The 288,358-nt window shown below is 37.3% G+C and overlaps 1 pseudogene; it reads right to left on the minus strand.

Annotated features, from left to right (window-relative positions):
* Positions 1 to 192,238: 192,238 nt before the first annotated feature.
* LOC100599066 lies at positions 192,239 to 193,007 on the minus strand (annotated as a pseudogene).
* Between the last annotated feature and the right edge of the window lie 95,351 nt (positions 193,008 to 288,358).

Below are 288,358 nucleotides of genomic sequence, written 5' to 3' on the forward strand. Positions count from 1 at the left end.
TTTTTGCTGAAAGCTGGATTTTGGTGTCCCATTTGTGCCCAGCTCAAGTGAGAGCTCACATCTTCACTCTCCCTGTAGGCACAGTCTCTCTTTATATTTTCAGCCAATTGTTTGTCCTGCATCCAATGGATTTTAAAAGAAAGTTGCAAACTTGAAGTCTGACTTTTTTTCTTGTTTTAGTCAAGTGTGTGTAGGTATTTCACTTTAATAAAAATTTAAATTAAAAGATTATTATTATTACTAGTTTCCATGAAATATAAATCACTTTGACAAAAGTTAAAAGGTGTTGCTTAGTATATGAATTAGCAAGAGTTCTTGTTCACTGTAACTGGGAGTATGATTTGGTAAAATAACTCTGGAGAGCAATTGGCTATATTCATTAAATTTGCAAAAGCATATACCCTTTGATCTGGCAATTCCAGTTCTATATAAACTTCACTATTTCTTACATGTGCAAAAGAATGCATTTATCATTTTGTAAAAATCATTGATAATGACCATCAATAAAGAAATCAAGTTTTTTTCATATAATCGAATACTATACATAAATTAAAGTGAATGAACTAATTTACATGCATTAAAATAGATAAATCGTAAAAAAAAGTTCAGTGAAATTAGCAGGTTGTGAAAGGATTTGTATCATATACCATATTTATAAAATAGGAAAGCATCCAAAATAATTTTTTGTATTATTTATGATCTCATGCCTATGTTTTAAAAAGTATAGAGATATACCTGATGATGTGTCCTACCAGCTATGGGACAGTGACAACCTCTGGTAAGAAACAAAGGGAGGGAGGGGAAAATCAGGAGGAGTGAGTTATTTATATCTGAATGTTTCACTTTTTAAAAATTAGATATAAAGAAACATCAGGTAAATATGGATTATTGGCACATGGATATGTCCTATACAGTTTTATGTATATTTACAATACTTCATAATTAAACATTTTAAAGGAATTCATTTTATATTATTTCTACATGAATTGTTCTGGCCTAATTAGAGATAGTTTCTTTCAAACCACTTGGACCTACCTCAGGAAAAAAAATATCCATACCAGCTGTTTTTCAAACAAGTTAGTAAGAATAAAAAGGGAAAATATAAAAGTTTCACTAGCATACAAAATTCTTCATTGGTGCAGGTGCCTCCCATCAGGTACCAATTATCTGGGAGGTAACATTAGTCCTTAGCTTTTGTGAAGCTCACTATCAGGTGTCTTCCCTGTGGATGTCTGCAATTGTTACTCTAAGTGGTGGAGTGATAGTTTTGGTTCTACATTACCTTCTGCTAGTTACGTCCTTAGGCATCTGTAACTTTTATGTTGCTATTACATCCAGGTAAATTTGGAGAGATTTAAAGTTGATAAAGACATACATACTGGATTTATATTTTAATTATGTTATTTTTCAAACATCTCATCATAGTGCATGTTCCTAACACTAGACTTTAGGTAGCAGTATATTTCAGGATATGATGAAATGCAAAGATGCAATGGGAATCAAGAGTTATATTTAAAAGGCTTTTGCACAGGACTTTTAAGTAGCCTGCAGAACTGCAAGCACATGGGTAAATTTCCTTTCATATGTGAAACCCTCATTTCTCAGTTCATATGAATCCTTAACATCTCTGTTTGATCATATGAGTATGTAGTTCCATCATGAACTAGCTATATGTCCCTAAATGCCTCTTGGGAGGATATACAGTGACATTACATTATAGGGATTTAACATGAGAGTATAAAATGATGTAAATGAGTGCTGTGGCTAAGATGTGTTCCCATTAAAATCACTACAAAAAACAGATATTTAGAATTAATATTTGTTCCTTTCAAATGCATCAATTTAATGAATATGCTTACAAATATACAATGTCTTTTTGAAAACTATTAGCACAAATAAGGGTCAGGGTAGTAAACCTGAGTGAAGGTGGAGAATTAGGCTTGGAGTGCTCTATGTACAGCTGAAGATTCCACTTCCATCCCCTTATTTCAGTATTTATATAGAGGTATCTTAAAAGTTTCTAGGCAAGCTTTACAACTGTCTCAAGGAAAACAAAAAAACACCAGAAGAGTTTATGGCCCCAGATTGCTTTTGGTCATCTTAATTTTGAAATCTTATATTCCATTACTTAGTACACAGGCAAGTAGAACTTCTTGTAAATATTTCAATCTTGCCAATTTGGGAAAATCAAAAAATTTAATATAATCTTTTATTACCATAGAAAGTTAGCATTTTAATCAGTACAAAACAGTGATGCAATGTAATAAAGAATAATCAAGGTGAAATAAACACCTTCAGTATTCAGTTTTTACTCAAATTACTTGCTGAGGTATAGTGCTGAAGTCTGAATGATTTTTTTCATTAAATGTGTTCCCAATTCTGAGTCAAGATGAAACAGAAAGTATACAATTAAACTATTATCTATTATTGCAAGCATCAAATTCTAACACAGCAGAGATATACCTATACAGAAAAAGAAGTATTTATGATCTACAATAATCAAATTAATTGAAAATTTCCAGATCTTGGCCGGGCGCAGTGGCTCACGCCTGTAATCCCAGCACTTTGGGAGGCCAAGGTAGGCGGATAGTGAGATCAGGAGATCGAGACCATCCTGGCTAACACGGTGAAACCCTGTTTCTACTAAAAATACAAACAAAAACAAAAACAAAAACAAAAAAACAAAACAAAACAAAAGAAAATTAGCCAGGTATGGTGGCAGGCGCCTGTAGTCCCAGCTACTCGGGAGGCTGAGGCAGGAGAATGGCGTGAACCTGGAAGGCGGAGCTTGCAGTGAGCCGAGATCGCACCACTGCACTCCCGCCTGGGCGACAGAGCGAGACTCCGTCTCAAAAAAAAAAAAAAAAAAAAGAAAAAGAAAAAAAGAAAATTTCCAGATCTCTATTTCTTTGTCTGTCTGTCCTCTATGTATACAATTTGAGGAATGATAAAGCACCCCATACACAGGCTCTCAACAAGTCTATTTTTATCTAGGGAATTGATTCATACATTAATTTTAAATGTATTTTGCAGGAAGAAAACTAGACTGAGCTATAACACTATAAGCTTTTACCTGCTTTTAGCATGTTAGTACATTTGGCACATTGTGCATTCTCTCATTTCTGCAGCGCTAGGAGACAAAACAAAAATTGGCCAGTCATTGATGAACAATTTTGCATGGATTTTTTGCTAGTGTGTCTCTCACTGAGAGAGACACTTTGAAAGGTAGTTATCACAATCCTGATGCCCCAAGGCTTACTACATTGACACAAAAGTGACCTTTCTATCCCATTCAAAGACTTTTCCAGAAAGACCAAACCACCTGAACAAGTGGGGAGAATAGTTCTGACCTTTAACAATGTCAAGTTTTAATCATTACTCTCAGCATTACTACATATCAATGGAAATTTTTTATTATCCATGGTCATCAAATCTACTTTTTCTGAATTTCTTTGGGGTGACTGATATAAAATTTCTGCATTGCAAAGATAACTTTATCTACTTATTGAGTCAACTAAATGGAAAGTGAATCATATATTGTGTTACTACACTTCTTTAGGAACTTTGGAAGTATTATTCCATTTAATTCTCACAACAAACATGAATTAATTTGAATATCCTTATTCTGTGAAATACTTAGAGAAGCCTAAGACCCCTTCTGCCTGCTAAAAAGTGGAATTCAAAGCCAGGTATCTTAACTCCAAAGCTCATTCATATTCTAATTATTTTATATTCTCATATAAGGGCCAAGCCATGATTTCTAAGCAGTGTGATAATTGACTTTTAATTTTGAAAAAACATGTGTTTATAACATTTACTGAGCACTTGTTACGAGTCACACAGTCTTCTGAAAACACTGGATGAGTCCCCTCATTTGATCCTCATGAAAACCTTGTAGGCATTATAATTGCTCTCACACTGCATATCAAGAAACTAACACTTAAAGAGGACCAGTAAATCACCCAGGGTTGAGAGTTAAAGAATGTTTCAGGTTTACATGCTGTTTGATTAAGGAGGCCAAATTCTTAGTAACTGGATGAAACTGAAATCAGGAATGATATTACAAAACCATCACACTTTTGATCCATTGTTTTCACATTCATGTATGTATCTATTTTATAATTATCACTTTATACAAGACACTGTTCCACGGGCTGGGTTCACAAAGAGAAACAACTGAAATATCTATGTTCCAAGAATTTGTGTTCTACCAAAAGAAATAGTAAATACTGATTACAATGTTCTTTGACAGACATATACAGAGATTAATTATGGGAGGGCATCTAATATAGAATGAGGGAATACAGAAATATGATCTGAGTCAGAGACATAGCATACATTTATTCATAACATCTCTTTATAAAAATGTAATACATATTACATGCTTATAATATTCATATTCTTTCTTCTAGACTTTTGATTTAATATTAAGAAAGAAAACATTTGCAGTATAAGCTTTGTCCAGATTTACTGACAAATCTAGCTAAATTATTAGCCTGTTCTCACACTCCTCATGAAAAAATCATTAAAGTTTTCTTTTACTCTATTGAATAATGTGATATTTTGTTCTGAGCTGGATGAGAGGGAGCTGTCAGTTTGTTCTTCTCTAGAGAACGCACTTGATTTGATGCCCTAGATTGGGAATTGAGAAATCCAATATATTTGAACATTTCAGTTCAGAAAATACCTGGCTAAACAGTTCTCTTTGCTCCTGTTGCAATGATTGAAACATTGGCCTTTATTATGAGCATTAACCCAGGCAACTTGGCAAAAGGGTGCATCAACGCATTAGGATAACAACCTTTTGGCATCTTGAAATGTCAGGTTTAATCCTTAAGGAGAATGATATAGGGAAGAAAAATAGGCCTTTTATTAAAAAATACAAACTAAAGTGGTTGACCTCTTAGCGATTAACTGGGTTTACACACAGGAGTAGAATGGGACTGGACCAAAAAATGCTGGGTTGGTCTGCTTTTCCTGGGGCAGGTAGATGGTGAACAAGCTCTGTGTCTGCCAACCTTTCCCAGAGTGACTCATAACTACTGACTCTTATTATCTTCCTTATCAGTTATGGTCATGTAGCATCCCTTATAAAGTGTCCCATATACTTGGCAAATTTGTGTACTACTACGTTTTAGAGCCTTGTTGTTATCTTACTGTGTGCATATTTTCTTCCCTTCATTCACTGAATCCCTGCCTTCAGTCAGTTATTGGGACACAGAAAAATGTTTTACTATGAATTAAAAGGGCAGTTTTCTGCTGGCATAACAATAAATCAGTTTAACATTTTTCCACCCTAGTAAGATGGTCCAGCATTAAAGACAGGTCATTATAGTGAGTATAAAGAGAAAATGATCTCCACTTCTTTGAGAACTTACCACTTACGTGATGTTTGCTCAAACTCTGGCACTTCAGGAATGATAGTCAAACTGTTTCTGAAACCGTAAGATAGAAAAATGTCTAGGACTTTTTTCTTTATCTGTTGCATTAAAAAATTAATTAAATGGAATCAATTCCTTGACAGACACAATCTGCCAAAACTCACACAAAAAGCAATAGACACTCTGAATAGGCCTATATTTGTTAAATAAATTGAATCAATCACTAATAGCCTTCCAAAACAGAAAGTACCAGGCCCAGATGAGTTTTCTGATAATTCTAACAAAACCTAAGAAATAAATGATACCAATTTTCTACTATATTTTCCAGAAATTATAAGCTGAAGGAATACTCTATAACCCATTCTATCAGGCAGGCATTACCCTACTACCAAAGCTTGACAAAGACATTACAAGAAAATAAAATGACTAGCAAATCAAATCCAAAGACATATCAAAAGAATTACATACCACAACTAAGTAGAATTTATTCCAGGTATGTAAGACTTGTTCAACATTTGAAAATCAATTAATGTAATTCTTTACATCAACAGAGTACAGAAAAAATATCACATGACCCTATCAAAGGATGCAGAAAAACATTTGACAAAAACGAACACCCATTCATGACAAAAACTCCCAGTAAATTAGGAGTAGAGGAGAAATTCTTCAACTTGTTAAAGGAATATCTACAAAAAACCTACAGCTAACACCATGCTTAAGCGTGAAAAACTCAAAGCTTTAGCACTAAGATCAGGAATAAGGCAAGCATGTATCATCTCACCACTCCTTTTCAACATTGTATTGGAAGTCTAGCTAATACGCTAAGACAAAAAAGAAAACAAAAGGTAAATAGATTATAAAGGAGGAAATTAAACTGTGTTTGTTCACAAATGACATGACTGTCTATGTAGGAAATATGAAAGAGTTGACAAAAAATACTTTGAAACTAATAAGAGATTATAGCAACTTTGCAGAATGCAAGACTAGTGTGTAAAACCCAATCACTTTCCTTTATGCCAGTAATGAACAAGCAAAATGTGAAATAAAAAATCATTTACATTAGCATCCCCAAAACATGAAAACTTAAGTAGAAATCTAACGAAATATGAATATGATCTATATGAGAAAAACCACAAAACATTGATGAAAGAACCCAAAGAACTACTAAATAAATGGAGAGATATTCCATTTATGGATCATGTATAGAAAGACTCTATATTGTCAAGATGTCAGTTCTTCCTAAGTTGATCTATAGAATCAATACATCCCAATCAAAATCCCAGCAAGTTATTTTGTGGATATCAACAAACTGATTCTAAAGTTTATAGACAGAGGCAAAAGATCCAGAATAGCCAACACAATATTGAAAGAGAAGAACAAAGTTGGCAGATTGACATTCTCCAACTTCAAGACGTACTACAAAGCTACAACCATTAAAACAGTGTAGTACTGATGAAAGAACAGACAAAAAGATCAATGGAACAGAATAAAGAACTCAGAAATAGTCTGTTGTAAATATAGTCAACAGGTCTTTGACAGAGTAAAGGCCATACAATGAAGAGAAGATAGCATTTTCAACAAATGGTGCTGGAACAACTGAACATTTACATGCAAATATATGATTCTAGATGCAGACCTTACTACAACCTTTACAAAAATTAACTCAAAAGGATCACAGAACTAAATGTAAAATGAAAAGCTATTAAACTCCTAGAAGATAACACAGAAGAAAATCTAAATGACTTTGGGATTGGTGATGACAATTATTCTTAGAGTAACACTGAAGACATAATCCGTGAGACAAAGGTTTAAGAGACTGAGCTTTATTAAAATTAAGATTTTCTGCTGTATAAAAGACATGGTAAAAAGAATAAAGAGGCAAACTGGAAGAAAATATTTGAAAAAGACATAACTGATAAAGAAGCATTATTCAAAATATACAAAGAACTCTTAAAACTCAACAATAAGAAAACAAACAACTCAATTTAAAAATAAGCTAAAGACCTTAACAGGCACCTCACTTAAGAAGATATACAGATGGCAAATAAGCATATCAAGAGATGCTTTACATTATATGTCATCTGGGAAATGCAAATAAAAACAGCAATGAGATATCATTATATACCTATTAGAATAGCCATAATCCAGAACGCTAATACAAACAAATATTGCTAAGGATGTGGAACAACAGGGACTCTCATTCTTTACTGGTAGGAATGCAAAGTGTTATAGCTGCCTCAAAAGATAGTTTGGCAGCTTCTTACAAAACTAAACATACTCTTATCATATGATGCAGTAATCACACTCCTTAGTATTTACTGAAAGAAGTTGAAAACTGATGTCCACACAAAAACTTGCACATGATATTTATGACAGCTTTATTTATAATTGCCCAAACTTAAAAGGCAACCAAGATATCCTTCAGTAGGCGAATGGATAAACTTGGTACATCCAGACAATGGAATATTATTCAGCACTAAAAAGAAATGACCTATCAAGCCATGAAAAGACAGGGAGGAAACTTAAATATATATTACTAAGTGAACAAGGCCAATTTGAAAAAGGCTACATACTGTGTGATCCAACTATCTGATATTCTTGAAAGGTAATGCTTTGGAGACAATGAAAAGATTAGTGGTTGTCAAGGGTTGGGGGAGAGAACGATAAATAGGCAGAACATAGAGGACTTTTAGGGCAGTAAAACAACTCTCTATGATTCTAAAATAGTGGATTTGTGTCATTAGACATTTGTCCAAACCAATAGACTGTATAACACCAAGAGTGAACACTAATGTAAACTATAGACTCTGGTTGGTGATGATGTGTCAACATAGGTTCATCAATTATAACAAATATATTACTCTGGGAATGTTGATCTAGGAGAGGCTATGCATGTTCCAGGGCAGGGGGTATAATGGAAATCTCTATACATTCTGCCCAATTTTGCTGAGGACATAAAGCTGCTCTAGAAAATAGTCTAATAAAAAATTCAGTGCAACTTTAGCCTCCTTATTGTGTAGTTCATAATCACTTGTTTCCTAGACAAATTAACTTAAAAATGAGAGTAAAAAACATACATGCTACTTAGTTCAAGTAGCTTTAGTAAGTAAAGTTGCATACACCAACTAACCATTTTAAATTTATTCAGAATGTTTTCTATTTCCTCATTTTAAGATTATAGATACACTAACATTAGATAGAGCTTACTCAGTTTTTCTGGGAAATTTTTCTTAAGAGAATAAAGTCTATCCTCCATAAAACCTACAAATCATCAGAAATATTTATTTTTCTGTTAATTTTTAACAGAAGATTGCAAAATTGGAGCAGTACTTTTTGCCATAGAACTATCTTTTCCTTTGATATTAGGAAAATTAAATCAGAGTTTTTTCTCATTCTGCTTCAGAATGTAAATAGGAACTTAAAAAGTGAGCTATATGAATAGGTCATTTGTTCTTAACTTGGGTGGCATCATCATCATTAATATCAACACTATTGTTCATGTACATTGAGGCTTGCACCATTTTTGTTGGATATACTTCCTCACGCCAACCAGCTCCACCATGGTTGAGGTAATATTAATTAGAAACTTGACAATGCATAGCCAGGTGTAGTGGCTCACATCTGTAATCCCAGCACTTTGGGAAGCTGAGGCGGGTGGATCACCTGAAGTCAAGAGTTCGAGACAAGCCTGGCCAACATGGTAAAACCTTGTCTCTACTAGAAATACAAAAACCAGCCAGATGTGGTGGCGGATGCCTGTAGTCCCAGCTACTAGGGAGGCTGAGGTAGGAGAATTGCTTGAGCCTGAGAGACAGAGGTTTCAGTGAGCCAAGATCATACCACTGCACTCCAGCCTGGGCAACAGAGCGCAACTCCGTCTCAAAAAAAAAAAAAAAAAGAAAGAAAGGAACTGACCATGCATAAATAAAATTGAATGATACTATAATACATGCAGCTATAGAAAGTACTTACTAACACGTTTCTGAAAAGATACATTGTGAGGTATGCACTTCTGGCACAAGAAAGAAAGCTTCCAACACTTACTTTATGTATCTTCTAATTTTGATCATCCTTTCCATTTATTTTTAAAATAAACTTTTTTGATTCTCAAAGAAATGCATGGGAATAATGGAAAAGTTGGATAACAATTAGAATAAAATAAGTATGATTCAACCACTCCTAGATTACATGTGCTAATAACCAGAGAAGCGAGAGGAAGGACTATACCTCAGGAAGAGTGAGGCAGGGAAGAGAAGGCCAGTTCAACAGTACAGAAAGGAGGTTCGGCCCAGTGCTAGAGTGCTCATGAAGCAACTAGGATTTAAATTTTTTGAGATAATTGTTTTTCAGTTAAACGTTCTGTCCAAATCTCTTATCATTCAAAAGAAGAATTAGGGATTTTTAGTTCTTTTTTTTTAATTGGATTCTATGGTTAATCACCTCTCTCCAGTGCTGAAGGGAAATGGTTTGCATGGGATTCGAGCCAAGGAAGCTGGCAAAAAGAGAAATGCCCTGCATCCACCCAGTACTTCTTTGACAAGACTTACTGGGTTTTCTTTGTGTGGAGCATTGTGGCAGGTAAAACTTCCTTTCCCTAGGAGTTGGATTAAGGCAAATTTAGAAGTGATTCCACATTGGCAGTATACAAGAGCAAAGAGCTCTGAGTGCTTTCTCAGAAATGCAGCCTGATTCTCAACATCATTCCTGGGACTCCGCTACCATCTTTAAGAGCTGTCATTTAAAACTTATCTTCCTCTTCCTGTAGGCAGGATAAATGACAGCTACTATTCCAAGCACTGTCTTGAATACTTTGTCTACTGAAGCCATAGTGATGCAAATTTTTCTAGTCAATGGATTATTTTGAAATCTGTAGACATATTGTCTTAATAACACCAGGCACTGTAGGATAGAAAAAAATGATAAAGTTGAGTGATTGTATCAACAAAGCTTGCATGCCCATCATGTAATCAAATGCATCCTTTATCCTCCCTGACTAATCGGAGGCATCTTTATTCAGATTTTTCAAAAGAAAATGCACGGTTCACAGAGCTTAGGGTTTTTTTTGTTGTTTTTTTTTCACTCTCGCTCTGAAGTAATCTTAAGAAGGGATGAGCTACCGTTAGGAAGTCAACAACTGATAAATGCTTGACCCATGAAGCTCCATCTTTTTCCTGACAGTCCATTAGGTGGAATCTAAGACATAGGAGCTTGAAATGTACTTATCATAGTTAAAGCCACTGTCTGTAATGGTGGCCTGAAAAACTTGTAGTTTTAAGATAATGTTTTGTCATTCTCTAGAAAGAACTATAATATATTTATTGGAGCAATACACAATGGAAGCTTCAAAACTATGTCAGACTCTCAGATCCCTGTCCTCAGAGGAAAGCTCAAATCCCCTAAGCTCTGTGATGCTGGCTGTCTCCTGATGTGGAAGACTGCCGTGTGCTGGGGACCGGGCAACAATTAAATCCCAATGCTTTTAGCTGCAGTGATTTGTTCAGAAATTAAGAGTGCTTTTATGTCTATTTTGTTAAAATAAGCTTTATGTATATGAATTTTAATGAGTTTCGTTAAAAATCTCAAAACACACAGACTCCATCCATTGCATTTCTAAGGCAGGCACCATGTGAGAACTGGGACATTCTATATGTTTTTCAAAGATATATTATTTTCTATCAGTAATTTTCTATATCATGCTTTGGTTAGAAATATTTATCTTACAGAATTAATGCGCCACATTGTTAAAAACAAACTTTTCAAGAAGAACAAAGCTTGTCATTATCTAAAGAGAAAATGGGGAAGCTTTATGAATACAAATTAATTTCTGGGCACAACTGCTCTCAAAATGAAATGAATTCACAAAGTATGCCTTAGAATTCATCATCTGAAGTTGCCTAGGTTGGCTTACATATTAATCCACTTCCCTGCATCTCCCTTTGTGACCTAGCAGGCTTTAGTTATGCACAATGGCATAGAGACAGGCTGCTGAAAGGTCTGTTCTTTTAAAATGTCACTCCACACTGTGCAATATCTTTTATTAAGGGTAATGGGAAACGTGCATGTCTGGTGGTGAATTTGCTTTTCTTTCTTCAGATGAAATTTGAACACAGGCATAATAGGGAAATTTGTTATTAAATTATAAGAGCAAAGTAAGCTGGAGCTGGGAGTCAGCCTCCACTCTAAACAGAGGACACCCCCCTCTCCAAATTCTCGGGGAGGTTGACCATTATACTTTAGGGTGGTCACTGTCTGTGACCAAGAATCACATGGTCAAGATTGAGCACTGCTTCAGAAAAACCTAATTAACAAGCTAGGGAGGAAAGTTTCCAGGTCACCAAAAAGGAAACCTTTTTTTAAAGCAATAAAAATGATGCATTAACACGACTCATTTTACATGCTTTCATATAGATAATAATATGCAGGCAAAATCATTTGATTGAAAGCATAGTGATTACTAAGAGTAAAACCCTGAAATAGCATGGATTGCCTAAAAGGTGGGTGCTAGACTTTCCACCCAGCATTAGACCATATAATGATTCTTCCTGTCTTAGTAAAAGCCTTCTTTTCACTAAGTAGTTTTTGATACCTAATGAACATGTATGACTCCTATTTCCTCTGCTAAATTACCATGATTTCTAGGATACTAGGCTTTGGCATCCTACCTAACTGTGATGGATTCCAAACTCTGTTGTTAGTACTCAAGTGCTATATACCTTCATGGTATATGGCTTTATGTAATTTCATCAACTTCAGTTTTTTAAATGAACTCCTCTGAAGGCACAGGTCAGAAGAGGATCCTGTGTTTGGGTTTTAATGTCTTACAGTTGCTGTCTTGAAATTCATCATAAACTTATTTTTGGATTTGTGACTTAAGTGAAGTCTGATAAGACAATGGCATGTGCACCAAAGCCTTGGAGCCTCAGTGCAGGTGTAGTCCTACCTCCCACAATCTCCACACCTCCCTAGAACTGATTCTCAGCTGCCTGATCCCTCTTCCTCTGCTACCCACATCTCACCTAGGTTTTCCCTCCTATCCCTGCCTTGTGACCACTGCTATCTTCTGCCCCTGGAGAGGCTTGGGCAGGCTAAGGCCGGGTTGGGCTTTTATGCCCAATGCAATAAGCTTCAGGGCAGGGCTCTAGGTTCTGGGCACCTGTTAGAGTATACATGTATCACTTGAGTATCCTTATGCCCAGGCCAGGGCAATATTCAACAGCCAATAAAAACACTATGACAACTTGAGAGAAAGACACTGATAAAGAAAAGGAAAAGCTTTTGTTTTGCTTTTTGGGCAAGGGGGTCCACATTTTTTATCTTGCACGTGGCCCCACAAGTTATGTAGCCAGCCCTATTGGTATGATCTTGTACAAATTATGAAACATTTATAAGCCTCAGTTTCCTCATCTGGAAAATGGGAATTATAATGACACCTATGACATAGAATTACAATGGGAATTCAATTTTTTAAAAATGCATATAAACGGTTTAACATAGAACCTGGTACCCTGTAGAGGACTGAAAACATTTATTATTTATTTCAAAAGTTATGAAATAAATAAGAACATGCTTTGATTTCACATACTTATGTAGACAACAGAGAAGAAACTTGTAATTTAGTGTATCTCAGGAAATCCAGGGTCTATATTAAGAACACTTCGGATCATAATTTCTCAAAGTTAAACATACCAAATTAAAATGCATGTTTTCAGGTAAGGCCTTGGCATGTAAAGAAAAACCAAGAGAATCTTTCATTAAAAAAATAAACTATAAAATGTTGAAAACATCCACATGGAGAGAACTTTTGGCACAAAGTCTATGGATTTAGGGTGTTCAACCTCAAAGGACTGTCAGCGCAGCCCTTGGTTACAATGACCACTCCATTATCTATGATTAGAAGACACCAAGGAAGGTGTTCTAGCCTGTACTGTAACTAGTCTCTAAAAGCAGTTTGTACAGAGAAAATGAACAGTGGAGGAGAGGATAAAGAAAAAGAAGGCTATAGAAGATTTGGTAATTTCCATGTAGAAAAGCAAAGTGTTAACTTTAAAGTTTTGTGGGAGGCTGGGCATTATGATTCATGCTGTAATCTCAGCACTTTGGGAGGCTGAGAGAGCAAATCGCTGGAGCTCCGGAGTTCAAGACCAAGCTGGGCAACATGGCAAAACCCATCTCTACAAAAAATTAAAATTAAAATAAAAAAATTAGCCTGGCTTGCGGAGGCGGAGGTTGCAGTGAGCCAAGATCGCGCCACTGCACTCCAGCCTGGGCGACAGAGCAAGGCTCCGTCTCAAAAAACAAACATACAAACAAACAAATTAGCTGGGCCTCGTGGCGCATGCCTGTAGTCCCAGCTACTCAGGAGGCTGAGGTGAGAGGATCACCTAAGCACAGGAAGTCGAAACTGCAGTGAGCTGTGATTGTGCCACTGCACTCCAGCCTGGGCCAGAAGGCAAAACCCTGTCTGAAAGAAAGAAAGAGAGAGAGAGAAGGAAGGAAGGAAGGAAGGAAGGAAGGAAGGAAGGAAGGAAGGAAGGAAGGAGAAAGAAAGAGAGAAATAAAGAGAAAGAAAGAAATAAAGAGAAAGAAAGAAAGAAAGAAAGAAAGAAAGAAAGAAAGAAAGAAAGAAAAAGAAAGAAAGAAAGAAAGAAAGAAAGAAAGAAAGAAAGAAAGAAAGAAAGAAATGAGAGGGCACGTGGGGGTGGGGGGCAGTGTGTGGAATTAATCCGTTAAGTCTAAGTATGCCCCCTACTGAATCTCAGAAGTCATTTCATACTCTACCTCATCCTGAGTATTTCCTTATTTAAAACAAAACTCTCCTTTGCCCCTCAAGAGAACACATTATACTCTTCAGAGGCATTCAGAATAAACCAGACCCTCAGGCAAGACATTCTCCTGCAGCAAAATCAGGGCAACCAACTAGTTCCTGGAGTTCTAGGTTCTCCCTGCTTCTTGGCCAGCTGCCCCTTAAGGATACTCTACAGGCAAACTCAACATGCAACTAAAGTTGACTCCTTTTTCATTCTCGTTCCCACTGTTGCTAGACTACAATAGTCAGAAGACGGAATCAACTATTTCATAATCTCAATTCATACATGAAGCTCATAAAAAATACCTAGTGTGATAAAAGCAAGAAAAACAGAGTGAAAGGACTTTGCCCTAGAACACATCTAAGATAAAGAAGAATAAACATAAAATGCATAAATTATTTTCCCTGAAGTCAAATTAATGTCCTGTTGAAATTCATATCTCCCAGTTTGATGCTTTCAGATGTATTGATTTTACTTCTGCTATATTTCTGTGTTCTGCCTACTAATTGTAAACACATATCTCTCTTTTAGATTTTTAAGGTCTTGCAATACAAGTATCATTTTTCTTCTCCAGCTTTATTGAGATATGCTTGAGAAATTCAAATTGTATACATTTAAAGTGTATAACTTGATGATTTGATATATGCATACATAGTGAAATGACTATCACAATTGAGCTAATTAACATATCCATCGCCTCATACTGTTACCATGTTTTGTGTATGGTAAGAACACTTAAGATATACTCTCTTAGCAAATTTCAAGTATATGATATACTATTATTATCTATAGTCACATGCTGTACATTTGATCTTCATAGCTTATCCATCCTATATAATTATAACTTTTTACTCTTTGACTAACATCTTCCTATTTTCCTCAGCCCCCAGCACCTGACAAACACTGGTGTATCATCCGCTTTTATGAATTTAACTTTTTGAGATTCCACACATAAGTGAGAACATACAGTATTTATCTTTCTGTGCCTCACGTGTTTTATTTGGCATAATATCCTCGGGATTCATCCATGTTGTCAAAATGGTAGGATTTCCTTTTTTAAAGCTGAATAATATTGTACATATACATACCACATTTCCTTTATCCATTCATCTGTCGACAGACACTTAGGTTGTTTTTCTATCTTGGCTATTGTGAATAATGCTGCAATGAACATGGGAGTACAGATATCTCTTTGACATACTGATCTCATTTTCTTTGGATATATACCCAGAAGTGGGATTACTGAATCATATGGTAGTTCAATTTTTTATTTTATGATGAATCTCCATACTGCTTTCCATATATCTACACCCATTTACAACCCCATCAACAGTGCACAAGAGTTCCCTTTTCTCCATATCCTTTCCAACACTTGTTATCTTTTGCCTTTTTGATAATAGTCATTCTAGCAGTGTAAGGTGATCTCTCATTGTGGTTTTTATTTGCATTTCTCTGATGGCTAGTGATGTTGAACATGTTTTCATATACCTGTGGATCATTTGTATGTCTTTGGAGGAATGTCTATTCAGGTCCTTCACTCATTCATTCATTCAGATTTACTAATTGTTAAATTTTTGCTACATTTGATCTCTCTCTCCCTCTCTATCTTCACACACCTCTAAATAATTTAGCACATACCACACAGAATGAGAACATTCTTATTTCTTACTTTCATCCTTAGGCACATTCATTATGGTTAGAAAATGTATCATTAATTCAAAAATATCATCTAACATATCTTCCATTTTTAACACCCCCCAATTTTATAATGTCAAGATTTGTATTTTAAACTTTTCTACTGTACTGTGTTATTTGCAGTAACATATTGCTTTCTATAATCACAAAAAAAGCTGGGGAATGTTTATATAATCACACCACTGCACACCAGCCTGGCAACAGAATGAGACTCCGTCTCAAAAAAAAAAAAAAACCCAGCATCACTTCTGTGATATTCCTGCCAGAAATACATAACCCAAATCTAATTGTGAGGAAATATTAGGCAAACATAAACTGAAGAACATTCTCCAAAATTACTGGTCTGTATTCTTCAAAACTTTCAAGATCAAGATCGTGAATGTTATGGGAAGACTGAAGACTAAGAGGGAATGATAAGTGAACTCAGTGTGTGCTTCTGACTGACATCCTTTCGCTTTTACAAAGGACATTATTAAGACAAATGGTGGAACTTGTCTTATCTACAATATATATCTATACTCTAATGAGGGTAGTAATGTATCTGTAAATTTTTTATTATGATTATGTTGGAAAATATCCTTTTGAGAGAAATAAATACTAAGATATTTGGGAGTGATGGGCATCATGTTGGCAAATTACTCTCAAATATTTCAGGGAAAAAAAAAAGAAATTATAGCATAGACATGTGATGGAATACTGTGCCTCACGAAAAGCAGGGGGAGTTCTGAAGAAATGTAATGACATAAGATAATACTTTTATATATGTTAAGTGAAAAAGGTTGGATAGAGAATTATATTTGAACTAACTTATACATTGTTCTTTTAACAATCCTAGGTTTAATTTTATAGATGTAGGGTGTTTAGTGTTAGGGATACAAAGAGGGATTAGACATGATTTCTTAGATTTCACTTAGAAATCTTATTGGGAGGGGTGGACAAACCTTTAAATAGATTTTATAGTACGATGAGTTAAGCAAGTGGGGAAAATATGGATATCATGGGAGAGGAAGCTGGCCTAGTCAGGATAAGCAGGATAGGAAGGCTCCCCAGAGGAAATGTGATGTCCATTATTTTAAAAATATGGAAATGTTATGCAAGAATGAGCTAAATATCCAATCTGTTAAAGGCTATTTTTAGGTGTGGAATTCTGAGTATTTTTTACTTTTTATTTTATCTATTTTCTAAGTTTTTAACAATAAACATATTTCTTATGAGCAGAAAAATAATTTCTTGAAGATTTATAACAAATTATTATTTAGGATTTATCTAATGTGCATGGTAAGTTGGTTAGTATGCAGAACACTGAGATAAAACTCTTCTTGATTTTAAAAAACATAGTAATTTTTAAATAACATGATAGCTATTAATTTTTATCATCTTCCATTGTTCAATAATATTTTAGTTAAGAATGTTTTATAAACCTCACCTCTCTGATTGTATGTCCATTTTAACTCATCTTGGTAGATAGATGGTAATACAGAAAAGCACTAGCTCACAACATAATGGGTCTTATTTGGATGCCTTATAATCACGCATGGCCATTTTTCCTGTAATCATAGTTATGGTGCACCAGCAGGCAACTAAGTAGTCTAACAAGACCTAAAGTCATTCAGTCATTCATCATTTATATTCAACAAATATTGTAGTGACAAACGTTACACGTTTTGGAAGGAAACTTTTCATGGAGTTATGTGATCATAGACTACATAGCATGTAGATTTTACTTGCCTTTCTTATTGGTTCTTTTTTTATTTAGTCTTTCCCTCTTTTGCCTTTTCCTTGACATATGTGTAAGGCTAATTTTCATAGTTATTAAACTACAAATTACCAAGAAGTCATGTTTAAAATATTTACAGTCTTCTATGTGTAATGGTGATGTGCAAGTTCAAGGTAATGGAGTGACCTGGGTTATTTGTGAAATCAAAAATGCCAGAGGCAGACTAAGACCTTAAGCAAAAACCAGGATGAGCATGAAGATGAGACATCTATAATGCTCTCAGTTTAAAAGCAACTAAATCAGAAGATGGAGGGAAGAGGAGCAGGAAGAGGAGGGAGAAAATTGGAAACTTTAATTAATTTCATCTCCAGTCATTTGTTTACCACCTGTAATGAGTCTGACTCCTCCCCCATATCTTTGTAATGTGTTTGATAAAGTCAAATTGTAATGTGTTTGATAAAGTCAAATAGCTCCTTTAAAGATAATATAATTCCATTTAATTAAGAAGACCTATTTTAATAGCTAGCACTTTGATTCATGTGGTGCTCACAGCTCCCAACATATTGAACACTACTGCTCATTAGGAAACTCTTTAAAAAGTCATTTAGTGCAGACAGTGTCTTCTGCTTAGCAAATGCAAACCTATAATTCAGGCTCAACATAATTATGATATTATTCACAAACTCAAAAAAAATTGTAAACATCCAAAAAAGTTAAGTTTCTATGTGTAAGATCACTGGACACATAGACCAGAAGAGATATTTTAAATAGACAACAGTCGCCATTTTCATGTGCCTTGCTTTTATTAGGAATGTATGCACTGGCAAGAACCTAGCATTATCTAGAGGCAATAAGTCAATGCTTCATCGTGTCTGCTCCTGCAAATGGCTGTAGGTTTAAACATTTATTTTATTGATAAAACAAAAGTCTAAACTCCAGAAGTCTAAATTAAATTTAATGACATATCCTCTTTGCTGAGCCTTTGTCTTACCCAGGCAGGTTAAAGTGCAAGGGGAATGATTTGATTTCATTACCTGGCTGCTGGCTGCTGGTGGTTATCACAGATGGTGAGGGTGTTTTTATCACAGAGCCCTGCAACCTGAGACCCTGAACAAAGTGCTCCCCACCACCCCGCCCAGCCTCCAGGTGGTCATTTTGGGTAATTAATACCCTGGGGAAAGTTCAGCTCCTAAAAAATATAATAGCCTGGTAAGCCTGCCAGGGAAGTGGCCTTTTCCATAACAATTATATTTTTTACCTTTTTCCTGTCAGTATTATAGCACAGTAGGCAAGAGATTTGTTTTCTAACAGAGGGGCCAATTAGAAGGCAAGTATTCTGTGCAGTTTTTCCTGCTGGTCATGCTGACAAAACCCAGGTATTCTTTATTGAGAGCGTTCAATTTTATTTATCACTTACTACTTTGTGGATTTCCCTGAGAACGGCTTATGCACTTTAAGTGCCTAATTTGCACCATACACAAAAGCTAGCAAGGCTAATCATTGATATGTTGTAAGGAGGAGAATTTGCTTAGTACTTAACAAACAGACTGTAACAGATTCTCTAGTTGCAAAGAGCTAATTGTATCAGGGACACCATTTCCAAATTAGAAAGCCATGATTTTTGAATCCCAACTTGGCATAATATATTAGCCAGTGAAGTATCTTATGAGATGTGAGTAAGGCATATTAGGCATTTGTGAAGGGCTGTTAGCTAGACCTTTCAGAATGAACCATCCTATGAAAATAACTCCCATTTATTAAGTGCTCACTACTCCTAGCAAATATTATATAATCTTTATAGAAAACCCATGCAATAGTTATTATTATCCTTAACTTTGTAAAGAAAGAAATGGAAGATTAAATAATTTGCACAAATTTACAAAGCTGGGTGTGGAATGTGACTAAAACTCAGGTATTTTCAATGAAATTTTTCTTCCTTTACTAAACTGGTGGTTCTTAAATTTTAGCATGCATGACAGTCACATAGAGGGCTTATTAAGACACAGATTTCTGAATCGGACCTCAGAGCTTATGATTCAGTAGGTCTGGGCTAGAAACCAAGAATTTGCATTTCTAACTCGTCATACCTGGATGATGCTGATGTTGCTGATTAGAAACCACACTTTGAGATCCAGTGTTCTCTATCATGCTGCCTCTCCTAAAAAGTACATTGAATTCAGGGAAATTGGCTAATAGATATCAAAGTTTCAAACGCATTACATTTTAAGGAAGATTCAGTTATAATAAATAGTAGCTAGTAATTTAAAGTGGAGCTGCTTTGTTATTAAATCACAAAGACAGACAATAAGAGAAAAAATGAAGAAAGGATCTATAAAAGAGTCAGAAAACAATGAACAAAATGGCAGTAGTAAGTCCTTACCCTTCAACAATTACTTTAAATATAAATGAATAAACTTCTCCAATCAAAAGATATAAAGTAGAATTAAGTGAAAAAGAGAATAGAAAAATAATATTAAAAAGTCAATAAAAACAGAGTTGGTTTTTGGAAAATATAAACAAAATTAACCAAGAAAAAACAAAGAGAAAATGCAAGCAAATAAAATCATAAACGAATAGGAGACATTACAACTGATGCCATACAAATACAAAGGATCAAAAAGACTACTATGAACGTTTATACTCCAGCAAAGTGAATAACCTAGAAAAACATGGTTAAATTCCTAGAAACATACAATCTACAGAGACTGAATAATGAAGAAACAGAAAATTTGAACAGACTTATTACTCGTAATGAGATTGAATCAATAATAAAAAAATCCCAAGAAAGAAAAGGACCATATGGCATTTTCTTTCTTATAGACCAAAGCCACAGGACCATATGGCTTCACTGGTGAATTCTATCAAATATTTAAAGCAAAATAAATGCTAATCCTTCTCAAACTCTTCCAAAAAATTAAAGAGAAGGAAATTCTTCCAAAATTCATTTTTAAAGTATTCCCTGATACTAAAGCCAGATTAGAACACAGTAAGAAAGGAAATTACTGACCAATACCTGTGATGAATATAGACGCAAAAATTCTCAAAAAAATATTAGCAAACTAAATTCAACAGCACATTAAAAGGATTATACAATATGATCAAATAGAACTTATCTCTGAGATGGAAGAATTATTCAAATATGCAAATCAATAAAAATGATACACCACATTAACAAAGTGAAGAATAAAAATCCTATGATCATCTGAACAGATGCAGAAAAAGCATTTGAAAAAATTTAACATCTTCCTGTGATAAAAACTCTCAACAAAGTAGATATAAATGAATAAAATAAATGTATCTCAGTGTTCATATTCAATGGTAAAATCTGAAAACTTTTCCTCTAAGTTCATTTCATTCTACCCCTAGCTCCTCCAAATCTCATGTCCTCGCATTTTTAAAACCAATCATGCCTTCCCAACGGTCCCCCAAAGTCTTAACTCATTTCAGCATTAACTCAAAAGTCCACAGTCCAAAGTCTTATTTGAGACAAGGCAAGTCTCTTCTGTCTAGGAGCCCGTAAAATCAAAAGCAAGCTAGTTACTTCCTAGATACAGTAAGGGTACAGATATTGGGTAAATACAGCAGTTCCAAATGGGAGAAATTGGCCAAAACAAAGGGGTTACAGGGCCCATGCAAGTCCAAAATCCAACGGGGCAGTCAAATTTTAAAGCTCCAAAATGATCTCATTCAACTTCTGGTCTCACATCCAGGTCATGCTGATGCAAGAGGTGGGTTTCCATGGTCTTGGGCAGCTCTGCCCCTGTGGCTTTGCAGGGTACAGCCTCTCTCCTGGCTGCTTTCATGGGCTGGCATTGAGCATCTGCAGCTTTTCCAGGTGCAAAGTGCAAGCTGTCAGTAGATCTACCATTTTGGGGTCTAGAGGACGATGGCCCTCTTCTCACAGCTCCACTAGGCAGTGCCCCAATAGGGACTCTGTGTGGAGGGTCCCACCCAACATTTCCCTTCTGCACTGCCCTAGCAGATGTTCCCCAGGAGGACCCCACCCCTGCAGCAAACTTTTGCCTGGGCATCCAGGCATTATCATACATCTTCTGAAATCTAGGTAGATGTTCCCAAACCTCAATTCTTGACATCTGTCCACCTGCAGGCTCAAGACCATATGGAAGATGCCAAGGCTTGGGGCTTCCACCCTCTGAAGCCATAGCCCAAGCTCTACATTTGCCCCTTTCAGCCACAGCTGGCACAGCTGGAACACAGGGCACCAAGTCCCTAGGCTGCACACAGCACAGGGACCCTGGGCCCAGCCCAGCCCCCAAAACCACTTTTTCCTCCTGGGCCTCCAGGTATGTGATGGGAGGGGCTGCTGTGAAGTTCTCTGATATGCCCTGAGACATTTTCCACATGGTCTTGGAGATTAACATTAGGGTCCTTGCTACTTATGCAAATTTCTGCAGCCAGCTTGAATTTCTCTCCAGAAAATGGGATTTTCTTTTCTATTGCATAGTCAGGCTGCAAATTTTCCAAACTTTTATGATTTGCTTCCTTTATAAAACTGAATGCCTTTAACAGCATCCAAGTCACCTCTTGAATGCTTTGCTGCTTAGAAATTTCTTCCACCAGATATCCTAAATCATCTCTCTCAAGAGCAAATCTCTAGGGCAGGGGCAAAATGCCACCAGTTTCTGCTAAAACATAACAAGAGTCACCTTTGCTCCAGTTCCCAACAAGTTCCTCATTTCCATCTGAGACCACCTCAGCCTGGATTTTATTGTCCATATCATGACAGAATTTTGGGCAAAGCCATTCAACAAGTCTCTGCAAAGTTTCAAACTTTCCCACATTTTCCTGTCTTTTTTGAGCTCTTCAAACTGTTCCAATCTCTGCCTGTTAGCCAGTTTTCCTAAGTTGCTTCTAGATTTTCAGGTATCTACTCAACAATGCCCCACTCTACTGGTACTAACTTACTGTATTAGTCCATTTTCATGCTGCTGATAAAGACAACTCGAGACTGGGAAGAAAAGGAGATTTAATTGGACTTACAGTTCCATGTGGTTAGGGAAGCCTCAGAATCATGGTGGGAGGCAAAAGACACTTCTTACATAGCAGCAGCAAGAAAAAATGAGGAAGAGGCAAAAGAGGAAACCCCTGATAAATCCATCAGATCTCATGAGACTTATTCACTATCACTAGAATAGCATGGGAAAGACCAGCCCCCATGATTCAATTATCTCTCCCTTGGTCCCTCCCACAACACGTCAGAATTCTGGGAGATACGATTTAAGTTGAGATTTGGGTGGGGACACAGCCAAACCATATCATTTGTCATGCTCAGAGAAGCTTAATTATTCAGAGGATAGTCTTCAAGCATGGAGACGATGAGAAATGAACACTGAATTTAAAGAAAAAGGAAGAAAAAGACTTCAGAAAAATATGTAATCAAAATATTTCAGACAGACTATCACATCTTTATAACATGTCAAGTTACTTCATCCATAATTCACAGTGGTAGAACATAAAGAAATAATTCATATTTTAAAGGCAAGTAAATTCTGAAAAAACACCTAAAATTTTGGTTTGGGTCTAAGATTGTCATTTCAGTTCAGATATGAGTGGTTTGCCAAAATTAAAAAAAAAATCTTTATCATTTTCTTTTTTTTTTTTTTATTATACTTTAGGTTTTAGGGTACATGTGCACAATGTGCAGGTTTGTTACATATGTATCCATGTGCCACGTTGATTTCCTGCACCCATTAACTCGTCATTTAGCATTAGGTATATCTCCTAATGCTGTCCCTCCCCCCTCCCCCCACCCCACAACAGTCCCCGGAGTGTGATGTTCCCCTTCCTGTGTCCATGAGTTCTCATTGTTCAATTCCCACCTATGAGTGAGAACATGCGGTGTTTGGTTTTTTGTCCTTGCGATAGTTTACTGAGAATGATGTTTTCCAGTTTCATCCATGTCCCTACAAAGGATATGAACTCATCCCTTTTTATGGCTGCGTAGTATTCCATGGTGTATATGTGCCACATTTTCTTAATCCAGTCTATCGTTGTTGGACATTTGGGTTGGTTCCAAATGCAAATCAAAACCACAGTGAGATACCATCTCACACCAGTTAGAATGGCCATCATTAAAAAGTCAGGAAACAACAGGTGCTAGAGAGGATGTGGAGAAATAGGAACACTTTTACACTGTTGGTGGGACTGTAAACTAGTTCAACCATTGTGGAAGTCAGTGTGGCGATTCCTCAGGGATCTAGAACTAGAAATACCATTTGACCCAGCCATCCCATGACTGGGTATATACCCAAAGGACTATAAATCATGCTGCTATAAAGACACATGGACACGTATGTTTATTGCGGCACTATTCACAATAGCAAAGAGTTGGAACCAACCCAAATATCATTTTCTTTATACAGGGGGAATGCTGCAGTAGAAGCAATCAATAAGTAAAAGCCCTTAACTTTAGTTAGCTTTCCTTTATCAATTTCAGAGATAACTAAAGAAAGCTTCTGCTGACCTAACTTTACTGGTTCAAGTGGAATGAGTCCATTGTACTATATATAAACCTTCATTGGGAGCACAGCCTCTATTCCTAGACTGATAAATTCTCATTAAATGAATATTTTTCTTGCCTGTGACACAATGATCTATACCAACAAATATCAGAGCTTCTCTAAATTGAGACTGCAGACATCTCAATATTGCCCATTGTATTTTTCCATTCAATCCAATGAAAATTATTATCCCTATAAGTCATATAGGTTTACTTGAGGTCATCAGGGCCTACTTTTCTCATTTCTTTTTTTGTTAATGTCTTCAGTATGTCAAATCTTTCAAGTTTCTGCCACTTTTCCTGAAACACTGTGTTATAACTATTTAATGTATGTATATGTGTGTACATGCATATTAGCTATGTTTTTTCTTCTAACCAATAGCTGTCTTTTAAGATTATACCTGAGTTCTTTAAAATGACTGTTTCCAAAGAAAAGACTCAGGGAAAAGCTGTGTTCATCCTAGGGTTCAGGAAATGGCAATAAAAATACAAGGCTATTTGAGGATTCTCAATTAAACTCAGTAGTTTAACACAGTTATTTTGGAGACGCCTCACATAGTAGAACGAATGCATTAAAAAGCATCTACATGCAATAATAAATATGATTTTTGCTGTACAAATATTTGAAGACTTTTCATATTTTTGCTTTCGAAATTATTTGGGTAACTTTCTTAAGCTTGGTTATAATGTTTCTGGCAACCAATATGGATAGTAGGAAATTTTTGTGATGTGGAAAATATCTCATCTTCTAAGAGTTATGTAATGCCACAGAACATGAGTTTAAAATTTGATAAGACAGTTTTTTTTCAAGATGGTAGATTAGAGGCTTTTAGCCTGCCTCAATCACTTGGAAATAGCAAGATAGTACATAAAGACCAACTCTGTGAACTTTAAATCAAGAAGGAAAATGGAAATTTCCTTCACAGAATTGTGAAGGACACCATTGATCCAAAAAATGAGAATGCCAGCAAACAGCCCTTGTGATGGCATCTGGCTAAGAAAATGAGTAAAGTCCTAGTACATGAAAGAGGCAGAGCAGCTCCCTCTGTGACTCACCTTTCCACTTGGGATCCAAGGGCCCAGGCTGAGGGAGAGCACTTTATTTTCCCCAAACCCTGGAGCTGTCTTGGGAAGAGGCTTGAACATTCTGTGAGGGAAAAACACTGGGTAAAGCTTCAGATATTTTTCCCAATCCAGGACTGAGAGAAGAAAATTATTTTTACGGTAGGTGCATATGGTCAGCCATTCTGTGGAAATCTGGCAGCATGGCCATGCAGGCATTTTAATCTCTGGACAGGGACTGGAGCACCCGCTCTGGAGCAGGGTAGGGACCTCCATAGCCCTAACTGTGGAAAGCATCTTAGCACTAGAGGCAGGAATTGTGCTCTTCCCTATTACAAGCCTGGGGTGGGAGGAGAACTGCTATAGCTGCAGTGTCTTCTAGGCAGTGAGACAACTAGAGCCAATTTAGTGACCTGGAACCAGTCTGCATGTGCCACTGATGGGTGTCCCAGCCTGTTCCCCTGTGATCATGGTACACTAGGGCTGTCTTTGCTTCACCCTAAAGCAGATCTCCAGACATTCCGAGCACCCATGCATTGGGTTCAGCAGCCTGAGGTGCCCTACTCTTACTGGATATAGATCATTGTGCAACAAAGCCCTCTCCACTCCATGCCCAGGCAGATTTCTAGATCTCAGAGCACCAGCTCACCTGGATCAGCAGCCTGAGCCACCACATCTTACCTTCCAACAGAAGTGCATAGGGATATAGAGGCAAAGCCTTGCTCAGCATTCCCAATTGTTGCACACCCTAAGGAAGGGGGAAAGGGAAAGAAAAGAAAAAAAAAACAACAATACTCTCAGGCCACAGTGGGATGAAAATAGAAATCATATCAAGAATAACTCCATAAACAAGCAATTACATAGAAATTAAACAACTTGCTCCTGAATGACTTTTGGGGAAAAAATTAGCTAGAAATCAAAAACTTCTTTGAAATAAGTGAAAACAAATATACAGCATATCACAATATCTGGGATACAGAAAAATCAGTGTGAAGAGGAAAGTTTATAATGCTAAAGGCCTACCTCGAAAAGTTATATCTTATTTTAGCCATCTAACATCACATCTAGAGGAACTAGAAAAACAAGAACAAGCTAACCCCAAAGCTAGCAGAAGAAAAGAAATAACTAAAATCAGAGCAGAACTGAATGAAATTGAGATTCAAAGTTTCATACAATGAATCAACGCAACAAAAGATTAAAGGACAAACAAGATCAATAGACCACTAACAAGATTAACAAGTAAAAACAGACAGAAAATCCAAACAAACATAAGCAGTAATGGAAAAAGTGACATTACAACCAAACCCACAGAAACATAGAAATATGAAACCTTCTCAGAGACTCTTATGAGCACTTCTATGCACACAAACTATAAAAATTTAGAGTAAATAGATAAATTCCTGGAAACACACAATCTCCCAAGATTGAAACAGGAAGAAATTGAAATACTAAACAGGCCAATATTGAGTCCTGAAATTGAATCAGTAATAAAAACCTACTGTGATGTTTAATACTGAGTGTCAATTTGATTAGATTGAAGCATACAAAGTATTGATCTTGGGTGTGTCTGTGAGGGTGTTGCCAAAAGAGATTAACATTTGAGACAATGGGCTGGGGAAGGCAGATCCACCCTTAATCTGGTGAGCACAATCTAATTAGCTGCCAGCAAATATAAAGCAGGCAAAAAAACCTGAAAAGGAAAGACTGGCCTAGCATCCCAGACTACATATTTCTCCTGTGCTGGATGCTTCCTGCCCTCGAACATCAGATTCCCAGTTCTTCAGTTTTAGGGCTCGGACTGGCTCTCCTTGCTCCTCAGTCTGCAGACAGTCTATTGTGGGACCTTGTGATCATGTAAGTTAATACTTAATAAACACATCTATATATATATATATATATATATCCATCCTATTAGTTCTGTCCCTCTAGAGAACACTGACTAATACACCTACCAATCAAGAAAATCCCCAGGCCAGATGAACTCACAGGTGAATTCTACTAGGTGTACAATGAGGAGCTGGTACCAGTTCTACTGAAATTATTCCAAAAATCAAGGAGGTGGGACTCCTCCCTAACTCATTCTATGAAGCCAGCATTACTCTAATACCAAAACTTGGCAAAGACTCGATGAAAAAAAAAAAAAAAACTGTAGGCCAATATCCCTGATGAACATAGACACAAAAATCTTCAACAAAATATTAGCAAACTGAATTTAACAGCAATTTGAAAAGTCATTTCAACATGATCATGTAGGCTTCACTTCTGGGGTGCAAAGTTGGTTCAATATATGCAAATCAATAAATGTCATTCAGCACATAGAGTTAAAAACCAAAACCATATTATCATCTCCATAGACATGGAAAAAGCTTTCAATATAATTGAATATTCCTGCATGATAAAAACCCTCAACAAACTAATCATTGAAGGAACATATCTCAAAATAACAAGAGCCATCTATGACAAACCCACAGCCAACATCATACTTAATAGACAAAAGTTGAAAGCATTCCCTTGAGAACTGGGAGAAGACAAGAACGCTCGCTGTCACTACTGCTATCCAACATAGTACTGGAAGGGCTAGGCAGAGCAGTCAGTTAAGAGAAACAAATAAAAGGCATACAAATGGGAAATGAAGATGTCAAACAATCTCTCCTTGTGAATGATATGATTCTATACCTAGAAAACCTCCCAAAGACTCCACTGAAAGGCTCTTGGGATTGATAAACAACTTCGATAAAGAAAGTTTCAGGACAAAAAAAAATCAATGTACAAAAATCAGTACCATTTCTATATACTAATAATGTTCAGGCTTAGAGTCAAAATAAGAATGCAATCCCATTTAAAACAGACACACAAAAAATAAAATACCTAGGAATACATCTAACCTGGGAGGTGATAGATCTTTACAAGGAGAACTATAAAACACAGCTAAAAGAAATCAGAGATGACACAAACAAATGGAGGATATTTGACTGGAAGAATTAATATCATGAAAATGGCCATAATGCCCAAAGAAATCTACAGACTCATTGCTATTCCTATCAAACTACCCAACATCATTTTTCACAGAACTAGAAAAAGCTATTATAAAACTCATATGGAATGAAAAGAGAGCCCAAGTAGCCAAAGCAATCCGAAGCAAAAAGAACAAAGCCAGAGACATCATATTACCTGACTTCAAACTATACTATAAGGCTACAGTAACCAAAAATGGCAGCTGGCTGGTACAAAAACAGACACATAGATGAGTGGGACAGAATAGAGAAAACAGAATTAAAGCTTCACACCTACAACCATCTGAACTTTGACAAAGCAACAAAAGTAAGCAGTGGGGAAAGGACATTCCATTTAAATGGTGCTGGGATAGCTAGCTAGCCATATGCAGAAGAATGAAACTGGACCACTGCCTTTCACTATATAGAAAAATTATCTCAAGATAAGTTAAACATTCATATGTAAGACCTCAAACTGTAAGAATCTTAAAAGAAAACCCAGGAAACACCATTCTGGACGTTGACCTTGGGAAAGAATTCATGACTAAGTCCTCAAAAGCAATTGCAACAAAATCAAAAATTGACAAATGAGGCCTAATTAAACTAAAGACCTTCTTCACAGCAATATAAACTATCAACAGAGTAAACAGACAACCTACAGAATGGAAGAAAATATTCACAACTGTGTATCAACAAGGGTATAATATCCAGAACTTATAAGGATCTTAAAAAATTGAACGAATAAAAACCAAATACCCACATTAAAAACGGTCAAAAGACATGAACAGACATTTCTCAAAAGAAGGCACACAAGTGGCCAACAAACATATGAAAAAATGTTTAGCATCAGTAATGATCAGAGAAATGCAAATCAAAACCAAAATGAGATACCATCTCATACCAGTCAGACTGGCTATGACAAGAAAGTCAAAAAGCAATAGATACCGGCAAAGCTGTGGAGAAAAGGGAATACTTATACACTGTTGATAAAAATGTAAATTAGTTCAACCACTGTGGAAAGCAGTTTGGCAATTTCTCAAAGAACTTAGAACTACTATTCAACCCAGCAATCTCATTACTCAGTATACAGCTATAAGAAAACAAACTGGGGAGGCTGACGGCTGAATAGGAACAGCTCCGGTCCGCAGCTCCCAGCAAGACTAACGCAGAAGGCGGGTGATTTCTGCATTTCCAGCTGAGGTACCCGGTTCATCTCATTGGGACTGGTTAGAAAGTGGGTGCAGCCCATGGAGGGCAAGCAGAAGCAGGTGGGGCGTCCTTCACCCAGGGAGTACAAGGGGTTGGGGAACTCCCTCCCCTCACCAAGGGAAGCTTGAGGGACCACTCTGTGAGGGACGAAGCTATACAGCCGAGATACTACACTTTTCCCACAATCTTTGCAACTTGCAGACAAGGAGATTCCCTCGGGTGCCTACACCAACAGGGACCTGGTTTTCAAGCAAAAAAAGCTGAACGGCTGTTTGGGCAGACACCGAGATAGCTGCAGGAGTTTTTTTTTCCCGTACCCCAGGGGCACCTGAAATGCCAGCAAGACAGAACCATTCACTCCACCGGAAAGGGGGCTGAAGCTAGGGAGCCGAGTGGTCTTGCTGAGTGGATCTCACCCCCATGGAGCCCAACATGCTAAAATCCACCGGCTCGAAATTCTTACTGCCAGCACAGCAGTCTGAAGTCGACCTGGGACGCTTCAGCTTTCAGCTTGGTGAGGGGAGGGGCATCCACCATTACTGAGGCCTGAGTAGGCAGTTTTCCCCTCACAGTGTAAATAAAGCCACAGGGAAGTTCGAACTGGGTGCAGAACCCACCAAAGCATGTCAAAGCCGCTGTAGCCAGACTGCCTCTCTAAATTTCTCCTCTCTGGGCAGAGCATCTCCAAAAGAAAGGCAGCAGCCCCAGTCAGGGGCTTATAGATAAAACTCCCATCTCCTTGGGACAGAGCACTTGGGGAAGGGGCAGCTACGGGTGCAGCTTCAGCAGACTTAAACATTTCTGCCTGCAGTCTCTGAAGAGAGCAACGGATCTCCCAGCACAGCACTGGAGGTCTGCTAAGCGACAGACTGCCTCCTTAAGTGGGTCCCTGAACCCCATGCCTCCTGACTGGGACACACCTCCCAGAAGGGGTTGAGAGACACCTCACACAGGAGAGCTCTGGCTGGCATCTGGCAACTGCCTCTCTGGGATGAAGCTTCCAGAGGAAGGAGCAGGCAGCAATCTTTGCTCTTCTGCAGCCTCCACTGGTGATACTCAGGCAAACAGGGTCTGGAGTGGACCTCCAGCAAACTCCAGCAGCCTGCAGAAGAGGGACCTGACTATGAGAAAAAAAAAACAAAAACAAACAAACGAACAAAAAAACTAACAAACACAAAGCAGTAGCATCAACATCAACAAAAAGGACCCTCACACAAAAACCATCTGAAGGTAACTAACATCAAAGACCAAAGGTAGATAAATCCACGAAGGTGAGAAAAAACCAGCACAAAAAGGCTGAAAATTTCAAAAATCAGAATGTCTCTTCTTCTCCAAAGGATCACAACTCCTAGCCAGCAAGGGAAGAAAACTGGACAGAGAATATGTCTGACGAATTGACAGAAGTATGCTTCAGAAGGTGGGTAATAACAAACCCCTCCGAGCTAAAGGAGTGTGTTCTAATACAATGCAAGGAAGCTAAGAACCTTGATACAAGGTTACAGGAACTGCTAACTAGAATAACCAGTTTAGAGAAGAATATAAATGATCTGATGGAGCTGAAAAACACAGCATGAGAACTTCATGAGCATACACGAGTATCAATAGCCAAATCAATCAAGCAGAAGAAAGGATATCAGAGATTGAAGATCAACTTTATGAAATAAAGTCTGAGGACAAGATTAGAGAAAAAAGAATGAAAAGGAATGAACAAAGTCTCCGAAAAATATGAAACTATGTGAAAAGACCAAACCTACGTTTGATTAGTGTACCTGAAAGTGATGGGAAGAATGGAACCAAGTTGGAAAACACTCTTCAGCATGTTATCCAGAAGAACTTCCCCAACCTAGCAAGATAGGCCAACATTCAAATTCGGGAAATACAGAGAACACCACAAAGATACTCCTTGAAAAGAGCAACCACAAGACACATAATTGTCAGATTCACCATGGCTGAAATGAAGGCAAAAATGTTAAGGGTAGCCAGAGAGAAGAATCGGGTTACCCACAGAGGGAAGCCCATCAGACTAACAGCAGATCTCTCTGCAGAAAAAAAAGTCAAAAGAGAGTGAGGGCCAATATTCAACTTTTTATTATTATTTTTTATTATTTTTTGAGACAGAGTCTTGCTCCGTCACCCAGGCTGGAATGCAGTGGCACTATCTTGGCTCACTGCAACCTCTGCCTCCTGGATTCAAGCAATTCTCCTGCCTCAGCCTCCTGAGTAGCTGCGATTACAGGCACGTGCCACCACACCTGGCTAATTTTTGTATTTTTAGTAGAGACAGGGTTTCACCATGTTTGTCAGGCTGGTCTCAAACTCCTGACCTCATGATCCGCCTGCCTCAGCCTCCCAAAGTGTTGGGATTACAGGTGTGAGCCACCACACCAGACCTCAACATTCTTAAAGAAAAGAATGAAATAATTTTCAACCCAGATTTTCATATCCAGCCAAACTAAGCTCATAAACAAAGGGAAAATAAAATTCTTTACAGACAAGCAAATGCTGAGGGATTTTGTTACCACCAGGCCTGCCTTACAAGAGCTCTTGAAGGAAGCACTAAATATGTAAAGGAAAAACCGGTACCAGCCACTGCAAAAACATACCAAAATGTAAAGACCATCAACACTATGAAGAAACTGCATCAACTAATGGGTAAAATAACCAGCTAGCATCATAACAACAGGATCAAATTCACACATAACAATATTAACCTCAAATGTAAATGGGCTAAATGCCCCAATTAAAAGACACAGACTGGCAAATTGGATAAAGAGTCAGGAACCATCATGTGCTGTGTTCAGGAGACCCATCTCATGTGCAAAGACACACATAGGTTCAAAATAAAGGAATAGAGGATTATTTACCAAGCAAATGGAAAGCAAAAAAAAAAATAATAATATAAAAAAGCAGATGTTGCAATCCTAGTCTCTGATAAAACAAACTTTAAACCAACAAAGATCAGAAAAGACAAAGAAGGGCATTACATAATGGTAAAGGCATCAATGCAACAAGAAGAGCTGACTATCCTAAATACATATGCACCCAGTACAGGAGCACTCAGATTCATAAAGCAAGTTCTTGGAGACCTACAGAGAGACTTAGACTCCCACACAATAATAGTGGGAGAATTTAACACCCCACTGTCAATATTAGATCAAGGAGACAGAAAATTAACAAGGATATTCAGGACTTGAACTCAGCTCCGCACCAAGTGGACCTAATAGACATCTACAGAACTCTCCACCCCAAATCAACAGAATATACATTCTTCTCCACACCACATAACACTTATTCTAAAATTAACCACATAATTGGAAGTAAAACACTCCTCAGCAAATGCAATAGAACAGAAATCATAACAAACAGTCTCTCAGACCACAGTGCAATCAAACTAGAACTCAGGATTAAGAAACTCACTCAAAACTGCACAACTAAATGGAAACTGAACAACCTCCTCCTGAATGACTACTGGGTAAATAACAAAATTAAGGCAGAAATAAATAAGTTCTTTGAAACCAATGAGAACAAAGATACAACATACCAGAATCTCTGGGACACAGCTAAAGCAGTGTTTACAGAGAAATTTATAGCACTAAATGCCCACAGGAGAAAGTGGGAAAGAGCCAAAATCGACACCCAAACATCACAACTAAAAGAACCACAAAAGCAAGTGCAAACAAATTCAAAAGCTAGTAGAAAACAAGAAATAACTAAGATGAGAGCAGAACTGAAGGAGACAGACACACAAAAAGCATTTCAAAAAATCAGTGAATCCAGGAGCTGTTTTTTTGAAAATATTAGCAAAATAGACAGACTGCTAGTCAGATGAATAAAGAAGAAAAGAGAGAAGAATCAAATAGACGCGATAAAAATGATAAAGTGGATATAACCACTGATCTCACAGACATACAAACTTCCATCAGAGAATACTATAAACATCTCAGTGCACATAAATTAGGAAATCTAGAAGAAATGGATAAATTCCTGGATACATACATCCTCCCAAGACTAAACAAGGAAGAGGTCAAATCCCTGAATAGAGCAATAACAAGTTCTGAAATTGAGGCCGTAATTAATAGCCTACCAACCAAAAAAAAACCCAGGTCTAGAGGGATTGACAGCCGAATTCTGCCAGAGGTACTAAGAGGAGCTGGTACCATTCCTTCTTAAAGTATTCCAAACAATAGAAAAAGAGGGACTCCTCCCTAACTCATTGTATGAGAGCAGCATCATCCTGATAACAAAACCTGGTGGAGACACAACAAAAAAAGAAAATTCAGGCCAATATCCCTGATGAACATTTTTGCAAAAATCCTCCATAAAAGACCGGCAAACTGAATCCAGCAGCACATCAAAAAGCTTATCCACCACGATCAAGTCGGCTTTATTCCTGGGATGCAAGGCTGCTTCAACATATGCAAATCAATAAATGTAATCCATCACATAAACAGAACCAATGACAAAAACCATATGATTATCTCAATTTGATGCAGAAAAGACCTTCGATAAAATTCAACACCCCTTCATGCTAAAACCACTCAATAAAGTAGGTGTTAATGGGACATATCTGAAAATAATAAGAACTGTTTATGACAAACCCACAGCCAATATCATACTTAATGGCCAAAGGCCGGAAGCATTCCCTTTGAAAACCGGCAAAAGTCGAAGGATGCCCTCTCTCACCACTCCTGTTCAACATAGTATTGGAAGTTCTGGCCAGGGCAATCAGGCAAAAGAAAGAAATAAAGGGTATTTACAAGGAAGAAAGGAAATCAAATGGTCTCTGTTTGTATATTACATGATTGTATATTTAGAAAACCCTGTTGTCTCAGCCCCAAATCTCCTTTAGCTGATAAGCAGCTTCAGTAAAGTCTCAGGATACAAAATCAGTGTGCATAAATCACAAGCATTCCTATACACCAATAATAGACAATCAGAGAACCAAATCATGAGTGAACTCACATTCACAATTGCTACAAAGATAATAAAATACCTAGGAATACAACTTACAAGGGATGTGAAGGATGTCTTCAAGGAGAACTACAAAGCAATGCTCAAGGAAATAAGAGAGGACATAAGCAAATGGAAAAACATTATTCCACGCTCATGGATAAGAAGAATCAATATTGTGAAAATGGCCATACTGCCCAAAGTAATTTATAAATTCAGTGCTATTCCCATCAACCTACCATTGACTTTCTTCACTGAATTAGAAAAAAACTACTTTAAATTTCATATGGAACAAAAAAAGAGACTGTATAGCCAAGACAATCCTAAGCAAAAAGAACAAAGCTGGAGGCCTCATGCTACCTGATTTTAAAATATACTACAAGTTTACAGTAACCAAAACAGCATGGTACTGGTACCAAAGCAGAGATATAGAACAGAGATACAGAACAGAGATACAGAACAGAGATATGGCACAGAACAGAGTCCTCAGAAATAAGACCACACATCTACAACCATCTGATCTTTGACAAACCTGATAAAAACAAGCAATGGGGAAAGGATTTCCCATTTAATAAATGGTGTTGGAAAAACTGGCTAGCCATATGCAGAAAATTGAAACTGGACCCCTTCCTTACACCTTATACAAAAATTAACTCAAGATGGATTGAAGACTTAAACGTAAGACCTAAAGCCATAAACACCCTAGAAGAAAACCTAGGCAATACCATTCAGGACATAGGCATGGGCAAAGACTTCATGACTAAAACACCAAAAGCAATGGCCACAAAAGCCAAAATTGACAAATGGGATCTAATTAAACTGAAGAGCTTCTGCACAGCAAAAGAAACTGTCATCAGAGTGAACAGGCAACCTACAGAATGGAAGAAAATTTTTGCAATCTATTCATCTGACAAAGGGCTAATATCTAGAATCTACTAAGAACTTAAGCAAATTTACAAGAAAAAAACAAGCAGCCCTATCAAAAAGTGGGTGAAGGATATGAATGGACACTTCAAAAGGAGACATTTATGTGGCCAAAAAACATGAAAAAAAGCTCATCATCACTGGTCATTAGAGAAATGCAAATCAAAACCACAATGAGATATCATCTCATGCCAGTTAGAATGGCAATCATTAAGAAGTCAGGAAACAACAGATGCTGGAGAGGATGTGGAGAAATACAGTGCTTTTACACTATTGGTGGGAGTGTAAATTAGTTCAACTATTGTGGAAGACAGTGTGGCGATTCCTTAAGGATCTAGAACCAGAAATACCATTTGACCCAGCAATCCCATTACTGCGCATATACCCAAAGGATTACAAAAAAAAAAAAAAAAAAAAAAAAAAAGACACATGCACATGTATGTTTATTGCAGCACTATTCACAATAGCAAAGACTTGGAACCAATCCAGATGCCCATCAGTGATAGACTGGATAAAGAAAATGTGGCACATATACACAATGGAATACTATGCAGTCATAAAAAAGAATGAGTTCATGTCCTTTGAGGGAACATGGATGAAGCTGGAAACCATCATTCTCAGCAAACTAACATACGAACAGAAAACCAAACACCACATGTTCTCACTCATAAGTGGGAGTTGAACAATGAAAGCATATGGGCACAGGGAGGGGAACATCACAACTAGGGCTTGTCAGTGGGTGGGGAGCAAGGGGAGGGATAGCATTACGAGAAATACCTAATGTAGATGATGGGCTGATGGATGCAGCAAACCACCATAACACAGGTAAACCTATGTAACATACCTGCACATTCTGCACATATATCCCAGAACTTAAAGTATAATAAATAAATAAATAAATAATTCTACCAATAAGACACAAGTACTTACGTGTTTGTCAAAGCGTTATTCACAATAACAAAAGACATAGAATCTATCTAGGTTTCCATCAGTGATGGAATGGATAAAGAAAACATGATACTTATATGCCATGGAATACTACATAGCCATACAAAACAATAAAATCATGCCCTTTGCAGCAACGTGGATTCAGCCGGAGGCCATTATCTTAAGGAAATTAATGCAGAAACAGAAAACCAAATACTTCATGTTCTCGCTTTTAAGTGGGAGCTAAACAATGGGTACTCACGGACACAAAGTTGGCAACAGTAGAAACTGGGGACTACTAGAGTGGGGAGGTGGGGAGGGTTGAAAAAATATTAGATACTATGCCCAGTACCTCGGCCATTTGTAATCTAAACCTTAGCATCACTCAATGTACCAAAGTAACAAACCTTCACATGTATCCCCTGAACCTAAAACAAAGTTGAAAAAAAAAGATTGATAGTTTTTCCGTACTTAAATTTACACACACACACACACACACACACACAACTTTACATACGAAATATGTTAAACATCTCTATGTACCACTTCAGACTCTTAGCCTCACTTGACTCTTTTTCCTCATGAAACCTTTTGCATTTCTCACTGGGCAGTGGAAAATGCAAAAGCTTTCATGGAGGATGAGGCTTAATTTGACATTATTTTACTTCATATCCCTACCAAACACCTTTCATGTCCTGCCCTGAGGCTTCCCGAACAGACACTGCCCAGCACCCATGTATGCTCAACCGGGAAGTTTAGGGGAGTTACAGTTTGTTGTGTAAACTTTCGATCAGTTGGAGGTAGATACTGGTTAGACAAATTATCTCTTTCTTCCTTAACCTTTCTGGGGGAATCTAGGCTACAATATTATTTACATATAAAATCTCTAGATGTTCTTAAGAAACAACAGTAGTTAACTTTTTATGGAATGGGATTGGTAGTGGAAAAATGAAGGTGATGGATTTTTACTTTTTTGTATGATTTTTTGCCATTGGAAGAAACTTAATATGTGCTTATATTATGCTTACACTAAAAATTATTTAACAAATACTTACATTTAAAAATTATGGATTTCATGAAGGCAAAGTTAGCCAAAATAATTCTAAAGAACTTAAGCTATCAAGGCCATAGCACCTATCAAGGACATTTCTAGCAACTCAGTTGGGAAGCCCCTGTTCCAGGAAATTACACATGAAAGTGGGAAGTTTTAAAAATTTAAGAATCTACTCATCTGACAAAGGGCTAATATCCAGAATCTACAATGAACTCAAACAAATTTACAAGAAAAAAACAAACAGCCCCATCAAAAAGTGGGCAAAGGACATGAACAGACACTTCTCAAAAGAAGACATTTATGCAGCCAAAAAACACATGAAGAAATGCTCATCACCACTGGCCATCCACAGTGAGATACCATCTCACACCAGTTAGAATGGCCATCATTAAAAAATCAGGAAACAACAGGTGCTGGAGAGGATGTGGAGAAATAGGAACACTTTTACACTGTTGGTGGGACTGTAAACTAGTTCAACCATTGTGGAAGTCAGTGTGGCGATTTCTCAGGGATCTAGAACTAGAAATACCATTGGACCCAGCCATCCCATTACTGGGTATATACCCAAAGGACTATAAATCATGCTGCTATAAAGACACATGCACACGTATGTTTATTGCGGCACTATTCACAATAGCAAAGACTTGGAACCAACCCAAATCTCCAACAACGATAGACTGGATTAAGAAAATGTGGCACATATACACCATGGAATACTATGCAGCCATAAAAAAGGATGAGTTCATGTCCTTTGTAGGGACATGGATGAAACTGGAAAACATCATTCTCAGTAAACTATCGCAAGGACAAAAAACCGAACACCGCATGTTCTCACTCATAGGTGGGAATTGAACAGTGAGAACTCATGGACACAGGAAGGGGAACATCACACTCCAGGGACTGTTGTGGGGTTGGGGGAGCGGGGAGGGACAGCATTAGGAGATATACCTAATGCTAAATGACGAGTTAATGGGTGCAGGAAATCAACATGGCACATAGATACATAGGTAACAAACCTGCACATTGTGCACATGTACCCTAAAACCTAAAGTATAATAAAAAAAAATTACACTAAAAATAAAAAATAAATAAATAAATAAAATAAAATAAATTATTAAAAAAAAAACAAAAACCAAAACCCTAGAATAAAATCTAGGCAATACCATTCAGGACGTAGGCATGGACAAAGACTTCATGAACAAAACACCAAAAGCAATTCCAACAAAAGCAAAAATTGACAAATGGGATCTAATTAAACTAAAGAACTTTTGCACAGCAAAATAAACTATCATCAGAATAAACAGACAACCTACAGAATGGGAGAAAATTTTTGCAATCTAACCATCTGACAAAGATCTAATATCCAGAATCTACAAGGAATTTAAACAAATTTACAAGAAAAAAAACCATTAAAAAGTGGGCAAAGGACATGAACAGATACTTCTCAAAAGAAGACATTTATACAGCCAACAAACATATGAAAAAAAACTCAACATCACTGATCATTAGAGAAATGCAAATCAAAACCACAATGAGATACCATTTCACACCAGTCAGAAAGGAGATTATTAAAAAGTCAAGAAACCATAGATGCTGGTGAGGATGTGGAGAAATAGAAATGCTTTTATACTGTTGGTGGTAATGTAAATTAGTTCAACCATTGTGGAAGACAATGTGCCAATTCCTAAAGACCTAGATCCAGAAATACCATTTGACCCAGCAATCCCATTACTGGGTATATACCCTAAGGAATATAAATCATTCTGTTTTAAAGATACATGCACATGTAGGTTAATTACAGCACTATTCACACTAGCAAAGACATGGAATCAACGCAAATGTCCATCAATGAGAGACCAGATACACAAAATGTGGTACATATATGCCATGGAATACAATGCAGCCATAAACAGGAACAAGATCACGTCCTTTGTAGGGACATGGATGAAGCTGGAAGCCATTATCCTCAGCAAACTAACACTAGAACAGAAAATCAAACACTGCATGTTCTCACTTATAAGCAGGAGCTGAACAATGAGAACACATGGACACAGGGAGGGGAATAACACACACTGGGGCTTGTTGGGGAAGTGAGGGGAGGGAGAGCACCAGGATAAGTAGCTAATGCATGCTGGGCTTAATACCTAGGTGATGGGTTTATAGGTGCAGCAAACCACTATGGCACATGTTTTACCTATGTAACAAATCTGCGCATCCTACACGTGTATCCCTGAACTTATTAAATTTTAAAAATGCTCAATGAGATAAATAAAGCATATATAAAATAAAAAAAATAAAAAAAATTTAAGAATGTATAAAATTGGTACAATCTGGACATTGTTCATTTGTGATGACATTTGACAAATCGTTTTTTAAAAAGTAAATACAATCACTTTAAAATGTACACTATTCCCTCAGAGTAAAACATCTTTAACAATTCTGGGACTTAGCAATTGAGAAAGATCAAGCTGGTATTGATGTCCAAGAACATGTGGTACTTATATCCTGTTCTCACTCAAAACAGTAACCATGGACTGTGTTAATATGAGCTATATTAAGGCTCAGTGAATCAGTACAAATAAGTAGCAGCTAAAACAGAGCATATCAACTCCAAATTTGGCTCAATTTGATAAGGTGGGAGGTTAGACAAGTTTTAATTGAATGGGTTAAAAGATATATAAATGAGCCTTTTAATGAAGATTAGAAATATCTGCAAATAGAAAATGAATTAAGAATTGAATCAAAGCTACGTATAATCATTCTCTTTTATCTTTCAGCTGAAGATATTAAGCTCAACTTTATTTGGTATAAAGTAGGAGGGAAGTGGTAATTCAGCATTATTTATTTCCATCAGTCATCATCTCACTTCAGCAAATTTTAAATTAGAATTTCCAGTATCCTTAAATGTGTCAGTGATACAGAGATATTACCATTCCATGCAAGTAAGTATTAAAGCAAAATTTCCATAACTTCAGAATTAGTCCATAAGCAAATGTTTCTCAAAATATCTTTTCATAAGCCAAAGAAGTAATGTTTCTTAGCACTGTTACACTCATTCTGAGAAACACTGCCATAACCACCTGGTAGTTTTATGAAGCAATGACCCCATCTGTCATGTTCACTTTTATATCTCTAGAAGCACAGAGCTTAGGCACTCAATAAATATGCATGGGTTGACTAGGTCACTGGCTAGCTAAGTAAGTGGATGAATAAGTGAACAAATAAATGAGTGGCTGAATAAATGGGTGAATACGTGGATAATTGACTCACTGTTTAAAAGGATGAATGAGTGAATAAATGCACGTTAGTAAGTTTATTAATTAATAGGTAAATTAATTATTAAAACACATAAAAATATATACAACTACGTAAAGAAAAGTATCACTTTTTCCTGCTTTATCCTAGGGGCCATCAAGCCTAGCTGCACATTGAAATCACCTGTGGAGCTTTAAAGAACATACCATGTGCCCCAGCCATGAAATCTGATTTCATTGATCAAGGGTGCAACCCAGTTATATGTATTTTTTAAAAAGATCCATAGATAACTTTATGGTTTAGTCAGAGTTGAGAACAGTTAGACTACTCTTTCAATCACACATTTTTTTTCAGCTCTCCATCTTTCATGGTTGGTCTCCCCTTCCACTAAAATGGACTGTATTTTTCTCTGCAAGTATTGACTCCCACTCTCTTCCCACCTTCCCTCTCCCCTGATTCCTTGCATGAGAAATGGGAGCCAAGTTAGTATGCTTTTAAAAAGCTAGTTAAACTTTTGTGCTCTTTATTTCAAAGGAATAGGGTGAGGATCTATAGGTCAGCAGGTCAAAAGTGAAAAATGAATGTAGCAATTGTCAAAAATTATAAATTTATATTAACAATGGCTTTTACAGACATCTTCCTGGGGCTCAAATATCAATGAACTACACATATAGGATGGAAACAATCTTGTTAATCACTGCATTTAAATCTGGTTTAATAAATGTGAACATGGCTGGGTGCTGTGGCTCACACCTATAATTCCAACACTTTAAGAAGCTAAGGCAGGAGGATTCCTTGAGGTCAGGAGCTCAAGAACAGTCTGGGGAAAGTAGCAAGACCTCATCTTACAAAAAATAAAAAATAAATACCTACCTGGGCATGGGGGTATGCACCTGCAGTCCCAGCTACTCAGAAGGCTGAGGTGGGAGGATTGCTTGAGTCCAGGAGTTTGAGGCTGCAATGAGCCATGATCATAGCACTGCACTCCAGTCTAGATGACAGAGTGAGACCTTGTATCTTAGAAAGTAAAACAATAAAATAGCGAAAATGACACAGTCATTTGTAGCTTATAAAGTACTTGCATGGTTTCGCCCTACAATAAGGCTGTAATATATTAATAGTGGGAAATATTATTGTTTGCAATTTACAGATGAAAACTACTCCAAGATATTAAGTGATAACCAATAGCACATATTTGGAGTAATACACACAGGGATTCAAATCCTGCCTGTGCTATTTACCTTTTATGTTATGAGAGGAATGTTGTATAACTTCTCTGAACCCTGGGTCCCTTATTTGTGAAATGAGTTAAAAATAACTACTTTATTGGATTGTTGGAAGGAAGAAATTTGATAAAATGTCTAAAATTACCCTCACAGTGCCTGAGAGGGAGTAAATTCTTGATAAATAAACTAAAAAATAAAAGATAACACAGCCAATAAGTGATAAAGGATTAAAATGCTAACTTTCCCCCATTTTACTACATAGCCATATCACAAAATGATTTCTAGATATTCTTACAAGAGTACATCTTACTAATTCTGTGTCATAGATAATATTAGTGCAGATACTTTCAGTAGCATAGAAAAATCCAATTCAATGTAGCCCCAAGCAAAATATGGAATACATTGTTTCCAGCCACTGACTAGTCCAAGGGTACATCTGACATCAGGCCCAGTTGGAAACAAAGGCTAAAACAATGTCATCTAATATCTAATTTCATTCATTCTGTCTCTTAACTCCACTTCCTCTATGCTGCATCTGTAATCAAAGGGCTCTTTCCTCATGATTGGAAAATGCCTGTCAGAGCTTACAGGACTTGCAAACCCAGTCAAACCTAATTAAGAAGAGGCAGAGAGTCTTTATATAATACCTCCTGTTCTGGAAATTCTATGTAAAGAGAGATCTACTCTGATTGGCTTGGCTTAGGTCACCTGCCCATTCCTGAACAACAAGATGGACAGAGGAATGGGACATCTTTATTGGCTTAGATCTGTTCCACATGTCCACCACCAGTCCTTGTGAGCAGGGCTCCATGCCAGTCACATGAATAAGAGTGGAGAGGAGCTGAATTTCCAAGCCAAAACAGTGATTCCTTGTATCAGAAGGCATGTTTATATGCAGAATAGGAGATGAATGTAAACGTCTTCCATTCTGTTTTAAAAGGAAAAAAAAACTCTCCTAATACATCTTTGCCTACCCTAGGTTGCAAAGATATTAGCACATGTTTTCTTTTAGAGGTCTTACAATTTTAGCTTTTATTTTTAGGTCTGTGATAACATAGCACAGCCACAATTCACAGCAGGTTTTTCTGATTTCACTGTATCACTGATCCTCACAAATTTGTCAACCAGGGATTGAGAAGTACATACCCAGAGAGAATGCCAGAAAAAATCTGCAAGGCATTTGGTGAAAAAAAAAAAAATTCTCTCTTTCCCATAGACAAAATGTAGGGAAAAAACTAGTAATAATAGGACTTCATTGCCTATTTTTCAAATTTTGTATTCTGATATTTTGTCTCTGATATTAGATAACTATTAATACAATATTTTTGCAAAATATATGCTATCTCAGTTGTATTGAAAATATCAAACAAGGTGATTTTATTCACACTTTACTGAAAGTTTTAAAAGGGGGAGTAACTGCCTGGTATCAGTATGGGAAAGGCAGTGGGCTGTCTCCACCAAGAAATTATCTTGCTAGAACGAAAACCTTAGACTTTAATAAGAAAAGTTTTATCAATAATTAATTTCTCATAGAATATTGAAGATCAATTCAGAATGTCAGCATTCATTTAAAAGAATCAGAAACCACCTCAACATTAGTAAAAAATATATAAAATATTATCCCCAAAGAATTACAGTTTATTTGATTAAAGATTCTCCTTACACTTAGGGTCAGCAGGTGAGAAGTCAAAGAACTTTTAAATATTCCTCATTTCTGCTTATCCACCAAGAACTTTAAAGATACAAATGGAGTGGGTTATGAACGTCTGCAGGTGTTAGGGAATGATAAAGTGTCTCTTCAATAACCATGCATTCTTGAAATATGAAGTATATTGAATAAACTCTAACTTCCATCACTTCCATCACTGCAGCATAAAACTATAGGAGCTCAAAAGCAACACCATGTTATGGTTGAATTTCTAAGGTATTCGTCAACTTGCTTAATATTACTATTTTCCCTAACCAAGAGTTTTTAATTTTTCATTTTGCCTCTGGTTTAACCTTAAAAGTGAGAGAAAACTATATGTAGGTAGGCAAAAAAAGAGAAGTTTCCATTTATTTGTACCTATCTTGTTCCAAGAAGGATTTCTCTTTTTATTATTTATGGTGATACGTAGAGATTTTCAGAGTGCAGTTATATTAATTTTGACAAATTGCACACACCCATATAACCCACAAAGCCATTAAGATACAGAATATTTGTCACTCTAGAAGTTGTCTTGAACCCCAACAAAGTCGATCTCTACCATGTCACCTATTCCTCACCCCTACCTGTGCAGGTCCCTTTTGTATTATTAGTTTGTTCTTCACACTGAGCAGTATCTCATGTTTATTCATTCTCCTATAGGTAAGTGTTTGGTATTTGGATTGTTTCTAGCTTGGGGGTTTTATGAATAGAACTGCTGTGAACACGTGGTACAAATTTTTTTTTTTTTTTTTGAGACAGAGTCTCGCTCTGCCACCTGGCTGGAGTGCAGTGGCGCAATCTCGGCTCACTGCATCCTCCAACTCCCTGGTTCAAGCAATTCTCCTGCCTCAGCCTCCCAAGTAGCTGGGATTACAGGCACACACCACCATGCCCAACTAATTTTTGTATTTTTAGTAGAGACATGGTTTCATCATGTTGGCCAGGATGGTCTCGATCTCCTGACCTCATGATCCACCCTCCTCGGCCTCCCAAAGTGCTGGGATTACAGGCTTAAGTCACTATGCCAGGCCTGTACAAGTGTTTTCAGACTTTTAAAAAAAGTATTATTTCTGTTGGATAATTGGGATTAGGAGGGTTGGGTCAGAGTGGCGGTAGGAGTTTAATTTTATAAGACATTTCCAGAGATTTTTAAATTGGTTATACCATTTTATATTCCTGTTAGCACTGCTTGAGAGTTCTGATTGCTCCACATCCTCATCAACGCTTGAGATTGTCACTCTTTTTGTTTTATACTACTCTGTGGGATATCTCATTTGCATATCCCTGATTATTAATGATGGTGAGGTCTTTTTCATGTGTTTACTGTCCATCCTTTATGAAGTGTCTATTCAAATTTTTTGCCTTTTAAAAAATTGGGTTCTTTTTCTTATTACTGAGTTTTAGGAATGTATTAAATTGTCTAGATACAGGTTCTTAGAAAGATATAAATAATGCAAATATTTCTTCCCAATATGTAGCTTGCCTATTTGTTTTATATGAATAAGAAGTTTAAAGTTTTTATAAACTCTAATTTTTAATTCTTTGGATTTGTTGAGACTTGTTTTATGACCAATCTTAGCAACTACTTAATGTGCACTTAAAGAGAATGTATATTCTGCTGTGTTGACGTTTAGTGTTCCATGCATGTTAATGATACCAACCTGGTTGATAATTATTCATGTTCTCTAGACTTTGATTCTGCTTTTTTGTTTGTTTATTTATTGTATCAATAATGGAATGAGGGCTAAAATCTTTATATTTATAAATTTGCCTATTTCTCTTTTTAGTTTTCTAAACTATTGCTTTATATATTTTGAACATTGTTATTTGGTTCATTCTTATTTAGGACTGTGCTATGGTCTAAATGATTATGTTTTCCCAAAATTCATATGGTTAAACTTGCACACCAAGGTGCTGGTATTAGAAAGTGGGGCTCCTGGGAGGTGATTAGTGTCTTTATAAAAGAAGCCCCAGAGAGTTGCTTCATCTCTTCTACCATGTGTGAACACAATGAGAAGTCACCATCTCTGAACCAGAAAGTGGGTCCTTGCCAGGCACCAAATCTACCAGTGATCATGGATAACTTCTCAGCCTCCAGAAGGGTGAGAAATAAATAAGCCACCATGTCTATTATATTTTGTTCTAACCGTCTGCATGAACAAAAAAAGGTTGTTGTGTCTTCTTAATAAATTGACCATTTATGAGTAGAAAATGTCCCCTTTCTCTTATAATAATCCTTTTCTTGAAATCTATTTGCATGATATTAATATATTCACTCTACTTTTCTTATTATTAGTACTTCCATGGCATATATTTTAATTTTAATCAAACTGTGTCTTTATATTTTAAGTAAAAGGAAGATATTATTTTAACCAAGTTTGTTTTTATTGATTCTATTGATTTCTAATCTGTTTCATTTATTTAATCTTTACTGTTATTTTCCTTCTATTTGCTTTGAGTTTCATTATCCCTTTCAAGTTTCTTAAGGTGGAAGTTTAGGTTACTGACAAGACCTTCTTTTTTAAATGTAGACGTTTACAGATATAAATTTCCCTCTAAGCACTGCTTTTGTTGCTTCTCATAGGTTTGGGTATGTTGTATTTTTACTTTGTTTATCTCAAAGTATTATCTATTTTCCTGTGGTTTCTTCTTTTCCCATTTGTTAAGAGTATATTCATTTCCACATATTTTCGAATTTTTAAAATTTGCTTCTGTTTTTGACTTCTAATTTTATTCCATTATTATTAGAAAATATACTCTGTATTATTTCAGTGTTTTTAAATTTATTGAGTTTGTTTTGTGGCCTAACATGGTGTTTTGGAAGGATGTTCCAAATATAATTGAGAAAAATGTATATTCCATTGTTATTGGATGGAATGTTCTATAGGTGTCTTTTTTGTCTAGTTCTTTTATAGCGTTGTTCAAATCACCTACTTCTTTGCTGATCTAATGTCTAATTGTTATCCATTATTGAAAATGGCCAAAGCCTGGCAGAGACACAACCAAAAAAGAGAATTTCAGACCAATATCCTTGATGAACATTGATGCAAAAATCCTCAATAAAATACTGGCAAACCGAATCCAGCAGCACATCAAAAAGCTTATACACCATGATCAAGCGGGCTTCATCCCTGGGATGCAAGGCTGGTTCAACATACGAAAATCAATGAATGTAATCCAGCATATAAACAGAACCAAAGACAAAAACCACGTGATTATCTCAATAGATGCAGAAAAGGCCTTTGACAAAATTCAACAACGCTTTATGCTAAAAACTCTCAATAAATTAGGTATTGATGGGACGTATCTCAAAATAATAAGAGCTATCTATGACAAACCCACAGCCAATATCATACTGAATGGGCAAAAACTGGAAGCATTCCCTTTGAAATCTGGCACAAGACAGGGACGCCCTCTCTCACCACTCCTACTCAACATAGTGCTGGAAGTTCTGGCCAGGGCAATCAGGCAGAAGAAGGAAATACAGGGTATTCAGTTAGGAAAAGAGGAAGTCAAATTGTCCCTGTTTGCAGATGACATGATCGTATATCTAGAAAACCCCATCGTCTCAGCCCAAAATCTCCTTAAGCTGATTAGCAACTTCAGCAAAGTCTCAGGATACAAAATCAATGTACAAAAATCACAAGCATTCTTGTACACCAATCACAGACAAACAGAGAGCCAAATCATGAATGAACTCCCATTCACAATTGCTTCAAAGAGAATAAAATACCTAGGAATCCAACTTACAAGGGATGTGAAGGACCTCTTCAAGGAGAACTACAAACCACTGCTCAATGAAATCAAAGAGGATACAAACAAATGGAAGAACATTCCATGCTCATGGGTTGGAAGAATCAATATTGTGAAAATGGCCATACTGCCCAAGGTAATTTATAGATTCAATGCCATCCCCATCAAGCTACCAATGACTTTCTTCACAGAATTGGAAAAAACTACTTGAAAGTTCATATGGAACCAAAAAAGAGCCCGCATCACCAAGTCAATCCTAAGCCAAAAGAACAAAGCTGGAGGCATCACGCTACCTGACTTCAAACTATACTACAAGGCTACAGTAACCAAAACAGCATGGTACTGGTACCACAACAGAGACATAGATCAATGGAACAGAACAGAGCCCTCAGAAATAATGCCACATATCTACAACTATCTGATCTTTGACAAACCTGACAAAAACAAGAAATGGGGAAAGGATTCCCTATTTAATAAATGGTGCTAGGAAAACTGGCTAGCCATATGTAGAAAGCTGAAACTGGATCCCTTCCTTACACCTTATACAAAAATTAATTCAAGATGGATTAAAGACTTAAATGTTAGACCTAAAACCATAAAAACCCTAGAGGAAAACCTAGGCAATACCATTCAGGACATAGGCATGGGCAAGGACTTCATGTCTAAAACACCAAAAGCAATGGCAACAAAAGCCAAAATTGACAAATGGGATCTAATTAAACTAAAGAGCTTCTGCACAGCAAAAGAAACTACCATCAGAGTGAACAGGCAACCTACAAAATGGGAGAAAATTTTCACAACCTACTCATCTGACAAAGGGCTAATATCCAGAATCTACAATGAACTCAAACAAATTTACAAGAAAAAAACAAACAACCCCATCAAAAAGTGGGCGAAGGACATGAACAAACACTTCTCAAAAGAAGATATTTATGCAGCCAGAAAACACATGCAAAAATGCTCATCATCACTGGTCATCAGAGAAATGCAAATCAAAACCACAATGAGATACCACCTCTCACCAGTTAGAATGGCCATCATTAAAAAGTCAGGAAACAACAGGTGCTGGAGAGGATGTGGAGAAATAGAAACACTTTTACACTGTTGGTGGGACTGTAAACTAGTTCAACCATTGTGGAAGTCAGTGTGGCGATTCCTCAGGGATCTAGAACTAGAAATACCATTTGACCCAGCCATCCCATTACTGGGTATATACCCAAAGGACTATAAATCATGCTGCTATAAAGACACATGCACACGTATGTTTATTGCGGCACTATTCACAATAGCAAAGACTTGGAACCAACCCAAATCTCCAACAACGATAGACTGGATTAAGAAAATGTGGCACATATACACCATGAAATACTATGCAGCCATAAAAAATGATGAGTTCATGTCCTTTGTAGGGACATGGATGAAACTGGAAACCATCATTCTCAGTAAACTATCGCAAGGACAAAAAAACCAAACACCACATGTTCTCACTCATAGGTGGGAATTGAACAATGAGAACTCATGGACACAGGAAGGGGAACATCACACTCCGGGGACTGTTGTGGGGTTGGGGGATGGGGGAGGGACAGCATTAGGAGATATACCTAATGCTAAATGATGAGTTAATGGGTGTAGCACACCAACATGGCACATGGATACATATGTAACAAACCTGCACATTGTGCACATGTACCCTAAAACCTAAAGTATAATAATAAAAAAAAAAGAAAATGGCCTCTTTGTCTGTCTCTTCTTCTAGAACTCTCCTCCATAATATAGTATGTTCGATTGTGTTCTATAGGTCTCTTAAGCTCTACTCATTTTTCTTCATTTTTAACCTGTCCTCAAACCAGTAATCTCAACAGATTTATCTTCAAGTTCACTGATTCTTCCTTATGCCTCTTCAAATATGCTGCTTAGATCTTCTAGTGAAATTATCAGGTTATTTCAGTATACTTTTAAACTGCAGAATTTCCTTGTAGTTCTATTTTTATAATGCCTATATTTTATTAATATTCTATATTTGGTGAGACATTGTTCTCATATTTTCATAGTTCATTAGTGCTGCTATAACAAAATACCTGAGACTGAGTAATTTATAAATATAAATTTACTTCTTATGGTTCTGGAGGCTGGGAAATCTAAAATCAAACTGCCAGGAGGATTGGTGTCTGGTGAGGGCAGCTCTTTGCTTCCAAGATGGTGCCTTGTTGCTGCATCCTTAGGAAGAGCTGAAAAACTGTGCCTTCATATGGCAATACGGATGGAAGGGCAAGAGAGCACTCCCTTCAACCTCAAGCCCTTCTATAAGGTGGTAACCCCATTCATGATGGTGGAGCCCTCATGACTTAATTACTTCCCAAAGGCCTCATCTCTTAATATTACCACAATAAGGATTAAGTTTCAGCATGGATTTTAGAGGGGCCACACATTTAAACCACAGCAGTTCCCCTTAGTCCTTTCAGACTGTTTAAAATAACAGCATCTGTGTCATCTCTGGCTTCATTTTTTTCTCTTGGTTAATGGATCATATTCTTTGGGGTTTTTTTGTACATGTAATAATTTGCTATTGTATGATGGAAATTTGGATACTAAGTTGTTGAGATTCTGGATTATACTGTCTCCCTCTAACGAGTGTTGAGTTTTGTTCTTGCAGGGGTTTGACTTGCTCAGTTTTTTCCTGTCAAGGCTTGGTGGTAAGTTTTTAGAGTGGGCTTAAAGTAGCCCTGACTCTTTTGCAGTGGTTCTCAAATGGGGGAAATTTTGTTTCCCAGGGTACCTTTGGCAATATCCTAGTTATGATTTTCAAAATACAAGAAAAATGCTACTAGATTACAGTTTGTAGAGAGGCCAAAGATTCTGCCAACCATTCTGAAATGCATAACAAAGAGAAGTGTTCTGCCCAGATTATCAATAGTGCTATCATTAAGAAATGCTCTTCTAGAGGTAGAGAAGCCCTATTCCTTTTTGAGGTCTCAATTTGATGCTTGAGGTGTTCAGCATTGTCTCTCCACTTTGGCTAGTCAGAATCCCAATCTCTCCTACCACTATGTCATCTCTGGAATCCCCATTTAGCTCACAGCTTCCCCATAGTTGTCTTCTGCCAGGGAAAAATTGGGGGGCCAGGAAGAAAACAACTATGAAGGAGCTGTGAGTTGAATATCCAAACAAAAACTCAAGGGGACCCCTGTGTATATTTCTGGAGTTCCTCCTTTGCATAACTATCTCCCCTCTGAGACTTTGGCTCACAAATTACACTTCCAAAACTTGATCCCTTTCCTTCCTCTAGTGATAATGCTGCTTTCTTTTTAGGATCTGCTTCCCTATGCTGCAATTTTGAAAGTGTTCCTAGTCAGAAATCCAGTGCAAATATGAAACTCATTTCCCTGATTTGTCTGGTGTCCACTGAGACAATCAGTTGTTTATTTTATCAACTTTTATACTTGTTTTGCCGCTATGAGAGAAGCCAGGCTAAGAATAGTCAACACACAGAAAAGGGTATAACTGGAAAAACTGGAGAAATAGTCATAACCCTTAAATAAATTTTTTAAAAAAGGAAAAATAAAAATACTCTTGGAACTAGCCAAACAAACATTTTAAGCCTCTAAGTTTATATCTTTCAAGTACTAAATGCCAATGTAATTTTTACATAAGTGTTAATATTTCTATTTACTTTTGCTTGGATTGGGCTATCAAGTTATAAAATTTAAGCAAAAATAATCCTTTAAAATAAATTCTTTTTTTAACTTTTAAGTTCAGAGGTACATGTGCAGGTTTGTTATATAGTTCAACTTCTGTCATAAGGGTTTGTTGTACAGATTACTTCATCACCCAGGTATTAACCCTAGTAACCATTAGTTATTTTTCCTGATCCTCTCCCTTCTTCCACCCGCCACCCTCTGTTAGGCCCCAGTGTCTCTTGTTCCCCTCTGTATTTCCATTGTTCTCGTCATTTAGTTTCCCCTTATAAGTGAGAACATGTGGTACTGGTTTTCTGTTCTTGTGTTAGTTTGCTAAGAATAATAGCCTCCAGCTCCATCCGTATCCCTGCAAAGGACATGATCTCATTCTTTTTTATGGCTGCATAGTATTCCATGGTGTATATGTACTACATTTTCTGTATCCATGCTGCCATTGATGGACATTTAGGTTGATTCCATGTCTTTGCTATTGTGAAGAGTGCTGCAATAAATATAATGTTCATTGCATATTGTAAACATTTATGATAGAATGATTTATATTCCTTTGAGAATATACCCAGTAATGAGATTTCTGAGTTGAATGGTAGTTCTGATTTTAGGTATTTGAGGAATTGCCACACTGTTTCCCACAATGGATGCACTAATTTACACTCCCACCAACAGTGTATAAGCATCCCTTTTTCTCTGCAACCTGGCCAACACCTGTTATTTTCTGACATTTTAATAACAGCCATTCTGATTGGTGTGGATAATTGCTGTGTCCCTATAAAGTAATAATGTTTGTTTATTTGATGCCCAATATCAAGTTCTCATATTCCCTGGTAATATTACTCTAAATTTCTTTTGGAACATTACTCATTTACCCCATCTCAGACTTGGGTTTGGGATAAAATTCACCCCCCTTTAAATTGACCTCTTAAATCAGCTTTATGATTGAACTCTGATGAGCTAAAGCCGGTTTGAACGTACCACCACCTCAACACAATGATCCAATCAGAAATAGACACATGGCCTAGGCCAGTCAGAGCAAACAATATTTTTTACTGTTAATGTATAAAAACACTTTATTTCTTTTTATTGGATTTGCTGATGTAAGGACATGAATCCTGGAATTTCTAGATTTGATGCTGCCACTTTTGCAAACATGAGGAATAATCAACACAGAGAGGAGTGCACAGTTGAAAAACCTATTAAGATAAAGAATCAGAACCCTGATGATATTGTGGAACTATGAATCAAACAGCTCCTGAATCTAGTTCGGCTTCTGAAATGGTTTTTGAGCCAACACATTTCCCTTCTGTAAAACCCAGCTGGATTTGGCTTTTCTTTCACTTTCAACCAAAAAACTCCCGAATTATTCTTATAAGTGTCCATGTTTGAAAAAAGCCTCCATCATTAGAATAAGTTTTTGGCAAGTTTTCACCTGATGGAAGCATCCCCCATTTCATGGAAGCCTTAATTCAACTCCACAGAGCTAACCTGTAGCCCAATCTACATTCTTCTCAGAATTATTACAATCCCTCTGCAGGACAAATCCATCAGGACTGTCCCATGGAAAGTCAGGATCTTGGGCCAAGGTCAGCTCTTTCACATTCTTATCAAGCCCTATAGTGATATTAATAATGACATAAACCTGAATATTCAGACAGCATCACAAAAGACCTTAAAAATCACTTTGGCAATTTACATTATTTGTATTTACTTTTGTTCTTTAGTAACAGAATAATATCATCATTTAAAAAATTCAAATGATACACGTATAAAACAAAACGTGAGAGTCATCCTTTATCAACTAATTGTCATTCAGCTTCTTACCTTATCCATTTACAGAGTTATGGATCTTCATAAAAACGTGTATACTTCTCAGTGCTCCTCACCTCCTGGTAGTCACATGCTCCCCCTGCCTGCAGGCTGGACTGAATACTTTGCTTCAAAAGAATAGAGTATGGCAGAAATTCTGGGATGCCACTTCTGAGATTAGATTGTGAAAAGACTATAGCTTCCTGCTTGAGCGCAGTCTCATTTTCTCTTGGACCACTTGCTTTGGGAGGAGCCAGCTGCAGGCTATGAGGCAGCCCTGTGGAGGGGGCTATGAGTGAGTCTTGAACAGATCCTCTGAGGCCAGCCAACAGCTACGTGAGGGAGGCACGGTCGTGGATCCTCCCCCAGTCAAACGTGAGATAGCTGCAACTCAGCCAACACTTTTATTACATCATGAGACACCCTGAGCCAAATGCACTCAGCTAAACTGTTCCCATATTCCTGACCTAGAATCTGGGAGATAATAAACGTTTGTTGTTTTAAGCTGTTGTTTCCAAGTAATTTGTTATGCACCAATAGATATCTGATACACTTTCTTAACATGCAGTTCTAATGTGCCTTTCTTCATATTTGGATATTTGTTTTGATTAAAATGTACTCTTCCATTTATATCTTCCAAGTATAAATCCTACTTCTCCAAATCTTGATTCCAAAACACTAAAATCTTGAGTTTTTGTTCCTTTGAATTAAAACATAAATTGTTCCTATTTATTACCAAAACTTGCACTGTATATGAACTTCTAAGATTATATGTATTGTTTATGATCATTTTCTTTATATTAGCTCTCAAAATTACATTGTTTAAAATTTGTATTCTGTCATAAATTTTATTCCCTGAAAATATTGTCTTCCTTCTTATATATGGGCTTTTTTGGGCCAATGGTTTACAGATGAATTTAATGAACATATTTGAATATGTTTAGGAAGATTTAAAAGTCATCACAAGTTTCTTCCAGCACTCTTCTGCCAAACAATGTAACACCCCAGATAGGAATTGATCCTTCCATCTGGGTGCCAGAATAAGATGTCAAGTGGGTCAGAGCTGCCACAGAGATGTAGCCATTCTTGCATCACTGATTTTTTATAACACAAAATTCTTAAGTATAGCTGATCCTTGGGCAATGCAGGGGTTAGGGGAACTGTACCCCCATGCAGTTCAAAATCCATCTATAACTTTTGACTCCCAGAAAACCTGAGAGTCAGTACAGCAGTAGGCTATATTACTAATAGCCTACCGTTGACTAGAAGCCTTATTGACAACAGGAATAGTCAACACGTTTTGTATGTTAATGTATTATATTCTGTATTCTTACAATAAAGTAAGCTAGAGAAAATAAAATGCTATCAAGAAAATCATAAGAAAGAGAAAATATATTTACTACTCCTTAAGTGGAAGTATATTATAAAGGTCTTCACCTTCTCATTGAGTAGGCCAAGGAGGAGGAGGAAGAGGAGTGGTTAGTCTTGCTGTCTCAGGGGTGGCAAAATATGAGGAAAAGTCTGCATGTAATTGGACCCAGACAGTTCATACCCATATTGTTGAAGGGTCACCTGTATTAATAATCTGAGTTCAGAAATATTAAAAGAGAATAACTTACCATGACCAAGTTAAGCTTATATGCATGGTTGGTTCAACATTCAAAAAAATCAATGTAATTTACTACATTAACAGATAATAGGATAATAAATGAACAAAGATTATGTAATAAAATTTAACATTCATGCATGATTTTTTAAACTAACTTTTCTCAAATATTCAAAAATAACAAAAAATTAATCCCTGGTAAATTATAGAATGGTTTTCATTAAAGCCATAAAGAATGTGATTCTCAACATAGCCATAAAACTTACCTATAGGTTTTTAAAGTAAAACTTTTAGAGGAGGATGTATTAGATTTGCTGCAAAAACAAATGATCCCCAAAATCTCAGGGGCTTATGAGCACAGACCATGTTTTTTACTGCCAGTGTTTTTACTAAGGATTTTGGAAAGTTTTTTTTGATAGCCTAGAGGCCATGTTCTAAATTCTGAATGTACAACTATATTCTGAAGGGTTGAGCTTCCAGAAGTCTGGCTTTCAGATAAGTGTTGAGTCACAGAACTGTTTTACTGCCTAGGTATTTACCTAGGTGTATGCTTTATAATTATTCTCTAATTTGTAAAACTACAAATTATACGGTATGTAATTTCTTTATTATGCTGAATTTTAACTTAAAAAATCAAAAAATGAGAATGGATAAGTTTACCTAGGATTTTAGAGTATCTAAGAAAAGAGGTCTCAGAGATGAAACTCACGAACTCTGATTAATATTTGAAGCTTGGCAGAAAAGAAAGTGTTGACAAAGCTAAGGAGAAGAAATTTTGGAAATCAAGGAGAGGATGTGTCATGGAGGTAAAAAAAAAAAAAACTGCTTCAAGAAGAAGATATTGATCAACTTCTTCCAAAGTTAGGGAGAAGTTGTGAAAGATGATGACTTTCTATTTGAGCTCTAAAAGGAGCATAGCAATGTTCTATTCCAATTCTTCATTTTACGAATGATATTTTGCAAAGGTCTAGAGAAGGGGACAGGACTTGTACATGTTATAGAAAGGTAATTCTGGGAGCCCAGATCTCTGAACTCTTACATCAATGCTGTCTCATGTCTCTTCACTAAAGAGTACGCTTGTGTGCCTCTTAGTTCAACTTCCTACTCAGAGTCTTAGAAGCAGAAGAGGTTTTGGTGTTGGGGTTTATTTTTGCCAGAGAGTGAGGTTGTTATATTTTGAGTTTGTACATGTTTTCCATGTTATCTCTGATAATAGCTTCAGAATACCAAAATTTTAAGTGTCAGTTTTATTTAGAGACGATATAATTTTCTAAACTCTGCCTCTCATTTTTTGGAACCTATGTAATCTCCCAATTCTTTCCTTCAGTTGGATTGCTGAACAGTCAGAAAAACCCACATTTCAATTGCTATGGACAAAGCCTCAAATATATTAAATAATAAAAGATCTAATCTAAAAAAATATTTTTTTTCACTTTCTCTTCTGTATTTCATTATTTTATGTACCATTATCTGCCTATTTAAACATATTCCAATTCCTGGTGTTCTTTTTGGATTATTTCTTCTATTCTATTCTACTCATGATTCTTTCATCCTCTGTCATAACATAAAGAGCAAAAATATCATACATTAACAAAACATAATTTATTCATCAGCGTTCCCCTCTGCTTCTAACATAATATTAGTTCTGTGACTCAACACTTATCTGAGAGCCAGGCATCTGCAAGCTTGATCCTTCAGAATACAGTTGTACATTCAGAATTTAGAACAAGAACTCTAGGCTATCAAAAGACCTTTCCAAAATCCTCAAGCCCTTTACTCCCCAGAGGAGCCATATGATTTACATTATTAATCACATAATACACAAAGCTCAAGAAACCTTGTTATAGTGTTTACCTGATCTGAGAAAATTGAACATAGGAAATTTAAATGGAAGTACAAGGTGGTTCTGTCAATACAGACTTGTGTCATTTGTTAAATAAGTGATTTTATAGCAAAGGAAGAGATAGAAGAACCACACAAACTGAAGCATGCTACCAGCTCAGCAATACAGGGCCATAAATGTAAGTCAAATGGAAAAGGTCAGGTTAAATTCTTTGGGAACCATTTAGAAAAGCAGGAAAGTGTGTAATACATTTCAGAAGGATTCCCTTCAAAATATTTTTTAGTGTTTATTTGCTTTTTAGTTTGAGTTCTTAAAAGATAAGTCTAGGTTTTATTAAGAACTTGTCAGTACTCAGCACTGTTATAAAGAGGTATTACTGTCCATAGAAAATAAAAATAGCCCCCAGGTTTTTATCATTTTCATCAGCAGCATTTTTTTCTGAATATTTTGTCTTGTTTTTCAAGTGGGATGTTGAATAACTACCTCTGTCTGTCACCCACACAAACACTAATATATCTAGTGTTTTTTCTTGTTCATATCTGTAAATCTGCTTATGTGCAGCACCACCTTGCATGAAATATGCACTATGAAAATAATGTAATGTACTGAGTTATTTATACATCTGAATAGATGATAGGACTAATAATGATAACAATTTGAGATAGGTCCCTGATCTTTTATATAGACAGCCAATATCTTTAATTACATTTTCAAAGGGGTAAAGCTTGTTCTGATGTAAAATAATGTTAAAAATATTAAATAGAAAAAAAATCTATGATCTCACCACTTTAAATATTACAATTTTGATTTTTTAATTTCTTTTGTCGTTTTCCATCTGTATATATATTATAGGATATATAGGAAATTATATATCCTATAATTTCAATATAAATTGTAGCATAGCCACAATTTACACTGCAATATATGCTAATAAATATTACTTCCATATTTTATAAGATTATTTTATTGTGATTAAACACACATAACAAAATTTAGAATCTTATTTTAAAGTGTAAAATTTATAATATTTTTAAATATTCATTTTTAAAACTTTGTAATTGTTCATCCAGTAAATTTAATGCCATTTATTTACTATTGTGCAATTGTTAGGTATTTAGGCCATTTCTATTTTTTTCAAAGCCTACATAACATGATGATGAGCAAATCTGTGTGCATAATTGTAATGCTTTTTTCAAGAAAATTTAAGATAATTTCCCACAAATGAATCACTAGATTCAATTTACCATGCCAATGGCAATGTATCAGCTTAACAATTTCAGAGCTTAACAATTTCAGAGCTAACTTTTAAAGACCTCTGTGATGAACCATTTTCATAATGCAAATACTTGTTCCAGGTTTATTAGATTAATTGATGCTTTATGCTTCAGATTGTCTTAGATCAAGACATACATGAATGCTGAAAAACGAAAGTTCTCCAGTATACAATCAATGTCATGGATATGTAGAAAAAAATATCTTTCTATGACTTTCTAAGGGAAAAAAGCATGAGCTGGGTGTGTTGGCTCAAGCCTGTAATTTCAGCACTTTGGGAGGCCAAGGTGGATGGATTGCTTTAGGCCAGGAGTTCAAGACCAGCCTGTTCAACGTGGTGAAACCCCATTTCTACTAAAAAGAAAAAAAATTAGCTGATCATGGTGGTGTGTGCCTGTAACTCCAGCTACTCGGGAGGCTGAGGCAGGAGAATCCCTTGAACCAGGAAGCAGAGATCACGCCACTGTGCTCCAGCCTTGGCGACAGAGTGAGACTCCGTCTCAGAAAGAAAAAACAAAAAGAGAGAGAGAGAGAATAAAGCATGATCTCCAACGCTTAATGGTTCCTATTTCTATTTTTCAAAAGTATTATTATAATATTATTTTTTAAAATAGTACAAAAATCGCATATAGGGTATAGGAATGCCTGGCAGTGATTAGAATGATGGCTTTAAATGCAGTTGCAAATTTTCAGACTTGCCTTTAGCATTGGGTAAACAAGCATATAGCTAATCATTTTAGAATTGTTTTTATGAAAGGAAACTGTAAATATGAATGTACTTTAGTAAATAAATTGGACAGATGTTTAGCAAAAATAACTGGAAATTCGATGCTAGTTGTCATATGATTAAAAACTAGATTCTAAATTTTCATCTATCTGTGGCTGGCTATATATAAACTTATCAAATATTGTATTGCACATGAGTAATTCACACTAAATACATTCTGACAGAAAAAAATAAGCTGAAGTTAGTTCACCTTTTTTCAACATGCAGCTGCTCATGACAGCAATTATAAAATCTTCCCCCATTTTTTTTAGTATTTTATCTTCATGCACACAAGGAAGCAGGGAACAACACAGCAGTGTTTGCTGGGGAGACTGGGCAACTCGGAGAAGGGGACTTCTGGAGGAAAGTGAGTCACCAGAATATTCTAAAAGCATGTGGGTCATAAAGAAATCCCCAGTCAACAGATTAAACTTCTGTTTACAATTCTGAGGTTTAAAATACCCAGCATCAGCTGTTCATGCCACATGTTCGACTGGGTGCTCCACTCCTTTTCTGGTTATGAACCCTGTGACCATTCCAGCGTTTGCCCTCCTGGGTGGGAGAACACAGCAAAACCTATGGGAAGTATCAAAAGTCCAGTGAAGATGCTTCAGCAAACATTTTCCTGGTGGCTAAAATTCCTTTAAAAGGAGATAGAGTCCCTACTTTTACAATTCATTAGGAAACTTAAAATGTAAACATAAAAAATAAAACCTGTCATGGGGGAAGTAATGAACTCTCTAAGGGGTAAATGGATGCTCAACACTGCCTGTACAACAGAATTGCTCCTAAAATATTCTATTTCTAGGACCCCAGATCAACTGAATCAGGATCTCTGGGGGAGGAGCCTGGGGAGTGGCATTTTGGAAAGTTCTCCAAACCGTAAGGCCTATCCAGGGTTTACAACCAGAGTTGTAAACCATTCTGTTTCTATTCAATTTGTACAACCCTGTACACTTTCCAAAACATCTTCCCATTTGTTATCTCATTTGATCTTTATTAGCAACACAGTGAATTACAGTTCAGAGATTGGTATCATTATTTTACAAATAAAACACTTTGAAATCCTGAGAAGTTATGAAACGACCTCCAATAGCACAGTGTGCAGATTTTAAGATCAGTAAAAGGCAGCAGAATACAAGGTCGGTACATCTGAAGCGGTTTGATGACAGATACTCCTAGAACCTAGGAGGCCTGTGTAGAACAAGGAGATTGACGCTACCAAAGACAAATTTTGTTCCTGTTTTCATTTCTACCATAATTGCTATGAACCCAGAACCTATATATTCCATCACAGAATACTGATGAGGATGGACAGTCAGCAAACCACAGGACACCACAATACACGAAGCACCTGCAAGTTGGGTTCCTTGAGAACCAGTGCTGGGTTGGCCTTTTACTCGCCTACTATTCCAAGCTAGTGCCTAACAAATATATTTTTGAATGCCTGAATCGAAGTAAAAATTTAAATTACCCCCCCAAAATTATATTTTTCCAAAACTGTAAATGTGATAATATAATCCTCAGAAAAACTAATTAAAAATGTTTCAGCCTATACCCATCCCTTAACCCTCAGCTAACCCACTGCAACTTTCTCCACAATCCCTCTAATGTGCCTTCTATCTCCAGCCCTCTCCGCAAATGTTTTTTATTATCTATTGCACCAAAAAAGAATCATTTATTTTTATGAGAGGAAATGAGTAAAACTGACTTGGAATTTATAAGATTACTACTGATGGGCTGGAGTACACATGAAACCTGTGCCCATGCCCATTTTATTTTTTTTTTATTTTCCCAGATGGGAAATGGGTGAATTCCTAGAAAACAAATGCAAAGCTCTAGTATTTAATGCCTCCCTCTCCAAGACTTTGCCTTAATTATGGGGAGGGAAAATTAGCCACTAGGTTATTCCGTCATAAGTCACAATATTTCTGCTAATGTCTCACTGGTAGCATATTGGTGGTTCTAGTCCCCATGAGGCTGCTGTGAGGGAGTCCTATTTATACCCACCCAGTGGGGTCTCAGTTTAAGCATCAATTTTCAAGGAATTGGAGAATACTTGAGTAACTTCTGCCTTCTCTCATTTGTCCTAGCACCTCAGGCTTAAATTTTATCCTGTTCCTTGATGGTCAATCAATTTTATTTCCTTTTTGCCTCAATCCAATTAAGTTCATCTGTAGGTGGAATCTGCAGGCTCAGCAGAGAAGCAGCATCCAATCCTTACTAATTTCTACAAATTGCCCTCATGAGAAGCCGACTTAGGTATTTTTGAATATCTACTTCCCATTCTATCGACCCTTGGTAAATGGTGTGCCGTAGTAATTCGTCTAGTCTGGACTCAAAAACAGAACAGTGTTCTCTTGCTCACATTTACTAATAGTAGTGGCATCTGATTATGAGTAATGGTCCAGTCTACCTTACCAACCACATAGACAGTGAGCCAGTCCCCCACCACCCCAGTGCATGCCCAGAGACCCCAGTCTCCAACTTGAATCCACACAAAACTTATGTTGGACCTGGCAGGTTCTTCTGAGAATAGTAGCTTCTGAAATGGCTTCTGGCATTGTACTTACCCCCAATGTCTGAAGATTCTGGCCTTTATAAGCAATTTCAAACTGTCTTGATCACAATTCCTACAAAAGCAGCAAATCTCTTGGGGTATCTAGTCTCAGGGGTGTTAGAAAGAGGCTGTGAATTCCTGTATCTATCCCCACCTCTGCCAGAAAAAATCTTGACAAAATTCAATATATTTTTCATGAAAAAAACCTCTCCATAAATTAATTATAGAAGGAATGTACCTCAACACAATAAACATCATATATGACAAGCCCACAGCTAACATTATTCTCAACTTTGAAAAGTTAAAAGTGTTTTCCTCCAAAATCAGGACCAAGACAAAAATGCCTACTCTTACCACTTCTATTCAACATAGTACCAGAAATCCTAGCCAGAGAAAATAGGCAAGAGAAAGAAAGAAAATGTATCTAAATTGCAAAATAAGTTAACTGTCTGTTTGCAGACAATATGACCTTATACATAGAAAACCATAAATACTCCATCCAAAAGTGTTAGAAAGAATGAATATATTCAACATGTTTAATAAAGCAGCAGGATACAAAATCAACATACAAAAATAAGTAGTATTTCTCTACACTAACAATGAACTTTCCAAAAAGAAATCAGGGGAACAGTCTCATTTATAATAGCTACAACAAATAACAATAAAATACTTAGGAGTGAATTTCACCAAGGAGGTGAAAGACCTGTACACTAAAAAATATAAAACACTGATGAAAAAAAATGGAAGAAAATGCAAGTAAGTGGAAAGATATCCTGTGTTCATGAATTTCCAGAATTAATATTGTAAAAATGGCCATATTACCCAAAGAAGTCTACAGATTCAATGCAATCCTTATCAAAATTCCAATGACATTTTTCACAGAAATAGATAAACAATCATAAAATTTGTATGGACCTATTAATGACTCCAAACGACCAAACCAATCTTCTGCAAGAACAAAGCTGGAGGCATCACACTACCTGACTTCAAAATATACTACAAAGCTATAGTAATCAAAAACACATGGTATTGGCATTTTAAAAAAGACACACAAACCAGTGGAACAGAATAGAGAGCCCAGAAATAAATTCATGCATTTACAGTCAGTTGACTTTCTACAAAGGAACCAAGAACACACATTTAGGAAAGGATAAGCTCTTCAATAAATGGTGTTGGAACAACTGAATAGCTTTATACAGAAGAATAATCTCATAACATATACACAAAAAATCAACTGAAAATGAATTAAAGTCTTAACTGTAAGACCTGCAGTTGTAAAACTACTAGAAGAAAACACAGGGGAAAATTTCCATGACATTGGTCTGGGCAATGACTTTTCCGCATATGAACTTAAAAGCAAAAATAGACAAATGGGATTACATAAAACTAAAAAGCTTCTGAACAGCCAAGAAAACAATCAGCAGACTGAAGAGACAACTTATGGAATGTGAAAATAATATTTGCAAACCATACATCTGATAAGGGGTTAATATACAAAATATATAAGGAAATCAAAACAACTTGATAGTAAAAAAAACAAAAACAAAAACAAAACCCCGATTTAAAAATAGGCAAAGAATCTGTATACACACATCTCAAAGAAGACATACAAATGGTTAACAAGTATGTCAAAAAAATGCTCAATATAACAAGGAAATGTGAATTAAAAGCATAGTGAGCTCACACCTGTTAAAACCTCACACCTGTTAGAATGGCTATTATCAAAATGACAAAAGATAACACTGATGAGGATAGGGAGAAAAGAGAGCTGTTGCACACTTTTTGGTGGGAATATAAATTAGTACAGCCATTATGAAAACAGTATGGAGATGTCTCAAAAAACTAAAAGTATAACATAACTACCATACGATCCAGGTTTACCATTACTGGGTATATAGCCAAAGAATAAGAAATTGATTATGTCAAGGAAATACCTGTACTTCCATGTTCATTGCAGTCTTATTCATAACACCCAAGATATGGAATCAACCTAAGTGTTTATCAGCAAAGGAATGGATAAAGAAAACGTGATATACTATGCACACAAACACACACACACGCACACAAAATGGAATACTATTCACCTTAAAAAAGGAGGAAATCCTGTCATTTGTGACAACATGGATAAACCGGGAGGACATTATGTTAAGTGAAATAAGCCAGAAACAGAAAGACAAAGACCACGTAACCTCACTTATGTGTGAACTTTTAGAACTCATGGAAGCAGAGAACTGGAGTGGTGGATGTGGTGAAGAGATCTTGGTACAAAGGATACAAAGTTTCCATTACACAGGAAGAATAAGTTCAAGAGATCTACTGTTCAACACCATGACTATAGTTAATAACAATGTACATATTGTATTCTTAAAAATTGCTAAGAGAGTAGATTTTAACTCTTCTCACCACAAAAAGATAATAAATATATAAGGTAATATATACATTAGCTTGAATTAGCCATTTCACAATTATGTATCTATCAAAACAATGTGTACACAATACATATATATACCTTTTATTTGTCAATTACATAAATAAAATCATTTTTAAATAATTTAAAATTTCTTAATGAACTAGGTGTTCATGGGAGGAAATCTTGTGAGTTCTGCAGACTCTTTTTTTTATTTCATTTTTTTTTTTTTTGAGACGGAGTCTCACTCTGTCACCTAGGCTGAAGTGCAGTGGCATGATCTCAGCTCACTGTAACCTCTGTCTACCGGGTTCAAGTGATTCTTGTGCCCAAGCCTCTCTAGCAGCTGGTAAGGTCTCACTCAGGTCGCTCAGGCTGGAGTACAGTGGCATGATCACGGCTCACTGCAGCCTCAACCTCCTGGGCTCAGGTGATCCTTTCACCTCAGGCCCCTGAGTGGCATGCACCACCATACATGCCTGGCTAATTTTTGTATCTTTTTGTAAAGACAGGCTTTTGTCACGTTGCCCAGGCTGGTCTCAAACTTCTGGCCTGAAGCTATCTGCCCACCTTGGCTTCCCAAAGTGCTGGGATTATAGGCATGAGCCACCATGCCCAGCCCATACTCTTAATTTAATGAATTATCATAAGCTTGATTATTTCAAAATTTTATAATTAATATCAGTGTGATCCTCATCATTTTCTTTAATTTTTCCAATAACCATTAATTCAAGCACAATATCTCTTTCTACCAATACACTTCATTCATCTTTCCAAAATTGTTCTAACTATTTGGCAGTTACGGTACATAATCTCTCAGCTGTGGATCTAGAGAGATGACTTGGACAGCTCTGTGCCTATCTAAGATCTAGAATTATGTCCCACAACCTCCAAAAGAGTAGCTTTTATAAATTGTTATCTATGTAGTCTTGATTCAGAGTAATGACATTGGTTTGAAGAAATGTAGTCAGCAAATAAGAATTTTAACAAAAACTCAAAATATTTGCTTACATAAGAAATGATAAGGCTCCAAATACATAGTCCTCAGCAATCCCCTTTGCTTTCCTGTCCATTTCCATTAAACTCCAGATGCTTCAGACAGTCTTGTCACAATTATCCCAGCTTTCCCTGTACATCCAGCCCTCACATAAGTATTGTTTTCTTTTTCACCCTTCTGCAATTCCTTTACTGTATGCTGTAGCTTGACCTAACATCTCTCATATCAATTAAAAACACTCCCTCTAAAGGAGCTGAGAGAGTGAGAAAAATTCGACTATCACAGGATTCTAGAGAAAAGAAAGTGGGGAATCTACCTGTGTTAATTCTTATTGCATCAAACTAGGGGAGTGCAAACTAAAGCACAATTTGAAGTATTGTTTCTTCTCTTCACCTGTTCCTTAGTAACCAACCCACTTTACCTTCTTGATATAAAATCTCAGTAACAGTAATTTGAGAACACATTCGCTGTTTCCTAACAGCTTGTGGAATGTGGCCCTCCTGAGCTCTAGAGCAGCTGTGGATTCCAGGAATAGCTGTCAGAATATTGCCTCAATTTGAGACCTACCGGTGGCAACTGTGGCTGTACTCGGCACCACAGGATGATGTTAGTGGGTGATAAGGCAATGCAAATCTTGTGAAATGCAAATCTTGTGAAAATGAGAACAAAAGACTACCAATGGGCAGATGGCTGAAATGCTACAAATATGGAAAAATGAACAATTCAGGTATAAAAACTGAAAGTGGTTGAATGAAATTTGATTCAATGCCAACGAGCAACTGTGTTGTAGATCCTCCATTCAGCCCTCAAGATCTGCTCCCTGCCTTTTCCCACCAAGCTCTGCTCCAAAGGGCTGATCTGTATTGATTATGTCCACAAGCTCCCTTGCCTTTTGGCTTCTCATTGGGTTTTCCAGAGAAAGAGGAAAAGGAAATCATTGGATGGGAAGAGAGAGAGACTGGCTAAGAATTTTATTTTTCCAGCTCTCTGCTGCATCTTCGAAAAAGGCTATAGGGCTGTCAGATAGCCTTGGCTGTGAAGTTTGTCTTTCTGGTTTCTTCCTTGCCCCTTCAGGTCTGGATTGACTAACAGTTCCTATTATTGCTAGCCCTTTAGTACTGCAATTTCTCTTTGAATTTCCCTATAAGCCCCACCCATTCTTTTATAAGTGATTTCTTCATTAAATTCCCCTCAAGTATCTAGTTTGAGTGTGCTGTTTCCTGGCGGCATCCTAGTTCAGAATTCTTAAAAGGAAACAAAATAAAAGATGACTGTGCTCTGAAACAACGTTGCAAATAATTTCTCAACAAAATTTTTCTTTGTTCTTATATCTTCCTACAATTTTCTGTCATCAATATTCTTTATACTATGACATATCCTCCTTTATCTAGTCTAAAGGAAAAAAATTCTGTCACGTAAAATACAAAAGAAACCTTACTCAAAGTTCTATTATTTGCATTTGGATTGCATTATATTTTTTGGTGTGAAGTGAGGAATACATTTGTCTTCAAAGATGTCTTATGTTTGTGCTCCAAAATCAGCTTGCTTTAGAGAGTTGAGAGTAAAATGGACAACCTAGAAAATCACTGAATCGTAAGAAAAAATATCTATTCCTTTATGAAAATGTGACTGTAATTTTCATAAAGTATTGATCTTACCTTCCAGTAACATACTCATGAATACAGAGACACAATTATTTGAAGAATATCAGGGGAGCTCAAAACTATCCCAAATTCTCTCTCTCTTGCAAGTGCTAAACTGCTTGAAAGGTTTTCATTCGTTATTCCTTGGGTTTGGTTAAGCATTACCCCATCTTTCTGTCCTCTATTCTCTTCTTTGCAGATACATTATTCTGGATGGCAGAAACCATAAAAAGAATCACTAACAGCTTAAAGTGAATTTTCTATTGGATTCTTTCTTGTTATCAAGGGTAAGGAATTCAGAGTGCCTAAGAGAACAGGGGTTTGTAAATGTGAGAAGCTGGACCAGCAACCGAAGAAGGCAAATATAACAATTATTCATTAATCTCTTGCTAACATTGAGTTCACTCTGACATAGGAGATCACCACTCTTATAGTATTTGCTGCACTTGGGTAACTGTAAGACCTAAAAATGTCTTCAAGAACTGCATCTTTAATAGTGGAATATCAGTCCCAATGACAGATGGTTTGAGCAGGAGGTGTCATGTGATCTTCAGTCTGGTCACGAAGGGGACCTGATAGTCTGTAGATACGTACATCTGCCTTTGAGTGTGTGATCTGCGTGGCTTCTCTGCACAGTTACACACTAATTTGTACACTTTCAACTCATGTTCCACGGTTAAAGTAACAGACCACCTAAGCATCAAGGAAGTAAAAAAGTAATCAAACTTAGAAATAATAGTAGTGATAGGTAAAGAACCACAATAACAACAGAAGCAGCAATAACAAAATCTCGGTCCTGGGAGAATGAAGGCGCGCCTTTAATTCTCTGAGATAACCTGCTCATTTGTATGAGTACATTCCAACTTTCTCATAAATTACATGCTCAGAACCAGCCTAGTTTAGCTGCAAGAACTCCTAGGAATTCCTTTATGCCCAGGTGTGTATTCTATTCTTGAATCATAATGTTTTCTCTCTCCATTGGATTTGTTGAATCACCCAGTTTGAAGGATTTTTCTAATTCAAACCTCTTTTCAGTCAGCACATTGTGACACCTTCATTCAAAGAGACCTGCTCTTGCTATCTACAAAAGGAATATTTAACTCTGCCCTAAACTCAGCACACCCACTATTGCTAGCCTCAGCAACTGCACTGCAACAATTTAGTCCTTTAGTGGAGCGCTGAATGACTGCTCATTATTTACTTTCTTTTCTCATTTAGTATCATTTGTAAAACTGAAATTTTGCTTTCCAAATCAGTCAGCTCATCCTTATACATTACAATAAAGTTAGTGCCTAAATGTTCACATTTATCAGTTCAGAGACAAATATAATGGGCTACATTTCTAAATTTTTACTGCATGTCTCTAACTCCACCTTGTCAATCCCTTAAGGGAGTATTCTTTTCCCTCCCTGTTGTGTGCTGAATACACAGTTAAAATTCTTTCTCTCAAAACTACCCTGCAATTTTATGCCTCTTCCAGTTTTCTCTTTATAAATGTTCAGGTAATTTTTCAGATTTTCATATCTTAAGTTATCCTCACCGCTTCACAGTTGCAAATAGAAAAATAAAGATCTCCTTTGGGTTGACATTTAAAGGTTTGTTATTCTGTCTTTGATATATGAGCTTAATGCTCATTAACACTAAAACAAACCAGCTGAGAAAAGAAAAAAAGCATCTGCCTTCAAAGATCCTGGAATAAATAATGTAACACAGTCTCTTCTTTTCTTCCTCACTAAAATGATATTAACAAATTCCACATTCCTTCAAAGTAAGCTTTTAAAAGTTTAATACTGTCTGCTTTCACTTTTCAAAGGTGTGCTAATGGCATCCTAGAGTCTGATTGCTTTGTTAGGAATTCTTTTTCCCAAAAGTAGATGTAACATACCCTCTTCCATTCTATTTTTATATGTGTGCTTTTGATTAATTTTAAAAGATTTCAAAGCACCAAGTATTTGAAATTAAATATAAATCATGTGATCCTATCAGAAACATCATGACTACTTGGTTCTCCTGTGATTTAGCGAGCTCCATAAGTAGGGAATTTTTTTTAAAGAAAAACATTTAACATGAGTAAATCAATGCTTTTCCTTGATAAAAAAATTTAGAATCCATTTTTGCTCAGTATTTTTACAAGTTTTATTTCCATGTACATTTATTTCTCTTTTCTATCCAATATTTTAGACTAAAGTGAAAATATGCTGTCTCTTCAAGTAACTACTAGAAACACAGTTTCTATCTGGCCCTTTAAATCACACCCTTTCATTCTGCATCAGTCAGGAATATATCCTGCCACATGAGTATAATGGCAATTTCATTTAGCATTTAACAGGTGACCTGTCATGTATGAATCACATACTGGAAACAGTATAAGAAATCTGCTGTTTTCTCTCTCCATTATGAACTTCTAATTACTAAAACAACATTAAAACCTGGAATTTATGAATATTTGAAACACTTGGATTTTCTGAAACAAATATGAAATTCGCAAAAGGGATAAGGAAGTTGTTAATTTTGCAAGGTAGGTGCCAATTATCAGAAGTATTTTCTCGGTATCTTAAGCTCAATGGGTAGCCTTCTATTCACTATTACAGTTTTGGAAACAGAAATTCTCCAGGAATGGGAGGTACAGGCACCTGTGTTGGTTGATAACTTCAATTCCCTCCTGGGGTCCCCTTTCTAGAATTTTCCACTTACTCAAATTCTCTTTCCTCAAGTTTCAGTTCTTAATGCTGATCAGGATTATCACAGGGCTCAGTTTTGTGTAGCAGACTGAATGCAGAGATAACAAGATAGCTAGAGTTTTCCTATCTGATGGGCCTCACTCCTTCTGCAGTCTGGAGAGTGGAGCAGCATTTTCCATAAGCTTGCTGACACACAGTCAAAGACTGAGTGGGTGCTGTAATGTAGCCCTTGACCCTTGCTATGCCAAACATAGAAATGAGAATTCAGCGGACTTGATTCAGGGAAAACCAAAAGTCAGATGTACCAAGTCCGAATTGTTTCTCATTCCATCTTAGGAGACATTTTATTAGCCTTCAACGCTGAGGTTTATACCACTATTTCTGATCCTTCAACGTGCCTGTACATCCCTGAGAATCTTCTTATGATGCAGATCCTGATCCAGTATGTCTGGAATTCGGCTCAAGATTCTGCATTTCTCACAGAGAAACTCCCAGGTGATGCTGGTGCTAGTGAGATGCTGGTCCATAGATCACACTTTGAGTAGCAAGGGACTTCAGAGGCTTAGAAGTTCTCAAACTTCGGTGTGCAAAAGAATTCCCTGGGGAACTTACTTAAACTGCAGAATTCCAAATTCCATACTCAGAGGATCTGAGGTGGAGCACAGGATTCTTTTTTTTTTTTAATGTACTCCAGATATTTAGGCTTCAAGGCATCATTGGCAGATTACTCCTGAAGAAAGACAAGTTCAGGGTATGCTGTTTTCAGCTTTGGACAAAGTATTAATCCAAGGTGCCAATTTGGCTTTACAACTTACTAAGACTGTAATGCGAGATAAATGATTTAACATCTCTTAGGAATCATCCCCAAGGTTATTAAATGGGGTTTATAATGTCTTCTCCATTGGTGTCCCAGCATTGCTCTGAGGTACTAATGAGATCATGTATACTTACAGGTGATACAAATGTAAGTTATCTGGCAACCCTCTGTAATCATCCTAGAGTCATCTGATATTGAGACTCTGTCACCACCTTCTTGCTGATATGGTGCCAGCCCCACTTTTCCATCCTCTGAAATATTCAGAGAGGATCACAGTAATATGCTCTGAGGGAGTCCTGGAACACCACCAGGAGAGTCCATCAAAGAGGCAGGCTTCACCTGTGTCTATTTAAAGTTGACTATTCTTCAGGTTAGGACAATTTCAGATGCGAATTTAAATCTATAAAGCCCCAGTTTCCTAAGAGATCACTTTTCTCTTCATGGTCCAATAAGATTTTTGATATTCTTTTGTTCTTGGAGTCTAAAGCTTTGGTTTGGAGGCCTGTAAGATACAGTGAAAAAACTTTTTTCTTTTTTCTCTCCAACTAGTAGAAAAAAAGGATGAGTGACAGAGTTTGCATCAGATGTGTCTCTGAGGCAAAAGGGATGATGATGTTTTCAATAAATTGAAAACAATGCAAGTGTCAAGTGATACTCTAGCTTTTCTATTTCTTACATTTCATTGAACATCTATTCAATCCTGTAGTTCCATCCACCAACAGAAAAATATCCTGTCATATTCTGCAAATGCATTCTCGTCCAGTCCCAGCTCCCTCACATTCAACATCTGTTGTTTATTCAAGACGCAAGAAATTCCCTTTGAGGAGAGATCATAATTCAAAGACATGTCAGTGCACAACCCCTTGGAAATAATGAGCTAAGCCGATGCAGAATTCAAAATATCAATTTTAAATATAAAAATAAGTAAAATTCAACATGTAAAACTGCTCCACAGTATCTGAATTCACATTCTCACTGAGATTATAGATGTACACGAATGCACAACATTTTTAAAAAATCCATTATAACTGAAAAGAATTTTTCATGCAAATCTTGCACTGAACTCAGCTGGTTGGTGAGTCTCTGTGAAACTTGAAGGAAGCAAGGTGACTCTTGGGAACCTGAGTATTGAGAAGGACTTCAAGGAAGTTCCTCACATCCCACACACTTGCCACTCACCTGCCTGCACCCAAACTCCAAATATCTCCTCCACCAGACTGATTTCCAGAATTTTAACATTAGTAAGTCTTTCCTTGGCGTTAAAAAAGATAGGTCAGGTGCAGTGGCTCATGCTTGTAATCCCAGCACCCTGGGAAGTCAAGGCAGGTAAATTGCTTTAAGCCCAAAAGTTCAAGACAAGCCTGGGAAACATGGTGAAACCTCATCTCTAACAAAAAACAACCCACAAAAATTAGCTGGGCAATGTGGTGCATGCCTGTAGTCCTAGCTACTCAGGAGGCCGAGGTGGGAGGATTGTTTGAGCCTGGGAGATGGAAGATCACTTGAGCTGTGGAGGTCAAGACTGCAGTGAGCTGTGATTGAACCATTGGACTTCAGCCTAGATACAGAGTGAGACCCTGTCTCTCACACACACACACACACACAGACACACACGCACACACACACACACACAAACACAAAAAAGGTAACATGTTAATCTTTGTCAGTTACTGATCCCTCAATATGATTAAGTCTACTAGGTTTCAACATGGATATCCATACTGGTTTCCTATTGCTACAATGATGAATTAGCGCAAATTTAACAGCTTAAAACACAGATTTCTTGTCTTACAATTCTGGAGGTCAGAAGTCCAAAACGAGTTTGACTGAGCTAAAATTGAGGTGTTTGCAGGGCTGTGTTTTTCCTGGAGACTCTAGGAGAAAATTGGTTTTCTTGCCTTGTCCAGTGTGCAGAGGCCACCTGCATCCCTTGGCCCCTTCCTACATTTTCAAGGCAGTAGTATAGCATCTTCAAATCTCCCCCTCTCTCACACACATACATCCCTGCTTCGATCTTCCTATCTTCTCTGATTCTGCCTTCCTCTTTCATCTTTTAAGGACCCTTGTGATTACATTGAGCCAATCCAGGTGGGCTTGTATTATTACAAGGTAATCTCTCAATCTTGAGGCCCTTACTCACGTCTGCAAAGTGCACTTTGCCATATAAAGTAACCTATTTACGGGTTTCAGGGATTAGGATGTAGACAACGTTGCAGATCCATTGTTCTGCCTACCACTGGATCCAGAAAGCAACCCTATAAAAAGGGCGTTGGTTTTGATAATAAGTACAGGGAATAAAGAAGTTAGAAGTAAATGCCTGGATGAAAATGGATGGGACACAAAATAAAGATATCAAGCACCTGGAAGAGAGAGGGTATGACCAAATTAGGGAAAAAAGCTTTAACAAAAAAGATATACAGTGATGAAGACAAACTCCATCTACTTCACCTAGGCTATGCAACACAATAAAAAATACGTAGGTGGTAAGCATAAATGTGCTAGTGATTACACACATATGTACATTATAAATATATATATATATATATATATATACACACAGAAATATCTGATGGGAATTATACCAGTTGTCTTTTGATGGTGGGGTTATGGGTAACCTTTTCTTCCTTCTGTAATTATTGTTAATACTACCTTCTAAATATTCTCCCCCACTTGTTATGAACTGCCCAAGCCCTGGTTCCATCTCTTTTCCCTGGGATTACTACAGTTGCCTCTTAAATTGTCTCTTCGCTTTCATGTTTGCTCATTTAATTCCTTCTCCAAACAACATCCAAAATATCAATCTGATCTGCTCACTGTACCCCCAACTGCTCCTGCAACCTCAGCTCTTTGCTGGATTTTCTCACACTCTGTGCCTTACCCACACTGAACTTCTTGATAATCCTTGAAGCCATGCCTCCTGTCATGTTTTCGCATAGTAGCTGGAATACTTTTCCTACTGTTTCACACTGTCTTGACTTTTCGTGAGACTGTATCTCCGTAAGGGCATTGTTATTATAAATCCAGCTTTTAACATGATTCCCAGCATATAAGAGCTCTTAGTAAATGTGTTGAATTAACAAATGCACTACTTTAAAATAAAATTACAAATAAGTCACCCTTTCTTCTTTTCTCAGACAAGAACATAGATGGCGCTTTTTTCCTGTTGACCCCTTTGCCACCTACTCCCTCCAGGAGAGAACCTTGGTGGTGAAACAGCTAATGGTTCACATCCTTTGGCCCACCATGATGTGCTTCAGAAAACTACTCATTTGAGCGACATATAAATTACTAATGATGTGTGAATTTGATTATAAACATTTGAAACATGGATAGAAGTGTAACCAAGCACCAGAAACACCTGTAGAAAATCAAAGATAGTTTTGTTATGAAGTGGCCCTCTGGATAGGGCATTTCCTTTTTCAAATGGCTTTTTGTTTCATACATCTCCTTTCGGGGAAAGTATTGCTACTATTCATAGTGAACTGGCTAGACAAACCACTGCACACGCATGCAAAGACACACACAAAGACACACCCACACACAGTTCAATTCAGTCAAATGGTAGGTGTTTCCTCTACATGTCTTCAGATAATTCGTATTTTTACACACATTTGAAAGTTTTAACATTATTTTTTGGTCCACAAGAGGTTTTTTTTTCCTTTTTGAATATAAGTAGCCCGGCAGCAAATATCTAAAAATTATTCAATGGACATAGTTTTTATTCCATGTGTGGAGCATCTGCCAGAAACTCCAGAGCAGGAGGAAGGGAGATGCTTTGTGTTTCATCTCAAGAAGCAGGAGCCGCCTTCCAGTTTTGGGTAACCCCTGGCCCAGCACGGTGGTGGGGATGAAAAGCTGGGGAGGTGGAGCTCTAGCACTGACCAGAGCAAGGAAAGGGAAAAATTCACATATGAAATCTTTTGAAAATGCTGTTGTTGAAAATACTGTTATTGTTTTGTATTCCACTATGTGATCCTAGGTTATGAGTAAAACAATGGATAAGTCATGGCCCCCAACTCCTACGAATTAGTGAGAAATGGTGATATCTTTTTTCAACCTGAAATTCAAGATGCAGCATATTATATGAACATTGCTATACTAATAAAGATAAAATTGCTAAAATAATAAAAATAGCTTCTGGCCTGTTTTCTAAAATGATGCAGATGCTATATCATTCTGTAATTAGTACCCAACTGGCATATCTTTTATCTTACCCTTACTATTTCTATCAAAATGCCTGATGAACAATCATGATTAGGACTAGTGGCCACAGTCAGTATTAGTGGATCTTTAAACCTCTGTCAAATAAATCCACAGAGATCAACTTTGTTTATTTTTTGAGAAAACACAATATTTTTTTTTGCTAAGACTTTGAAAGAATCTCTAATAAGCCAACAACAAAGACAAGGAAAATGTAAAACAACATCTAGATTTAGATCTGCTAAATCTCATAGTGAACAGTATAGAAAATGGCATTTTTCCTGTTACATTTATACAACTATATGATAATTAACTAGAACATCATCAGGTTGTATTTTCACAAATAAGTAATATTGAATAGAATCAATACTGTATTTCTTTTACATAAAAATGTGTAGCACTGAAGTGTGTCATTAGTTTTACTAAAGAAATTATCAAAACACTACTCCATGCAAGGTACAAAATGAGGCTTTTAAAGGACATAGGGGGATAATATATAGGAACTTTTAAAGAAAATGCCTTGGTCTTGTCCTCAGTAGTTATTCTACAAAGAATACTGGACGTGGAAAAAAGTTCTGTCACTTGAAGTTATAGAAGTGCACAATAAACAAAATAAGGAGATTGGTATTGTTCATTGGATTATTATTAATAACACAGCAGGTGCTTAATGACAGTTTAGTGATGATCTATAATAAAGTGGTTCTTACTCAGATGCAACTGCTTTAATTGTGACAGCTTTTTGGTAACCAGTGCCACCAAATTTCTTTAATAACTTTCAGAGAGTAAATCACTTTTTAAAAATTAAATACCCACAAAGAACCATATAGGGAATATTTCTTGAACTTTAATTTTAAATAATGCTTTCTTTGTGAAACAGCCGTACTCTAAGATCTTTTTGGTACTACCAACATCTCTGCCTGGATGAAGTTCAAGGCTAGCCTGTTTCTTACCAAAATTCTTAGCTAAAAATACTATCGATAATAAAAAATAATAATAATGGTAATAAATAGCTAACAATTTTGAACAAAGCAATCTATTGAAAATTAGAAACACTAAGGTCCCTGTTTATGGATTTTGCATAGAGAGTAAGGTGACTTTAGAGTTAAGAAAGGAATAATAAAAAGGCAAGGATAGACATTTCTTTAAAAAGAAATCAATTTGCCAAAATTCTTCAGAGGTGAAAACTGAGCTTTGCAGAAGTAAGCAACCTGCCTTTAACCACAAAACTGGTAAATGAGGTAGCCAGGATTTTGATCCATTGTCTATCCTACTCCATTTTCATGCTCCTGACCATCATGCTATATGGCCTCTCAATATAAGAAAACATGTGAAAATAGGATTCTTAGGTACTATTTTACCATTCGTTTTGTGGAGAGGTCCCACGTGGCACCTCATGGTGCTAAGTTGGACCCCAGAAATGTTTAAATTGGCCTGCAGTTTAGCTCCTTCCCACTGCATTCATCTGTCTGTCCCTGAAGTTACTTGAGATGTACTCTGAGATACTATAGTCTGTATTTCAAATGATTTTAAAAGTATCTTCTCACGTCATATTCATTAGTGAGAATAAATCAAAAAGTTAACAAGAAATGGAGAGTGATTCCTGTAAGATGAGTGTGGACTGATGCACAGAAGTCCTAAACAACTCACCAAGGAAGGCAGTAGAAACTAGTGAAAGGAGCATTAGCTCTGTCTTACATTCTTATTCAACTACGTTGGGATAAGTTACTAAAACCATCTGAGTCTCAGTTTTATCATCTATAAAATGGGGTTCTTATTACCATTCCAAATAGGTGCAGTGAGGCTTAAATTATATTATACAGATAACTCCTTCAACAGAATGTCTATCTTCTAGCAGGTTCTCAATAAAAATTAATTTTTCTATCATTAGTGATGGAGGACAAAGTTAATAATGTATGAAGAAATGAGGTCACTGGATAAGATCATAAAGATCCCCTCTGCTCTCTCTCCAGGGTATGATCCAACCCACCACTGTGAATACAGATTAGAAGCTTAATTAAAGTTGAAGAGTAAGATCAATATATTCTTGAGCTAAATGAAAAGAGAATCAATGTTTAACTAGATTTTTAATTATAAAAATGAATATATACTCATGGCAAAAAGAAATCCAGAGAGTAATAGGAATAAAACTACAAGTCATGGGATGCAATGCTCCAGCAATATCCCAGAAATTATTACTGCTGGTTACAACTGTAATCTTAGAATTTTCATTCTTTCTAGGAATTTTTATAACATTCAAGTATATAGATACTAATATTTTATATGTAGCTATTTATATAAAACAGATTATAAGTATATAAATTTAAGTACAGTAGCCCCTTCTTATTCATGGGTGATACATTTCAAGACCCCATATGAGTGCCTGGAACCGTAGACAGTACTGAACCCTCCATTTACTAAGTTTTTTTCTCATGCATACCTATGATAAACTTTATGAATCAGGCACAGCAGGACAAACAACAATAACTCATAATAAAATAGAACAATTATAACAACATGCCAACATCACTGCTATTGCTCTTTGGAGCCATTATTTCGTAAAATAAGGGTGACTTAGACACAAGCGCTGCAATAGTATGACAGTCGATCTCGTAACAAGATGGCTACTAAGTGACCAAGAGCAGCGACATATACACAGTGAATAGGCTGAGCAAAGGGATGATTCATGTCCCAGACAGGACGGAATGGGACAATGTGAGATTTCATTCAGGCTACTCAGAATGGTGTCCAATTTAAAACTTATAAATTGTTTATTTCCGGAATTTTAAATTTATTTTCAGACCTTGGTTTACCACAGGTAACTAAAGCAGTGGAAAGCAAAACAATGGATAAGTCAAGACTACCGATACACATAAATTAAAAGGCATCTATATCCGTATAACCATATATGCGTGTGTTTAGACACACGCATATAGGGTGCATTATAATATCTGTGTACTATTCTATAATTCAGTTTCCATCATTTTTAAACTATTTTGACCTATTACAAACATTACTGCAACAAGCAAATCTTTGCACATGCGTGAGGCTCTATCTCTAGGATCCATTCTAGAAGTAGAAGGGCTCAGACATGTCATTTTTAATTGCGATGGATTTTTCCAACTATGCCCCAGAAAGTAGCCCATCCCTCCAACAGCCTGAGTGTCCATTCACTCACAACCTCTCCAATACTGTTTAATATTTGACAATTTGAGGAGAAACAAATGGAATTGATATGGGAGGGGGACAGGGAAGTGCTGGGTATAGAAAGGTGGGGTCCCTGGTGAGGGCTCCACCCTCAGGCCTGTGCCCACAGACCTAGGTGAGGACAGGCAGTTGTGTTTTCACACCCAAATGTTGCGATTTCCAAGATAACTCTGGCCTGCCATGTCCCCATCCTGTGCTTACAGAAACGCAGAGACCATAGCGGGCACAATCACAAGTGGCTGGTGAGAGAAACATGCCAGCAGAAGAACACACAAGCAGCTGGAGGTCAAGAGCAGAAGAGCACACCGACAGGCACCAGCAAATGCAGGTCATCGACAGCAGGACTATGTGGAATTCGGCTGGTGGCGGTCGGAGAAGAGCCCTGCCAGCAGCTGAACGGCCCAAACCCGGGGGAAGACCACCTTCGCACTCCACTCCCCTTCCAGCTCACCATTCATCTGCTGAGAGCTACTTCCACCACTCATTAAAAAACCTTGCACTCATTCTCCAACCCCACGTGCGATCCAATTTTTCTGGTACACTACATAAAGAACCCAGGATACAGAAAGCCCTCTGTCCTTGCGATAAGGCAGAGAGGGTCTAACTGAGCTGATTAACACAAGCGGCCTGCAGAGGGCAAAACTGAGAGCGGCATTGTAACACACGCCCACTGGGGTTCCAGAGGCTGTAAACACTCAACCCTCGAAGCTGCTGGGGTCGGCGATCCCCAGGACTTACCTGTCTGCATGCTCCTCTAGGGGTATGAGCAGCTGAGCACCAAAGAAATGAGCCACACCGCATCGCACGCCTGCGAGTGGGATTAGGGAACTTGTTTCAGTCTCACTTCGTTATTTGTGAAGTTGAAAATATTGGCCGGGCGCGGTGGCTCACGCTTGTAATCCCGGCACTTTGGGAGGCCAAGGCGGGCGGATCACGAGGTCGGGAGATCGAGACCACGGTGAAACCCCGTCTCTATTAAAAATACAAAAAATTAGCCGGGCGTGGTGGCGGGCGCCTGTAGTCCCAGCTACTGGGAGAGGCTGAGGCAGGAGAATGGCGTGAACCCGGGAGGCGGAGCTTGCAGTGAGCCGAGATTGCGCCACTGCATTCCAACCTGGGCGACAGAGCGAGACTCCATCTCAAAAAATTAAAAAAAAAAAAGAAAAGAAAATATTTTATCGGCCTTCATTAATCTTTTTCTGCGAACTACCATTGGCTCATTTTCTTTTTAATTTGTGTTTTTTATAAGGAAATTATCTTTGTAAAGTGTTGACAAATAAATAAACTTTACCTTTTAAATTGTTGTATGTTTTCTTGTATTCTGAATTTTGATTGTGTTTATAAGGTTTTTTTTTTTCTTAGGAGTTTTAAATCATTTTAAATCAAATTTTAGCAGTCTTTATTTGTAAATTCTGGATACTGATTCATTCATAGAAAGACTTTTCCCACTCAAGATTATTTATAAATTCACATAAACATTTATTTTCATGACTTTCTTTCACTCTTTACACATAAGTGTCATTTGCATTTGTGATTCCATTTGGTGTAATAATATACAATTTAGTTGACATATCCAATCATTATAACATGATTTTTGAAGCTTTTCCCATTATTTTGAAATTGTTCATATTCTGAAGTGCATGCACTGGTGTCTATTTTTTATCTCTCCATTCTGTTTCATTAAATTGCCTTTTTATTTCTAGACCTATGTAAGATATGTTAGCATTTAAATATATATCAAACAAATTTAACTGTTCACATTACTCCTCCTAACTTTTCTTAACTAATCTTATATTCTAAATGAATTTTTGTTGAAATACAAAATAAAATCTGACAACTTGGAGAGACAATATGGCATACTTAGGTTCTCTGTGTTATTAAAAGCTGTGTGAACATGAGAAAGCTATTTAAACTTTCTGTGACTGTTGTCTCTTCTATATAAATAGTCATAATACTTTCACTTTTTCATAAGAGAATTGTAAGGATTATGGAGAAATAAAAACAAGCATAAACTTAATTCCACGCCTGGCAACTGGTAAGTACTATAAATGTTACTAATTCTATCATTAATGATTTAGGGAAAATTGTCACATCTACAGTATAATGCCTTCTACAGTTGAATGGGTTACATACTTCTATTAATTCAAGGCAGACTTCTTCTACATCATTTCCTAGCACTTTTAATGTTTTGTTTATATAGGTTCTGAAAGTTTTGATAAGCTAATCTGACCATCTCTTTCTGCTATTAGTCATTCTATATTCCCATAATTTTTAATTGCCACATAAACATCCTACTGTTTGCAACAATTCTTGAATTTATTCTCTTGTGTTTCATAGATATAATCATAACATTAGTAATAATGTTAAGTTTAATTTCTTTTTTCTAACTTTCATATTTTTATTGACTAATTACACTGGCTATTAATTAAACATATCACTTAATACTGATGATAACTTTACTTTTTCTAGGATTTATACCTATTTTTCTTCTTGTCTAATTGCACTGGCTAGTGCTTTTAAAAATTATAAATAATATAACTACTGATGTTCTTCAATAATTCCCATCTTTAATAGCATTGCTTCTATTGTTTTGACATTTAGTATGATATGGACTCTCAATTTGCAGTATGTATTCTATATTATTAATAGTATATCCATCACTTACTAATTTAATAAGAGCTTTTTCTTACAAATAAATGTCAATTTATAAAATACATCTTACATATTGTTGTGTAAATATTATCCTTTTCTTCTACTCTGACCTGTTACTGTCTATATTTAATATTTAGGTGGCAGTTTTGATAATATTGAACATTCACAATTTCATTCTACATAATTCCATTTTCCCTAGTGTGAGAAAATCAGAAGGAACATGAAAGGGAGAGGTAAAGAAGATGTAATGATAAGGAAGAGGATGTAAATGTATGTATGTATATGTATACATATGATATGGTTTAGCTCTGTGTCCCTACCCAATTCTCACCTTGATTGTAATAATCCCCACAAATCAAGGGTGGGACCAGGTAGAGGTAATTGGATCACGGGGGCAGTTTCCCCCATGCTGTTCTTGTGATAATGAGTGAGTCTCATGAGATCTGATGGTTTTTTAAGTGTCTGGCATTTCCCCTGCTTGCATTCATTCTCTCCTGCCGCCCTGTGAAGAGATGCCTCCGCCATAATTGTAAGTTTCCTAAGGTCTCCCCAGCCATGTGGAACTGAGTCAATTAAACCTCTTTTTTTTTCTTTTAAATAAATTACCCAGTCTTGAGTATTTCTTCATAGCAGCGTGAGAACAGACTAATAAAACATATATGTACATGAATGCACATATGCATGTGTGTATGCACATATGTATGTATAAGAACACAAAAAGTGTGTGTTTATTATTGGACAATTAACCCTTTTTTTGCCCAAGATGGCAGATTAGAAGCTTTTAGTGTGCCTCAGCTACTTGGAAATAGATCAGTTCTGTGAGCTTTAAGAAGGAAAGCAGGAATCTATTCATGGACTCATGAAGGACACCACAGGTCCCAGAAAGGAGAATGTAGGCAAACACCCCCCATGAAAGTACCCAGCTGATAAAAGTGAGTGATTCCCCAGGACATGAGAGAGGCAGAGAGTCTCCCTCTGTGACTCACCTTTCCACTGGGGATCCAAGCAACCCAGGCTAATGGAGAACACTTTGTTTCCACAAGTCCTGAAGTTAACTTGGAAAGAGGCTTGGAAATACTGAGAGGGATAAAAGACACCAGGAAAAGCTTCAGGAATTTTCCCAGAATGAGGACGAAGATCAGGATTCCATTTTTAATCTGAGTGCATATAAAGACAGCCATTCTTTAGTGACCCAGCAACATGGTCATGCAGGCATTTTAGTCTCAGTCCAGAGGTTGAGGTGCCTGCTCTGGAGTGCGGCAGGGGGAACCGCAGCCAGAATTGTGGAAGTGCCTCAACAGTAGGTGCTGAAATTGTGCTTTCCCAAACTGCAGGCCTGTAGCAGGAAGAGATCTGCTACAGCTGCGGTTTCTCCTGGGCAACAAGAGCTACAGCCAGGGCCAGCTTGGCAATACAGAACAGGTCTGTGTGTGTGTTGCTGGGTGCCCCAGCCAGCTGCCCTGAGATTGTGGTGCAGTAGGGCTCTCTTCATTTCACCCCCAGGCAAAACTCCAGGCATTCAGAGCACTGCTGGTCTGAATCAGCAGTCTAAGCTGCCCTAACATCCCTGGGCATAGATCATCGTGCATCAGGGCCCTCTCAGCTCCAAACCCAGGCAGATCTCCAGGTATTTGGAGCATTAACAGCCACCCTACCCTTCCTGAGCATAAACTGTAGTGCTTCGGAGCCCTCTCAGCTCCACACTGGGGCAGGTCTCCAGCCATTTGGAGCACTAATTTGCATGGATCAGTAGACTGAGCTGACCCACCCTGCCTGTGCAGATACCCTGCTGCAGCAGGGGCTCTCTCCACTTCACACCCAGGCACATTTCAAAGTATTCAGAGCACCCACTTTCCCTGATCAGCAGACAGAACTGTCTTACCCTTCCTGTGCAAGACTGTGGTAAAGTAAGACCCTCTCTGATCCAGGCCCAAGCAGATTTCCAGGCATGTGGAACATCTGCTTGCCTGGTTAAGCAGCCAGAGCTGGGCCACCCTTCCTATGAAGAGATTGTGGTGAAGTGGGGCCTTCTCCACTCCATGCCCAGGCAGATCTCCAGGCATTTGGAGCACCCACTAACTTGAATCAGCAGCCTGAGCCAACCCACTCTTCCAGTGACGAGATCATGGTTAAGGGGGTGGAGGGGGCTCTTCAACACATGACCAGGCATATCCCATTCACCTAGATTAGCATCTTAAGCTGCCTCATCCTTTCTGTGCATATTATGGTGCAGCAGGGTCCTCTGCACTCCACATTAAGGCAGATCTCCAGGTATCTGGTATATTCACTCTCATGAATTAGGCATTTAGGCTGTCCCCCTCCCCATGCAAAGAGCTTGGGCAGAGGAGATTTCTCAGCTCCATGACTAGGCACAGCTCTGGGCACTTGGTGTCTGCCTACAGAATTCTTCCTTAGTACTAGTGCCTGCCATCAGGGAAACTGTAGATGGGCCGGCCCTGTCTGGCCCCTCCCATCTTTTTCCTGTCTCCCTGGGGCTGAGCATGGAGCTCAGACCACTGAGCCCTCCGTGGATCACCCCATTGCCTGAGGAAACAGAGAGGTCTTAATAAACAACGATGGAGTATATGTCCACCTGCATTGGCTGAAGCTGTTACTTACCCATAAGTGTCATCTACTGGCTTATAGGTTGGACCATACAGCCCAATACAAAACATATTGAGAGAAGTGCATAGGGCTACAGAAGCAAGGCCAAAAGATTCTGCCCAACATCCTCTATAGTCACACCATCTAAGAAGGGAATAAAAGGGAATGAAAAAGAAAAAGAAACAATAATACTACAGAAAAAGAAAACACCCTACTTGTATAAAAATAATTACAAAAACTAGAAGTTCCAGTGTCTCCAGATGAGAAAAAACCAATGCAAAAATCTGACACCATGAAATGTCTGGAGACTGGGTGCAGTGGCTTATACCTGTAATTCTAACAGTTTGGGAGGCTGAAGTAGGCAAATTGCTTGAGCCCAGGAGTTTGAGACCAGCCTAGGCAACATGGTGAAACCCCATCCCTACAAAAAATATAAAAATTAGCCAGGTGTGATGGTATGCACCTGTAGTCCCAGGTACTTGGGAGGCTGAAGTGGGAAGATCACCTGAGTCTGGGGAGGTCAAGGTGGCAGTGAGCTGTGATCACACCACTGCACTCCAACCTGGGTGACAGTGAGACCCTGTGATCCTTAAAAAGGATCACACTAGCTCTCCAGCAATTATCCCTAACCAAAACAGAAACTCAGAAATCACAGATAAAGGATGCAAAGCATGGACTGCAAGGAAGTGCAATGATTTCAAGAAGCTGCATAAGTGAAGGAGAAATAAAATCTTTTCCAGACTTGCAAGAACTAAGGGAATTTGTTATCAGCGGACCAGCCTTACAAGAGAGCCTTAAGAGAATTCTAAACCTGAAAATGAAAGAACAATACCTACTGCCACAGAAACACACTTAGTTCATAGCCCAAGACATTGTAGAGCAACCATACATTTGAAACTACAAAGCAACCAGCTAACAGCTTCATGATAGTATCAAAACCTCCTTATAAATGGTATAAACGCCATCACTTAAAAGGCACAGAACTTCAAGTTGGATTAAAAAAAAAAACACAAGGTTCATTCACCTGCTGTCTTTAAGAGACTCATCTCACATGTAACAACACTTATAGGAACAAAGTAAAAGACTGGAGAAAGATCCATCATGCAAACAGAAAATAAAAAGAAAGAAAGAAAAGAAAAATACCAGGAGTCACTATTCTTATATCAGATACAACAGACTTTAAACTGACAACAGTAAAAAAGGACAAAGACATAGTATAGTGACAAAGTGTTCAATTAAACAAGAAAACCTAGCTATTCTAAATGCATAGGCACCCAATATTAGAGCATCCAGATCCATAAAACAAGTACTTCTAGTCCTATGAAAAGACTTAGCCACACAATAATAGTGGGGGACTTCAACAATCCACTTACAGCATTACACCAGTCATCCAGACAGAAAACTAACAAAGAAATTGTGGACTTAAACTTCACACATGACCAACTGGACCTAATAGACATCTACAGAATGCTCTACCCATCAACCACCAAATATAAATTCTTCTCATCTGCATGTGGAACATACTCTATGAGTGACCACATGTTTGGCTATAAAGCAAGCCTCAATAACTTCAAAAAAATCAAAATCATACCAACAATATTTTTGGTCCACCGTGAAATAAAAATAGAAACCATTGCCAAATAAATTACCGAAAGTAAAACAATTACATGAAAATTAAACAACTTACTCATGAGTGGCTTTTGGGTGAACAACAAAATTAAGGCAGAAATAAAAAAAATTATTTGAAATAAAAACAAAGACATGACATACCAAAATCTCTGGGATACAGCAAAAGCAATTTTAAGAGGAAAGTTTGCAGTGCTAAGCAACTACCTGAAAATTTCAGAAAGATTTCAAATTAACCACCTAATGGTACCCTTAGAGCAACTAGAAAAACAAGAACAAACTAACGCAAAAGTTAGCAGAAGAAAAGAAATAACTAAAACCAGACCAGAACTAAATGAATTTGAGTCCCAAAAATCTATGCAAAGAATAAATGACCAAAAAGTTGGTTTTTTGAAAGGTTAAAGAAAAATCTAGAAATCACTAGCTAGATTAATAAAGAAAAAAAGAGAGAAGATCTACATAAGCACAATTAGAAACAACAAAGGTGATATTACAACCAATCCCACAGAAATACAAAAGATCCTCAGAGACTATTACGTACATGTCTACGCACACAAACTAGATAACCTAGAGGAAATCGATACATTCCTAGAAACACACAACTCCCCCAAGATTGAATCAGGAATAAATTCAAATCCTATATACACCAACTTCAAGTTCCGATATTGAATGATTAATAAAAAGTCTACCAATAAAAGCCCCAGACTAGATGGATTCATAGCAAACTTCTACCAGATGTACAGAGAAGAGCAAATATTAATTTTCCTGAAACTATTGCAAAAGTTTTAGCAGGAAAGACACTTTCCTAAATCATTCTGTGATGCGAGTATTATCCTGATACCAATGCCTGACAAAGACACAATGAAAAAAAATAAAAACACTACAGGCTAATATTCCGGATGAACATAGATGCAAAAATTCTCAACAGAATGCTAGCAAACCGAATCCAGTAGCACATCAAGAAATAAACTGATCAGGAGCAACTAGGCTTTATTCCTGGGGTGCAAGTTTGATTCGACTGATGAAAATCCATAAATGTAACTCATCACATAAATGGAATTAAAATCAAAAATCACAATTCTCTCAATAGACATGAAAAAAAGCTTTCAATAAAATCCAACATTTCTTCATGATAAAAGCCCTCAACAAACTAGGCATTGAAGGAACATAACTCAAAATAATAAGTACCATCTATGACAAACCCAGAGGCAACCTCATCCTAAACAGGCAAAACTTGAAAGCATTCCATTTGAGAACTGGAACAAGACAAGGATGCCCATTTTCACCAATCTTATTCAATATAGTACAGGACCAAGTCCTAGCCAGAACAGTCAAGTAAGAGGAGCAAATAAAAGGAATCCAAATAGAAAAAGAAGAGTGGAACTACCTCTCTTAACTGATGATATAGTTCTATACCTAGAAATCCCAAAGACTCCTCTAAAAGGCCCCTGGAACTGATAAACAACTTTAGTAAAGATGGAGGATACAAAATAAGTGTACAAAAATTAGTAGCATTTCCATGCACCAATAACATTCAAGATGAGAGCCAAATAAGAAAGCAACCCCATTCACAATAGCCACACACACACACAAAAATACCTAGGTTTACATCTAACCAAGGCGGTGCACGATCTCTCCAAGGGAAACTACAAAATGCTAATGAAAGTAATCATAAATGATTCAAACAAATGGTAAAACATTCCATGCTCCTACATTAGAAGAGTTACTATCATTAAAATTGCCATATTGCCCAAAGTAACCTGCAGATTCAATACTATTTCTATCAAACTACAAACGTCATTTTTCACAGAACTAGAAAAAACTGTTCTAAAATTCGTATGAGACCAAAAAGGAGCCAGAATAGTCAAAGCATTCCTAAGCAAAAAGAACAAAGCCAGAGGCATCACATTACCTGACTTCAAACTGTGATGGAAGCTACAGTAAACAACAAAGCATGATACTGGTACAAAAAGAGATACACAGACTCATAGAACATAGTAGAAACCCCAGAAATAAGCTGTACACCTATACCCATATTTTTGACAATGTTGACAAGAATAAGCAATGGAGAAAAAAATCCCTATTCAATAAATGAGTCTGGGGTAGCTGGTTGACCATAAGCAGAAGAATAAAACTGGATGACTGCCTTTCACTATATACAAGAATTAACTGTAAATGGATGCAAGATTTAAATGTAAGAACTCAAACTATCAGAATCCTAGAAGAAAACCTTGGAAACACCACTCTGGACATTGGCCTTAGAAAAGAATTTACTTATAACTAAGTCCTCAAAAGCAGCTGCAACAAAACCAAAAATGGACAAATGGGGCCTAATTAAACAGCTTCTGGATAGCAAAAGAAATCATCAGCAGAGTAAACAGACAACCTACAGAATGATAGAAAATATTTGCAAACTATGCATCTGACAGAGGTTTAATATCCAGAAACTTTAAGAAACTTAAACACGGTGGCTCACGCCTGTAATCCCAGCACTTTGGGAGGCCAAGGTGGGCAGAACACTAGGTCAGCAGATCGAGACCATCCTGGCTAACATGGTGAAACCCCATCTCTATTAAAAATACAACAAATTAGCCGGGCATGGTGGCAGGCGCCTGTAGTCCCAGCTACTTGGGAGGCTGAGGCAGGAGAATGGCGTGAACCCAGGAGGCGGAGCTTGCAGTGAGCCAAGATCGCGCCACTGCACTCCAGCCTGGGCAACAGAGTGAGACTCTGTCTCAAAAAAAAAAAAAAAAAAGAAAAAAGAAACTTAAGCAACTCAACAAGTAAAAAACAAATTACCTCATTTAAAAATGTGCAAAGAACAGATATTTCTCAAAATAAGACATACAAGCAGTCAACAAACAAGAAAATAATGCTGAACATTACTAGTCGTGTGAGATACCATCTCACATGAGTCAGAATGGCTATTATTAAAAACTCAAAAAACAACAGATGTTGATGAGGCTGCTGAGGAAAGGAAATCCTTATACAATGTTGGTGAGAATGTAAATTAATTCAGCCACCATGGAAAACAGCTTAGATATTCCTCAAAGACCTTAAAACAGAACTACCATTTGACCCAGCACCCCATTACTGGGTATGGAATTACAAAAGTAAATAAATTACTCTACCAAAAAAATTCATTTGTATGTTTGCTGCAGCACTATTCAAATAGTAAAGACATAGAATCAATTTAGGTGTCTATCAGTGGTGCATTGGGTAAATAAAATGTCATACATATATATCACAGAATACTACACAGCCAGAAAAGAGAATGAAATTATGTACTTTGCAACAAAATGGATGAAACTGGAGGCTGATATCCTAAGCAAATTAACACAGGAACTGAAAAGCAAATACAGCATGTTCTCATCTATAAGTGGAAACGGGATATTGGGTACTCATGCAAATAAGTAATAGACACTGGCAACTACTAGAGGGGGGATGTAGGAAAGAGGAAGGATTGAAAATCTGCCTATGGGGTACTATGCTCACTAACTAGGTGACGGGATCAATTGTATCCCAAGCATTGCCATCGCACAACATACCCATATACCATACCAGCACATGTACCTCTTGAATCTAAAATAAAACTTAAAATTACTTTAAAAATTATCTTATCTATTATTTAATAATAACAAGATAATGTTAAAGTTATAGAAGAAAAACAATGCAAGAACATTCATGTCTAGAAAAACAAACTAATTTCTTAAACAGAAAACAAAAAGAAATAACAAAGAAAATATTGATTACTTGAAATTCATTAAGATTAAGGACTTCTTTATATTTTAAAAAATGTGCACTAGAAGCCAAGCTATATAGTTATAGAAAATATTTCCTCTATGTATAGCTCACAAAGAACCTAAATCTAGAATATATAAATCACTCATTTTAATCAATAAGAAGACAAAGAAGATGATTAAAAATAGGCAAAAGACCCAATAAAACAGGGGATATTCGATTGGCCAATAAGTGTAAGAGAAGGTGCTCAACTTAGTCATCAGAAACTACAAATTAAATATGCAATGTATCTGTTAGAGATTTGGGACTGTATTAACAGAACAGGAAAACATGATAAAATATTGTATTTATACATGGGCATTTTATTTATGAAAATGGAGATTTTAAATTATTTGCAAAAGAAGAAGTGATTCAATATATAGTTTACGGAAATATTGGCTATTCATCTAGAAAACATATAATTAGATCACTACCTCATACCATACAAAAAATAAATCAATTTATTAAAGGCCTAAGTTTAAAGCTAAAGTTATTAAAAGTAAATATAGAATTTATGTGTTTTTCAAGAGGATAGTTTTTCTACATAAAATGAAAAACCCGAGAATTATAAAAGAACAAACTTTGATAAATTTAGTAAATGAAAGTATAAACCTTTTCTAAATAATACAAAACAAAGTATAAAGGCAAGTGAAAAACTTGAAAGAAAAGCATAGTATGTAATAGACAAAGAAATAATATTCACAAAATTAAAACATGTTTTATATAATACATTTGACAGTATGCATAAGAAAAGCACAGTCTCATGCAAAAATAGAATACCAGAAATAAACAGGAATGAAATGCAAATGGCCTTTACAAATATGAAAAATGCTTAACTTCATTAATAGTTCAGAAATGCAAATTTAAATGAAAATGAAATATAATTTATCAATTATTTTGGCAAAGTTTAAAAAATAATAAACCGCATTGGTGGTGATGCAGGCAATTGGTACTCTCCTAAACTCTTCAGGGGAATATAGTTAATATACTGATAATTTCATTGTATTAATTTCAATTGGCAGGATCAATCAATTTTTTTTTTCTGTTCTTCAGCCATAAGCTCTACTTCCTGGAATCTGCCATGGAAAAATACTGACATTTGTACATAAGACTATATTATTGTAATGGCAAAAAAACTAGAACAAACACTTACCAATAAGGTATTAATAAATCATGACATATTCTTCTTATGGAATGCTTTACATCCATTATAAAGAACGAGTAGCAGTATATATTGAATCATGAGAGAGAGAGAGAGAGAGACATTATCAGTCCATTTTGTGCTGCTATAACAGAGACTGGACAATTTATAAAGAACAGAAATTTATTTATCATACTTCTGGAGGCTGAGAAGTCCAAGATCAAGGCACTAGCATCTAGTGAGGGCCTTCTTGGTGCATCCTCTCATGATGAAAGGCAGTAGGGCAAATGGGATGAACTTCCTTCATCAAGCCTCTTTATAAGGGCACCTAATCCTATTCACAAGGAAGTAGTTCTCATTGCCTAATCACCTGTAAGACCTCTCCTCTTAATACCGTAATACAACCTGAACTTTGGAGGAGACACCTTCAAACTAGCAGACATAAAGTAATCTCTAAAACATATTGTTAAAATTAAAGAGCAGGAGAAAACAGTTGACTATGTTATTATTTATGAAAATTTTTAAAAACCCACTAAACTAAATGTGTGTTTCTATATTACAGAAATCTGAATAATATACAACAAACTATTAACAGGGGTTATTTTTGAGGAATCGAGGTTCGGAAGTGGGGCAGTACAGGGAAAGGTTGATTTTTAAATATTGTATTATTTGACTTGTTCACATCTAACAGGTATTCACATATTACAATTTTTTTAAAAAGGACTTATTTGCAGTTGAAAAATTAAAATTTATCAAATGAGAAATAATAGAAAGAAGAGCATAATATGCTAAGCCTAATTGACCACAACGTAGCACCCACAGTCTGTGTAAAGAAAGGTAGGCCACATTTGTGAGATGGTCTTCATCATCATTACCCTACTTCTACAAAATGAATTGCCCTGAAGGCAACAAGATGTGGAAGTCAGTTAAGAGATTGAAAACAACTGGAAGTAGGTGATCTATTAGTATTTAAAAACATGATTTCAAATAAAAGAATAAGGAAAGTAGAGAAAAGAATACATTTCCACATAGAAAACCAGGAGCTTTTGACAGAAGGAAAGACTCCAAATGCAGAGTCTGCTATATACAGAAATTTTGACTCACGCAAGAGCCATTTTGTATTCACAGTTCCAAGATGTAGAGAAGTCAGCATATACGGCAGTGTCAACTGCCTTCAGGTACTGAGGTCCCAGCCTGGGACCCTTTTCAGCCATATTCCTCTTTTATTCTGCAGTTCTCTGCAGTATCTCCTACAAGTATCTCCTTCTCCTTTGTAGTTATTCACTCTATTCCATTCTGCCTGTTCGAAGCAAAATGGAGTTGGCTGCTAGAAAATGTTGTGGTGCAAGATAGCAAGAAGGACAAAGGAAGGGTGGTACCTATTTCTAGATTTTCACTACCACAACCACATAGGCTCTGACCCAGTATGGTTCCTTACAGACTGACACAAACACCTGGCAGGCCAAGTCTCCAATAACGGCAGGCAGGCAGTGATGGAAAGCTATAAATTTATTTTTATTTTTTTTAATGAAGTCTCGCTCTTGTTGCCCAGGCTGGAGTGCAATGGCACCATCTCGGCTCACTGCCACCTCCGCCTCCCAGGTTCCAGCGATTATCCTGCCTCAGACTCCTGAGTAGCTGGGATTAGGTACCTGCCACCAAGCCTGGCTAATTTTGGCATGTTATAAATTATTTGAACAACATTTAAGTCAATTACCAGAGACACCTCTGCTGAACATTCCTAAGGAGTCTCCCTAGAATGCTTGCCATGATAAACAATCAAAAATAAATTGTGCTAAAAAGGAAAATATTTCTGACATTTATTTCAGCAACTAATTAGAAATACAATAAGGATGAATTTTAGTTTCAAATGTTTTACAAAGTTAAGGAACTGAAAAATATATAGAATTACACATATATACTATTATTTGGCCAGCAGATATGACATTTGATTGTTCTCCAGTGGAACAACTAAATGAAAAATTCACCCTCCTGTGACACTCACTGAAAATCAGCAATAGCTTAATATAATCCTCCATGTGATTCCTTCATGAGTCAGGCCATTTTAATTCCCCAAATTTATCTTGAACACTATATAAATATTTCTCCACAAATCATGACTCTTCAGACACTTTTTAATTATCATAATTAATTATAATATATATAGCCACCATTTATATCACCTTCTATAAATGGTAAGAAGCATTATTCTAAAGACAGGTTAATTAAAGCCATAAAGATGATTCTAGACAAAGGAAGAAGCAGCAGCACTCAGTACCATACTTTTTGCCTACTAGCCTTCAAATTGGTTACTTTCACCTCATATAACCTAATTCCTCTTTTCTTTTACATTTTGCAGTGGTTCATTTTTTTAAAAAATTATACTTTAAGTTCTGTGATACATGTGCAGAACACGCAGGTTTGTTACATAGGTATACACATGCCATGGTGGTTTGCTGCACCCATCAACCCATCATCTACATTAGGTATTTCTGCTAATGCTATCCCTCCCTAGCCCCTCACCCCCTGACAGGCTCCGGTGTGTATTGTTCCCCTCCCTGTGTCCATGTGTTTTCATTGTTCAACTCCTCTATGAGTGAGAATATGCAGTGTTTGGTTTTCTGTTCCTGAGAATTCTCAGCAAACTGACACAGGAACAGATTTATGGATTGCAGCTTCATCCATCTCCCTGCAAAGGACATGAACTCATCCTTTTTTATGGATGCATAGTATTCCATGGTGTATATGTGCCATGTTTTCTTTATCCAGTCGATCACTGATGGGCATCTGGGTTGATTCCAAGTCTTTGCGATTGTGAATAGTGCTGCAATAAACGTACGTGTGCATGTGTCTTTAGAGTAGAATGATTCATAATCCTTTAGGTATATACCCAGTAATGGGATTGTGGGGTCAAATGGTATTTCTGGCTCTAGATCCTTGAGAAATTGCCACATTCTCTTCCACAATGGTTGAACTAATTCACACTCCCACCAACAGTGTAAAAGCTTTCCTATTTCTGCACATCCTCTCCAGCATCTGTTGTTTCCTGACTTTTTAATGATCGCCATTCTAACTGGTGTGAGATGGTCTATCACTGTGGTTTTGATTTGAATTTCTCTAATGACCAGTGATGATGAGCTTTTTTCATATGTTTGTTGGCCACATAAATGTCTTTTTTTGAGAAGTGTCTGTTCATATCCTTTACCCACTTTTTGATAGGGGTTTTTTTTCTCTTGTAAAATTGTTTAAGTTCTTTGTATTCTGGATACTATCCCTTTGTCAGATGGATAGATTGCAAAAATTTTCTCCCATTCTATAGGTTGCCTGTTCACTCTGATGACAGTTTCTTTTGCTGTGCAGAAGCATTTTAGTTTAATTAGATCCCATTTGTCTATTTTGGCTTCTGTTGCCATTGCTTTTAGTGTTTTAGTCATGAAGTCCTTGCCCATGCCTATGTCCTGAATGGTATTGCCTAGGTTTTCTTCTAGGGTTTTTATGGTTTTAGGTCTTATGTTTAAGTCTGTAATCCATCTTAATTTTTGTATAAGGTGTAGAAAAGGGGTCCAGTTTCAGTTTTCTGCATATGGCTAGCCAGTTTTCCCAGCACCATTTATTAAATAGGGAATCCTTTTCCCATTGCTTGTTTTTGTCATGTTTGCCAAAGATCAGATGGTTGTAGATGTGTGATGTAATTTCTGAGGCCTCTGTTCTGTTCCATTGGTCTATATATCTGTTTTGGTAACAGTACCATGCTGTTTTGGTTACTGTAGCCTTGTAGTATAGTTTGAAGACAGGTAGCATAATGTCTCCAGCTTTGTTCTTTTTGCTTAGGATTGTCTTGGCTATACGGACTCTTTTTTGGTTCCATATGAAATTTAAAGTAGTATTTTCTAATTCTGTGAAGAAAGTCAATGGTAGCTTGATGGGGATAGCATTGAATCTATAAATTGCTTTGGGCAGTATGGCCATTTTCATGATATTGATTCTTCCTATCCATGAGCATAGAATGTTTTTCCATTTGTTTGTGTTGTCTCCTATTTCCTTGAGCAGTGGTTTGTAGTTCTCCTTGAAGAGGTCCTTCTCATCCCTTATAAGTTGTATTCCTACATATTTTATTCTCTTTGTAGCAATTGTGAATGTGAGTTCACTCATGATTTGGCTCTCTGTTTGCCTATTATTGGTGTATAGGAATGTTTGTGATTTTTGCACATTGATTTTGTATCCTGAAACTCTGCTGAAGTTGCTTATCAGCTTAAGGAGATTTGAGGCTGTGAAGATGGGGTTTTCTAAATACACAATCAAGTCATCTGCAAACAGAGACAATTTGGTGCCCTCTCTTCCCATTTGAATGCCCTTTATTTCCTTCTCTTGTCTGATTGCCCTAGCCAGAACTTCCAATATTATGTTGAATAGGAGTGTTGAGAGAGGGCATCTTTGTCTTGTGTTGGTTTTCAAAGGGAATTCTTCCAGCTTTTGCCCATTCAGTATGATATTTGCTGTGGGTTTGTCATAAATAGCTCTTACTATTTTGAGATATGTTCCATGAATACCTAGTTTATTGAGAGAGTTTTTAGCATGAAGGAGTGTTGAATTTTATTGAAGGCCTTTTCTACATCTATTGAGATAATCATGTGGTTTTTGTCATTGGTTCTGTTTATGTGATGGATTACATTTTATGAGTTGCATATGTTGAACCAGCCTTGCATCCAGGGATGAAGCTGACTTGATCGTGGTCGATAAGCTTTTTGATGTGCTACTTTTTAACAATCACAATGTATGTTATTGTTTTAGTTTTTCATTGAGACAGGGTCTCACCCTGTCACCTAGGCTGGAGGGCAGTGGCACCATCTCGGCTCATTGCAGCCTCGACCTCCCAAGTTCAAGTGATCCTTCCACCTCAGCCTCTCAAGTAGCTGGGACTACAAGGGGTGTGCCATCCTGCCTGGCTAATTTATGTATTTCTTATAGAGACAGGCTTTCTCAGGCTGGTCTCAATCTCCTGGGCTCAAGCAATCCACCCATCTTGGCCTCGCATAGTGCTGAGACTACAGGCATGGGTCACAATGTCTGGCCACAGCTGTATGTTTTTACAGCTTAAATTGCATTTTGAGCCAAAGCAAAAGAAGCTTTGACTAAGGTAGACACTACATATAGGAGGTGCGCATCTGGGCACTGAAGTCAAACTGCCTATGTTTAATCTGACCTCTATCACTTGCAGGTTGCAGAATCTTAGACAAGTTGCTAAAACTCTAACAGACATTGAAGACAAATAATTGATCCTTAAATTAAATGAGCTAGTGCATTAACAGAACTCAGTCTAGTGTCTAGCATTAGACTGCTCACACATGGAGCAGAAGTTTTGTCTTGCTCACCATGAACTCTTTAGTACCTAAAATGTCTGACACAGAGTAGATGCTCAGAAAGTGTATTGCATGTTGGAACATTTATTTGGAAACCCAGTAAAAGAAGGTCTGCAGATTACTACAGTTTACCTGCATCAGGAGTTGGAATTGGTCCCAAACTAAATTCTATATCTTAGAAAATGGATTGTTTGAAACCATCTTATTCATAAATAAGGTTCTTCTCCAGAGACACACATTGCAGTTTAACTAGCTTAAGTCTTTTTATAAGGGACTGATATGGTTTGGCTCTGTGTCCCTACCCAAATCTCATCTTGAATTGTAATCCCCAATGTGTCAAGGTAGTGACTTCGTGGTAGGTGATTGGATTATGGGGTCAGTTTCCCCTGTACTGTTCTTATGATAGTGAGTTCTCAAGAAATCTGATGGTTTAAAGGTGGCACTTCCCCCTTCGCTCTCTCTCTTTCCTGCCACCTTGTAAAGAAAGTACTTGTTTCTCCTTCACCTTCAACCATGATTGTAAGTTTCCTCAGGCCCCCTGAGCCATGCAGAACTGCGAGTCAATTAAACTCCTTTTGTTTATAAATTACCCAGTCTCAGGTAGTATCTTAATAGCAGTGTGAAAACGAACTAATACAGAGAATTGGTACCGGCAGAGTAGGGTATTATTACAAAGATAACCTGAAAATGTGAAGCAACTTTGGAAATGGTAACAGGCAGAGGTTGAAACAGATTGGAGGGCTCAGAAGAAGACAGGAAAATGTGGGAAAGTTTGGATTTTCCTAGAGACTTGTTGAATGGTTTTGACCAAAATGTTGATAATTATATGGACAATGAAGTCCAGATTAAGGGGATCTCAGATGAAGATGAGGAAATTATTGGGAACTGGAGTAAAGGTCACTCATGCTATGCTTTAGCAAAGAGACTGGTGGCATTTCACCTCTGCTCTAGAGATCTTTGAACCTGAGAGAGATGATTTAGGGTATCTGTAAGAAGAAATTTCTAAGCAGCAAAGCATTCAAGAGGTTACCTGGCTGATTCTGAAAGTGTTTAGTCACATGCATTCCTAAAGAGATTATCTGAAAGTGAAACTTTTATTTTTTTAAAAAAAGTAGAATATAAAAAGTTTGAAAAATTGGCAGCCTGACCATGAGGTAGAAAAGAAAAACCAATTTTCTGGAAAGAAATTCAAGCCAGCTGTAGAAATTTGCATAAGTAACAAAGAGCCAAATGTTAAATTGCCAAGACAATGGAGATAATGTCCCCATGGCATGTCAGAGATCTTCAAGGCAGTCCCTCCCATCACAGGTCCAGAGGCCTAGGAGGAATAAATGATTCCATGTGTCTAGCTTACAGTCCTGCTGCTCTGTGCAGCCTCAGGACTTGGTGCCTTGGGTCCCAGCCACTCCAGCTCCGGCGATGGCTGAAAGGGGCCAAGATACAGGTTGAGCTATTGCTTCAAAGGGTGCAAGCCCCAAGCCTTTGTGGCTTCCAGGTGGTGTTGGGCCTGCAGGTGCACAGAAGACAAGAGTTGAGCTTTGAGAACTTCCACCTGGATTTCAGAGGATGTATGGAAATACCTGAACATGCAGGCAGAAGTCTGCTGCAGAGGTGGAGCCCTCATAGAGAACCTGTACCAGGGCAATGCGGAAATGAAATGTGAGGTTGGAGCCACCATACAGGTCCCCACTGGGTCACTGTCTAGTGGAACTGTAAAAAGAGGGCCACTTTCCTCCAGACCCCAGCAAAGTAGATCCACTGACAGCTTGCACCGTATGCCTGGAAAGGCCTCAGGCACTCAATGCCAGCCCCACATGAAAGCAATCAGGAAGCAGGCTGTACCCTGCAAAGCCATGGGGGCAGAGCTTTCCAAGGCCATGGGAGCCCACCTGTTACATCAGTGTGGCCTGGATGTGAGACATGGAGTCAAAGGTGATCATTTTGGAACTTTAAGTTTTAATGACTGCCTTAATGGATATCTGACATGCATGGGGCCTGTAGCTACTTTGATTTGGCCAATTTCTCCCATTTAGAATAGGTGTATTTACTCAATGCCTGTACCACCCCCCCCCCCACCATTGTATCTAGGAAGTAACTAATTTGCTTTTGGTTTTACTGGCTGATAGGCAGAAGGAACTTGCTTTGTCTCAGATGAGACTTTGGACTTGGATTTTTGGGTTAATGCTGGAATGAGTTAAGAATTTGGGGGACTGTTGGAAGGGAATGATTATGTTTTGAAATGTGAGAACATGAGGTTTGGGAAGGGCCAGCAGTGGATGGTTTGGCTCTGTGTCCCTACCCAAATCTCACCTTGAATTGTAATAATCTCCACATGTCAAGGATGGGACCAGGTGGAGATAATTAAATCATGGGGTGTTTCCCCAAATGCTGTTCTTGTGAGAGGTTATCTGAAATTGGAACTCTTATTTAAAAGAGAAGCAAGACTAAAAGCTTGGAAAATTTGCAGCCTGATGATGCAATACAAAAGAAAAACTCATTTTCTGGGGAGAAATTCAAGCCTTCTGCAGAAATTTGCATAAGTAATAAGGAGTTGAATGTTAATAGCCAAGACAATGGGGAAAATGTCTCCAGGGCATATCAGAGATCTTCACAGTATCCTCTCCCATCAAAAGTCCAGAGACCTAGGAGGGAAAAATTGTTGAATGTATCTGGAGCATGGCCCTACTGCTCTGTGCAGCCTCAGGACTTGGTGCCTTGGGTACCAGCCACCCCAGCACCAGCTATGGCTAAAAGGGGCCAAGACACAGCTTGGGCTATTGCTTTAGAGGGTGCAAGCCCCAATCCTTGGTGGCTTCCAGGTGGTGTTGGGCCTGCAGGTGCACAGAAGACAAGAGTTGAGCTTTGGAAACCTCCACCTAGATTTCAGAGGATGTATGGAAACACCTGTATGTCCAGGCAGAAGTCTGCTGCAGGGGTGAAGCCCTTATAGAGAACCTCTACTAGGGCAATGCAGAGAGAAAATGTGGGGTGGAGCCCCCACACAGAGTCCCCGATCTTTTACAGAGTCCCCTGGAAAAGCCACAGTCAGTCAACACCCACCAGCCCATGAAAGCAGCTTCAGGGGCTGTACCCTGCAGAGCCATAGGTGCAAAGCTCCCCAAGGTCATGGGAGCTTTGCACCACTTAAATGAGTGCAATCTGGATGTGACACATGGAGTCAAAGCAGATTTTGAAGATTTAATATTTAATGACTGTCCCACTGGGTTTCAAACTTGCATGGGGCCTGTGACCCGTTTGTTTTGGCCAATTTCTCCCATTTGGAATGGGAACACTTACCCAATGCCTGCACCCCCATTGTATCTTGGAAGTAACTGACTTGCTTTGATTTTACAGGCTTATAGGTAGAGGGACTTGCCTTGTCTTAGATGAGACTTTGGATTTGGACTTTTGGGGTAAGGCTGGAATGAGTTAAGACTTGGGGGACTGTTGGGAAGGCATGATTGGTTTTGAAACATAAAAATCACATGAGATTTGGGAGGGACCACCAGTGAATGATATGCTTAGGGTCTGTGTCCCCATCCAAATCTCATCTCAAATTGTAATCCCCATAATCCCCAAGTGTCAAGGGAGGGACCTAGTTTGATGTGATTGGATCATGGGGGCAGTTTTCCCCATGCTGTTCTCATGATAGTGAGTGAGTTCTCATGAGATCTGATGGCTTAAAATTGGCACTTCCCCCTCTGCTCTCTCTCTCTCTCTCTCCTGTCACCTTGTGAAGAAGGTACTTGCTTCTCCTCTGCCTTCCACTGTGATTGTAAGTTTTCTGAGGCCTCTTCAGCCATGCAAAACTGTGAGTCAATTAAACCTTTTTTTCTTTTTAAATCACCCAGACTCAGGTAGTATCCTTATAGCAGTGTGAAAATGAACTAATACAAAAAACCTTTCTATCCAATTCAAATTTACATTTAGAGTTGTAAGGTTGAATGAAATAACTTAGTTGATACAACAGGGAAGCACATTTTCTCTAACTTTGTCAAATACTGCAAATAAATATTCCAGTTGAGAATTTCAGACACATCTTACTAAAACATTTATGTTCCTTTGTTATCCAATAGATATTAGGCAATCATGTCAAAGCCATGTATCTTACTATTTTATATACAAACATACCTTGGAAATATTGTGGGCTTGGTAACGGAATACCACCATAAAGTGGATATACAATAGAAAAAGTCACACAAATTTTTTGGTTTCCCACTGAATACAAAAGCTACATTTACACTATAGTTTATTAAGTGTGCAATAGTGTTGTGTCTAAAATAAGTACATATCTTAAAGAATACTTTATTGAAAAAAATTGTTAATGATCATCTGAGGGTATGTGAGCTTTTTGGTAGCATTTTACCCACACTAGATCTTCTTTCAAAATTGAAGTCAATCCTCTCAAATCTTGCTGCCATTTTATCAACTAAGTTTATGTAATATTCTAGATCCTTTGTTGTCATTTCAACAATGCTCATAGCATATTCGTCAGAAATAGATTCCATTTCAAGGAACCATGTTCTGGAAGAGGAGGTAGAGCAAGATAGCTGACTAGAAGCCTCCAGTAATCATCTTCCACACAGGAACACCAAAATGAACATCTATCTACACACAAAAAGCACATTCATCAGAATCAAAAATCAGATTAAAGATCACAATACCTGGTTTTAACATATTAAGGAAATAGACACTGAAGAGGGTAAAAAGGACAGTCTTGAATCACCTGTACAACCACTCCCCCATCCTTCTGCCACAGTCTTTTGGCACAAAGAGATTATCTATGCACTTAGGGGAGAGAGAGTGCAGTGGTTGCGGAACTTTACATTGGAACTCAGTGCTGCCCTGTCACAGTAGAAAGCAACACAGGCAGAACTCAGCTGGTTCCCATGGAGAGAACATTTAGGCCATCCGTAGTCAGAGGCAAATTGTCCATTCCAGCCATCAGACCTGAGTTCCCGCAAGCCACACTACCATGAGATAAAGGCTCCAGGGTCCTAAATAAACATGAAAGGCTGTCTAGGCCACAAAACCTGCAACTTCTGGGGAAGTCCTGATCTGTGCTGGGCTCAGAGCCCATGGAAATTGGGGAAATATGACCTGGTGAGACATCAGCTGGGGTGGCCAAGGGAGTGCTTGCATCACCCCTTCCCCAACCCCAAACAGCACAGCTTGCAGCTCTGGGAGGGACTCCTTTCCTCTGTTTCAGAAGAAGAGAAGGGACAGTAAAAATTGACTTTGTCTTCCAACTTGGATACCAGCTCAGCCACAGTAAAATAAGGCAAAAGGCAGAATCCTGACAACCCCATCCCAGGCCCTAGCTCCAAGAGAACACTTTTTATTTATTTTTTATTTTAAGTTCTGGGGTATATGTGCAGAACGCGCAGGTTTGTTACATAGACAAATGTGTGCCATGGTGGTTTGCTGCTCCTATCAACCCATCACCTACGTATTAAGCCCAGCATGCATTAGCTATTTTTCCTGATGCTCTTCCTCCCCACAACAGGCCCCACTGTGTATTGCTCCCCTCCCTGTGTCCACGTGTTATCACTGTTCAGCTCCCACTTATAAGCGAGTACAAGTGGTATTTGGCTTTTGGTTCCTGCATTAGTTTGCTGAGGATAATGGCTTCCAGCTTCATTCATGTTCCTTCAAAGAACCTAATCTCATTTCTTTTTATGGCTGAATAGTATGCTATGATTCATATGTACCACGTTTATTTTATCCGGTCTATCATTGATGGACATTTTGGTTGATTCCATGTCTTTGCTATTGTGAATAGTGCTACAATGAGCATACACGTGCATGTATCTTTATAATGGAATGATTTATATTCCTTTGCGTATATACCCAGTAATGGGATTGCTGGGTCAAATGATATTTCTGTCTCTAGGTCTTTGAGGAATTGCCGGACTGTCTTCCACAATGGTTGAACTAATTTACATTCCCACCAACAGTGTAAAAGCATTCCTATTTCTCCACAGCCTCGCTAGCATCTGTTGCTTCTTAACTTTTTAATAGTCGCCATTCAAACTGGCATAAAATAGTATCTCATTATGGTTTTGATCTACATTTCTCTAATAATTAGTGATGTTGGGCTTTTCATATGTTTGTTGTCCACTTGTATGTCTTCTTTTCAGAAGTGTCTGTTCATTTCCTATGCCCACTTTTTAATGGGATTGATTTTTCTCTTGTAAATTTAAGTTCCTTATAGACTCTGGATATTAGACCTTTGTCAGATGAATAGATTGCAAAAATTTTCTCCCATTCTGTGGGTTGTCTGTTCACTATGATGATAGTTTCGTTTTCTGTGCAGAAGCTCTTTAGTTTAATTAGATCTCATTTGCCAATTTTTGCTTTTCTTGCAATTGCATTTGGCATTTTCATCACGAAATCTTTGATTGTGCCTATGTCCTAAATGGTATTGCCTAGATTTTCTTCTAGGATTTTTCTAGTTTTTGGTTTTACCTTTAAGCCTTTAATCCATCTTGAGTTAATTTTTGTATAAGGTGTAAGGCAGGGGTCCAGTTTTAATTTTCTGCCTATGGCTAGCCAGTTCTCTCGGTACCATTTATGAAATGGGGAATTATTTCCCCATTGCTTGTTTTTGTCAGGCTTGTCAAAGAGCAGATTGTTGTAGATGTGTGGCCTTATTTCTGAATTCTCTATTTTGTTCCATTGGTCTATGTGTCTGTATGTGTACCAGTACCACGACGCTTTGGTTATGTAGCCTTGTAGTATAGTTTCAAGTCAGGTAGCATGATGCCTCTAGCTTTGTTCTTTTTGCTATTGATTGTCTTAGTAATATGGGTAATTTTTTGGTTTCATATGCATTTTAAAATAGTTTTTTTTCTAATTCTGTGAAGAATGTCAATGGTAGTTTAATAGGAATTGCATTGAATCTATAAATTACTTTGGGCAGTATGGCCATTTTTATTATATTGATTCTTCCTATCCATAAGCATGGAAAGTTTTTCCATTTGTTTGTGTTTTCTCTGATGTCCTTGAGCAGGGTTTGTAGTTCTCCTTGAAGAGGTCCTTCACTTCCCTTGTTAGCTGTATTCCTAGGTATTTTATTCTTTTCCTAGCAATTGTGAATGGGAGGTCATTCATAATTTGCCTCTCTGCTTGTCTGTTGTTGGGGTATAGGAATGCTTGTGACTTTTACACATAGATTTTGTATCCTGAGACTTTGCTAATGTTGCTTATCAGGTTAAGAAGATTTTGGGTTGAGATGATGGAGTTTTCTAGATATAAGATTATATCTATATGGAGACAATTTAACTTTCTCTCTTCCTATTTGAATACCATTTATTTCTTTCTCTTGTCTGATTGCCCTGGCCAGAACTTCCAATACTATGTTGAATAGGAGTGGTGAGAGAGGGCATTCTTGTCTTGTGCAAGTTTTCAAGGGGAATGCTTCCAGCTTTCTCCCATTCTGTATGATATTTGTTCTGGGTTTGTAATAAATGGCTCTTATTATTTTGAGGTATGTTCTTTTAATACCTAGTTTATTGAGAGTTTTTAACATAAAGGATGTTGAACTTTATCTCTGGCCTTTTCTGCATCTATTAAAACAATCATGTGGTTTTTGTCTTTATTTCTGTTTGTGTGATAAATTATGTTTATTAATTTGGATATGTTGAACTAGCTTTGCATCCCAGGGATGAAACCAACTTGGTGGTCATTGTGGATAAGCTTTTTGATGTACTGCTGGATTCAATTTGTCAGTATTTTATTGAGGATTTTTGGATTGATGTTAATCATGGATACTGGCCTAAAGTTTTCCTTTTTTGTTGTATTTCTGCCAGGTTTTTGGTATCATGATGATGCTGGCCTCATAAAATGAGTTAGGGAGGAATCCCTCCTTTTGAGTTGTTAGGAATAGTTTCAGAAGAAATGGTACCACCTCCTCTTTGTAGTCCCAGAGGACAGTTTAAAACACAGTCAGAAGGAAACCTGCTATATTGAATGGAAAGACCGAGTTCTGGAAGAATTCATCAACTGCCGATGAATTTAGCACCTGCCTTTGTCCCTGAACAATCAGCAAATGTAGCCAGGTAGTACTCACTGTGGGCCCTGAGTGAGACTGAGAGCTCTGATGGCTTCAGGTATGATCCAGCACATTATCAACTGTGTTGGCTATAAGGAAAGACCCCTTATGCTTGAGGAAAGAAGAGAGAACAGTAAAGGGGACTCTGTCTTGCATCTTAGATACCAGCTTGGCCATAGTAGAGTAGAGGACCAAGCAAGCCCCTGGGGTTTCCAGGTCTAGGCCTTGACTCTTGGGTGGCATTTTTGTACAGTCCCTGAGCCAAAGGGGAGCCCACTCCCCTGATGGAAGAGACTCAGGGTTTGTGTCATTCACCACAAGAAGACTGCAGAGCCCTTGGTCATTGAGTAAACATTGGTGGTAGCCAGGCAATAGTTGCTATGAACCTAGGGTGGTGGTGGCCATGGGAAGAGACTCCTCTGCTTGAGGAAAAGGGAGGGAAGAGTGGGAAGGACTTTGTCTCATGGCTTGGGGGCCAGCTCACAAGCCTGGGTAGATTGGCTGCCTACTGATTGTAGAGCCCTTGGGCCTTGAGTGAACATAGGTAGTAGCCAGGCAGTGGTCACTGGAGTTCTTGGTCAAAACCCAGTGGTATGCTGGCTTCAGATTTGACCCAGCATAGTCCAAGTAGTGGTGGCCACAGGTTTGCTTATGTCACCCCTCCCCCAGATCCAGGCATTTCAGAATAGAGTAAGAGGCTCCGTTTGTTTGAGGGAAAGTAAGGGAAGAAAACAAGAGTCTCTACCTGGTAATCCAGGGAATTCTTCTGGACCTTACCCTTGGTACCTCTACAAGTCTGCAAGAGCAACAGGGTTAAGCAAATATGGCTGCAGTGACCAAGATTTACATCTCAATACCCAAGTCCCTTCAAATACCTGGAATGTCCTCAAAAAGGATAGGTACAAACAAGTCCAGACTGAGAATACTACAATAAATACCTAATTCTTTAATGCTCAGACACTGACAAACATCCATAAGCATCAAGACAATACAGAAAAGCACAATCTCACCCAATGAATTAAATAATATACCAGGGCCCAATCTTGAAGAGACAGAGATATATCACCTTTCAGATAAAGAATTCAAAATAGCTCTTTGGCGGAAGCTCAATAAAATACAAGATAACACAGGGGATGAATTCAGAATACATCAGATAAATTTCACAAAGAAATAAAAATAATGAAAAAGAATGAAGCAGAAATTCTGAGGTTGAAAAATGCACTGACATACTGAAGAATGCATCAGAGTCTCTTAATATCAGAACTAATCAAGCAGAAAAAGAATTAGTGAGCTTGTAGACAGGCTATTTGAAAATACATAGCTAGGGGAGACAAAAAGAAAAAAGAATAAAAAAGAATGAAGCACACCTACAAGATTTAGAAAATAGCCTCAACAGGGCAAATCCAAGAGCTACTGGTCTTGAAGAGGAGGTAGAGAGAAAGTTCAGGGCAGAAAGATTATTTAAATAGATAATAACAGAAAACTTCTCAAATCTAGAGACAGATATCAATATTCAAGTACAAGGTTATAGAACACCAAGCATCTTTAACCCAAAGAAGACTACCTCAAGACACTTAAAAATCAAACTCCCAAAGGTCAAGGATAAAAAATGATACTAAAAGCAAGAGAAAAACAAACAAATAACACACAAAGGAGCTCCAATATGTTAGGCAGCAGATTGCTCAGTGAAAACCTTACAGGCCAGGAGAACATGACATGACATATTTAATGCACTGAAGGAAAAGAAAATTTATCCTAGAATAGTATATTCAGTGAACACATTCTTCAAACATAAAGGAGAAATAAAGACTTTCCCAGTCATACAAAACCGAGGGATTTTATCAACACTGGACCTGTCCTACAAGAAATGCTAAAGGAAGTTCTTCAATCTGCAAGAAAAGGATATTAATGAGCAATAAGAAATCATGTGAAGGTATAAAATTCACTGGTAATGGTACATATGCAGAATTTTATAACCCAATAATTATGCTGTGTAAACTACTCATATCTTCAGTAGAAAGACTAAAATATGAACATATCTAAAATATTACGATAACTTTTCAAGACATAGACCATATCATAGGATATAAATAGAAGCAACAAAAAGTTAAAAAGTGGCAGGAAAAAGCTGAACTTAGAGTTGTATTAGTTTTATTATTGCTTGTTTGTTTATGCAATTAGTGTTAAGTTGTTATTGGTTTAAAATGAAGGATTATGTTACTTGCAAGCCTCAGGGTAACCTCAAATAAAAAAAAACACACAACAGATACACAAAACATAAAAATCAAGAATTTAAAGCATGCCATCTGAGAAATTCACCTTCACTAAGAGGAAGACAGGCAGGAAAGAAAGAAGAAAGAGAAGACTGAGAAATAACCAAAATAATTTAAAAAAATAACAACGTGGCAAGTATGTTAGTTCATTTTCATACTGCTATGAAGAAATATCCAAGACTGGGTAATTTATAAGGAAAAAGAGGTTTAATGGACTCACACTTCCACATGGCTGGGGAGGCCTCACTATCATGGCAGAAAGCAAAGGAAGAACAAGGCCTGTCTTACACGGCAGCAGGGAAGAGACTGTGTGCAGGGGAACTGCACTTTATAAAACCAATAGATCTCATAAGACTTATTCACTATCATGAGAATATCACAGAAAACCCACCCCCATGATTCAGTTACCTCCCACTAGGTCTCTCCCATGACACATGGGGATTATGGGAGCTACTATTTAAAATGAGATTTGGGTGGGGACACAGCCAAACCATATCAGCAAGTATAAGTCTTTACCTATTTATAATAACATTGAATGAAAACGGACCAAACTTTCCAATCAAAACACAGAGTGGCTGAATGGATTTAAAAAAATACAAGACCTAATGATCTGTTGCCTATAAGAAACATACTACAACTATAAAGACACACATAAAATGAAAATAAAGGAATGGAAAGAGATATTTTATGACAATGGAAAACAAAAAAGAGCTGGAGAAGCTATACTTCTTTCAGAAAAGATAGATTTCAAGACAAAGGCTATATAGAGGCAAAGAAAGTCATTATACAATGATAAAGGGGTCAATTCAGTAAGAGGATGTAACAATTTTAAATATACATACATTCAACACTGGAGCACTCAGATATATAAAGCAAATATTAGGGCTAATACAATAATAGCTGGAAAAGCCCCAATACAATAATAGCTGGAAAATTCAATAATCCATTTTCAGCATTGGACAGATCATTCAGAGAGAAAACCAACAAAGAAACATCAGACATATCAGCACTGTAGACCAAATGGACCTAATCAATATTTACAGAACATTTCATCTAATGGCTATAGAATAAACATTCTTCTCCTCAGCACATGCATTATTCTCAAGGATAGACCATGTGTTAGGCAACAAAACAAGTCTAAAAAAATGAAATTATATCAAGTATCTTCTCTGACAAGAAAGGAATAAAACCAGTAATTGGTAACAAGAGGAAATATGGAAACTATAAAAACACAAGGAAATTAAACAATATGCTCCTGAATGACCAGTGGATCAATGAAGAAATTACAAAGAAAATGTTTAAAATGTCTTGAAATAAATGAAAAAATGGACACAAAACATACTAAATCCTGTGGGATGCACTGAAAGCAGTTCTAAGAGGAAAGTTTATAGCAATAAGCACCTACATCAAAACAATAGAAAAACTTCAAATAAACAACCTAGTGATGCATATTAAAGAACTACAAAAGGAAGAGCAAACCAAATGCGAAACTTGTAGAAGAAAAACTATAATAAACATAAAAGCTAAAATAAATAAAATTAAAATTAAAAAATACAAAAGATCAACAAAATGAAAAGTTGGGTTTTGTTTTGTTTTGTTTTTGGGAGACCAGAGCTTTATTATTACTCAAATCAGTCTCTGGATGATTTGTGGATCAGAGTTTTTAAGGACAACTTGGTGGGTGGGGGGAAGCCACTGAGCTTGATTTAAAAGTAAATCATGACAGAACTGATTTGTTTGCAAAACAAACTTTGGTATTATTATATTTTGTCTATTTGCATAAAGCCCAATAAGAATAATTATTTTTTACATAGGCTTTCCAAATTGGCTTTGATGAAACTCTGTTCCATAAGGAATCTCAGATAAGACTTTTTTTAAAGCTGAGCCCAGCCATAGGTTTGTACCCTCAAATACCTATGAGTTGGGTAAATTCCTCCCTTCTTGAGGTCCCAAGATAACTTGGGGCTCCTAGGCCTGTTAGAAAGTGACATTCTTTACTTACCACAGGTCAGGAACCTTGTACAGGGAATGGTATGAGACCAGTTTTCCCAAGGGTCTTTTATTGGCTGTATAAGTCAAGTTTGATTCATTAAAGGAAAGCACACCATTCCAGTCAAAGCCTTGGTAAAATAACCAGTTCCTCCAATTGTGTCCTATTGCAAAAGAAAACATCTTATAGCACTTGTGCAAATAACTATATTGCCATAAGTTAAGAATATTCACAAATAGTTTCCAAGTTCTAGAGAAAGCAGGTAAAAGGAAAACAAATATGCTTCAAATTTTATTCATAGCAGTATACTTTACTCAATTGTTGAAAGCTGCCAATAGCTCAAGAAAGTTTTCTTGGCTCTGATAAACAAAAAAGGATCAGCAAACTTTTAAGGGAAAAGTCAGAAAAGATTATTTCAGTCTTCTATTTGAAAATTTTTCTCTATTCTAATGTCACAATCTCCAGAATTATCAATCAGAAACCTGCATGTAAGACTTGTACCTGTTAGAGTTTCATAGCTGATAATAAAACCATCATTTAAAGAGGATCAAAACAAGACAATCGTCTATGGATGAAAAGAAGCCTTGGGGCAATCACAGATAAAGACACAATTGACAAGGAAATTAATTACCTCTGTAGCACACAAAAATTTAACATAACAATTATAATTATTACTGTTAACATACACTAAGTCATATTAGAATTATAGGAGATTCTCATAATTTTGTAACACATACCAGTAATACATTTACACAAATATAATCCAAAGAAAGCCAAACACATTTCATATTTGGCAATGCATTCTGTATAATTTTTATACCAAATAAGCCAAATGTCATTTTTGGACTTTAGAGGACCTAATATCTAAAAGATTGGGTAGGAAAGAAACATTCTTTCTTTCTTTATTTTTATTTTACTTTAAGTTTTGGGATACATGTGCAGAATGTGCAGGTTTGTTACAAAGGTATACATATGCCATGGTTGTTTGCTGCACCCATCAATCTGTCATCTAGGTTTTAAGCCCTGCATGCGTTAGGTATTTGTCCTATTCCTCTCTGTCCCTTTGCCCCCTAACCCATGACAGGCCCTGGTGTGTAATGTCCCCCTCCCTGTGTCCATGTGTTTTCATTGTTCAACTCCCACTTATGAGAACATGTGGTGTTTGGTTTTCTCTTCCTGTGATAGTTTGCTAAGAATGATGGCTTCCAGCTTCATCTATGTCCCTGCAAGGACATGAACTCATTGTTTTTTATGGCTGTATAGTATTTCATGGTGTATATATGTGCCAAATTTTCCTTATCCAGTCTACCACTGATGGGCATTTGGGTTGGTTCCATGTCATTGCTATTGTAAATAGTGCTGCAATAAACATACATGTGCATGTGTCTTTATAGTAGAATGATTTATAATCCTATGGGTATATACCCAGTAACAGAATTGATGGATCAAATGGTATTTCTGGTTCTAGATCCTTGAGGAATCACCATACTGTCTTCCACAATAGTTGAACTAACTACACTCCCACCAACAATGTAAAAGCATTCCTATTTCTCCACATCCTCTCCAGCATCTGTTGTTTCTTGACATTTAATAATTGCCATTCTAACTGGTGTGAGATTGTACCTCATTGTGGTTTTGATTTGCGTTTCTCTAATGACCAGTGATGATGAGCTTTTTTCCATATTTTGTTGCCCACAAAAATGTCTTCTTTTTGGAAGTGTCTGTTCATATCCTTTGCCCACTTTTTGATGGGGTTGTTTTTTTCTTGTAAATTTGTTTAAGTTCTTTATAGATTCTAGATATTAGACCTTTGTCAGATGGATGGATTGCAAAAATTTTCTCCCATTCTGTGGGTTGTCTGTACACTCTGATGATAGTTTCTTTTGCTGTGCAGAAGCTCTTTAGCTTAATTAGATCCCATTTGTTAATTTTAGCTTTTGTTGCAGTTGCTTTTTGTGTTTTAATCATGAAATCTTATGACTATGAGATTGTGTCTATGTCCTGAATGGTATTGCCTAGGTTTTCTTCTAGGGTTCTTTATGGTTTTGGGTTTTACATTTAAGTCTTTAATCCAACTTGAATTAATTTTTCTATAAGGTGTAAGGAAGGAGTTCAGTTTCTGTTATCTGCATATGGCTAGCCAGTTCCCCCAGCATGATTTATTAAATACGGAATCATTTCCTTATTGCTTGTTTTTGTCATTTTTGTTGAAGATCATGTGGTTGTAGATGTATGGTGTTATTTCTGAGGTCTCTGTTCTGTTCCATTGGTCTATATGTCTGTTTTGGTATCAGTACCATGCTGTTTTAGTTATTTTAGACTTGTAGTATAGTTTGAAGTCAGGTAGTATGATGCCTCCAGTTTTGTTCTTTTTTCTTAAGATTGTCATGGTTATATGGGCTCTTTTTTGGTACCATATGAAGTTTAAAGTAGTTTTTTCTAATTCTGTGAAGAAAGTCAGTGGTAACTTTATGGGAATAGTGTTGAATCTGTAAATTATTTTGGGCAGTATGGCTATTTTCACAATATTGATTCTTTCTATCAACGAGCATGAAATTTTTTCTCATTTGTTTTTGTCCTCTCTCATTTCTTTGAGCAGTGATTTGTAGTTCTCCTTGAAGAGGTCCTTCACATCCCTTATAAGTTGTGTTCCTTCGTATTTTATTCTCTTTATACTAATTGTAAATGGGAGTTCACTCATGATTTGGCTCTGTGTTTGTCTATTATTGGTGTATAGGAATATTTGTGATTTTTACACACTGATTTTGTATCCTGAAACTTTGCTAATGTTCCTTATCAGGTTAAGAAGCTTTTGGGCTGAGATGATGGGGTTTTCTAGATATGGAATTATGTCATCTGCAAACAGAGATAATTTAACTTTCTCTCTTTCTATTTGAATACCATTTATTTCTTTCTCTTGCCTGATTGCCCTGGCTAGAACTTTCAATACTATGTTGAATAGGAGTGGTGAGAGAGAGCATTCTTGTCTTGTGCCAGTTTTCAAGGGGTATGCTTCCAGCTTTTTCCCATTCTGTATGATATTTGCTCTGGGTTTGTCATAAATGGCTCTTATTATTTTGAGGTATATTCCTTCAATACCTAGTTTATTGAGGGTTTTTTTTTTTTTTTTGAGACAGAGTCTCGCTCAGTCACCCAGGCTGGATGCAGTGGCTCGATCTCCACTCACTGCAAGCTCTGCCTCCTGGGTTCACGCCATTCTCCTGCCTCAGCCTCCAGAGTAGCTGGGACTGCAGGCACCCGCCACCATGCCCAGCTAATTTTTTTGTATTTTTTTAGTAGAGACGGGGTTTCACCATGTTAGCCAGGATGGTCGTGATCTCCTGACCTCATGATCTGCCCTCCTCGGCCTCCCAAAGTGCTGGGATTACAGGCGTGCGCCACTGCGCCCGGCCGAGGGTTTTTAACATAAAGAGATGTTGAATTTTATCTCAGACGTTTTCTGCATCTATTAAAATAATCGAGCGGTTTTTGCCCTTTTTTCTGTTTATGTTATAAATTATATTTATTAATTTGTGTATGTTGAACCAGCCTTGCACCCCAGGGATGAAGCTGACTTGATCGTGGTGGATAAGCTTTGTGATGTGCTGCTGGATTTGGTTTGCCAGTATTTTATTGAGGATTTTCATATCAATTTTCATCAGGGATATTGGCCTAAAATTTTCTTTTCTTGTTGTGTCTCCGCCACATTTTGGTATCAGGATGATGCTGGCCTCATGGAATGAGTTAGTGAGGAGTCCCTCTTTTTCTTTTGTTTGGAATAGTTTCAGAAAGAATGGTACCAGTTCCTCTGTACCTCTGGTAGAATTCGGCTGTGAACCTATCTGGTTCTGGGCTCTTTTTAGTTAGCAGGCTATTAATCACTGCCTCAATTTCAGAACTTGTTATTGGTCTATTCAGGCACTCAAATTGTTCCTGGTTTAGTCCTGGGAGGGTGTATGTGTCCAGGAATTTATCCATTTCTTCTCGATTTTTTAGTTTAGTTGCATAGAGCTGTTTATAGTATTCTCTGATGGTAGTTTGTATTTCTATGGGATCAATGGTGATATCCCCTTTATCATTTTTATTGTCTCTATTTGATTCTTCTCTCTTTTCTTCTTTATTAGTTTAGCTAGTGGTCTATGTATTTTGTTAATATTTTCAAAAAACCACCTCCTGGATTCATTGATTTTTTGAAGCATTTTTTGTGTCTCTATCTCCTTCATTTCTGCTCTGATCTTAGTTACTTCTCGTATTCTGCTGGCTTTTGAATGTGTTTGCTCCTGCTTGTCTAGTTCTTTTAATTGTGATGTTAGGGTGTCAACTGGGATCTTTCTAGCTTCTGATGTGGGCATTTAGTGCTACAAATTTTCCTGTTATCACTTCTTGATTTCTGCCTTAATTTTGTTATTTATCACTCAGTGGCAGGTTTTTCAATTTCCATGTAGTTGTGCAGTTTTGAGTGAGTTTCTTAATCCTAAGTTCTAATTTGATTGCACTGTGGTCTGAGGGACAGTTAGTTATGATTTCCATTCTTTTGCATTTGCTGAGAAATGTTTTATTTCCAATTATGTAGTAGATATTAGAATAACTGCAATATGGCACTGAAAAGAATGTATATTCTGTTGACTTGGGGTGGAGAGTTTTGTAGGTGTCTGTTAGGTCTACTTGATCCAGAGTTGAGTTCAAGTCCTGAATATGCTTGTTAATTTTCTGTTTTGTTGATCTACCTAATATTGACAGTGGGGTGTTAAAGTTTCCCACTATTATTATGCAAGAGTCTAAGTCTCTTTGTAGGTCTCTAAGAACTTTATGAATCTAGGTGCATCTGTATTGGGTGCATATTATTCAGGAGAGTTAGCTCTTGTTGCATTGATCCCTTTACTCTTATGTAATGCTTTTTTTTCTTTTTTGATGTTTGTTGGTTTAAAGCCTGTTTTATCAGAGACTAGGATTGCAACCCCTGCTTTTTTTCTCTTTCCATTTCCTTGGTAAATATTCATCCATCCCTTTATTTTGAGCCTATGTGTGTCTTTGCATGTGAGATGGGTCTTTTGAATACAGCACCGTGATGGGTCTTGACACTTTATCCAATTTAACATAATGTGTCTTTTAATTGAGATATTTAGCCCATTTGCATTTAAGGTTAACATTGTTATGTGTGAATTTGATCCTTTCATCATGATGCCAGCTGGTTATTTTGCACATTAGTTGATGCAGTTTCTTTATGGTATCATTGGTCTTTATATTTTGGTATGTTTTTGCAGTGGCTGGTACCAGTTTTACCTTTCCATATTTAGTGTTTTCTTCAGGAGTTCTTGTAAGGCAGGACTGGTGGTGACAAAATCCCTCAGCATTTGCTCATTTGTAAAGTATTTTACTTCTCCTTCACTTATGAAGCTTAGTTTGGCTGGATATGAAATTCTGGGCTGAAAATTCTTTTCTTTAAGAATGTTGAATATCGGCCCCCCCTCTCTTCTTGCTTGTGGGGTTTCTGCAGAGAGATTCGCTGTTAGTGTGATGGGCTTCCTTTGCAGGTGACCTGATCGTTCTCTCTGGCTGCCCTTAACAGTTTTTCCTTTGTTTCACCCTTTCAGAACCTGATGACTATGTGTCTTGGGCTTGATCTCTTTGAGGACTATCTTAGTGGTGTTCTCTGTATTTTCTGAATTTGAATTTTGGCCCATCTTGCTAGGTTGGGGAAGTTCTCCTGGATAATATCCTGAAGTATGTTTTCCAAGTTGATTCCATTCTCCCCATCATTTTCAGGCATATCAATCAATCGTAGGTTTGGTCTTTTCACATAGTCCCATATTTCTCGGAGGCTTTGTTCATTTTTTTTTTTCTTTTTTTCTCCAATCTTGTCTTAACACCTTATTTCAGTAAGGTGATCATCAATTTCTGATATTCTTTCTTCTGCTTGATCAATTAAGCTATTGATACTTGTGTATGCTTCACAAAGTTCTTGTTCTGTGTTTTTCAGCTCCATCAGGTCATTTATGTTGCTCTCTAAACTGAGTATTCTACTTAGCATTTCCTGTAACCTTTTATCAACGTTCTTAGCCTCCTTGCATTGGGTTAGAACATGCTCATTTAGCTCAGAAGAATTTCTTATTACCCACCTTCTGAAGCCTACTTCTGTCAATTCATCAATCTAGTTCTCCATCCAGTTTTGTGCCCTTGCTGGAGAGGAGTTACAATCATTTGAGAAGAAGAGGTACTCTGGTTTTTGGAATTTTCAGTGTTTTTGCACTGGTTTTTCCTCATCTTCATGGATTTATCCACCTTTGATCTTTGAGGCTGATAAACTTTGGATGGAATTTGTGTGTGTGTGTGGGGAGGTCTTTTCTGTTGATATTGTTGTTGCTTTCTGTTTGTTAGTTTTTCTTCTAACAGGCCCCTTTTCTTCAGGTCTGCTGCAGTTCACTGAAGGTCCATTCCAGACCCTGTTCACCTGGGTAACACCAGTGGAGGGTGCATAACAGCAAAGATTGCTACCTGATCCTTCCTCTGAGAGCTTTGTGCCAGAGGGGCACCGGCCTGATGGCAGCCAGAGCTCTCCTGTATGAGGTGTCTGTCGACTCCTGTTGGGAGGCCTCTCCCAGTCAAGAGGCACAGGGGTCAGGGACCCATTGAGGAGGCAGTCTGTCCCTTAGCAAAGCTGGTGTGCTGTGCTGGGAGAATACCCCTTGTCAGGATCAGCTGCTCTCTTCAGAGCTACCAGGCAAGAAAAATTAAGTCTGCGGAAGCTGTGCCCACAGCTGCCCCTTTCTCCAGGTTCACTGTCCCAGGAAGATGAGAGCTTTATCTGTAGGCCCCTGACTGGGGCTGCTGCATTTCCTTCAGAGATCCCCTGCCCAGTGAGGAGGAATCTACAGAAACAGTCTGGTCACAGCTCTTTGCCACACTGTAATGAATTCTGCCCAGTCCAGACCTTTCAGTATCCTCAGCACTGTCAGGGGAAAACAGCCTACGAAAGCCTCAGTAATGGTGGATGCCCCTCCCCACACCAAGCTCAATCATCCCAGGTGGACTCCAGACTGCTGCTGGCAGTGAGAATTTCAAGCCAGTGGTTCTTAGCTTGCTGGGCTCCATGGGAGCATGACCCACTGAACGAGACCACTTGACTCCCTGGCTTCAGCCCCCTTTCCAGGGCAGTGAACAGTTCTGTCTTGCTGGGGTTCCAGGTGTAGGATCACCACCAGGGACCTGGGTTTCAAGCACAAAACTGGGTGGCTGTTTGGGCAGGCACCAAGCTAGCTGCAAAGGTTTTTCTTGTACCCAGTGGCACCTGGAACCCCAGTTCTGATCTCCCGACAAAAACCATGGGAAAAGCGTAGCATCTGGGCTTAGTAGCACAGTCCTTCATGGCTTCCCTTGGCTGGGGGAGGGAGCTCCTTGCACTTCCCAGGTGAAGCGACACCCCACCCTGCTTCTGCTCGCTCTCCGTGGGTTGCACCCACTGCCTAACCAGTCCCAATGAGATAAACTTGGTACCTCAGTTGGAAATGCAGAAATCACCTACCTCTGCATTGGTCTCAATGGGAGCTGCAGACAAGAGCTGTTTCTATTTGGCCATCTTGGCCCCTCTTCAGAAACACAATTTATAATTTGATTTGGGGAAGTTTGTCAGATATCAAAGGTTTAAGACACTGGATATCACAAAATAGAATCCCAGGTCATCATAAGTCATTCATCTGAACAAAATGAGAACTCCAAAATATCAGAAAAGAAAAACCTTTACTCTGATAGAGGAGACAACTTTCCAAACAAGACCAGTGTAGATAGCATGAGGCCAACTGAATCTGTCTCTTCTCATTCCCTTCCCCCCAACCTTTTTTGTAGTTTACTTTAAAAACAAACAAAAATCTTTCATTTTTTCTCAATAGTACATAAAAATAGTTTTCAAGAGGGAAAACCAAATTTCATGTTTGCATTAGTGCATCTTTAATAATAATGCTAGTTTTTAATAAAGTTGTATAAATCTATCCAATTTTAATTCATTTGACCATAACGTAAGATTTTCATAAACCTTTTAGAACCTTATACAATTTTCCATTAAACAGATCAATTTTCTAAGAAAACCCTGTTATTCAGGTACATGGGCTCAGATTCTCACCCCGCATCAATGTGCTTTCATTTTAATGTTCAATGACCATGAAAAAAAATGAAATAATCCCCTTCAAATCTTATCCAACTTGCTCATACCCACAGAACATGCTTTGCAAGACCAACCCTTCACAAGCCCTATTCAACTTGCCTGAACCTTCAACTTTATTTTAAATTAAAGCAATCCTCTAACTTTCTAAACTAGGCAAAAACCACATTCCCATGCCTTCTAATAGTCTACTTGCAAAAACACATTCTGCTTCCTTTACACATCTTGTATGTTAAAACTGTTTTTCCAGTAGTCTGAATTACATGTCACAATGTTAACTCTTAGCAACTTTCATTTTTGATGAAAAATCTGATAAGTAAACAAGTTTAATTATATACCAGGTGTGGGGCCTAGAATATTAGACAGAAGTGTAGATAAGGTCTGACTGCTTTCAGCATAGCTATGGGCATGGCTAACTCCACATGTCCCCAGGCAATATCTAGAATCTAATACTCCCAAGTAGGTAAAGCAGATCCCTAGAATTAAGGGTGCCATTTTATACTGGATCCTGGATCCTGGATCCCCAAAAAGTAGGGAAATCCTATGGGAGAAGATAGTGCAGTGCTTCTACCATACATTCCATTACAGGCAACACAAAGCCAATCAGCCTATTTTGTAATCAGCCCATCATCTATTGGTGTCTCATCTCTCAGTGGAGGGTGGGGATGTTTGCATATCACCCAGGTGACCAAAAGCATGCTTCTCTGATCCAAGCATGTAAAGAGTCAAATATACCTCCATAACTGATATTAGCCATCCCTTAAAGTATATTTTCTACCTAGTTATTGCACACCAAGGCTAAAAACTCTCCCATAATGCAAAGTAATTTTCGATAATCCCAAAAGTCAAAACCATCAGCTAATGCAATGCAAAACAGAACAGAGCCTTAGATTTTGAGGGATTTATTTTCCTTCAATTCCTGGGGTTCCATGAGGAAAACAGTTTTTCCCAGTATGGGGTCTGTGGTGCCTCCTCTGTTTTTCCCCAGGAGTCCCAGGTTATTAATAATTATCTTAGGTTCTCATATGTGGGCATCAACAGTGGCAAGAAGATAAAATAGAGAAAAACAACTCAGCTGACTGAGAAGAAACACTTTTTTCAGAAAAACACGATTCAACAAGAGGAAAAAAATTAAGGCCTTTTAAATACATATAGCTTGGATATCCACTTTTAATGAAGCACATTTTAACCATACAGCTCTCTTTAAAAAATCTTCTAAAATCTCTTATTACCAGACTCTAGCCAGGACAGTCAATATTTCTGCCTTTTGAATTCTATCACAGGTAACTTCTCACATGAAATTAATAAGTTTTAACTAAGATTATGACTTAATCATGGATGCATAAGGTGTCTCAAAGAGATATAGTAAGCAGTCCCTTTCCTTCCCCTTCCCCTTCCCCCTTTCCCTTCCTTTTCCTTTTCCTTTTCCTTTTCCTTTCTTTCTTTCTTTCTAGATTTGGAATCTCCTCAAGCATAGTTCAGAGAAAGGAAAATTCAAGGCAGGAAATCAGAAGCTCTCCATGATGGGTGTGGGTGGGAAGCTCAATAAATGGCAGTTACACGAATAATAAACCAGAACAGAATCATTCTGAAAGTTGAGAATTAAACCTGGGCCACCATTATCAAAAGATAAAGCCTTAGCTACTGAGCTACACAGCATTGAGCAGTTTCTATTGCTTTTCCCAGAAATCTAGAGCAGCCAGTTTCAAGCTTGCAAAGGCTTTTAATTGTTCAAGATAATTTCTAGGGCTAACTATGACATGAGCCCCCAAATTGCTGTCCTCTGGATGGTGAAACCACAACAAGTATCCCCACATGGTCACAAGATTAAGCTCTTAAGGACACAAAACAAGATGGAGAAATTTCATCTGGTATTGGTTTCAGGCACCCATAGCAAAGTTCATAACTGACCAGCCTGTCAGGCTGGCTTGAAAAGCAGGCTTACAGGGATCCTAAACTCACATTCTATTCTATGATACCCCTCTCTCCATTACAGAAAGACAAATTCTTTCTATAATGGGGAGAGGGGTATCATATAATAGAGTGCACCAGATTTGCTACAGCCTAAGACTAGTCTCACAAATCCTTTTTTCAATTAATCAGATACTTGCAGAAGAGACAAATAGTGATATTTACACACACACACACACACACACACACACAGAACTTGGCTGGTAAGAATTTTTTACCCATTTCGCTGGTATACCAGGTTTCTGGGCTCCCTTTCTCTGCAGCTTCCAGGAAAATGGAGTAGTGTTTGAAGGACCCAGCTCACTGTGCCATAGCTATGGAAGTCAAGCCATCTTCAAAAAGAAAATCATCCTTTTCTGTTTTATGGAAACACAGGCAAAAGGTTCTCAGTTTTGCAAGATACTGCCCAAAGCTGCATGGGGAACCAAATTAGCATTTTCCATCCCAGCCAAAGCAAAATGCACATAACAAAACAGACACTAGTCACCTTGTTTAGCACCCAGTACTGACCTGGCAAGTCTCAAACTTTCTCCCATTGGTCCCTGTTGGTTTTGATCTAACTGGTAATTCAATGAGTGGTCTCTGGACAAGACGAAGAGTAGATAGTCTCCCCTAGTCAGGCCTGCTAAGCTTTCTTCAGAGCTCACCGAATGTGATCAGACAAATAAGGAGGGTTTTCTGAGTTAGGCCTGCTGGACTTCCATCAGCAATTCCTTTTGAGATCCCCTCCACATATACAAACACACACAAAGACAAGACGGACAGAAGGCCTTCCAAATCAAGACCCCTAACCAAGAACTTTAAGAGTATCCCTTTCTAAGTATTCTCCTGTTCTTTGTCTGGAAATCTCCCTGAAATCTTTCTGATTGAGGAGAAGTCTCCTGAATCAAGACTGTTCCTACTAATTAGGGAGAGCCAACTGAAACCCCTGAAGGATCTGAACTAAGACAGACACCCCACCATGGGGCTACAGAAAACCCAAGATCCCCTAAGGACCCAAACCAATCAGGAGAAGGAAGAAGGCATTGGCAGCACCTAGGATACTCATTACAGACACCCTGTAATGGGGCTACAGGTACAGACACTCCATGACTGGCCTACAGACAGATACCCTACGACCAGCCTACAGACGGCCACAGTGTTATAGGGCTGAAGTTACATAAAACTCACCATGAAGCTACAGACAAACAATTGTGATAGGGTTACAATTATGGGATGTCTCCCCAGGACTATTTCTCTATTGCAATTAAATCTATGCACATTGGGTTGGCAGCATCTCGCCAGTACAGACAGTATCAGAGTGAGCCTCCAAGACCAACAGTTCAAAGTGGATACTTCAACTGGCCTCTGATCTACCACCAGAGGTGGGGCTACTGAACCACAAGCAGGTAGCCACAAGAGCAATCCTGGATGTGCCCCCAACTTTGTAACCACCCTATGGGTTCACCTTGCCCACTGCCTAGACAAAGCCGATTTATTAAGACAGGGAAATCGCAATAGAGAAAGAGTAATTCACACAGAGCCAGCCGTGTGAGAGACTGGAGTTTTATTATTACTCAAATCAGTCTAAAAAGTTGATTTTAAAAAAAATAAACAAAATTGATTAATCTTTAGCCCACAAAACTAAGAAAAAAAGAGAGAAGATCCAAGTAAAATCAGAGATGAAAGAGGAGACATTACAACTCACAAAACAGAAGTTTAAAGGACTATTAGAGGTTAAGATAAGCAACTATAGCCAACAAATTGGAAAAACCTGGAAGAAATGGATAAATAGTTGCTAGATAACCAACCTACCAAGATTGAACCAGAAAGAAGTCCAAAATCTGAACAGATCAGTAACAAGAAATGAGATTGGAGCTGTAATACAAAGTCTCCCAGTAAAGAAAAGCCACGGATCTGAAGGCTTCACTGCTGATATTTACTGAACATTTAAAAGAGAACTAATACTGAAAACTACTCAAACTATTCTGAAAAATAGAGAAGGCAATACTTCCAAACTCATTCTATGAGGCCAATATTAACCTGATACCAAACCAGGCAAAGACACATAAAAAAAAGAAAGCTGTAGGCCAATATTTTTGTTTAACACTGACGCAAAAATCCTCATAATACTAGCAAACTAAATTTAACAATACATTAAAAAGATTATTCATCATGACTAAGTGTGACTTATTCAAGGAATACAAGAATAGTTCAATATACACAAATCAATGTGATATGTCATGTGAACAGAATGAAGGATAAAAACCACAAGATTATTTCAACTGATGCTGAAAAAGCATTTGATAAAACTCAGCATCCCTTCATGTTAAAAACACTCAAAATACAAAGAATAGAAAGACCATACCTCCACACAATAAAAGCCATATGAAACAGACCCATAGTATCACTGAATGGGCAAAAACTGAAAGCCTTTTCTCTAAGATCTGGAATAAGAAAACAATGCTCAGTTTTACCACTGTTATTCAGTATTGCTGTGAAAGTCCTAGCTAGGGCAATCAGACTACAGAAAGAAAATAAGCACGTCCAAATTGGAAAGGAAGATGGCAAATTATTCTTGCCTGCAGATGATGGGTTCTTATGTTTGAAAAAAACTAAAAACGCCAACAACAAAAAAAATTAGAACTGATAAATTCAGTAAAGTTACAATACACAAAATCACCATACTAAAATCTGTAGCATTTCTATATGCCAACAGTGAAAAATCTGAAAAAGAAATTAAGAAAGTAATCCCATTTACAATAACTACAAATAAAATAAAATACCTAGGAATAAAATTGCCAAAGTGAAAGATTTCTACAAAGAAAACTATAAAACATTGAAGGTAATTGAACAGGACACCAAAAAAATGGAAAGATATTCCATGTGCAAGGATTGGAAGGATCAATATTGTTAAAATGTTCATACTAATCAAAGCAATCTGCAGATTCAACACAATCCCTGTCAACATACCAATGCAATTCTTCACAGCAATAGAAAAAGCAATCTTAACATTTATATGGAATTACAAAAGACTCAGAATAGCCAAAAGCATTCAGAGCAAAATAAGCAAAACTGGAGGAATCACATCACCTGACTTCAAATTATACTACAGAGCTATAGTAACCTATAGTAACCAAAACAGCATGATACTGGCATAAAAATGGACACATAGACTAATGGAGCAGAATAGAGAACCCACAGAGAAATCTACACACCTATAGTGAACTCATTTTCTACAAAGGTGCCAAGAGCAATACACTGGGGAAAAGACAGTCTCTTCAATAAATAATGCTGGGGAAACTGGATATCCATATGCAGAAGAGTGAAACTAGACCCTTATCTCTTGCCATATATAAAACTCAAATCAAAATGGATTAAAGACTTAAATCTAAGACATCAAACTGTAAAACTCATAGAGAAAACACTGGGGAAACTGTCGAGGATACTGAACTAGGTGAAGATTCCTTCAGTAATACCCCACAAGCACAGGAAAACAAAGTGAAAATGGACAAATGGGATCACAGCAAGTTGAAAAGCTCTGCACAGCAAATAAACAATCAAAAAAGTGAAGAGAACCACCCACAGAATTAGAGAAAATTTTTGTAAACTACCCATCTGACAAAGGATTAATAGTCAGAATATATAAGGAGCTGAAACAATAAGAAAAAATTTAATAATCAGATTTAAAGAATGAGCAAAAGACTTGAATAGATATTTCCCAAAAAGAAGACATGCAAATGGCAAACAGGTATATGAAAAGCTGCTCAATATCACTGATCATCAGAGGAATGCAAATCAAAACTACAATGAGACATCATCTCATCCCAGTTAAAATGGTTTTTTATCCAAAAAACAGGCAAAAACAAACTCTGGCAAGATTGTGGAGAAAAGGGAATTGTTATACACTGGTGGTGGGAATGTAAATTAGTACAATCACTATGGAAAATAGTTTTGAGTTTTCTCAAAAATTAAAAATAGAACTACCATATTATCCAGCAATCCCAATGCTAGGTATATATACCCAAAAGAAATTAAATTATTACATCAAGGAGATACCTGCATCCCCATGTTTGTTGCAGCACTATTCTCAATAACCAAGATTTGGAATCAACCTATGTGGCTATTGACAGATGAATGGATAAAGAAAATGTGGTACATATACACAGCAGAGTCCCATTTAGCCATTTAAAAAATGAGATTCTATCAATCATTTGCAACAACATGGATAGAAGTGGAGGTCATTATGTTAAGTGAAATAAGCTAGGCACATAAAGAAAAACTTTGCATGTTCTCAATTATTGGTGGGAGCTAAAAATTTTAAATAATTGAACTCATGGAGACAGACAGTAGGATGATGGTTACCAGAGGCTGAGAAGGGTAGTAGGGATGGCTAATGGGTACAAAAATATAGTCAGGTGGAATGAATAAGATCTAGTATTTGATAGCATAATAGGTGATTACAGACAACAATAATTTATTGTATATTTTTAAATAACTAAAAGATGATTGGATTGTTTCTAACACAAAGAAAGAATAAATGCTTGAGGTGATGAATACCCCATTTACCCTGATGTAATTATTATACATTGTATGTCTGTATCAAATATCTCATGTACCCCATAAATATATATAGCTACTATGTACTTAAAAAATAAATTTTTTATTTATTTAAGTACTATGTACTTAAAAAATAAATTTTTTAAGAGGAAAAAATGTATTTTATTTGCTCATCCATAAGAAGCAACTCCTCATCAGTTCAAGTTTAACCGTAAGATTACAGAAATTCAGTTACAACTTCAGGCTCCACTTCTTTTTTTTTTTTGAGATGGAGTCTCGCTCTGTCGCCCAGGCTGGAGTGCAGTGGCGCAATCTCGGCTCACTGCAAGCTCCGCCTCCTGGGTTCACGCCATTCTCCTGCCTCAGCCTCTCCGAGTAGCTGGGACTACAGGCACCCGCCACCACGCCCGGCTAATTTTTTTGTATTTTTAGTAGAGACGGGGTTTCACCGTGGTCTCGATCTCCTGAACTCGTGATCCGCCCGCCTCAGCCTCCCAAAGTGCTGGGATTACAAGCGTGAGCCACCGCGCCCGGCCAGGCTCCACTTCTAATTCTAGTTCTTTTGCTATTCCCACCACATCTGCAGTTACTTCCTCCACTGAAGTCTTGAAACTCCTGAAGTTTTCAATGAGTGTTGGAACTAACTTCTTCTAAAATTCTATTAATGGTGATATTTGACTCCTTGCCATGAATCACAAATCTTCTTAATGGCACCTAGAATGGTTAATCCTTTCCAGAAAGTTTTCAATTTACTTTGCTCGATACATCAGAGGAATTATACCTATGGCCTTATGAAATGTATTTCTTAAATAATAACACTTGAAAGTAATAATTACTCCTTGATCTACAGGCTGCAGAATGAATGTTGTGTTAGCAGACAAGAAACTAACATTGATCACCTTGTGCATCTCCATCATAGCTCTTGGGTCACCAGGAACATTGTCAATGATCAATAATATTCTTAAAGGAATATTTTTTTTCTAAGCAGTAGGTCTCAACAGTCAGCTTAAAATATTCAGCAAACCATACTGTAAACATATATGCTGTCATACAGGCCTTGTTGTTCCATTAATAGAGCACACGCAAGGAGAGTAGATTTAGCATAATTCTTAAGGGTCTAGGATTTGGGGAATGGTAAATGAGTGTTGGTTTCAACTTATGGTCACCAGCTGCATTAGCCCCCAACAAGAAAGTCAGCTTGTCCTTTAAAGCTTCTCTTCTCTAGCTATGAAAGTCCTAGACGGCATCTTTTTCCAATATAAAGCTGTTCCATTTACATTAAAAACCTGTTGTTTAGTGTAGCCACCTTCATCAATGATCTTAGCTAGGTCTTCTGGATCTCTTGCTCCAGCTTCTACATCAGCATTTGCTGCTTCACCTTGCACTTTTATGTTATGGAGACATTCTCTTTCCTTAACTTCATGAACCAACCTCTGTTAGCTTCAAACTTTTCTTCTGAAGGTTCCTCACTTCTCTCAGCCTTCACAGAACTGAAGAGAGTTAAGGCCTTGTTCTAGATTAGGTTTTGGCTTAAAGGAATTTTGTGGCTGGTTTGATCTTCAATCCAGACCACCAAAACTTCCTCCATATCAGCCATAAAACGACTTCACTTTCTTGTCATTTATGTGCTCACTAAGGTAGCACCTTTAATTTTCTTCAGGATCTTTTCCTTTGCATTCACAACTTGACTGCTTGGCACAAGAGGCCTAGCTTTCAGCCTATCTCAGCTTTGAACATGCTTTTTCATTAAGTTTAATCATTTCTACCTTGTGATTTAAAGTGAGAGATGTGTGCCTCTTCCTTTTACTTGAGTACTTATGAGGTCGGTTAGATAGGGTGGTCATAGCCTCCCTTAAAGGGGAATAAACTTGCTAAACAGATGAAGAGAACAAACCACCTGACAGTGCACAAACCACATCCTGGGTTCATGGTTAGACCATCCTTTAGCAAGGAGGTGGAAGAACAGAAGGGAAAATCCCCAGATTCACACAAGTGCAGAAATTCATGATGAGTTACTTTGGGCTGACCTATGCTCACTATAATAGTAAAAAAGATGCCCCTGGGTGGAGATTTAAGATGCCAGTGAGGCATACGATACATGTACTAGCATATACAACCACAGCACATGTGCTGCCAGCAGACCACCAACATGCTTAATAGCAGCACTTCTTCCCACCCCTTCATGAAGAATCATGTAAGACTCCCATAAGGAGAGTTTCCCAAGTGTCAGTTGGTGCTTTCTCACCTTTGAGCATCCCACTTTGAGCAGCCATTAGAGTGTGCTTTAGCTTTGTAATAAACTCTCTTGCTTACTTTTACTTTGGACTCACTCTCAAATTCTTTTGTGCAGCAAAGTCAAAAACCTGAACTGGGCCACTGAGTACACTTAGAGGCCATTGTAGAGTTATTAATTGACCTCATTTCAATATTGTTATGTCTTGGAATAGAGTGGCCTGAGGAGAGGGAGAGACACAGGGCAACTGTCTGTTGTTGGTGCATCAGTCTAAACACACACATGTTTATTAATTCAGTTTCCCATACTACATGAGTGCAGCTCATGGTGCCCCAAGCAATTATGGCAGTAACATTGGAGATCACTGATAACAGATCACCATAGCAGATATAATAATAACAAAAAAATTTGAAATATTGCTAAAATTACCAAAATGTGACCCAGAGACACAAAGTAAGCACATGCTGTTGAACAAATCCTACAAAGTACAATAAAATGGCATATGCCTGTAACCGAAATTTAGCCTTATATGCCTGGCTCAGACAATTATGAGATAGTCAGGATTATTTGGTGGTCCAGTGACCTTTCAAAATTAGATGTGAAGAGAGAAATAAGTGACCTCAGGACAATGTGCTGCATTCTAATCATAAAGCTCAGTAAGGTCCTTCTTAAGGAAATATGAGAGCACATGTAATACATGAGGCTCAGTAGACCCATGCTTTGGAGGCAGACAGATGAAAAAATATCCTTATGTAGATGATATTGTGGTATTCCCTTGAGATGCTTACTAATGTAATTCTTGGGGATTTAAATTAGTCCCTGAGAAGAATTTTCACTGAAGAGCCTGGTAACATCATTGTGTCTGTCTGCTGATCTCCAGTGTTTTTTAGCCAGGCTACTCCAGTGACGTGGCATTCTTCTCACACCCATAAAGGTGGGACCAGCTAGAGTTCCAAACAGTTGCCCAGGATACCACAGCCCTGCTCTCACTGATTGCCTTTCATATGACCTAAATCCTAAATTCAACTCTGCAGCCCAGTTTTGATCATTACTTCTGTGGATTCCTCCCAACTCCCAAGATTTGGCCTTCATCCATACTCTTCTCATGGCCGTCTTTGTTAACTCAGGTCTCTTCTGCAGCTGGTGCCTTTCTCCTGGGCTGGGCTTCAGGGTAGAGACCCAAATGCATGGAATGCAACCCCTTCTCAAATCAAGCAAACCAAATCCTAATGCTACATAAAGAGAAGGCAATTTAATCAATGACATCAAAATAGAGGTTTTCAAATTTGAGAATTCAATGAACCCTTTTTAAAATAAAAGTGTTTATTTTCCTGAACCATGGCTTAAATTATGTGACTTTTAAATTGTACTACCATGAAATTAGTTATAAGCTTCTTTTATACATTTTTATAACTATTCTTAAACATCTGTAGAACCAAACTAAATATATACATTAAATAGAAACTACATACAAATATAATTCTAGTTAGCAAAATTAATATAATGTGGCAGGTAATGTTATTTTGCTGGAAATAAATTTCTGCCCTTCAAGGGAACATGGCATTGACTGCTTCCGGGCAGGCGCTCCTAAGACCTGCTACAGACCTAATGTCAGGTGATGATTCATTTCTTTCATCTTCTCTTTCAGATTAAGTTACTATGAAGCCTCATGCAGAGACTATTATATAGCATTTGGCCTTCATTTAATGTAAATATATTATTTGCCCCTAAGTCTGCCTGTGTTCTTTTTACATTGGCTCATATATAAAAAGTAGTATAGGAATTTAAGTAGTTCAGGAATAGTAGGTTTATATTAAAGTCATAATCCACATAATGCAATAGATAGATAAATAGATCATAGATCATAGATAAATAGACCATTGAACTACAAGCAGTTTTTTTTTTTAAAAAATAAGGTATTATTTTATTGAAAATAGCTCTAAAGACATGAATGGGTCTGCAGGCTGAGAGCCTGTGAAATATCCTCTAGAGAGATAGAGTTTTAGGCAGAAGTCCTACATTTACGTGAATGTCTATAGGAATAAAAAATATTAACACAAGTAGAATCCTAAGAAGTATGGGATCTGTGGAAGGCTGGAGAGAATATGACCTGTGTAAAGAAAGCAATGGCCACTCCCCACTGAAATATGGTGGCCATGTAAGAACCATGCCACCTTCTGATTTGGCAATAATTTTTATTTTTCAAGGAAGGCAAAATGATTTTAGACTTTAAAGTTTAAATGTGGAAGCTTCTAATTTTTAAATCTTATAAACTAATTCAAAAATATTTCACACTCTATAAGCCAAACAAAAAATGTATTTGTAGGCCAGATGTAGTGTGAGAGCCACGGTTTCTAATTTCTGATTAGTGCTGACTGTGTACTATCCAGAAACTATTCTACAGGTCAAGGGATACAGGTGACTTGTTGGAGTCACAAATGAAAGGCTTTTATAAGCATCTTTTTCAAAGAGACATAACGGATGGGAGCAGCCCTGGGATCCCAACCAGTAAAAGAGACCACTGTGAACTACAGCACTAAGGTGGTGAGAACTTGAGTTGAGAAGAGTCTCCTGGAGCCACTGGTTCAGAATGAGCCTCCTCAACATAGGGTAGCTGGCCAGTGCTGCCAAGAAAGACAATGTACTGTTGGTGTAGCAGATTAAGAGTGTTAAGTGGGAGAGTCACATTCCAAATATTGAGAACCTGTCAGCAAGTCCCCTCAGGTACTACCTTCAGACCTTTCTCCAGCATCTCAGAATGAGGCACCAGTGAGCTGATGACTGTGAGCATTGTCACTTTTCTATTATACAACTCACTGCAGAGATCAATGAATTTCTTTACAGGAGAGCAGATAGATTAAGATTCTCTGAAATTATAGCGAGGTCTTAAATTATAACTAGACTTTCACTGTGGTGAGTGTGTTCTAAGAGAAGAAGGCTATAAATAAAACAAGCAAACTCACCGTATTAGCATTTCTACCAAAGTAATGATAGAAATGAAACACTTTCACCTAGAAGGTACCACATGACAATGACAATTAACCTCTCTCTTAGCAGGCTCCAAGAATTTATAAAATATCAGAGAATATATGGTGTTTAAATAGCTTGCTTTATGCAGATGTGGATTTAAGGTTTAGGTTTCATGACCTTGCAACCCATTCTCAGTGCTACGAATGATGGATATCATTTTCTAAGTCTTTGCCATGGATTATTTTACTAAAATCTATTCATTCCTGAACACATGAAAGTACTTATTTGTGTTGCATAGAAATTGATTTGAAAACAAAACAGAAACAAAACAGGTGCTCAACTTGAAAAGAAAGGTTAATGTTATTCTGACATCCTTCCTGAGCATTGACAAGGGTCAGTGCACGTTTTGACATTTCTTTTTCCAGCAGTTGAAAACTGCCACTCAGCACCACAAAAAATAAGAAGGCATATGCAATCGGGAGATGAGATCATCTCCAAGGGTCAGGCCCTCAAGGATTACAAGTACAGATGCTGAAACCAATCTAATTTGACCACTAAATTAAACATCCCCTTCTTGATGGGACCTCTGCATAAAGAAGAGGTCAATTTTCCTTTTATCCCCAACTAGGAAAAATAGGCTGTTTTGAAATTCAAGAAAATCATAGCCAGATAAAAATGGCTATATTTAAATTTCTAAATAATCCTAATTATGAACCAACTCTGTGATTCCTTTGCTAAGAGAATAATAAATAAGAAAAAAAAATAAAGGTAACAGCTGACAAATTATGTGTTTTTGTTGTTTATTCCACAAGATAAATTTTGAAAACCCTGTTCTGTTAACTGAAGGATATCTATGCTGTTACGAGTATATATATTTAGGCTAGAATCCCAATAGTCTACTCTGATGTCTATTAAACTTTCTGTAAATTATATTAAGCTGTTTTATTATGCCCTTACGAACAAGACGCAAAGGCAGTGCAAAATCTTTAAACAACGTGACTTTGATCATGTTCAAGTAAGAATCCTGTTCCATACTGACATCAGTATCATATCACTTTTCCATCTGTAAACTCTCCCCAGAAAAGGATAAATGTGAGAAACCAAGAAAGATGCAAACTCTCTATACTCTAGAGCTAATTTGCCTCTATTTTTTAAACTGAGTTCAAATTTCAAAATTCTCATTTGAAAACTCGAGACAATTGGTTTGGGGTGAGAGAAGAAACCTAATGCGTCTGCTGGCACCATTCCAGCCTGTATGTCATCGGCCTACATTCCTGGGAGTATCTCCATTAGCTAGAGGTGAAAAAGCTAAAACATAGTTAAAACCGATGAAGGAGCTTAGAGGGGAAGAGAAACACCCAACATGCAAAATAGTGGAGGAGCATTAATCAATATCTCCAGTCAGCCATTGGTTAAGACAATCAAGAAAAGCATCTTACCCATGTCCAAATCTAAAAGAAATTTTGATGAATATAAAGAAAATCAGTCAAGAAGATTTAAAAAGCTGGGGCTTTTCTCAGATAATTTAATAAGGTGGCAGCTTATCTTGTGGATTTCATAGTAATCACAAGTAATATTTGTGAAAAGTCTCCATATTTAATTCCCGAAAGACCAAAAGCCTATGTCCTTGCTTCCTAAGATCAGTGTCAAAAGGTGGAATAGAAGGGGAAAATAAAGAGGATATGAAAGCGGCCAGGAAACTTGCTGAAAGGATGAAGGATATAGATTCTTAATTTTCAAAACTATTTCTAGATGTATTCATATATATTTAAATTGTGAGTTGTAATCATTCCAGGGGGAAATGATTGCTCTACTGTAGCTCTGAGTATCTGACTGCTTTCTATCAGCCATTGTGAGCAAAATAAAAGAAATTAAAGTCATAACACCATGATGAATTATTTGGGGTTCCTCCATTTCAAAGCTAATAAAATTGTGGCTTCATGCCATTATTAAGTCAGCATCAGTCAGAGGCTGATTTAGGGCTGCAAGATACATCTTTTTGTCAGAAGAGAAGCTGTTTAAGAATGGTGTGCAGTGCAGGAAAATATTCAGCACTATTGTACTGAAAGTTAAAAATGCTATAATACTTTTATATTTCTCAGAATGTCAGACCGATCTAATCCAAAATGAGAGTCATATACAATATTCTTTGTCACTCTATAAGAAAATTAGAAAAACATAAGAACAATTGTTCTCCAAATTCCAACGGAGTTCTTGACTTTACCATCTCTGTTCCCAAAATGCACTAATCTTCTGCACAGAGGCATAAATGAGCAGGCCAGACAATTTATTGCTTAGGGTAGCCCCTTGCACATAACCAACCAGCACATGCTCAGAGACTGCTAGAAAGAAAGGAGCAACATATGGATTAATTTGATCAAATATTTAATGCCTCTATTAAGTTTCTTAGAGTACAGAATCCAAAGCTTTCTAATAACCTCAGAAAACTGGAGCAAATGATTTTACTGGACATCTCAGTACCAAAGGGGCTGAGTGTATAAAACTCCATTAAGCCATTAACATTGGCTTTAGCCAATGTTCTCTGCTCTCTTCCCTTTAAGAGTGGCTCCTTCCTCTGCCATCCTATAAAGCTGCTACAGTGCTTTTCTCTGTTGAATGACACAGTGACCTGTGAAGCAGAGGAGAGGTCTAAAGACTTTCCAAGGAATTTAATTGCCAAGTGCTTTCTATAAAGATAGAAATTAGGAGGCACTATTTCATGACTGACCCTCACCAAATGCATGCTTTTCAGACTACTATCAAGTCATCAGCAGAAAGGAAAGTATACAGCAGTCTAGAAATTCTATTCATACTTGTAATAAAAGAACAACCAAAAATAGGTGATTAAATTAAGTGTATCCTGTGTGGGCCCATTCTACCAACAATTTTGAAAGAAATCCAATTGGTTTCCTCTGAAAAATGGCAGATGATTGCCCCCAGATAAGTGGTCTGTAATTTACTTACACTTTACAAAAGGCTGCTGATTAAACACTATATAAAGAATTTACCCAGAAGGTTAATAAATATGGACTAAAGAATAAGATCCTTTGACATGATAGCAATAGCCTGGCTAAGGCACAGAGGGTAAGGAAGCAGCTCAGCCTAGAGATGAGTGACTGGCCAAACGTCACAAGCTTCAATATTGGAACCAGTTTGCTTGTTTACTTAAAAGATTAAAGTCTTGAAGAATAAAGGTGAGAGAGTGATGACATTTCTGGTATAAAGCTGGAAAATTCTCAAATTGAAGCTTCCATTCACAGAGTGAGATGAAGCAGGATGAAAGCTATGTTTGCTAGTGTATGCCCCACCCATAATGGAAAACTGGATCTGCTGCCAGAAGCAAGAGGAGAACCAGAGCCTTGTAGAATTATCTCATTCACAGGGAAAAAATAGTTGATACTCTAGCTATCTTAGAGAGCCTTCAGCCTCTAGTTCCTTGTTTTTTGGTAAAAAACAAAGTTGGTCAAAGTAATTTTCTGTCCCAAACATGTAGATTTGGATACAAGATAATCAATTACAAGCGGTATCTCCTTTTTTTTTTTTTTTTTTTTTTTTTTGAGACAGTCTTGCTCTGCCACCAGGGTGAAGTGCAGTGGGGCTATCTGGACTAACTGCAACCTCTGCCTCCCAGGTTCAAGTGATTCTCCTGCCTCAGCCTCCCTAGTAGCCAGGACTACAGGTGCACACCACCATGCCCAGCTAATTTTTGTACTTTTAGTAGAGACGGGGTTTCATCATGTTGGCCAGGATGGTCTCGATTTCTTGACCTCGTGATCCGCCTGCCTCGGCCTCCCAAAGTGCTGGGATTACAGGCCTGAGCCACCGTGCCCTGCCTCGTATCTACATTCTTAACATCTCTTCTTCAGAAAGATCTAGCATTGTTCAAAGAGTTTGTTTTCATTTTTCTGCCTCAACACAAAGAACTTAGAGATGGAATGAAATAATTGCAAGTCTAGATTGGATTTGAAAGCTAATAAAGATTGGTGCAACTGTGGCACTGATTTGTCTGTATCATTGTAATATATTGGTTCATTAAGGTGCCAAAAAAAATTAAATGCAGGCATTTCGAGTATTTTTTAAAAACAAGCAATATATGCTTTTGACATAGAAAAGTAATAGAATTTCATAGTTAGGAAGGATCTAAGATATGACTTTCTTCAATCCTCTTAATATGAGTCATGGAACTACAACCCTGAGTGTCACTCAGGACCAAGCAGGACTTTAATAATCAGAGCACAGAATTCAGATTTTCTGACTCTTATCTTAGACATCTGTCTGCCATATGCATGCTTAACTTCTGTTTTCCTTTTGCATTACACCCTTCTACAACTCCAGGTACTACATCTTAAAGCTCAGTATTCTAACTTGCATTACTATTTAAGAGCATTGTTAGTACTGTACCAATCCATATCCAGATCCAACTTATAAGGAATAGAACAACTTGAGTCAGTAGTTTCTGTTGTATATCTTATCATTTCTAGAAATGGCCTTAATTATATTCAGGCTACGTGTAGACATAAAACATTTTAAATTTCTCATATTTTGAATTTATTCTACATGAGCCAACAGAATGTGCTTTACTCCAGGATTCACTAATAATTCTGTCAAAGTATAATATGTAGAAAAATGGATCATCCAGAATTTTTTATTACCTTGTTTTAGCTGAAATCCTCACAAAGCCAAGACTATCTTTCATCATAGCCCTTAAATCCTACTGAATTCCTAGAAAAATTAGAATGAGTATGTCACCTAAAATGCAGCCAAGTGTATATTAAAATATAAGATAAGTAGAAGGCTTTGCGATGCAGATTTAGTTACTGTATTTAAGTGGGATTGAAGAAATTTGAGAAAATTTTTAAAAAAATAGCTATGGAGTTAAACCATGCCAACTCTCACCCACATTACCATAATTCTTTGCCAACCCCTAGCATCAGCCTAGGAGATTGCCGTATATGATCTATTCCTCTAAACCTACTGGTTCCTTTACCCCATCACCTCTAATGGTCTTCATCTCCACTCCAAGCTGATTTCCTAAAAAATTCTCCCACCCAAAATCTCAATCAACTTCCTTGCCCCTCTTTCTGCTACATTGGCCCTACAAATTTCCAGCCAGCACTCAGTCCTGCAATTTGCCAACACTGCACTTATATTCATCTACCTGGAGGTCCTAGAGAATACTATATAATTACTGAGTCAATGCTATGACAGATTTGAGAATTATAATTTTAGTGACCCACTCAGATCTTCTTCTTCCCTCTGGCAAATTTCATTCTCATTCTGTTGATGTCTTTCCCAAAACTTTCCCACTTGAATTAGCCCAACATTTTGACATCCTTTCTCATCACATGATGTGACCTCCTACTTCACAAAGCAAGATGAATTAGGCTAATCTGCCTTGAATTACCCCATGCTCTCCTTCAAGAAAAAAATAAAGACCTCTGTTCATACTTATTTTTCTCCTGTTTTTTTTTTTTTTTTTTTTTTTTTTATTATACTTTAGGGTTTTAGGGTACATGTGCACAATGTGCAGGTTTGTTACATATGTATCCATGTGCCATGTTGATTTCCTGCACCCATTAACTCGTCATTTAGCATTAGGTGTATCTCCTAATGCTGTCCCTCCCCCCTCCCCCCACCCCACAACAGTCCCCGGAGTGTGATGTTCCCCTTCCTGTGTCCATGAGTTCTCATTGTTCAATTCCCACCTATGAGTGAGAACATGCGGTGTTTGGTTTTTTGTCCTTGCGATAGTTTACTGAGAATGATGTTTTCCAGTTTCATCCATGTCCCTACAAAGGACACGAACTCATCATTTTTTATGGCTGCATAGTATTCCATGGTGTATATGTGCCACATTTTCTTAATCCAGTCTATCGTTGTTGGACATTTGGGTTGGTTCCAACTCTTTGCTATTGTGAATAGTGCCGCAATAAACATACGTGTGCATGTGTCTTTATAGCAGCATGATTTATAGTCCTTTGGGTATATACCCAGTAATGGGATGGCTGGGTCAAATGGTATTTCTAGTTCGAGATCCCTGAGGAATCGCCACACTGACTTCCACAATGGTTGAACTAGTTTACAATCCCACCAACAGTGTAAAAGTGTTCCTATTTCTCCACATCCTCTCCAGCACCTGTTGTTTCCTGATTTTTTAATGATGGCCATTCTAACTGGTGTGAGATGGTATCTCACTGTGGTTTTGATTTGCATTTCTCTGATGGCCAGTGATGATGAGCATTTCTTCATGTGTTTTCTGGCTGCATAAATGTCTTCTTTTGAGAAGTGTCTGTTCATGTCCTCTGCCCACTTTTTGATGGGGTTGTTTGTTTTTTTCTTGAAAATTTGTTTGAGTTCGTTATAGATTCTGGATATTAGCCCTTTGTCAGATGAGTAGGTTGCAAAAATTTTCTCCCATTCTGTAGGTTGCCTGTTCATTCTGATGATAGTTTCTTTTGCTGTGCAGAAGCTCTTTAGTTTAATGAGATCCCATTTGTCGATTTTGGCTTTTGTTGCCATTGCTTTTGGTGTTTTAGACATGAAGTCCTTGCCCACGCCTATGTCCTGAATGGTATTGCCTAGGTTTTCTTGTAGGATTTTAATGGTTTTAGGTCTAACATATAAGTCTTTAATCCATCTTGAATTAATTTTTGTATAAGGTGTAAGGAAGGGATCCAGTTTCAGCTTTCTCAAAATAAAGGGATGGAGGAAGATCTATCAAGCAACTGGAAAACAAAAAAAGGCAGGGGTTGCAATCCTAGTCTCTGATAAAATAGACTTTAAACCAACAAAGATCAAAAGAGACAAAGAAGGCCATTACATAATGGTAAAGGGATCAATTCATCAAGAAGAGCTAACTATCCTAAATATATATGCACCCAACACAGGAGCACCCAGTTCATAAAGCAAGTCCTGAGTGACCTACAAAGGGACTTAAACTCCCACACAATAATAATGGGAGATTTTAACACCCCACTGTCAGCATTAGACAGATCAACGAGACAGAAAGTTAACAAGGATATCCAGGAATTGAACTCAGCTCTACATAAAGTGGACCTAATAGACATCTACAGAACTCTCCACCCCAAGTCAACAGAATATACATTTTTTTCAGCACCACACCACACCTATTCCAAAATTGACCACATAGTTGGAAGTAAAGCTCTCCTCAGCAAATGTAAAAGAACAGAAATTATAACAAACTGTCTCTCAGACCACAGTGCAATCAAACTAGAACTCAGGATTAAGAAACTCACTCAAAACCGCTCTACTACATGGAAACTGAACAACCTGCTCCTGAATGACTACTGGGTACATAATGAAATGAAGGCAGAAATAAAGATGTTCTTTGAAACCAACGAGAACAAAGACACAACATACCAGAATCTCTGGGACACATTCAAAGCAGTGTGTAGAGGGAAATTTATAGCACTAAATGCCCACAAGAGAAAGCAGGAAAGATCCAAAATTGACTCCCTAACATCACAATTAAAAGAACTAGAAAAGCAAGAGCAAACACATTCAAAAGCTAGCAGAAGGCTAGAAATAACTAAAATCAGAGCAGAACTGAAGGAAATAGAGACACAAAAAACCCTTCAAAAAATTAATGAATCCAGGAGCTGGTTTTTTGAAAAGATCAACAAAATTGATGGACCGCTAGCAAGACTAATAAAGAAGAAAAGAGAGAAGAATCAAATAGATGCAATAAAAAACGAAAAAGGGGATATCACCACCGATCCCACAGAAATACAATCTACCATCAGAGAATACTACAAACACCTCTATGCAAATAAACGAGAAAATCTAGAAGAAATGGATAAATTCCTCAACAAATACACCCTCCCAGGAAGAAGTTGAATCTCTGAATAGACCAATAACAGGCTCTGAAATTGTGGCAATAATCAATAGCTTACCAACCAAAAAGAGTCCAGGACCTGATGGATTCACAGCCGAATTCTACCAGAGGTACAAGGAGGAACTGGTACCATTCCTTCTGAAACTATTCCAATCGATAGAAAAAGAGGGAATCCTCCCTAACACATTTTATGAAGCCAGCATCGTCCTGATACCAAAACCTGGCAGAGACATAACCAAAAAAGAGAATTTCAGACCAATATCCTTGATGAACATTGATGCAAAAATCCTCAATAAAATACTGGCAAACCGAATCCAGCAGCACATCAAAAAGCTTAACCACCATGATCAAGTGGGCTTCATCCCTGGGATGCAAGGCTGGTTCAACATACGCAAATCAATAAATGTAATCCAACATATAAACAGAACCAAAGACAAAAACCACATGATTATCTCAATAGATGCAGAAAAGGCCTTTGACAAAATTCAACAACCCTTCATGCTAAAAACTCTCAATAAATTAGGTATTGATGGGACGTATCTCAAAATAATAAGAGCTATCTACGACAAACCCACAGCCAATATCATACTGAATGGGCAAAAACTGGAAGCATTCCCTCTGAAAACTGGCACAAGACAGGGATGCCCTCTCTCACCGCTCCTGTTCAACATAGTGCTGGAAGTTCTGGCCAGAGCAATCAGGCAGGAGAAGGAAATAAAAGGTATTCAATTAGGAAAAGAGGAAGTCAAATTGTCCCTGTTTGCAGATGACATGATTGTATATCTAGAAAACCCCATTGTCTCAGCCCAAAATCTCCTTAAGCTGATTAGCAACTTCAGCAAAGTCTCAGGATACAAAATTAATGTACAAAAATCACAAGCATTCTTGTACACCAATCACAGACAAACAGAGAGCCAAATCATGAGTGAACTCCCATTCACAATTGCTTCAAAGAGAATAAAATACCTAGGAATCCAACTTACAAGGGATGTGAAGGACCTCTTCAAGGAGAACTACAAACCACTGCTCAATGAAATCAAAGAGGATACAAACAAATGGAAGAACATTCCATGCTCATGGGTTGGAAGAATCAATATTGTGAAAATGGCCATACTGCCCAAGGTAATTTATAGATTCAATGCCATCCCCATCAAGCTACCAATGACTTTCTTCACAGAATTGGAAAAAACTACTTTAAAGTTCATATGGAACCAAAAAAGAGCCCGCATCTCCAAGTCAATCCTAAGCCAAAAGAACAAAGCTGGAGGCATCACGCTACCTGACTTTAAACTATACTACAAGGCTACAGTAACCAAAACAGCATGGTACTGGTACCACAACAGAGACATAGATCAATGGAACAGAACAGAGCCCTCAGAAATGATGCCGCATAGCTACAACTATCTGATCTTTGACAAACCTGACAAAAATAAGAAATGGGGAAAGGATTCCCTATTTAATAAATGGTGCTGGGAAAACTGGCTAGGCATATGTAGAAAGCTGAAACTGGATCCCTTTCTCCTGTTTTAGAGGATGAAGTGGCTATGGTCCTGCTCAACACCAACTCCCATCTCAGGATATTTTACTACTTCCATACCCAGTTTCCCCTATTATTCACATCTTTCATTAGCATGGTACATTTGTTACAATTAACCAAGCTTGATGCATTATGTTTAATGAAAGTCCATACTTCATTCACATTTCTGTCATTTTTACCTAATGTTCTCTTTTGGTTTTAGTGCCATATCAGGATGCCACATTACATTTAGTCATCATGCCTCCCCATCAGGACTTCTCCTGACTATAATGGTTTCTCAGATTTTTCTTGTTTTTGATAAGTTTTACAGTTTTGAAAAGTACTGGTAAGGTATTTTGTAGAATGCCCTTCAGTTGGGATTTGTCTGATATTTTCCTTAAGATTAAAATAGGGCTTGGGGAAGAACATCACAAGGTAAAGTGCCATTTTCATTACATTATATCAAGAATGCTTACTGTCATCATTGATGATGTTAATCTTAATTACCAGACTCAGATAGTGTTTGTCAGGTTTCTCCACTCTGACGTGGAGAAAACATTCTATACATTTTTTTTATCTTTCCATACTTTATTTTTGGAAGTCACCACATATAACCTACATTTAAAGAACTGTGTGTATTCCAATCTGTTATTATTCAATATTCTATTTGACTATTCTGTCTTTTGCTTTTCTGTATAAACTTTAGAATTAGTTTTCAGTATCTATAAAATTGCTTGCTGGAACATTGATCAGAATTGCATTGAATTTATAGAGCAAGATAAGAACTGACATCTTATGAATATTGAGTCCTCCTATCTGTGAACATGGAATACCACTCATTTAGGTCTTTTATTTCTCTCATCAGTGTTTTAGAATTTTCCATGCTTAAGTACTGTACATATTTTGTTTGATTTATACCCAAGAATTTTATTTTTAGGTGCTACTATTAATGTTTTTATTTTTAAATTTCTAATTATAATTGTTTATTGCTGACACATAATTAAGCAACAATTATATATTGGACTTCATCCTGTGACCTTACTGTAGTTATTTATTAGTTTCAGAGGTTTTTAATAGATGTTTTGGAATTTTTTTGTAGACAATCATGTCATCTGAAAATAAACTCTCTTTCCAATCTATATATCCTTTTTTTCTTTTTCTTGTCTTACTGCATTAGCTAGTACCCATACTACAAGGGTGAATAGGAGTGGTGACAGAGGAAGATAACTTTGCCTTGTTCCCAACATTAAGGCTAACTAACCAGTCTCTCAACATTAAATGTGATATTATCTGTAGGCATTTTGTAGATGTTTTTATCAGGTTGTCCTTTATCTGCTTTATTCCTAGTTTGCTAAGAGGCTTTTTAAAAAAATTTAAATCATAAATCAGTTTTAAATTTTGTAAAATACTTTTTCTGCATCCAATGGTTTAATCATATGATTTTTCTTCTTAAATTTATTGATATGCAAGATTATATTGATTTTTGAAGCTTAACCCCCCTTGAATCTATGAAATGAATATTACTTGGCCATGGTGTATAGTTCTTGTTATACATCGTTGGATTTGTCCTTCTAATATTTTGTTGAGGATTTTTACCTATATGTTCATGAGAGATATTGATCTGCAGTTTCTCTCTCTTGTAATATTTTTATCTGATTTGTAATATTTGTAATAGGGAATTCTGGTCTCATAGAATGAGTTAAGAAGCATTTCCTCTGCCTTCATTTACTGGAAAATAATATGGATCATTGATATTACTTTTTGGAGCTTTGACTGTGAAATCGTCTTGGCATCGTGCCTTTTTGGAAAGATTGTCATTAATTCAACATATTTAATATGTAAAGGGCTACTCATGCTATTTCTCCTTTTATAAATATCAGTAGTTTGCATATTTCAAGGAATTGCTTCATTTCATCTAAGTTATCAAATTGCATGAAAAAAATTTTTATAGTATCCTTTTATCATCCTTTAAATGTCTGCAGAATCTATACTGATGATAACTCTTTCATTAGTTATATTGGTAATTTGTGTCTTCTCTTTCTTGCTTAGCCTTGTGAGGGCTTTATCAATTTTATTGATTTTTACATACAAATAGCTTTTGGCTTTATTTTCCCCATTGTTTTCCTGTTTTTAATTTTGTTGACATCTCCAATTAAAAAAAAAATTTCCACTTTTATTTTAGATTCAGGGGGTACATGTGCATGTTTTTTACCTGGGTATATTGTGTGATGCTGAGGTTTGAGGTACAAATGATCTTGTCATCCACTCAGTGAGCATAGTACCTGATAGGTAGTTTTTCAGCCCACAGCCTCCTCCCCACCCCCTTCTCTAGCAGTCTCTAGTAGTCCCCAGTGTCTATTGTTCCCATCTATATGTCCTTGTGTCCTCAATGTTTAGCTCCTACTTATAAGTGAGAACATGTGGTATTGGGTTTTCTGTTCCTGTATTTATTTACCTATGATAATGGCCTCCAGTTGCATCCATGTTGCCCAATTTTTAAATTTCTCTTTTCCTGATTACTTTTGGCTTAAATTGCTCTTCTGTTTTCCTAAGGTGGAAGTCTAGGTTATTCGTTTTGAATCTATCTTTTAATATATTTACTTAATGCTATACATTTCGCTTTAAGCACTGCTTTATGGTATTCTACATTTTTATTTATTTTTGTTTATTTTTTTATTTTTTTGAGACAGAGTCTCACTCTGTCACCCAGGCTGCAGTGCAGTGGCATGATCTTGGCTCGCTGCAACCTCTCCCTCCCAGGTTCAAGTGATTCTACTGCCTCAGCCTCCTGAGTAGCTGGGATTATAGGCATGTGCCACCACACCTGGACAATTTTTGTATTTTTTCTTTTTTTTTAGTAGAGGCAGGGTTTCACCATGTTGGCAAGGTTGACCTCAAACTCCTGACCTCAAGTGATCCCCCAGCTTCAGCCTCCCAAAATGCTGGGCAGGCATGAGCCACCGTGCCTGCCCATATGTGGCCATATCCCACAAATTTTGATGTTATGTTTTCACTAATATTTAGTTGAACATATTTTTTAAATTTCTTTTGAGCCTCCTTTGACTCACCTGTTCTTAGAACTGTTTTATTTCCAGATTTCCAGATTTTCTAGTTTTTTAAAAATGTTCATTGTTCTCTAGTTTAATTGCATTGTGGTATGATAACATACTTTGTATGATTTCTATTCAAAATTGTATGGTATATATAATGTATTTTATAGCACAGAATTTATTGTGTCTTGGAGAATATTCTATGAGAGCCTGAGAAAAATTAATATTCTGCTAGTGCTAGGCAGAAAATTCGATACTATTAATTAGATCAATTTGATTGATAGCTATTGTTCAGGTCATCTATATCCTTGTTTTCTGCCTGCTTGATCCAGCAATTACTGATAAAAGTGTGCTGAAGTCTCCAACTATAGTAGTGGATATGCCTGCCTGTTTCTCCTTTCAGTTCTCTCAGTTTCTGCCTCCTGTCCTTTTGATGCTCTGTTGTTAGATGCATACATACTTAAGATTGTTTTATCTTCTTGAATAATTTTTCTCGTTATCATCATTTAAATGACGGCAGCGGCGGCCCATCTGGAGAGGCCACTGTGAAGACGCTGGCTGCAGCAGGGAAGGCGCAGCTGGCGCACTCCACTGAGCCAGCAGGCCCGGAACAGGTGGAAGTCCCGCCCCGCACCGAGTCAGGGGGCAGGAGGAGCCTCTCACTTCTGCGCTCAGCTGCAGTTGCCCAGCCGCCTCTCTGGACCCAGGCATCCCTGCACTCTCAGTGGCCCAGGAAACCCCCAAACCCCTATGGGCTTGGAAGTGCCTGCTTCTGCTCCCTGGCCTCTCTCCACTCCCAGCACCCACTTCAGGCAGAGCAAAGTTGTGGCTGAGCCCGGACACTGTCACAGCCCGGGTATGCGCACGTTCCGGGCAGCGCTGACACACCAGCCCCCTGCCACCTCAGCCCCCTCTGGATTTTGGGTGCTGACAATCTCGGGAGGGAGGCCAGTGACCTGAGGGCAGCTCAATGTGAGCCTGCAGGTGGCCCTCGGCAGGAACAGCCTGGGCACGGTGGACCATGGATGACATGTTGATGGTGGCAAGCGGCAGACAGCCTGCTGGGCAGAAAGGGGTGGGTCCTCAGTGCAGCCCCATCTTCAAGCCAGGGATGGCCTGAAGCCTAGGGGCTGGGCTGTCAGCTCCTGGTAGAATCTGAGGCTGCTGGGAGTGAGAACTTAAGGTGCTTTTTCCAGGCCCAGCCATGGCCACCCATGGACCAATCAGCAAACATTTCCTCCCTTCTGAGCCTATAAGCCCAACCCCCCACCTCCCCAGCCAGACTGATACAGAAGTCAGGAAAACCTGCCTGCAGAAATGAGCCACACACTGTGGGTCCCCTCTCCACTAAGAGCTGGACACTCCTCAGGATGACCTGCCTGAGGAAAGGAGCTACCCACTTCAGGCCTCCTGAGTGCTGTTCTGTCACTCAAAACCCTCTCTGCCTGGCTCACCCTCCAGTTGTCCGCATACCTCATTTTTCCTGGATGTGGGACAAGAACTCGTGACTTGCTGAATGGCTGGACTGAAAGAGCTGTAACACAAACAGGGCTGAAACACGCCTCCCCATCCCCTGCTCACCACCTTGGGGAAATAAGGAGAGAAGAACTGTGGCTTTTCAGAGAGCCCAGACCTAGGGGCTCACCAAGCCAGGGCTGTGACACCTTCTTTGGGGCTTTGCGGTTTCTGGTGTCTCAAAGCTTCAGGGTGCCACTGCATTCCCTTCATCCAGATACAGGTGCCCACAGCAGAAGCCGTTTGTGGTGCATCTGATCCAGCCGCAGGCTTGCATGGAGCCAGTGCCTGGAGCTGCCCGCCCTGCCACAGCAGCTGGTGTGCCTGGCTGTGCGCAGTGGCTGGACTCCATTCTCGCTGGCCCCACACATCCCTCACTGCTCTGCGCCTGGCTCACCCTTGGCAGGTGGGGGATCCAGGCCAGTAGTGAGAACCAAGGGCAGCCTGCCTGGCTGAGTGGGCAGAATGAGCCAAGCAGGCCAGAGCAAAACTCCGGCAAGGGCACCCACAGCCACAGAGGTTTCCAGCTGGAAAAGCAACACTTGAAGAATCCTGTGACATAATGACCCTCTGTATCCATGATAATCTTTATTGTCCTGAAGCCTGTTTTGTCTAGAATTAAGCAGACCAACTTTCTTTTGATTAGTGTTATCATGATATATTTTTTTCCATCACTTTACTTTTAACCTGAGTGTTTAAAGTGGTTAGACATCATAGATTTGGGTGTTTCTTTAAACCATACTGACAACATCGATTTGGGTATGTACGTATGTATGTATGTATTTTGAGACAGAGTCTCGCCCTGTCGCCCAGACTGGAGTGCAGTGGCGCAATCTCGGCTCACAGCAACCTCCGCCTCCCGGGTTCAAGCAGATTTGGGTGTTTTTTAAGCCATACTGACAATGTCTTTTCTGTTTCAGCTTTTAAGTTCAGGGGTACGTGTGCAGGATGTGCAGGTTTATTACATAGGTAAATGTGTGTCATGGGAGTTGGTTGTACAGATTATTTCATCACCCAGGTATTAAGCAGAGGACTTATTAGTTACATTTCCTGCTTCTCTCCCTCCTCTTGACCTCCACCTTCCAACAGGCCCCAGTTTGTGATGTTTCCCTCTACGTGTCCATGTATTCTTATCGTTTAGCTCCCACTTGTGAGGACAGTGTCTTTTAATTGGTATATTTAGACCACTCCCATTTAAAATGATCATTGATATAGCTGGATTAATATCTACTATGTTTGATATTTCTATTTATTATTTTTTCTCTTTTTCTGCTGTCTCTGTTTTTAATTGAACAGTTTATATAATTCTATTTAATCTCTTCTCTTAGCCTATGTGCAGGAGTGGGAGTTTATGAAAAAGCTTTAGAGCAGGAATGAAAGAAAGGAAAGTACACTTGGAAGAGGCCCAAGTCGGTGTCTTGCAGGTCAAGTGCCCCATTTGACCTTGAACCTAGGATTATATATGCTGGCCTGCTTCCAGCATCTTGCACCCATTTCCTTTTATTCTTCCCTTAGGATAAGCCACCCACATTCACAGTGCCTGCTAGCACCCTAGCACCGGAGGTGAGCATGCGCAGTGTGTTTACTGAAGTTGTATACAAGCTCACCCGAGGCTTTCTTCCCCTTTCCAATGGAATGGCCCCAGAAGGTCATACTTCACCATTTTGCCTCTTAATGCACATGCTCCAGCCCACTTGCCCAATTCCTGAAAGCTGCCGATTACCAGTTTCAGGTGTATTTATCTGTTGGGAAACTGCCTCTCCCTGGCCTTGGCTGTGACCAATTATTATTTTAGAGTGTCACACAATGTGACAACTGCCTGACCATCACCTGATGGTCACCTGACATTCCTGGTGGGTGGAGAGAGCCCTCTCCTGCCCCATTCATGCCTGACTAGCCACCTACTGTGACATAGCCAGTATTTGTTTAGTGCCCACTACTTGGCTAGCACTGGCTTAAAGCTTTGTTAATATGTAACCTAGGACCTAACTTGATAGTTTGATCATCAAAAGCTGAAAGAGCCAGTATTATTATTTTTATCTCAGAGTCAAGAAAAGTGGGGATGAAGGGGAGTAAGTGACTTCCCCAAGTTTTTACATAAAACTAGTGTTAGAACAGAGACCAGGCTCAAGGCATGTACATTTTAGAGCAGCACCTTAACAATTGCACTAAATATTTTTACTCTTATGTAAAGAAGATATGACATTCTACATTTTTCTCCCAGATTCAGCAATAACTCAGCTTTGAGCACTCTGAAGCAGAAAAGGATGAAATTTCTCACACTGACATGTCTTAAAACCAATTTGTTATCTGGAGCTTTCTACATCAGCTAAAAAGGTTCAGATGAAAAATGATCATGTGTGATAACTAGTTGTCCTCATAAATTTTTACCAGTTCTAAACTGCATCATACCTATAGTAGATACTAAATTGTACCCTATAAAAATGAGTGGATAACTTGGTCTTCAGACGCCAAATATCAACACAGTCTGAAGTGGTATAAAATTGGAAAATTGGTACTTATTCAGCTCAGCACTTAAATCACCTGCAGTGCAGAAGAGGCAATTCTAAAATCCTTGATATAGCTGCTCTTCTGGGAAATAATGGATTAAGTCATGAGTTGGTTTCTCTGTATTGGTGATCATAAAACCCTTGATACATGAAGAAATGGTTTATAGATCTGCCATGAAGTGAGAAAAATAGTCTAGACTTCAAATGGAAGTTTCCTATTTTCTGTCCATGAACCAGAGAACATTTGACTCACAGGGAGGTTACATTGTTTCACCAAAAACATCTTATTCAAAACTCTAAGTTTTCATTTGTGCTTACAATTCTACCATCTTAGGCCCTCTAGGTTTCTGCTAGTTTTCTGAAGAAAATTCAGAGAACATGACTAAATGGGTAAGGAATAAATTCCCTGATGAACTGGATGCTTTGAGGCACATAGTCTATTAATTATCCTACTGGGTGGTCATCCCCAAGAGGAACATTTAGATGAAGTCTGACTGAAAGTGCAACTATTCTGTTTCATACACATATACATTGAAATTGAGACATACATAACGGTTTTTACCTGTAATGTAGTTAGTTGTGAAACATGTCACTACCTTCTTAAAACAGCAACAAAAGCCAGAGAAACTTCAAATTTTATACTTTTTTGAACCAATCAGAGAACTGGGGTCACAAGTCAACCAACTAGTCCAAAATCTAAGGAGAAAAAGACAAAACATGACCACTTTCTTACCAAGGGCAGATGCTGCCAGAGGAAGACTAAGTGAATTCAGCTTTAATTGTTAACAAATTGATAAAAGTCTATGTGGGCTAGAGAAAAGTGTGGATCCCCGGGGGAAGGAGAAAAACAAAAAGTTTACAACTACTTATAAGCTCTTCTTCATGGACCTCACCAAGTGCTCCAAATCGAAAAACAACAACAAAGACAATAAAACACCTAGGTGAGTTCAAAGAGAACATTCCCCATAGTTCAGGCCTGAAAGAGGGGTACATGAGCCACTGTGGGAACATGTGGGAACCATAGCCTTGGGATGGGAAGGAAGGACAAATACTGTGGCTCTTAGGGCACTAGTAAAAACTAATTCTGTCTGGAGAAAAAAATAGGAAAAACCTCTTAATGACTAAGCGGAAGGGCAGAAATACATGCTGGGCTAAAAATAACCAGAATAGGATCAGAAACACTAAGGATTAGGTTATAATCCTGAGAGCCAGGGTAATATTGTCTGCTTAAACTAAAGCTTCATCAGAACAACAGAGAATTTCTCCCACATTCACACCACCAGGAAGACAAGTAATGAATAAGAAGCAACAGTAGAATATTTCTGGAAGAGGAATAGAAGAGAGACAAGGCAGTAGAGAAGAAGTTATCTAAGACAAAGCTGATAGGGAAGACTCAAGGCTGAGGATGGAACAGATATTGAGAAAATCTGGCTCCCATCCTGAACACAAAATATACCAAGAGGAATTTGAAGCCTATGGTTCTATCAAGGTATCCATCAATAACAAATCCAAAACCAGCTCAACTCCAGACTAGATTGGCTCAAATCCCCACACTAAAGACTTAGCAGAAGGAAAGGCATGTCCATTTGCAGGCATAAAACTATTCATCTCAGTCTCTCTTGCCATATATAATAAAAATGAAAATGAAGCTTTAAAAATAAAAATAATAAGGCATATGAAAAATCAAGAAATATACACAATGTGAAAAGGTATTAAACAGGATCAGGCTTAGGTATAACACAGATACTGGAAATATATCTAGCTATATTTAAAGTTAAAATAACTAAAGATTTAAGAGAAATGGGGAAACATGTAGGGTAAGAAGGATAACTTCAGAGTTGAAGATCATAAGAAATAATTAATGGAAATGCTAGAAATAAAAATCACAGTAAGAGGAATGAAGAATGCCTATGATGAGTTCATTTCTAGACTTGAAAAAACTGAGGAAAACAGTAGTGACCTTAAAGATAGGTCAATAGAAATGACACGGAATAAACCACAAAGAAAGTAAAAATAAATAAAATAAAACAGCATCTAGGAGCTTTGGGACACTATCAAACCATCTAACATGCACATAATGAAATCACGGAAGAAGTAAGAATAAGAACAAGGTAGAATACTTGGAAAACAATAATAGACTAGAAGTTTTCAAAATCAATGACACACAACAAACCATATATTCAAGAAGCTCAGGGAACACCAAAAAGAGTCATGACAAGTTTATGATAAATGCATATGTAAATTCAAAACTCAGAAGTAGTCAAAAAACTTTGAAAGGGATGAAGAATGTTGGAGAGGAAACAATGTCTGATACCAGGTTTTGTTACAAAGATAGACTACTTAACACGACAAATAAAAATAGACAAATAGATCAATGAAACAAAAGAGACTCCAGAAATATACACATGTATATAAAAACAATGAACTTTGGTACAAGGTAAAAGATAATTCAATGGAAAAAGATAGTCTCTTCAACAAATGTTGCTGAAACAATTGGCTATTCTTATGCACAAAAAAGAGATGAAAAAATATGCAACGTCTACTTCACTCCGTATATAAAAATTAACTCAAATGGATCATAGAACTAAATGTAAAACCTAAAACTATAAGATTTCTATAAGAAAATTTAAGGAAAAAATAATTGTGATCTTGGATCAGGCAAAATTTTCTTAGATATTACACCAAAACATGACCAACAAAAGAAAAAAATTGATAAATTGAACATTTAAAATTAAAACCTTTTTTCCATGAAAGACATACTAGGAGAATTTTTTAAAAATAAGCCAGAGACTTGGAAAAATATTTACAAATCAAAAACCTTACAAGAGATTTTTATCTAGAATATGTAAAGAACTCTCAAAAACAATAGGAAAACAAAAATCCAATATTAAAGTAATGCAATTATTTGGACATTTCACTGAAGAGGACATGCAGGTGACAAGCTCATGAAAATATGCCCAACATCATTAGTCATTAGGGAAATGCAAATTACCGGCACAATGAGATACTACTGTACACCTATTGGAATGCTTAAAAAATGTTTACAAAAGACACCACCACATGCTGATGAGGATGCAGAGCAACTAGAAGTCGCAAATACTGGCTCATTAGGAATATAAAATAGTATAGCCACTTTGGGAGACTGTTTAGTGGCTTGTTATACAATAACCATATACTACTTGTGACCCAGCAATCCTACTCATAGGTATTTACTCATGAGAAACAAAAACTTATGTTCTCACAAAAACCTGTATAGAAATGTTTATAGCAGCTTTACTCATAATCATCAAAACCTGAAACAACTGGAGAATGAATAAACAAACTGGAATGTTGCTACAATATTACTCATTATACAAAAGGAATGAAATATTGATCCATGCAACAATATTGGTGAATCTCAGTGGACTTTGTTAATTGAAGGAAGTCCAACCAAAGTACATATTGTATCATTTCACTTCTTTAACATTCTGGAAAAGATGAAACTAGATGGATAGAAACAGACTTGCGGTTACCATGGGTTGGAGTGTGAATGAGTGCTAACATCAAGGGGGCAGTCTGAAGAAATATGGGGAGTTGATGGAACTGTTCTATATTATGACTGTAGTGGAAATACAGGACCCTAAGCATTTGTCAACATCTATACAACTGTATACTACAAAGTGTGGATTTTACTGTTACATAAATTTAAAAATAAATTTTAAAATATACTGATAGTGAACTAGTTAAAGTACCTTTTAAAGGCCCAGAGAATGAAAAAGAAAAACGCTAGAAAGATTAAGTTTGAATTTTCTTCTAATGGAAAGGCAAGACACATAGAAATTCACATCAACAGAAAATTAAATATCCAAAGAAACTGCATGATATAATGGACAGAATACTAGAGAAAGCATCAGAAGATTCATTCTTAATTCTGAACCCACATCCCCTTCTTTTGTGTCCTTGGAAAGGCCACTTGGCCCTCTCAGTTTCATCCACGATCAAGTAAGTTGTTCACATTTTATAAGGGAGCAATATGGATTTTGCAGTTAGACAAATAGATCTCATTTTAAATCCTCTCACCTTCGATTTTATGTTAGATGGTATTGAGCAAGTTATAAAACTTCACAGTACCCCAGTTTTATCTATAAAATGGCAATAAAAATGCTAATGTGTAAATTGTTGTATGTTGGATAATGCACTGTATTGTGAGGCTGTGTGGAAATAGACAGTTTCTTACATTTAATTGCATATTAAAAAATCTCTGGCGGATGACAGGAAACTAATTACAGTGACTACTTCTTTAGGGGTTGAGAACAATGGGAATTTAGTGGGAAAGAGCAAGAAGCTGGAGGGGGACTTTTTACTATGTATCTCTGAAAATGTCTGGTACAAATTACATGAATCAATTAATTATCTAAAATGCAAATAAATAAACTTTAAATAGTTAAGATATGAAGAACCCATACCAAGACCTGGCATTAAGATATTCCAGAGGAAGTAGTGATAGTGAGTATCGTCATAATAAAGCTGGTCTAAGAAAGTTTCAAGGGGATTCAAATTCATTCTAATGTGTAAATACTACCACAAAAGATCATCTTAGCTTAGTTTTGTTGGTGGATACTGTTTGGATACTCAAGAGTTTTTAGGTGATTTTCAAAGATATTTATAAATCAAGATTTCTCCAATAGATCATCCCTGTAAACCAGACATTTTACTCTCAGTATTTCTAGTGACTCATTTTTCTAATGAAGTATGCAGGTTACTTATTTTTTTATTAAATGTTTTTAATAATCAACTTCTAAGTCCTATTCTTAAATTATCAAACTGTTAGTCTAAGTATTAAAATGTTGGCCTTGCTATTTAAAGTCTTCTGTAAATGTTTAAGTCCCAGTTACTTGAAAAATGAAACCAACTTCATTATAACTATTAAAAGAGAAAATTGCAGCGTGTGGCCTAAGACATAACACAGCACATGGCTGTTTAATGTAGCATGCTGTAATTGCTTGTGACAACATGCTTCCATGTGTCAATGGCATGCAATCTGTTTTTCACAGCACTTGATTTTATAGAGAGTGGGTACAGTTATGCAAAAAGAATTATAATGATGGGATATCTAGCTTCTTATTACCTCCTGGCAAACTCTCCTTTTTCTATTTCAAGTTGTTATTGAGTCATCATAAAGTGCTTCTATACAGAAGGACTATATAGTATGTTGCTATTCATCAGCTATGGTCGGCTGTCCTAACAAGGCAAATGTTTTATTGGCTTATCTCTATCAATATACAGTTTTTCCTTTGAGTCTACCATTGCTGAGGAAATTCAAGGGTATTGTATGCTGTGGGGCATTTTATTATCCAGAGCCCTCTCCAACATTTTGCAAAATTCTTGAAGTAGATAAACCATTATTTTAAAATATTTTAAAACATTTTATACCTTCAACTTTTGCTGAATAAGACAGAAAAATTAAAGTTAACAACAATTTTTTTAGCATACCTAATAAGATATAGTGGCCTTCTCTTACTAGAAAACAGGTACATTCCTTTTGTCTAACATCAGTGTTGCATAAGAATGGCTCTGGTTCCCTCCCTTGAAAGACAAGCTGAGTTATATTCAGCACAGGGTTGTATATTCTTCTCTTTTTCCTTGTTTGTAAGCACTAATGCTCTTAATGAATACCAGTTCTCATTAGCTTCTTAATACTTTCATTATATCAGCCAATGAATGCCCTACAATTTGTCATATATTTATTTCATGTCATCCTCAGAAAAATTCATGAAGATAGATATAGTATCCATTTTAGAGATGAAGGAATGGAGGCTCAGAGAACTAAAAAAAAACGGACTGAAATCAGACGGCTGTTAATAACAGAGCTGGGACTGGAGCCTCCATTTGTGTGATTTCCCAAAGAAGCTCTTTCCGATATATTAGGTTTCCTCCCATTAAGACCAAGGCACAGTATTTGTATCTTTCCCCTTTTCTTATCCCTTACAGCATCTGGTGTAATAAGTACATAACACTGACAGACAATTCTTCATGGTATTTCTGTACATCCTTCCACTGTCTTCCCAATGATGTTTGCACAGCAAACAACCTTGGAAGGTAGAGGTAGTGTCTCCCCTTCCGGGGCAGAGGGCAATTTGTTTTCTGATCAGAATAAAGATCATGTCTACCCACAGAGCAAAGGCAGGGCAGGTTTAGCAAGCAGGCTCTTCATGAGATTGACAGATTCCTAAGTTCAGTGGTCCTCAGCTATGACACAAACCCATTGTGTGTGCATCATCCACCTAGATCACTCCACAACCCCCATGGAACTTGATGGGAGATGATGGGGTGGAAGGAAACTTAACCAATGCAAACATAAAGCCCATGCTCCCTGCAGTGCTGAGTAATAAAGTTCCAGGGTTCTTATGTGGCAGACTAACTTGTTAGCTTGCAAATAGGGCAAAATCAAAGACCCTTCACAGTTCTTGACCATAGTAGGTAGTCGGTACACACCTGTTGACTTTTTAGAGTACATTTCATTAGGCAGTGTTCAAATACTTTGCAATTTAGTGACCCCTGGATGTGTAAGACTCTTTGCTATGAATAACATTTCACTAATGAATAATTTGTTCAGACAGAAAAATCTAGTTTATAATACACAGCAACATAACTTAAAATAACCCACTGTGTAGTCCCACAAATGCCTTATCTCTTTTACAATGCCAAAGAGTAATTTCTCTCTAAATAAATAAATGAATAAAATCTATTTTCTATTCTGAGCAGCCAGACTACTGTGTAAACTAATTTTGGTTATCAGATTAATAATAATAATAAAAAGAATCATTGACTCCCACTGTACAAAGCCAAGGAGATTGGATTTCAGATTCTATTTTGTTTAATTATGAAAAGACGGCATATAATTTTTCACTTAAAAATAGCGTTTTCTAGCATCATTTCAAATCTATTATTTGCCTAGTAAAAGTCCTAGTATCAGGTAAGTCACAAATAGCCTGTCATTGTTTTTAGGTAATTTAAACTGCAAATACCCACAAGAATGAATCATCCTCTATTTCTTTTTCTCTCAGAATATCTTTCTAAATTAGAAGGCTGTGATCTTCAAGCTCCTTTGACTTAATTGATAAGTATAATGTTGCAATGTGCACAATGGGAAGAACACACTGTTCTTTAGAACACAATATAGAATAATTAAAGAATTAGACAACACTGGTAAAGTCAACCAAGCTGTGACGGAGGAGAAATAAAATCACGAAGCTGGCATTAGAGGATTTTACTATTGTTCATCTTCTCCTTTCTAGATTAGATTTTGAACTATTAGCTTATTTGTAAATTCTACTGGACTTATAATTTGAAGAGAAACAGCAAAGGATATGTACGTAGAAAAAAAAGCCTATTAAATATTGGCAAGTTTTCAAATATTTGGGAGGGATTTGACAGTAGGATGTGCTGGTCTCAGGAAAAGTACACTGTAAACACAGCACCTTGAGTTCTGAATCTCACTTTGAAGCAAATTTCTCTATGCTTCTGTAAATTCTGCTTTTTTTTACTCAGCATCACTTTATGCAGATGGCATAAGCGAGGAAAATTTTTAAAAAAGGGGAATCATGTTTTTGAGCATGCTACCTGCTACAAGTAACTGTGTCTTTCTCTGCAGTTCAGACTGCATCTAACAACACAAGGTGTTTAACTCAGAAGAGAGAACCAGCTCTTTTCTAAATGCTTCATGTTTAACTCTTAGTGTTTCCAATCACCTCATACCCTGACAACTATATACTCAGCTAGTGCTTCCCAAGCTTTAGTGAACACCAGAATCACCAGCTTGTCAAAACACAGATTTCTCCTCTTTCCTTTTATTTAGTGTCCAGGGTCCAGAAATAAATTTGCATCACTAACATCTAGGTGATGTTGATGCTGCTGATTCTTAGACACCCACCTTTAAGCATCACTAGGATCCATCAGGCAAGAGTGCAGTGGAAAGTTTACCAGACTTTGATGCTGTTAGCTTCTACTGTTCCCGTCTCATGAAAATTAATGTTAAGATAAAAATAAACACGATTGCTTTTCTGCTACCTTAGCATTATGATAGCCATAGAAAAAAATGTTGCATTCTAGAAATGTTTAAAAGGTTTGTCGGCTGGGTGCGGTGGCTCACGCCTGTAATCCTAGCACTTTGGGAAGCCAAGATGGGTGGATTGCCTGAGTGCAGGAGCTCGAGACTAGCCTGGCCAACATGTTTAAACTCTACCGCTACTAAAATACAAAAAATTAGTTGGGCATGGTGGTGCATGCCTGTAGTCCCAGCTGCTTGGGAGGCTCAGGCGGGAGAATTGCTTGAACCCGGGAAGCTGAGCTTGCAGTGAGCCAAGATCATGCCACTACACTCCAGCCTGGGACGGGTGACAAAGCAAGACTCTGTCTCAACAACAACAACAAAAAAGGTTTCTCAATGTTAGAATTCTAAGAGCTGTACTAAATGTATTTCTTACCTCTAAAATTTTATTAAAATCAAAATAATTTTGTAGTAAATTGCCACATAATTGGATATAAATGTGTTATGTCCAGTCTTCTCTGAGATGCTCTATTTAAAACTATTTTCTGTATAGCATAGGTTCAAAATATGATGGTTATGTCACTATAATTATTACTATTATATTGTTAACAGTAACTAATAATTCCCAAGCATCTACTGAGGATCAAAGGCCAGGCCCAAGTACAACATAGTAAGTACCATGTTATTAAATAGTATCATGGGAGAAATAGAAACCTTAATATTTAATTTTTAAATTTTGGCCACAATTATGCAGTCTAAAATTGCCAACTAAACTTGCAGAACTCTACTTTATTTAGATGTATGTAGACACAACCTTTGAGAATGTAATACATTCCAATTTCATTTTGTTAGGCCAGCATTATCCAAATACCAAAACCAGACAAGAACTTTATGCACAAAAATATTACCGACCAAGTTTATGTCTGACGAATGTAGGTACCAAAATCTTTAACAAAACATTAGCAAATCAAATCTAGCAATATATAAAATGAATAAAATATCATGATCCACTAGTGTTTATCCTAAGAATACAAGGTTGGTTCAAAATTTAATAATCAATTAATGTAATTCACCATAACAATAGACTAAAAAAATAAAACTCTGTATATGGTCATCTCAGTAGATGCAGAAAATGCATTTGACCAAATTTAACACCTATTCATGATGAAAATTCTCAGTGAACTAGAAAGTAAAAGGAATTTCCTCTACTTAATAAAGGGTATCTATAAAATACATAAAATTAACATCATTCTTAAGACTAGAAGCAAAGCAAGGTCCTCTCTTACTACTTCTATTCAACATTGTACCAGAGGTCCTAAACTAAGCCACAAAGAAAGAAGAAATAAAAGACATATAGACTTAAAAGGAAGAAAGAAAACTGTCCCTATTCACAGCTGGCATAATCATCTACACAGAAAACCACAAAGAATCCAACAAACAAGCTACCAGTGAGTTTAGTAAAGTCAAAGGATACACAATTAATGTACAATACCAATATTTATTTATTAAATCAATTGTATTCAAATATAATTATATACTAAAAACAAATAATTAGAAACTAAAGATTGTTAAAAGATCACTTACAATAGCATGAAAAAACATGAAATACTGGGATAAAACTTTAAAAATGTGAAAAACTTGTCCTCCTAAAATTACAAGACACTGTTGAGGGATTTAGAGTAGATCTAAGTAAATACAAAGAAACACTGTGCTCAAACACTAGAATATTTAATATCAATAAAGTGTTAGTTAATTCCTCCCAAATAGATTTAGAAAGTTAATGCAATTCTAATCAAAATCCCAGCAGGATTTTTTTGTAAAAATATAAAGGCTGATTCTAAAACATATTAGAACATGCAGAAGACCAAGAAGACATAAAATAATTTTTAATAATAAGATATAAGTTGGAGGACTCAAATTTTACCTGATTTCAAAATTATAAAGCTACAGTAGTCAAGAAAGTATAATACTGGCATAAAGATAAGCACATAGCTCAATGGAATAGAATCAGAATCCAAAAACACACATATACATGATCAGTAAAGTTTTTACGAAGGTATTGGCATAATTCAATGGGAAAAAGATTCAATTTTAACAAGTCATTCTGGTACAATTGTACATCAACATGCAAATTAAGTGAACGTCTACCCTTACCTTAAGCCACACAAACAACAATAATAAAAATCAAAATGTCAGAACCATAAGACAGGGTGAGAAGAAAAAGACAAAACCCAGCCGGCCGCGGTGGCTCACGCCTGTAATCCCAGCACTTTGGGAGGCCAAGGCGGGTGGATCTTGAGGTCAGGAAATCGAGACCATCCTGGCTAACACGGTGAAACACCATCTCTACTAAAAAAATACAAAAAATTAGCCAGGTGTGGTGGCGGGCACCTATAGTCCCAGCTACTCGGGAGGCTGAGGCAGGAGAATGGTGTGAACTGGGAGGCAGAGTTTGCAGTGAGCCAAGATAGCACCACTGCACTCCACCCTAGGTGACAAAGCGAGACTCCATCTCAAAAAAAAAAAAGACAAAAACCAAAATGCATCACAGACGTAAATGTAAAACCTAAAGCTATAAAACTGCTAGGAGAAATCATAGAAACAAATCTCTTAAAACTCAAATAAGACAACAGATACCACTACAAACCTAATAAAATCACTAAAATTGAAAAGACTGGTAATACCAAATGTTGGTTAGAAGAAAAGCAACTAGAGCCCTCATATGTTGCTGGTGGAATTGCAAAATAGTACAAACACTTTGGAAAATAGTTTGATAATTATCTATCAAGTTAAATATACATGTATCATACAACCTACTAATTTTCCTCCTAGGTATATACTTAAGAGAAATGAAAATGAATGCCTACACAAAGACTCACATTCAAATCTTTATAGCAGCTTTATTCATAATTGCCAAAAATTGAAATCCCATTAAATGCCGATCAACCAGATAAACAAAGTGTGCTGTGGCCATGCAATGAAATATTACATTAAATGCTGATCAACCAGATAAACAAAGTGTGCTGTGGCCATACAATGAAATATTACTTGGCAGTGAAAAAGAATAATCTACTAACATGTTCAACATCCTGGATTGATCTCAGAAGTATTATGCTGGGTAAAAGACTCAAAACACAAAAGGCAACAAAAATACCCTAAGTTTCTATTATATTTTATATAAATGACTTTCTGGAAAATACAAAACTATAGGTACAAAAATCAGATCAGAGGTTGCCAGGGATTGGGAATATAGACAAGTTATTGGTTGTAAAGGGAAATGGGAAAACTTTTAGAAATAATTTTTTTTTTTTTTTTTTGAGATGGAGTCTCGCTCTGTCGCCCAGGCTGGAGTGCAGTGGCGCAATCTCGGCTCACTGCAAGCTCCGCCTCCCGGGTTCACGCCATTCTCCTGTCTCAGCCTCTCCGAGTAGCTGGGACTACAGGCGCCCGCCACCACGCCCGGCTAATTTTTTGTATTTTTAGTAGAGACGGGGTTTCATCGTGGTCTCGATCTCCTGACCTCGTGATCTGCCCGCCTTGGCCTCCCAAAGTGCTGGGATTACAAGCGTGAGCCACCGCACCGGAATTTTTTATTTTGGTGGTGATTATACATTCTACCAAATGTTAAAACTCATTGATGTGTATATTAAAACATACATTAAATAAATATAACTTAAAAATATTTTCATTGCTTCTGGCCTTTATATTTTACCAAAAATTGTAGATGTTCCTTAAGAATGTCTACTTACCTGGATGTTTTAGTCCTTTAACACAAACAAAACATCTTCCAAAGTTCTAAAGAAGAATGAGTACAGAATTTTGTGGAGGCAAGAAAAGGTTGTCTCTTTTGCTAACTACATTCTGCAAGTTGCACACAACTCTTATTTAACAGTGTTTTTCCCATTTGGTGCTGCCAAGTGCTTCAATGAGACACCAAAAGATAAAAGCAACATTTAAAGCATATTTTTAATTGTGTATCAATAAGAATAATAACTAATTAACTGACACACATCAAAAAGTTTAAACTCAAGAGTTTAAGATAATATAAATAACTGGTCACCATGGAAAGATACTTGTAAACAAAATCATTATTTTGAAATTGGCAGATAAATGAAAAGACTAATTCTTTATCTTTCTTTTCTTATGTAAATAGTATCAATGAATAATTCAAAGGTAGATGAAAGGAAGTTTATCTTAATAGAAATATTGTAGCTGATAAGTGAAGAAGGAATTTTAGAATTGGAGTATCACCATTTAACAATGAGTTATGGAAGTAGGGGTTCATCATCCATAGTTGTTGATATCACAAAAAGAAAAGATAACCACATATTACGTATTCTGATGAAAGAACACAACACTTCCTACAAGGTAGTCTTGCCTCCCTGCCAAAAGAAAATATATATTAAATACACATACACACGCACATAATCTGAACATGATTCAGATGAATCAGCCACTACAGGGGACTGGTAAGTATGTAAAACATACCATGGAAAGACAATCAGCATAATCCAGATTGCAGAAAGCTCTAGAGAAAACTATTCAATTTCTGCAACAAGTGAATTACAAGGGGGAAAAGAAGGCAATCATTTGCAATTTCTAGACCTTATTTGGATTGTGATTCAAATAATAAACTACGAACAAAATGCAAAACATTTATAAGATAGTCATATAAACAGTGCATAGTACTAAGTATTGTTAATGTTGTCTGACAATTATATTGAATTTATGATAAGAAGAGTCCATACCTTTTAGAAGTACATATTAAAATATTTAAGGAACAAATGAAAGAATTAAGATCTGGGAATAAAAACGGCTTAAAAAAAAGAATTGGCTGTGAGTTGTAATTTTTCAATCTAGGCAATGAGTAACATGGGGGTTCATTGAACTATTGACTTCTTTATTAACTGCTTAAAACTTTCTATAACAACAAAATATTTTAAAGAAGATACAGAAATTCACATAAAATATTTCTTGAGCTTATTTTAGCTGGTTCTCATAATCACATCACCATTTCAAACCTTAATATAGCCAACACTTGAAAGTATGAATGGGTTTGACATTTCTTATTTTCTTCCTTCAGACATAAATTTTCCTTGTCCTTTCTAATCTTATATCTAATGAACTCTTCAGTTACATTTATCATTCAATATTTTAAAACCAGAGTTCCCTTCAGGATGACCCTTCAAAATGACCTTTATCACCACAAATTTGCTTCTCAGCCCTACTCCAGCACTATGAATATCTGGAACTAAACATACAATAGGTTGCATCAAAATATCACATGTACTGCATAAGTATGTACAATTATATCCACAAAAATTAAAAATTAAAAAAATTTTAAAATCCAGCTGGTTATTACAATGCCCACTTTAAATATGTGATTGTGATAAAACTCCTTTAGCCATGAAATAAGAAGGGCCTGAACAAGCAGTGAAAAGCAGACTGCCAATATATCAGTAACTTAACTCTCTTGGTTGAGGTTCAAGTCAGATTCAATTTATACCAAATTCTGTGCAAAGTAAACTCTAGTGTCTAAATATCATAACAAACCCTCAAATTCTTTTGTAAATTATTATAATTCTTAGTTCCTTATTATAGTACCAGGCTCTGTACTTTTGGTTCTATTAACTGAAAGCAATGCTAGTATTTATAAAAGAGAATCATACTATTCTTTCTTTTTTTTCATTTTCCTAGTCAATGGCACTCGCAGAAGGACACAATTTTTTTTCACTCTTATTCAACAATTATTCAGGACTTATTGAGGGCTCTAAGGAGGGAAGGCAATCATTACACTAAGCTTGATTAGATAGTAGAAAAGAAAAATATTTTAGAAACTAAGAAATATTAGAAAAATTAATAATAATTTAGTCTGGCATGTGTAAATTTAGTTAGTCCTAAAGGTTCTGGGTAACCTTTGAAACAAAGCCAGTTTTGCACAAGGTTGTAAAATTAAATAATTTCTGTTGATAGAGATAAATCAACATTCAGGGCAAATTGAAACAGTACCAGATTTAAAAATGGAAATTACTAAGATGTATGAAGCAGCTCCTAGTGTGCAAAAGTGCTCAGCAAGGCTTATTGGAATGAAGTAGAATAAAAAAGAATTCATTGGATTGGACCAGTTGGATTGATTGGGTTACTTGAGTTGAATTTATTGGGTTTAATTGAAATGAGGGAAGAACTTTTTCTGAGAAATAATAAGAATACGAAATGGATAAATATGAGACAGGCACAACTTTGATGCACCAAATTAAAACTTTTATTCAAATTTGGATTAAACAAATATTTTTTGAGCATAATCTACCAGGCACTATTGACTTTGTAACTGGTTTAAAAAACCAACTATCTCAGCAGTTCTTTTAGGACAATGTTGAGAAGACAGAAGTGACATAGATCAGCAAAAATGTCATTGTGATAAAACTCCTCCAGCCATGAAATAAGAAGGGCCTGAACAAGCAGTGAAAAGCAGACTGCCAAGATATCAATAACTTCACTCCCTTGGTTGAGGTTTAAGTCAGACTCAATTTACACCAAATTCTGTTTACAAAAAAAAAAAAAAAACACTGAAGTTTTCATGTATTAATAGTGAAGTAGACTTGCAGTAAGTTTGTTCAGTAAAAATTTTAGGCTTAAGCCTATCTTCACCATGAGTATCATGTTCCCTTCAGGATGACCCTTCAAAATGACGTTTACCATCACAAAAAATCTGAAGCAAAGCAAAAAATCTTTGCTTCAAGATTTTAACTAATTTATTTTTACCAAATCTTGTTGCAATATTTGTGCAAAATCTTAAAAAGCACAAATACTGCAACAAGATACAGCAGTAAAATAAATCACCTCTTTTTTTCCCCCTTACTGGCCAATAAGCAGATTTATTCAATAGAGAATACCTTTTAACAGTGTAATGAGTTCCCAGATGGGCCATATACAAGCATGTATAGATAGTTGACTCATCTCCTTCAAATTCCATTCCTATTTGCATCCATTAATTTGCAAAGGGGATAGAATCCTCTTGATAAAATAACTCAAAACATTTGTGCTTATAGTTAGGCATAAAGAAGAAGGAAGAACCAAGAGATACTAACAAGGTGTATTCTAGGGTTTCTGGGAGACAATTCAATTTGGAGGAAAAAGGTCTTAGGCATGTAGAGTTGGACTAGGAATTTCTGAAGGGATTTATTATTTGCAGTGTGGCCTGGTGGCTGTTACAGAACTTGACCCAAACCAGCCATCCTGGGGAGTGTGTCTTGAAAAAGAAAAGCCAGTAAGTATAACTAAAAAAGCTGTTTGGATAAATTCTGGAATGAGTTCCCAAATGGGCCATATACAAGGCCCATTTGGTGCCCAAGCCTCTCTTCTGTGAAACAGAAGCCTTTCTTCTGTGAAACAAGCAAAGGACCAATTTCCTAGACCTTGAAATATGGATAAAGATAAGCATCCCTCAAGAGGCGAGATAAGTATATCAAGCAAAGGAGGCATCAAGCAATATAGTCCAGGGTGAAGGGACAACAATAAAGCCAATAGCAACTTGAGGCAGCTCTGAGGATGTGTTAGACAATTTGGGGGTTTCCTAAAGTTACTGGAAGGGAAGGGAATATTCAACAGAAATCTGAGAGTCTACAGTTATACACACTGGTATTAGGGAGTATCGAAACAGGAATAGCCTGATTGGTTAACAAGAGTTTCCAGTTAGGTTGCATGCATAAGTTACAGGCATGCAACAAGATACTGATCCCTTCATCTCTCTCATATATATTCACATGCTAAAATTTCTCACACTCTCAAATATGGCCTTTTACTTTCTCATACTTTTCACTGTCTCACACTTTTTACAATATTTAGTGTATGCGTGTGTGTAGACACGCTACATATTGTGTCCCTATTTTCCTAGTTTTATATAAATATTTTGTGAGAATAGTTGAAATGGAAATGGAAACGACAAGAGTAATATATCTGTAAGTGAGATTTTACCAAGGTCTAAAACTGTCTAAAGTCACTTAACAAGGTTAAGTGATTTCTTGTGGTTTAAATGCTTAAACAAGCTACTATGGAAATTAGTCTTAGGTAATTGTTCAATGCAACTATATAGCCATAGAGATTAACAGTGTGTTTGTGGAGCCAGATAGCCTACATTTGAGTCCCTGTCATGCTAACCATATCCATTTTCCATGGGGAAAATCACTTCTCTAAGCCTCAATTTGCATATCTGTAAAATTAATATAAGAAGAGGATCTGCAAATAAGGTTGCTGTAAAGAATCAATTAGATAATCCATGGAATGCCCTCAGCCTAGTTCCTGGTTCTTAAAAAGTGTTCAATAATGGTAAACTATATTGCCTGCCAATTTTTCATATCTATTTTCAATGTGTTGCTTCAAGTTATATTGCTTTCAATTTATAACAGTCAGAAAATTAGGGGAAAAATGCACTCTAAATTTTGTTCCCAGAAATTGTAGTAGACTAACAGACCTCATCTTACCAGGAAAAATAAATTGCTCTATTTTTGCAGGGAATGAAAACAACATAAACAGTTTCAGGTTCTGCAATGTGTAATCTACAGTAATCTGAAGCATGAATTCTAAATGTCCTAAAAATGAACACATAACTGCACCTTCTTGAAAGCAGACAAGTAACATCCTTCCTTACTCCTGAATCAGCCTCAGAGATGGCCTTAATGGTGCATAACAAGGAGACACCAAAAGGCACATTGAGCCAGACTCTGATAAACTCTGAAGAAATTGGAGGTAAGAAAAGAAGAAAATCAATATTGATCCATACAAATGAGAGCAATACAAAATAAAATCAATCAATTGTGAGATAAAAAAATCATACCTTATCATTTTGTTATACTAAATTATTGAGAAGTCTCAATAACACATTTTTAAATTTTGAATTAACTGGTAGAAAATTCAAAAATAACAAAATATATGTTTTTTAAATGGAATCAATATTTTACTATTTATACCTATTCTGATTTTAAATCATCCAGCACACTCTTTGGAGATCATAATTTGTTTTATAAATTCGGGTAAAACAATTTTTTCCTTATTAAGTGCTTGATGATAGCATTAATGAAACACTATAGTTACATATGTGTTTGCTTCATTTGTGAAAGCCAAATTGCCCTCATTCTCAACACACACACTTGTAGAATGTCAGGACTGGGGCCAGGTTTCAAATATGAAGTAAGGATTGTGGGTGGACTCTGGCAGTTATTCCACAGAATTTGTATGTGTCAATCTTAGTATTCAGGAATTATACTACCAAACTAGTTCATGTGAGCACTGTGCTCTTCTCTACTGCTTCCAAGCATGTTATTTTTGGTAGTATTTATGAAGTTCTGTGAATTCTAAGGCACACCTATATATTATGAATAAATCCTGGAGAGAGGTTGCTGAATGAAGAAGGCAGGGAAAGTAGCACATGTAGATAAAAGGCTGAGTGTGGATTCTCATCAAGAAATGGGTGGAGAGAGGGGCCATCCTGTGGAATATTAATAGTGGCTTGTTCTACTTTCATTGACATGAAAGGGTATAGAGACTAAGATCTGGAGCTTCAGCTGTTCATGCCTTGGGTGAGCCATGAACTGCTTCCCATAGGGAAGCATTGTTCAGTAAATGACTGACAACACAGCAGCCTTACCAGGACAACAACATAGTGAATAGTGCCCAGCTGGTGGGGCGCCCACTATTCTGTAAAATCACAGCCAAATACTGTACTACAGTTTACATTGTAATTTATAAAAGAATCTTTTGTGTGTGTGTGTGTGTGTGCGTGTGCGCGGGTTTTGAGATAAATTAAATGGATGTAAATTGACTAAAATAGAGTTGGTGGATGACAAAAGAGCTACAAAGATAAGTACATTCCCTATGTGCTGTATAAAATAGGTTTGGGGGAAATGTGCTCTTAAAGAAGTTTTTGCATAGAATCTTTCTACTAACTAGCTGATGACATAAATCAGTTATAAAGACATGACCAATATGATCCCAACCTGTAATTACCACCAGTAAATGAATAGGCTTGGCAGGGAGGAAAGGAATTAGGATGCAGATCAATCTATTGTTTAGCTTTCCGTTTTCTGTAGGCTCTCTCCTTTGGACACGTTGTCAGAATAGATAAGCAGCTAGTTTTTCTACCTTCATCCTATGGGTAATAAATACTTAAACACAACTCAAAATGACAACAGACCCACCAAGCAGCAGAATCCAAGGTGAGGACTTGATTGCCACATCTACAGGGCTAGCACAGAAAACTCTGCAGAGAACAAGATTATTCCCACTGCAGGGACAGGCAGATGGTGATACACAGATGCAGGACCAGATGGAGTTGTGTGATTCTGTCTTATCAACAGAATCAGAGAAACAGGGGAATTTCAGGGGAAATTACTGATGAAAATAGAACTGTTCACTCTCTAAGAGAAACATAAGGGAGATCACAATGGAAAGTTGTAGTTAACTCCTGTGTCTTGAACCAGAAGAAAAGTTGTCCCACCAATAGCAACAGAAAGCATTACCTTCTAGTCAACCTCTGGATTCAGTCTCATTTTTTTGTCAGAATGAGTGCCTTCAGGAAAAACAAAACCCCAGCCTGACTTTCCTATAGAAGGACATTGCCCTTGTGCTGATCTTTCCCTCTTATGATTTCAAATTCCACTTTAACTATGTTGACTCACTTTTTTCCAATTTAAGTGGAAGAGAACATTCTTATGGAAATTTAAACCAACTTTAATAGATGTGTTTTCTGCATTTTTCTAATCCTCAAAATCGAACAACCTGTTCTTGCTATTGAGTTTTTTAATTTCATTCATCCCACAAGTATTTCCTGTGCTTTTGCTATATTTTAGGCAATGAGATAGATTCTGTGGTTCCAGTGATAAATAAAAGCTAATTCCTGCCGTTAAAGAGCACATAGTCTTTTTTTTTTTATTATACTTTAGGGTTTTAGGGTACATGTGCACAAAGTGCAAGTTTGTTACATATGTATCCATGTGCCATGTTGATTTCCTGCACCCATTAACTCGCCATTTAGCATTAGGTATATCTCCTAAAGCTGTCCCTCCCCCCTCCCCCAACCCCACAACAGTCCCCAGAGTGTGATGTTCCCCTTCCTGTGTCCATGAGTTCTCATTGTTCAATTCCCACCTATGAGTGAGAACATGCAGTGTTTGGTTTTTTGTCCTTGCGATAGTTTACTGAGAATGATGTTTTCCAGTTTCATCCATGTCCCTACAAAGGACATGAACTCATCATTTTTGATGGCTGCATAGTATTCCATGGTGTATATGTGCCACATTTTCTTAATCCAGTCTATCGTTGTTGGACATTTGGATTGGTTCCAAGTCTTTGCTATTGTGAATAGTGCCGCAATAAACATACGTGTGCATGTGTCTTTATAGCAGCATGATTTATAGCCCTTTGGGTATATACCCAGTAATGGGATGGCTGGGTCAAATGGTATTTCTAGTTCTAGATCCCTGAGGAATCGCCACACTGACTTCCACAACGGTTGAACTAGTTTACAGTCCCACCAACAGTGTAAAAGTGTTCCTATTTCTCCACATCCTCTCCAGAACCTGTTGTTTCCTGACTTTTTAATGATGGCCATTCTAACTGGTGTGAGATGGTATCTCACTGTGGTTTTGATTTGCATTTCTCTGATGGCCAGTGATGATGAGCATTTCTTCGTGTGTTTTTTGGCTGCATATATGTCTTCTTTTGAGAAGTGTGTGTTCATGTCCTTTGCCCGCTTTTTGATGGGGTTGTTTGTTTTTTTCTTGTAAATTTGTTTGAGTTCATTGTAGATTCTGGATATTAGCCCTTTGTCAGATGAGTAGGTTGCAAAAATTTTCTCCCATTCTGTAGGTTGCCTGTTCACTCTGATGGTAGTTTCTCTTGCCGTGCAGAAGCTCTTTAGTTTAATTAGATCCCATTTGTCAATTTTGGCTTTTGTTGCCATTGCTTTTGGTGTTTTAGACATGAAGTCCTTGCCCACGCCTATGTCCTGAATGGTATTGCCTAGGTTTTCTTGTAGGATTTTAATGGTTTTAGGTCTAACATTTAAGTCTTTAATCCATCTTGAATTAATTTTTGTATAAGGTGTAAGGAAGGGATCCAGTTTCAGCTTTCTACATATGGCTAGCCAGTTTTCCCAGCACCATTTATTAAATAGGGAATCCTTTCCCCATTGCTTGTTTTTGTCAGGTTTGTCAAAGATCAGATAGTTGTAGATATGCGGCATCATTTCTGAGGGCTCTGTTCTGTTCCATTGATCTATGTCTCTGTTGTGGTACCAGTGCCATGCTGTTTTGGTTACTGTAGCCTTTTAGTATAGTTTGAAGTCAGGTAGCATGATGCCTCCAGCTTTGTTCTTTTGGCTTAGGATTGACTTGGCGATGCGGGCTCTTTTTTGGTTCCATATGAACTTTCAAGTAGTTTTTTCCAATTCTGTGAAGAAAGTCATTGGTAGCTTGATGGGGATGGCATTGAATCTATAAATTACCTTGGGCAGTATGGCCATTTTCACGATATTGATTCTTCCAACCCATGAGCATGGAATGTTCTTCCATTTGTTTTTATCCTCTTTTATTTCATTGAGCAGTGGTTTGTAGTTCTCCTTGAAGAGGTCCTTCACATCCCTTTTAAGTTGGATTCCTAGGTATTTTATTCTCTTTGAAGCAATTGTGAATGGGAGTTCACTCATGATTTGGCTCTCTGTTTGTCTGTGATTGGTGTACAAGAATGCTTGTGATTTTTGTACATTGATTTTGTATCCTGAGACTTTGCTGAAGTTGCTAGTCAGCTTAAGGAGATTTGGGGCTGAGACAATGGGGTTTTCTAGATATACAGTTCTGTGTAGATCTTACATATCTCCTGTCTATCTATTTTTAAGAATTTGAAGTATTCCAATCCCATAGTAAATAGTATGTTTTAAGTTTTCTTTTTTATTGCTTCTTGCTATTACATAGAAATAATTGATTTTTAATATTGATTTACACTCAGCAAACTTGCAAAATAATCATATTAATTATTTATTTGTTGCAGATCCTTTTGGATTTTCTACATTTATAATTTTATCATCTATAATCATGGCAATTTTGCTGTCTTCTTTCCTATTTGATTCCTTTTCCATTTTTCTCTAATTAAATGACTAGGACCATTGGCCAAGCATGGTGGCCCTCATGCTTGTAATCCCAACACTCTGGGAGGCTGAGGCAGGCAGAGAACCTGAGGTCAGAGTTCAAAACCAGCCTGGCCAACATGATGAAACCCTGTCTCTACTAAAAATACAAAAATCAGCTGGGTGTGGTGGTGCACACCTATAATCCCAGTTACTTAGGAGGCTGAGGCAGGAGAATCACTTGAACCAGGGAGGTGGGGGCTGTAGTGAGCTGAGATTGCACCACTGCACTCCAGCCTGGGCCACAGAGTGAGACACTACCTCAAAAATAAAAAAAGGTCTAGGACCATTAAGACACTGGCGCTACAAGTGGTATTGATGATTATCATTTTTTCCCAACTTTAGGGGGAAAATATTTACTATTTCATCAGTAAATATGATTTTACTATACATTTTTGTATATTCTCTTTATTAGATTTGAAAAGTTTTATTTTATTACCATTTTGGTGATATTTTTAAAATCATGAATACATGCTTATATTTAGCAAATGTTCTTCCACATCTATTGATAGTATTAATGTGATAAATTACATTAATTAATTTTCAATATTAAACCCTTATATTCCTAGAATAAATCCTACTTGGTAGTGATGACTTATCCTGTTTTATATATTGTTAAGTTTGGTAAGTTAATATTTTGTTTAGAATTTTGTATCCCAGCTCCAAGTATATAGAATCATAATTTTCTTTTAATATCCATGTCAAGTTTTGGTACCAAGGTATTCTGTCTGATAAAGGAATAGAAGAGTAGATTTTTGCCGTTAGTGATTGCATAGTCTAGGTTTTCCATATATTTACTTCCCACTTATTTGTATCCTTATATTTAAAGTATATATGTGGGAGACATCAACAAGGTTATAGAATAGGAGGTCTCATGTTTCACTATATTCTGCCACAACACACAGAGAGAAAACGTAGCAGCTATTCAAAGAAAAGAACACCTTGGTGAAAACCCTCAGAACTGGAAATAAGCCTGAGACACCTGCATGATTCATAGAACAAAATGAAAACTGTACGGAAAAGGTAATAGAAATGTCTCACTGTGACTGTGTTACCTTTCCCCTTCCCCCAAGTCAGCACAGTGCCACACAGAAAAGATTCTCCATGAACCACATTTTCTGCAGAGGAAAAAGAGGTGAACACCCAGCTTTTCTAGCACTCTGAGACTTCTCCCAAGAAGCCCACTACAGTCTCATTTCACAAGAAACTCAGAAAAAAGTGGCATGGCCAGACTGCCTGTGTTCTCTTTTTTTCTATTTTAAAAGGATTTGTCTATGATGGCTATTATGTCAATTATTATTTTTTTAATATTGAAAATTATTTAAAACAATTCAGCAGTGAAGCTATCTAGGTCAGCAGTTTTTCTTTTCAAGAAAGTTGCTTAAATTCGGATTCAATTTATTTAACAGATGTAGCATCATTCATATTTTCTACTAATTCTTATGGCAATCTTGGAAATGTATATTTCTCCACTTTATCTAAATTATCAGGCAAATGCTTAGGGAATTCATCACCATCAGGCTTGCCTTGCAAGAGCTCCTGAAAAAACTACTAAATATGGAAAGAAAAAAATAGTACCAGCCACTACAAAAACTCACCAAAGGCTGGGCACGGTGGCTTATGCCTGTAATCCCAGCACTTTGGGAGGCTGAGGCGGGCAGATCATCTGAGGTAGGAGTTCAAGATCAGCCTGGCCAACATGGCAAAACCTTGTCTCTACCACAAATACAAAAATTAGCTGGGTGTGGTTACAGGCACCTGTACTCCCAGCTACTCTGGAGGCTGAGGCAGGAGAATCACTTGAACCCAGGAGGTGGTTTGCAGTGAGCCAAGATCATGCCACTGCCCTCCAGCCTGGGCGACGAGAGCAAAATTCCATCTCAAAAAAAAAAAAAGTACTCACTGAAGTACACAGACCAGTGACACTGAAGCAATCACATAAGCAAATCTGTAAAACAAACAGCTAGCATCATGATGGCAGGATCAAATTCACACATACCCATACTAAGCTTAAATAGGCATGGGCTAAATGCCCCAATTAAAAGATAGAGAATGTCAAGCTGGATAAAGAGCCAAGATCCATCGCTATGCTGTCATCAAGAAACCTATTTCATGGGTAAAGACACACATAAGCTTGAAATAAAGAGGTGGAGGAAAAATTACTAAGCAAATGGAAAACAGAAAAAAGCAGGGGTTGCAATCTTAGTTTCTGACAAAACAGACTTTAAACAACAAAGACAAAAGAAGACAAAGAAGGGCATGACATAATGGTAAAGGGTTCCATTCAACAAGAAGAGCTAACTCTCCTAAATATACATGCAGCCATACAGGAGCACCAAGATTCATAAAGGAAATTCTTAGAGACCTACAAAGAGACTCAGACTCCCGCACAATAATAGTGGGAGACTTTAACACCCCACTGGCAATACTAGACAGATCACCAAGACAGAAAATTAACAAAGATATTCAGGACCCAATCACAGCTCTGGATCAAGTGGAGCTAATAGATATCTACAGAACTCTCCAACCCATCAAAGAGTTTATCCACTAAAATCAAGTTGGCTTCATCCCCAGGATGCAAGGTTGGCTCAACATATGCAAATCAATAAATATGATTCATCACATAGACAGAACTCAAGACAAAACCACATGATTATCTCAATAGATGCAGTAAAGGCCTTTGGTAAAATTCAACATCCCTTCATGTTAAAAAAACTCTCAATAAACTAGGTACTGAAGGCATATACCTCAAAATAACAAGAGCTATATATGACAAACCCACAACCAACATTGTACTGAATGGGCAAAAGCTGAAAGCATTCCCCTTGAAAACTGGCACAAGGATGCCCTCTCTCACCACTCCCATTCAACATAATATTGGATGTTCTGGCCAGGACAAGAGAAAGAAATGAAGCATATTCAAATAGGAAGAGAGGAAGTCAAATTATCTTTGTTTGCAGATGACATACTCCTATATCTACAAAATCCCATTGTCTCACCCCCAAAGATTCTTAAGTTGATAAGCAAATTCAGCAAAGTCCCTGGATAAAAAATTGATGTGCAAAAATTGCTAGCTTTCCTATACACCAACAACAGGCAAGCCGAGAACCAAATCATGAATGAACTCCCATTCACAACTGCCACCAAAAGAATAAAATACCTAGGAATACAGCTAACAAACGAAGTAAATAACTTCTTCACAGAGAACTACACAACATTGCTTAAAGAAATCAGAAGTACACAAACAAATGGAAAAATATTCTATGCTCATGGACAGGAAGAATCAATATCATGAAAATGGCCATATTGTCCAAAGTAATTTATAAATTCAATTCAATTCCCATTAAACTACCATTGACATTCTTCACAGAATTAGAAAAAAACTATTTTAAAATTCATACAAAACAAAAAAAGAGCCTGAATAGCCCAGAGAATCCAAAGCAAAAAGAACAAAGCTGGAGGCATCAAGCTACCTGAATTCAAACTATATACTACAAGCCTACAGTAACCAAAACAGCATGGTACTGGTAAAAGAACAGACACGTAGACCAATGGAACAAAATAGAGGCCTCAGAAATAAGACCTCATGCCCAGAACCACCTGTTCTTTGACAAACCTGACAAAAACAAGCAATGGGGGAGAGACTCCCTCCTTAACAAATGGTGCTGCGAGAGCTGGCTAGCCATATGCAGAAAACTGAAACTGGACCACTTTCTTACACCATATGCAAAAATTAACCAAGATGGATTAAAGACTTAAATGTAAAACCCAAAACTATAAAAAACCTAGAAGAAAATCTAGGCAATACTATTCAGGATATAGGCACAGGCAAAGATTTCATTATGAAAATGCCAAAAGCAATTGCAACAAAAGCAAAAATTGACAAATTAGATCTAATTAAACTAAAGAGCTTCTGCACAGCAAAAGAAACTATCAGAATGAACAGACAACCCACAGAATGGGAGAAAAATTTTGCAATCTATCCATCTGGCAAATGTCTAATACCTAGAGTCAACAAAGAACTTAAACAAATTTACAAGAAAAAAAACCCATTAAAAAAGAGGCAAAGAACATTAACAGACACTTCTCAAAAGAAGACGTACATGTGGCTAACAAACATATGTCAAAAAAGTTTAACATTACAGATCATTAGAGAAATGCAAATCAAAACCACAATGAGATACCATCTCATGCCAGTCAGAATGGCTATTAAGAAGTCAAAGAACAACAGATGCTGGTGAGGTTATGAAGAAAAAGCAACACTTTCATACTGCTGGTGAGAGTGTAAATTAGTTCAACCATTGCGGAAGACAGTGTGGCAATTTCTCAAAGGCAGAAATACCATGCAACCCAGCAATCACATTACTGGGTATATACCCCAAGGAATATAAATCATAAATACATATACACCCTTTTCTATTATATACGTGCATTCATATGTTCATTGCAGCACTATTCACAATAGCAAAGACAGGAAATCAATGTAAATGCTCATCAGTGATAGACTAGGTAAAGTAAGCATGGTACATATACACCATGAAATAATATGCAGCTATAAACATGAACAAGATCATGTTCTTTGCAGGGACATGGATGGAACTGGAAGCCATTATCCTCAGCAAACTAATGCAGGAACAGAAAACCAAACACCTCATGTTCTCACTAATAAGTGGGACCTGAATGATGAGACAGTGGGACCATGGACAGATGGTGGGAAGCAGCACACTCTGGGACCTGTCAGCCAGGGGTTGTGGGGAGCTGAGAGGGAGCATCAGAAAGAATAGCTAATGGATGCTGGGCTTGATACCTAGGGGTTGGGATAATCTGTGCAGCAAACCACCATGGAACATTTACCTATGTAACCAAACTGCACATCCTGCAAATGTACCCCTGAACTTAAAAGTTAAATAATAAAAAATTTAAAAATATCTTTTGGTTCATATCTGTGAAAATTTATATTATTTCTAAAGTGAATACCCTTAGAAACAAACACCATTAAGAAAATAAAACTGCAGCCAGGCACGGTGGCTCATGCCTGTAATCCCAGCACTTTGGGAGGCTGAGGCAGGCAGATCACAAGGTCAGGAGACAGAGACCATCCTGGCTAACATGGTGAAACCCCGTCTCCACTAAAAATACAAAAAAATTAGCCAGGTGTGATGGCAGGCACCTGTAGTCCCAGCTACTCAGGAGGCTGATGCAGGAGAATGGTGTAAACTCGGAAGGTGGAGCTTGCGGTGAGCCGAAATCGCACCACTGCACTCCAGCCTGGGCGACAGAGCGAGATTCCATCTCAAAAAGAAAAAAAAAAGAAAAGAAAAGAAAACTGCTTATTATTAAGAAAAATGGATGAGAATTTATTTTCAAGCTGAATAAATAATAATGCTTAAGGATGTTAATATACTAAATTACCATTTGTATATTTTTGCTTTGATTATTTTACATAATCATTTATAATTATGACTACATAAATATATTTATATAAATATACTTATATAATTATATTATATAAATTATGTATTATATAAATATAATTATATAAGTATATTTATATAATATAAATATAAATTTATATTTATATATAAATATACTTATATTATATAAATATATTTATATTTATATTATATAATAAATATTTATATTTATATAATAACTTATATAATATAAATATATTTATATATAATATAAGTATATTTATATTTATATATATACTTATATAATAAAAATATATTTATATTTGTATATAAATATACTTATATAATATAAATATATATATAAATATATTTATATATATATTTATATATAAATATACTTACATAATATAAATACATTTCTATTTATATATAAATATACTTACATAATATAAATATATTTCTATTTATATATAAATATACTTATATAATATAAATATATAAGTATATAAATTATATAAGTATATTTATGTAATATAAATATAAATGTATATTTAAGTAATAAAAATATAAATTTATATTTATGTAATATAAATATAAATTTATATTTATGTAATATAAATATACTCATATAATTATATTTATATAATATCATGTAATTTATATAATATAATTATTGGTATATTTATATTTATAAATATTTATATTTTTATATATAAATATATAAATATAATATAAATATATTTATATTATATATAAATGTAATATAAATATATTTATATTTATATATAAATATATTTATATGCATATAATACAAATATAAATTTATAGTATATAAAATATATATAAATTTATATTTATATTTATAAAATAAAATTATATTTATAAAATATAATTATCTAAATATATTTATATAAATGTAATTATATAACTATAATACATAAATGTAATTATATAACTATAATATATAAATATAATTATGTAAATATAATATATAAATAACTTATATTTATATAAATATAATTATATAAACATAATATATAAATAAATTATATTTATGTAAATATAAATGTCCCAATTTCAATAATGGACAGGGCATCCAAACAGAAAATTAATTACTGAATATTGAGCATAAACACTTTAGACCAAAGGGATTAACAGATATACACAGATCACTCTGTCCAACAGCAAATGAATCCACATTCTTCTCAAGTGCACAGGGAGCATTCTCCAGGACAGATCTTATGTTAGGCCACAAGCCAAGCCTTAGCAAATTTAAGAAGATTTAAATTATATCAAGTACCTTTTTTTGGACAATAATGGTATGAAACTAGAAATTAATAATAAGTAAAACTTCAAAAAATTCACAAACACATGGAGATTTTAAAACATACTCCTGAACACCCATGTGTCAATGAAGAAATTAAAAGAGAAATTTAAAAATATCTTGAGACAAATGAAAATGAAAATATACCACAAGTTACGGGATGCAGCAAAATAAGTTCTAAGAGGAAAATTTACAGCAATAAATGCCTACATCAAAAGAGGAAAAAGTATCACAAATAAGCAACTTAATATTACACCTCAGGAAAATAGAAAAAGTATAAGTCCGATGATAGCAAAAAAAAAAAAAAAAGAAACAATAAAGATCAGAAAATAAATAAAATAGAGACTAGGAAAATAATATAAAAGATCAATGCAACTAAATTATTTTGAAAAGATAAACAAAATTAATAAACCTTTAACTCGACTAAGAAAAAATCAGCAATTAAAAAGGAGACATTACAACTGATACCACAGAAATACCTAGGATCATAAGAGACTGTTATGAGCAACTAGATGCCAAAATATTGGATAACCTAGAAGAAATGAATGAATTATTAGACACACGCAAACTACCAAGACTAAAATCTTGGTAGATTTTGAAGAAATCATGAAGACACAGAAAAGTTGAACCAACCAATTAAGAGTAAGGAGATTTCATCAGTAAGAAAAAGTCTTGCTCAAAGCAAAGCCCAGAACCTGATGGCTTCACTGCTGAATTCTCGCAAACATTTAAAGAACAATGCCAATACTTAACAAACTCTTCCAAAAAAATTAAAGAGGGAATTCTTCCTAAAACATTCTATAAAGCCAGCACTACTCTGATAATAGAGTGAAATAAGGACATCAGAATAAAACAAAACTGCAGGGCACTATCCTTGATGAACATATATGCAAATGTACTCAACAAAATACTAGCAAACTGATTTTATCAATACATTAAAGGATCATTCATCATTATCAAGTAGGATTTATTCATGTGATACAAGGATGATTCAATATTTGCAAATTAATAAATGGGACTCACTACATTAACAGAATGAAAAACAAAAACTATATGATCATCTCATTAGATGGAGAAAAATTATTAGACAAATTCAGAATTCTTTAATGATAAAAACTTTCAACAAATTAGGTATAGAAGGAATGTACCTAAACGCAATAAGGGCCATATATAATAAGTCCACAAATAACATCATAAATAACAGTGAAAAATTGAACCCTTTTCCCTAAGATCCAGAAAGACAAGGATGTCCACTCTCAGCATTTCTATTCAGCATAGTATTAGAAGTTTTTGCCAAAGCAATTACACAATAGAAAGAAATAAAAGGCATCCAAATAAAAAAGGAAGAAATGAAATTGTTGCTGTTTGCTGATGACACAATCTTATATCTAGAAAACTCTAAAGAAGCCACCAAAAAAACTGTTAGAATAAATGAAACAGTAACCTTATGGGATATAAAATCAACACAAAAAAATTAGTAGTATTTCTACACACTAACAATAAAATTCTTGAAAAACAAATCAAGAGAACAGTCTCATTTACAATAACTATTAAAAACTTTCTGTGGAAGGAAGTGAAAGACTTGTATACTGAAAACTATAAAATGTTAATGAAAAAATTGAAGAAAATAAAGAAATGGCAAGATAACCCATGTTCATGGAATGGAAAAATTAATATTGTTAAAATATCCATACTAGGCATAGTGATCAACAAATTCAATGCAATTTCAATCAAAATTTCAATGTCATTTTTCATATAAATAGAAAAAATCCTAAAATTCATATGAAAGCACAAAAATCTTGAAAAACTAAGGCAATCATAAGCAAAAAGAAGAAAGCTGGAAGCATCACACTATTTGATTTCAAATTATATTATGAAGTAAAAGTAATTTAAATAGCATGGTACTGGAATAAAAATAGGCTCATTAACAAATGGAAAAGGATAGAGAGCGCAGAAATGAACCCACTCATCTCTGATCAATTGATTTTCAATAAAGGTGCCAAGAATTTTTAACAAATGTGCCTTTTATGTTGTGAAAAGGAGTCCCTTAAATAAATAGTGTTGAGTAAACAATATGGATATGCAAAAGAATGAAATTGGACCTTTATCTCACATCATATACATAAATCAAGTCAATATGATGAAAGATTTAACCATAAGAACTGAAAGTTTAAAACTACTAGAAGAAAACATACGAGAAAAACTATGTGACATTGGTCTGGGCAATGATATTTTCGATTTGATCTCAAAAGCACAGGCAACAAAAGCAAAAACAGAAAAATGGGATTGCGGCTGGGTGCGGGTGCGGTGGCTGACGCCTGTAATCCCAGCACTTTGGGAGGCTGAGGTGCATGGATCACCTGAGGTCAGGAGATTGAGACCAGCCTGGCCAACATGGTGAAACCCCGTCTCTACTAAAAAAAAATTACCAAAAAACTAGATGGGTTTGGTTGTGCACGCCTCTGGCCCCAGCTACTCGGGAGGCTGAGGCAGGAGAATTGCTTGAACCCAGGCAGCAGAGATTGTGGTGAGTCAAGATCACGCCACTGCACTCCAGCCTGTGCAACAGAGCAAGACTCCATCTCGAAAAAAAAAAAAAGAAGAAGAGAAAAATGGATTGCATCAAACTAAAAAGCTTCTGTACAAGAAATAAAACATCACAATGAAGAGATAACCCACAGATTAGGAGAAAATGTTTTCAAGCCATACATCTGATAAGGGGCTAATATCCACAATATATATTAGGAATTCAAACAACTTTATAGAAAGAAAACAATATAGGATTTTAGAATGGGCAATGGACCTGAATAGATAGTTCTCAAAGATAATTAAGAAATGGCCAATAGACACACGACAAAATATTCAACATCACTAATCATTAGGGAAATGCAAACTAAAACCACAATGAGATATCACCTCACACCTGGCAGAATAGCTATTTTCAAAAAAAAGATAAAACGTGTTGGCTAAGTTATGAAGAAAAGGGAACCATTGTACACTGTTGGTGGGACTGTAATTTAGTATAGCCATTATGAAAAAATGTAAGGAGGTTCCTCAAAAAACTAAAAACAACATTATCATATGATCCAGCTATTCCACTTCTGGCTACTTACCCAAAAGATTTGAAGTCAGTATGTCAAAGAGATATCTGTACTCCTCTATTTATTGCCAACACTATTCACAATAGCCAAGTTATGGAACCAAACAGAGTCCATCAGCAGATGAGTGGATAAAGAAAATGTACATATTCCCAATTAAATACCATTCAGTCTTTAAAAAGAAGGAAATCTTGTCATTTGTGATAATATGGATGGAATTGGGAAACATCCTAAGTGAAATAAGTCAGTCACGGAAAGACAAATACTTTATGTTCTTACTTATATGAGGGTTCTAAAATAAACTCATAGAAGCAGAGAGTAGAATGGTGGTTACCAAAGCCTGGGGGTATGATGGGGAATGGAGAGATGATGGTTAAAGGGTATAAAGCCTCAATTAGAGGAGTAATGGGTTTCTTCCTTTGCTATAAATTATACAATGTAATCAATATAGTAAATAATAATGTAGTACACACTTTAAAATCACTGAGAGTGAATTTTAAATGTTCTCGCCACAAAAAGATAAGTATTTGAAGTTATGGATATGTTAATTAGCTTGGTTAAATTATTCCACATTATATGCATAAATTATAACATCCCTTTGACATATACAACTATAATTTGTCAATTTACAATTAAAAATGAAAATTTTAAAATAGAAATAAAAGTGTGTATTTGCAAATAGCATACAGTTGGGTCTTTTAAAAAATATAATCTGATAATAGTTTTCATTAACTAAGGTATTAATCCATCTACCTTTGGTGTAGTTTTTATGCAGTTACTTTTAACTGTATTATCCTACTATTTGTTTTTACTTATCCTAGCAATACATCATTCCTGTATATGCCCTTTTCTTCCTTCTGTGAGAATCAAGCATTGTTTTTCTATTTTATATCCTCTAATTAGATTTTTAGATATACATTTTAAAATTAATTTTAGTAGTTATTGTCAGAAGTACAATAGGCATATGGATCTATCCCAAGCAGGGCTACATTAATAATCTAACACTTCCTGCAAAATGCAAGACTACAATACCTTTTGTCTACTTCTTGCTCTTTTTGCTAGTAATGTCATGTATTTTACTCCTACATGTTTTGCATGTTACAAGGTAATTTTATTGTATTAATCAATGCGATTTGTACTTGCCTACATAATTGCTTTCCAAATGCTCCTTATTCCTTCTTGCACTCCTGTGCCTCAATCTGATAAAAACTGCTCTTCTGAGAAACTTCCTGTGCAATTCTTATAAATTCTTTCAACTTTTGTTGTCTAAAAAAATATTTCTTTTACCTTCATGCCTAAAGCATATTTTCATAGGTTACAGAAGTCTAGGCCAGTAGTTTTTTTATCATTTTAAAAATATTATTTTATCATTTTCTGGCTTCCATAGTTACTGTTGAAAATTCAGCCTCATTCAGTCTTATTGTCTTAAAGGTAATGCATCTTTTTTTTTTTTTTTTAAACTCAGGCAACTTTTACGAATTTTTTCTTGAATCTGCGGGTTGAGATCTTTTATCATTTTTTGGAACATTCTCAGCCATTTACCTTCAATCGTCGTTTTTCTTTCTTCTCTCCTTTTAAGGATCTAAATAGATAATTAGACAGAGAGAAATTAGATATATATTTTATATATTTATGATATTTCAATTAACTGTCTTTGAGTCCACTACTTTTTTGTGTCCAGTCTACTGGTAAGCCAATCCAATGCATTCTTAATTTCAGATTTTCTATTTCTCAATTCTAGAATGTACATTAACTATTTTTTCTACCTTTCTTTTTATTCTCTTTAACATTAATCATTATTACTTTATAGCACTTCTAGTAACTGTAACAGATGGATCACTGTGGATCTGCCTTTATTGTCTCTTTCAATCTCCCTTAAATTTTCATTGTGTGCTAGACAATGTGTATATAAGTACGTTGGAAACCTCACAGCATTTCCCCCCAGAGCAGGCTAAGGGTCTAATCACTATAATCCAGTAAACAATTTAGCTGTGTTGGGGCTGGGTAGCACTTTTAATTAGCCTCATTCCACCTTTTATTTATCTGTGCTCCTCAGGTATTACTCTCATGGGTTTCTGATTCAGAGTTCATCAGATCTATTTCCTCTTCCTTGAAATATTTCACAACATTCAGTTCTTCCTTTCAGATATATTGGCTTACTCTTTAGTTTTACACAAATCACTTGGGACACCAGCTGTGTGTTTGATTCACTCCCTCTCTCTCCCATAGGACATTCCTTCCTCAGATCCTGAAACTAGTGGAGATTTTACTCTTTGGTGTAGCCTCCTGTTAGTTATGACCCTACTGACCTCTACTCCCCTTCACCTATCACATGTTCAGTCTTTAGCTGGTCCTCAATCAACAAATGCTTACAGAGACAAAAAGTCGGTAATATACAGTTCACCTGGCAGGGCACTTTCCTCTCTGTAACTGGTTCCTCTAGTTCTCATTGCTCCTACAACTCTCCATTACATTTAAAAATGTGAATCTTATCATATTTTTTGAATTACTAGGGAGCATTGTTCTGCAACTACCTACTGTTTCTACCTGAAAGCAGAAGTATACAAACTACATTCTGATTTGAAACAACAATAACATTGCTTCGAGATGCTTCTCTTTTAGTAAAAAGCCAAAGATTTATTAAATTACTAGAAATCATTTTCTTGCATTAGATTGCATGAGAGAAGAACGAGGCTCAGCATTCTATCTTCTTCTCCCACTCATCCATAGGCTCCCATCAATTAGTCTGTCCCTACTTAACATTAAGTTTGAATTTTGAAAAGAAATGAAAGTATAGATCGCATGTTTTAAGAATTTGCAAATTACACTCTTGTGTATGCGCCTTCCTGCCCCCATTCTGTCTCTCTCTTCCCATTCTGCGACATATAAACACACACATACATACAAACAGAAGTAGAATATTTGTTTTCATCTCCCCTACAAAGTTTAGGGACAGAAGATACAATGAAAGACCAAGAGTATAAATTTCTCTCTTGTTTCTGTCTACTCTATTTTAGTAAACGAATGGAGAGAAAAACCTCAGGATTAAGTGAACACATGGCTAAATTTAGGTCATCCTTCCTTCCCTAGACTCAATTTCAATTAAAAGTGAAAAGATCAGAAGGGGAATATTTTTATATAGTTGTTATGGTTCATTTTATGTGTCAACTATCAGGCCCAGTTGTTTGGTCAAACACCCAGAGTAATCAAACCTAATAATCCTAGATTTGGTAATCTCAGTACCAAATATTTTGGTACTGAGAGCAGGGTGCTGCTGTAACAAATACCTGAAAATGTGAAAGTGACTTTGGAATTGGATGATGGGTGAAGGCTGGAAGAATTTTAAGGTGCTTGGTAGAGAAAGCCTACATTGCCTTAAAGAGAGTGTTGGAAGAAACATAAATATTAAAGATGCTTCAGGTAAAGTCTCAAACAGAAATGAAAAACATGTTACTGGAGACTAGAGGAAATGTGATTCTTGATATTAAGTGGCAGAGAACCTGGCTGAATTATATTTTATTGGGTAGAAAGTAGAACTTACGGTGATAAACCTGTATTCATTATTCAGCTGAAGAGATTTCTAAGCAAAGTGCTGAAGGTACACCCCTGTTTCTTCTTGTTACCAATAGTAAAATACAAGCGGAAAGGGACAAATTTAAGAAGAAATAGTTAAGCAAAAAGAATCTGAAACTTGTAGATTTGGAAAATTCTCAGCCTATCCACATTACAAAAAAAAAATAGAAAATGTGCTTTGGCGGTATCACCAATGTTATTGCTGGAAAACTGTTTGCTCAGGAGATTAGGCACGTGATTTGTGGATCCAATTAGTCATCTCAGCATAAACACTGCCATCTTTATGAAGGGCAAAGGCATGGGTCAAAAAGAAGGAACACTGTCAGACTTCTGGGATTCCTCAGGAAGAAAATAAACCAATCGAACTATTTGGATGCAAATATGCATTATATTTCAGAAAACGGGAAGAATGACCCCCCAGGGTGGATCAGAGGCCAGCAGGCTAATGCTGTCACCATGGACTCGGAGGGCACAGGCCCAGGGCATAGCACGCTCACCTCCTGGATTTCAGAGGCCATAGGCAGTGCTGTCACCTGGGGTCAAGACAGGTGGAGCCACCACCAGGTCAGAGCATCAAGCCTGTGGGGATATTTCTCAAGCCTTAACATATAATAAAATTTGCCCTGCTAAGTTTTAAACTTGCTTGAGACCCATGACCCTTTTTTCTTTCAATTTCTCTATTTTGAAATGGGAATGTCTACTCTATGCTGGTCCCACTATCGTATTTTAGAAACATAGGACTTGTCTGGTTTCACAATTTCAATGATGAAAAAAAGATTTTCCTCAGGATAAATAATATTGTATCTCACCCATAATTGATTTGAATGATTTAGATAATGAGATTTGAGACTTTGATTTGATAGTGTTTAGATGAGATTTGGGACTTAAAAATTGATGCTGGAATGATGAAGACTTTTAGCAATGTTGGGATGGGGTGAATGTATTAATATTTTGCACATGGGAAAGACATACATTTGGGGAGTTGAACTGTTTTGTGTTGAATCATCTGTTTCCCAGTAAGAGGTATACCCTAGTACCTCAGAATGTAACCTTATTTGGAAATTTGGTTAAATGTGGTCTTTAAAGTTAAAATAAGACAGATACACACAGAGGAAAGACAATGTGAAGACAGCCATATAATGACAGAGGCAGAGATTAGATTGATGCAGCTGCAAGCCAAGGAATGATATCCTCATCTCAAAACTACGTCCCCCTCCCAGACCCTGAATGAATCCTAACTTGATTTTGGTAGACCCAGACAAATAGTTTGATATCACGTCACTCTCACCCATAGGCTCAACCAGGACAGAGCATCCCAGGGGTGACCATTCCTCTGATCTCTGCCTCACAACTCACCTCCGGATAACCAGTCTTCTGCCCAAGCTAAAGCACCCAACACACCCCCATCTGTAAGTATACACTTCTACTCTGCTTTTCCAAAGAGAAAAGTACAGTCATATGGTTTATGTCTAAGTAGTCTATTTAGCCCAATTTCTTTTTGGAATGATATAGATATAGATATAGATATAGATTACAAGATATATACATATATCTTGTAATGTTCACAGTATGCCTAGTATACAAGTTACTAGTATATAAGTTATTATTCTCATTCCCTGGAGGAGCTATCCGAAGCACATGAAGCTTAAATAATCTGCCTTAGACATTCAGTTAGTAAACAGTGGAGCCAAAATTAAAACCAAGGACTGCCTGCAAAAGTGTCAAAGTACAAAGAAAATGAGTAATGTTTGTTTTACATCATCTCTTAGGGATGTTCAGTCTTTTTCAATTTTTCAGATTACCTTACCCTCTCTTTCATCTTACCAAGGTTTATCTGAACCTGTAAGGTCATTTGCTAGATCCTTTGTTGGCATGGGAAGAAAAAGTCTCTTATTTGTACCATATGCTTTTGTGCCACTCTTCTAGCCCTTAATGAAAAGTATTTCTTTGTTTGTCCAGGTACTAGTGACCCTGCTGGCTGTCAACTGGCTAAGGATGGCAGGGCATTGTTGGTACCTGCCCAAGAGCCGTAGCTCATGACCTGTTCTCCTCCACCTTGGTCAGGGCCTAGTGGTATTGTCTACTGGCATGGACCCACCTCAGCTCTCAGTGGTGCTTTAAATCCCCTTAGGGTTGGCAGTGAATCCCAAGTAGTCTGTCCAAAAGTCCTTTAATACAGAGTCACTTCATCCCTGCAATCACTATGTTTTCTGGCAAGCTCCCCACCCTAACTCCCAGCTAACATTCTATCTCTCTACTTCAAGAGAAGCCTGGGATTTGGAATTTCTATCTCCACCATATGAAAAATGAAGGTGCCTTAAAGGAGCTACACCGAGGCTCCCTCTATGCATGCACCATCCCTCTAACACTAATACAGTCTCCCACAGGTAGGTATAGGATTCTTTACAATAAAATACCAGGCTAGAATATCAAATATAGATTGGTACAAGAGATGTGCTGCTTTATATTCCCATCCATATGTCTTTGTCTCTCCTCTAGGACTTCAGTCAATCCGAAGTAGTTCACTTCTCATCTCTGCCTCTTTCTTCCCAAATGTCCTGCACTAGAATGTTATGCTCCCCACTCCTTTCAACATGAACCCCATCATGTTATAACCTTCTTCTACCCGTGCAAATGATTACCATGTCTCCTCCTATTAATGATGGAAGGGCTATCTTTTCTGTGTTATGGAAGAAACTAATCTAGATGGTCAGTCCTGGCTTTTAATGTTAACAGACAATTATCATCTGAAATAGTTTCAGCTATAATTAACAGAAAATAACAATTCAATTTGGCTTAAATAGTACATAAACAGCATTATCTGATACAATTATTCCCAAGACAGGGCCATTTTAGGTTTTTATATTTCGTGCTCAACTGTGTCATAAAACGGTTTTCTTACTTCTTTCTGCCTTGCCATCCTTAGCCAGGTGACAGCCACATGACAGCTGCCACCATTCTAGGTGACACAGACAGATACAATAATATCTAGCAACAGAAGATAACAGCTTTTTCCTCTTCAGGTTTGGGAAGGATTGTTGGTAAACTTCTCTAATGAAGTATAATATATTTCATTAGAAATTCACCAACATATAAGAGTTACTGTTGTCCCACATTCTTGCAACACTTGTATCGTCACTTTTTTTTTTAGCCATTCTAGTGAGTACCTTGATATTGGTGGAGTTGTTTTTGCATTTCTAAATAATAATTATTTAATGTTAATTAGTTTAATATAGTGCTTCCTCTGTAATCATTTTATATGTCACATGCTTTTTAAAACTAATGCTCACTATCTATGATGTAACCATTTACTCAATTCATGCACTCAATTAGTTGCCAAAACAATATTCCAGTAACTTTTTATAGCAAGGAAAGCCTTGATCAGAAGCATTCACAGCATCTCACTTCTCAGATGTGCATCACGTGCCTATACATAAACTGGTTTTCGGCAAAGGCAAGGAGACCACCATGATTGGCTTAAACCATTCATGATTCAGCCCCAGGCTGATACAGGAGTATATCTCCCTTAAGGTGCACTACCAGTGGGGTAACCAAATTGAATCAGAGTTTTGTTAGAAAAAAGAAGGAAAAGTTACTGTTATTGAGTAGACAAACAAAAGCGTACACTAAAAATGCTGATGGAATTTTTAAAAATAATTTCATCTCTTGATAAAGTCTAGTATTCATAATTATTTTATCTATTCAGAACCTTACTTTGTTAATCAAAAGCTAAATAACTGCTATATTAGACAAATGGATGAATCAGACTAGTCAGAAAATCACATACATGGAGATGCAGATGAGAAATGTATTTCAAAAGCAACTTCCTCACTGACTTAAAATCAGTCTGTCACCAAAACATTATGGGCTATAGTCTGAATTTCAAATAAGGTAACATTTGTTAGATAATGTTAACTTCATTTGTTTCAGTTGGCTAATGACCAGCATGTATTTGGAAGTCAGAAAGCCTGTGTTTAGCCATATAATGCATCATTTGGCTACTAGCAGTGATATTTGGCTTGCAATGAGACACTGTTTTTTCTTCTGTGTGACACTTCGGTGCTTAGCCAGCTGCTTAAGTTAATTATAAATTTTGCTATCTATTGTCAGAAATCACCTGTCCCATACTTTGGCTATAACACATGTTTACATATCCATATACACATTTCTTCTTATAATTACTTTAGGTTCAAAGAAAGATAAAATCCCTCAAGTCAGAGGTTGAATCTTCCTCATTTCCCTAATAAACGAAATCGCTTAAATCTTAACAAGATGTGGTTTTCTTTGGACAAAATTTGTTATTAAAAAAACCAATTAGCTTAAAAGAATCTTTCTCTATTATTGTGTCAACCAAATAAACATATTCATGTGTAGAAAAATATGAGATGAAAATATTTAAGGTACATATTAGGTTTATTTTGTTACCTCTATTTTTTGCTAAAAAGATTCTAATTTGACCTCGCTATGATCATATAGTCTACAAAAACATATTCTTAAGATTTAAGACTTTAACCATAATTTTCCTTAAATCTTCAAAGTAAATTTAATGGGATTTTATAAAATAGATAATAGTTGTAATTACTCATACTTACGAATTAAATTGGCTTTACTTAAACACGAAGATTAGTTGGTTTTAAACAAACATATTCCCAAGCTTAATTTTGGATAAGAGCAGTTACATAAATTCTTTTCTAGGTACAAAAAAGTAAAACTACACATGCTAATGAGGTCAAGGACCAGCCCCTCCCAAATTTTCATTTCCACACATGTCAGCAAACAGCTGGAAGCTAACAATAGTAGGGGTTGTGCTTTTGACCCCTTTAAATATAAAATGGCTCTGCTTTGAAAAGACAAAGAAAATAATGCATTGCAGGTTTCAACTCTATGTGTCTGTCTCAGCCTCACCCAAGCTGCCAGGAATAGTGTCTTCCTCTTGGGAGTTCAGCCATTGCCAAGCTCTTACCAGGGACAGTCAGGCTGGGGGTTCCTTCTGAGTTTCTCAGTGTTTGTGGTTTTCAGTGGTCAGTGAGCTACAGCTTTCCTAATCTACCCCCATCAGACATGCAGTACCCCCAGGCCTAATTCAGCTTAGCCTTCTACCCTGGACACCTGTGGTCCTATCTAACTCCTAATTCCTGAAGAAACTTTGTCTTCAGGAATGAGTCATGCTTCCAGATTCTTCATCTTATTTCAATCAAGCCTCAGTCCTTATACTCTAGTTACCAAACATCAACAAGAATCACGGCCATCCTAAAGCCTCCCTTAGCCCAAATCCTCTCCACCTGAATAAAAAACCTCTGAAACTTTCATCTCACTTACAGACATCCTGATTTTGACACTCTACCAGTTTTCCTCAGCCTCCATCAATTAATTACCAGTTCTGTCCCATTCTCAGGTCAATCTTTTTGCCCTAGAAGGAAGTTTTATTATGCTATTGACCTAGGCAGGGCTGCCAGTGACAAATAGGTATGGTGCATATCAGAACCTTTGTGTTTAGTTGATAGCTGCCTGATTCCTTTCCTGATACAAAGGAAGCAAGTAACTGCATCTGAAGCAAAAATATTTTTTTCTCCTTTATCGGCATAACTAGTTTTTTTTTTTAAACTATAGTTCCAACTTTGTTGCTAGAAAGAAAACAGCTGGTAGGAGGAGTGTAACAAGAAAAGAGGCTTAAAGAAAGCTGTGATTTCTATAGTTATTCTAATAAATGTGTGAAATAGCCAATCTGGAAGCACAGGAAAAAACCAACTGAAAGTATATGAATTGACATTTGGGCATATGAGATCTCCTTTTCAATAATATGGTAAGAAGTTTGTCTGTTGTAAAGCACTTGTGGCAATTAATAAGAGTACGTTAGGTTTATTAAGCAGGCACTTTACATGTACTAGTTAATTCTTTAAAAATCATAGGAGATAGGTATATTTTATAGATGAAGAAACTGAATCACAGAGTTGAAGACATTTATCCAAGGGCATACACCCAATTAAATGGTAGAGTAAACAACAATATTATTAACATATGTGTACTTGAAGTTTGCTGAGAGATCTTAAATATTCTCACAACACACACCCCTCCACACATGATAACTATGTGGGTAGATGTGTTAATTAGCTTGATAGTGGCAATAATTTCATAATGTATATATATATCAAATTATAATTTTGTGTACCACAAATATATAACTTTTTTGTCAATTATGACTCAATAAATCTAGAGGGAAAATAAAATAAAAAATATAAAAACAAATGAAACAGTAAGAATTCCAACCCAGGTCTGTTGATTCAGGTGACGGTAAGTCAATACTAGTCAAAGTTAAGCATTGTATAGAAAATTATCCTATTTCACATTAAAATATTTTCAAAGGAATTTAGAAATAGTCTCCATTCTATATTCTGACAAGAATGCAAATTCTGAAAATGTCCTGTCCTTCATTAAATGATCAATTAAGGTAGCATTTGAGGGAAACATATCATCTTGCCTTCCTCTACTATCCTTCAATATTTAAGTACCATCAGCAGTGCTCATTGGCTCTCCAGTGAGAGAAATGCTAGCAACCTAAAAATCCCTCCGTCCTTTACTAGCTACTTAACATGGCTAAATCTTGAGGAGTCATAGCATGGTGGACATTTTGAGAGAAGAAACCCTGTTTATACCAGTTAAGACTTGGTTTCTCACCCTGAGAACTTAGCTGTACCACTTATGGTCTTAGGAATCCTTTCTCCCAACAAGAAGCAGACAAAATAGCCTCTTTGGTCCTTTCCTGGACCCCAACCTAACCTTGCTCTTTGAAATCTTTCTTCTAAAAAAGTAAGGAAGAAGATGCAAAAATTAGCCCATAGAAGCAGCCTTTTTCTAAGGCTTGAGTAGTGCACTTCACCTTTCCTTCCCCTTGCTCTGTAACCTAATCTCAAGAAGGTTGTTCAGATAAGAGTCCCAAGAACATTCAACTCCAGACTATCCGATTGCACCAGATTGTTTCTGGAAGACACAGAAGAATGATTGTGAAGCAATCACCAAAGGAAGATAATACAATGAGGGAAGCCATCTAAAGGAGCCTGCCACAAAATTTTAAAAACTCTGCATGGCAACTTGACCCAGTTGTGTCATTGACAGAATTATTTCTTCTCAGGAGGAAAGACTAGTTTATGCTGTAGTAACCTAAAATCTCAATGGCTTACAAAAGGGAAAGTTTACTTTTGGTTGCTACTACATGTTCAACACAAATCAGACACAATCTGGTGAAGAGGGGAAAAGAAAAATATGCCTAACCTCAAACTGGCTCTCAAAGTTTCTGCCTCTGTCCAGATTCAATGGGCCAAAGAAAATCAGATGGTCACTCCCAAGTTTAAAAGGCAAAAATGTATAACCCTTCTGTTGGGATGGATACCACATATTATGTGATGCCAATGGAAATATCATCTGCTCCAAGAGAAGGACAGTGACTATTATGAACAAAAATACAACATGCCACGGGTTGTGTTTTTTGTCTAGTGGTTTATTTGTGGTGTACCACAAATTTAGCAGCTTCAAACAACACACATTTATTCTCTCATAGTTTCTTTGGGTCAGGAGCCTAGGCACAGCTTATCTGGGTTCTCTGCTTCAGAGTCTCACAAGGCTGCAATCAAGGTGTCAGTCAGAGCTGTGATACTGAGCCTGGGGTTTCTATCCAAACTCTCATGGTTGTTGGTAGAATTCAGTTCCTTGCAGCTATAGGACTAAGGCCCTCATCTTCTGCAGGTCACCTTCAGTGCTTTGCCATATGGGCCTCCCCACTGTAGTGTGGTGGGTCACCCACCAGGTTACACAAGGTTGTATGTCCGCTGCCTGAACCCTGTGCCAAGGTCACAATGCCCAGCCCAAGAGCAGGTGTCCTTGAGAACTCAAATATCCCAGAGAGTATTTGAGAACCTACCAAGGAAAACAGTCCCATCACACACACACACGCAGTTGGAAAAGAGTCAGAAAATTAGCTTAAAAGCAGCTTAAGAATGGGAAGCAGCATGGATCTCTAAAGTTGTCTTGCTGCCATCCAGGAGTGCCTCACATGTAAGTCCTAATAAAGTCATCTACTTGCCAATCTGGATTTGTCTGAGCCTTTCTTTGGTCTCTCAGCTCCCTCCTAGTTCGGGAGGAAAGTTTTTTAATACAATTCCTGGTTTTTCTCATTATACCCATACAGGCAGCCCACAATATGGCAGCTTGCTTCTTCAAAACCAGGAAAGTAGTCCGTTCAATACTGCCAGGAAGACAGAGCCTTCTATAACATAACTTAATCATGGGGTGGCATCCCATCATCTTTGCTCTATTGTATTGATTAGAAGCAAGTCAACAATTTCACCCAGTTAGGGGAGGTATTGTACAAAGGTATGAACACCAGGAGACACAGATCTCAAAAGCCACATTAAAATCTGTCTGCCACAGGTGGTGGGGTAGGAAATGAGTGGGGAATCTTTGGGAATCTTTAGGCTTCCCCTAGAAATTAGAGTATACCACTCATGTAAATTCCAAAAACATGGCCAAGAATATTCCAGTTATTACCAGAAACATGATATTACAGCTTCCTGTGCAGGTAAAATTAATCTATTTAGACATTAAGATCATGGCACTAGTTTTATTTTAATCCCATTATATTTCCCCTGCCCTGAGGCTGCTATTCCTCACTAAGAAAACCATTTTAAAAGTACTGGTCATGATAATAATGAAAACCATCTTTGCTTCTTTATTTTTATCTTGGATTTTAGCAGGATTTTAAAAATATGTACTGATCCTAAATTTATTCACATCCTAAGGCCTATTTTATCTGCTGCTTGTAAACTATCAGCATTTCCACATTAGTCACAGACGATGTGTGTCACCAGCATAGCTAATAAATACAACCTATGCAAAGCAGCTTCTACCAAAATAAGAGAGAATACCAGGCTCCTGGTTTCCACAATTAGTGTATATTATGTGTTTATAAGCCAAGCAGCTCAAAAAGGCATTGCCAGAGAATATACTGAATGAAAATGTTTGCTCACTAAAAAGATATTTCTAAATGTTAATTATGACCAATTTGCTTTTTCGTAAGACTAAAATAATGCTGCAAAAGATTTTCAAATACAAGTTGACAAAAAATAAATCTGGCTGTTTGTAGCAGTTTATGGTATAAGAATTATGAGGAATGTTTTAATTTAAGGAGTAAAGGAGTAAAATCCATTTCAAAGGGAAATGCAAACATTTTACAGAGCATAGACTGTGTGTTATCACAATACTAATCAAGTGCCTGTCAGATGGGATGTATAATGTTTCTCTCCCACTATAACAATAAAAGTACCCTTATCTTTCACCACAGTTTTATAATGAAATAATACTGTGTTTATACACAGCTGCTAAATGTCATTGGCAACACCAATGACAATATGACCTCAAAGACTGTATGTTGTTCTTGTCCACAAAGGTGCCAGAAGGCAACATAATAATCCAGATGAAACCTAAGAAAAGGAATTACAAAAGGCTTATATGCAGGTCAGAAGATATTCAAACTGACTTATAACTAAAGATATGCCAACTCAAACAGTGGGATATACCTTTTATCCAATATAGTGTCACAGATCAAAAGTTTAGAAAGTGCTGTATTGGCCATGGTATGGAGAAATGAATACTTTCAAATTATGATAATGAGAGTAGAAATTGGGGCAGTCTCCTTGGCAGGCAACCTGGTAATATCCATCAAAAAATTAAAATACAGGAAAGGGGAGTTGGTGCATAATGAATATAAAGTTCTATTATGCAAGATAAAGAGGTTCTATAGATCTGCTATATATCATAGTGCCTATAGTTAATAACATGCTACTGTACACTTTAAAATATGTTAAGAGGAGATCTCATGTTAAGTATTCTTGCCACACACATACACACAAAACACACACAAAAAAAACACAAGAAAATTTTTGGAGACGGAAACAAAAACTAAAATATGTTTAGTATCTTGATTGTGATGATGGGGTCACAGGTGTATGCATATATCCAAATACATCAAAATATATACATTAAACATGAAAATTTTTCATATATCAATTATACCTCAATAAAACAAAAATTCAAATACATGTAAACACAGACTTAGCAGTTTTGCCAAGATGTATACTCAACCATAAGCATAAAGACATTTTCTCAAGGAACCTCCCAAAAAGACATATAGTAAAAATAAAATGAAAAAGCAAAACACAGATGTGTGTACATGAGATGTTCTCACTCGTTTAAAAAATTGAATATATATGTTTATGTATACATTTTTTTCTAGAAGAATAAACAAGACCCTATTGGTAGTGGTTATCTCTGGAAAAGGGAGATGGACAATGGAGTAGAAATGTATTTTACTTTTTATTTTCTAGCCTCCAGTACTATTAGAAATTTTTACCATTCCAATTTTTCAATAAAAAGTAATAAAATAAATAAGAAATAAAACTGACTTATCTGCATGAATCAGATACAGTGAAAGTCATATTCTAATTAAAATTATGGAATTATATTTTGGCTTCTCAGCCTGACCACATTTTTTTTTTTTTTTTTTTTGAGACAGAGTCTGGCTCTGTCGCCCAGGCTGGAGTGCAGTGGCGCAATCTCGGCTCACTGCAAGCTCCACCTCCCGGGTTCACGCCATTCTCCTGCCTCAGCCTCCCGAGTAGCTGGGACTACAGGCGCCCGTCACCGCGCCCGGCTAATTTTTGTATTTTTAGTAGAGACGGGGTTTCACCGTGTTAGCCAGGATTGGTCTCGATCTCCTGACCTCGTCATCAGCCCGCCTCGGCCTCCCAAAGTGCTGGGATTACAGGCTTGAGCCACCGCGCCCGGCCAGACTGACCACATTTTAATTGTCCTTAAGAGGCAAAGTGAATGATAGGACAGTTCCCACTCAGAATGCTAATTTGTTTCCTCTGGCTTTTTAAGGGTATCTATGCCTTGGAGACTTATTCCAAGTTATTGTGACCTCAAGGAAATCAGCTTGTTAATCTCAGGGTCATTTGAAGGTGAAAGGGTTGAGGTTGTGAGGGTTGAGAGCTTAGTTGGGACCCCAGGCCTAGATTTACCAGTGCAGATGTTAAAAAGCCATTTGTTGAGGAAGAAGTCAAGAAGCCTCTCAAAATATGATTAGACAAATTGCTTTTGGAAAGTTTCTTTATGCCCAAAGTATAACGCAGTCCTGAAACTGGATTCCCAAGGTTTAAAGACCAAGACCAAGAATGGGCCAAAAAGAAACAAAAAACAAAAAACAAACCCTGAATTCTCATACCCACCTCAGTTTGGGCTCCTCACTTACTCTTAAATCAGATCCAGACTACCCCCTGGTGGTTGCCTAGAAGAGACATTCCTTTCTGTCTCACCGTGCACTTGGATTCAAACAAGTGGGACCTTATTTTATTAGGAAGACAAACTTCCCAGAAATCGGCCGGGCGCGGTGGCTCACGCCCTGTAATCCCAGCACTTTGGGAGGCCGAGGCGGGCGGATCACGAGGTCATGAGATCGAGACCATCCTGGCTAACACAGTGAAACCCCGTCTCTACTGAAAATACAAAAAATTAGCCGGGCGAGGTGGCGGGCGCCTGTAGTCCCAGCTACTCGGGAGCCTGAGGCAGGAGAATGGCGTGAACCCCGGGGGGCGGAGCCTGCAGTGAGCCGGGATCGCGCCACTGCACTCCAGCCTGGGCGACAGCGAGACTCCGTCTCAAAAAGAAAAAACTTCCCAGAAATGGAAAATATAATCCAATTTGCTATCAGGCCATGAAAAAATATCTAGCATGGCAGTATGAATGGAGGCTGAAATGAAGAAGAGAATGATTGGTAAGACATTTTATCTTTTAGATTAAATGTTTTTCAATGTTTCTCTGCTTTGCAAATGCCTTTTCTTCTGGCCTCACTGTCCTTTCAAAGGCCACAACTTTCAATCGACTGAGTGCAATAGGCCCCAACCTCTCTCAGCTGTAACTGATTTATTGGCTCTAATTTGTGTTTCTGTGGGTTGACGTCACCTCAGCATACTTTAAGTCACTAAAGACACATGACATTACCTCATTTTCTGAATTACCTAACATCCCTAGGTAGAATTTGAATCTCATGGTCAGAACTGATCAACTTATATTCATCTCACTACATTTGACATTTTCTGAATTTAGTGTGAGTATAAGCTATGGCATCTGAACATTGCTCCTGAAACAATGGCATCATCATATAAATACAAAAACATCTATGGGTATCTAGGTAGCATATGTTACTAGAAAAATGAAGAGCTGCTGATTCTTCCAAGTGTTCAGCTATTTTCTCTGTTTCATTTAGTTGTAGTGGAAGTGTGAATCTTCCTGGGGGGGGGGACTGACTTCTTGAAATTGCCTTTCCTTATCTGAGGCTGGGATTCAAAATGTTTTTCCAATCATCAAAAGCCCTACAGAGTTTTGGGGAGGAGAAAAAGGGGTGTCCCACATTTTCAGGGTTTGAATAGGATCCTTAGAACTCTCCCTTTATGCTGGTGCTTCCTGTTCCTCATTTTAAAAGCAAAGGATTAAAATGTCGTTATGATTTTTTAAAATAAAAGACCAAAAGGTAACATTCCAAAAAATGGATGAAAAATGTGAAAATTAACTGCTAAAATTAAAACTACATATGGTCAAACAAGTAAAAAATAACCCCGGACCAAGAAATGGCTCTTTGAACATATACAAATGGCTAAAAAGTGACTGATACCTGTCAGCATTGTAGATGTAGAATACCTTAATTGACAGAAGCTGGAGTCTCTCTGGCAGCTCCTGAGTTAGGAAATTCTCCAGTCATCTTCCTTATCTCATGTCAAAGATTCATGTCTACAGCCAGTGGGGTGCATTCGTGCCTTCAGATAGCAAAAACCAACTACAAACCACTCATCAATTGCCAACAATCAATCTTAGCATTTGTCTAACCAATCAGCAACTCTGTGGAGACCATGAACCCTTCTCTTTCTGCCTTCCCGTCATTCTTTCCATATGCTTAGATAATCAAGTATCATAAACTGACCCTTGTTAGGTGTTGAAACAAGTGCAAAAGATTGATGGTTGCCAAGTAACAGAGACATTATGCATGGCAAGGCAAAAGTGGAAACTGACAGGTCTTATTATGGCTTACAAGACTCTACAAAAATGAAGGAAGGAGGTTAGTCCTTCTCTAACCTCCTTCCTTCATTTCTCCCCTCTTGCTCTGTTCCAGCCACAGTCACTTTCTTCATGATTTTCTCTCATACCAGACACATTCCTGCCTCAGGCACCTTCATCTGTTTTTTTCTGCTTGGAATACTCTTTCTAGATATCTTCCTGACACACTCTCTCTTAAGTCTGGCTGAACTCTTACCTTAATGTCACCATCCCATTTAAGATTTCTTCTCCCTCATCCCTCCTGATCCCCTTACTTTGATCTATGTTTTACACATTTTAAATATTATAAAATTTAACTTTTATGTTTATGTATTTCTCCCTATCCCAAACCACACACAATACAAAATCATATCCACAAAGGCAGGTGTTTTTGTCTGTTTCTTTCGCTGCTGTATCCTTGGTGTCTAGAAGAATATCTGACACGTGGTTAGTACTCGATAAAGCCAATGTTGTTAAGTGAATAAGGAATGAAGACATTGACACTGTAAGACAAATCAGTTCTTTCATGTGCAACATAAGGATAAGCCCAGGTCAAGGAGGCACAGCCTTTGGTCCAGAGCTATCAAGCAGTTCATAAGGGGTGTATTGCATAGCAGAAGTGAACCAGGTCAAAGAGTTAATGTAGCAGAACTTGCTAAGTCTTTAACAGTAATTGTTGGAATAAGTCTAGAACAGTGTGGTTTAAATGGCTGCTTGAAAGATTTTACTGCCTTTTAATCTAGTGCATCTTGAATCTACCTGCTAGCCTAGCCAACCCTACCTTGCACAGACATCGTCACTGGCTTAAAGAGCCTGCAGTCATTCTCTGACAATAATCTCTCATTTTCCATTTCTCCTTAAAGTGATGCTTTCTCAGAAAGGATGGAAGACCCTGGAGGTGAATCTAAATAACCCAATAACTTGAAATTTGGCTCCTATCATTCTCATCAGAACTATGAGTTTCCAAGGATACCACTATGATATTAGCAAGGGGATCTGTATCACTTATAATCAATTGATCGAGTGGGGAGAGATTCTGAACCACTTTCTTCTAACCTCTGAATTATCCCATGACTTATCTGGATGTCTACCTTTGAAATGGCTGCTTTCCCACTATGGACACATGCTTCTCTCTTTTATTTGCTCATGAGTTACAGAGTACACTGTGTAGTCATCTTTTTCTCTACATCACTGATAAGTTCATGACCTACATTCAATCAGCAGTCAAAAAGAAAGTTGCATGAATGCTAAATCTTCTTGGCAACTGATCACAAATAGATATCCAGTACAAAAAGATGCAAAGCAGAAGGGAAAAAAATAATGTTTATTGAGCAAATACAGCTTGTCACACTCTTTACAGATATTACCCTATTTCAACATTACAAGGAATTTTCACACGAAATAGAGTATGCCTTTCCCCATCAACTGAATAATAAGCTCCTGGAATATGTGGCCCTGCTGATCTTGTTCATCACTGTATCCTTACATCCAACAAGATGCATGGCCCATCAGAGGCACTCAATAAATAGTTTTGAATAAATTATTAAATATAGTCATTTCAGTTCCTCTTATCTGTAAATCTGGCCCAAATCCCAATTCTATATCCAGCCTCATCAGCTGTCTTTTACTCACAAAACTGAGCCTCACAAGACGGTTGGAACATTCTTTCTATATCCCAAGATTGCTTCCTTTTTTTCCCAACTGTTACTTTATTACAATATGGTGGAGTTCATTACAAATTTAAACTATAGCTTGATAATCTTTAACTAGACAGTTTTAATAAAGGCAAACTACTTATTTAAAAGTGATCATAGAACAACTCAAAATGTGGAGTAAGGAGGATGAGAAACATCTGACTGGCCAATAGATTTAGTTCTCTCAGCATAGGAAACTCAAACTTTTTATGTTTAGGCAGGGTAAACCATAACTTCAGTAGACAGCAATACAGAAAGATTTCGTCACATAGACTAGTTTCCATTTAGTAGGTCAAGGGTTTTTAGCTGTCTCAATTGGGATAGATAAATTTACATGACTGCTCAAGCTTGAGCCTTCTTTATGAACAACTTTTGATCAGCAAGGTACTTGGCAATTTTCTTTTCTAGCTGTGCTCTGCACCATTTGCTTCGCTACCACATGCTTTTCCACCCAGTTTATCGTGTGCTCTTGTTCCTTTCAACACATCATAACCTGCACAGAGATATGATAGTACAGGTGATTCTTTACCTCCTTTTATACTCGATGCAGCCATTCCTGAAGAGTATTCTCCAAAGTCATAGCAATGTTATTCCTCTTGGCATCAAAAAGGTAATGGCACTTGTGACCCACAGCCTGCTGTGACTTCTCCAAATCAATGGTATCCTGGATTTGTTTGATGGAAGCATCCTTCACCTCTTCTAGTCGGGCAATTTTTTTTTTTTTTTGCTCATTCAGTTTATCAGCAAATTCTCCAACAAAGGCACCGTATTTTTTAATTACAAAGATAAGTAACTCTACTACTGATATGGTAGAGAAGATCTCTGGGGTAATCACATATATTTCTTTGGAAAGAGCATACAACATAAGTCCAGTTCCAAACACATAAGGTCCTGTTATACCAGTTTTAGGATAAAGAAAATGGAAGAATTCCTCAGGGATCAGCCCAAGATGAACTTCTCCATATTCAGGAAGAGGTGGTAGAGGAGCAAGACATGGCTGCCCTGTGTGAAAGCTCCTTGTTGCCTGCAATACCCCTGGTCTGGGGAGGGCTGCCTTCTTCAGGGAGAGGGCTTCTGTCGCAGCAGAAGAAAGTACCCCCTGGAACAACATACTCAGTGAGGGCCCAGGACAAAGAATCTGTAAGAAGCCCAAGACTGCTAAATGCAAAATAGTGATCACCAGAAACTCAGTTAATGTAGAAGAACATCATTCTGTCTCAGCTTGATTTAACTTTACTTTGACATAGAATCTTTAGTAAAACATCCATTTCAAGTGCTACCTTGGCCTGTTTGTAGGTAGTTCATTGGAGCAGTCTAGGATAAAATTCAAGATCCCATACAATAGAATATTTTCAAAATATATCATGTTCTGAAACCACCAGCTTTCCTTAGAATTCCTTTCATGGGTCATGAAAGAAGAAAAGTAGTTCACAGATTCAACTCCCATCATCTCATTAAGTGTAAATTAGACAATAAATTTGCATCTGTTTCTCTGCTTGAATCCTCTTGTAAGATGTTATTGACACAGAGTTAAGAGTCCAGGAATAGACTAATTTGTATTACAGTGAAGCATGACCATATACAGATGATCATTTTTAAATTGATTTATTATTTTTTGTAATGACAAAATATTTATCCTGGTCATGGGTTTATTCAGAGACTACTTAAAATTAGAAAAATAATTTTAACTTCGGTTTCACTATTTAGTTTACTATTAAAACTACTTGATACTACTTCATAGCCTTAGAGATTTTTGTGTAAAATAATGAAAAATAATAAAATCTTTAAAGCATTATTTTGTGGCAAACATACTACAGTCTTGTTCTTATAAAATCATACTAATAAAACCTTAAGGGGAGTTGACTTGTACAAAATTAATTCATCCAGAAAGGCACTGGTGAAATGTGACATAAATCTCTTGAACTAGAAAAAAATATAACTTTTGGACTAATTTTAAAAAGACCTATGGGTTGTTCATAAAGCAAACTGAACTGTCCACGAAATAATCACCAATATCAATAATCATGTAAAAAGAACAATTGGTATTTTTCTTATTTATTTTTTTCTTGATACTTTCTTAACTATTTTACAGACTTTCTGTTCCAGAGGAACTCTAGAGTCAAGTTACATTAAAGCCCCTCTGGGGTTTTTATTGTAATTATTACAATGAATTTATAGATTCACTCAGGAAAAGATATATTTACCACATGAATCTTCTATACCAGAATCTTGTTATACTTCTGTTTTTCAATATTTTCTCTATCTTCTAGTATAGGTTTATAGTCTTTTAAAAATATGTAATTCCTAGTTATTTTAAAGTTTTGGTACTATAGTGAATGAGCCCTTTCCATAAACACATGGAGACATAAGAAACCAAGTAAATTACACTTGAACTCTACTGTTCTTGGATCTGATTGCCAATATGACTCATCAGGTTAATCACAATCTAGGATTGGTCTTTTGAAGCTTGCTTTTTAAACTTTATGTTATAAGATGGTGATTCCCAAGAAAATTTCCAAAGACTTTCTGATCAAAAACCTGTGCTATCTAACATTTAGCTTGAAAAAAGCAATTAATAAGACAAAAAATGTTGTAAAACAGAAAAACGAGAATAATCTGAGATAACTTCACAGCCATCCAATTACACAGGGCCCATTGCAATGTACCAGCTTTTTCAGTGCCCAGACTAGAGGATAGAAAGGAAGCTTTACTGCAGAAATAGCTGCCAAAAATGTTATGAGCCACATGCAGAGATAGTGGCTTTGATATTTCAGCTAAACACCTGTGGATTGCTGAGTTTATCATTGCAAATAATAAATTGTAATAATAATCTCAAAAGGATTATTTAAGAGGACAAATATGGCTTTTTATTAAAAATAAGGTTTTGGGATTGGGAACAGAATTGTGATTATTGTTAAAAAACAAAACAAAAACTCCTATTTGTTGAATTTTCATAGAAACAGAATCCCTTGCTAGACATTTCTTCTCCATATGCCTTATGTCTCCACTTTTTTCTCATCTAGCTTTAAAAGTCACATCTTCTACCTATTGAGTTCACTAAGAGGCCCAGTCATTTCCAACTCTTGTGAGATGAAGCAGACACTTCACAGAGCTCTAAGAATAGTTTATCCTATTTAAGAAACACCAGATGGAACAGTCAATGCCGTGCCTTGTCTCATCTGTACTGTCAACATGGCACAACTTTTACTTTCTATCAATACCAGAAAAGTCTTTACCTCCATGCAAAGAGAAAGAAAACAAAAAGCTCTTTAAATTATCATTCTGTAGTAGAGCTGCATCATGCCCTGAACACCTAGCCCAGGGTTTGTTTCTAAAACAGTAATAGCATCAGGACTGGGAATTTTTAAATAAATAAATGTTTGAGCAGTGAATTGCACAATGATTCTAGGTTTGCACTGATATTTGAACACTGAGTTATCAGTATAAATCTAAAAGAAAGAAAACATGACATATATCAAATCTACTAGAAGTGTCTGATGGCAATAATCAGGTAGGGGAATAGTGAAAATGATCAAGCACGTTCATCGTCCACCCAGAAACACAAGTTTCTCTTTCTCCTAATTCAATCCTGAGATATGTCTTTATCCAACTTCCCCCAGGAAGATGTAATCAAAGATTACCTTTGTCAGAGACATATGTACTGAGAATAGATGTATTTAAAATATGTAAATGACTGTATTAGAGAAAAACCTGTAATAGAAAAAGTATGTCAAAACAAAGTTCGAACTATATGTTTCTGATTTGAGGTGATTAAATGACAGAATTGTTAGAAGAAAGTGCTGTGGCTGCATCAGCTGAACCTTATGAATATCTATAGAACTTTCTATCCCAAAACAACAAAATGTACATTCTTCTCATGGCCACATGGCCCTTACTCTAAAATCAATCATATAATCAGAAGTAAAACACTCCTTGGCAAATGCAAAAGAACTGAGATCACGACAAACAGCCTCTTGGTCCACAGAGCAATCAAATTAGAAATCAATACTAAGGAATTCACTCAAAACCATAAAATTACATGGGAATTGAATAGCCTACTCCTGAATGACTTTTGGGTAAATCATAAAATTAAGGCAGAAATCAAGAAGTTTTTGAAAAGCAATGAGAACAAAGAGACAACATACCAGAATCTCTGGGACATAGCTAATGCAGTGTTAAGGGGGAAATTTATAGCATTAAATGCCTACATCAAAAAGTCAGAAAAATGTCAAAATTTTCAACCTCTTTTAGTTATGATGTTTCACCACTAAAAGAACTAGAGAACAAAGAGCAAACAAATCCCAAAGCTAGCAGAAGACAAGAAATAACCAGAATCAGACTTGAACTGAAGGAGATAGCAACACAAAAACCATTCAAAAGATCAAAGAATCTAGGAGTTTGTTATTTGAAAAAATTAATAACATAGATAGACCACTAGCTAGACTAATGAATAAAAGAGAGAAGATTCAAGTAAACAGAATTAGAAATGACACTGACCCCACAGAAATACAAATAACCGTCAGATAATATTATGAACACCTCTATGTACATAAACTAGAAAATCTGGAAGAAATACATAAATTCCTGGATACAAACACCCTCCCAAGGAAGAACCAGGAAGAAATCGAATCCCTGAACAGAACAATAACAAGTTCTGAAATTGAGGCAGTAATGAATAGCCTGCCAAGTGGAAAAAGCCCGGGACCAAAAGAGATTCACAGCTGAATTCTACCAGAAGTACGAAGAAGAACTGGTACCATTCCTACTGAAACTATTCCAAAGAATTGAGGAGGGACTCCTCCCTAACACATTCTATGAGGCCAGCATCATCCTGATACAAAAACCTTGCAGAGACGCACAAAAACAGAAAACTTCAGGCCAATATCCTTGACGAACACTGATGCAAAACTCTTCAACAAAATACTTGCAAACTGAACCCAGTAATGCATCAAAAAGCTTATCCACCACAGTCAAGTTGGCTTCATCCACAGGATGCAAGGTTGTTTCAACATATGCAAATCAATAAATGTGATTCATACATAAACAGAACTCAAGACAAAAACCACACGATTTTCTCAATAGATGCAGAAAAGTCTCTCAATAAAATTCAACATCCATTTATGTTAAAAACTCTCAATAAGCTAGGTACTCAAGGAACATATCTCAAAACAATAAGAGCCATATACGACAAACCCACAACCAACATCATACTGAATGGGCAAAAGCTGGAAGCATTCCCCTTGAAAACTGGCACAAGGATGCCCTCTCTCACCACTCCTATTCAACATAGAATTGGAAGTTCTGGCCAGGGCAATCAGGCAAGAGAGAGAAATAAAGGGCATCCAAATGGAAAGACAGGATGCCAAACTGTTTGCAGGTAATGTGATCCTATATCTAGAAAACCCCATTCTCAGCCCAAAGCTTCTTAAACTGATTCAGCAAAGTCTCATGGTACAAAGTCAATGTGCAAAAATCACTAGCATTCCTACATACCAACAATAGTGAAGCCAAGAGCCAAATCAGGAACAAACATCCATTCACAACTGCCATGAAAAGAAAAAAATACCTAGGAATATAGCTAACTAGGGAGGTATATTCGTACATTTTCATACTGCTATGAAGAAATACCTGAGACTGAGTAATTTATAAAGAAAAAGAGACTTAATGGACTCACAGTTCCACATGGCTGGGGAGGAATTACAATCATGGCGGAAGGCAAAGGAGAGCAAAGGCACGTCTTACGTGGTGTCAGGCAAGACAGCATGTGCAGGGGAACTGCTCTTTATAAAACCATCAGATATCATAAGACTTATCCGCTATCACAAGAACAGCATGGGAGAAACCTGCCCACATCAGTCACCTCCCACCAGGTCCATGGGAATTATGGGAGCTACAATTCAAATGAGATTTGGGTGGGGACACAGCCAAACTATATCAGGAGGTAAAAGGTCTCTACAGGGAGAACCACAAAATACTGCTTAAAGAAACCAGAGAGAACAGAGACAAATGGGAAAACATTCCAGGCTCTTGGATAGGAAAAACCAATATCATGAAATGGCCATACTGCTCAAAGCAATTTAAAGATTCAATGCCATTCCTATTAAACTAACATTGATATTCTCCACAGAATTAGAAAAGATTATTTTAAGATTCATAAGGAACTAAAAAAAGCCAGAATAGCCAAGATAATCCTAAGCAAAAGAACAAAGCTGGAGGCATCACGCTACCCAATTTCAAATTATACTACAAGGCTACAGTAACCAAAACAGCATGGTACAGGTACAAAAACAGACATAAAAGCCAATGGAACAGAATGGAGCAACCAGAAATAAGACCACATACCTACAGGTATCTGATCTTTGACAAATCTGACACACAAAAAAAAACAATGGGGAAAGGTCATCCTGCTCAATAAATTCTGCTGGGATAATTGGCTAGCCATATGGAGAAGATTGATACTGGACCCCTTCCTTATACCATATATGAAAATTAACTCAAGATGGATTAAAGACTTAAATGTAAAACCCAAAACTATAAAAACTCTGGAAGACAATCTAGGCAATACTATTCAGGACATAGGCACAGGCAAAGATTTCATGAATAGGATGCCAAAAGCAATTGCAATAAAAGTAAAAATTGACAAATAAGATCTAATTAAAGACTTCTGTACATAAAAATAAACCATCAGTGGAAAAAACAACCTAGAAAATGGGAAAATATTTTTGCAAATTATGGCACCCAACAAAGTCTAATATACAGCATATGTAAGGAACTTAAACAAATTTACAGGAACAAAACAAACAACCTCAATAAAAAGCAGGCAAAGGACATGAACGCTTTTCAAAAGGAGACATGCATGTGGCCAAAAATCATATGAGAAAAGCTCAACATCACTGATCATTAGAGAAATGCAAATCAAAACCACAATGAGATACCATCTCATACCAGTCTCAATAGCTATTATAAGAAAGTCAAGAACAGATGCTGGCAAGGTTATAGAGAAAAATGAATTCTTACACACCGTTGGTAGGAGTGTAAATTAGTTCAACCATTGTGGAAGGCAGTGTGGTTATTCCTCAAAAACCTAAAGATAGAAATGCCATTTGACTCAGCAATCCCATTACTGGGTATATACCTAAAGGAATATAAATCTTTTTATTATAAAGACACATGCACGTGTATGTTCACTGCAGCTGTATTCACAATAGCAAAGACATGGTATCAACCTAAATATCCATCAGTGATAGACTGGCTAAAGAAAATGTGGTACATATACACCAAGGAATACTATGCAGCCATAAAAAGGAAGGAGCTCATATCCTTTGCAGGAACATGGATGGAGCTGGAGGCCATTATCCTTAGCAAACTAACACAGGAACAGAAAACCTAATACTACATGTCCTCAATTATCAGGGAGAGCTAAATGATGAGAACACATGGACACATAGAGGCACACACTAGGACCTTTTGGAGGGTAGAGGATGGGAAAAGAGAGAGGATCAGGATACTAATGGGTACTAGGTTTATCACCTCAGCAATAAAATAATCTGTACAACAAACACCCATGATACAAGTTTACCTATGTCACAAATCTACACATGTACCCTGAACTTTAAAAGAAAGAAGTGAAAAAAAAGAAAGTGTGTGGAATAAAGATCTTCCTTAATTAAGATTTCCCAATAGAACCGGGATATTATCAGTTGAGTTCAATATTTTACCTGGCCATATCCAAGTGCACTACCACTACCACGGCCATATCCCATTTATGATATTTCCCTGGCACAAAGTTGTTTTCCTTCATGAGATTTGCTAAATCAGCATTTTTAATCAAGAGGATAATGGTCCAATTACAGGGATATCAAAAGTCATTTCTATTAAAGAAAATAATGGAGAGCTCCATGTTACAGACTTCAGAATACATAGGAATGGGCAAGGTGTCAAATATCAGGGTTTAGTACTAGCTCTCCCCAGAAAGCAGATTTGACCTCCTGAATAGAAATAAGCTAGACCCATTCCATTCAGACTCCCAGAGTTGGCCAACATTTTATAGGTAAATTTTTTTTATTATTATACTTTAAGTTTTAGGGTACATGTGCACAACGTGCAGGTTAGTTACATATGTATACATGTGCCATGTTGGTGTGCTGAACCCAGTAACTCGTCATTTAACATTAGGTGTATCTCCAAATGTTATCCCTCCCCACTCCCCCTACCCCACAACAGGCCCTGGTGTGTGATGTTCCCCTTCCTGTGTCCATGTGTTCTCATTGTTCAATTCCCACCTATGAGTGAGAACATGCGGTGTTTGGTTTTTTGTCCTTGCAATGGTTTGCTGAGAATGATGGTTTCCAGCTTCATCCATGTCCCTAGAGAGGACATGAACTCCTCATTTTTTATGGCTGCATAGTATTTCATGGTGTATATGTGCCACATTTTCTTAATCCAGACTATCATTGTTGGACATTTGGGTTGCTTCCAAGTCTTTGCTATTGTGAATAGTGCCGCAATAAACATACGTGTGCATGTGTCTTTAGAGCAGCATGATCTATAATCCTTTGGGTATATACCCAGTAATGGGATTGCTGGGTCAAATGGCATTTCTAGTTCTAGATCTGTGAGGAATCGCCACACTGACTTCCACAATGGCTGAACTAGTTTACAGTCCCACCAACAGTGTAAAAGTGTTCCTATTTCTCCACATCCTCTCTAGCACCTGTTGTTTCCTGACTTTTTAATGATCGCCATTCTAACTGGTGTGAGATGGTATCTCATTATGGTTTTGATTTGCATTTCTCTGATGGCCAGTGATGATGAGCATTTTTTCATGTGTCTTTTGGCTGCAAAAAATCCAACTTACAAGGGACATGACGGACCCCTTCAAGGAGAACTACAAACCACTGCTCAATGAAATAAAAGAGGATACAAACAAATGGAAGAACATTCCATGCTCATGGGTAGGAAGAATCAATATCATGAAAATGGCCATACTGCCCAAGGAAATTTATAGATTCAATGCCATCCCCATCAAGCTACCAATGACTTTCTTCACAGAATTGGAAAAAACTACTTGAAAGTTCATATGGAACCAAAAAAGAGCCCGCATGACAAAGTCAATCCTAAGCCAAAAGAACAATGCTGGAGGCATCATGCTACCTGACTTCAAACTATACTACAAGGCTACAGTAACCAAAACAGCATGGTACTGGTACCAAAACAGAGATATAGACCAATGGAACAGAACAGAGCCCTCACAAATAATGCCGCATATCTACAACCATCTGATCTTTGACAAACCTGACAAAAACAAGCAATGGGGAAACAATTCCCTATTTAATAAACGGTGCTGGGAAAACTGGCTAGCCACATATGTAGAAAGCTGAAACTGGATGCCTTCCTTACACCTTATACAAAAATTAATTCAAGATGGATTAAAGACTTAAATGTTAGACCTAAAACCATAAAAACCCTACAGGAAAACCTAGGCAATGCCATTCAGGACATAGGCATGGGCAAGGACTTCATGTCTAAAAAACACCAAAAGCAATGGCAACAAAAGCCAAAATTGACAAATGGGATCTAATTAAACTAAAGAGCTTCTGCACAGCAAAAGAAACTACCATCAGAGTGAACAGGCAACCTACAGAATGGGAGAAAACTTTTGCAATCTACTCAACTGATAAAGGGCTAATACCCAGAATCTACAATGAACTCCAACAAATTTACAAGAAAAAAACAAACAACCCCATCAAAAAGTGAGTGAAGGATATGAACAGACACTTCTCAAAAGAGAACATTTATAGGTGCATTTTAATGGAACTAATGTATTATAAATTTCTTCTTCCATTAAGCCTATCCCTGACATCAAAGGTGTTGAGGAATCAAATAAGTCAAATAATATAGTACATCAGGACTTTCCTTTAAAGTTATTTGAAGAAAAAGAGAACTAACTCAATACAGTTTGGTTTTTCTTCCATAGACATGCTGATTAGAGTGAAGCCGACAAGAGATTATGGATGACACAGAGAGAGAGGAGATATTACTCCATGAATCCTTCATAAATTAGATGAGCAGGTAGGCCCCTGAACCACTGAAAGTTGTCTATAGCCTCAAAGACATTATTTTCAGGCAAAAAAAACCCTGTCATTCTTAATTTTAAAATAAATTTTCCTCTTATTTTAGATGACACTGCTAGAGAGAATGTTTTCTTCAGCTACAATTTAATTATTTTATTATCTACCAACTCTTTGTGTATGAAAACAAAACATGAGATATACTGTATTAACAGCTAAAATTTAAAGAATATAAGGTAAAGTGCAGGGCATAAAATGTATTTGTCAGGACAGAGTAGGCTATGCTGTGGTAATAAATACACCCTAAAAACTGAGTGACTTAAAAGAGTAAAGGTTTATTTGTAACCCACACTGCAAAAAATGAGTGTTGAAAGGATCTCCATGGTGACATTCCTAAATCGTGACCCAGAGTTCTTCTATCTTGAGACACTAACATCGTTAAAATGAGCAAAATCTGCAGTCCCAATAGAACGAGAAGTAAGAACCAGGACAAGGAATGTTAGCTCTTAATTTCTTCAGCCAGGAAATCACACAAGTGACTTCTGCACCCATTGCATTGTCCAGAACTCAATCTGATGGTAGTGATAATAAGAAATGCAGTCTTCTTGATGCCCAGAAAAAAGGAAAGCAGACACAAAGCATTGTCTCTGCCACAAGAGGCATGGGCTTTGGAGTCAAATAGATGAGGCGCTGATTTCTGTGGGACCTTGGAAAAGTTGCCTAACCTCTTCTAACCTGAGCTCCTTCATCTGTAAAATGAGAACAAAACACCTTGCTGGGCTGATGTGATGATTAAATCAATTATCTGCCTAGATTATCTGGACCAAATTTAATGTTCAACATACACTAACTTATTATAAATACTATTTAAATAGCACAGGGTGGTGGTGTTATTTTTTAACTGGTCCTAAGACTAATGAAGATTTCATGTCCAACATCATTAGATCATAAGACTGTCCTGGCCTTTAAGATCATCCTGTATGGATCAGAGCTTATGTGTGTTCAAGCTTCCTTCCCCAGATCAAACTCTTCAAACACAACCATCATCTTTAACTTATCACAGTCCTGTCTTCTCTGCTTTCTAATGACTATTTCAGTAACAAAATTCCTGAGGCTTTTAAATTGATTGTTAACCTCCTAAGTTTTGATGTTTGCTTTTATATTCTTTTGTTGATGTCTTTTTCTCTTTGTGTTTTGAAAGAATTGATTGAAAGCCATTAGAAATAACATTCTGTTGATCAAATACTTTTTCCTGTCTAATGATTAACTGCATTTTCAGAAACTAGAAACCCCTGTCTTAATAAGCAATGGAATCTAAGTGATAGCACTTATATTTTTTCCCTTTCTAATTTTGCCTTTCCTCACTAAAGAGCTCAATTTAACACAAGTAAATGAATATACCTTACACACGAAGCATTGGTGGATCCAGATGCAGAAAAGTCTTGAGTTCTATCTTCCAAATCCCTATTTAAAACAACTAAATAAGAGTCTTAGCAATAAAAGAAAAAGTGGATGACAGCCATGGTGTTGTTTTTTTCTCATTATGCCTCTAAGATTTGATTCACACTACAAAGAACCAGGAACACAATAGTTCAGGAGGCAAGAGACACAGCAGCTTCTGCCTAACTAGGAAACTGATATTATTCCTGGAGTGTATGTCCTCCTGCAAGCTTGGACTAACTCAAGATAGATGCTTTCTCTCAGGTGTTTTGTTACAAATCACTTCTGGTGGTACCAGAGGTATTGCAAAGAAGCATTCAACACCCACAAAGGAGTAATTTAAAGATGAAATATGAAGCATTCGGACTGTTTCTGGATATGTCTACTGTATTTCTTAATGAATTTTTAAAAGGAAGTAGCAGCTTTTCTTTTATTAGAGTTCCCCCAAATGTGCTTGTGCATATATCAACCTTAGTCAAGACAAAACTGTTGAAATACTATCTTAGAAAATAGGAATCTATCCACTAGATGTAGTTCTTATACGTTTACTCTTGTTTTGCCATAACTCAGAGACAATTCCGACTCAAGCATGTCCAGGTTCTACAATGGATCTTGGGTCCTCCAGTAGCTTACAGCATTGAGCTCCCAGCTACTGTTACTGTGATCATCCTTCTCCCTTTTATATCCTCAACTAGGAAGAAAACTCCAAAACATTTTGCAGATCAACTAATGAATGCCCAATGCTCCAGGGTAGCTGAGCCATTATAAGATGACTCAAGGACCCGGTTTTCAACCAAACAAAGGCAATCAAATTGTATCCAAATTTTCCTATAAATCCATTATCTTTAGTTTCCCAAATTTCTAAAACCACCCCACACTTAAATTTTGCCTTATATAAGGTGACTCTGCTAGATCACTGTAACCATCTCTAGGAGTTGGTTCTAATTACTGTAACCGATTTCAAAACTTCTAGGTAAGTGTCAAAAAAAAAAAAAAAAAAAAGTCTTATGCTTCCTGAACTCCTGAAGAGAATGTGAGGTGACAAATCACCAGAAATTGTCGATACTCCTCCTCGCTACTGTTTGCCTCCTTTAGAGCATCCTTATACTCATCCGAACAAGAAGAGAGAAACAAGGTAAAACAGGAATCCTTTAACTTTGCTATGTTTTAGTTGCTAAGAAAGAACTTTGAATTTGAATCTTGAACAGATTTTGTGCCGGCTGCCCCTGACCACTCTGAGCACAAAAGTTTCTAGGCAATTCTAGCCACATTCTCACCACCCTTGTCATTTACCTGTAAATAGGGCTCCAGCAGGATCAGAGCCTGAACCTAAGAAAATAAGCACAGCAGGAAGAAGCTACCCATATAATGTATCAACTATTAGGAAGCTACCCATATAATATATCAACTATTTTTTTTTTTTTTTTTTGCCCAAATGGGAATGGGGGTCTATTTAGCTGCACGTCTTGGGAAACTCATTTCTCCTCTGCGAAACTCAGTTCCTCACCTATAAAATGAGATACTACTAACCTGTTCTTCAGAGTAGCTCAGCCATGAATTAATGGTTTTCTACTATATTCTGCTACCTGGCTTCTGGAATAAAGTGAAAATAGTAAGGAATATAAATAAGAAAGGAGAGTTGATCAAGTTCATTGCAGATGTAAGATGGAGACAATCAGATCAAAATGCACAGGAAAAACCCTGGGAGAGGACCTGTCCACTGAAGTATAAATCCCATGAGCAAATAGTTATACGACCAGCACATGGCACTATTCCTACTACACAACAAATATCAATATTTGTGGACTGGCCATCTAGGCTCAAGTATCTTTCTCTAGCTTCAGTAGTGTCTTTTCTACTGGAATCTTTGTGTATTTGAAACATCTAGCTGAAGGAAACCCTGATACAAGCCTCTCTGATTCAAGGAGACTGGCTGACTTGAATCTCAGGGGACAGAAAGAACAGATGCTTGAGTCAGGCATCCTGGTCAGTGAGCACATTTCTGTGATGTGCCCTGCAGTCATGAGGAATGTCTGGGAACCTGTGCCTATCATTGAGTGCAACGGCAGCTATAATTACAGTCAGTAAGAGTTTCTTTATTTTGGGAGATAGTGTTTTCCTCCATGACTTTCGGGGCTCTTAGGACAAGGTTTTCTCTAACCCAGAATAAATGGGAAATCTGGCTCATTGGGCTGGGAAGAAATAGCTAGATTAAAGCTGGATGTAAGGAACTTGGCAAATAAACTGAATAGGAATTGACTGAATTATGTCTTCAGAGAACTCAAGAATAATGCTGTGTTGTTTTGGGAAATCACCTAAAGGCTTGAGTCCCAGGATCTGATCCTACTCTCCATTTTTAGAAAACTTCATGGAAAGAAGGGTCATTGGGGAAAAAAAAAAAAAAAAAACCTCCATAAAAGACTGGTGTTTGTTTGCCTTGGAGTAAATTCAGGGAGAGGAAGCATGGTGCAATGGACATAGGTCCTGATGGAGAAAAGAAGGGAGATCTAATATTGGCTCTGCTACTAATTCGCTCTGTAAGCTCAGGAAATTCCCTTCATCTCAGAAACCCAGTGAGTTTCCCAAGACATGCAGCTAAATACACCTCACATTCTCCTCTGGGCCGTAAAAAATAGTTGGAACTTGATGAGTGTGGCTCCTTCCTGCTATGTTTATTATGTTGGGTTCCAGAAATCTGATCCTGGGAATCACCTAGAGAGATAGATTTTAATAGTTCGAGGTCATGCTAGTCCATGGATCCTCATTCAGTATTATGTACACAATACTATCCTTTGTGGCCACAGATTTCCCCAAACTCAGAGCACATATGCCCATAATGGATTAGGTTTCAGCCTCTGAGCATTTAACTTTTTACACATTCCAAGTTTAGAGTAACTGCACTGGGAGCCATCTGCCACCAAGCATCTGGTTGGACTTGGACCTAATCCATCTCTGCCAGGTGCCTGATAGTCACACACTGAAAACCCAATGCCAAAATTATATGTGAATCAAAGACCTGGGGTTCCAAAATGATCCAATTAAGAAGTATTTTTAGAATTCAGCTTAATTTTTCAAGGCTTCAACTTTCAGGATTATTATTATATAATCAGCAATCTTTGAAATGAAATCCAACTAGGTATATTTTTTAAACTAGACCATTTCTTGGTAAGTTTGTGAATGTGATTAAAACTTACATGGCTATACATGTTTTCAGAATTAATGTAATTTTTAAACTTCTTTTTCCACATTATAGTATTCATAGATGTTTGGCTAAAATTAGTAGGTAATTGGGAAATTTTGCTTTGTCCTATTTTCTTCTAACGACCAAATACATGAACTATTGCATCCTACCTTTCAAATTGCTATGTAAGAAACTGAAAATCACCAATCCATACACTTATATATATGCTCAGCACCACAATAGATGACAAATTTTTTCATAGACAGGATTTTAAGTTTTGAGGAATAAAACCATGCCTTTCACTTCGTTATAGTGTGCTAAACATACAGCAAGTATTTATTGAGTAATTTATAAAGTAAATGTTAGTTTTATCATCTAGTGACTCTATCATTAATTATAAGAATAATGGCTAGTACATAATATGCACCACTTGTCAGACATTGTGATAAGCATACTTTATATCATTTTTTGATAATTGTATTAGAAAAATCATGCATATAATTTCTAATATAACCCCTCTTATAAGCAAGTGAAGATCAGAGAGATTAAGAAAACTTCCCGAAGACATAAAGCAAGAAACTGGTAACTTTGAGTCCCACACTCACATCTGTCAGACTTCAGAGCCCATTGCCTTAATTACTGTTTTTCCCCAGACATGAACATTTTCCTCTTCTAGTCTTCTATTATCAGTAGGCTTTGTAGGAGAGGATTGTTTCGTATCCAAGAGCAGACCATGAGTTTGTATCTTAAATTGTGTATGATGATTGTGCTAGTCACTTCCTGAGAATCAATTATTCTTTCCTCCTCCTATCTTGGCATACCAGACTTACTTCTCTCCTATTATGGATAACTTGGAACCTTGAGTGTTCCAGTGCTCAAATAGACTTCTGGAGTTCTCTACAGAATCAGAGGAGCCACTTACCTAATGACAAATTAGGACACATTATTTAGAGCCCAACGAGACTTAAGAAGGTTGCACAGGAGTAAAGTGTTTGCAGAATATTCAAAAAGCATCTTAGAGATCATCAAGTTCAACTTTCTTATTCTACATATCCAGGCTCCTGAGGTGAAGGGAATTTCCTGAGCTTACACAGCTAATTAGTAGCAGAACCAAGACTAGATCTCCATTCTCCTTTCCTTCAGGACCTACTTCCATTGCACCATATTCCCTTCTCTCTGAATTACTCCAAGGCAAATAAACACCAGTCTTTTATGCAGGGTGATCCAAGGATTTTTCCAGTGACCCTTCTTTCCATGGAGCTTTCTAAAAATGGAGAAAGGAATTATTTATAGCCCTTATTTCAAGGTGCTTTTCAAATATCTAATTATCCAATGACCCACGAGAGCTAGAGATGGCAAAGGACAGTGGACTTGGCTGCGTATTTTGTACGCATTCATGTGATGACCGAAACTCCAGTGCTTAGACAATGAATGCCTAGGGTGAGGATGCTAAGAAATGAAGGCAAACATCTGTGCCTGTCATTTAAAGATATGCTGAGGGCAGAAAAAAATAGTTGAAAAGCTTTTAAGCCAGTGGAGTTGATAACAAAGTGTTTGATGTCTAAATAATATCAGCAAACTTTGCAAGAGTTGTCTCGGGCAGATTTTCTATTTCACTCGGTTTTTTAAAGTGATCTTTTGGGCTTTCTAAATGATACAGCACAGGAGAAAACAATTCTAAGTTGTGCAAGAGACTTCAACTAGTAACATTTGTAATATAGTCCACAAGTCTTAGAAATGTTTCCATCTACCAAATTAAACTATTTCCATCTGGCAGACTTTGCTACTTGCTTTGCAAGATGAATGAAGCTGAAAGGACTATGGCTACTTTTCAAGGTTTCAATTCAATGCAGGCAGCATTTTCATGCCCAGGTCTAACTAGGTTTCACTGCTCTGAGACTACAGCACCACAGTTATCATAGCTCAAAGAGAAAGATTAACTGCTCTGGAAGGAAACAGGCAGGATGAAATTACAATCATGGACCCTAGGATCTGGCATCAGGTATTAATGGGCATGAGCCAGAGAGTTCTTGCAAAAGAAAGGATAGAAGGAGGCATAAACAAAAGCACAGAAATTAGGGTGTATATTTTCTCCTTTTTAAAAAAAGTTTCCCAATTTTAGTCATTTTGCAAAAGAGAAATTACCATTAGAGACATGTACATTCGACCTGCCTTATGCTTGACATACCATAAATGAATGGAGCGATGATAACAAGAGTCTTGGGCTGGGAGCCTGCACCAGAAGTAGTCTAAAAATGCCAGCTGTCCAGGTACCTTCCTTGTTGGTTTGGTTCTGGGATCACTTGCACACTTTTTCGGGAACAAATGATTTCCTTTATCATTGCTGGGATTACCTCTCCATTCACACCTTTGAAGCTTCTATTCATTGCCCATTATCTCTTCTCCTTTTCACCAACTGGCAGTATATTCTCCTTGGGAAGCTGAACCCCTGTCTGAGCTACTGCTCCACAGCCTGCAAAACTGCATAATTACAAGGAGCCACCATGTTAACATCATTCCTTCTAGTTCTAAGTGGGCCTCTAGAATACCTCCCACCTATAGTTCTCTGCTTTTGATTTCATATCTCCTAACATGAGCTCAACAAGACAAAGCTTTGGGAATTGGCCCTTGTCAGGCTAACTTCACTAATTTCTCATAGGACTTCTTGTCAATCTTCCCATTTCCATACATAACACCACAATAAAGGCAAAGAAAGCTTACAATATCCCTAGGCCTACAAACCTCCATTTCACTTATCGATCTCTCTCTCTCTCTCTCTTGCTCTTGCTCTCGGTCTCACTTTCTCTCTCTCACTCTCATTCTCTCATTTTTCTAAAATTGGGACATATTCTTCCCAGGTATTGGGCTAAAAGATAATATACATTATACCACAGTAGAACATCCTAAATCATCAGCCTGTTTTCCTGAACTGAGCCTGACCATTTAAACCTTTTATCATTCCAAAGTAAGCTCTCTGCTCATTAGGACATTACTTGATATGTTTAGAAATTGCTCTTTTTCTCTACCTTCCTCCATGTGTTTATCATCTTCAATTACTTCCAGCAATCCCATTGGGCACTGGGCAAATAAAACTCCCTGCGGCTTTCCCAAACATGCCCCAAGGTGCCAGAATTCCAGCAGTGTTAACATTAAGTAGCCACTTCCCCTCCAGGGGTTTTGCTCTGTATGTGAAGTCACCAAATGCACCATCTCTCACAATGAATTAAGTACCACTACTATGGCAGAATTGATGAACTGGCTGTACAGTGTATTTTGGTCATAAAGACCGATAGTTTAGGTACAAAGAATTGAGCAGTTTGTGAGAAATTACATTTTTCCCATCATAGCAAAAATAACGCTTCATGATGTCTCTCAACCCAACCACAGTAGCCTTTATTATCACTATCCATCATCTGGAAGCTTATTCATTCCTAAATTGTATTGCTTGATATTTTTGGTTCATTAATTTATTCAGGAAATGTTACTAAGCATGTACCACAGTAAGATACTATTCAAATGTCTGATTCAAACCCTGGATCTGATGTTTACTACCTTACTCTTAGGTTGTTCTAATGACTAACAGACAAAATAGGCTTAAAAATTATCAAGATGAAATGCATAGCTAGATGACTTCTATAATGATGGTATGGGGAGCTCTGAGACCCTCTCCCAGCAAAACAATCATAACTAGTGGGAAGAAAAAGAAAACACACCTTCAACCTACCAAACAGCAAGAACCTGTGGCAGCAAAAGTCTCTTCCTCACCACACCCAGCTCTGCATGATGAAGCTCCACTCCAGGTAGGTAGAACCTACAGAACACGGGGCTCTGTCTTTTCCCAGCTCCCAGTCAAGAACTGCAGCATCTCCCCACCCCACTATCCACCATCTGTATTGCAGAGGTTTTAATACTAGACAAAAACAGCTGAGAAGTCTGGAGGCCTCTTCCTCTACCCTGCCCCAACTCATGGGGTGGAAGCTCTACCTAAGCTTATGGGCCTTTAATCTTAGGCCTAGCCCACCCTTATCTCTGCTCATTCGTAGGGCAGAGGATCCACACAAGGAGAGACAAGTTGAGAAGGCCAGTGGTGGCTGCTCCAGCCCAGCCTCCTGCTTGTGGAACCCAGATGTCACTCCAACACAAGTGGCTATATATCTCTACTATGGAATATTATTCAGCAATTTAAAAAGAAAATAAAAGACTGCTATCTGCTACAACAGGGATGAATCTAGAAAACATTATGCTCTTCCAGGTAGAAAAAGCCAGTCACAAAAGACCACATATTTCCTGATTTTACATATGAAATGTCCAGAATAAACAAATCTACAGATACAGAAAGATTAATAGTTCTCTTTGACAGGGGATGGACAGAGTGGTAGAATGGACAGCGACTGGTTATGAGTATGGATTTTTGGGGGAGCTGATGAAATTTTCCAAAATCAGATCGTGGGGATGATTGCATAACTCTGTAAAAATACTGAAAGGTGTTGAATTAAACACTTTAAATTGGTAAATTATATTTCAGGCCATTTTAAACAATTATGTATATGAAGCATTAATTCATATCCACCTTAGGTATTCAATGAATGCTATTCCCTTTGTTTTCTTTCGGTGAATTCAATGAGAATGCAAAAATGAAGAAGTGCATCTTAGTTCGGTATTCAGCTTCCCTTGGTAGGAGAAAAGTTACTTGAGGGCAAAGTTCCTTGTGGTGGTTAACATATGTTTTACATAAAAGGCACTCATTATATTAATATTTGTAAAACTCTGAGTTTTTCAACTTGGAGAGCACTGTAAAACAGGGATTAACAGACATACATTCTGGGGTCCTACAACCTAGACTCAAGCCATAGGATTAAAGATTCAAATCTCAGAGTTAGTCCTGCCTGATTTGAATCCTGGACCTTAGTTAAATTATTAATCTTTCCCAGTTTCAGTTTCTTCACCTTTTATGAAAATACATTTATATGCATTCATTTGCTCACATTTTCTCTATAAAGACAACCTGTCCTTTGTTGTATACAACCTTTGGAATCCTTCCTTTCTCCAAGGTCATCTCAAGACCTGCCTCCTCTGTGAAGTCTCTGCCAATTCTACCTTCCAGGCCAGTTACCTCATCGGGTTCCCGTGGGAATGGGAAATGAAATAACATCATGAAGGACCTGGAATAGTGCTTGGCATACACTATGTGCTAAAAAAATATTAGCTGTAATGTTAATGACTATTATCATTTCCTTCCATGATAAATAGTTTTTGGTTGCATTGTTTACTTCAAATCTGGTGTAACAAATCTTCTTAAGGAATGGATGGTAAGATTACCACATCATCAAATGCCAGACCTGATGTCCTCTCTGCTCACTTTTCCACCCTATTGCTTTTAAGGGCTGGTGGGAGAATAAAGAAGTTGGTAAGTGGAGGAAAATAAATAGCTAAGAACCTCTTCTAAACATGATCTGGTCACTCCTATTGATGAGAGCTTCCCAAAATAAAGATGATAGTCATTATAGTTAACTATTGAGCAACTGTTCTGTGTCCTTTATTATATTCAATAATCTCAAATACGTTACTCAAGCAATTACTCCCTTCACCCATAAAACAAATCCACATTAAAAGCATGCCAAGACCTCCTGGCATTATACCTGATTATCCCCCCTCTCCCTGGCAGTACAGCATTGATATCCCTCTGTGCCAGACATGTGGCATGACCTGTCCTTCTCCTGAGAAGGCTTGCCATTTCCTACTTTGTCTTTTGCCTAATATGCCTTTGCTTTTGTTGTCCTCTGAGCTTGAACTGTCCTTCTTACCCATCTCCATCTGTTCATATCTTAGTTATCCCTCAAGGGTGTACTCAGATACCACCTCTTCTAAGATGCCTCAGCCAATCTTTTCCCTCTCCCTCCCCCCATTGTAAGTGATCTCTTTTTCTGCCTTTCCAGAGCTCTTTGCACTTCCATTATAAATCTTATCATGCTCTACTTTGTATCCCTCTGGACACAACTTCTTAAATTCAGGGACCTAATCTTCTGAAACTTAACATTCAAAAAAGGACATTTGAGCACTATGTCTTGCATAAATCAGGAGCTCAAAGACTCCTAAAATGGATTTAAAAGCCAATCATGAAGATATTCTTAGGTAGCATGTCTGTGAGAGGCAAGTTCTGGTTTATATTCTAGGGGCTAACAGAATGTGCTGTGTGAAACGGCTCTAGAATAATCTTGAGTACCACCATTTTATTTCAGAAAGTACCCAAAATAGTACCTTACCCTTCAGAAATCTCATGTTGACTGCTATCAAAACATATGAAATAACATGAAATGATGTCACATGCCTTCTGTTGAATTTAAATTTGTGACTTAAAGAAAAAAGTCTCGGAATAAAGCATTTATGAATTCTAAATACATCAGTGAAAGGGGACAGGCAGAAAATTTCCATATCCTCAAATATTTCCAGGAAAAGTGGTAAATTGGATATGCAAAGAGAAGATTGAGGGACCTTTGAGCACATACTCAACCCACCTGCACCACTATTCATATTAAAGAGCCTCAGGCTATGGTGGCAAAATCATGTAATTGTTAATCAAGGTTTTAGCAGAACCACTTGCTAAAGTCAAGAGATGCAAAAGCTGTGTGAAGGTGTGCTTGGGGTGAGAAGTGTCAGGGTGGAAGGGAGGAGAAGAAGATATTTCAATGTAAAAATGAGTACTTAATTCAAAATACAACATAGATAACATTTAAAATCTAGACGATGCTAGCGATTTTTATATGGCTACCCAAATCCACAGTCAAAATAGTTGACTTGATTAGATGTTTTTGGTGTTTTCTTCTATCAAATCTCTCTTTTACCCTGTTTCAAAGGAACCAGCTCATTCTAAATAAAAACACCTATGATATTGTGTAAGAGAATAAAAGTAAAAACCAGGGATCTGAAAGACAATGGAAAACTTGGTCTTGCATATCATCTGACAATATTACTGTCCTGCCTTTCACAGTGTCGTTTCCCCAACAATGCTGCAAGCCCTGAACATCCTCAGTTTAAGTATTTGCCTCAGGTTATGTCTCTGCAAACTCTGAGGTATCAAGTGAAGTTTTAAATCAGTGAAAGAGCTAAAAATGGAATTCTCATGTTGATTCCAGATACTACAGATTAGAACACACATACTCTTCACAGTCAGCATAAGGCTAGTGGTTAACAGCATGGACTCCAGAATCAGAATCTGAAAGTTTGAATTCCAGCTCCTCCCCTCTATAGCCTTGGGACCTTCTGCAATTTCTCCCTCAGTTTTCTCATCGGTAAATAGGGATAATAAAAGTACCTCCTTAGAGAGTTTTTATGAAGATTAAATAAGCAAATATTTGAAAAAGCTGAAAACAGAGTCTGGCACATACTAAGCACTGTGTGAGGATCTCTTAAATTAACATGGTAGGGAGCACCACAGAGAATAAGGAGCACATGAAGTATGCATTGGAATCAAGGAGGTTTGGCTGAAGAGGCAGTTTCCCAAAAGATGAATGATTAGGGCAACCACCATCCCAGTTTGCCTAGAACTGAGAGGTTCCCAGGACATGGGACTTTCAGTGTTACAACCTAGAGAGTCCAGGGCTTTTAGTGCAAACCCAGATGGTTGGTTACCCTAGAAAAAGACAAGTAGGTTACAGTAATAGAAACTCTTTTTTTTTTTTGAGCCTCCATCATATACTAGTCAGTGCATAACATGTATTATCTCATTTAATCATCTCAACAACTCTTATCGAATAAGGTAATTTTCACTGTTTGGAAAATGAGTTTCAGAACTAGAAAAATAATTTATCCAGGTACAATAGGCTTTAGGAGGTATGATCAGAGATGGATCCCAAAACCAGTTGAATTCCAAGTCTATGGTTTTGAATGTTTTGTTTTGACAAGTAATAATAACATAGTTCCTCTAGAAAGGAGTGGTTTCGTGTACCAGGTTCAGGTTCAGGTTCACTTGAGGACAGACCTGGAGTAATGAATTAATCAAGATAGATCCTTAAAGCTCAAAGGTCCGACCACATTGCCATTAGCTTTCCAGACATACTTGCCTTCCTGGGGCGCTTTCATAAAGCTATCTGTCAAACCCGTAGCTGGGCATATGAGAAATATCGAGTTGCTTTTTTGAAACTTAAGATCAAAGTGAGTTATTCTATTGCTCCCTACTTTCTCTTTGTTCTTTACCAATAATTCCTTTTCAAAAATGTGGCCCAATTTTTAGCCTAAAATTTTGAACTTTATCTACCTTTTTCCTCTTTTTCTTCCATCCCTGCAATTATTTTGCTGGTATGACTGGGAATAAAATAAACACATCCAGATCCATTTTAGATTCTTTTCTTGGAAATTTCTTTGCCCAGTATTTTTTTAGGACTTTTCCTTCTCCTAACAGATTAGCAGTGAGATAATCATTCACCTTGGGAGAAGGTCTTACCTGACAGCAACATCCTCAGGACAGGCAGATGGAGCTCTGTTTGGGGAGCCCACTGCTCATTCCTCACTGTTCTAGAACACAGATGTAAGTGTGTGTGTGTGTGTGTGTGTGTGTGTGTGTGTGTGTGGTGTAAACACCATAGTGTAAAGAAGGGGTAAAACAATAACAACAATAAAATAACCCACACATCCTCCCTATTTTGGAGACCTGTACTTAATGGATTTGAAACAGCCAAGAACACATGCAGTAACGTCTCTGTCTTTCCATGCAAAAGAGGACAAAAAATGGTCAAGGGTAGTTTTAGTTATGAAAATCTTAAATAACTCTGATGTTAATTAAAAATTCTGCTGCCACTGTCAGAAACCTACTTTTTGAAGTACAGGTTTTATTTCTTTTAGCTGAGTGGCTGAAAAATATTTTTCTACTTCGCCTTGCTGGTGAGTGTACTCGTTATGTTTTGTACTAATTGTGCATTCCTCCTTCTAGGAATAGCTGCAGTCCACATCCTCAATCGTATTTCTACTCCTCTCCTGCCTCCCAGTCATAGCTGACCAAATCTGGAGTATGATCAAACACAGGGCAGTATATTCATTGGCCAAGCAGGTTATCTCAGGATTTTAAAACGAGACATGCAGAGGATACTCTGTTGGTATTTTCATCTTTGAAAATAAGCCCTTTTGCACCTCCAAGTCCCCAAATTCAAAATGAGGCTTATGATTCCTGCCTATGTGAAATGATGTTTGTAAAAGAGTAAAGGGGTATTATCTCTAAAACAAGGTAATTGTATGAATGCAATGGGCTTTTTGTTGTTGGCACGTAGTCAGCACTCAAATATCTCCTGAAAAAAGTAAATGTTAAATAGGTTGTTCTGTAACTACTCCCTATCTGGGAATTATTTCTTTGTAAACTCAGCTTTCAATAAGAAGAGAGCAAGTTTCTAGGGAAGCACATCTGAAAATGTCTCTCCCCGTGTATAGAACTCATTGACCAACCATTCCTGCATCACATTGATAAATATTCCCCTGAATTAAACAAGCCATCTGGAGTTTTGTACTTCATGTTATTTTTTGTGAGTGTTATTTTATAACCATCACAGAATCATATATAAAAATTCTTTTTTATTATTATATATAGTCAGAGTAGAACATCACCTATGCATATTTTTAAAGTTTCCCTTGGTCTCCTTACCCCAAATATACCCTAATAAGTGCCCCTTAATCCCTAAGCTACTCATGACCTTGGGTTATAATATTCGAACCTATTAAAATCCAAAAGTGTAATGAAGTCCTAAAAGTAATTCCTTAGGTGAAAAAATCACACACACATAAAATTACCTTTGAAAGTTCCTTAAATCACCCATGAAGAAAAACACGCACAAATGCCATTTCTCAACAAATCAGGGTTTTTTCTTCCCTAACATTATTGGAACGAGAATTATTTCTTCATCTAATCATCAGATAAAATAGCCATACTGTAGAAAATTTACATGGGTTTACATTTTATCAAACTCAGCTCAACAAAACACTTACACAATGAAAGCAGAAACTAAGACAGACCAAGGAAAAGCAGATTTCCATCTGCCATCTTGGTTATTCCTGGTCATTTGCAGATGGAGTAGAATAAGTGCTATGGACTGAATTGTGCCACCCCGACACCCAGATTCATGTTGAAGCTCTGTTTTTGGAAATAGGTTCTTAGAAGGAAATTAAAGTTAAATGAGGTCATAAGGGTAGAGCCCTAATACAATAAGATTGGTAGCCTTCTATGAAAGAAGAAGAAATACAGCTCTCTCTTTCTGCCATGTGAGGAGACAGTGAGAAGGTAGCTGTCTGCAAGCTAGGAAGGGAGCCCTCACCAGAACCCAACCATGGTGCCAACCTGATCTCAGACTTTCGGTCTCCAGAACAGCAGGAAAATGAATTTCTGTTGCTTAAGCCACACAGTCTATGGTATTTTGTTACAGCCTGGGTTGACTAATGCAATGGAAAACCTGTGACTCTCTCACTATTTAATTCCACTTCTTTCTATCATCTTTCTCAGCCCCCAAACCCTGTGCTCATGCGTGATGTATTTAAGTTAAATGTGCATATGATGCAACGCTTCTGTAACACATTAAATAATAATTGGTCATTGCTACCTTAAACGGAGGAGCTGATCACATTTGTTAGCCAAATATCAAGCAAAGCCTGAGAGGAGAGCAAGTTAGAAAAAAGAGAAAGGAGTCAAGAAGAGTCTGGCACAAAGCTTCCCTGCAGGGAATATTGAAGCATAGGCCTAGGTGTGGGTTTGGGCTTGGGCATCTAAGGGGCAGCAGAAAGATTGGGCAGTATGTTCTAGAAGTTTGAGAAGGAGATTGGCAAAGGAGATAAAGAAAATAAAAGTTTGTTGATAGCAAAGACAACTTTCTCAGTTTTGCCTAAGGCTATTTTTGCTCATAAATACAATAACTGAGAATTGTGTAGCATGTTATTAATCTTACAGCAGACGGATAAACAGCCCCACTTACTAGTTCTTCATATGCCCTTTCTCTATTCACCCTTTCAGAGGATGCAAGGAGAAAATTCACTTCCAGAAACGACAAAGGGTAAGATTGGCTGTTCTTATTCATACCGATATAAAATTTTAAGTACACTTACACACAAAAGTAGAGGAATCATTTCCAAAGTGAAATGGTTTTTGTGATCTTCAGGCAGGGGAAAAAAAGGAGCCACTTCATTTATGCTTTAACAAAATGGGAAATTTTAACTAAGAGACATTGGATGCTGAGGATTTGAGATAACTTTTAACTGACTTTAATGGATTTTTTTCTTGAGAGTCTGTCCTTTATGGTCTTTTCGAATTTTCAATTTCCTTCATCTTAACTGTCAAAACGGAAGGGGTGCTCTGCCCATTACAGTAATTAGACTAAATGAAGAGAGAGCTGTGAAAGGAATTCAGAAGCCACAGGCCGTCAGTATTAATGCTGTTTGTGCTTCAAATATGAACAATACGTAGTGATATGCATTTCAAATGACTGAAACGCCCAGACATTCCGTCAATAGCATTCTTTGACACCTATTGTGTGCAGAGCACCATGTCTGGCTGCTGTCTGAAGAAAGAAAAGAAACACAAGACAGCTCTTATCTTCCAGTTACAAGGCTGCAGGTCTCAATACACCAAGATTCTTTGGGAAGACAGAAGCCATGTCATCAAGAAGAGGCCATTTTGTCACACTTGATGACAATTGTTAGGGACTGAAATTGTGTCTCTGTTATAGATAAATGGAAAGTTGTGTTGCCCTAAATTATAGAGAACAATAAACTTCAGGACAATGCAACTCTGACTTTTCATTAGATAGTCTCAATTTTGTCTATTACATGGTGGAGCTGTTGTAGGACTTTCTCCTCAGTTCAACTAAAAACTGGGTTCTTGTCACACAACCAGGAAAGATTAGGCTTGGAGACACATAGACGGGTGAGAAAAATTGAATTTATTGGATGAAAAAGAAAAAAAACAGCAAAGCAAGAAGGATTCCTGTTAACAGGTCCCCTTCTCACTGATTGAATTCCAGACACCACTCAGGAACAGGAGAGGTCAGGCTCCTCCCCACTGCAAAGGGTGTGAACTTACTGAAGCCCCACCCCATCCTCTCAGTGCATAGGCCCCTCGGAGGTTCTCTGGGGATCCCTTTTTACTTGGCTGTCTCATAGCACTGTCAAGAAAAAACATGTTCCATTAAAAACAGCTCGTTAGTGCCTTTACAACTAGTAATCTCCACAGGTCAAATAAGCATGAGGTATTCGTTGTGTGACTGAGATTTCAGAAAGGGAGCCTCGAGTCTGGTACTGATGGAACTGTCTTACAGCAGGAAGTGGATTTACTCCAATCCTTCAGTGATTCCAAAGACTTCCTTAACAGGCTCTCGTTTCAAAAACCAAAAAAAAAAAAAAAAAAAAAAATTAACACAGTTTAGGCCTGGCAGAGTGGCCCATGCCTGTAATCCCAGCACTTTGGGAGGCCATGGCAGGTAGATCCCTTGAATCCAGGAGTTCAAGACCAGCCTGGGTAACATGGCAAAATCCTGTCTCTACAAAAAATACCAAAAACATAGCTGAGTACAGTGGTATGTACCTATAGTCCCTGCTACTAGGAAGACTGAGGTAGGAGAATCACATGAGCCTGGGGAGGTTGAAGCTACAGTAAGCCATGTTCACACCACTGCACTCCAGCCTGGGTGACAGAGTGAGAGCTTGTCTTAAAAAAATTAACTTGGTTTAATAATTCCATGCTGATTAAAATATAACATTGTGAGAAATGTCTTCACCAACTAAAAATGTGCTTGGCTTGCTACAGAAATATTTTCAGGCTGACATGAGAATCGATATACTAATCAGAGCAGAATTGTGAAGTAGACATACGTAACAAGTGTGACTCATGGGATAGAATCATAAACAACTTCATTTTCTCTCCCACTATCTCTTGAAATTTATTCTGTTGGGCTAGTCTTTCCATTGCCTCCAAATGAAAACATGGGCAGTCTCTATTACTTTTTCTGCATACTCTTGGGTAATAAAAAGTCCTAGAGTCACTTTAAATCACAAAACATTTTATATCCATAATAAACCAAAAGTTCAAACTTGAATTAAAGCTTCTCCCTCCCCACAGCTGAGACCTGGAGTAGGAGGGGAACATACAGTCGGAGAAGAGCAACTGGGTTTTTCTCTTGCTCTTTGTGCTTCTATTTCTCCCCCACCAGCTTAAGTTGGAAAACCTAGAAAGAAAATAGGAGGTTGCAAAAAGACCATGTTTGACTGATACTCTTCTGAGCTGGTATTGGTCCTCTCCAGGTTTGCCAGATATTTAAAGGCAATTTCTTCTGTGGGTTCTTCTGAAATCACCCACACACAAATTCATCCACATACACAAAGCTGGCAGTCTCAGCTGCTGTGTCCTTGACAACAGGAGATAATGAAGTCTCTATATCATTGACTAAGGCTCCTTCCTCATCTTTGAGCATGTGGCCATACTCTAGGTTACTCTCTACAGTAAGGTCACTCTCTACAGTAAGGTCACTCTTCTAGATGTCTTCTTGAATATAACTTAACTCACTCCCAGAGTGTGGGGCCAACATCTTTCCCATAGAAAATACTCATGGAGTCACCCATCAATTTACTCATACGCCAAATGCTTGTTGAGCTTCCATTAGGTACCAAACATGCTTGAAAACTTACATATACTAAAATATAAATGAGTAATGAGGTTTAAAGTATACCTTTTCCAAGGGGTATTTGCACTTTTAAGAGAATGTTTTTAAAAACATGAATACATCATGTGACCCTAAGCACACAGATGGATTTATTCAGTACAGCCATTCCCAAGGGCTTACCTAGAAGTTGCAGACCTGGGATATGGGTGGTGCTCCACCCATGGGATGTATTCTGAAGGGTGAGGCCAGGAGACTTTGAGTCCTCAATGTGCAGGAACACTAGTCTCATCTTTGGGCAGGTGGCCATCGTCCAGTTTACTCTCTTACAGTCAGGTCACTCTTCTAGATGACTCTTTGAATATAACTTAACTCACTCTCATAGTGTGGAGCCAACATCTTTCCTGTAGAAAATACTCCTGAAGTCACCCATCAATTTACTCATAATCCAAATGCTTGTTGAGCTTCCATTAGGTACCAAACACGCTTGAAAACTGATATATACTAAAATATAAATGAGTAATCGGGCTTAAAATGTATCTTGTCCAAAGGGTACTTTTCCAAGGGGCCCACTTAAACTGTGTAGTTATTTATGATAATTTGAAGGTAGCTGATGAATTGTAGAGAAGGGAGGGGCTAAAACCCCCAATCTAGTCCTGGTGTCTTTTTTCACATCAATAATATTTATAATTCTGTGTTACTATTAATATTTAACAATAGAATCATAGAATACCTGTACCATAACAGACCTTACAAGTTATCTGGTCAGGGTCTCCCAGTACATATCTCTCCTTTGTATGTAAGGTTACAGGCATATGTTTGTGGAAGACTTGTTAGATAAGAAGGTGCTCTGAGCATGTATGCGGAAAATCCATCAATGCTAGCTCCAGTTCCTATTGACAGTAGTTTGGACTATACAACTATTTATTCTGCAGTCTCAGCTCACCAGGGTGAAGGCTAAATTATCATATCACAGATCTACTCATATGTGAAGGAAATGCAATCTAATCTAGCTTGGGGAGTTTGATTCAGAAGGAAACATTACAAGAGGCTAATCAAGATTCTTCTGCTCATAATTTTATAGGGATCCTTGTGTAGGGTATTTGACACTTTAAAGAGCAGAAGGAGGTTCACCATGCTCCATGTGAATACTAGAGGGAGCATCAGCCAGCACAAAGACTGAGGTGGGAGAGTACCTGGGGTGCCAGGTGGCCTGTGTGTCTGGGGTGTATTGAAGGATGGGAAGATGGATAAAAGGATAAGAAGGGGGAAGGCAAGCAGATTGTGATGGGTGGTGATTCTCAACCCTGGATTCCCATTCGAATTACTTAGAGATATTTCAGCAAATAGCAATGAGCTTAACTATAAAACCAAAGAAGTTAATGTTTCTGGGACCAGGCCCCTAGATCAATACTTCTTTAAAGCTCACCAGATTGTACCTAATGGGAGCCAGGGTGGAGACTCTCTCATAGGTAACTTGACTCTGAGTGAAATGGGAAACCACTCAAACAGGGGTTTTGAGCAGAGGAGTGGCTGATCTTGCCTAGGTTTTCAAGGGTCCCTTTGGCTGCTACTGTGTTAAGAATATAATAGAATGTGAAGGGCAGAAGCAGGAAATCAGTTTCAGAATGCCTCTGCAACAAGAGATGATGGTGCCTTGTCCAGGGCAGGAGCTGTGATGGTGGGAAAAGTTGTTAGATTCTGGGCATACTTGAAGAGAGAGTTAGCAGGATTCACTGATGCACTTGGTATTAGGTAGGGGAGGAAAACAGATGTTAAGAAGGACTCAAAGGCTGTGGGCCCAAGTACGTGCTTTCCTCAGACAGATCAGGAAGGGCCTGTCATCCTTACAGCCACCTTTTGATGCCTCTTTCCTCCCTGCACATTTTAAAGAGCAGTGTCTTTTAAATGTCATAAAGATGTATTCTAATCCTAATTGTATGTATTGCTTTATTCTATAGAGCAAGTCCTAAGAATAGCAGACCTAGAGTTTCTACTTTGAAGGGGTATGTTTTTAGTTGCTATTCAAACTTATTGCCAATTGGTTCCTTTTTTTTTGAGACAGAGCCTCACTCTGTCGCCAGGCTGGAGTGCAGTGGCACGATCTTGGCTCACTGCAACCTCCGCCTCCCTAGTTCAAGCGATTCTTCTGACTCAGCCCCCTGAGTAGCTGGGACTATAAGTGTGTGCCACCACGCTCAGCTAATTTTTGTATTTTTAGTACAGACAGGGTTTCACTATGTTAGCCAGAATGGTCTCCATCTCTTGACCTCGTGATCTGCTTGCCTCAGCCTCCCAAAGTGCTGGGATTACAGGTGTAAGCCACTGCACCCAGCCTAAGTGGTTCTTATTAAACGGTTATTCTCCACCTTACCTCCAATCTGATTGACCTCCTTTTGCCTACTGGTAAGCATTTCAGGCCTGAATTTGTAAAAAGTAATGAATTGTTTCTAGAAATCATCTAGCTTGCCTTGGGTTGGGACTTTGGTTTTGCCAGAGAAAGCACCTTGCACAAGGGCTACCAGAAAATTTTGAGTAGAAGGACTTTGATTAGCCTCTTGTAGTCTTTCTTCCTCAAATGAAACCCTCGAGCAAAACCAGATTGCATTTCCTATACATACATATAAGTAGAACTGCTATTTGAAAATTTAGCCTGTACCCCGGTGAGCTGAAGATGCAAGAAATGACTGTGCAGGCTAAACAGTATCCACAGGGAATCAAAGCCAGTATTGGTGGATTTCCAACATGTGTGCTCGGGGCATACTCTTACCTAAAAAATTCCTATGGACACTATCTGATATGGTTTGGCTGTGTTCCAACCCAAATCTCAGCTTGAATTCCCACATGTTGTGGGAGGGACCTGGTGGGAGGCAATCAAATCATGGAGGCAGGTCTTTCCCATGCTGTTCTCATGATAGTGAGTAAATCTCACGAGATCCAATGGTTATTATAAGGGGAAGTTTTCTTGCACAAGCTCTCTCTTTGCTTGCTGCCATCCATGTAAGAGTTCCTCCTTACCTTCCACCATGATTGTGAGGCTTCCCCAGCCACATGGAACTGTAAGTCCAATTAAACCTCTTCCTTTTGTAAATTGCCCAGACTTGGGTACGTCTTTATCAGCAGCATGAAAACGGATTAATATGCGCTCTTTCTGCATGAACACTCACACAGAAAAATATAGATTGAAATTACTGTCTTTTACATATAACTAGAGTGCCATTTTGAATTATACCAAGGATATATTCTTTGTATTGTTTGAAAGCAAAGCCCCTACCTGATATGGTTTGGCTCTGTGTTCCCACCCAAATCTCACCTTGTAGCTCCCATAATTCCCACGTGTTGTGGGAGGTACCCCATGGGAGATAATTGAATCATGGAGTGGGTATTTCCCGTGCTGTTCTCATGACAGTGAATAAGTCTCACGAGATATGATGGTTTTAATAAAACAGAGTTTACCTGCACAAGCTCTTTCTTTGCCTGCTGCCATCCATGTAAGACATGACTTGCTCCTCCCTGCCTTCTACCATGATTGTGAGGCCTCCCCAACCATGTGGAACTGTAAGTCTATTAAACCTCTTTCTTTTGTAAATTTCCCAGTTTTGGCTATGTCTTTATCAGCAGCGTGAAAATGGACTAATACTCTACCTGAATAGGAATTCAAAACCCAGTAAGAGACAATATGACAAAGAACAGGTGCTGAAATGCAGCAGTAGAGATCATGATCTTTGGAGCCAGGGTCATGGAATCAAATCCTTCTCTACCTTGTACCTTTCTGTTGACTTTGGGCAAGTCATTTTATGTCTACAAAAACTTTACTCCCCTCATCTGTAAGTGATAATATGCATACTTAACTCTTATGGCTATTGTAATCACTGGATGAGTATTGAACACAGAGTGGCATTTGCACATAGTAAATACTCAGCAAATGTTATTATTCAAATAGCCAAAGAAACTTTAAGGTCCTCATCAGTTGTTTGATTAGGTGGAAATATCTTAGACTACATTCAAAAAGTATCTGTTATACAAAACTACCAAAGCCTAGGGAAAAGTTTGCCATAACATAAAGAGCATAGATCAAGAAGTGGCAAAGTTAAGTACAGCAAGCTCAGAATAAAATAATGATGCAAAAATAGTCCACAAAAGATACCTCAGGGCTGTATTGTGAATCCAGGAGTTAAACATAACTAGAAGATGATAAAAATTGCAAGTAAAAAGATGAATCAAAAAGACTGATGAAACTGGTGTTTGGATATGACCACTAAGATTATGGTCCCCAAGTTCCTTGGAAGAGTAACAGGTAATGGTATCAAGATGTCCATGAATGTTTGCATGTGGTGGGAGGGAGAAGCAGGGAGGGGAAGAATGTTGATGAAATGAATTACAACAGAAAAACTGGAGTCATCTTCTTCTGTGACTTCCATTTTATATAGGGATTTGCACTCATCAGAGGTACATGGATATGAGAGGCCACATGACTTATAAAACGTTTGATTTTTAAAAAATCTGATGCCCAAATGCCTCGAGTTTCTCAGCTCAGTATGCTGAAGGGTGAAATCAATTACTAAGGTTCAGGACATCTAGTAAGCCTAATGATGATTTTAGAGTGCAAAATAAACTCATAGGATTATTAATTTATAATGTATTGCATTACCAGTAAAGACAAAAAAAATGCACTCAATACTCCATTGTCCATGCCAACACAATCAAACACTAACACAGATACTTCAAAGATTTTTTTGTAGCTTGTATTTTCTTCAAAGATTAGTTTGCATATCCTTTTAATTTCTGGTTCATTTCTTGGCCCCTAGGATATTCTGTACCTTCTCTCAGCCACCTTAGCACTCCTCACATCTGCCCTGAAAGCCTTAGGTCAGCCAGCCAGTCAATGAAAAATTATGGGGCATATCCTATGGACTGGCTCAGGGCAGTGGCATAGGCACAGCTTTAACTCAGCTGCAAAAGAACTCTGATAAAATATTCAGAGAAATGTGCCACTCTGAATGAAGATGAGATTAGCCATGAGAATTCTAAATGGAAAAAGTGAATTTCCATTCCTCCTTCTTTAGTATTTCTAAATAAGTCATTTTCAAACTTCAAGAGGTTCTAAATGCTAAATTCCAGAAAACAAGTCTCTAGAGGGCCTGACAAATAAATCCTGGTTTCTTTACAAGACTGGCTCTAATTTTGCAAGGTAAATACAGTTTTCAATGAAACAGTATCCAAAATCTAGAGGCAGTGTGGCATAGTGGAAAGACATGGGCTTGGAGTCAAAACATATGTTGAAATCAGGCTGGGCCACACTCTATGACTGTGACCTTAGGCACATTATTGTTTCTTTAAGCCTATTTTTAGGGTTGTTTTGGAGATTTGTGGAGATAGGTGAAAACATTTTGTTCGAAGTAGAGCATTGTTTATTCGTTCTTTATTATTAAATATAAGAAAATTATTTTAACATCTGTGGATTTTCCTTAAGATCATATATATATATATACATATATACAAAATCAATACTGTGAGCTTAGCCTAGCATTTGATTACAAAAATAGTATAAATACAATTCTTCATCATAAAAAAATAGATTCCTAACATTTAGTTGAGTTCCAAGTTACTGTCCATGCCTTACTTGGCTATTTTTCCCTCGAGAGAACAAAATTATTAAAGATTTATTGGTGGAATATCAGGAAAATAACAATCAGTTTATTTAATCCATAAATATAAAGCATTTATAGGTCTTTGGATGCACTGGAATAAATGAACTAGAATGACCAAAGGCCCAAAATCTGAGTTGCATTCATTCAAACTTCATAGTCACCAGACGCTTTTAATTTTTTTCTTTTTTCTCCACCAGTCTCTATGTTATCATCACACTTGTTATGGTCAAATGACTATACTCTACATAAACCCATTGTCAACAAGAACAGATTATGTAAATTATCTATGTAAATGTACTTAAACAATTAAAGATATTCTAAGTTCAACAATGCCAGCAAAGAAACACTAATTCTAATTAGACAGCAATCACGCATGGGCTTAAAGTCTCTTAGTACACATTAGCAGAGGGCTTCTTAATGCTTACTGCGTACTTTTATGTATTTCACATAATTACGTTAATGCTTATAGATCTGCATATGTTAAATATATAAATATAAAAGCTCTTTTAAATTGATTCAATTTTCTTCCCACAAATTGCCCCTTTTCATAATACGCCTGCATACTTGAAATCACTATATTAATGCAGTCAAGTCAGAAACTAAGAACATTTAGTTCTGCGCATTATTATAGGAACATCAGGGTCCACAGCTGCCTTCCATTAATGCTCTCTGACTGGACTTTCATTTGCAGAATGAGACCCATTGATTGTATAAAAGACATCAGTTTTGTCCTTTAATGACCCATGAGCTCCTTTCAAAAGCAGTTCAGTAATGGTTACTACATTAAAACTTCAAACATGCACAACCACAAGATGAGTTTCTAAAGCAAGACTTTCATCAGCATCACAGTGTCATGTGGGAGGAAGAATACTGGCCTGGAAACCAGACACCTGGCTGCTAATGCAGATTCTGTTACTAATTGGTTGCCTGATCTTGGGCATAGGGTTGCCATATAAAATACAGGACACCAATTAAATTTGAATTTCAAATCAATATCAAATTATGTTTTAGGGTAAGTATGTCCCAAATATTACATGGTATATACTTATATTTTTTAATGATTCATTGATTATCTGAAATTCAAATCTAATTGGGCATCCTGTATTTTTATTTGCTAAATCTGGCAATCTTACTTGGGCAAGCTATTAATACAATGATAGCTTCATCATTTGAGAAGTACAGGGGTTGGACAGAATGACCTCTAAGTGAGACACCATAAAACTACTGGGTTCATAGATTAAGCAAGGAGCAAAACTTGCCATATTTGTTTGCCCTAGTTATTAAGAGATTCATGAAAATTACACACATTTAAAACAAAGCAAGGTGGCTGGGCGTGGTGGCTCACGCCTGTAATCCCAGCACTTTGGGAGGCCGAGGTGGGCAGATCACGAGGTCAAGAGATGGAGACCATCTCGCCAACATGGTGAAACCCATCTCTACCAAAAATACAAAAACTAGCTGGGCATGGTGGCGGGCACCTGTAGTCCCAGCTACTGAGGAGGCCAAGGCAGAAGAGTCGCTTGAACCCAGGAGGTGGAGGTTGCAGTGAGCCAAGATCGCGCCACTGCACTCCAGCCTGGTGACAGAGCAAGACTCCGTCTCCAAACAAACAAGCAAACAAACAAACAAAACAAAGCGAGCTAACCTGTTTGCTTAATGATGAAAATGGATATAGTATCTCTGCAAATTTCCAAACTTGGAGAAAAAGCTCAGGCATTTTAATAGCTTTTATATTTGCTATCTATTGCTGCATAATAAATCACCTCAAAACTTAGTGGCTTAAAACAACATTTATTACATCACAGTTTCTGTGAGTTAGAAACCCATACACAGCTCGAGTTCTCTGGCTCAGGATCTCGTAAGAATACAGTGAAGATTTTGACTAAGGCTACAGTTATTATTTCAAAGGTCAAATGGACAACTCGCTTCTAAACTTAACATATGTTACACTAAATCCTAACAGGGTTTAGTACCTTGCAGGTTGTTGGACTGAGGGCCTCAGTCTCTGGCTGGCTGCTGGCTACCCTCAGTTCCTTGCTATGTGGACCTCTATAAGGCAACTCACAACACGGCAGCTTGATTTATCAGAGCAAGCAAGAAGAGCCAGAGAGCGAATGAACAAGACAGAAGTCACAGTCTTTTACAACCTCATCTTAGCATTGACATGTCATTATGTTTCCCATATGCTATTTCTCAGAACCAAGTCAGTAGGTCCAGCCCACAATCTAGGGAAGGGGTTATACAAAATGTGAATATCAGGAGGTGGGAATCATTAAGAACAATTTTAGACACTGCTTACTACACTTTGAACAATTTTTTCCTGGAAAAAATACTGAACAGCTATTCTAAGTGTAATTTATCAATTAATATGAAGGCTCTGTATTTGGCCCTTAAAAATTAATGGCTAACATTAAAGACATTAGGCTTTGGATCGAAATAAAATTTAGTCATTATTATCATTATATCCTATGTAGTTAGCTTTCTTCCAAAGATCTCTGACAGATCTGCTTCTTTGCCATAAGAAGCATGCAGATAGAGATTTGGTTTATTCCTGTCTCAAAAGTTGGAGTCACAACTCAGGTGTGCTGAAATGTAACTTTATTGATTCAAACTTTCCATGTTTATTACTTCTTATTTCATTGATGTTCTAACACCCTTAATCTTGTCCTTTACTTGTTTCTGGGTCTAAACTACTATTTTAGGTTAGTAGGTTAGTAAACCATCAACTCTGGATTTCAATTTAGTCAAATTTAAGGTCTTGGGCCTGTATCAGGTTTCTGGTGCTGCCCTACTGGAAGTACCACAAACCGAGTGGCTCTTTTGGAGGCTAGAAGTTTAAAGTTAAGGTGTCAATAGGTCCGTAATCTCTTGAGGGCTCTAGGGGGAAAAAAAAATACTTTCTTGCCTCTTCCTAGCATCTAGTGGTTGCCAGCAATCCTTGGTGTTTCCTAGCTTGTAGATGCATCTCTCCTGTCTCTGCCTCTGTCTTCGTACGGCATTCATCCCTGTGTCTTCTGTATCTTCGTATGGCATTGATCCCTGTGTCTTCTATATCTTCACATGGGATTCTCCCCTGTGTCTTCTGTATCTTCACATGGCATTCTCCTCTGTGTCTCCTTTGTACCTCCAGTTCCCTCATCTTATACGAACACCAGTCATTACACTAGGGCCCACTCTAATCTGGTATAACCTTACTTTAACTCAATTACATCTGCAATGAACCTATTTCCAAATAAGTCACATTCACAGCTATGGGGTTAGGACTTAATATATTTTTGGGGGGAGGGGGTTATAATTCAACACACAACAGGGTGCTTGGTAAAGATGCAGGTTCCAGCCCCATGAGAACTTTTCATCCTCTGGAAACTGATATTTACAAGTCTTGGAAGGGATTAGGTATCTGCTGGTTAGACCAGCTCTGCAGATGTGCTCTATGAGAGTGGCGCCCAGACCACAGTTTGGCAAGCTCTGCTCAAGCCAACCAGCTATCCTAGTCCACTAACAAAAAGCCTCTAGGACTTTGTCTTCTGCATCCTCTTAATAAGAAAATGTAGGCGAGGGACAAAATGTAGGTGTGGCAAAGTGAATAGAACATTAAGGTTAGCACATCAAAGGATGTAAATCTGAACACTGGCTCCACATTAGCTGTATGACTGTAAATCGACTCTGAACCTCTATTCTTCAACTGCCTCACTGAGTTTTCCTTAGAATTAACATTTGTAAAAGTATCTAGCCAGGCCAAAATACTACACTTTTGGGGATAAAAAATAGCAACAAAAATTTGTTCATGCCATTTAGTCCAATAATTCTTCTTCATCATTTGTTCATTTAACATAATGTTCATTTAACATAACACCAAATAGCAGACATTGCACTTGGTACAAGGGGCACTACAGTGAACAATAGGTAGTTTATACCTCATTTTAGAGGAACTATAATTTAAGAAATCTAAAACTATTTTTAATCAAAACTATTCATGCCAACATTAACTAAGTGAAATAACAAATATCTAGCAATAGAGAAATTATTCAGGGGGGGTGGAGCCAAGATGGCCAAAGAGGAACAGCTCCGGTCTCCAGCTCCCAGCCTGGGCAACACAGAAGATGGGTGATTTCTGCATTTCTGTCTGAGGTACTGGTTTCATCTCACTAGGGAGTGCCAAACAGTGGGTGCAGGACAGTAGGTGAAGCGCACTGTGCGCGAGCCGAAGCAGGGCAAGGCATTGCCTCACTCCGGAAGCACAAGGGGTCAGGGAGTTCCCTTTCCTAGTCAAAGAAAGGGGTAACAGATGGCACCTAGAAAATCGGGTCAGTCCCACCCTAATACTGAGCTTTTCCAATGGGCCTGGAAAACAGCACACTAGGAGATCGTGTCCCGCACCTGGCTTGGAGGGTCCTATGCCCACGGAGTCTCGCTGATTGCTAGCACAGCAGTCTGAGATCAAGCTGCAAGGCGGCAGCGAGGCTGGGGGAGGGGCGCCCGCCATTGCCCAGGCTTGCTTAGGTAAACACAGCAGCCAGGAAGCTCGAACTGGGTGGAGCCCACCACAGCTCAAGGAGGCCTGCCTGCCTGCCTCTGTAGGCTCCACCTCTGGGGGCAGGGCACAGACAAACAAAAAGTCAGCAGGAACCTCCACAGACTTAAATGTCCCTGTCTGGCTGACAGCTTTGAAGAGAGTAGTGGTTCTCCCAGCAGGCAGCTCGAGATCTGAGAGCAGACAGACTGCCTCCTAAAATGGGTCCCTCAACCCTGAGCAGCCTAACTGGGAGGCATCCCCCAGTAGGGACAGACTGACACCTCACTTGGCCGGGTACTCCTCTGAGACAAAACTTCCAGAGGAACTATCAGACAGCTGAATTTGTGGTCTCACGAAAATCCGCTGTTCTGCAGCCACCGCTGCTGACACCCAGCCAAACAGGGTCTGGAGTGGACTTCTAGCAAACTCCAACAGACCTGCAGCTGAGGGTCCTGTCTGGTAGAAGGAAAACTAACAAACAGAAAGGACATCCACACCAAAAACCCATCTGTACATCACCATCATCAAAGGCCAAAAGTAGATAAAACCACAAAGATGGGGAAAAAGCAGAGCAGAAAAACTGGAAACTCTAAAAAGCAGAGCACCTCTCCTCCTCCAAAGGAACGCAGTTCCTCACCAGCAACGGAACAAAGCTGGATGGAGGATGACTTTGACGAGTTGAGAGAAGAAGGCTTCAGACGATCAAACTACTCTGAGCTACAGGAGGAAATTCAAAACAATAGCAAAGAAGTTAAAAACTTTGAAAAAAAATTAGAAGAATGGATAACTAGAATAACCAATGGAGAGAAGGGCTTCAAGGAGCTGATGGAGCTGAAAGCCAAGTTTCGAGAACTACGCGAAGATTGCAGAAGCCTCGGTAGCAGATGCGATCAACTGGAAGAAAGGGTATCAGTGATGGAAGATGAAATGAATGAAATGAAGCGAGAAGGGAAGTTTAGAGAAAAAAGAATAAAAAGAAATGAACAAAGCCTCCAAGAAATTTGGGACTATGTGAAAAGACCAAACCTACGTCTGATTGGTGTACTGAAAATGATGGGGAGAATGGAACCAAGTTGGAAAACACTCTGCAAGATATTATCCAGGAGAACTTCCCCAATCTAGCAAAGCAGGCCAACATTCAGATTCAGGAAATACAGAGAACGCCACAAAGATACTCCTCGAGAAGAGCAACTCCAAGACACATAATTGTCAGATTCACCAAAGTTGAAATGAAGGAAAAAATGTTAAGGGCAGCCAGAGAGAAAGGTCGGGTTACCCACAACGGGAAGCCCATCAGACTAACAGCTGATCTCTCAGCAGAAACTCTACAAGCCAGAAGAGAGTGGGGGCCGATATTCAACATTCTTAAAGAAAAGAATTTTCAACCTAGAATTGCATATCCAGCCAAACTAGGCTTCATAAGTGAAGGAGAAATAAAATACTTTACAGACAAGCAAATGCTGAGTGATTTTGTCACTACCAGGCCTGCCCTAAAAGAGCTCCTGAAGGAAGCACTAAACACAGAAAGGAACAACTGGTAACAGCCCCTGCAAAAACATGCCAAATTGTAAAGACCATCGAGGCTAGGAAGAAACTGCATCAACTAACAAGCAAAATAACCAACTAACATCATAATGACAGGATCAGATTCACACATAACAATATTAATTTTAAATGTAAATGGGCTAAATGCTCCAATTAAAAGACACAGACTGGCAAACTGGATAAGGAGTCAGGACCCATCAGTGTGCTGTATTCAGGAAACCCATCTCACGTGCAGAGACACACATAGACTCAAAATAAAGGGATGGAGGAAGATCTATCAAGCAAATGGAAAACAAAAAAAGGCAGGGGTTGCAATCCTAGTCTCTGATAAAATAGACTTTAAACCAACAAAGATCAAAAGAGACAAAGAAGGCCATTACATAATGGTAAAGGGATCAATTCAACAAGAAAGCTAACTATCCTAAATATATATGCACCCAACACAGGAGCACCCAGATTCATAAAGCAAGTCCTGAGTGACCTACAAAGGGACTTAAACTCCCACACAATAATAATGGGAGACTTTAACACCCCACTGTCAACATTAGACAGATCAACGAGACAGAAAGTTAACAAGGATATCCAGGAATTGAAGTCAGCTCTGCACAAAGTGGACCTAATAGACATCTACAGAACTCTCCACCCCAAATCAACAGAATATACATATTTTTCAGCACCACACCACACCTATTCCAAAATTGACCACATAGTTGGAAGTGAAGCTCTCCTCAGCAAATGTAAAAGAACAGAAATTATAACAAACTGTCTCTCAGACCACAGTGCAATCAAACTAGAACTCAGGATTAAGAAACTCACTCAAAACCACTCAACTACATGGAAACTGAACAACCTGCTCCTGAATGACTATTGAGTACATAATGAAATGAAGGCAGAAATAAAGATGTTCTTTGAAACCAATGAGAACAAAGACACAACATACCAGAATCTCTGGGACACGTTCAAAGCAGTGTGTAGAGGGAAATTTATAGCACTAAATGCCCACAAGAGAAAGCAGGAAAGATCCAAAATTGACACCCTAACATCACAATTAAAAGAACTAGAAAAGCAAGAGCAAACACATTCAAAAGCTAGCAGAAGGCAAGAAATAACTAAAATCAGAGCAGAACTGAAGGAAATAGAGACACAAAAAACCCTTCAAAAAATTAATGAATCCAGGAGCTGGTTTTTGGAAAAGATCAACAAAATTGATAGACCGCTAGCAAGACTAATAAAGAAGAAAAGAGAGAAGAATCAAATAGATGCAATAAAAAATGAAAAAGGGGATATCACCACTGATCCCACAGAAATACAATCTGCCATCAGAGAATACTACAAACACCTCTATGCAAATAAACTAGAAAATCTAGAAGAAATGGATAAATTCCTCGACAAATACACCCTCCCAAGACTAAACCAGGAAGAAGCTGAATCTCTGAATAGACCAATAACAGGTTCTGAAGTTGTGGCAATAATCAATAGCTTACCAACCAAAAAGAGTCCAGGACCTGATGGATTCACAGCCGAATTCTACCAGAGGTACAAGGAGGAACTGGTACCATTCCTTCTGAAACTATTCCAATCAATAGAAAAAGAGGGAATCCTCCCTAACACATTTTATGAAGCCAGCATCATCCTGATACCAAAGCCTGGCAGAGACATAACCAAAAAAGAGTATTTCAGACCAATATCCTTGATGAACATTGATGCAAAAATCCTCAATAAAATACTGGCAAACCGAATCCAGCAGCACATCCAAAAGCTTATACACCATGATCAAGTGGGCTTCATCCCTGGGATGCAACGCTGGTTCAACATACGCAAATCAATAAATGTAATCCAGCATATAAACAGAACCAAAGACAAAAACCACATGATTATCTCAATACATGCAGAAAAGGCCTTTGACAAAATTCAACAACGCTTCATGCTAAAAACTCTCAATAAATTAGGTATTGATGGGACGTATCTCAAAATAATAAGAGCTATCTACGACAAACCCACAGCCAATATCATACTGAATGGGCAAAAACTGGAAGCATTCCCTCTGAAAACTGGCACAAGACAGGGATGCCCTCTCTCACCACTCCTATTCAACATAGTGCTGGAAGTTTTGGCCAGAGCAATCAGGCAGGAGAAGGAAATACAGGGTATTCAATTAGGAAAAGAGGAAGTCAAATTGTCCCTGTTTGCAGATGACATAATTGTATATCTAGAAAACCCCATTGTCTCAGCCCAAAATCTCCTTAGGCTGATTAGCAACTTCAGCAAAGTCTCAGGATACAAAATCATTGTACAAAAATCACAAGCATTTTTGTACACCAATCACAGACAAACAGAGAGCCAAATCATGAGTGAACTCCCATTCACAATGGCTTCAAAGAGAATAAAATACCTAGGAATCCAACTTACAAGGGATGTGAAGGACCTCTTCAAGGAGAACTACAAACCACTGCTCAATGAAATCAAAGAGGATACAAACAAATGGAAGAACATTCCATGCTCATGGGTTGGAAGAATCAATATCGTGAAAATGGCCATACTGCCCAAGGTAATTTATAGATTCAATGCCATCCCCATCAAGCTACCAATGACTTTCTTCACAGAATTGGAAAAAACTACTTGAAAGTTCATATGGAACCAAAAAAGAGCCCGCATCGCCAAGTCAATCCTAAGCCAAAAGAACAAAGCTGGAGGCATCACGCTACCTGACTTCAAACTATACTACAAGGCTACAGTAACCAAAACAGCATGGTACTGGTACCACAACAGAGACATAGATCAATGGAACAGAACAGAGCCCTCAGAAATGATGCCGTATATCTACAACTATCTGATCTTTGACAAACCTGACAAAAACAAGAAATGGGGAAAGGATTCCCTATTTAATAAATGGTGCTGGGAAAACTGGCTAGCCATATGTAGAAAGCTGAAACTGGATCCCTTCCTTACACCTTATACAAAAATTAATTCAAGATGGATTAAAGACTTAAATGTTAGACCTAAAACCATTAAAATTCTAGAAGAAAACCTAGGCAATATCATTCAGGACATAGGCGTGGGCAAGGACTTCATGTCTGAAACACCAAAAGCAATGGCAACAAAAGCCAAAATTGACAAATGGGATCTAATTAAACAAAAGAGCTTCTGCACAGCAAAAGAAACTACCATCAGAGTGAACAGGCAACCTACAGAATGGGTGAAAATTTTTGCAACCTACTCATCTGACAAAGGGCTAATATCCAGAATCTACAATGAACTCAAACAAATTTACAAGAAAAAAACAAACAACCCTATCAAAAAGTGGGCAAAGGACATGAACAGACACTTCTCAAAAGAAGACATTTATGCAGCCAAGAAACACATGAAGAAATGCTCATCATCACTGGCCATCAGAGAAATGCAAATCAAAACCACAGTGAGATACCATCTCACACCAGTTAGAATGGCCATCATTAAAAAATCAGGAAACAACAGGTGCTGGAGAGGATGTGAAGAAATAGGAACATTTTTACACTGTTGGTGGGACTGTAAACTAGTTCAACCATTGTGGAAGTCAGTGTGGCGATTCCTCAGGGATCTAGAACTAGAAATACCATTTGACCCAGCCATCCCATTACTGGGTATATACCCAAAGGACTATAAATCATGCTGCTATAAAGACACATGCACACGTATGTTTATTGCGGCACTATTCACAATAGCAAAGACTTGGAACCAACCCAAATGTCCAACAACGATAGACTGGATTAAGAAAATGTGGCACATATACACCATGGAATACTATGCAGCCATCAAAAATGATGAGTTTTTGTCCTTTGTAGGGACATGGATGAAACTGGAAAACATCCTTCTCAGTAAACTATCGCAAGGACAAAAAACCAAACACCGCATGTTCTCACTCATAGGTGGGAATTGAACAATGAGAACTCATGGACACAGGAAGGGGAACATCACACTCCGGGGACTGTTGTGGGGTGGGGGGAGGGGGGAGGGACAGCATTAGGAGATATACCTAATGCTAAATGACGAGTTAATGGATGCAGGAAATCAACATGGCACATGGATACATATGTAACAAACCTGCACATTGTGCACATGTACCCTAAAACCTAAAGTATAACAATAAAAAAAAAAGAAATTATTCATCTACTGAGTGAAACACTATACACACATGATAAGACTATGTGGTAATCTGAAAAATGCTTATAATGTGAAATAAAATGTGTGGTACAAAACTGTATGCATACCATAATTACAAACATGAAAATAGAAATATATTTATAGAAGAATCAAATAAAACTGACCAAAATAAGATAGTGGTTAAGATAACGTAATGACATTATAAGGGACTTTTTTTACTCCTCTGTTTTCAGTGTTGTAAAAAATGCAGTAGCTCATGCCTGTAATCCCAGCACTTTGGGAGGTTTAGTCAGGTGGATCACCCAAGGTCAGGAGTTCCAGACCATCCTGGCCAACATGGTGAAACCCTGTCTCTACTAAAAATACAAAATACAAAATAGCCAGGCATGGTCTTGGGTGCCTGTAGTCCCAGCTACTTGGGAGGCTGAGTCAGGAGACTTGCTTGAACCCAGGCAGTGGAGGTTGCAGTGAGCCAAGATCATGCCATTGCCCTCCAGCCTGGGCAACAGAGTGAGACTGTGCCTCAAAAATAAATAAATAAAATAAAATGTGGTTATGTTACATTGAGAGATGAGAAACGTCTGTACCAGCTCATTAACAGTAGTTAATTGAGGAGAATGGGATTAATAGGGACTTCTACTTCCTGATTTATATATTCAAGTATTACTATAAATTTGAAATCAGAAAAAAATAGTGTAAGTTAACAGTAATCACTGAATGAAAGCATTTTGTTTCTTCATCAATTTTAGATTTCTAAAACTAATTTCCACAGAAGGAATGGATTTCTTTTGAAATTAGAAAAAAAATGTGTTTTTAAATTATTTGTAAATTAATTGGTTACAGTGCCTGGCAAACAATCTACAAATGTCAGGGGGATTTGGTGGTCTTCAGCTTTGGAAGGTCTATCTTGCAGCACACAGCCCAAATGAAACTCTTCTAATGCTAGATGCACTGGGCTTGAATCCAAGAATGCCATCATGTTTTTCTCTTCTACCCCAGTATCTTCCTGATGAGGCCCAGTATTTTGGTGGTCTTTCTAACTGGTGCAGCACTTTAACAATAGGCACTAAGATTATGACTACAGGATCACATTGAAATGCTCCAAATGCCTCGATTCATTTTCCTAATCATAACTAATACTTTGGAGCAGATCACGCAATAACTAGAGTTTGAATTATTTTTCCTAGATATATCACGTTTGGCTTCACTCTCATTAACAGAAAGCTTTCTCTCTGGCCCCTCCAGCTGTGGGCGTGGCAAAAAGAAGGAGGGGTTCTACTCCCAACTTTCTGACCAACAAGGACCCTCTCACTCCTCCTCTGGCTCTAATTCCAAGCTTCTAAGATGTTTACTTACAAAATTGCTTATACTAAATAACAAATAATTTATCTTTATATTAAAGATAAAAACTAACTTACAGATAGAGCTTTAGACACACATGAGGCAGTAAAATTCCAACTGAAAGCAAGTATATTTGATCATAGTTATCTTGGACAATTATTTTTATAGATAAATGCTTATTTCCATTAGGAATCCAACAATATTAAAAGTAGCTGCTGCATTCCCATTACTTTGTCCTCAGATGCCAGAGGGTCATAAGTAGAAAAAATAGGCCTAAAGACAAATCACAGTCAAGATCCTATGGTCCACTCAAAGAGAAACTTAAAAGATCCAAATAATTTTTTTTTATAGTTGTGACCACTTCAACCCTTGGTAGATAATAGTCAATTCTCATTTCTAAATCTTGCCTATTTGAAGGGAAGACTTATTTTCCTTTATACTGAAAATAATCTACCATGTGAAGAGAAGAGTTGGGTGGAGTCCTTGTGTGTGCTGAGGTAGTTGTTTTGTCTTTTTGGTTAAAGTAGAATTGAAACAGTAAACTGGGAAGATTACCAGAGGCCCAGAGCAGAACTTTGAGGTGAGTTTACAATCAATGACTATAAAAAGTATTCCCCAAGGTACTATAACTTTCTTAATATATTAACACACTCAAAACTTTGTTTATTCAACATTGTGCAACCAAGATAATAATTATAAACATCACTGTCTTAGTTGAGTTCTCCCAGAAGGAAATCCTGAGAGAAGCATTCGAAGAAAAATAGCTTATTTATGATAGATTGTGGATACGTAGGGCATATAAAGGCAATATTTTAAAGTATAGGAAAACATGATATAGGGAAGGGAAGCCAGAAAATGTAGAATACTTGTTAAGACATCTACCACAGTTCACAACTGAAGCTTAAACTCTCAGAGAAACTCTGGAAATTATACAAAACTCACGTCTCAGAATAATCTCATTCAAGGAGCAAGACAGCTGGGGTATTCTCTGAAGGGTCAGGCAAGGCTGCTCCCAAAGGGTACTAATGCCTTGGCTCTTCTAGCCTGGCATGCGCATAGGCAACATGGCTTGTCACAGTTTCAGAAAACTCAAGGAGTCTTACAAACAAGTGCAAAGCCTGTCAGCAGAAGTCAGCTGAAGCACATTAAGATATATAAAATACATATCTGGGGCACTAACAGTGCCATTTTTATCTTATTTTATGTATAACTTATTTAACACTATATATTGTGGTCATGGTGGAAAAATTTTGTTTCCTACTCTCCAATATAAGATAGAAACTACTTTTCAATAAATAAATCTCCAACGACTTAATTTTACTGTAATGGCCCCTTCTTTCCCCTAAAGGCAAGAATTTTAGAAAAACCAATTAATTTAGGGTTCTAGTATTGGGCTACACTGAGAAGTGGTAAGGTATAGTTGTTAATAAGCCCTGTGTCCAAAGCCAAACTGCATGGGTTTAATAAAAAGCTCAGAGGCTTACTAGCTGTGCACTTATGTATTAGTTCATTCTCGCACTGCTCATAAAGACACACCCAAGACTGGGTCATTTATAAAGGAAAGAGGTTTAATTGACTCACAATTCAGCATGACTGGAGAGACCTCAGGAAACTTACAATCATGGCAGAAAGGGAAGCAAACACGTTCTTCTTCACATGGCGGCAGCAAGCAGAAGTGCAAAGTGAAGAGTAGGGAAAGTCCCTTATAAAACCATGAGACTTCATGAGAACTCATTCACTATCATGAGAACAACATAGAGGTAACCACCCCCATGATTCAATTGCCTCCCATCAGGTTCCTCCCACAACACATGGGGATTATGGGAACTACAGTTCAAGATAAGATTTGGGTGGGGACACAGTCAAAGCATACCAACCTCAAAGTTATTTAACCTCTCTGTACTTCAATGTTTTCTCACCTATAATATGAAGATAATAATTTTATCTACTTGATAGCACTATGGTAAAATTTACATGAGTTAATATAAATAACCTAGAATAATGCATGGCTCCTAGAATAATGCATGGCTCATAATGAACTATAAAGGTATTAGCTATTATCAATATTTCTTCATTTTTTAATTCAACAATTATTTATTGAGCCTTTATGCCAGAGGCTCTTCTTGACCCTACAGCTACACAGGTCAGTAAGATACGTGGCAGACCTCTAGTATCCACAGTCTAGTAAAAAAAAGGCTAATAATAATAGTGGGTGGACCACTTATAACTAATTAGATAATTGTACCCCAGTGTGGGAAGATCCAAAAGAGCACAGAACAGGGAGCAACCACCTGCTTGTATGAAGCCAGTCAAGTTTGCCCTTGCAGTTGGTATTAGAGGGAAAGTAGGTACTGTGAGATAGAAAGGGGTGATGGTTGCCCTGGGAAGGAAGGACAGCCTGTCTGAGGAAGAAGACTTGTGAACTAGAACAGTGCATTGCAGGAAATTAAGGGCAACTGAAATTTCAGGTGTTGTGTTTGAAGAAGTTTTAGGTTGCAACTAGGGAGAAAATGCCTTTGTGCACCAGGTAAAGACTATTGACTTTTCTTTTTAAAGAAGGAAGCCAGAGGTAGGTTTATGTGGAGTGTGTGTGTGTGTGTGTGTGTGTGTGTGTGTGTGTAGTGACATTATAGATTTGTTTCTTAGAAAGAAAATTCAGTTATCAATGTGAAGGATTGACTGGAATCAAGAAAGCCAAAAACCTGCTGTGACCACAGTTCAAGGAAAAGATAATAGATAATAAGGCAAACCAAGGCAGAGGCATTAGGGACTAAGAACAATGACAGTTCTAGGAAACTTTTGGAGTTTGTGACAAATTAGGCAGGGCAGAGGGACTGCTTAAGAAAGAAAGTGATTTCCAGCTCTTCGGACTTAACTGGCCATGACAATAACAAGCATAAGGAATACAAAAGACAACCAAGTTAGTGGAAGGGAGGGGGAAGACCATGATGACTTTAGATAATAACAGGGTAAGTGAAGTGTGAGGTGTCTACAGGAAATTCAAGCAAAGGTGTCTATTTGAGTATCTTTGGATTTAGGAGACATCAACATGTAAGTATGTGAGTAAATGAACTCACCTAGAAGTTATACTCTATTTTGAATAAAATTAGATAACACCATGCTACCTCAACTGCACCAAAATAAATATGAGATGGGTGTATCCATTAAGTTGAATAACATCTCCCATTCCCAGTTTTTCCATGAGTAAGTTTTATATGGAAATAACCACATAACCATATAACCATAACATTTTCTCTTTCATGTTTCTAATAAAGTTTGGTGGCCATTCCATTTTATGATGCTGACTCCAACATAACCACTCTATATTTGACAGGAAAAGTCAAATCTGGACTATATAAGCCTTGATAACTATGAAGTTATTCAGACGTTAATCTGTCAATGACCACTTGACTGCCTATACTGATTTCAGAGAGTGGTTTGTTAAGAAAGTTTGCTTTCTCCTTTTTTACCTTATAAGTATGTATCCCAAGATTTTACTGTTAATGAAGACTTTCATAGATCAAAGAGGCCTGTGTTTCAAGCAAAGATGGTACCTTTAACTGTGCTCCTCTGCTAGAACTTTAAAATAATGAGGCTGGTTTTTCTTAAAAAGAAGACAACACACCCAGCCAGGTGCGGTGGCTCACGCCTGTAATCCCAGCACTTTAGGAGTCCTAGGTGGGTGGATCACGAGGTCAGGAGATCAAGACCATCCTGGCTAACACGGTGAAACCCCATCTCTACTAAAAATACAAAATATTAGCCAGGCATGGTGGCGGGCACCTGTAGTCCCAGCTACTCGGGAGGCTGAGGCAGGAGAATGGTGTGAACCCGGGAGGCGGAGCTTGCAGTGAGCCGAGATCGCACCACTACACTCCAGCCTGGGCAACAGAGTGAGACTCTGTCTCAAAAAAAAAAAAAAAAAAAAGAAGAAGACAACACACCTATCTCTGTTTGCATCCTCAATGTTGTGGTCATTTTTATGAGGCTGTACACTTTTTTCCCAATGATACTGCCATCTTTCCAAACATTAGAATTCCTTAAGAATAATCAAAGCCTGGCATTCCTATTTTAATGTACTAAATGACAGCAAATTCGAATCATTTAAAGCTAGATTTGATTTTTTATGCTCTAAATATCATTTGCAGCCAAGTGTGACACATAATGTAAGTGATTAAGGTATATAAGTTCAAGAGTGAAGCATAATCATAAAATAATTGTGATGGTTTTCTTCTATTTTCCTATTTCTATATGAAAATCCCAAACACAAAGTCTGAACATGACTGGATAATTAGAATAAATGACCAATTTGAAGTAAATATATATTCAGTGTTCTAGTCAATTCATTAAATATACATTATATATTCCAGTCTGTTCATTAAAAGAAAAAAATCAGTCTCATTTACTCTTATAAAGTCTTCATATTTCACTAGTGTTTCATATTTTTAATAAAAATGTTTAACAAAACATCCCAAATAAGTTAATTTTACACAAATTTTAATAGATGCTGAAGCTTTAAATATATATATACACTCACCATTAGTCCTTTGTACAATAATTAAGGATATCAAGAAAACCCAATTTAGATTGGTTTATTACTAATTTAAATCTCCTTGTCCTTTATATATAATGTAACATTCTGGTATTTTTTAGTTTATCCCCTAAAACCACACTTTTAATTTAGCCATACGTCAATGTTTTAGACAACACAGCTGAAATGTTAATGAATAAGTCTAAAAAAATACCACTGGCCAATTTTTCATTAAAAATAAAATACTCCTTGGAAAAGTGTCACACAAATTGATCATGACTGAATGCTGCTCCCTTAAGGCAGAGCAATGACCTAAGTTTAATTGGTTCACAGAAAAGGAGTCTTATTAGACAAATGTGACAGTAACCTTTAGCTGAATGTCATCTTTAGATTTTTTACCAACTACTTTATAAATGCATAATTAAGACCAATGTTCAATTATATTAATAATTATATACAAAATAGGCAATTAAATGACTTATTTTATTTTTCAGTACCTACTGTGTGCCAGGACCAATGCTAGGTAGTAAAAACACAGCAGAAAACAAGATAGACACAGACACAATCCTTACCCTCAGAGCTCTTAGAACACATCATGAATGACTTCTGATTCTATATATATTTTCCATACTCCCTTGTGTGCTGAAGGCAATACCGACAATGATCAAATGTCACATACATCTTATTTTGATGAGAGCTTTGAGTATGATTACCAAAATCAAGTGAAAACATGAGAAAAAGCTTTACTTGTCTTCACATAATAAAACCATGCACTGGTTGATGACAACACTTTCTAATGTGTCTTATCAACGCAGTTCTTCTGAATGGCATTGTTTTATTGCACTTGGGATCAAAAACATATGTTCTCAATCTTGTATTTCCCCATTACTTTTGGTGACTTACCCAGTGCTTCCTGGATAACTTAGCTATGGAAAATTTCCAAGTTCATTTGGAATATGGAGCAGACAAAAGGAAAAGAGTGATGACACAGGAATATCCAAAGGTATGAGGACCACCACTTCACTTTTTACAGGGTTTGAAAAGCTATTTGGAGAGGCCAAGCCTTTACCTGGACAGTCATGATTATCTTCCTTTATTTTTTAGTACTCATTATGAAGAAAGCATTCTGCTTAGCACCGCATACATTATTTCATTTAGCTATCACAAGAAGCCCATGAGGTAGGTATTATTGTCCCTATCTTACAAAGAAACTAAGGCTCAGAGAGTTGAAGTAATTTGCCCAAAGTCACATGGTTTGTATTTGTCTGAAATTCCATTTAAACTCAGGCCTATCCAACTCTAAAGTCCAATGTTTAACTACTATGCTATACTGTTCTATAATGGAGGGGGAATGGGAAGAGAAAAAAGAAAAATAAGTGTTAGCAGTGATTACTGTTTAAAATTCATTGGTAAACTCAGTTTTTACCACATTGTTTAAGCTCATTGACAAATCAATGATAGCAATAAAAGAGTAGGAGAAAAGAATTATCTATTTTTGCTACATCTTTCCACCCCCAGGTAGGTTTTGGGTTCTCATTAGCCTGTCATTTCAATTGTTATCTCTTTCCCATATTGAGTTGTCAAAAGCAGTCTTAACATCAAAACTTCACTGGTGTCAGCTCTCAGATGTGTTCACATTTTTCTACACACTGAAATCCAAAGCTTATTAACTCTCTTTGAAGTAGACTTCAAATCAATTAAGGATGAGCAGGATAACTTATATTATTTTAGTCAATAGTTTCTACTCCTAACTCTTCAACATTTTCATCAGACTGCTGACAACAAGTAGAATTGACTGACATCTTCTCTAGTGAAAGCATATAGCCACAGTGCAAGAGCTAGAGTCAGGGGAGTGAAACCATGGGGCTGGTTGTTCAACATGATAGAAAGAGAGCAGCCTCAGGGAGACAAAAAGCTAAGAAGTCACAGCTCCAGAGAGGAGCTGACCAACTAAACTTAAGTTCAAACAAGATCATGGGACTATAATCTATTTTGAGCACATCTTGGCATTTTTGGTGAGGCAGGTCAAGCATCATCTCCAAGTTTGGATTGGGCAATGTAGCCATCAGGTCCTGTCCACAGCATTAAGCCATATCATAGTTTGATGCTGAGGAAAGGAGACAGAACAAGCAGTGTAGCCCTTGGGAAAGCCTAGCTAAAATGGCTGGTATTGGCAACAAATGAAAACATTGGGAAGAACTTCTTACCATGGGCCCGAACGGTGTATAATTAGTAAGCCTTCCCTTTCTATTAAATGTGATGTAATGAAAAGCACACAGGATTAAATCAGAATTACAAGTTTCTAACCCCAAACTGGCCACCAACAAATTTGGGCAAGTCATGTAGCCTATTTATCAGTATTTTTTCCCCAAATAAGAAATGAGGTGTCTAACTCAATGATCTTGTAGATTCTTTCAAATTTTGTAGTCTTCTGCTTTGCTTTCAATGGTATATGAGGCTAGACATACATAATATATATGACAACAATAAATACGTTTCTTAGCATGTAATTACATATCTTTTAGAAGACTAATTACCCAGGAACGGTGCTGTTAGCTGACTTACAAAGACTACAACAATCCATCTTCAAAATGCCATAGGTATTCATGAAGTATTATAAGTACTCTGATTTTCACAGGATTCAGTTCTGCCAGATATTTCATATGTGCTTCCCTAAGCACATATGAAACTCCAGGTTGTGAGAAACCTGGAGTACAAGATTAAGGGATACTGTTATTTAACTGCACTAGAGCTGTAAAATTTTAACAACTCACTAACAGAAAAACAGAGAATCTAGGTGGTTTTGCTGAGGTTTTGCAATCCTGTTGATGCTTTCAATGTGGAATCCAGCATGAAAGGACTGAAACATCAAAGGAAATACTTCTAGAGTACAGAGAGTTAAAAACTGTCCTCCTGCCTAGATGGATAGAAGAATTCTGAATCTCCATCCTGTACACTCAGGTAATAATGGGGAGAGGGGGAGTAAAAATAAGACATTCAAGAGTCTTGCCAGAACTGAACAACATATTAACCTCCTCAACAAATACAATCTCTTGACATATTTATGTAAAAATGTTTTTGAAAATCAGTAACTGGAATGAATCAAAGTGAGGACATACATACCAACATGATTGTCAAACATCTCTCTTCCTTTCTACTCTAGCATTCCTTAAATGGATTTTGACCTGGAAGAACCTAAATTTTAGTGAAGTATCTCATTTCTGCCTGCAATTTTCAATTGCAGATCATCTGATTGGAATCTGCGAGAAAAAAGCTCTTAGATTTTGACAGCTTGTTCTCTATTGTTTTCCATGCCTTCTTTTATAGATTAAAACTAAACCACAGTCACAAACATATAACAATGAATAGCATATTTAAAACTTGATGGTGAGAACTATTCTGTTTACAACTAAGTTGAACTAATAAATTGTGTGTCTTTTAAAGGGGAAGTTAATACTTCAAGTGAGGATGTAAAATGTGTTCTTCTAATTAAGAACATAAATATAAGCCTAATTCAACACACTCTTTAATTTTCAAAATTCTGATGCTTATTTATTCTCTAACAAAACAGTAGCCTGGGAACAGAAGATTAACATGGTCAGAATCTATGTACACCATTCTGGTATGTGACAGGGACTAGTTAAAATGCCCCGCTTCTCTACTTGAATATGGAATTGAGAAATAAAACAAAAGAGTAAGCAGATGGGGGACCAAAATGTCAGTTACTACTAAAATAGCTGAGTAGGTGGATGTGGCTTATATCAGTGGGAGAGAGAGTGCCTAATACTGAACCTAGATTAGACAGACTAACACACCCAGTCACAGGCACTGATGGACAAGACAGGGCTCCCACTCCATCCACAGCTAATGAAGGGTAGAGCCTTCATTAGGATGAGTAGAGCACTTACTGCCTATAGGCAGTTGACTTTCAAGAGAAATAAAGGAAGGAGTAGATCCAAGCATGTTCACTTTATTCTACCCAAATTCACAAATGAGATAAGGGTTCAGTTCCCCTGGGAATGGATGAGTGAAGAGGCAGACAGAGGCTAGAAATGTCACACTCTTGTCCCCGCCATATGGAAGGAAACACAGGAATGGGGAAGAAGTGTCACTTCCTAACAGTACTGTAATCCAGGCAGTCACTTGATTTGGTGTTAGGGGGTGGGGGTTTGGAGAGGGGGTAAATTCATATCCCCATTGCCTAGTATAGTCTTTTAAATAAGTATTAGAATAATGGCCTATGTAAATTACCAATTAAGATAATAAGTCATAAGTATTAGATTTCTTACAATGCAATTGTCAACTTTCAGAAACAGATAACACAGCAGCATTTACGTTTGAGTAGAACTTTAAAACTGTTGTAGCAAGAGTCCTTATATTAAGGAGGGAAGACAAGGAGGGACAGGTCAAATTTTGGGGAAAGGGTAGTGTTAGTATGGTCTATTATGTTACGGAAGATTCTAGGAAAGCCTAGAAAATTTAGTAGGAAAGCCTACTAAAATTACTTTTAGAGAGTAATTTAATTATTTACTCATGATATCCATATGAATTGTGAGAAAGTTTACCTAGACTGTACCCAAATTGAGCTGAGAATTATTCATGTTGGCAATCTGGGTAGCAAACTATTTCCATGCCTAGTAATGTTGCTTTAAAATCACATTTTTCCATCTTGTAAGCTCACCAAATTGCTCCTCTCACACTGGGTGAATTTCTTTGTTTTTAAATCTTTTAGGCTTAAATTAGACACATCCCTATTTCTACTTGTAAATATAGTGAAAAAAACTGGCCTACAATACCTTATCCAGAATAAGATCATATGGAATCTCCAATCAAGAGATTAGAATCTCCAATCAAGAGATTAGAATCAAGCATCATTATGGCAGGTGCTTTTATTAAAATGAAAACAACAGGTTTGGTTTTTTACTGTTATTCTAGTATTTCGGATTTGTTTTTTGTTATCAAAGGAATTTCTAAGGTATCAATCTTTAATATCTCTAAATAGATTTAATAAGAAATGTAAGATCATGATCTCCTAAAAGATAGATCCTTTTAAGTCAACGATATAATATGCATACTTTTAACAATGAAAAATACACTTTTGGAAACCCCTATTGAATTGGGACAAGTAAATAGTTTGTGCCATTTATGAAGCAGATTCACATTAATCTATGTCTCTCTGCTATCAGTGACTAATTATGGAAGGAGGTAGAGCAGATGAAAAAAGATATAAGCTTCTATGGGGGGGCATTTCAATCTCAAAGTCATTTGCACACATAAGTGATTTAACGAGGTTCTTCTTCCCTTATATTCCTTGAAAGAAACTTGTTTAGGAAACAGAATGAAAAATGATTTTTTCTAAAACTCCAACTGATCATAGGCAAGATTCAGTGTGTGTGATAGTCTCACCGCCTTCTTACTAAAAATAGCTCTAAGTTAGAAAGAAAGCAATATATTACAGCAATACAAAGAAGGTATTAACACAATAAAGCATCTTGCCCTACCCCCTCAGTTATAATCGCATATATAGTGCTAGAACTTGAAAGCTGTAATCCCAGAGACCAGTCTGGTCCTTCATTTGAAAGATGTGAAAACAGGTTCCAAGACATTAGTCTCCTGCCTAAGATCACACATCCTGTGAAAGGCAAAGGGAGAGCTAGGAACAAAAGCTCCTGATCCAAGTCCAAAGGCCTTTCCTTTGCTAGACTTAGGGCACAAACTGAGGTTTAACCATCAGAATAAGGAAAAGAACAGTCCAAGTTTTACTTCTTAAGCCTACTAAAAGAACAGCGTTTTCAAAAAGAATCCATTACCAAAGATTTAGAATTTACATTTGGATGGTAGCTCAAAATGTCAGTAGTATGATTCTTTTTGTCCATCCTCATGAAGATAGATCTATACTTAGATCTCTTAGGGTAAAATCCTATATCCACTATTAAGCTATCAGTGATAATATGTGGAAAATGGGGGGCCCAGGAAGAGGAGGTGGAGGGCTACATTCCAACCACTTATTACTTATGTTTTGGTACATTTTAAAGAAATTCCAGATTTGTTTATTGATAGAATTTATGGAATGATTGAGTTTCATCAAAAAGTAACATATTCTTCATGAATGTGTATTAATCCGAATAAGATAGTCTGTCTTCATTTAAAACCATCTGTTGAAAATGAATTTTTTATGAGTTGTCTTCTCAACAGAGATAAAACAGATGTACATTTAACCCCAAACCTCAGAATCGCTCAGCCTATTCTAAAGCTTGATAAGATGTCTAGGATGTCATATACACAAATTAAAAATAAATTTGTTTACCTTGTGCTTTTATAGTTTAATATTTCAAGCAGAACAAAAGTCTATAAATAAAACTGTTTAGCTTTCAAACCTCATACAGCTCAAAGCCACCCTGCCTTCTGCACACTCACATCACCACTGAACCTTTATTTTTAACACTTAAAAGAATTAAAATTGATTTGGGCTTACTGGAAACGTCAGATTATTGTCCTAAGATGATAGTGAACAGAAGGGTCCACAGAAGAAGAATAAAATTGGCATAAGGGCCAATGACCTTCCTAAGCAATAGCTTAGAAAGATCAGTCATGCAGGTATGTTACAACTTAATCTGAAAATTTCCAGCTACTTTACACAAGCTCTGTTGCAGCAAGAGACACTAAGTTATTTTCTACCACTAGTAGAACTTCAGAAGACCATTCTTCAAGAGTGGGTAGAAAAGTCTCCTTCTCTGAATGTTAATAGAACCAACTGAACTCTCTCTGAAAGGGTCTGTTCTGCTTTCCATAGCAGCGTGTACATGCCTTCAGATCAGGGCCAGGTATTATAGTGCTTTGCTTTCAACATATCCAGCAAATGCTTGGAGCCCACAAAATGCCTGTCAATGGGAATGAGAATGACTACATGTCATCTTAGAGTTTCTGGGCAGAGTCAGAGAGACTTGTTTCAACCTTTGGCTTGACTGTTTTGTTAGCCAGGTAGATGTCTGCTTTTTGAATTTCAGTTTCTTCATCTTTAGAATGAAGTCTTGCAGTCTACGATATACGTAAATTACCAACATCCCATGATATGTAGGGTACTAAGACAGAACAAGAGATATATTAAGAAGTAGTTCTACAGTAAGTCAATCTAGACATCTCTAGTATCTCTTGGACATCTCTTGAAACCCAAAGGCTACAACCATATTATCTTGCCTTTATCAGAATCTTCGAAAAAATACTGGCTTCAATTGAGGCTCCAGATATGTTTTCCATATCTTTGTAAATACATTTGTAATTGACTCCAAATTGCAACTCCCACATATACTGCTTATTGAATGAAATGTCTTTATATCAGCACATGGTTAGAAATTATATTCCAACCTGAAGCATCCAGAAATGAAACAGAAGGGAAATATATGACCTCCCCTTGGCTAATTAGCAAGTTAATAAAACTTGACATTTTAGGGTTACAGAGATCACTGTTTTTAGGACTGGCAGTCTTTTGATCCTACAATTTCTTTTAACATTTGGGAGTTATTATCTCTCAGAGGCTCAAGCTTCTCATCCATTCGTAGGAATAGAGAGTATCCCCAGGTGGTGAAATCCCTGCCCACCTCGCAGAGTTGGGCTCAGATCACTAATGAGGTAGTATGTGTAAACATATATTGTAATGTTTTATACAAAATTAAAAGTAATAATAGAATGAAAACCAAACCAATGTCTTTATCCTTTCCATTCCCAAGTTCCTGAATATTTGTTTTGCTTTGAGAAGTGGGTATAGTTTAGGTAATTGTAACGTTTGAGGTGGAAAGACAGATAAAGAGTTAAAAAATAATTGTCACAAAAAATTCAAATTGCCCATCATATTCACAGCACCCCTCCCCAACTGCAGTACACACAGCATACAATTCAGCATTTATTGTTGCAAAGTGACTACCACATGAAAAAAATACTTGTTCTTTTTTAATTTATTTATTATATTCCATTTATTTTATTGCAACAGCAACAAATGGCACACTACTATGAACCACCTATAAGACAGTGTGCACTTGGCCAGGCACGGTGGCTCATGCCTATAATCCCAGAATTTTGGGAGGCCAAGGCAGATGGATCACTTGAGGCCAGGAGTTCAAGATCAGCCTGGGCAACATGGCAAAACCCTGTCTCTACTAAAAATACAAAAATTAGCTGAGTGTGGTGATGCGTGTCTGTAATCCCAGCTACTTGGGAGTCTGACACACAAGAATTGCTTGAACCCGGGAAGCAGAGGTAAGACAGTGTGCTCTTTTGGAAATGGTATGTGTTGTAGAGGTGTTTAACTTACAGACAATTACCTCTTAATTATATATATGTATTTTTATTGTTGACTTTGTGGATTTTCTGTGCCAAACCTTAAATCCCAAAATGGCTTTCCTTTGTCATTTCCCTACAATGTGGAGCTAGTTCTCTCCACCCACACACATTCTCAAGTGTATATTTTGGAAACGAAAACTATTTATTATTATCCTAAGCAAAACTAAGTTATGACAGTAAATCTGCTGCCAAAACATAGTCAGGACATCTTCCAAAGGCAAATACAAATGATTTGAGGCCATCCATTTTTTACCTACTTCTCTATTCCTCTCCAGGAAAAATAGCCTACTTTATTGTTTTGGTTCGGATGTATTTTCCTTTAGTTTGCCTTCTTTTCTGCTGCTTGAAATATGCACTCAGCTTGGTCAGATTAATGCAGTGATAATCTCAAATTTAAAATGAGTTAAAAAGAGTCACCTAAGGAACGTGTTTTAAAAAACAGAGATTCTCAGGCCTTTCTCCTAGGTATGCTAATCACTAAATCTAGAGAAAAGCCTGGAAACACACATTTTAACATACATCATGGGTGTTCCTTTAGCCCATTTGGAAAACCACTGATCTCATGCAGGTCTGGTTGGGACCACACTTGAATCTACATCTGATTGTTCAACTGGACATTGTCTTAGCCCTGTGGCTCTTCTGAGAGCTTTCAATGTTTGATTCTTGACAGTAAGGACCTTTCATCACAAAGCTCAAATAATTCACTGTCCTTTCTTTATTTGGAACTCTATTTTAATCCTGGATATAAATATTGCAAGGCCACCAAGTTGCCCAAATTAAGATAAACAGATAAACAGATACACAAAGAGCACTTTTAAATGTAACCTACTTATAGGGAGCAGGGGTTTTATTTTTGAAAACCTATTTACCTACTTTCACTTTCCTTTTTGAAAAGTGTGTTGCTTACAAAACTCAGCTGGGGCAATTTACTCCTCTAAGTATTCAATCAGATTTTCATACCAATTAGGATAATTATAAGCACAATTTAAACAGATTTCTTAATTATAGCTACAAATATCTCTCAGTGAAAACAAGTCCCAGAGCTTTTAACAAAAGAGTTTTCTGTAAATAGTAAGTGAGCACTAATTTCTATGCCTCACATCCGTGGAAAAAAATATTTCTTCTAGTATCCATTTGCAAGTTATAAAGAATATCCTTCATCCTCACTCCTAATCCTATAGGCTCAGACCTACATTTTTTTATTGTCAAATGTTTGGGCATACATCACCTCACACTGACACCAGCTAGAAAACAATATCTCTGGACCAACTCATCAATTAAAGAGTGTGAAGTTGTCTTGGATTTCTTTCACACTCAGCATGGACTGCATCATTTTTATTCCTGCTAAGAAAACGCTTGCCTAAGAAGCAAGAAGGGATGGGCTTGCTGTGTTGTGACTCAGCCACTACTCTCTGGTTCTGTAGAGTCATGATGGAAAGCATGGTACTCACTCATATCTGACTGATTCACATGGAGAGACAGTGGACTTGACAAATGCTTCAAGGAGGAGTTCAGACAGGTTAAGTTCAGCAAAAGGCCACAATCCCCCTGACTGCAGGCCAAGTGATCTATGTTCAGAGATACGCCAACTACACAGGGAGGGAGCAATGCATAATTCATCATAATTTTTTGGAAAGCTGGAATACATTTTTCCATGAACTTTCCCCTTTCATTTTGAAATCCAAGTGTTGTCAAGGGAAATGGAATCACAGAGCTCAACTGTCAAAAGTAATCTTTGAGAGAGTTATTTAAATAATAGCATTTTATTTAATTAACCCTTCTGAGTGTCTGTGGGGTGCCTAGAAAGCATCACTCAGTTATGCACAACACAGAAAAGACACTGCCCTCTGAACAAATGTCATGTCAACAGAGACTTGACAGCTGTATGGATGTCAAGGTTAATCACTGAAAGCAACATACAAAGAAAACATTCAAAAATGATTCAATAAAAAGAAAGCACAGATGGTAAAAGCTAAACTAAATGTTAGGAATCCACACACATAATTCCTACTGTTTAGAATAGGAACTGCAGTTTAAAGTGGTAAAATGATTACAAAATAGGTCTGTGAAAAATAAATAATAGAACCCAAGCATTCTAACTTCTGTATAAAATCTGCCTCTTCTCATTGCAAATGAAAAGCAAATGGAAGCTTCCATAGGTTACAGAATATTTTTTTCTTTCACAGCCTTACATGTTTATATATCTAGTCAAACATGGTAGATAATGGGAAGACTTCAGACTTTGGAATAATAGTAAGTCTAACTTACCATTTGATTGCCACTAACTGAAACTACATAGATGTAAGAATCGGATAAAGCAGGGGCCTCAAACTCCAAAATGTAAAGAGTCCAAACATGTACAACAAATGAATGAGGCAAGACCAGTGGATACTACAGTAAACCAGAAACATGTACCTTTTCATTGTTTGTTGTCATGAGGGTATGTGTGCCCAGGGCTACCAGATTGTCCTACTTTTCTTAGTAAAGTCAGAAGTCCAAAAATTTTTTTACAAATTCTAATTTTTAAGTGGTAGCATCTAATTAAAAAATTTTGAAATGCTAGGAGAGCCCAATAATACCTATTTGATGGCTGTATTTAGACTGTGAACTGTCAGTTTGCAATCCCTAAGTGGAGCACATCTGGGCAAAGAAAACACAAGAAATGATGCCAGATTAAAAAAAAATTATATTTTTAGAAGGAAAAAGTATTGCTTCCTTTTAATGTAAAAAGCATATAACTCAAAATTTTGTGATTCAAACTGTAAGAGCCTAAACGCAAAATTAATATTGCTTTAATTCAGTAAATATGTACTAATAGTAAAGTTGTGAAGACATTGAGCTAAGTGTTGTAGGGGATATAAAGATGAGTGTGACACTAGCTTGCCCTCAAGAAGATTACTCTTCAGAAGGTAGGAAACAGAAATAGTGAAAATACAGGAAGAATATAATGTATCATTAGAGGGTTTGTATAAGGCTCAGAGAAGGAAGAACTTATATTTTCATTAAAACCACAAAAAATTTTCTCAAAGAGTGAATGAACTGGGCAGTAGAGACCAGATTTCTCAGCCAAGCAGCAGATTAATTTCTGCTGAACACCTCCCAGACACAGTCTAGGTATATGGGATGCAGTCATGAATAAGGCACAGGAGACCCTGCTCTCAAGGAGCTTACATTTTAGTGTAGAGAGACAAACAATGTATAGAAAAGCAAACCAAAAAAGACTCAAATACTGAAAAGTGCTAAAAAGAAAATCATCCAGGGTCCAGGGACAGACCTCCCTCATCCATTTGTAGCGTTGGCATCATTCACTCTGTACATCCCAGGGGACTGAAAGGCCAAATCTACATCTGAAAACAGGTTGGGCTAGTCTTCTTAAAATTCCATATTCTTCACCACTAGAGAAAAATGTACCCTCTCAAACTATCCATTGTTATCTTTTCATCACACATACGGTAATGAGATACAGAGTTGGGGGCCTATGTAGAGTGGGCAGGAAAGGTGTCTCTGGAGGCATCACATTTAATTTGGGAAGCCAGACATGAGCAGTTTTGAAAAGTGTTCTGTGCAAGAGGAACAACAAGAACTAGGCCAAGAAGGGAATGAGCTGGACATACTTCAAGAACAGAAAGAAGGACAGTGTGCGGGAACAGTGAACAAGATGCAGCACAGAAAGGTTGAGGTCAGTGGGGTAGATAGTGGCAAGTATTTCAGGCCATGGTAAAAAGTTTATTCTTCTGGTTGCACAGAAAAAGTCACTGAGGGATTTAGAACAGGAAATTAACATGATTTGATTTAGGCCTTAGGGAGATCAGTCCAGTTGGCCTTTGAAAGATGAAGGGGTGGGGAGGAGGGAGGGGCAAGTTTGAAGGCAGGGGGACTAGTTGGGAGGTCGTTTCAGCATTAATACCCTGGGCTGTGCTTCAGTAAACATGCCATTCCTCTTGCCAACATGCTATACCTCTTACTGCTTATGTAAAGGAGGTTGTAGCTAGATCCACCCTTATCACATGATCAAGAGAGTTCAATGATCCCTCTGGTAGACATTGCCATGACAATATTGGTAAAAGTACATTTTCATGTTACATAGCACCTGTTGGCATGCCTGTGAAGTGGTTTTAGTATACTATTTGACATGGCACACCAGGTGATAACCAAGTTAAAGGACTGACTTAACTTGAAGAGGTAAATTTGAAGAAGATAAGTAATAGCTGTTTCGGGGGAATGGTTCAGGGAGAGAACAAAAAATTGAGAGAGTATTATTTGCTACCTCAAACGTTGCTATGAACAAGTTTGAGTTTCTTCTTCACTCATTTAAATAATATTGCCTAAAATGATAGCAATTCACACCATAATGCAGCCAGATTTTTACTATGTTCTTTGTAATGGTGATTACATTTTCCTCCAAGGAAGTATATCTGCACAAACAGTTTAATTTTTTAAACTGAAAATTGGGGAGCCATTAGAGTAAATGTTCTTTCCCCAGTGAATAATGATTATTTAACAGAATAATTTACCTTCCAATGTAGCCACTGAAATGATTACAAAGATACTTCTGAGATTTAAAAAAAAATCATAAGACAGTAAAAATTAAAGCCAATACATTTGAAAAAAAGGAATGAATGATTTTTCTGGGTTAGATACACTCTATATCTAGAGACAGAAGCAAAGAGAGACAGACAGAGAAACAAAGGGACAAAGACAGAGAGAGGGAGACAGAGAGAGAAAGAGGGAGACAGAGCAAGACAGAGACACAGACAGACACAGAGTTCCCAAGAGACAGACACAGGACACCCTGACAGAGCAAAAGGGAGACCCCAAAAGAGGGAAAGAGCAAGAGAGAATTAAATCTAATATCTATTTCCATAAATAACAAAAAACACAAAATGCATAAAAATAAATGATACTGTTCATGTATACATTATAGCATCTATGTCTATGCATTATCTATATGTTGAAATATTATAGATACATAAATGTATATGAGTATAAAAATGGAAAAGTATTCAAATTCCTGATAATAGTTACTTCCGAAGATGGAAAGGAAGAATAGACTGAAAGTGGGTTGAGGTAACCTTTATTTCTACGCAAAGATAGATGTGTACGTGCACGTGCATGTGTCTATATGAAGAAACCATCAGTTTTTAACAGCTCTAGATGAAGCTATTAAATTTCTGTTGCAGCCTTCTTTGTGTTTGCCTATTTTTTAATATCTCAAAAGACAAAAAGATGGATAGCCAGGTAGGTCAATTTTGAAGAATTTTTTATGATGTGACACAAAACCAATTGTTAAATTTCACAAAAATCCTTTTAATTGCTGAGACCAAAATGCCTGTAGACTAAAAAAAAAAAAAAGACTAGAATGTAGTGCATTACATTTGAGATAATGGTGAATAAGGGGAAGAATGCTATCTCAAAAGTGCAAAACAACAGATCCCTGCTTCAACAGTAAAACCACAACAGATGATAACAAACAGTGTATGCCTGACATTCCTGGAGTTGGTCAACCTTGAAAGTTTCCTTTCTACTTCTGCCAAGATCATAAAAAAGGAATCTCTGACCCAATGGGTTCAAAACACAGTGTGTTTTCCAACTGCAAGTAGACTCATGCCATGGCCTGGGAGAATCTAGGTACACTTCAGAATTTTTCAGCACAAAATTAAATAATATTACCCTCTAGCTCACTAAAATAATTCACCAATATAAGATTCACACAAAGCAATTGTGTTCCTGGACCCATAACTTTTAATGAACCTATAACTCAGGTTCATTTTAATGAATCTATAATAGAGTATTTGCATTATATACTTTACATAAGCATACATAAGTTATAAATTATGTTATGTACATCATAACATACATAATTATAAATATACATAGATATTAGGTTTTTGGTGTTTTTGAGAGAGTCTTGCTCTGTCACCCAGGCTAGAGTGCAGTGGCACGATCTTGGCTCACTGCAACCTCTGCCTCTCGGGTTCCAGCGATTTTCCTGCCTCAGCCTCCCAAGTAGATGGGATTTCAGGCATGCACCACCATGCCCAGCTAGTTTTGTATTTTTAGTAGAGATGGGGTTTCACCATGTTGGCCAGGCTGGTCTCAAACTGCTGGCCTCAAGAGATCTCCCTGCCTCAGCCCCCCAAAGTGCTGGGATTATAGGCGTAAGCCATAGTGCCTGGCCTAGATATTACATATTATTACAAGCCAGTTGAAATGATCAGTCTATGTGTATGCCTGTCTTTCAATTTTGTTAATGAAGAAAGACATTTATATACTTATATAAATATTTAAGGTCAAACAGAATAACGGTGAGCAAAGAAGAGACTCTTATTTCCCATGGAGCATAAAATAATGAGACTGATAATCCTACAAGAGCCATAAGCCCCACAGGTCACATTTAAGGAGAGTAATTCCTTAATTCTTCCAAAACAATTTTCTCCAAGTACAAATGTTTAGAAGGCCCCAAGTAGTCACAATAGCCTTCTCCATACAGCTCTAAGTAGAAATTTATTTTCAAGCACAGCTGACAGAAAGCTGTAATTACATCTGATATTGTCCCTGTGCTGATAAGAAAGGAACGCTTTCCTCACCATTCACTGTAGCTTCTGTGTACAAGAGCCATAGCAATTTATGGCATGTGCTCATTATCTGGGAAATCACATGCCAAGTTCTGCCATCTTTTATGGAGATGGCAGTTAGAGTCTGGAAGCTTTGGTTTTTGTTTTGGTTTTTATTTAGTTAATTAAACTCATCTACTCTTTTCAGATTCATTGGACATTGATTTGTTTTTTGTTTTTTTTTTGTTGTTTTTTTTATTATTATTATACTTTAAGTTTTAGGGTACATGTGCACAACGTGCAGGTTTGTTACCTATGTATACATTTGCCATGTTGGTGTGCTGCACCCATTAATTCATCATTTATATTAGGTATATCTCCTAATACTATCCCTCCATGCTCCCCTACCCCACAACAGGCCCTGGTGTGTGATGTTCCCCACTCTGTGTCCAAGTGTTTTCATTGTTCAATTCCCACCTATGAGTGAGAACATGTGGTGTTTGGTTTTCTGTCCTTGTGATAGTTTGCTCAGAATGATGGTTTCCAGCTTCATCCATGTCCCTACAAAGGACATGAACTCTTCCTTTTTATGGCTGCATAGTATTCCATGGTGTATATATGCCACATTTTCTTAATCCAGTCTATCATTGTTGGACATTTGGCTTGGTTCCAAGTCTTTGCTTTTGTGAATAGTGCCGCAATAAACACACGTGTGCATGTGTCTTTATAGCAGCATGATTTATAATCCTTTGGGTATATACCCAGTAATGGGATGGCTGGGTCAAATGGTATTTCTAGTTCTAGATCCTTGAGGAATCGCCACACTGTCTTCCACAATGGTTGAACTAGTTTACAGTCCCATCAACAGTGTAAAAGTGTTCCTATTTCTCCACATCCTCTCCAGCACCTGTTGTTTCCTGACTTTTTAATGATCACCATTCTAACTGGTGTGAGATGGTATCTCACTGTGGTTTTGATTTGCATTTCTCTGATGGCCAGTGATGATGAGCATTTTTTCATGTGTCTATTGGCTACATAAATGTCTTCTTTTGAGAAGTGTCTGTTCATATCCTTCACCCACTTTTTGATGGGATTGATTTTTTCTTGTAAATTTGTTTAAATTTTTTGTAGATTCTGGATATTAGCCCTTTGTCTGATGGGTAGATTGTAAAAATTTTCTCCCATTCTATAGGGTGCCTGTTCACTCTGATGGTAGTTTCTTTTGCTGTGCAGAAGCTCTTTAGTTTAATTAGATCCCATTTGTCAATTCTGGCTTTTGTTGCCATTGCTTTTGGTGTTTTAGTCATGAAGTCCTTGCCCATGCCTATGTCCTGAATGGTATTGCCTAGGTTTTCTTGTAGGGTTTTAATGGTTTTAGGTCTAACATTTAAGTCTTTAATCCATCTTGAATTAATTTTTGTATAAGGTGTAAGGAAAGGATCCAGTTTCAGCTTTCTACATATGGCTAGCCAGTTTTCCCAGCACCATTTATTAAATAGGGAATCCTTTCCCCATTTCTTGTTTTTGTCAGGTTTGTCAAAGATCAGATGGTTGCAGATGTGTGGTATTATTCCTGAGGGCTCTGTTCTGTTCCATTTGTCTATATCTCTGTTTTAGTACCAGCACCATGCTATTTTGGTTACTGTAGCCTTGTAGTATAGTTTGAAGTCAGGTAGCATGATGCCTCCAGCTTTGTTCTTTTGGCTTAGGATTGTCTTGGCAATGTGGGCTCTTTTTTGGTTCCATATGAACTTTAAAGTAGTTTTTTCCAATTCCGTGAAGAAAGTCATTAGTAGTTTGATGGGGATGATACTGAATCTATAAATTACCTTGGATAGTATGGCCATTTTCACGATATTGATTCTTCCTATCCATGAGCATGGAATGTTCTTCCATTTGTTTGTGCCCTCTTTTATTTCATTGAGCAGTGGTTTGTAGTTCTCCTTGAAGAGGTCTTGAAACAAATTATAATGGAAACACAACATACCGAAACATATCAGATACAAAAAAAAGCAGTATACAGAGGGAAGTTATAGCTATAAGTGACTATATCAAAAGAGGGAAAAACTTCAAATAAATAATTGAATGATGCATCTTAAGGAATGAAAAAAGGGAAAACCAAACCCAAATTTAGTAGGAAAAAAATAAAGTCAGAACACAAATAAAATTATAATGAACAATACAAAAGATTTTTTCTAAAAGTTAAACAAAACGGACAAACTTTAGCCAGCCTAAGAAAAAAGAGGGAGAAGATCCAAATAAATAAAATAAATAATGAAAAAGGAGGCATTACAATTAATACTGCAGAAATTCAAAGGATTATTAGTGGCCACTGTGAGCAACTATATGCTAATAAATTAGAAAATCTAGAAGAAAAGGACAAATTCCTAGATACATACAACCTAGCAAGATTGAACCAGGAAGAAATCCAAAACCTGCATAGACCAATAAAAAGTAAAGAGATTGAGGTTGTAACAGAAAGTCTCCCAGTAAAGAAAGGCCCAGGACCTGATGCTTCACTACTGAATTCTACCAAACATTTAAAGAAGAACTAATACCAATCCTACTCAAACTATTACAAAAAATAGAGGAGGAGTGAATACTTCCAAACTCATTCTGTGAGGCCAATATTACCCGGAAACTAAAACCAGACAAACACACATCAAAAAAAGAAAACTACTGGCCCATGTTACTGATGAATATTGATGCAAAAATCCTCAACAAAATACTAGCAAACTGAATTCAACAATACATTAGAAAGATTCTTCATCAGCTGTGCAAGGTGGCTCATGCCTGTAATCCTAGCATTTTGGGAGGCCAAGGCGGGCAGACTGCCTGAGCTCAAGAGTTCAAGACAGGCTGGGCAACAATGGTGAAACCCTGTCTCTATTAAAATACAAAAATTTAGCCAGGCATGGTGGCACGCACCTGTAGTCCCAGCTACTCAAGAGGCTGAGGTAGGAAAATTGCTTGAACCCAGGAGGCAGAGGTTGCAGTGAGCCGAGATCATGCCACTGCACTCCAGCCTGGGCAACAGAGCAAGACTCCGTGTCCAAAAAAAAAAAAAGAAAAAGAAAGATCTTCGTGAGGACCAAGTGGAATTTATCCCTGGAATGCAAGGATGGCTCAACACATGCAATCAATGTGGTACACTATATCAACAGAATGAAGGATAAAAACCAGGTGATAAATTCTATTGATGCTGAAAAAGCATTTGATAAAATTCAAGATCCCTTCATGATTAACAAAAAAACCTCAAAAACTGAAGATAGAAGACATGTACCTCAACATAATAAAAACCATATATGACAGACCAACAGCTAATATATTGAACGGGAAAAAACTGAAAGCCTTTCCTCTAAGATCTGGAACATGACAAGGATGCCCACTGTCACCACTGTTATTCAACATGGTACTGTAATTCCTGTGCTATGTTGGACTTCTAGTACCATGGAAGCAATAGAAAAGCGAAAGAGAGGAAATTCAAATTGGAAAGGATGAAGTTAAATTATCTTTGTTTACAGATGATATGATCTTATATTTGGAAAAACCCTAGACAACACAAGAAAAATATTAGAACTGATATACAAATTCAGTAAAGCTGCAGGATACAAAATCAACGTACAAAAATCAGTAGCATTTCTATATGCCAACAGTGAATAACGTGAGAAAGAAATCAGAAAGTAATCTCATTTACAATAGTCACACATAAATTTAAATACCCAGGAATTAACCAAAGAAATAAAATATCTCTGTAATAAAAACTATAAAATGCTGATGAAAGAAATTGAAGAGGACACCAAAAAATGGAAAAATATTCCACATTCATGGATTGGAAGCATTAATCTTGTTAAAATGTCCATAGTACCCTAAGCAATCTACAGATACAATTGTAATCCCTATCAAAATAGCAATGATATTCTTCACAGAAACAGAAAAAAAAATCCTAAAATGTATATGAAACCACAAAAGTCCAAGAATAGTCAAAGCTATCCTAAAAAAAGAAGAAAACTGAGGAAATCACATTACTTGACTTCAAATTATACTATAGAGCTACAGTCATCAAAACAGCATGGTACTGGAATAACAACAGACACATAACCAAAGGAACAGAATAGAGAACTCAGAAACAAATCTGCACACCTAGAATGAACTCATTTTTGACAAAGATGCCAAAAACATACTCTGGGGAAAAGACAATCTCTTCAATAAGTGGTTCTGGGAAAACTAGATACCTATATGCAGAAGAATGAAACTAGACCTCTGTCTCTCACTATGTACAAAACTCAAATAAAAATGGATTAAATACTTAAATCTAAGACTGCCAAATATAAAACTACTATCAGAAAACATTGAGAAAAACCTCCAGGACACTGGTCTGGGCAAAAATTTCTTGAGCAATACCCCACAAGTGCACATAATCAAAGCAAAAATGGACAAACGGGATCCCATCAAGTAAACAAGCTTCTGTACAGCAAAAGATACAATCAACAAAGTGAAGAAACCCACAAAATAGGAGAAAATATTTGCAAACTACAAATCTGACAAGGGATTAATAATTAGACTACATAAGGAACTCAAACAACCCTATAAGAAAAAAAAAACTAATAATACAGAGGTGATTGTTTGGGAGGATGGCAGATGGGAGACAAGGCTAACATGCAGCTCCCACTTGGACAGGCAGAACAGCATGTGGAGACTCACACGGTGATCTTTTCTCCAAGAACCACCATAGGAACGTACCAGGAAAATTTAAATAATTCACAGATCCTTTGAAAGGAGCAGCATGCATGCTTCTGCAAATTCTGTGAAACAGGCAAGAAACTGTGAGTTCCCCAAGTGTGAGATGGGGAAAACCTGCCTGTGAACACACATCCCCACTGGGGAATCTGAAAATACAGATCAGGGAGAAAGGATTTAACCTTACCTAGAGCTGAAATGGATTTAAGGAGTCATGATAAATATAAAATTATAAGCGCCAACAGGAGTGCCTTGCAAACACTCTCAGTCTTCAGCTTGAGCCCAGGGAAGCAATCTCTGACTACATCTCACAGGGGTTCTTGGGGAAGGCAGCCAGCAGAATTGGGAAGGGGGAGTCACAGGGTGAAGGAATATTCCAACTGAAATTGGTAGTGGTTTCGATTAGGCACAAATTTTCTTGAGCAGAATCCAGAGGATGAATAGGAGCTGCTACAGGTATGAGTACAGAAGCACAGGAGACACCACCAATGGAGTCGGCAGACAGGGAGGGTCAAGGTCTGAAAGCCATGCTTGCTTTTTCAGCAGGGAAGCTCAGAGCCTCAGGGAGGTTCTCAACAGGGCACTGCAGGAGTGAAACTGGCCTCACCAACTATGTGGGAGCTGGGTGAGGCCTCTTGCTACCAGCTATCCCCCACTTCCCTGGCAAACTATGTGAAACAGCAGAGGCAGCCAAGGTCTCCTACAGAACATAACCCCATTGGCCTGAGAACCATTCCCCATTCTTCACAGTTGCCACAGCAAGTCCTGCCCAAGAAGAGCCTGAGCCCAGACTTGCCTAACCCTGCCCCCACTTGATGGTATTTCTCTACCTGCCCTGGGAGCCAAACACAAAACACAGAAACTTTTTGGAGCTTTATGGCCCTTCCCATTGCCTGAAAAATGAAAATATTTATGCTGTCCAACTTAGGGCAAGCTTAGAGCCCCCTACTACTAAAGCAGTTGGTGCTCTCTTGAAAGTACCACCTCCTGGCTGGAGGCCAATCAATGTAGCCCATTACAGCAACTCATGACAGAATAACTCCAATCCCAGGAAGGAAAAGACAACACCTAATTCCACTGCCTGCAACATCCTGGCTAACCAGAGGTCCTGAGTGTGTACACATGACAACTTCACTGCTAGTATAACCAGCATTTGAGAAAGCTAGCAAACTAAACATATCTAAAACCAAGGACTCTCACAGAATGTACTTCTTCCCCTGCCACTTCCACCAGAGCATGTGCTGGTAGTCACAGTGGGGAGACTTGAAGAAAAATCACAGGAGTCTTTGCAGACATTCCCCACCACTAGCCTGGAGCCATCTTGCCCTGCTGGGTGGTTAGACCCAGGAGAGCAATAACAATCCCTGCAGCCTAGCTCTCAAGAAGCCCCACCCTAAGGGATGGGGGAGAGCACCACGCCAAAGGATCAACCCATGGGATCAGAGAAATGAACACCAGGCCTTGAGTTCCAGACTTTTCCACTGACATAATATATCCAACTTAGAAGAACTAGAAAAGTAATTCTGGTAATATGAAAAAAGAGGGTCCTATAAAACCCCCAAAAGATCATACCAGCTCTTCAGAAATTGATCCAAACCAAGATGAAGTCTCTGAATTGCCAGATAAAGAATTCAGAAGGTTGGTTATTAAGGTACTCAAGGAGATAGCAGGGAAAGGTAAAAACCAACTTTAAAAAATTCAAAAAGCAATATGGGATATGGATTAAAAATTCCCCAGAGAAATAGGTATCATAAAGATAAAAAACAATCACAACTTCTAGAAATGAAAAACACACTCAGAGAAATACAAAATATACTGGAAAGAGCTTCAGAGCTTGAAGACAAGCCTTTGGAATTAACCAATAAGACAAAGACAAAGAAAAAAGAATTAAAAAAACCTTCAATAAATTTGAGATTATGTTAAATACCAAACCAAAGAATAATTGGTGTTCCTGAGGAAGAAGAGAAATATGAAAGTTAGGAAAATTTATTTGAGGGAATGACTGAGGAAAACTTCCATGGCCTTGATAGAGATCTAGACATCCAAACATAAGAAGCTCAAAGAACACATGGGAAATTCATCACAAAAAGGTCTTCACCTACGTACATAGTCATCAGGTTATCTAAAGTCAAAACAAAGAAAAGAATCTGAAGAGCTATGAGGCAAAAGCATCAGATTACCTAGAAAGGAAAACATATCAGATTAACAGCAGATTTTTCAGCAGAAACATTACAAGCTAGAAGGGACTGGGATCCCATCTTTAGCCTCCTGAAACAAAATAATGGTCAGCCAAGAATTTTGTACTCAGAAAAACTAAGCCTCATAAGTGAAGGAGAGTTAAAGTCTTTTTCGGACAAACAAATGCTGAGAGAATTCACCACTACCAAGCCAGCACCGCAAGAAATGTTCAAAGGACTTGTAAATACTGAACAAAACCTTGAAATACACCAAAATAGAACCTTATTAAACTATAAATTTCACATGGCCTATAAAACAATAACACAATGGAAAAAAACCCAAGGTATTAAGGCAACAACCAGCATAACGAATAGAACAGTACCTCATATCTCTATACTAACTTTAAATGTAAATGGCCTAAGTGCTCCACACTGGCAGAATGGATAAAAATCCACCTACAAGGTATCTGAGATCTTCAAGGGACTTAGCTAATGCATAAAGGTTCACATAAACATAAGGTAAAGGGGTGGTAAAAGATATTCCACACGAACGGAAACCAAATGCAAGCAGGAGTAGCTATTCTTATATCACACAAAACAGATTTTAAAGCAACAACAGGAATAAATAGACAAGGAGGGACATAATAATAATAATAATAACAACAATAATAATAATAATAAAGGATTAGTTCAACAGCAAAAAATCACAATTCTAAATACATATGCATCTAATACTGGAGCTCCCAAATTTATAAAACAATTACTACTGGACCTAATAAATGAGATAGGTGACAACACAATAATAGTGGGGAACTTCAATACTCCATTGACAGCACTAGCCAGGTCATCAAGAGAGAAAGTCAAAGAAGAAACAATGGACTTAAACTATACCCTAGAACAAATAGACTTAGATAGCTACAGAACATTTTACCCAACAACGGCAGAATATACATTCTTTTGATCTGCACATGGAATATTCTCCAAGATAGGCCATATAATATGTCACAAAAAAAGCCTCAATAAACTTAAGAAAATCTAAATTATATCAAGTACTCTCTCGGAACAGAGTGGAATTAAATTGGAAATTAATTCCAAAAGGAACCCTAAAACTATACATATACATAAAAGTTAAATAATCTGCTCTTGAATGATCTTTGGGTCAATGATGAAATGAGGATGAATATGAAACAATTCTTTGGATTGAATGATAATAGTAACACAACTTATCAAAACCTCTGGGATATAGCAAAAACGGTGCTAAGAAAGTTCATAGGATTAAATGCCTACACAAAAAAGTCTGAAAGAGCACAAATAAACAGTCTAAGGTTACACCTCAAAAAACTAGAGAAACAAGAACAAACCAAACCCAAACCCAGCAGAAAAAAAAGAAATAACAAAGATCAAAGTAGAACTAAACGAAATCATACAAAAAACTACAAAACATAAATGAAACAAAAACCAGATTCTCTAAACAGATCCATAACATTGATAGACCATTAGTGAGATTACCAAGAAAAGAAGAGAGAATATCAACATAAGTTCAATTAGACATGAAACAGGAGACATTACAACTGATACCACAGAAATACAAAAGATCATTCAAGGATACTGTAAACACCTATACATGCAAACTAGAAAATCTAGGGGAGATGGATAACTTCCTGGGAATATATAATTATCCTAGGTTAAATCAGGAAGGAATAAAAACACTGAACAGATAGAGGATGAATTGAAATGGCAATAAAAAAAATAGCCAATAGAAAAAGTCCAGGACCAGATGGATTCACAGCTGAATTCTATCAGACATTCAAAAAAGAATTGGTACCAATCTTACTGAAACTATTCTAAAAGACAGACAAAGAACAAATTGTCCCTAAATCATACTATGAAGCCATTATCACCCTAATACCAAAACCAGGGAAGGACATAACACAAAAAGAAAACTACAGACCATTATCTGATGAACATGGATGCAAAGATCATCAACAAAACACTAGAGAACAGATGCCAACAGTATATCAAAAAGATAATCCACCATGATCAAGTGGGTTTCATATGAGGGATGCAGGGATGGTTTAACATATGCAAATAAATAAATATGATAGATCACATAAACAGAATTGAAAACAAAAATCATATGATCCTCTCAATAGAAGCAGAAAAAGCATTTAACAAAATCCAGCACCACTTTATGATTAAAACCTCAGCAATATTGGCATAGAAAAAACATACCTCAAGGTGATAAAAGCCATCTACGACAAACCCACAGCCAACATTATATTGAATAGGGAGAAGTTGAAAGAACTCCCCTGAGAACTGGAACAAGACATGGATGCCCACTTTCACCAACTCTGTTCAACATAGTGCTAGAAGTTCTAGCCAGAGCAATCAGACAAGAGAAAGAAATAAAGAGCATCCAAATAGGTAAACAGGAGGTCAAATTGTCACTGTTCGCTGATGTTATGATCATATACCTAGAAAACCCAGAAGAATTATCAAAAAAGCTCCTAGATCTGATGAATTAATTATGTAAACTTTCAGGATACAAAATCAATGTACATAATTCAGCAGCACTGCTATACACCAACAGTGACGGAGCTAAGAATCAAATCAAGAACCCAACAACAGCTGCAAAATAAAATAAAATAAGATACTTAGGAATAGTATTAGTGTGTTCTCATACTGCTAGTAAAGACATATACAAGACTGGGTAATTTAAAAAGGAAAGAAGTTTAATTGACTCACAATTCAGCATGGCTGGGGAGGCCTCACAATCATGGCTGGGGCAAATGAGGAGCAAAGTCACATCTTACATGGCAGCAGGCAAGAGACTGTGCAGGGAAACCATCAGATTTCATGAGACTTATTTACCACCATGAGAACAGTATGGGAAAAACAGCCCCCCCTTCCCCGATTCAATTATCTACACCTGGCCCCACCCTTGACACATGGGAATTATTAAAATTCAAGGTGAGATTTGGGTGGGGACATAGCCAAACCATATCATTTCATCCCTAGCCCCTCCCAAATCTCATGTCTTCACATTTCAAAATCAATCATGCCTTCCCAACAGTTCCTCAAGGTCTTAACTCATTTCAGCATTAACTCAAAAGTCCACAGTAGAAAGTCTCATCTGAGACAAGGCAAGTCCCTTTCACCTTATGAGCCTGTAAAATCAACAGCAAGTTAGCTACTTCCCAGATACAATAGAGTACAGGCATTGGATAAATATACCTCTTCCAAATAGGAGAAATTGGACAAAACAAAGGGGCTACAGACTCCATGAAAGTCCAAAATCCAATAGGGGAGTCATTAAATATTAAAGTTCCTAAATGATCTCCTTTGACTCCAGGTCTCACATTTAGGGCATGCTGATGCAAAAGGCAGGCTTCCATGGCTTTGGCAGCTCTGCCCCTGTGGCTTTGCAGGGCACAGCTTCCCTCCTGTCTGCTTTCACAGGCTGGCACTGAGTATGTGTGGCTCTTCTAGGTACATTGTGCAAGCTGTCAGTGAGTCTACCATTCTGGGGTCTAGAGAATAGTGGCCCTCTTCTCACAGCTCCATTAGGCAATACCCCAGTAGGCACTCAGTGTGGGGGCTCCAACCCCACATTTCTCTTCTGTACTGCCCTAGCAGAGGTTCTCCATGAGGGCTCCACCCCTGCAGCAAATTTATGCCTGGATATCCAGGCATCTTAATACATTCTCTGAAATCTAGGCAGAGGTTCCCAAACCTAAATTCTTGACTTCTTGATTTAATATACTCCAGAACAAGTCTGGAGGTATCACATTATCCAACTTCAAATTATACTATAACACAATAGTTACCAAAACAGCATAGTACTTGTATAAAAACAGGCATGTAGACCAATGAAACAGAATAGAGAACCCAGAAATAAAGCCAAATTCTTACAGACAACTGATCTTCAACAAAGCAAACAAAAACAAAGTGGAGAAACAACACCCTATTCAACAAATGGTGCTGAGATAATTGGCAAGCCACATGTAGAAGACTGAAACTGGATCCTCATCTCTCACCTTATACAAAAACCAACTCAAGATGGATCAAATACTTAAATCTAAGACCTGAAAACATAAAAATTCTAGAGGATAACATTGGAAAAACTCTTCAAGACATTGGCTTAGGCAAAGACTTCATGAGCAAGAACTCAAAGCAAATGCAACAAAAACAAAGGTAAATAGATGGGACTTCATTAAACTAAAAAGCTTCTGCACAGCAATAGAAATAATCAGCACAGTAACAGACAACCCACAAAGTGGGAGAAAATATTCACCAACCATACATCCGACAAAGGACTAATATTCAGAATCTACAGGAAACTCAAAAAAATCAGCATGAAAAAAACAAATAATACCATCAAAAGTGGACAAGGGACATGAATAGACAATTCTCAAAAGAAGCTATACAAATGGCCAACAAACATTTAAAAATGCTCAAATTCATTAATGATCAGGGAAATGCAAATCAAAACTACAATGTGATACCACCTTATTCCTGCAAGAATGGCCATAATTTAAAAATCAAAAAATAATAGATGTTGGGGTAGATGTGGGGAAAAGGGAACACTTTTACATTACTGGCAGAAATGTAAACTTGTGCAACCACTATGGAAAACAATTTTAATTCCTTAAAGAACTTAAGAGATTCCTTAAAGAAATTCCTTAAAGAACTAAAAGTAAAACTCCCTTTTGATTCAGCAATCCCACTACAGGTAACTACCCATAAGAAAAGAAGTTATTATGTGAAACAGACACTTGAGCACCCATATTTATAGCAGCACAATTTGCAATTGCAAATATATGAAACCAGCTGGGCATGATGGCTCACACCTATAATCCCAGCACTTTGGGAGATCAAGGTGGGTGGATCAAGTGGTCAGGAGTTCGAGACCAGCCTGCCCAGCATGGTGAAACCCTGTCTCTACTAAAAATACAAAAATTAGCTAGGCATGGTGGTGTGCACCTGTAATCCCAGGTACTTGGGAGGCTGACGCAGGAGAATCGCTTGAACCTGGGAGGTGGAGGTTGCAGTGAGCTGAGACTGTGCCACTGCACTCCACCCTGGGTGACAGGGTGATACTCTGTCTCAAAATAAAAAATAAATAAATAAATAAATAATATATTATATAATACATAATAAATAATATTTATTATATATATTTTATATATTATATAATAATATATATTTTATATATATAAACCAGCCTAAATGCCCATCAGTCAACCAGTGGATGAAGAAAATATGGTATGTATACACCATAGAATACTACTCACCCACAAAAAGGAATGAAATAACGGCATTCACAGCAACCTGGGTGGAGTTGGAGAATATTATTCGAAGTGATGAAATACACCAAATACGTCCTCCCTTTCAATTGGGGGCCAAGCTATGAAGACGCAAAGGCATAAGAGTGATATAATGGACTTTGGGGATTTGGAGGAAAGGATGAGAGGGCGGTGAGGGATAAAAGAGTACACATTGAGTACAGTGTACACTGCTCGGGTGATGGGTGCACAAAAATCTCAGAGGTCACTACTAAAGAATTTATCCATGTAACCAAAAACCACCTGTTATCCAAAAACTCATTTCTCAAAAAAGACAAATGGCAAACAGGCACAGGAAATGGTGCTCAGCATCATTGGTCACCAGAGAAATGCAAATCAAAACTACAATGAGGCATTATCTTGCCCCAGTTAAAATTGCTTATATCCAACTGACAGGCAACAACAAATCCTGGCGAAAATGTGGAGAAAAGGGAACCCTTGTACACTGTTGGTGGGGATGTAAATTAGTAAGACCACTATGGAGAACAGTTTGGAGGTTCCTCAAGAAACTAAAAATTTAGCTACCATATCATCCAGCCAAATCCCATTGCTTGGTAAATACCCCACAAAAGGGAAATCGAAACATCAAAGAAATATCTGCACTCTCATGTTTTTTGCAGCACTGTTGACAATACTAAGATTTGGAAGCAACTAAGTGTCTATCAACAGATGAATGGATTAAAAAAAAATGTGGTACATGTACATGGTGGAGTACTATTCAGCCACAAAAAAAGAATGAGATCTAGTCATTTGCAACAACATGGATGGAACTAGAAATCACTAGGTTAAGTAAAATAAGCCAGGCACAGAAAGACAAACATTGTATGCTTTCACTCATTTATGGGATAGAAAGCTCAGAACCTTTGAACTCGTGGACATAGAGAGTGGAAGGATGGTTATCAGAAGCTGGGAAGAGTAGTGGGAGGGTGAGGGGGATATGGGGATAGTAAATGTGTAGGAAAAAAACAGAAAGTACGAATAAGACCTAAAATTCGATAGCACAACAAGGTGACTAAAATCAATAATAGCTTAATTACATATTTTAAAATAACATAAAGAGTGTAATTGTATTGTTTGTAACTCAAAGAATAAATGCTTGAGGAAATGGATATCCTGATCTCCATCATGTGTTTATTTCACATTGCATACCTGTATCAAAACATCTCATGTACACCATAAATATATACACCTACTATGTACCAAAAAAATTAAAAATAAAAAAAATAATAGAAAAGGAGATCTGTATCAATAAATACCAAAGTAAAAATGTATATACCATATAGTGAAATATTTTATATATACATATGTGTGTAAAAAGATACAGAACTGAAACCAAACATCTCAGATCATCTAAAAGAGCAAAATACAGCATTACACTATATATAAGAAGCACATCTATAATTTTAAAGGAGAGAGATTCAGGAAAATTTAAGGGTGGGCAATGAATACAAGGAAAATGCAAATAAATAAAAGGCAATGATCACGATGTTTATATTTGAAAAGGAAGAATTCAAAACAAAAAGCATTAAAGGAGAAAAAGAATATTAAAAATGCTAAAGATATAATTCACAATGAAAACATATTAATAATTAAAATTTCTGTTCCCAGTAACACAGCAAAACATTACATAAAGTGGAAACTGCAGAATATTCAAAGAGAATAGGTAAAGCCATATTTAAAAGATTTTAGAAGAATTTAAAACACCTCTCCTAATCCAAGAAAGATCAAGTGGACAAAAAATTGTAAGACTATAGAAAACCTAAATAACAAATCAACAAGGTCTTATATATAAAACCCTAAACTTCAATAGATAATATAGCTTTTTTCAAGGGTAAACAAAACATTTATGAAAATTTCTATATCTTAGGTCACAAGAAATGGTAGATCAATACCAAAATTAGAACTAATACAGCACTCTGTGACCAAAATGTTAACACAAAAAGGGCCTTATCTCTGAAAATTAAAAGCATGCTATTAAACAACTCAAAGGAGAACTATGAAACCAAATCGCAGAATTTCTTTATAATAAAATCAATGAATACACAACATCTGAACCTATGACAGGGCTAAAGCAATTACCAGAGGACAATTTATAGCATAAATACATTTATCAATAAAACTGAAAATAAACATCCAACCTAAACAGCTTAAATCAATTACCCACCCCAAAATGAAAAAGGGGTAAGATAAAATCTGAAAATAATTCTTTAGAAAAAATGAATATAAAAGCTAGTTCTTTGAAAAAGATTAACAAACTAAACCAATGCTAACCTAATGCAAAAAAGGGTGGAGGGAAGTCAAAATAGACAAATTAGACAACCACCATGGGAAATGACAATCAGAATAAACACTACTAAGAACAACTCTTTGCAAATAAATTTGGAAACTTAGTTTAAATGATATTTTACAGGAAAAAAATACAACTTGCCATATGTATTAACCATGTCTTTTATTTTCTATATTCTGATGCTTTGATATCTTAGGACTTGCTGACCTTGGAGGGAATGCCCCTGAGGGTTAGCCAATTCTTAGAGATAGTAAAAACACCTTGCCCATAGCGCAGCACATCCTTTAAACATAAACCAACTATTCAGAGCCAATACCGCAACTACTTCCTTTATTAGGTTCTCACACTCAGGGCCATTATCCACCTGCCTGATCACCTCAGTCTCAGGTACCAGATGACCAGGGACAACCTGTATGGCCTAGGGCCTGCTGAAATTATTGATAGTAGTATTAAAGAAAAATTAAAATGCAGGCCTCAGTTCAGATATACCCCAAGGCTAACTACCCATAATCATGCAGCCGAAACATAAGCCATCCTGATTTCCCTGACGCTAACTCTAATCATAAAACACAGAATGTGAACTTTTCCTTGTCAACCTGATTCAGTGAAATTAAACCAATCAGATACAGATAAGCCATCTTAAATAGCTCTGTTTACCTTAAAAAGAATGTTAATGTATAACAGCCAATTGCAAAGAAGAAAAGTCAAAATACTTCCTCCTTTATGCTTTATAAACTGTATTGTAACTACTGTGAGCAGAACTTCTTACCGTTTGGTTTGGTGTCCCCTGGATTGCAATCTGTACTTTCTCTTACCATCTGACAATAAATTTTTTAATTTTTCTAACCTGATTTTATTTTATTTTTGACACTGGCCAATGCTAGTGCTACAAGTCATAGTAAAAGCTCTTGCTATTATTATCCCCTCCTCCCTCTAGCTCCTGATATACCCCAGTACTTTTCTGTTTGGCACCTCCATGCCCCTCCACTTGGGATCTATGAGTATGACAAACATACTCATAGTGGCACATACTAACAGTGGCAGTTGTCTTCTAATCTATTGACCTTGCCATATCTAAGTAACAACAAAACCTATATTTTAGGATTACGCCTAAAAAGAAAATTGTAGACCAGTCTCACTGTGGCCATCACTGCAAAACTATTAACCATATATGACCCAAAATTACAACAACACATAAAAATACATCATGACTAAGTAGGTTTATTCTAAGATTCCCAGGAGTCTAATACAATGCATTCTATTAAGAAATCATATAATCAACTCCAAAGACTCAGAAAAATCAAATTTTAACACCCATTCATTACAATAATACTCAATAAAATAAGAATTGATGAATATTTTCTGAAAGTAATGAGAGCATTTTATTTAAAGGAGAAACACTAGAGATCTTCCTAATGAAATCAGAAACAAGTAAAAAAAAGTCCTCCCTTCTTCATGATTTACTGAATAGTTTGTTGGAGGTGTAAATCAAGAGGAAGCAAGTAGAGGCATAAGAATGAGGCTGGGCGTGATGGGTCATGCCTGTAATCCCAGCACTTTGGGAGGCTGAGGTGGGCAGATCATCTGAGGTCAGGAGTTCAGACAAGTCTGGCCAACATGGTGAAACCCCTTCTCTACTAAAAATACAAAAATTAGCCAAGTGTGGTGGCACTTGCCTGTAATACCAGCTACTTGGGGGGCTGAGGCAAGAGAATGACTTGAACCCAGAAGGCAGAGGTTGCAGTTAGCCGAGATTGCACCACTGAACACCAGCCTGGAGTGAGACTCCATCTTAGCAAAAAAAAAAAAAAAAAAAGAATGAAAAGGAAGAACTATCCATTCTTTATTTGCAGATGATATAATTACACAACTATCAAAATCCCAAAGTTGACAGAAAATAATACAAAAATAAGAGAATTTAGAAAATAGTAAGTTATAAAATCACCATGCAAAGATACACAGCATTCATTTATACACTCACATGTTAAAAAAAAAAAAAAACAAAGAAAAAGATATCTCTATTTACAAAAGCAGAAGGCAAGGAAGAAAGTAGGGTAGAAGGAAAGTGAGAAACCAGACCAAGGCCTACATTTAGCAATAAATGCCCAAAACCTACAAAGAAAATTATAAAATATTGCTGAAAAATACAAAACCAGACTGGAACAAATGAGCATACATAACATTCTTGCATAGGAAGACCCAACATCATAAAGGTGAAAGTTTTTTTCAAATTTGATTTGTTAAAGCAAAATTTAAATGTAAACCAAACCTGAAAAATTCCGAAGCAAACAAACCAACTAGAGCTTAAAAATAGCTCGACCCTTGCTTAAAAAGAACACTAAACTTCTTTCAGTTTGTTGCTCCCCAATTCATGAATTGCTACCTATTCAAATAAACTTCCTTAAATTTTATTGTGATTTAGATTTTTCTTTTACAGATTTATAAAAGTAACACAATTCCAAACCTAAGCAAAACTTAACTTGGGTCATTTCTGATAAATGCTGTAAATGGTCATGCTTACATTAGACAGCAACAAAACTTAACCTCAGCTAGTCATAAGCAGCAAACAACATATGGTTATGTGATTAAAGGCTTTCCAACAAGGTAAACTGAAAAAGGCAATTTTATGACTGCAATCAATCTGTTTATTTTGCTTCCTTATTCACCCTATAAACACTTGCCTCTGACACTTCGTTATCAGAGCACTAGATCTCTTTCAGTTTGTTGCTTCCCAATTCATGAATTGCTACTTAGTCACAAAAACTCCTTAAAATTTTATTGTGACTCAGATTTTTCTTTTACAGATATATAAATATAATAGAATTCCAATAAAAATACTATTTTTTTCCTGCAGCTAGATAGTTGTTTTTAAAAGGGCAATGGAGCCAGGCATGGTGGCTCACACCTATAATCCCAGCACTTTTGAGAGGCTGAGGTGGGTAGATCAGCTGAGGTCAGGAGTTAGAGACCAGCGTGGCCAACATGGCAAAACCCCTTCTCTACTAAAAACACAAAAATTAGCTGGGTGTGGTGGTGGGCACCTGTAATCCCAGCTACTCAGGAGGCTGAGGCAGGAGAATTGCTTGAACCCAGAAGGTGGAGGTTGCAGTGAGCCGAGATCACGCCACTGCACTACAGCCTGGGCAAAAGAGAAAGACTCTGTCTAAAAATAAGTAAATAAATAAAAATTTTAAAATAAATAAAAGGGCAATGGAAAAAAACAAAACGCAAGATTAGTCAGAATAGCCCTGAAAAAGAACTATGAAGGAGACCCAGCACAATTAGATAATAAAACATATTATAAAGCCTCAATAGAAGTGTGTTGATGTTTAAAAATTCACACAATCCAGCAAAATAGAGCTGAAAATCTAGACATGGATTTAATAACTTATGGAAACTTAGAGTATAATGAGAAGTAGCCCAAAAAAATCAATGAGGAAAATGATGAACATTTAAATACAATCCATTGTGATCATTAGAGTTATAAGACAAAGTATAAAATTTGATCAATTCCTCAACTATACAATAGTATAAATCCCAGAGATTTAAAATCTTAAAAATTATATCATAAAAGTACTCAAGGAAGCATGGGTGAATAACTTATCGACTGATGCGGGAAAAAATTCCCTATGACATAAATTAAGTAATGTAATTAAGAGACTGATAAATTCTGCAGAAATATTCTTATGGCACAGAAACATTGAACAACCTAAGCCAGGTTAAAAGACAAATAATATACTGGGAAAATACATTTAAAACTTTTATATGATGCAGGTTTCGTATCCTAAATGTAGAGAAAGCTTCTAAGTGTAGCAAGAAAGGAAAAAAATGGAAAGACAGTTTACTCAAAAAGAAATTCGCATATACCGTTGGCAAGGCTATGGGCAAGCAGACACTCTCACTTATTGCTAGCAGCAATGCAAAGTATATAAATCCCCCTAGAGAGGAACCTGACACTATTAATCAAAAATACAACTTCACTTAGCCTTTCACCCAGCACCTTATTTTCAGAAATCTACCCCAAAGACACCCCGGCAAAAAACAAAAAGACTTTTTACAAAGCTATCAATGGCAGTATTGTTAATAACAGCAAAAAAGTAGAAATGCCCTTCAATAGCAGACTGATTGAATGCACCATGAAATATTCATACAATTAAATACTGCACAGATATAAAAGGGACTAAGAAATACATCTTTTCTATGTAGTGATTCCCAGTTTACATTTTATAGTTAAAAAAAGCAAGGTAGAGAACATATGTAAATTATTCCATCGTTTATCTAAGTAAAGGACAATCCAAATATACAATATATATGCATATTTACTTAACAATGGAAGGATAGACTGCAAAACATTTTGGTGGTTACCTATAAAAGAGGAAGAAAATAAGCTGGAGGACACAAGGATAGAAGCCTGATTTTTCTGGACATATCTTGTTTTTGTACAGTTGGTTTTGGAAATATGTAAATAATAAAACTAAATGAACATTATAATAAAAAACCCAATTCCTTAAAAATTGAAATAAATGAATCTAACTCTTGAATTGATAGTGTAACTATATAAAAAGGAATTATTTAGTTGCTCAATCTTAGGGAGATTTACTTTCAGGACAGAAAGAGCCATTAAAAATAAATCTGCTTCCAGTAATTATATAATTGGTCATAGTGTTGATATTATTCTAAGACAGTTGTCTGAATTGTAAGAAAAATTAGTCTGTGAGATACAAATGTAAATTAGATGAGGTAACAAATACTGTTTAGTCCTGTGCTTGAATTGGAAGTTATCAGTACACACACAAGATGGATTTTATCTTTTTAAAAAACCTTTAACTTAACAGTCTGAATAAGCCTACACACAGTGACCAACCCAGTTGTAATTAACAGTCCTATTACTGAGATAATGGCATTCTATTTTCCACTGAAAGAAACCAGGGACCTTTAGAAAGATGGCTGATTTCAGGTTTTAGCAAGAAAATGTTCAATATTAGTCTGGAAAATGTTGTCATACTAGAAGGCAATAAAGTTATCAAAATTACTAAAAGGGTTCAGAAACCTACTTGATGTTCTTTGAGCCCAAAATATTTGAGCATTAATAATATTGTAGGCCAGGCACTGTGGCTCACGTCTGTAATCCCAGCACTTTGGGAGGCCAAGGTGGGAAGATCACTTGATGCCAGGAGTTCCAGACCAGCCTGGGCAACATAATTAGACCCGGTCTTTATAAAAAGTTTAAAAATTACCTGGGTACAGTGGCATGTCTGTAATCTCAGCTACTCAGCCAGTTGAGGTGATAGGATCGCTTAAGCCTAGGAGTTTGGGGCTGCAGTGAGTTATGATCGTGTCACTGGACTCTGGGTGACAGAGAAAGACCGTATCTCCAAAAATAATAATAATCACTGTTATAACAAATTGAAACACATCAAATGTGACATAATGACATTTACGTCAATGATGGACAGCATGCAAAATGATGGTCCCATAATATTATAACGAAGCTGAAAAATTCCTATCACCTAATGATGTTGTAGCCATGGTAACATTGGAGTGCAGATTGCCTGTCATATTCAGTAAAGTACCACGCTGTACAGAATTGTAGCCTAGAAGTATAGCAGGTTATACCTTCTAGGTTTGCATAAGCACACTCTGATGTTCACACAATGAAATTGCCCAAGGATTCATTTCTCAGGACATATCCCCATCATTAAGTAACACTTCACTGGATATTTAGATTCAGGGGTTCATAATGATTCTTAAAAAAAAGAATCTTGTTAGTCACCTTTGAAAAATGTTAGAGAAGTGATTATTTTGAAAAATAGTTAACTCAAATGGTCAAAAAAATGAATGAAGTATTTACCTCAGAGTAGACAAACGTATCTCAAAGTAGCCAAATAGTTAATGCAGTGTTATTTCTCTTTACAGAAGTATCCTAGCGAGTAAGGAATGATAAATTAGAATACCACCATTTTGCAATTCTTAATAAGTTAATGGATTTAGCCAGTTATTGTCAATGGCTGCTAACCACACAAAAGAAACAAACAGAAATTCCTAGAAGTACCTAATACTACAAACATTCCTGATAAAATATTTGAACTTGAATCTGATCAACCCTCTACATATGACCATCAGTTTGCAAGAATATAGGGAGTAAGGAAACATGGTAAATGACACTATGAGATGAAATCAGTAAAGTCCACACTATGAGAATCTATCAAAGTAATACAACTCAGTTTCTCTTAAAAAACAAATTACAAAGGGAGGGGGGAAGATGGAGAAGCAACATGCAGATTAAAGATTTAAGCAACATGTCAGCCAATTACACTGCACAGATCTTATTCAGATCCTGATTCAAAATAACCTTAAAATAAATCGTGTACAACTGGAAAAAATTAATCATTAACTGGATACTTGATGATATTAAGGAATTATTGTTAACTTTTTGGACAATAAAATGGTTACTTTGTTTTAAAAAGAACCCTTATCTTTTACAAATTTATAGAAACATTCACAGATAAACTGATAGAATATCTGGAATTTTCCTCAAATTAAGCTGAAGTGGGTGGGATGTAGATGAAACATGAGTTGACAATTATTGAATCTTGATGGGAGAGTATGAAAAATAATTTTATTATTCTTTCATTTTGCATTTTAACAAGTTAAAGAAGAAAAAAATCTACACTGTTCACTGATTTTTTATTTTCAAGTTTTTATTTCTTTCCTCTGTTACACCATTAACTCCTAGCTGGTTTGCATAACATGTTAGAATTAATTTTATTCCTTTTATTAATTTAAGTACTAGAAATAAAAATAATCAATATTTATTTTTATTCAGAATAATCTGCTAGATGCAATGAAAACCACACAGGAGGAGCCACAACCCACTCCTTGAGAACCTTAAAATTTATTGACATAAATAAATATATGTAAACATCTTAGGAAACTTATCCATGACCTTATTAAATAACAGTTCTCATTTTTTTGAACAGCATATTGTATTTCAAAGTGTGTAACCTACTTATGATCTACTTCTTTAGGGCTGCTATGAAATTAAATGAGAGCATGTGTAAAAAGTACTTAGCATCATGCCTTGAATATAAGTGCTAGACAAATGGTAGCTGTGAAACTGCCAATCCTTAATCCAGGAATCTTGTTCCTGAAACATGCTACCATATAAAAATAAAAATTCAGGAAATGGAATGATGCTCAATAGAAGATAGTGCAAACCGTTGTGCAATTTAAACAACAAAGAATAAAAAAGGAAAATAGCAAAGAGCCCTGGAAGAAGTAAATTTTGCAACGGAGTTTTATGCAAAAGATGAATAGTTATTACAGAAGAAGGACATCACTAATTGGGAATATTACAAGAGTCAAAGTGCAGAGACTAGCCCTAGCAACGTATATTTAATATCATTTTATTTTATGCTGAAGCAAAGGAGAATAATGAGAGGTTAAACTGGAGAGGTAGGCTGGGGCAAAAAGGAAGGGACAACATCCCTTCCAGCGATGTACTTGCCGATTCAAATTAAAAGTGAAAAGGACTAAATACCATGTAAGAGATGAGAACGCAGAAAGGCATAAGGATTTATGGCTAAATATTTTAGGGAGAAGTACCACTTCCCTATAACTCAGTTTTTCTCCAAAGAGAATCAAGCACTGAAAGCATTTGATCCGTGGCTTCTGTTTACCCATTTACTTATTTCTTCCTTTTGGAGGAAGAATGATCTGTGTAGTTGGTAAATTTAGAAATGAACTGAGAATGGTCAGGGCTCTTAGGCCCTCCTTTTCCTTGGGAGAGGCTGTCTGCGGAGGCACACCATGCTGTGTTCCTCACATGGTGAATCCCGCTCCGGTCCCACACTGCTTAGCGGTAGGTAAGAGTTATTTTGCCCCTTATACAAAGCCATGCCCCTAAACAGCCTTTAGCAGTGACAAAAGTGAGGTTTGGCCTTCATCGGTCACCCCATTATCTTATTTATTATTTTGTTTAGGACTTGGATTGAGAAGCAGGTGCTAGTTATTAGAAGAACTGAAATATTTTATTAACAATATAAACAATAGGAACACACTAGAGGTTCTTCAGTAAAGGAGGTAAAAATGCTTTAAATTATTCAGCTGTTTTGTGGTGAAGGAAACAGAGACAAGCTAGTTACAGGAAACAAGGTGCAATGAATTGAACCTACTAGCTTCTGTCTTCTAAGGCAAGTGTTGGCAAACCTGTAAAGAACCAGATAGAACTATTTTAGGCTTTCTGGGCCACATATGGTCTTTGTTACATTTTTTAAAACCCATAAAAAATATAAAAACCATTCTTAGCTAGTGAGCTGTACAAAAGGTGATGGGCTATAGAAAAACAAGCTGTAGGTTAGATTTGGCTCAAGAGCCACAATTTGTCCAACCTCTGTCAAGAAATAATTTCTTCAGAAAGGGGATTATGTTCTTGTGAAAATTACAAAACAAATTCCAATAAACAAAGATTAGCCAATTTCTGTCAGTCAGTAAAACTTCTTAGTTAAAACCACTCTGGAGCTCTGGCCCCTGTTTAATAATAGAGTTAGTCTCTGAGATATTGCTTATAAAATCCCTACACATAATGTCCATACATATAACCACATAGGTTATTGCTCAACATAACCAGTAATTTTGGAGGTTTGTGTGTGCAATGCTTGCCAGGAAAGCTTCACTCTTCTCCTTGTTGGCTAATTATCCTGTGCTCTGCTGCATGGCAGTTTTAGTGTACTTGCTGATTCAAATTAAAAGTGAAAAGGACTAAATATCATGTAAGAGATGAGAACACAGAAAGGCATAAACTTTATATTATTATTTGCTTCTGCCAACAATGTCTTTAGTGCAGAGAAGGCTACCTGTTTTATATCAAGCTGGATATAAAATATTTAATTCCTTGTGTTTTTACTCACATCAGTTTTAAAGTAGTCTCTCTTCTTGCACAACTATAGTTACTGCATTTGTAATAAGTTTTGGATACCAGAAAATGAAATAAATACATCCCAGGGATGAAATTGTTTTTTCTTCAACTGTAGTTTTTCTAAAGGACTTGAGCCCGGCAAAATTGGATGTTTAACTGTGGTTATTTATGATTTATGAGTGTTAAAATGCCTACGGGCTAAATACAAAAAATAATAATTTCAGTGTTTTTATTCTTGTGTCAGTCTCATAAGTCATATTGGAAGAAATTGAATTTCACATTGCCTTTAAGATTCACCCTTGAGCTAAGACCAAGATTAGCGATATTTCAGATTAAAGAACAGGAAATTGTTCAGAAGGTTGAGGGGAACTAACAAAGGCGATTCCAAACACAGAGGTTTTTTTATAAACGTAATAAATATATACAGAGTCATATGTGTGCAGTTTGTCTCTCCGAAGAATACAAAGCCTGTTGCAGAGAAGAGCTCTTTAGTACTTCTGGTGTCTCCATATGTACTTCAGGGCACAAGGAACACTAGTTTTGTTTGATATATAATTAATAGACTTTATTTTTTGGAGCAATTTTGGACTTACAGAAAAATTGAGGAGAAAGTATACAGAATTCCTATATACCTTCTCTCCTCCTCCAAAAACAATTTCCCCTATTACTAGCATCTTGCATTTGTGTGGTACATTTGCTACAACTGATGAACCAAAGTTGATTTATTGTTGACCAAAATCCGTATTTTACATTAGGTTTCACCCTGTGTTGTAGAGTTCTATGGTTTTTGAAAAATGCATAATGTGTCCACCATTATAGTATCATATGGAATAGTTTCAGAGCCCTAAAAATGCCTGATGCTCTACTTAATTCATCGCACCCACTCTCCCCATGAGCACCTGGCAACCACCAATCAATCATTTTCCTATCTCTATAGCTTTGCCTTTTCCAAATGCCATATGGCTGGAATCTTATAGTATGTAGCCTTTTCAGATTGGCACATTTTACTTAGCAATATTTAAGGTTTCTCCATGTCTTTTCATGGCTTGATATATTATTTCTTCTTATCACCCGCTCTTTTGTAAGAGCAGAAAAACTCCCCAAACTCCTCAAGTAGTCAAAGTCTCACTAAAAGGCACCTATTGAGGGATATTAAAAAATTCTGAGTGAATAAGTGAGTTTACCAGTAAATACTTACCTGACAAAATTGTTCACAGGCTCTTCATGCAACAAGTTACTATACAGCTTCCCTAAATAGAATTTTCAAATATAATGGCATTCACAAAATAATGAAAAATGGCAGAAATACAGTTAATGCACATCATCTCTCACTCCAGGTTATGATCAAGGGCCAAGCACCACCAGAACAGAGAGACATAAAGGAGATAAATGTACCTGCCAGTTTCAAAGTTATGTCCATTTGCAAATAGGTGAAATGCATTCAGGAAATGAGAAAATAACCCATTCTCAATTATGTCTGTGCTATTTGTAGGACATCACCTTCGTATAAAGGAGCTCCACCTTGTGCAGCTTACATCTCAGCAAATATTGCTAGAACAAGCGTAGGACAGTAGTCCCTGTTCAGCCATTTAATAGCTCTGGGATTCCACTGAGTCACTTTTTCTCTGTGGCACAGAGAAAACAATGCTGCTCTTCCTGATTCAAATAATTCTGAGGATCAAAGAAGATTGAGATGAATAGAGGAGATAAAGGTGATACATGGGGAAATACTTCCAAACTATTAAAAGGTTTGCTGTCGTGTTGTAACGCTGATGTTATCGGATGTACTTCAACCCTTTTACCATCCCTCTCCCACGGCAGCACTCTTCCCAGGTAAGTGGCGTTCTAGAGGACCTTACAAAAAAAGAATCTGCTTAAGTAGGGAGACAATAAGAGACCCTGTCAAGCAAAAAGTAAATAGGTATTATAGAAAGGTCAACAGAAAAGTGACAAAACCTTTCTAGAAGGAAAAATGCAGCAGTAGCAATGTGTAAACCAGAGGAGAAGCTCTACGCTTCCAAGATAAGAATGAATCTGAAAGGCAGCACCCATCTCCTGGAGGCTGAAGGTCAAAGAGGTAGCACCACCCAAATGTCTCCTACAGGGCATTCTTGCACAGCAAGAAGAAGGAGCCTTCTGAGTATTCCCTGCTGAATGCTGAAGTGTGGTTATACCTGATTTCTTCCAAAGTGCACTGCCTTCACTGGCTGAACAGAGAGACAAGTATTGAAAGCACAACTCTCCATAAGTGGCATTGACTCAGATATCCAAGCCAGCCACACTAACTAAACCAAATCAATTTCTTTTCATTAGCTTATTCAATTGGGGAGGAGAAGGCAGGACATTACCTACAAAACAAAGGGACAACAAACTGTTCAGGCTCCCCTAAAGCACCACTGTTAGATCAAAAAGAAGCTTCATCTTTGGGGTCTGTACCTATGCTACTTAAAAAGTGACAAGCAAATCAAGGACTTAGCAAATCCAGGACAGCACTCAACAGGCACCAAGCACATCAAGGTGAAGTAATATGTTAACCTTGTTACATATCTACCACAAAAAATATATATAATTTTACTCTAAAATTCATGTATAACCACACCAAATGCTGTAGGTAAATACTGACAGTCTAATAATGGCTTTTAAAGCAAAAGTAAGAGCTCTGATCAAAATGGTATGAGTTCACACTTGGCTAAAACCACCTGTATTCCAAACACAGAAAAATGATGGATTATTAAAAATCCAAAAAGACAGCCAGACACAAAACCTCAGTAAATATCTCTTTAGCGAAAATAGAACAAAACTGCAAAGCAATAATAACTGAAGCCTTGGCCTTACCGAGTTCTGGGTCTGAAAGCAGGCAGAAGTTCAGCCCTATCATTTAAGAGAGTGAAAAGAACTCCCTGTGAAAAGGGGAACTGTAGCCTGGCTGATTGTGTGAAGAGAGGAGTTGGAGGTGCCACATAAGCAGTCTTCAGAAAGACAGCTAAATTAAAACTGCTACCAACTACCACCTGTGGCTCAAGTTTTCAGCAAGCTTTGAGACTAGAGAGGTAAGAGGTCACAGAAAGAATCTAAAGAATAATAAATGAATGAAGCTACCCACTGACTCTTTGACCAGTGGGGTCACAGAGTCTCTGAAATATTCTATAGTCACAGGACAGAAGCCCTAAAATGATAATGAAAATCTCATTCTAAGCCAGTTACCCAAGGAATAAGAAACCATGAGAGAAGCTTGAGCAAAACGTCTACATAAAATTAAAATCAGACACGATATTAAAACATAGGAACAGGAAGTCACTATAAGATTAGTTTTATGAAATAGTCTGACAAAAGCCTTAAAATTGGTAAAAGACGCTCAAAAATATGAAGAAATAACTTTCATTTAGAAAAGAGCAAGAGATTATATTATAATACGGGAAAAAAGCAAGTAGAGGATGAAATTAAAAAGAACACAAGGCCAGGCACGGTGGCTCACGCCTGTAATCCTAGCACTTTGGGAGGCTGAGGTGGGTGGATCACCTGAAGTCAGGAGCTTTAGATTAGACTGGCCAACATGGTGAAACCCCGACTCTACTAGAAATACAAAAATAAGCCAGGCATGGTGGTGCATGTCTGTAGTCCCAGCTACTTGAAAGGCTGAGGCAAGTGAATTGCTTAAACTTGGGAGGTGGAGGGCGCAGTGAGCCGAGATCACCCCATCACCCCACTGCACTCCAGCCTGGCGACAGAATGAGACTGCATCTCAAAAAAAAAAAAAAAAAAAAAAAAAAAAATTGTTTTCAAGTACCTAGCAGAAAGAGAAAAGGAAAGATACATCATAATGCAATAGCAGATATCAAGGAAAAAGAGAACTCCTCATACAATAGTAAACCACTTGAAACTTGTGAAACTACCCTCCAACTGTGAAATTAGTGCTTCTAATGTCTTCATATGTATCGTAGGGCACAGAAGCACCTGCACAATAGAGGGAGCTCAATCTAAGATGATCTCCTTAATCCAGAGTTACATGAAGGGCACTAAAGTAGTCCTAGCTTTGTTGTGCCGGGCAGAGAGAAACACATATCCTCTGTTCAGGAAAGCATTCTCTAATTAGGCCCCCAGGATGCTCACAGAATAATTTCAAACAAATATAAACTCGCAATTAAAGTTTATCATGCCAACAAGAAAACAAGTCACCATGAGTGTCAGCAAAAATAAGCAGCAATCCCTAGACACTTTACATATTTACTTTGTAAGAATAAAATTTATAAAATATGTATAAAATGTCTACAAAAACAGAAGATGTCATCACAAAAATGAGCCATCACTGAGGCCAAAAGTGACCAGGTAGATTTTTTTTTAATCTAGTGGAAATTTTAGGAACAAGTTTTATTTTATTGTTTAAATCAAACACACAATGGGTGGGATAAACAGCAGAATTCATGAACTAGATGATACATTTGAAGAAGTTACCCATAATGCAGCTTAGAGGTACACGTAATGGAAAATATAGAATAAAAGAAATAAACAGGGTAGAATTAGAAGTTCTAATTGAGTTCACACGGACACATTCAGTATCTTTACTCATACTGGACCTGAAGTCTGTATCTCCTGATTCACTTGTGAATCTTTGAGAAATGTTCAACTTCGACAGTTTAAATCTCTTCTCTGCAGCCTCTCTTCCCCACCCGTCTTGTCTGTCTTTCTCAAACCAAATCAACTAATCACATTATTTGTTGCACATCCTTTACTTCTCTGTATTACCTCTTATATAGAAAGTTGGTCCAAGAATATCTCATGAATTCATTTTATTCATAAATATTACAGCAGAATAGATCTCTCATACAAATTCCAGGAGGTAGAAAGAAAAAAATAAGCAGGGAGGGAAGTAAAGTGGGAGAGAGCAGTCAGTGAAAAACTACTCATAACAAAGGACGAGGAACATCATCTTAATAAGTGAAAGAAAGCACAGGCCTCTAAAAATGACTTACTCAAAAATCCAGAATAAAAACAAGAAGAGTTTAACTCTGTAAAGCTTTTAATAGGATGCTTTAAAAAAAGAAGAAAAGCCTCTATCACCAGGAGTAAAAACCCATAAGTAGAATAAACTGGGGGAGAAGACTACAAAAATATGAGTCACAAGATAGGTCAGGGGAAAGGGTGAGACAAGAAAATCTTACAGGAATACATAAAAATGTGAAGCTAAACGTAATCGAATGCAGAAAATAAAATTAGAGATGTGGAAGTCAAAATTGAGTACCTCTCTTAGAATGTGGAAGAAGGCCGGGCGCGGTGCCTCATGCCTGTAATCCCAGCACTTTCGGAGGCCGAGGCGGGCGGATCACGAGGTCAGGAGATCGAGACCATCCTGGTTAACACGGTGAAACCCCGTCTCTACTAAAAATACAAAAAAAATTAGCTGGGCGAGGTGGCGGGCGCCTGTAGTCCCAGCTACTCTGGAGGCTGAGGCAGGAAAATGGCGTGAACCCCAGGGGGCGGAGCCTGCAGTGAGCCAAAATCGCGCCACTGCACTCCAGCCTGGGCGACAGCGAGACTCCGTCTCAAAAAAAAAAAAAAAAAAGAATGTGGAAGAAAAGACAAAAAGGGTAGAATAAGAGGAAAGATAATAAATACTCAGACAACAGAGATGCAACATGACTGTGAAGGAGCATTAACAATGGGAATAGATGAACACACAAAACGTTCTTGGTTAGGGAAAAAAGCATGGGGTGGGGGTCCTTCCTTGGGGTGGGGGTGAGGGGGCCTTCCTCCATCTTCAAAGCCAGCAATGACAGATTGCATTCTTCTCTCATCACTCTGACAACTCTTCTGCCTCTGCCTTCCCCTTTTAAGAATTCTGGGGATGAGACTGAGCCTACCTGATCATACAGGCTGATCTCCCTAACTTAAGGTCACCTTATAAGCAACTTATTTCCATCTGCAACCTAAATTGCCCTTTGTATTATAATGTAACATATTCACAATTTCCAAGGACGAGGAAGTGGACATCTTCGTCGGGTGGGGCGGGGGGGGGCGGCATTATTCTGCCTACCTCAGTCTCCTAATAGAGTTTGCTTAATCATGTTTCAGAATCTGCACTCATACCATTATCTGAGGTCTAATTTAGCTGATAACTCTTAAACATCTGGGCCATTCTCTGCTTAGTCCTTCAGCATCCAACTTAAAATTATTTTCCACCGTGAAGCCTTTTCTGCTACCTCCTCATGTCCTATCTCTCTCAACTAATTACCTAAATAAAATAGCCACATAACTTTTCAAATGACAATCCTTTAACTTACTGTGTCACTTTTGTAATTCTGTTCTATGTGTATTTTATCCCCAAATAAGCTTTAATCTCTATGGAAAAATATGTTTACAAAGCACTTATAATAGTGAGTGAATTATTATAAAATAGTACAGGGTATAAAAACAACGCAAAATTGAATACACAGTATCATCTAATTATTGAAGAAGATGCAGAGAAATATGATTGGAATGTTAATAGAATTATCTCATAGTAAGGGAATTAATGTTGTCTATTTTTCTTTCTTTAAAATGCTTGGGTTTTTCGTCAGTGTTCTTTCTGCCTCCCATAGCCTTTCTGCCAACCTCCCAGTTCACCTGCAGCTTCAATGGGCAGTTCTCAAACTACTGACAGATCCCAACCTTAAGGCCTGCATTTCTCAACTTCTCTGACCAAAGATTTTCTCTGGCTTCTTTAGGCCTTGCTTAACCCACATGCAAAACTTCCCACGGAAAAGCCTGGGAGTTACCGATGGGAAACCCACCACCAATGAGAGACAGAGCAGGGGGATAAACATCCCGGGTTCTGTCCCCTCACATGCCTGAGGCACAGTCTGTACAGTTCCTCAGGAGGGTTCCCATTGGGACTGAGCCTCAGTCATCCACAACAACGACACATTCATTCATGCACATTTTATTGTTTTTTTTTTTTCTCTTCCATGTTTTACTTTTTCCATTTCATTACTTTTGTTTCCTGGGTCACTTTCTATATAAACCACCTGATGTAGGCAAACAGCTCATCTGTGGCACCTGGCCATCTTGCAGGCTTGAACCATGACTTACTCAGAGTCTTTAAGGAATGCCTTGTGATCTGTCCAAAACATGAGAGGATGGGAGGTCTGTAAGGAGTTGATATGAGGCCACCTCCCAGTCACCTCCCTGTTGACGATCACAGGACAGTTTCTTACCCCCTCCCCAATTCAGGTGAGATATGGATCTTCCACTCCAGCCCCACCAGAACAGAGTTGAAGAACATAAACCTACCTGTGCCCATCTAGATGGAGGTCTAGGAGTGATGTTGTAGTCATCTGGCCCCTTTTGCTTCAGAGAGTGGGACAAGGATCAAGGGCATGGTCTTGTGGCTCATTCATCTTTTCACTGCTACGCAAGTAATAAATGGTCTAAATCTAAGAGTGGCTCATTGGATCTTTACCATCGAACCTACTAGGCCTTGGATTTGCCTGTTTTGCATGTATGTGCTCGACATATACACTCAAGTCCTTGGCTCGGGGTCAGCATTTGGAGAAACCGAAACTAAGAAATGCATGTGTCACTTTTATAATGTCATATTCTGATATTAACTAAAAAATGAGGATATAAACATAACATACTATATAAATTTGAATTTGTAAGTAGAGAGTGTTATGTGACAGTGTGAAAGCAAAGCCAAAAGGAAAAGTCCCCAAAATGTAAACAATAATTATATCAAGAAGGAGTGTAGTGTCTTAGTCAGTTCGGGTTGTTCCCACCATAGATGAGGTAGCATATACGCAATGGAAACTTCTCACAGTTCTAGAGACTGGAAGTCCAGATCAGGGTTCTGACAGATTCCACGTCTGGTGAGAGTCTGCTTCCTGATTCATATAGTGCCTTCTCACGGAGGTCTCACATGGTGGAAGAGGAAGGGGGTCTCCTTCCATCTTCCTTTTTACGGGCACTGATCTTATTCATGAGGACTCTGCCCCAACAACCTAATTACGTCCCAAAGGCACTATCTCTTATACCATTACATTGAGGGTTAGGATGTCAACTATGAATCTGGAGGAACATAAACATTATATCTATG

Source organism: Nomascus leucogenys, chromosome 17 (genome assembly GCF_006542625.1).
Source record: "Nomascus leucogenys isolate Asia chromosome 17, Asia_NLE_v1, whole genome shotgun sequence".
NCBI lineage: Eukaryota > Metazoa > Chordata > Mammalia > Primates > Hylobatidae > Nomascus > Nomascus leucogenys.